This window comes from Chlamydotis macqueenii, chromosome 15, assembly GCF_036417535.1.
Source record: "Chlamydotis macqueenii isolate bChlMac1 chromosome 15, bChlMac1.mat, whole genome shotgun sequence".
Lineage (NCBI taxonomy): Eukaryota > Metazoa > Chordata > Aves > Otidiformes > Otididae > Chlamydotis > Chlamydotis macqueenii.
Genome location: NC_141570.1, coordinates 17,746,886 through 17,979,118, shown reverse-complemented (window position 1 = coordinate 17,979,118; position 232,233 = coordinate 17,746,886). Strand labels below are relative to the sequence as shown.

Genomic DNA, 232,233 nt, shown 5'->3' with positions numbered 1-232,233 from the left:
CAGGCAGCCCCGTGAGCGGGCGGTTGCAAACTGGAGCTTTGCTGTGGCCGTAGACGTTGCTTCTTACCTGTAAGAATTAATTATTAAACTGTGAGTGCATCCAAGGTGATGACTGATTGTGAGCTGGCTGAATCACTGCAAGGTGAATGGCTGCTCCACAGTGTTGCAAACTGGAAGCAAAATGCACTTATTTTCTGTCCGTTCTGGTCATCAACGTGTGTATTGTGGAGGCTCATCCCAAGCCAGGCCAGCCCTCACTTTGCTTGCCTGTGAGGGAGCAGGAGGCACGGACTGGCCGTTCACCTGTGTTCGGGGCCAAGCTCAGCCCAATTTCATGGTTTCTGCCCCAGCTGTGTCATCTGGGAGAAGGGATCCAGGACCTGAAGTTTTCTGAGGTATTTATGCACTAGAGGACAAATCAGGGGAATAAAACTTATGACAAATCCCAGTGGTGGGAATGATTCCTTTCCTCGGTGATTGCTGTACTAGAAATGAGTGTTACTAAAAGGCTGAAGTGGATACCAAAGATAATGTTTGTCTTGCTGTGAATGACAAATCAGAATACATTTTTTTAATATGCTTTCTGTGTTTTCTTTCTGAAATAATGTTTATTGCTCCTTGGAGCAATATGCAATTATTTTACACTGATTTTCAGTTCCAAGCAAGGCATTTCTCTATTCTAGTGCGGCAAATTGGCAAATCCTATCCCATCAACAAACTCCTAACGCAGGTCTAATATCTGACCTGTGCAGCTCACTGTAGTAAGTACAGCTCTCTCCTTGTATGCAAGAGTCTCGTTTTCAAGACACTCACTCCCACCCTTACCTGAAAAATTAAGACTACCCAATCTTCTCATTGCTTCAGCCTTGCCTTGATATTCAGAGTGATTTCGTGTTAGTTTTGACTTATCTGCTGTTCTGTTAAGTGGCAGTATGCATCTGCTTTCAGGATTTGGACTTCAAGTAGCATTTTATATTTTTATCACAGTGAGAAAGAGTCCAGAATCATATGAAGATGTGATAACTTCCAAGTCTTTAAAACGTTTCAGAAAAGGACCTTGGGGTCATGGTGGGCAAGTTGCACATGAGTCAGCAGTGCGCCCTTGCAGCAAAGAAAGTTTATCACATGTTGGGCTGTGTTAGCAAGAACGTAGCCAACAGATTGAGGGAAATGATTCTTTTATGTTTGACACTTCTGTGCTGCATCTGGAGTACAATTGTGCAGTTTGGGCTTGCCAGTGTAAGAAAGAGATTGACATAATGGAGTCCTGCAAAGGGCTACCGAGATGATTATGGGGCTGAAGCACATGATGTACAAGGAGAGGCTGAGGAAAATTGGTTTGTTTGGCACAGCTCTGAGCAACCTGACCTAGCTGGATCCACTTTGAGTAGGAGTTACCACTCAAACAGGGGTTCCTCCCAACCCAAGTAATTTCATGCCTTTCTGATTCTGTCCTTCCACCTCTTGACAAATTACAAGCTAGAACATTTTGGGAATGTTGGGGAGCATTTGTTCAGGGACTTGGAAAATACCTGGAAATCTCCATGGGTACAGAGTAAAAGGATTTGCTGGTTAGCTTCAGGGAAGAGAAAGTCCTCGAAGTTTTCACAGGACTGTAGCTCCTTGCTGTCTGCTTGAGTGCAAGTTTTGGGATCTCAGACCTTGAATGCCTCTCTCAGGAAAAGATGAATAACAGTGGCAAAGCTCCAGCTGTCCTAAGCTTGTTCCAGGCATAGAATATTCCTCTGTGTGAAATTCCAAGGCAAGACAGCCCATCTCTGTAGCATCCTGCTACCTTCATTACATGCTTGTATTCAATAAGCAGAAAATACTATGAACTATAGTTAACAATATGAAAAGACAAGCATTCATTTTTTTTCATAAAACCTGAATTTTGAAATGTGAATGTTGCTTTGTCGATGTTTACAAATATAAACCCATTTTTATTTTCCTCCTAGTATTGTTGGTATTTGTTTGTTTCCATGTATGACAGGACATACAGAATTATTTCTTTCAGCAGCAGTGCCAGTGTATGTCAGGTAGGTGTTCCTCAGAGTATAGCCTGAAGCTTTTCCTATTTGGAACACAGGAAAAATTAGAGACCTCCTGGTACAGGACAAAAAGACCACCTGTGAAAGCAATCTAGAACTCAGGGTTTTTTTCTAACTTTTGTTCTGAGATAAAATTTAGTGATTGAAAGAAGTATGATCAATATTGTAGGCTAACTTTGAAGAAGTAGAAAAGTAGGGTTTGCTTTCTTGTATTAGTCCTTGTCCATACAATGTAAAACCCATCAGTTTGCTTTTCTTGTAATAGTGAAGTTCAATTTTAGAATAGTTTTCCTGTATCAAGGACAACAAATCTTTGAGATTGACCAAGGCTGCTTCTTCAGCCTTTCCTTTGGGCTCTTTTTTTCTAAAAGTAATCAGTCTCATCTGTTTCAAATCTGATTAGGCTATCATATAATCCTCTGCTGCTTTTTTTTTCTGTAACAATCATTTTATTTTTTCCACTCTTAAAGTCAGATTTTAGTATTATCAATACATTAAGTGCCGGTTAAATGTTACTCTATTTATCTCAACCCATGAGTTTTCTTTTCTTCTCGATGCTCTGCCCCATCCCCTGGGAAGGGGCAGTGAGTGACTGTGTGGTACCTGATTGCTGACTGGGGTTAAACCATGACACTGACATATTTTATTAATGGTGCAGTAGTTCATTAAGCTTGCACTAATGATTTAGTCCAATAATTGATTTGGAAACAAGAATATTTTGAGTGCATTTGTTATCTTTATGGCAAGTTTTCAGAATGTCTTCTCTGTGCAGTCTTGAGTCTTCATAATAAAGGAGGATGCTGGCTATGTTTCAAATCTCCATTAAGAACAAGGACTATTGTTTCTATCTATGTAGAAGAAAAGATTCTGCCCCGATTTTGTTCAGGCTTCAGAGGATGCCCCTTTGCATAACTGTGTGTGAGAAGCTGAGAGTAAGAGCACTAGCACTAATCTCTCTAAAATGCTGCTTAAAGACAAGAGGCCCACCTGGTAATAGAAAAGATCTAGAAGAACAGCGTTTTAACTTTAATTGATAGTTAATGTTGCTATGGCTGACAGTAGATTTCTTTTTGATCATAACACTTAGCAGTGCAGACAGACAAGAACTGAACACACTGGAATTCACATTGCAAACCTAAAGCATTGGTTTGTTAAAATTGCTCATCCTGAGCATTCTGATTCCAAAGATGAGGAAAAGCATGACTACGTTTAGAGGAGTTTCTGCTAGCATCAAGCTCTTTTGACGTTAGTGTATTGTCACTTCTAATTTGTGATGGTATTGTAGAGGAATTGAGAGAACCAAGCTCAGGCAGTCTGGCTCATTTTCCTTGGAACTCCATGAGAAGCAGGACTTTGAGAAACTTACTCTTACAGGCCAAGCTTTGCTGTTGTGGTTTTTTTGCAGGGAGGAGCAGGTGCAGAGGTTACGTTTCAGAAGAACATAATGTCACTTGATGCTGCCTTTTGAATGTCAAGAGTTAAGAGTTTGTTGCTCTTTTAAAATTTTGAAAATATTTCATTTTCTAAGATGATACCATTCATTTTTAATAGAAATATTAATTTTATGCATATTTTAATATATATATTGCTAAAGCTATTAGTGAACATTAGAATAGTAACTTAGAGTCTGAGGACATATTTGTCTCCATTCATAACTATGCATAGCATTTCATTAGCTCACAAGCAGCTTGTGAAACTGTTTTGGAAGGAAAATTATTTCAGATTTTCAAATGCAGTCTGCTGTGAGTAGCATTGATTTTCAAATGCAGTCTGCTGTGAGTAGCATTGATGAATACAACTGGGGTGAAAGGCTGTTTGGACACTTAAAAATGTAATATTTTGCATTCAGAGTTTTTTTGCTGTTTTATCCTCAAATGAAAAGTAGCAGCATAGAAGAATGATGGATGACCTTTGTTAAGTTATCATCTTTTGTCTTGTTGGGTATAGTCACAAACTCACAGTTAAAAATATGGTGGAGGTTGGGGTTTATTTTTATATTTCTCTGAAAGATCTATAACATGCATGATTTTCATTAATCAAAATGATTTATTATGTTTCCAATTGCTCTAGTTGATCCATCATTGCTCAGACTACAATCTTAAATGGCAATTCTCGTTTCCCAGAGAAGTGTGTTTAGAGTGTAAAATGTCATGTATTTTTCCTCAGTGACATAAAACAAACCCCTCACATACAGAGAAACCCATGTGACTTTAGTTCGGCTATTCCTGTGTAAAAAAATAACTAGAAAAAAAAAAAAACTACAAAAAAGTGCATTGTTTCTGCTTTGCTAGATATAGTAGAAGTCTAGAAATTCCTTAGACAAATAAGTTATCGGTAGGCTGCATGAGCAAATGATTACGGAATGATATATATCTAGGATGGCCTAACATCTCCAGATATTAAAAGAAAATATTTTCAGGCGGTGTGAATTTTAGCTTAAAATTTATTTAGTACCCACCCCACAGTTTCTTTCTGTTCCTGAAATCCCTTCCTTCTTCATCAAGTTGGAATTTAGACACTAGTTTTTACTTTCAGAGTAAAGGTAAAATAAATAAAATAATGCAATAGGCTGCTTCTTTTCACCCAGTGACTTTCTTACTAGGCGTTATACAGCAAACAGGTAACATCAGCATTGTTATATAAGGTCTTGAGTATTTTCAGGCTCATATATCTAAGTATGTTTCTGTGGACTGAGACCATCTAGATCTACTTGTTTTTTTTTTCAGCATATAACTTTTGTTAGAGTCAAATCTGTTCATAGAAAAGTTGCTCAGAAGTTATATTGCTGTGTGATTAGCATTGCTGGAACATACAAATAAAAAGAAAAAAGTCATATCAGTGAACCCTAAAGCAATTCAGCCTAGTAATTCTTAATGTGGTTTACATCTTTTCTCTAGGAAGGGAAGCTGAGAGGTTAGCGGTTTTAGCAAACAGGAAATGAACACTAGAATAGACCAGATAGAGGTGTTTAAACTCTATCTAAGAAGAAAATGTCTTTAGAAAGGATTTGTAAGCAGCAGAAGAGTAACTCTGCTTGCTAAGCAGATGAGCCAGTATTTGGACTTGTTCAATTTAGCTATACAACACTGACTAGGGAATCGAAGTGTCTAAGAAACAGATTAGGCTTTGAACACCTGCCAGTTTTCAATATTACTACTAGCCTTGCAAAATAAACTCTGTCTTGCTAAAATTTGTTTTCAAGGCACAGTGTATGCTGCTTGTTTGTTTTTTTTTTCCTCCTGGTTTGAACTACAATACACTTTTACGTACTATTTTGATTTATAAATTTAAATAGAACAGGGAAGATGAATATTCAAGTTGCTGCTTTCAGAACTTTTCTCTTTTTAAGTATACAAGCTTATATAGTAGCAACCTCATATGCTATATTACATTTATGTTCTGCCCAATGCATGATAAACTTGTGTACTTCACGGTGTTACATTGAATACATTATTTGAGTGGCTATTGTAAAGATTTTTAAAAAATCAAATAGAAGTTTTATGAGCACATATCAGTTGAAGATTGGTTGTCTTCTCATCTTATTCTCTTATGCAGTCATTTCCTCTTCTCTGGAGAGAGGTACTTGTGTCTCCTCAGCGTGCCTACTTCAGCTCAGCCTTTGGCTTCTCTCTGTATTAGCAATTAAGTTCAGAGCAGCAGCACAGTTTTGAAGGGAATGCCCTGATTATTTCAATTTAGTTCGTGTTGGTTCAGTTCTTAAAGCAGTGTTTGCATGTATAAAATAGATTCCTTTCAAAGGAAAGGAAACCAGAATCTCTGCTTCCAATGAATTTTGAAACCTCATGAGATCATTAGGTTCTGAGTCTTCCCCCAGAAGCTCTGGAGACATGATAGGAGTAGTTGGAGCTCTCACTGGAGATATTCATTACCCTCTAGAGTGATCATATCCCTACATCTAGGTAGCATTTGCTAGGGCAGCTGTAGGAAGAATCAGAAAAGAAGGAAGTTTGGCCCAGCACTCTGCTTGCTCTGCAGTGCCAGAAGTTGGCTGGAAGGACAAGGGATGACGGCAGACTCGGACCAGTTTGAGCACTGCCAGGCCCTCTTCTTTTCTCCCAGCACACTGAGGTGTTGTGTTTGCCCCATAGGCCATATTCACATCAGCAGAAGTGAAACAGGCAAAGATTTATGGGCTAATGTTATACTTTCTGAAATTCACTTATGCCTTTTGGTTTGTAATATTTTAGTATGATGCTCCATCTTCTGGAGAAGAAGTCACATTTAACAGGCTTAGAATGTCTTGTTGGCTTCTCCTCTCTATTGGTCCAGAAATTCTGAGTTCTATTGAACAAGTTCTTAGAGGGTTTCTATTGAGAAATGTGTTTACCAGTAATCCACGTTGTCTTGCCTCCTCTCCTACTATATGTGGTTTTTTGATCCTCATTAGCCAAACAATTTTCTTTGTTTGCTTGTTTTTCAGAGGTTTTTAAAAACAGCAATGGAATTTTTTTTTCCCTTAGATGATCTTTCTAGCCAACTGTTTCAGTGATTGCAAGGTTTTAAAAAAGTGCCAGAGAATTTTGAAATTGCATTAGTAAGAAAGCAGATGTTTGTTAGTTTCCCGTCGTTCCACCAGTCACAAAATGTGAAAGAAGAAGAATGATATAAAGAAAAAGTAAGCATAACTAAAAATGTAGGTGTAGGCTATCAATGAATGAGTCAGTGTTATCGCTCTCTCTAGGTTCAGGGACAAAATGCTAAAGTTTTTATAATTTTTTTTTTCTCCATCTCTTTCAGCTCTACCACATTTCAAACCTAGGTCCTGAAGTCAGTGTTTAAAGTAATTTTTATGAAGTTAAGCTGATCTTCAGAGGCCCCAACACCAGCAGTTCATTCCAGAATTCTGACACATTTATAATGGTCTACCCTGCTCTATAGGGAAATGTAGAAACAATAACAAAGTTCATTCTTAGTACATTAATTTGACACAAAGAACATTTTAAATGAAATGGAATGCAGTTCCTGAATGCTACTATAATTCACCTACACTGAAAAAAACAAATCCTCAAGCAAAGAAAATTAATTTTACAACAGTAGTCACAGGTAGTTCTGAACATTTTCAAAAACAGTGTTAAAAATATGAGGTAGTACTCAAGGTCATATTCAATTACTTTTCATCCCGAAAGACACTTGGAAGTTGCCTGCAGAACAAACAGATTGAGGTGGAAGGAAATAATCAGATTCTTGCTCCCAGTCTTTGACAGCTGTGGTGTCTGACAGTGGCGGAATCAGAATGGCCACTGATAGCAGTAAGCTATGGAAGGCTCCTAAATGAGCAAAATAACTGAAGTTTCTGATGTAAATACATTTTATTCTGATTGAATCTTGTAAATTGGTCTATCCTGTCATGTGCTGACTTGTGTCGGCTGTGGTACTGTCACTTTTGGATTAAGTTCTTTGCTTTTATCAGAAAATGCAGATTTTTATCCTCCCCCCTCCTCACTCTTGGATTTGATACAAGTTGCTTCAGATTCAGGAGGTTGCTTGCAATACTGCTGACACTGGATAGTTGATTTAATTCTTAGTTCATGGTGAGGTTGCAGCCTGAGGCTCACCAAGGAAGAGCAGATGAACACTGTATGGAGTAGGGCTGTGATGTAGTATTTACATACAGATCTGGAAAAATTGGCTTAAAATCACATGAAGCTTATATTCATAAATCAGGATGTAGAACGTGTGCTTTTTTACTTTTTACATGCAGGTCATAGTATTGTTCTGTCTTGTCTTGTATTGTGCATGCCTTAATACACAGAGCTTCCATACTGCATCTTTTCATGTGGTAGAACACGTGCTGTGCTTCACATTCGTGTTAATTGATTACCAACTGTAATGACAAGCAGGACATCAAGAATATAAACAATATCTACTACATGCTATTCTGTACATAAACTTCTATTCTTAAATGGAGTTTAGCTCAAAAATTTTCTGAAGCCATGTTTAGCCAGGCTAATACTTGACGGTGAGTTCTGACCTGTTGTTGGTAAAAATCTGCAGAATAATTCAGATTCCACTGATAGCTCCATCAGGTGGTGCAATTGCTGCATGAACTGGATACACTATTTTTCTTCAGAGACTGGGAGCAGGGAGTAAGTGGAGTCATCCTCTTATTTTACTGAAAAACAACTCGAAATCTGACCCTGCAACAAATAAAAATAAATTTAATCTCTCATATAGAGAGTGCTAGTTCTGAAACAATATTTACAGCAAAAGATGATCTTAACAAGAATGAACTAGCAGAATCGCCCAAAGATTGAAGGTACTAGTAAGTACTCTCTCTGTCAGGCCTGAAGACAGCATTCAGCACCCTGAAACAAACACAATCACAGATGAATCTTTATATCTTACTTTTCCCAATTGTTGTGCAGAAATTAAAAGTATTAATGTGTTTTCTTGTGTGGGAGAAAAATGATAAAACGGTAATAGAGTAGTTTTGTATAGAAGTTGTAATTTTGTGTATCTTTTATTTTAAAAGGACACTCAAAAGGATATATGAAGTAGCCTTGTATTGTTTGAGATTTTTTTTCAAAATTATCCTTAAGAGAGTCTCAGAGGTACATTATGCTAAAGTTTGTCATTGTCCAAAAGATTTAAATAACCCACAGAGCTAAATAAAATATTCCTAGGGACTATAGAAAAACTTGTTTCCCTGCAGCATAGGGCAATAAACAACCAGGGGAAAATGAAAGCCTTTCATAAAGAAAATCTGAGAACACTTATTCCTCCCAGCTGAGTCCTAAAAGAGAGTAGGACATGCACTTCTGTTTTTAACTGTCACAAAGTGGAGACTTTGGTATAGTAGTAGAGAGGCCATTGATTCTGAGTGCTACCATACGAGCTGCGCAAGTGTGGATGAGACACAAATCCGATTGACCGTATCCACTAATGGCTTGTATTTTTTAGCACTTTACTATGCAGTGTCTGTAGGAAGAGTCTATATGGCTGCCAGCATTTATATGTCAGAGCAAAAGTGGGTGAAATGGATGCTTAAGTATGACTAATAATTGTGAATCTACACAAACTGTAAAAATATACTTTCCAGATAAAGAGCTGACAGATGTAAGACAAATATGTGAAGATTTATTTGGGGATACAGTCTTGTTCTAAAATTAGGAGACATTTGAAGTATTACTAAAAATAAAGTATCCAGCTGTTCTCCTTAACTGTAACAAATTGCACTAACTGCAAAAGTCCAGTTCAGTGTAGTGTCAATCTCTGATAAGAAAATGTATTTGATTTTTCCTTCTTGCTTCTTGAGAGGAGGAAGATGGAGAAAAAAAGTAAACCTTAAATGTTAAGTAGAAAAGAAGAACTTGAATGTACAGTAGCCTGGTACAGATCTTTACATAATACTTTTGACTATCAGGCATCTCAGTTAGAATTAGTGCTGTTGGTTTTTAACAAGCAGTAAGTGTCGTATAGTAAGGTGAGAGAGGGGAAATGAAAAGGATACTGATAAATAATCTAACTGTTATCTACCAACTCTTAACTTTTCTGTCTAAATTCTTAATACAAGTCTGGAATAGCACAAAGAGATCTAAGAGGAAACTAATTGAAAAAACTATATTGTTTAGCCAGATTAAAAAGTTAAAATAATTGTTTTTAATAATTAAGTGTCCTACATAAATTTGTAGGGTATGGATATTTGTTTCAAAACTTTGGAAAACATTGCATCAGAAAGTTAGTGGTCATATTAACTAACCTTCCTTGAAATTGTGCTACGTAGCATAATTTTGCTTAATTGTTTTATTTTTGTGTTTATTGATTACCTTCTGTAATTTCACTACTTACTTTAACAGTGCTTCCCGGCCAAATTATGGGTGATTTCCTAGAAAGTACTGTTTATTGCCTTTCCTAAAAACACACTAAGCTTCCCTCCAGTTTCCTTCTGGAAATAATCTGGAGCTTCCCCAGTTTTTTCGAGAATGATTTAATAATGACTATAAATAGTTCATGGAGCTCTCCAGCATATTCTTTATATGTCCTGGGGTGTATATTATCTGGTTTGGCACATTAAAGTCTTTAATGACTTGATATTTGCTATCCTCCCTGTTATGAATGTTGTGTGTCATTACCATGCTAAAATATGAACTTTTACATGACATATGCTTCAAGAAGTATCGGTTCTCATGTGCAAACTTGGAAATACTCTGTAATTGCTGTATTAATATGCTTCTTTTCCCCCATGCTGGCTGCAAACAGCAGTCAGACCTAACTAAGCGATAGTTAAAATACGAATACTAAATAATTATGTAGTTATTACAGTAAATTTACGCTGTAATTTTAAATGCAAAGTGACTCTTGGATCCTGCTGCTATTTAAAAAAAAACAAACAGAAGACCAGTTCATTGGTTACGCATAGTATTTGACAATTACCTTTATCTTCAGGGGAAAAAAAATCTCCAAGCTTCCTTCATACAGAGACTCCTAAATTTGAAAAAGTTACAGCTCAAGTATATATACAAGGAAGGAAACAAGTTCAGCAAAATTTAATACAAATTGTAGCTATTCATCTTAGTTTACACTTAAATGCATATAGAATGGCACACAGAAAATTTATGTCATGCCAAAAAAAGCTATTGGTTTCTTATGAAATCAGTAACATAATAGTGACATCTACAATCAGACTAATTTGCTACATTTTCCTGAACAAAAGGCATTATACTAGGTTCCTGCATTACAACACACTGCAGATGTAGTTTCATTCTTTTGTGCTTATGTGAGACAAACAAAAATACCTTTTCTGACCTGTTCCAGTAAAAGTGTATGTTTGTTTGTTTTTAATCATAGAATAGTTTGAGTTAGAAGGGATCTTTAAAGGCCATCCAGTCCAACCCCCCTGCAAGGAGCAGGGACATCTCCAACCAGATCAGGCTGCTCAGAGCCCTGGCCAACCTGGCCTTGAATGTTTCCAGGGATGGGGCATCCACCACCTCTCTGGGACAGAAATCAAAATATTATGAAAGGTGGCCTTTGGAACTGCAGTATTGCATAGCCAGAATTAACTGTGCCTTAAAATCAGTACTGTCTGGATCACAGACTTGGGATCTCGGTATAAAAATAACTGAGTTCAGTGTGCTGTTTTTGTTGACACCATGCCCGTCCTCAGACTGCAGTAATGAACTGCACTGTGCTAAGACAGAATAATTATTGAGAATACTAATGAAAAATGATACGAGTACCTCGTTATGCTATTATGTAAAAAAAAAAAAAGTTATATTCTGTCTGTATATATCTGACTCCTTAATTTTCTATTTGGGCACTGCTAGCCTATAGTATGACAAGTTATTTTCTCATCTATGTAAGTGCACTTACATTACTTTTCTTACATCTTCCCAAGTGGAAGCCCTGAGAACTGTTGTAACACCAGTAGTGGATGCTGGCATGCTCCAATGTATACTTGTCTCTACAGATCTGTCATTCTTCTAGGGACCAGCTTCCAAGCTTTTCCATATATTTTTCCATTTGTTTTGTCTTCTTGCAACATCTGTTAGTGTTGTGATAGAAGCAAATGAGAGTATGTTTGCCTTCATTTTGCAAGTACCAGTGACCTGTGATAAAGACACATGCTCCTCAGGTGCATAAATTTCAAGATAACTGTACCTTTTCCATCTACATTAGAGGACAATCAGTAAAAGTCTTTCAAATTATGAAGTTTGGCGTTTTTTTTTTGTTTGCTTTCAATTGGAAGCTAGGTAGGCTAGCTTTATGCAGTAAAGGTGAGAAAAAACCACTGGGATGTGGCAGTTTTATTAAGGAGAGGTCTTGACACTCTTCCTCAAAACCACCTGCCTGATGTCTTGCTTAAACACATCGGTTCACGAGGATGTTGGCAGACTGGGGAGAAGGCACTAGCTTTTGAGGTCCTAGCAAGTCTTCAAGTTGTTTAGGTTTACATGGTCACAGTCAGAATTTGAGCGTCATGGTCTCTGTCTTTGGTTTTTATGGCTGCCTTCCTTTGGGAAGCACAGAACTATGCAATGTACTCCAGGCTGAAGAATTTATTCTCCTGACCTTCTCATGATTTTCTCAAGTTTTCATCTTTGATTTGTTGCTATAGCTTCTTCTGCTGGGTCATCTAATCTTTCAGTCATTAAGTTGCTTCCTCTGGCAATAATGCCTGATAGTCATTTAAAATAGTGGATAAATAGCGGTGGATGACACACTTCTCTTTAAAATAAAGGCCTGAAGTGAAAGGCTTGTGTCTTATCTAGGAAGCAAAGTGTAGCTTGTCCTTAATACTGTAAGTTAGGTAACATTAAACATCAAGCCTGAGGATAGCTTACATGCGTATTGAGATTGTCTATGCAAGTTTTGTGTATGCATCCAGTCTGACAGAATCCGATTCATTCAAGTCTTTATTTTCTAATCACTTTAAGCTATTAAATAGGTGGTTATATGTGCTGTTACACAGCAGCTTAAACTAATTCAAGTCAACCCTGCTGTGGTTCCACCTTTCCCCTTCCCTCCATACAGCACAGTCTCTTTGCAGGTCATCTCTGTAATCTGTGCAGGGAGCTGACTAACAGGGTGTGCATTGTGCCTTTTTTATCCAAGTCAGCTTTGTTGGGTCAGCATTGAGCCAGCACTCATGTGATGGACAGACTGATAATTTAGGCTGTGGTAATGCTGACTTACATTATCATAGCTGTTTTGGAAATGCATGAACGGCTAAGCTGATCTAATAGCTTGCTGCTGTTGGGAGGAAGGAAAGAGTAGTAGTTCGCCTCCCCTGCCCCTGAACTAGACAAAAACTTGGCTGTGTTCCCTCTCTGCTTTCATTGTCAGTTCTGGAGTCAGTCTGATGGTGTGATGTGCTGATGAATTTGCTAAAAAGGCAGAAAAATAACTTAAGATGTTATGTAGCTTTCTCTATGTTAGCAGAGTGGCATGGTTTACCATACATTCAGATTAGTTCCAGAGGCAGTGCAAAAAGAGAGGAAGAAAATGAGGTAATGGGATCATACCTGTGACTGAGAGTGAACTGGTAGGTAAAGTGTAGTTAAGAAATGCATTTGAGCTTGACTATGGCTGGTCAGATCAGTGACATCTGGCATGTAACACTACAGAGCAGTTCAGAGTAAGTGGCAAAGCAAGATAATAGATCTATTAAGCAACATGAGCAAAACCCATGATTTATTGTGAAGTCAAATCACAAGGCAGTAGTGTCACACAGCATTATTAGATGGGACTACTTGCTGCTCCAAAAAAGTCAGTCTGGCCTTTGAAGGATAAATGTGATTTAGGCCCCTGCATTTTCCTGTTTGCCTTATTTGCTTTGAACTTCTGCAGTATGGTAGGTAATAAATTTCTAGCATCTGAAGGTGACGTGCGGAAAACGGACTCCACAATCTATAAGATTGTAAAGTAGGTATGTTTATTCAGTGCTGGGCAGCACGGGGTGGGTAGTCCCAAAACCGTGCGCGCCTGACGAGGCAACTCACTTTAAATTTATATAACCAAGTGTTACATATACATAAAGTTTTACAATATGCCTATACATATGCATGACCTATCCCCGCTTCGTATTAAAATTAGTCCCAAGGGGTTATTTCCATAAATTCCTCCCATCTGCGCTTGCGCAGTGCCTCCCGGTGGTGGTCGTTGGGGGTCGTGGGGATGAAGGTAGGTGACTCCTCTTCATCACCGCTAGTAACCTTTTGTTCTTGCGCAAACTCTGTTATCCCTTTGCTTCTAATCAGGCTGCAGGGTCGGTTTTAGCTGGTTCTTGAAGCGACCCCCTAGTCCTTACCAGGAACTGTCTCTCGTGAAGAATTGCAAGACTTTCTGCTTCAGATAGTTTGCACAATGGTTAGCAAATTGTTAAGCAAGTGGTTAGCAAAACATTAAGCACTATTTATCAACTTGATTTCTTAGTATGCACAGCAATAATTAATCAATGCCATATCTACTAAAATTTCTTTAACTCCTTCTCTCAAAGGCTGAGCCTTGCATGGTGGAGAAATGGCAATGTGCGATTCTAGAACAGTTAACTTAGCACTTTATATTGTGTATTCATATAGGTTCAGAATTGTATTCTGCCCATTTCTTATATTTAGAGTGTCCCATTGCTCATATCTTTGATCCTGCATATTTTCCTTTTGACTGGACATTCATGCCAGAAGTTGCAGGGTGTCAAGATACTGGTTCACCTTGGCTTGCATAGGCGTCATTAGCAAAGTGGAATCACTTTGTGTATGCGTGTGACCTGTCTTAAGGTAAATGTTAATATGGATACTGTTGTACTGTTGCAGTTGAGACATGCTTTTTGGCTCTGAGAAAGCAGAGAAGACATTATAGGCATGACCTCCAGGTCTTATGCTGGTTTGCCTATCCTTTTGTACAGTGGAACAATGATCTTGATTGCTTTTTGATTTATAGATATTTTCCAATCCCTTCTAAGGACACTAAGCAGTACAAGTATTTTAACTTCTTTTTTAAAAAAAGTTTTACCTTCAATAGTTGAGATGTATTAAAGTAAGAAAAAGTGGGATGGTTTTGTCTAAACTGATGATCAAGAGGTAGTACTCCACTCAAAACTTTGGTAGAAGGACTTATGCCTCTCTAAAGATTGAGAAAGTACCATGACTGTTTGATGAAAATTCTCATCTCCCACTAACACCTACATCTAAAACCAATGATCTTCTACTAGAAAAATACCAGGCAAGTTTCATGAGAAAGATATCCTTGATTCAGCTTGGCATGATTGGCCTGTTCATGGAGGAAGCCCTGGGATCAGAGCTGCTTGCTTTTGAGAGCGTATGTTCTCCTTTGGCTGCAAAAGTCAAAGGGTCTCTGCTATAATCCTTCCTAGAAGGGACTCAGTGTCTTCCAGTCATGTGGTCACCAAAGCATACATAACTGTTGTGGACAGGGGGCTAAATAAGGCAAGCACTTAGTTGTGTGTCTAATATAAAGCTTTCTTGTGACATACTGTGGATACGTGGGTGGGATCATAATGTGTCTTTTATCTTCAGTTTCAAGCCACTGTTTTGAGTTGAGGCCACTGTATGGTTTTGGAGTGTTCTGTTGCACTGTATGTTCTTTCAAGGTAAGTTGTCAAAATAAAGACATGGAAGCACACTGGCTAATGGGCTGAACAGGAATCTGGGAATAGAGGTCCTGACTTCTGATCCCTGAGCTGTTTCTATGGCTCAGGGAGAAAAGCCTTTTCAATTGGCTTAGATAAATTACCACTACAGAATACAATTTGTTTTAATGTTAGTGCTTTCTGCATTCAGTGATTGAAATTTGATAACTTAGAAGAAAACATAAATACAAAGGCTAGTATGTGTGAATGTCCACATTTGTAGGGGATTCATGTTCTTGGAAAAATGCTTGCTGTTCATAGCAAAGGTGAGTCTACCTGAGGTGTCATTTTAACCCACTCAAACTAGGGTGCTATTATATGAGAGAGTTGTCAGATTATGTCTGTTGAATTATATAGACTGAAATAGCACTGAGGCTTTCAAAACTGCTTGAACAGTAAGTTTAAGAAAAGGTGAAATGTGAATTCACTCAGTATTTAGCAACGTCTTTAATTTCTTGAAATGTTGTATAATGTATATCAGACTTGGATGTGGGAGAAACTAGCTTGTGTTAACAATCGGTTATTTTAAATAGTAAGAAGAAAAATCCACCTACTGCATCCTTTAGCATCTGAATTGGTATTCAGAACTAAGAATCAGTGGTGCAGATTGCTCTTAGGGGTATTATTAAGAATGTCCCTGAAAAAGGCTATTTTTAAGAAGAGGCAAAACTGAAGTGTATTTCACCCGTGTGTTAAGAAGTTCGTATTTCTATTCAGCAGACATATTATTGGAGAGGATAGAGTAAGAACAGAAAGATAGATCATGGCAGGAAACATTTAGGGCAGAAAGGGTATCTGTAGGCAACAACAGCAATGGACAAAAATATATGTGTAGAAGAAACTGGAAGCAGATGATCAGAAAAGGTTAACAGATTTTGATAGATGAAGAGTGAGTAAATTATAGGCAAATAAAGTGCAAAGTGGAGCAAGCAAACAGTATCCAGGACAAACTTAAATGCAGATGAGTCAGAACAAGCTGACACACCAGAATATGCCATAGCCGTAATATCAAAGGCAAAATGAGATTCCTGTCTTTGCATTATTTTAGAAGGCAGGCAATCTTTAAAGAGAAACAAGTAAACCAGTAAAGTGCAAGTTTTAGAATTGTTGCTTTGACTGCTGTCAGGGCCCTGAGGGCACTAATAGGCTTTGACAACCCTGACCGGCCTCACCTGGGACCTCCACCCACACCCATAGGCCCAGGCCATATTTAAACTCAGCCTTCAGCCTGTGCTTCAGCTGGGCTGTTAGGAGTGTTTGTTTCTAGCTGAGCTATGGCTGTGTCCTGCCAGGCTGTGGGTCCTACAGAGCTGGACCCCTGTCTGGCCCTGGGTGCTGTTGCCAGTCCTGATCCTGATGTGTGGACTGAGTTCTTGTTTGACCTATGAGTCATCCTGGATTTGCCTATGCTTTGGGCTGAACCTGCCCTGCTCCCTTGCTTGGGTGCTGGCTGTGGCTGGCAAGGCCCTTGTCCTGTTGGCTGTGCTGCTGTGTTTGTCTCCCTGTCCTGTGGGGAGCAACCAGCCCTTGCTGTGCCTTGACAACTGCTTTATTGGCTTGAATATGGCAGGCTTAAGGAAAATGACTAATTTCCATTTTATTTATTCTTTCAAAATATCAGATTATCAGAGGGGAATCTATCTATTTCTAGGAGTGAACTGCTTTAACTTTAGATTTTGAGATGTAGTTCATTCAACAGTTATATAAAATTTCTTGCCAATGTTTCACTTCTATAGTCTGTTCCATTCTTCCAATAACCTATGACTTTTCAGCAAGAAAGACTTCAGCCTTTGTAAATACTATTACCTTGCAAGAAACTTACTGTATTAATTTGTCCTTTATTTTGTTAGAGCTAGCCTTGATATTGTATCCCATTTCCTTTCCTGCATTTACAGTTTTCTAAAGGAAGTGTGTCTGGCTTTAAGTTAAAATGCTTAATGAAATAATATTTCAATTAAGATGTGTTCAGTGTCTTTTCTATTGCTTGTAATGACACAACACACAAGTTTCCATTCCCCAGAACAGATTTTTCTGCTCAGCTGCTTCTGTCCAAGTGATGCCTCAAACTGTCCTATTAACTAGCCTGTGTTAAAGTGAAAATAAATGGTAAAGCAATAGCAGAGGCATCAACCATGGCCCCAGTCTTTTGCTGAGTGTGCAGGCTCTGCCTTGCAAGTCCTCTAGAGGACTAAGACAGAGCATGGGATTACAAATACAATAGCTAATATCAGTTCTTAAGCACTTGTTTTTATATGTAGGTATTGGTTAAATTGCTTTCATTAGTTGCTACTGTTTCTGACATTGCAAGTACCAGTATTTCAGAATATCACTTCTAGACTTGAGTTTGCTTTCTAGCTCAGTAGCTATTGTTCACATCTAATGGTAGCTTTTTCTGTAGTCTGACCTTGATCCTGCCCATCCTCCATTTTCAGAGGTGCAGTGCATGCTTCAGCTTTGTTATGAACGTGCTGTAGAGATGACCATTACTTAAATTATTTCTTGGCTTTAGTTATGTGGTTACTCACAAAACTAGATGCTTTTACTCATCTCCCTGTGAGATATGGGAGGGTGGTTCTAGGAGTTATATAGAACTGCAGGTCTCTGACAGAGAATGTCAGAGAGTGAACACTGTAAATGACTCAGTCTTGTGCTGTTTGATAGGCCCTTTAAAAAAAAAAAAGCCAGTACAAGGGATCATTTTCTTTCAGTTGTGCGAATGCAACAAACATTTCCACTTTCCAACCTTCTTTGCTTAGTTTGTTGTCTGAATAATAAACTCTATATACTCGTATTTACCAACAAGTATTACAGTGGAGGGAGAAAAAAGGTAGAGCAATAACAAGGTCATCAGCTGTAGCAGAAGAAAGAACTTGCCTTACATAAGTTAGAATTAGCTGGAAGTGATGAATAAAGTACTTTATCAAAACCACAGCTCAAAGAGTCAAAATGGAACTATGCTACTGGGGTCTTTGGCTTTATATCTTAGGCATTCTACAGGAACCAATAGTGAAGATAGTCTAGTTAATTGACTACAACAACCCAGATGAATATAATATGAACTTTCTTTATTTATCTTTTCTACCCTCCTCTGTTTTCCCTCTCTTCCTTTACCTCTTTTTGATCAAATCTTGGATGGAAAGGTAAGATTTCTGGAAAAAGAATCACTAAACTACAGAACACTCGCATCTTAATCAGAGACTAGGTAGATCAAGGGATCTCTATTGTCTCTAATCAGGAATCCCTAACTACAGGATTTCCACTGTAGACTACCCAACTGTATTTTGTTCTGTGGATTGCAGTGTCTGGGAAGGTTTAGGATATCTTTGGATTTTGCTGAATCCCAATATACTCTCGAAGTCTCTGATAAAAGGGTAATATGGTGATTTCTCAACTGCAACTGGACAGGGAGTGTGATAAGGAGGATATATTTGTGCTGCATCTTACTGCTTCAGATGGTGGAAACGGAATTAAGGAAATCTGTTCTTTAGAATTTTGTATATTTTCAGCCCTACCTCCCCCTTTCAGTTCACAGCTAAGAATAAATTGATCAGTAGATATGATTGAATTGGTCTGAAGTCAAGTTTCAATGATGTTAGCAGAGGGCAGGTACAATAGGAGTTTGGTTGTTACTGATTCAATTACTTTATTCCGGAATGAGAATGCAAAATAGTTATATATAAGTAGCCCATTATTTAGCATCATATATAGGTCCTTTTAACAATTTTATTGCTCTTTGATAAGGACAAATTCAGTGTATTTTTTTGTTTTGTATAATTATTTTCTTAATGCTGTTGAAACCAGAGTACTGAATACTGGAGACCCACTATGGCTATCCAGTTCTCCTTTCTGAATTTTTAAATCTCAGTGAATTTGGGGTACGGAGTATCTTGACTTTGTCAGCAGCTTCCATGGACTGAATCTTCCTTGCATTTGACAGTGGTTACTGTTTTAATTAAATCTGTATAGGTTTTTCACCTGTTTTTCTGGTGTAGTCTTGTGAGTCTCTAAAATTAGATTAGAGCTTGGTTTTTTTTCTGGGGAATTTGAAAGGCTATGTTGCACACAGGCTGCCCCTCTGATGCATAAGGTGAACTGAAGCTTCAAGTCTGGGGACTCTAGGGGTACACAGAAAGCAAAAATCAGGTAAGCTGAGGTTTCAGATGTGTAGTAGTGAAACCTCTGGAATTGTGCCTGCATCCTACTTTCATCCAAACTGATAACAAACATAATTTTTGTGTGTGAAAGTTGTGCTCTAAAAACACCTTCATTTCAGAAGTGGTTCCTGAAATTAAATGAAACCAAATACTTCACAGGATTATGCTTATAAGTGGATCCCAACTTTTTGGTAGCCAGTCCTTACAGACCCAGTGTTCTATGGGTAACTAGGTCCTGCTGTGAATGGGAAATACTCTAAGAGGGAGAAAGAGCACAACACCACAAGTGTACCACAGGTATGCATGCATATAAAAATGCATATATCAGCGAAGATAATTTTTAGTATCACTGTTCTAAATTTTCCAAACATAATTGCTTTTCCTAAGTTGATCTCTTTACATACATGACTATCTTATTTTTGTTTGTGGTTTCATTATTGAAATATTTGTGGAATAACTGTAGTGCCCATATATGCTGCTTTCAGATCGTGTCTAAATTGCTGTGGAGCTAATGAAAGCACTGGTCTTACTGTCTATGTGCTATACTGTCCTACTGCCCATACTCTCTGTGCATCTTAAAGTATCTTAACCTCTGGCAATTATTTTGAAACTGCTTTTTATGTGCAGTGTTACTTGACCTGAAGGGATGTTTCAGTAGCTGAGAAACTGGCTAAACAGAAACTGAGGTGCTTGAGTAAAACTTACTTGCAGACAAAATGGATGTGCCTGTGAAAACAGAAGCCCATTAGTTCTACCACTGTAGGGGAAAAAAAAAAAATCCACCAACCTGAAAACTGTTTTGACTAATCTGTGTTATTCAGGTAGTGTTTGTTACTGATATTTGAATAGCATAAAGTAAATATAAAATTGTTGCTTATCATTCTTGTATTTGATTTTTGTACTTGGTAGTATAAATGCTTAAGTCAGCACAAACTCATAGGTATGCTAATCACTTAACTATTATATCTCAAACAGTTGGAATGCCTACTCAAAGACAGAAGACAGAACAATTTTGCTAGGTTATTTCCACAAAAGTTCCATGCATAGTTTCAAAGATGGTGTTTCTAGTTGTCATCCACTTTTCAGTTGTCACCAAGTCATTTGTTTTCTGAGAACTGTTATTTGGGAGAGTAAGAAAATAAAGAGATTTCTCCAAAATGAGTACTTTGCAGACATATGGCTAGGGGAGTAAATTAACTTCAGTTTTTTAGTGTCTTCACTTCTTCACTGCACAAGTGATATCAGATTTTTCTTTTTCCTTTAGATATTAATAGGTGTTAAGTCAGTTTAATTTTGGTGATAATAAGCTGTTTGTGTGCTTGTTCTTAAGTAATAAATACAACTTTTTGTATGTGTATTTTTGTATGTGTATTTTAACCACTTTTAGATACCTTGTTTATATGCAGAAAAGCCTTGAAATTAAAACATTTGTTATCAGTGGTACAACTGCTTACAAAGTTATCTCTTTTTTTTTTTTTTTATTTATAACTGCTTAGCTTGAAATTTGTGAGCAGGCTTTGAAACAGGAGCTGGCACTCAGGATTTCCCCTTTTGAAACTTACTTCTGGTGCACTTTCTCTCTGGCTGCGTGAATTGTTGCATTGCACCTTGTGAGTTTAAGAAACGCTTCATATGCAAAGGCAAAGGCAGGAGTTTATTATTAGCCTAATTAAAGTCTTAACAGTCTAATAAAAATGTTATTATTAGTCTAAGTATAATTATTGCAGAGAAGGATCTTGAGTACTGTTGTAGAAAAGGTCTCAGTCATAATACAGTTAAATTTGTTATTCACATGCACCCTAGTAGTTACCCCACTTTTCCCTCTGGTGTTACATTCATGGATTTGCTACTCTTCTGTGCTGTAAGGTCAACAGTCACAGCCTTCCTCAGCAAGGAATGAGGGGGGAGTTACAGCCTGGCAACTTTTCACAAGGAGGGTGCTGATGTTAATGGTGGTGGGTTTTTTTTCTTCTGGAGCCCACTTGGGGCTATTTTTGTTTTCTACTGCATACTTACACCTTACTCTCTATGTCTGGAATTCTACATTAGGGCTAAATTTCCCAAATGTAAAATATACTGTATATGTATGTATATTGGATGCTTGTTCTCTGTTATATCTGATTTTACCCAGCTCCTGAGTTTGCATGCATTTAAGGACCAGTAATCAGTTATTCATGAGCTGAATATAGCGGAGATCTCTTTCTTGTTCTTGTACTTTCAAGCCCTTTATTCTCATCCTGTGCCTGAAATACTCTACACTATATTGTTATTCTAGAGTAGTAAATAGTTTATTCTATACATAATAATAACTACTTGTTATTACACTACATTAATCACAGAAATCTCACAATTACTGTAACAATAGGGCCTTACACTACACAATTGTATAAAGATAAGTTAAAACAAGGTGAGCAATAACCATCTCCTGTTTGATCTCCAGATAGACCAAGGCAAGTTCAAACAAAGACTAACAGTTCCTGAGGTTTGCAAGGACAAGTTAATACAAAGCCTGTGACTAGCAATGGCAATGGTGTGCTGCTTTTGCTACAGGCCTACAGAATCTTGCTGAACATTGTTTTGAGTTCAGACCACTACAGCCTGGTACAGAGGTGCTCCCATGGCAGGTAGGAGATGTGGTCTTTATCCTCACAGCTCGTGTTTGCTGGCTGACTGCTCTGGTGGAGTGCTTTTCTCTACTTGTCTGGGGCTGGTTGAAGAGAAAGCACCTAGATTTCAAGACAGACTGATTTCAGTTTTGGTGCGTATGTAAATAATAGGAAAAAAAACCCCAAAACTGGCACTCAATATAGAGTGTACAATTACACAATTACATTCTCTAATGGAGACACATGAGACAGTTAAAGTACCTTTTCCCTCCAATTCTGCAGGTAAGAGACAGTCCATGAATATGCTTTTTGTATCCTCTTGTTCATGCATCTGTTTTTCTTGACATCTCTGTTCTGATCTCTCTGTTCATGTAATCTGGATACGTTAGGAGCTTTTTGAAAAACAAGTTGTGGTTCTTCAGTGTATTCGTTTCTTTAGAGCCTGTTTAGAGATGCACTAAAAAGGATCTCAATTTTAGGAAAAATCTTGATTATTTTATTTTCCATATCTCATTATAAAAATGATAACCACTTTTCAAGATCTTGGTTGTGCTTTTGATACAAAGTTAATTATATGCTTTCTTAATATGCTGTGAGAGGTGACCAGTGCTTTAATATTTATGGAAGAAAAGCAGATACTGTCTGAAAAACTACTAGTGAGGCAGTTTTCAAAAAATGTTCAGTATTACAGTTTTGTGTTTGTAATAGGCTATTATAATAAAAGATAAACTTATTTATAGGATTTAAAGCTGTAATTAGTAAGTGTGCTGTTGAGGATTGGGTCAGTTAGATGAATAAAGTGAGTATTAAAATTCCTGTTGTGCTTAAGAATCAGTGAGAAACTGACTGCCTGCCAATGTCCCTGACTCATCTTAATGCCTTGGAATTAACATAAAGTGGTTCATTTATAGATGAACTTGCTCAAAGATTGAAGCTAAGGATGAGGTGACCGATGGGAGATTACACTGGAGTTTTGTGGTGTAAATGGATAATTGCCATGTATCAGGAATAACAAGTTCACGTTTCTGTAGTTCTAGAAAGAAACAGTGGCTGCTTGGACTTGCATGTACTTCAGATGGGGTTGGTTGCTACTTGAGAGCACGGGAGCAATAGAGATTATTTGATTTATCAATGAAATTTCCTTAGCGGTTTTCTCCCATTCATTTTCTTTTCTGGGAGGAGAGGTTCAAAGCATTCAGACATCTATCTCCAGCATTTTGTCACACTTGTAAATTGTTTGAAGTGTTGAGGGTTCAGCTTTTGGCTATTTTTTTTTTTTTTTTTTTTACTGCTCTGTCCTTTGCCTGAGTTCTGATTTTGCTATAAAGAAGCAAATGTTAAGGGCAGTGGTTGTGGAGTTATCCATTTTAATAGATTAAGTAAGCATTGAGACTTTACTGTTGCACAACTTGTGATGTTTTTTTTGAGGATTCTGTACCAGATTCCTGAAGATGCTGTCATGTGGTTGCCACTGAGGCTTTCTACCTCTGGCTACACTATGTAGCATCAGCTGTAGGAAGCTTACTACAAGCATCTGGGTTTTTAAGGCATTTTCCCACTTTTCTTTTAAAAAACAGAAGTGCCAAGAAAGTTTAGCCTATCCAAGTAGAGGAAATCCAATCCCCAAAATCTTTGCAGTGCACCTTTTCCCCCAGATAAGAGAGCTGTTTTTATGGTATTTGCACAAGACTCCAGAGAATTCCTTGAAACTGTGGGTTTGTGGGCACAGGGACAAGAGGAGGAAATTTGTGAAAGGTGTCGATTTCTACCCTTTACTAAAGGCAACTGAATTTCAGAGCCATTAGTTAAATATTTATTTTAATGTATCCTAAATTATGTCCCTTTTCACACTAATGTAAAGCACCTGATTTAATTTGTATGCAGAAATCCGTTGCTTTTACATCTTGTGTAAATCTCATCTCATGAATGCTTTAGATGAGGCACTCATTTCTGGCATGCTTCTTAAAGGTCTCTAGATACAACATTTGGAAGAATGTCAATTTATAATTAATACTTAAATGTTGAAAATCACGAAGCTGTAACTTGTAACAGAATGAAGCGTGTGGAAAAAAGTAATACACAGTAGAATGAGGCAAATTACTAAATTTAGATCAGCCTTTACATTTGAGAGCCTAGCCATAAATATGAATTGGTACATAGTTTCTTTGACATTGCGTGGGTATGAATATCAGAACTGATTGGGAGTCCAAGCTTTGCTAATTCTTGAATATGCAGTGGTGGAAATCTTCACTGTTCCCTTTACTAGAATAGATGAAGGTCAAAACTCCAAACCCAAGCCACATCCAGCCCACACTGCAGGCCAAAAGTTAAAAAAACCCAAACAAATTTAATCATGAGCCAAGTAAGGTATGGACTGAAAAACACATAAAATCCCATCTACTGAAAATACAAGTTGTGTCTCGTAGAAAGGATGTATAGAAATGTCAAGGTGTCACATTTCAGCTGTTACTTCAGGTGAAATTTATATGGAATTTGAGAAACTCTTATTTGAAATGTTGAGTTCTACAGCCTGAAATTGTAGATAGCAAAAATATAAATGCTCTGTTAAGTGCAGTTTGTAATATATTTTTGTCTGGATAGTTGTAGGGCAAAGATGCATATTCAGATGTCTCTTGCTTTATCAGTGTCCTGGTTTGGCTGGGATCCCCAGTAGCTCCCCAGTAGCTGCTTTGTTTTGGATTTAGGATGGGATTTGGTCTGGGAAGAATGTTGATCATACAGTGATGTTATGAGTTGTTACTAAAGACACTAAGGACATTTTTCAGCTTCCCAGGTTTCACTAATGTGTAGGTGCAGGAAGCTGGGAGGGGTACAGTTGACCCAAACTGGCCAGAGTATTCCATGCCATAGATGTCATGCTCAGTGTGTAAGTAGGGGTTGGCTGGGGGCTCTCTTGCTCCTTTGCTTGCTGCTTGGTTTCATTTCTGTGATCACTGCTGTGTTGGTCATTGGGTTTATTGGATGGTTAAAAATTGTGCATTGTTTGTTTTGTATATTTGTATATTTTAGTATCCCTTTATTTTGTTATCTTCCTTTGCTATCCTAGGAAACTGTCTTTTCAATCCATGGATTTTCCTTTCTTGCTGATTCTCTCCCCCATCCCACTGGGGAGGGTGAGTGAGTGGCTGCGTAGTATTCGATTGCTGACTGGGGTTAAACTATGTGTTGTGGTTTTGTTTAGTGAGGGGGGCCTAAGGTGGTAGCTTCTGTAGGAAACTGCTAAAAGTCACTCCCCTTTGTTCAGCTATCTTTTATATTATCTCTCCATATTCTTTTGGAGGGTGGGGGGAGTGAGAGAGAGACTGCGTAGTCGTAGAAACTGATTGTCATAGTGGTCCGTAGATCAGCGTAGTTTCTGCAAAACAGCTCGACTGTGGAAGCAGTAGAATTCATTAACCTTTTTCAGTGAGCTTTCTTTATTGGTACCTCTCCATATAGGCAACTGTATCCAAGTGAGAGGGAGAATTCGCTAGGTAGTAAAATCCTTAGGCAATGCAAATTAATTCCCTTTGCTTTATTACTTGTCCTGCAAATAAAATACAGAAACTGCCCATTAGTCAGTGGCAGTTTACTGCATGTGTTCCTAGCATCTCAAGGAAGTAATGTAAATTAAACTGGAGCATGGTCTGTGATGTGAATCATGCACAGGTGCCATGCTTAGCACCATCATTCATTGAAGGTCGTTATCCATCTTTTATTTTAAAACATTATTTCAGCTATGACTGTGAGGAGAGAATATTGAATGTAGGTTGGAAATGACCTTTTAAATTAATTTAGAAAAGCTAAAGAAACCATTAAAAATGAACCCGTACAGAGTTAGAAAATAAAGCATTTTCACATGTTTATCTAACTTGAAGTGATGAATAAGTGTTAATTAAAATGGTTTACTATACCTGTTTCAGAACTGCTTCAGTGGTAAATAAATGTTTTTCTAGTGCTGCTGAATCAGTACCTGATGAGGAATGTTTAAAGCACTCATGATTATCGGAACTGACTTCTGTGACACTTATGCTCTGCAGTTTTGAAGATCTGAGCATTTAAATTTTCAATATAATAATTAATCAATGTGGAAGACGAGACTTCTTTTTTTTTATAACAGAACAGTAACCGTTTTCATTTCTTATATGAAACTGATGAAGGTAAAATACTTCACTTTTTGCTCAAGCAATTAAGCAGAAAAATCAAACTCCTGTTTTGCAATATAGGGCATTACCATTGATCTCAGATCAAGATTTGGCCAGAATTTGTTGCTTATTGAAGGACATCAGTCTGTGAATCTAAGTCTAATGCTATTGTTGGTGGTGTGAATGAATGTATGCTGGCTATTTTTAAACTTAGTCTTAAGGGGTTTAGTTGCATGTCATTTAATTTTGCGTGGAATTAGGCTGACAGCCCAAAGGATGACAGTAATGACTTCCAAGTGTGTGACAGAATTGTTTGAGGGCAGCCTCTGATGCAAAATGCTAGAGCTGGGAAGCAAACATGGAAATTGTGGTCTGCTATTTGTTTAATATATTATATTTATTTATATATTAACTTAATAGATGTGTGTTATAAAATAAGTTTCTACTTAGGAAAATTCATAAAATACATAGAACAAATAAATACAGTGCACAGAACAACAAGAGAACAAAGTAGGCAAGAGTAAGGTTACAGGGAAACTCACATGAGTCATTAGTGAAGACTAAATTCTTCATGGCTGTATCAGTTATGAAGAATGTGGATTTTGATTACACACCCTACCCCACCCACTACCCAGTGCCCTGGTCCTCTTTTTCTCTTTGACAGTTAACTGTTAGTATAGCAAGACAGGAAGCTTTTCACATTTTGCATAATTTGGTTTCAGACTTTTATAGTTACTTTTTCCTGTTCTGCAAGGAGATAAGAGATTTGGACTTCTTCCAAAGCTCTTGAATTGGGAGCCAGTCTCTTCAGCATTATGTGAATTGAGACTGAGTCAGGGGTTTTGTATTCCAGGTAAGTGTCAATAAACTCTTTTCTTTTCTGGGCCAGTTTGTGGTTCTGACTGGAAATTCAGCAGTGATTTTTATTTATTTATTTATTTATTTTAAATTAGAGCTGGTAGTCCCTATGGAAACATTTATTTTCTAGAAGCACAGCCTGTTGAGAAATTTCGGATATGTTCTCTGTGTTATGAAGTGAGAAGGGTACGTAGATGCTGAAAATACCTAAGAGAAGAAAGCAAACCGGAAGGGAAATGAACTTGTGATTAGCTCATAATGAAAACAAATAAAAAAAAAGTGGTGTTAGGGAGTTTGAAAGAAATGCATCTAAGGAAAACATAGCAAAAAGATGATGTTCAAGTGGCAGATGAGGTATTTGAAGAAACTGAACTGATGAATTATGAGGCTGCAAATCCTAAGGAGTTATTTCATCCAGATATGCAAAGAAGGTACAAGTGGTTGGAATAAAAGAAATACAAAAACATAGAAATGTTTTTTTTTTTTTATCTCTTGGCAGATAGTGCTGGCTGGTTTTCTGCATTGCGAAAGAAAATTGCCTCTTGGCTTTTGTTTTTGGACAATGCAGCTGTGGGACTTGCATAGCTGAAACAGTCTCTTCTTTAATCGCATCTGTATTCAGTGGCAGAAATACCTTCTTTTCCTCCAATTGCCTGTGCTCAGTGAATTTCAGGTGCTCTTTTACTTACTGTTCATGTATTTCACAAAGATATGAGTGAGTTGGTTGGAACTGAATAAATGATGAAATCCTAATGTCTCCTGAGAAAGCAGGTTGCATTACCAGCTGCTTGTGTCCAAAACAGAAGGCCACAGTCACCTTTGGCAGATCCACCAGAAATTATCCATTTTCTTACCCTAGAGGATGGTTCCTATGGGTTTCTGCTGAGAAAGGACGAATGAATTAGCGACGAGTCACTCTCCAGATTTTTGCAGTGTGACATTTTCTGACTTAAACAGATTTAAAAAGCAAAACAAGTAGCATTTAGTAGAATAAACTTCTTTCAGATATATCCTTCAAGTGCATACTTGGAGGATAAGTAGTAGTTTAGTATTGATTTTAGTGCAATTACCAGAAAGTGAGTTTGTAAAATAAAAATAAAATTAAAAAAAAACCAGCATGAATTCCCTCATAGTGTGTTTAATCTGGGAGATGGTGAGTAGTTTTTAGTCAAGTGCATGGACGGCACTTGCTGTTTGCCAGTTGTGCTGAGGCTGCAGTGGCAGAATATGAGTTGTCTTGGCAGGGGAGAAATTTTATTGTTTAATTCTGGTTTATCCCTCTTTATCCTTATCCATAATGAACATGATGAAAGGAGAAGAGAATAGAGGCATTTCTACTGCCTTGCCAAGAAGCAGGTGTCCCTACTCGGTTATTTATAGACCACAAGAATGCATATCATGGAAATGGCTGTGAATGGCCAGTTACCCATCTGTTTTATCTGCTGGATATTGTAACTGATTGTGTGGAAACGGACTTTTTTTTTTTTAGCTGATGAAAATTTGGGTTCTGAGCAAACCATTATACAGCTGTCTTTTTGTTTCTGCTGTCTTGGTAGCCCTGGAAATTAGTCATATGCAATTTAGGTATTGAAAACAAAAAAGCTCTTACTGTAGACCTTTTCTCATTCCTGCTGAGCAAAGAGGCTTCCTCGATCTGGCCTTGAATGCAACATTCCTGATTGTAGCTATTTAGTACAATTTGTTTACTAGCTGATTTTGCCCATTTCTTCATTATGTATCTAGTGGTTTCTGTGTTTGCTTATTGTCCCTTTCAGTTTCAGACACTTAGCTCAAAGAAATGTCAATACCTGCTTTCCAATACTTCCCCCTGCTCCCTGCATTAATCTAAGCTTATGTCCTAGAATTGTGGCTGTCACTGAGATACATGAGCTTTGAATTCTAGCTTGAAAATATCTTATTTCTTAAGATCTAGGTCAGAAGCAGATTCAAACGTAACAATTTATTATAATGAAACTAGGGCAAAACAAAGATAAATGCAGCTTTTCAAATATGGAGAGAGGGGAATAATCCATCACAAACAAAACAGCCAGCACCTTTTGAGATGAGAGAACAAATTACTGCTCTTTACCAAATGATGCTGTACAGACCATCTTGAGCAGTTTTGTTTAGGAGCCATTGTTAGTTCCTTATTGCTTAGTCTTTCCCTTTTAATTTGTGCAGAGTAGTGACATCTACAAATATTGCTATGTCTTTCAAAAAGCAGGAATGAACTTATCAAAGAGAAACTATCTGACCTCCTTTAATGCAGCGTTCTACACTATAGACAGTTAAAATCTGCTCATGGGTAGATTGATTTCCTGTGATTATACATTAAAACAGTTAAATATATTTAAATGTGTTGCCAGCATCCATGATAATGTCATAAATAAACCAATCCCTGTACCCCCTCTGTAATGATGAGGTTATTATATCTTGGAGTTGCTACTGTTATCAGGTCTATATTGAAAGTATAGCTATTCTGGGTAAAATAAAATGTGGAAGAATTTCTTTTCATGTTGTATACTTCTTTAAAAATTGGAACTTGCAACAATGATGTTGCTTCTGTTGCTCTGAGGTTATAACATAGTTTGTCTTCTATAGAAATTTTGTACAAATTATGCATTCCCTCCATGGGACATGGGATCTGTCATATGAATTTGAACTGAATTCATTGGGGAATATTTTTATTATTTAAAGTGTAAGTTCCTTCTACAACTAATACATTTCTATGTGCAATTTTGTTTATTTATCCTCTCTGATATCAGAGACAGTGTTTGTAGAGTGTATTATGGGTTAACATTCTGAAAAATGCTCTGATGGAGAAAGACATTTAATAGTCAGTACATAAAAAGGTTGTCCTTCCAGGGAGTGAGGCTATAAGGTAGTTACTATTGTGTACTTCTAGTGGTTAACAGCAATTAATCCTTTTACTGATCTGCTCAAAATACTTCATGAGGAACACTGAGGAGCCTTCGCTGGAGGCACTAGGATCCTACAGGACCAGCAGTTCTTTTGACAAGTCAGGACAGATAAAGGGGCATGCAAAGTGGACAGTTTCTAATGTGTTCTGCCTAAGAGTAGAACTGGGCCATATTTTTTTCTGGCCACATACTTAATTGAGTAGAAAACACAGATTTGAGTCAGCCAGAGGTATGATATTACTATGGGATCCTATTGAATTTGTCCAGTTGTTACAGGAAATAACTGTGGCCTGGCGTTTTTGAAACAATGTTATCTTGCTTAGATATCCCTTTAAAAGGTTAATATCCCAGCATTTCCTTCAAAATAAAGCTTTCATTTAAAGTGAATAAAATAGTTTCCCTATATTGGGTTAACCAGTGAACTGAAAATATCCTTCATTCACACCACAATATTTACAATGCTTCTGTTGGAGAAAGTGACAAACAATTCAAAGCTTCAAAGGAAATCTGCTTTAATGTGTTTAAAAACCATGTGAGAGATTCCTTGATGGGAAACAGAACACTTCTGTATTACTGTGTAATATTATGTAAAGATAAAGAAGCTGAGGAAAACAGACTAAATGACTCATCACCAAGAAAGATGATAGAAAAACATTTGCCCCTTTTCTCCATCACAAGAGTACTGTGGATAACCATATTAAGAGATTATGAGATCCTGAAATGCAATGTGAGGTTCATATCTCTAGTTAGAGAAAATCCCACACATTACATTTTCTTTTCCATCTTGACTTTTGCAGAGATTACTTAGCTTCTTTGAGGCATAAATTTTTAAAGTTTTTGCAAAGGCCATATAGATTTGGTTCACGATGATTACACATGCAGAAGTGCTAGTATGCTGGGAAAAGGAGGATGCAATGTGGAAGAGTTAGGATTTGTAGGCAGGTTAGGTTCCTGGCTGTGCTGCAGTATCTTTTTCCCTTTCACTTAGTGCCTTTTCACCTACTTACAGTGATGGGAATAGTCAAGACTGAGCTCCAAAGTCAGACACATTGAAGTGAATCCACAGTCCCAGTGCTGAAGCAGTGGGAGGAATGTTGGGATGAAAGCGATTGGTAAAACCATTCTTCTGTCTGTTCTAGCATACAAAGCAGGCAGAGTTGGTTCTTCACAAGTGATGGTACTAATGCTTCACAAAGTTGTGAAATACTTGAAGCCTGTGCTTCAATGAGACCCAGCTTGCTTTGTCTATACCTTAGGTTCCCTTTCAAGTCTTTCTTCAAAATCTCAAAAAGGAAAAAACACCTGGATTTAAAACTTTTATAGTGGAATGAAAGTACAAACTGTTATGACTTAGGAATGGCAGCCAAAACCTGAATAATCTGATCTGAGCTCTCTGTAGAGGAGGGAAAAGGGATGCCAAGAGTGGTATCTGCTTTCTGTCATTTTTTCCCCTCCAGACATTTCCAGGCAGGCTATGGCAGCAATGTAGCTGTAAACTTTTAAAGGGAAAGAAGCTATGGTTCCACTTATAAGCTTGGCATCCTCTTAAATAGATGACCAGGGCTGGAGTATATGCCCACAGTCTTCACAAATTGATTAGAAGAGCATCAGGAGAAATAAAGCCATCTCAGTGCTGCATTTGACAATGCAAAAAACCTCCGGTCTCCATGCAGTGAACAGTTGGTCTCTTATTCAGAAAGGTTTTGAGACTAATTTTTTACTAGAGTCAAGGCAGAAGGGAAGCATAATCTGTAACTTGTTTTGCTTGTGTGTATACTCTAGAATACTTGAAGGCACTTCACATGCACACATGCTGTGACATGCTTCTTATGTTCTATAAATGTTCCCATGTCTCAAGCGATTAGTTTGGTGAAGACCTAAATAAGGGGATTTCTTCAATGCTAGCTGTGCTCTGGCTAATTTATTTGCTTTTGCTATTTGTTGTGACCATGTCTGAAGAGTAAAATGTACTATTCTTAGCTCTATTTCTTTCTTTGCCTCCTTGTTTCACCTCTGATGCAATGCAGTTCTGGAACTGTGATGCATTGTCAGTTTACATCACATTACACCAGTAACACTTTTCAAATCAGCACGAGATTACATGATTTTTTTTCCTTTCCTATGGTTAGGTGCCTTCTAAATAATTAGGGCTGCATGCTAATGACTCAAGAGTAGTTACAGATCGTGCCTTGAGAAAGTAATTTGATGTGGACAGTATGTGGATAGCTTCTCAAGCAATTTTTGTGTAAACAGTATAAATATAGCTGTGCACTGGAAATTTTCAACCCAGTTTTTAATGTAGTTTCCAAGCAGAAACAAACTAAAATAACTTGCTTATGCTGAACATTAACTTTGGTCTGTTTCATGCAGTAGAGATTTTATTTTGCAAAACAATGCAGTTGACTGGACTGCTTTTTGATGTTCTGTTCAACTGGTACTCTGCAAATATTAGTGCAGATTGGGAGAATTCTTCTACATAGTAGCTAGAATTTTATTCTGATAGCAAATAGGCCGCAATCATATGTTTGGTATCATACTGGACTTGACTTTTTGGACAACTGGCAGAACTGCAGAGAAGTTTTTCCTTAGCTTTTGCAACAGTAATTGTAACGAAGTGCCCAAGCAGGAAGCTTTATGGACTAGAGTCTTCTAGGTCCAACTGAGGGAACTGCAGTACAGTTGCAGGCCTGGATTTTAAACCTAGTCTGAGGCAATTTTAAACATCTGGTCTGAGCACACTTTAAACTTTCAATATATAATTTCACTGCTGCCTGCAAAAATGTAAGAAACTTGAAGACTGGCATTCACACCATGTAGGAACAGAGGAGTTCTCACTGGATGGAATTAATACAAATGACTACAAGCAGCCTGAACAGTACACAGTTTTAACAAGCTTAGTCATTCTGCTGTGGTTGGAAGGCATGGTAACTGCTGAAGTAACTATTTTCACCTTCTAAGTTTACCTTTCCTATAGAACAACATGCAGCATGCAATTGCTTTGTGCTTATGCAAGACTGCTGTACTCTGGTGACATGCAGCATTTGTTAGGCAATTGCCATTCAAGAGAATGTATGGAGTTTATTTTTGTCCACTTGAGTAGTTCTAATGTCCTTTGACTTTTAGAACATATTTCTGTCCATTTTAGGTAGTGGATTATATCCTGCTATTCCCTTTCCTTTTCTCAGAGAGAGGTTGAACACTGAGATGCTGTTCAGCTTGATAAGAATAGTCATAGTGGAATTTTGGGAGCTAGCCAGAGCTTTAACTATTCAGAAGCCCTTGTGAATGAAGTAAATTATTCTGAGCACTTCAAGAGGAGCATTTTATACAGTGATGTACTTGATACTAAAAATAGGCATGATTTTATGTACTTGGATTAACAATCGCTCCAAAGGCGATACATATATGAATGGTTTCAGTCTGCATGTGCTTCTTGAAGATGAGATGTGGTGGGCTCTCAGCATTCTCTGTGGTCACTAGAACACATCTTTGTGTGACATTTGTTAGTGTGTTTATGTAGCTGCAGCAGGGCATGATTTGTTGAGGTATGGCTATATAGGTTGAGTCTGCATCTTGGGATAAGTGAACAAATGTCAAGTTGGGCCTTATTTTAAATGGTAAATCAGGTTATGACCTCTTCTATAGGAAAACATATGAATACAAGAAATACAAGGGAAATAATTTCTTCTGCAGCAATCCCTTTGGTGCAGTTTATCAGTAAAATACCTACTGGGTTTACAGAGGATTAATCATTTGCCTTTTAGAGAATAAATTATTTATTACCTTTTTAGTCTTTCTTTTGGAAATTGAATGCTTCATACCATAATGTTTAGAAGTTTGGTTAGGATTTTGACTTAATGCTCCCTCCTATCATAAGCTAGTGTCTTTTTGTGGATCGATATATAAAATCAGAGTTTCTAGATCTGCACTGATTTGTCAGATAAGGTATGTGTTATTCTTCGTACTTACAAAATTAACTTATTTGGAAAACTGTCTGAATGAGAAAATACTATTCACTTATCCCTATAAACTGAGCTTTATTCCTGCCTATGCTCTTTCTTAGCCATCTAAGTGCCTTAATTGATCATCTTGAGATGAGGTTTAACTCAGCAGTTAATTGAACTTCAGGGAGAAAAATACACTTTTGTTTACAAAAGTGCTGTTTTACCTGTGAAGGTATTGGACCTGCCACTGCTCCACTGAATTGAGTTAACAATTCACAGACAAAACATATTATTAAATCAAGGTAAGAAGCAGATTATCTCAAAGCTTTTAAGAAGAAAAAAATGTAACAGCTTAACATGTACTGAAAGTACCAAATCTTCATGGACCTATTATGATTGACTGGAGAAAAGAAAAATTGTCAAGGTTATTCAGAATCTTGCCTGACATGATATGATACGTTTACAACATATACATCTTCTCATGTGTGCATGAGAAGATGTATTTTGAAATAGTAAATGTATAGCAGTTTTGTATATAGATTATTTAGGTGATCTCTTAAGGAACTAAAAGTTTGTCATTATGAGGATAGCTGAGTGGGCTTGTGGTTTTTTTTCAGAATATGCCCCACTAAGATTATTGGAGGACATCTCTTTTGGGTAGAAATTGTACATTGTTCTCAAAGGGGATAAAAATATTTTCTTCGTTACTTTCTTATTCAATTGTATGGTAATTATTGGTGTTCTGTATTGTCATATACATTGCTCTGATTTTTTTTCAAACTGACACCTGACTTTAAAAAAGGAGCTATAATAGAAGGCAAATCTCTTTCCTTGCTCTGAGAAGGTGACTTATTTCACAAAGATAGTCAGATGGTCTTCATGTTTTCATTGCGTAACTAATGTACTTGCTAATAAAGTGTGTGACGGAATGAGTGGAAGGTTGTACTTTTTTCAATTTGAGGCTAAAATTGGTTATCCTTCTACAGATGCATAGATGACAGTGCTCACTTTGTTGTAATTACGATCTAAGAGCTAATAATTCTCTGAAGAACAAGAAATCAGAGAAAGTACAGGCTTGAGCCATCACTTCAGTGTGGCAAGAAGTGACAGTGGTTTGAAGTTAGTGCAAGATATTAATGAGAATGTTTATGATGTTTCTGTATTTGTTTGGCATGATCTAAGTAAACTGAAATTGAGTGAGGCAGCTGATGATGGAGGGAAGTGTGGAAGTGTATCACTTGGAACAGTAGGAGATAAAAACCAAGATGCTTGGGATGCTTTGGTTTACCTTAGAAAGTATATTGAAATGGTCTCCTCCCTATTACCTTAGAACTTGTTTTTGTCACTGATATTAAAAACATTTATTCTGGAAAGTCTTTCTGTCCATCCTCCTGTACTCTCTTCAATGACACTGCTCTTGTAAGTACTATCTGTAGCTTTCTGAGTGCGTGTGTAAGTGGTGGTGGTGACGTTTTAATGATGCTAACCCTAGAGAAACTGGCTATGCCAAACATCTAAGCTCTCAGGATTGACAATGTTGGGGAATTATGTCAACTGTGAGCGTGTTTCAAATGACATAATGTTAGCAAGGGCAAAGCAACTTGAGTAAGGGAAACATTCTAGATGAACTAAGATGAGCATCTGTAATGTATGTGTACATGCTGATGGCTAGTGAAGCTGATGAAGGTTTAAAGAAGGTAAAAAACACCAAACAGATCCTTGTAAATGATAGGAAGACCTTTTCATAATAATGAAGGGTTAAAATGAATTGCTTAATGAAGGGTTAAAATGAATTGCTTAAAGCTCACTCAATGCCTCCTGTTTAAAAAGTGAGCCAACTCCTACTTCAGAGAACTAAAATATCCTCATCCCCTAAATGGGATTATTGAGGAAAAATTCCTCCCATCAACTTGATAATTCACTCCTGGAGTAAACAGCCAGTCCAGAAATTAGTATTATTTAAAAGATCATTTTGTTCAACTGGGGTAAAAATGAAGGCTGGAAAATCTGCGAAGACTAAACACTGAGTCTATTTTTCATTTTGTTTTTGAACCTTGAAGTGTTTGTCTAGGATGAACAGCTCTTACACCTACATTCAAGGATGAATGTCGATAACCAGCAAAGATGAAAAGTCAATTGGTAAAAAATATGATGTTTAAAATTTTTCAGACTTGCATCAAGGTTAACTTGGAACCATGAAATAAATCTGCAGTGGACTAGGACAACAGTGAGATCATGAAGTTATTACTTTAATACTCGCATAGGAGTGAATATAAACCAAATGTGTTTCAAAATTTCTTTAAGCATATAGCTGGTTTATGTTAAGTATCTTTAGCTTGGGAAGCTGCAGCAGCACATGCTGTTTCTCCTGCAAATACTCACATACTCTGTAGATTTTTTTGATGTGGGAGTATAATCAAGTATGTGAAGATAAGCACAATACCAGGTAAATACAGATGGAGTAGCTCATGAACCCTTGCCCAGTGTTCTGTACCTTGGAAGAGCACATTGTTCCCCACTTAGCAAGAAGGTCTACAAGAAAGTCTTATCTTTTTGGTTATAATCTTCTAGCATTTTAGCTTTCTAGCTGGAATAAAGCAAGAAATCTGTCTGATTTTTGCAGATGAAAGATAAGATCTGGGAGGCTTAAAGTATAAAAATACTCTTGTTCCTACATATATCACAGTTATTTTGGAATCTGTTACAGAAAGGACTGGTGTGAACAGAAATAGTTGTGTGAAAGTAGATGGCATACAACTGTCTGCCAAGCAAGATTCCAGATAATTGGCTTATAAAAATTAAGCAATTGTATATTAATTTCAGAAAGTGAGTCTGGGACCAATTTTTTTAATAGGTTGATGAAATACCTTCAGATGTTTATAGTAGTCTAGATGATTCCACATATGTAATTGTCGCCTAAACAAACCCCCAACCTTGCATGTGTTTTAATGTCATTAAATGTGTGTACAGTATGTAGATATTCAGGTAAAACAAAACTGAGGGTATTTACAGTTCAAAATATATACTTGACTCTATCTTAGGAGTTTAAAAAGAGGTTTAATACTTGTGTTGTTATATTGGTGCTATTGTTTAGCAGACAGCGTTTCAAAGAGTAGTTGAGAACTCAATTTAAAGAATGTCAGTAATGTAAGAAGAGGAGGCTCCGGGGAGACCTGATAGCGGTCTTCCAGTACCTCAAGGGGGCCTACAAGAAAGATGGGGAAAGGCCGTTTAGTAGGGCCTGTTGTGATAGGACGAGAGGTAATGGTTTTAAAATAGAGGGGGGTAGGTTTAGATTGGAAATTAGGAAAAAATTTTTTACGATGCGAGTTATAGAACACTGGAACAGGTTGCCCAGAAAGGTGGTGGAGGCCCCATCTCTGGAAACGTTCAAGGCCAGGCTGGATGAGGCTCTGAGCAACCTGATCTAGTCAGGAATGTCCCTGCTCCTTGCAGGGGGGTTGGACTAGATGACCTTTGAAAGTCCCTTCCAACCCTAACCATTCTATGATTCTATGATTCTATGATAAGAAAGTATTTCATTTATATCCATTTAAGTTGCTGTAATTAGGTCACGATCATAAAGTCATTCCAGTAAATCATAGAAGGCTCCTTATTTAGAAAAAGTTACTTTTTGCTTTCAGTTTTTGTATTTCTTAATGGCTATCGTAATAAAGTTTGGCAGAAAGGATGCACTTAAGTATTTTAAATATAAAATGCATTTGGGCATCTATGTTCAAATATGAAAACAACACAAATCTTTGTGCAAGTGATTTATGTATGTCATGGAATGTGAACAGAACTGTGTTTTGAACACTGAACCAGCTTGGAAAGATCAGACCATAGCAATATCACAAGCACAGTCTGTGGTCAGCAGTGTCCTCCCTGGTGTCACTGAGGCTCCCAAGTACAGGATTCATGTAAATCTCAACCTTTGGACTTGACTTCCTTTTCAAAACAACATAGGACTGTATTGTGTGACACCTGGAGAAGCAGAAGCTTCCCATCTCCAGTCAAGTGTTTAAAGCAATAGTGTGACCTTTGAGGTTTAGAAGTAATGATGTATAAAAGCTAGAAATGAGCCTGTATAGTCCTTGACCTGTCTGCGGAATTCCTACAGGAAAGAATTCTTTACTTTTGTCCCCTTAGGGCAGGAGAGGAGGAAAGAATAGGATTGTCAACAGTAACTTTTCTGGGAAAAGGCCTATTTAAACCTGTAACTTTTGACAGTGCAGAAACCACCACAAGCAAAACCCATGTCTCCTTCTAAGGGTTAATTCCATATATGTTATCTTGCAGGTAGGCAAGAGAGCAGACAATTCCTGTATTGCCAGCAACCTGAAATGTTCCTTGAATCCTTCCTTCCTCCATCCAACTTGACCTGCCTGCCATAAGAGGCCAAATCTTTCAGGCTTAAGAGCTACTGTCAATCAGATGAAAGTTTAGAGGTAGATGAAATAGCATTTGTTTTTCTTGGGGGGAGATTCCAGAACTATAGGAATAATTGATTTGCATATCAATTCCTAGAAATGTGGTCATCTGAGTAAGCTAAGCCTGCATTTTAGGTAGGAGACAAATGTGTTTTAATATATTATTTTATTTAAAACCCCTTTGTCTTATTCATTGTTCCCACCAGTGAGATTAAGCCATGCAAGATTTGAAAATGCAATGGAATTAAACTAATTAGATCTACTAATAATCACAGTTGATGTAGAGAGCACTGCAGCCCAGAATTCTCCTTGGGCAGGGAAAAGCAAGAGGCTTTGTTTCTATAGAAAGCAAGGAATAGGGTTACTTAGACTGGAGCAAGAGCAGACTAAATGCAAAACCTAGACAAACCATGACAGTTGCACTTTAATGAACACTAATATTCAAGTGGCTCAATAGCATTCCTATATATGAACAAAAGCCATGTAATGTGTATGGCAGAAATAGGTAACAGAAGGCTCTGACTCATCATGTGGAACTGTAATTTAAGTCCAAGGGGGATTTTTCTGTCTTGGATCTATTCCTACTGGCTCAGATGTCTCATAAGCCTTTAGCACCTAGTTTTAATAGAGCTAGTGCCTACAATCGAGAAATGGGTTGGATGCAAGGAGCAAAATACTACACATCTTAAAGATATCTTCCAGCTAGAGCTGCGGTAACTTTGTGTTGGTAAGAAGATTCCATCGACCTTTACTAAACTTGATTTCTGGATTTAGAAAAGTCTCATCTCCCTAAGCAAAAATTTGCTTAGTGAAGCACCGAGAAGCAGATGCAGTGTAGGCATCTTGGTTCTTCCCACTCAGTACAGCTTTCTTTTAGCAAGCAAGTACCACCAATGAACAATGTGTGAGAGGTCGCTGCTGTCTCTTATCAGTCAAAAGTAGTAATTTTCCATGTGTTAAATCAAATGTTAAGTGAAATAACTTGAGAATATTCCATGAAAATGTGTTTTACAACTAATAATAATATTGGTAAGCCCAGTGTCTTCAAGATGCATAAGGTATTTTTCTGATTAATATTTGCAAACCTAACAAGTCTGTCCAGCCCCTTGAATACTTAATACATGTGTACTTATTCAAGGGGCTAGGATTTAGAACTATGTATTGTTTCCTCAAAAGATCAGAATGATAGTAATCTCTGACTAAAAACAAATCTGTGGTAAAACTTTTGAAAAAAATAATCAGCTATATACATAGGGACTTTTTTTAGCTATGTAAAATCTGTGTAGACATAGACCATCTCAAATGTGGAGATACAGAATGTTCCGTGTGAGGCAAGAGCAAAACTACTCCTGTTATTATACACTTGAAGAATCTGAGCATCCTTTAGATAGACTAATACAAGCTAGTAACTACTTGGCTAGGAGGCACATTGTGCTGACCAGAAATAGATACAGAAGAGACAGATTTATATGGTTCAGAGGGTGAGTGAGAAAAACTTAAAGTAATATTTAAAAAAAATTCTGATTCATAAAGGCCTGTTGCTTTTATGGAATTCAGTGAGGATTAGATTATATTTTGTCCCTAAATAAATAAGGGCAATTTTGACTGCTGCTCTACTGTTCTGGATATTAATGAACAAGCTGTCCTGGCCATGCAGTGATCAGGTGTTTCCTTAGGTGTTCCTAGAAGGTTTTGTTAGAAATATACTTCACAATTTCTGATTGGGAGGAAAGCAGGGAGGGAAGAAGAGAAGTGGTCTTAAACTGGATGTTTACACCTGATTCAATTCCCTGAAGCACAGAACTTGTGCAGACAGTTGGATGCGTTAATGGGATTGTGACTGACATGGTCTTCACAGGACTGCATTGCTGTGACACACATTTCTTTGTTAATAGAGCAGCTTTAATTAAAAAGTGTAGAGTTCATGATGAAATTCTGGCTTGACTCTCAGAGTTAAATTTTACTAATTCAGTGATTTCCCAGGGAAAAATAACTCCTCTTGGGAACTGCATAGCAGAGTTTGGAAATGAAGCTAAGATGAATTTGATATGGGAAATTGATTACAAAATAGGCAAAGACACAATCCTGGTGAATCTGGAATAACTCTGATAATTGGAGGTGAGGTGGGAAGGAGGAACTCTGGCTGAACTGTCTCTGGGGAGCTCCTTCCCTGCTAGGGGTTGTTAGCAGAGAAGCTGAAGTGCTGTAACAGCCTCAAGCGCCATTCAGTGATGTTGCCTTCTTTTTTTTTCCGTGGCAGCCAGCTCATATCCTTTGCAAAACTGAGAGTAGCTTAAGGCCATCATTTCACGCATGACTTGGTAAATTGTGCAAGAAAGGACACTGCCAAATGAGGAGCTAAGCCAGTTTTCAGTAAGAGAGCCATCTGTGACCAAATATTTTAGTAAGTTTGAGAACAGTTGAGTTCTTTCCCCCTTTTACTTTGAGTTCATTTAGCATGTATGTAATGTTGCTGCCCTGCAAGAGTAAGTTTATATCACTGTATCCTTGTTTGCTATGCATTATGCTTTTGTTGAGTCAAGTGGTTTAATTTCAGACTTGATCCTGTGTGGTACTGAAAAATGACTTTGCATCAGTGTTTCTTTTGATTCTTGCTGGAGAAATTTCTCAGGGTAGATGAAATTCAGATATTTGTGGCAGATAAGATGCATGTAAATAGATTGACACTGAGATCTCTTGAATCATGACTTAACTTTTGCAACAAAGACTGCCTCTATTGAAAACAGAGTGGCAATAATTTGGCATCTAATGTGTTGAAGTATTTTTTTCTTGGCTAACTCTGGTGTCATTGCATGAGAATAAATTATTTTTTAAAAGGGTGATGGTATTTACCTTACTTAACACTGCTCTCTCTAAGAGCAAAAGGAAAATTAGCTTTTTTCCCTGAATCTAGGGGTTAAATGTCTTTTAATTTAGCTGTCTAACATGTCTGAGGTAAGCATTTTACAACTAGTAAAGTAAAGCAAAAGGAAAGAAAGTAACAGACACAATGTCTTGCAACAAGAAGAGCTTTTATAGGTACGTAGGGGACAAAAGAAAGTCCAGGGAAAATGTAGGCCCCCTCCAGAAAGGAACTGGTGTCCTGGTTACCCAGGACATGGAGAAGGCTGAGGTTCTCAATTACTTTTTTGCCTCAGTCTTCACCGACAAGAGTTCCTGTCCCACCACCCAAGCTGTAGAAGGTGCAAGCAGGGACTGCGAGGATGAAGAACCGCCCATTGTATTTGAAGAGCAGGTTCGGGATCATCTGAGGAACCTAAAGGTGCACAAGTCCATGGGATCTGATGAGATCCATCCGCGGGTCCTGAGGGAACTGGCGGATGAAGTTGCCAAGCCACTGGCTATCGTATTTGAGAAGTCGTGGTGGTCTGGTGAGGTCCCCGATGACTGGAAGAGGGGGAACATAACCCCAGTTTTTAAAAAGGGGAATAAGGAAGACCCAGGTAACTACAGGCCGGTCAGCCTCACCTCCGTGCCTGGCAAGGTCATGGAGCAGATTCTCCTGGAAACCATGCTAAGGCACATGGAGAGCAAGGAGGTGGTTGGTGACAGCCAACATGGCTTCACCAAGGGCAGATTGTGCCTGACCAATTTGGTGGCCTTCTATGACGGGGTGACGGCATCGGTGGACAAGGGACGAGCAACAGACATCATCTACCTGGACCTGTGCAAAGCTTTTGACACTGTCCCGCACGACATCCTTCTCTCTAAACTAGAGAGACATGGGTTTGATGGACGGACCACTCGGTGGATAAGGAGTTGGCTGGATGGCCGCACTCAGAGAGTGGTGGTCAACGGCTCAATGTCCATGTGGAGACCGGTCACGAGTGGCGTCCCTCAGGGGTCCGTGCTGGGCCCGGCCCTGTTCAACATCTTTGTCGGCGACATGGACAGTGGGATAGAGTGCACCCTCAGCAAGTTCGCCGACGACACCAAGTTGTGTGGTGCCGTCGACACGCTGGAAGGGAGGGATGCCATCCAGAGGGACCTTGACAGGCTGGAGAGGTGGGCCCGTGCCAACCTCATGAAGTTCAAGCAGGCCAAGTGCAAGGTCCTGCACCTGGGTCATGGCAATCCCAGGCACAAATACAGGCTGGGCGGGGAATGGATGGAGAGCAGCCCTGAGGAGAAGGACTTGGGAGTGCTGGTGGATGAGAAGCTCAACATGAGCCGGCAATGTGCCCTTGCGGCCCAGAAGGCCAACCGCATCCTGGGCTGCATCAAGAGGAGCGTGGCCAGCAGGTCGAGGGAGGTGATTCTGCCCCTCTACTCTGCCCTGGTGAGACCCCACCTGGAGTACTGTGTCCAGTTCTGGAGCCCCCAACACAAGAAGGACATGGACCAGTTGGAGAAGGTCCAGAGGAGGGCCACAAAGATGATAAAAGGGCTGGAGCACCTCTCTTATGAGGACAGGCTGAGAGAGTTGGGGCTGTTCAGCCTGGAGAAGAGGAGGCTCCGGGGAGACCTGATAGCGGTCTTCCAGTACCACAAGGGGGCCTACAAGAAAGATGGGGAAAGGCTGTTTAGTAGGGCCTGTTGTGATAGGACGAGAGGTAATGGTTTTAAAATAGAGGGGGGTAGGTTTAGATTGGAAATTAGGAAAATATTTTTTACTATGAGAGTTATAGAACACTGGAACAGGTTGCCCAGAAAGGTGGTGGAAGCCCCATCTCTGGAAATGTTCAAGGCCAGGCTGGATGAGGCTCTGAGCAACCTGCTCTGGTTGGGGATGTCCCTGCTCCTTGCAGGGGGGTTGGACTGGATGGGCTTTAAAGGTCCCTTCCCACCCACACCATTCTATGATTCTATGATGTCACTAATGAGTCAGCAGTAGACACAGAAATCTGCCTTGTGCCAGACCATTAGACCCCACTGGCTCTCTTGCCCCCTTTGGAAACATCCTTGTACCTGATAATTTGGCTGCCTATTTCTGTTGACAAGTGTACTCTGCAACAGTTATTTTCCAGAAAAGGGAAACCTTTTTGCAATTTTATGTTGCTGTGGAAAGAACTGAGTAAGTTTCTGACCTGTGTTTATGTAGCAGACAGGAGGTAGGGAAACCCCAGCTGGAAAATATCCTCAGAAGAGCAGGATTCCAAACTTCTTGAAGTTATCTTGTCGCTTCTTTTAGATAAATGCACAGCTGTTTGTGTGGAGAAGGCAATCACTTATCTATCAATCCATCTGCCACTCAGAATAAATGTCCTCCATGAAAATATTAAATTTTAACTTAATTTCCCAAGTGCAGGGATGTTAGTGTTTGTTACGCTACTTTTGAAGTAAGCGTTTCCTTTTCACACATAAATTACAAAGGTAAGTTAAAGCCACTGACATGCCAGTTTTGTTTTCTTGTTTCTGTTGAGTGAAGTTGATTTCTTACCTTGTTTGCAGCTTTTCTCTTTAATTTTAAATTAAACCATGCAGATATATCTAGAAATGGACTACGGATGTCTATTAAAATAGCAGTCTAATTTTGCTGTGTTTACTCAACTCTATAGGCTGAATTTGGTGAGGCTTTTGGGAAGACTGCATATGTACTACCAAGATTGGTCCCAATATGTTTGGGCAACCTTAGAATTAAAATAAAACATATTAGAATTTGTACATTAATTTGGTCTAAGTTTTAATGTGATATTTCACAACTTGCATAAGAATAATTGAGGAAAGATATTTGAAATAATGCTAAAGTATGTCTAAACTTAGACTGACAGGGCTATATAATTTTCACTGAAGTTAGAAAACATGGCTATTGCTTGTACGGGTCTTTCAAACCATTAAATTCTGTCAATGTATTGTACACAGCATATTGTATCTAATACAAATATACTAATACAATGCTTTTCCAAAGACACTATGTCACTTTTAAATATATGCTAATGTCAGAGCCACGTTTTTTCGCCATTGTGAATTTTGCTTGCATTCAAGGATCTTGAATCCCAGGTTTAGCTGCTATTTCAGTAAATCTCCTGAATGATAACACTGCAATAACCCTTACACAAGGATGGAGATGCAACCTTATCTCCAGTAACTGTGACAAGCATCGCTGTAATATTTACAGGAGAAAAGTGTGCATCAAGAGTGAAACACAAATATGTATTAAAACATCAGACTTAAAAAAAAGGCACAGTTGTAGCTGCTTAATTGCTTTGTTTAGAAAGACTAATGCAATGTCTAGGGAAGTAATCACTAAATAAGTCAGGAGATGAGATCTTTTAAAGAGGGGGGAAAAAAGGGCATAGACCTGTTGGGGAATTTTATGAAGAGACTGTCAAGAGCAGTAAAACTGATGCATTAAGTGTCTTTGGGAGCAAGTTATCAGTATTCTGTGTCTTAACGTGGTGAAAAGCAAACTTCAGTGACTGGACACTTGGCATTATCCTATTTGAACCCAAAGGTTTTCTCTGGCATACGTGCCTCGTTGAATGGGTCTGTCGAAATGTGTGAATTGGCCTTACTCAGAAGTATTCGGCATAGAAATACATAGGATTGTAAAGGATTGAGGACAAGAGAGGGCATCACCCATGTGGTAGTTAGCTGGTGTATTCTTTTGCGCAAAACCAAGTAAGTTGTGGCAGCTGGAGCAGGATGGTGGGAAGGGGAAAGCAGAAGAGCGCTGGAGCGAGAGAGGAGGTGTGGTACTGTGCGGTGGAGGAGAGCAGTGGTGGTGTATGGTGTGGGCAAGGAGGAAAGAGCTTATCAACAGCAAGGTGGGTCTGACAGCAGGGCTGTACTGGATGAGTGGGAGATGGAGGAATGGGCACAATGCTTTGAAATGGCGTATGGAGCAGTGGGGATGCTCAGATGGAGCCAACTTCTACCGAGCGTTTTTGTGATATTTGGCTGCGGTCTGGAGCTTTCAGAGCTGCTTTTAGTGTGGAAGCTGCTGCTCCGCATTCATTCCCCTCAGCCCGTGGCAGGGATTTCTGGTCGACAGCTCCCGAATCAAGGGAAAGGAGAAGGCTCTGGGGTTTCCCGGGCTACCAGCCTTTCGCTGGGGCTGTTAACGTAGGAGGAGTGCTGAAGTTTGCCACTCTTCTGCCCCAAACGTGGTGTTTTCACCGTTCCCCCAGATCTGACACCCCCTCCCCCGATTGCCTGGCTCTGACTCATTCGCTGGTGCTTGTGGAAGCAAAACGGGGCGGCGTAGGGGTGGGGGGGAGCCTTCAAAGTAGCCGCGATTGGTCTCGGTTTGACGAGGCGTCCGTGAGCTTCGCCCCTGCAAGGGCGGCGGTGCCGGGGGCGGCGGAGCGGGGCGGGCGCGGAGGCGGCCCCGGGGGGGTCCCCGCCGCACCCCCAGGAACCGGCGCTGCCGCTCCCGGGAAGCTGAGAGGAGCGCGGGGGCTCCGAGGTTGCCGTCCCGGGGAACTGCTGCTGCAGTATCGCAGCTGCTCTTTAAACAACAACAACAACAACAACAAAAAAGGGAGGGGAAAAAAACCCTGATGAAGACGCTTAAATGCCTCCTGCCAAAAGTAACGAGCAAATCTCAGTTGCGATGGCTCTGCTGAAACTTGAGCATGCGGGATTTCAAGGGATAAAGAGCTGCCGGGCTTGTATTTACCGCGGTGGGAACAAGTTGCAAGATGAAATCCAGGCATTAAGGGACCTATTTTTCACTTCGTTGTTCGCAAAGGAATCTACTGACATGACTTTGAGGATCCGAAAACTGGCGCTATGTGGAGGGAGGATGCAGTAAGTACCGCCTCCGCCGGTGGGGAAAGGGCCCGGCGCAGCGGCTGGCGGCGGTACCGGCTTCACCGGTCGGTTCCCGGGGTCCACTCGGCAGCCAGGAGCCGTTCGGGAACGCCGGCTGCCTTTGCCCGGTGCGCCAGCGTCCCTCTTCTAACTGGGGCTGCTGGAAAAGGCATCTCTGTACATCCTTGCTGGAAATAGCGAGTGAAAGATCGAAGCAATCCGAGCTTTTCGTGGAGCGATCTGCTAGAGTGTGTCTGCCTGCGTTTGTTTATGATAAATTGAAAATGAATCTGGTCCGTTACAAGATCAAAAGGAGCCTGATTTCCCACCGGTTTAGCTGTTTTCCAGATTACGCTTATTTTGAACCTGTTAAGAAAACTCCTGCCCTTGATCTTGTGAACTAGTTTGCCTTTAGCTGCTCTTTCCAGGTTGGATGTCTCTTCCCTTAGAACTCAAACCCGTGCGTTTCTCTTGGAAGCAAACGGGCCCTTGGGACCCCAGGATTTTCCTGACCTGGATAGGATGAGGGACGCTTCCCGGACGGCTGCGGGCTCACGGGCGCTGCTCTTTGGGAAGAGCTTCAACTTATTTCTAAGTGACGGGGGGCGAGGGGGGAACTTCTGAGTCTAGTCACTTTATTTCGGTTCACATGCCACATGAGACTGAAATGTATTTCCCCTCCTCCGTCAAATCAGCCATCTGACTAACGGCTTTTCATCGTCTCCTCTTCTCCCTCCCCCACGTTGTCCCGTCCCGTTCCCCCTCCCCGTGTCCAGCCCCCCTGTCCCTATCTCCCTGCCCGCGTAGCTGCCCTCCCGGGATGCCATGTTGCTCGCAGGCTGCGGCGGGGATCACGCGTGCGACCGGCGACGCGGAGGCCGCCCCTGAGCCCGGGCACCGAGGGGCGCGACATGCCCGCGGCCGCGGCATGCCCTGCACCAGCACCGGCACGGCCAGCACCGGCACCCGCGGCACCCGCCGCCGCTCCGTCTCCTGAGGCGCTGGGTACGTGGGATGGCGCCCCGCGGCCGCCAGGGGGCGCCATCGCGCCGCCACGGCCGGGGGCGCTGCCCGGTGCGGAACCGGGAGTTGCGGGGGGCGGGGGGGTAGGCGGGTGCGGGGTTTGTTACGATGGCTGCTTCTTGGGGTCTGAAGGAGGATGTGGCGGCTTCGTGTCTGCGGGCGCGTGGGTTTATCTCTACCCGTGTCCGCGCTCTCCCCGGTGCTGCAGCCTGGGGAACCAGCCCCGCAGTGCGATCCCTTAGGGAAGCATAGTGCCACTGATTTGCGGTTAAATGGTCTCTCAGGTGCTCATCTCCTTGTCTGCCCCGAAAGGTGATGATACAGCAAGCCCTTGTCTTGGTGTGCGCTTTCAGCGGCAGATGATTCTGATTGATGATGGAGATAGGGCTGGCAGGAGGAGAGGGGAGATCGGAAAAATGCCACCCCTGATTGGCCAGCCCTCGCCAGTGTTTTCTGCATGACGCTCCGCAACAAGCTTAGCTTTATGTGGCACAGGGACTCCCTTCTTGCAGCAAGCAGAGCGCCAATTATGGGGGAGGAAATCCCCTAGGGCACAGAAACAAAGGGAGATCTTTCAGAGTCAGACCTGCTCTCCCTCTTCACCCTCCTTCAGATAGTTCAGTTCACTTCTATGGCTCATCTCTCTCCCCGTCCTACTCTGTCTATAATCAGCCCCCTACAGATTCGGTGAAGACATGAAGTAAACCAATGCAGTGATGCTCATTTATGGAATATCCTCCCCTTCTACATCAGCGACAACTTTGTGTCTGAGATCAGCAGTTCTGAGATGCTTAAGTGAATGCCGCGTAAGAGGAGGGAGAAGAATTAAGACAGAATATTGTGCTTCTGAAACTGTTCCAGAAATGCAGTAGACTGTGCTTGAGCAGCAGCTGTCTAGGAGAGATCTTCAGAAATAAAACAGCATAGTTCTGGGATGCTTTGAGATTATGGAGTACGTGGACTAGCATTTTCAGCTTGCTTTTCTCATTTTGAGCTAAAGCACCTCTTCCTATTAGACTGTGACTAAAATTTTAAATAGATGTTCAGGAGAAAATAAAATAGATTTCTGTGTTTTACCTGTTTTAGGATGGCAAGGTTAAAGAAAAGGATGTCAGTTCTTTTAATGATGTCAGTCATTTTAATTTTGTTGTCTATCCAGCAGGAATTTTAATGGGTCTTTCCTCTGAACTTGTGCTACATTTTTTTTTCCTTACTTAAGGGAGACCACTTGTAATACTTCCATTGGCAAGCTGACATTTGAGGGGTACAAGAGGCTTGAATTGAAACGAAGGTGAACAATGCATTATAAAATGCTACTGAAGTTTGCATTGTGTCCAAAAGCTTTTGGTTTAAAACCTTCTTTGGAGATACACAGTATATATCTTTTTCTCTCCATTTTTCTTATACAATGTGATTGCTTTTACAGGGGATAAAGCTGGCAAAGATGAGGAAAATTGGCTGTGCTCTCCTGGTACTCCAAGCTCTTCTGGCACCTTTGGATCTTGTTTGTGGAGCAGAGAAAAGTTATCCCATCCTGAACATTGCAGTGATTCTGGGAAGGACCAAGTATATCACAGAAAGAGATATCAGAGCTCTCTGGACCAGGGAAATGTCATCAGACCTAACTGTTGATGTAAATGTAGTGACCCTTCTGGTGAACCAGACTGATCCTAAGAGCATCATAACACATGTTTGCGACTTGATGTCAGGCACCAAGATCCACGGAGTGGTTTTTGGAGATGATACTGATCAGGAGGCAGTAGCTCAGATTTTGGATTTTATTTCATCTCAGACTTCTATTCCAATTCTTGGCATTCATGGTGGAGCCTCCATGATAATGGCAGATAAGGTAGGAAAATTTATTAAAAGTTTTGCTAATGTAATGTACTTCACTGTGTCATGGTGGAGCCTCCATGATAATGGCAGATAAGGTAGGAAAATTTATTAAAAGTTTTGCTAATGTAATGTACTTCACTGTGTTGGTCTCTATCATGAATAATCACTGCAAGCAGTTCAAAGAGGATCCTTCTAATTGTCTCTTTGTACTTAAAAAAAAAAAAATATATATATATATATATGGACCAGTGTCCACATTGATCACTCATCAAATATTCTGAAATATTTCAAGGTTAATTCCTGAAACTCAACTTTCTGTCCATTGTAAAAGCAATCCTACTGAAAGTTTACTCTCCAGCACACTGAATGCTGATCAGTTTAGAAATTTTACTAGCAAATATGGGTGTAAAAAAACCCTCAAAATAGTAGGTCCATAAAATGATCTTAGGGATAAGATCTAAAACTATAAGCAGATATTCTGTGGTGCCTATAAGAAATAGCAAGCAATAGACCTGAATGTATTTGAGGACAATAGTAATAACAGGACAATCATATTAAGCTAGACTTTTGTGATCCACTGCAGCCTATAAATTAAGTAGTCTTGCAAACTTGAATAAGCTGTTGTATTCACTATATTTATTGAATTAGATTTTTGCTAACCAGATACTTCTAATTTCCTGCTATAGTTCATGAAAATCCATAACGTGGTTGTCTGAAGTCTGGAGATAATGACAATTTTTTTTTTAATTGAAAAACATCTCTTTATGTAATCTGTTGCGAGACTGTCGAATGACAAAAGTGACTCATGTACTTGGTTCATCTTCCTTCACACTGTAACAGTTTGAAAAAAATCCTTGTTGGCACTGCAGTATTGATCTTGTAAAGTGATCACTACCATTTCTGAAACAGATGCTTACCACCTCGCAGGACTAAGCTCTCTGGCATGGACTGCTGCTTGGCCTGAAAGTCTGTGAGGAGCTCCTACTGTCATGTAAAAGGATAGCTGAAGAGGGAGTTTAAGTGTGGGAAATCATTTGCTGGTTTTCCAACACACAAGACTCTTCAATGTTAACTGTAACTTATTTCTGGATATTTGTACCTGTTAAGGTTTCTTATTCATTAAATATTGTTATTCCCTAAGTGGCTTTTGAATAGTACTTAAATAGTAAAGAGCTCTCTGAATCCATCTAAAAATGAAATGGTCCAGATACATTGTTTCATAGCTTGAGGGGGAAAAAGAAGCAGTAAAGACGCAATGATTGGTTAAATAGATAAATCGGCTTTGAACTTTTGAAACTTTTTACCTCTAGGAAAGACTTTTTCCACTGGGATAAGAGATCTGTCTCTCTTGGCATTTTGAATGACTTTCCTTTAAAACTTATGTCGTACAAGGGGAGGACAATAAGTGCTAAATTATAACAGAGATTCTATAACCATGGCTTTGACATCTTGATTTATATGGAAAGATCATTACAGCCAGTGCTACAATCTTAAATGTAATTGCAGTGACCAAGTTACAGAGGCAGTTATTTCATGTGCTTTTAAATTAATGTACAGGTTTACCCATCTCTATAAAGCTGGCTTTATATGTATTTAGGAATTTTATTTGATACATATTTCACTTGACTTTCTATGCCAGTATTAGAACATTTAAGGATCCCAGCCAGTGCTGAGTGATGAAACACTGGCAGAAATCCTTATGGAATCAACTTCATGCTCAGTAGCAGATGCAGGATGTTACTGATACAGATCTATTTTTTTTTTGCTTTTATGTAGGAGCCTCTAGAAAATCAAATACATCATATTTTTCTTGTCTCAGTCAGTTAATACTATTTTCGTTGTGCGCTAATATTGTCATTATTATATCACTGTCTTTGATTTTAGGGGTTGTCACAGTTTGCTAATAAAACATTTTTGTGCTGAAACTGACTTCTAAGATTTCCACTTGGGAAATCGATGTTGTTCTTTTGTGCATTAAGACAATCTAATAGAGCTGTCTTCAGCAGCTTGAATTGGCTGAAGGAATTGTTCATGTAACTAAAATTGCCTTAATTTTTAACTTGGCTTTTGCAATGTGCAATGTCTTGCAACTGGGTTTGGAACATTGCAGTAATGAGACTTGCATGTGTCACTGAATTAACCATTCATTTAGAAATGAATTCCTGGGAGCTGAAGGTGAAATTCACAGTGCTGTCATAAAGGCAGAGGAGATGAAGTCTGAGTGAGAAGGACTGCAAATGTAAAATCTGTCTTCCAAGTCAGTGTCAGGTTTTTAGCTGAAACATGTGGATTCTGGTTAAACTGTGAAGTTGATCAGTGTTTAAGGTCTTCTGTTTTGTCTCCTACATTGACATGGCTGAATGTGCAAAAAAGATGCTGGGTCCCACTCCTGCTTATGGATGTAGTTCTCTGCCACTCTAACAAGGCTATTTCATTGATGTCCTTATTGTGTGACTCTAACAGATATTTTCCTCCTCCATAGCATTATGCTGGTACTGTGTTTTAGATGACTTTTACTTCAAAATGTGTGTGTGTAGTACTTGCTTTTTTTTTGTAGTCTACCAAGCACAGCCGACAAAAAGGTGGCTCAACAGTTCAGTGAACTCTGTGCCAGGTAGTTGTTGTATGATGCTTAACTGTCCTAAATGTGAACTAAATTGAAGGCACAGAAATGACAAGTCATTTGTAATGCTCATTGTAATGCTAAAGACTTCACTGGAGTGACTCAGAGTAGATAAGCTTATCATATTCTCTATGGCTAATAAATACTATGTCAGTGTGAATTTCACAGAAAGGGTCATCTCTTTAAAAAAGAAAAAGTTGTTCTAGGTTTCTAAATATGAGATATGCCCACATTTGGAGTATGCAGTGATTAATGCAGGACATACGACTTTTGAAGTATTAAGTCCCGATGCAAACATCTGCCGTGAGCAGTGCGTAGTTTAGAGTGTCTCTTCTGTTGGTCAGCTGGCTGTACTCTGCTTCAGTTTGGTTAAAGTTTGCTTGCAGCAGCTGAGGAGATACGTTGCTTGATAGAGACTATGAAAATTGATAAGCATGTGAAGCCAACAGAACTGGAATGTTTTCTGAACCTAGCTGATCTGCCTTCACCTGACATCTGCTGACAAAACCCTAGCAATAAACCAATGTGGCACTTAGGTAGGTATGGTACCTACCTGACCCCAACCGCACTGTAGAGACACCCTTTACACAGTGCCACATGCTCTGCCTCGACCCGATTTTATCACCTGCTGTTGGCAGGAACTCTTCTGCCAATGAACTGCTACTTGGCTTTGGTCCCTAGTTCTGCCACAGGCTCAAATATATTCAGATGTGGGATAGTCTATTGAAACAAGATGAGAATTGTCTGCCAACGTGCTGTGCATCAGCATCCCTTGGAGGATGCTGTGAACAGACTGGCTGTTTATTCATCTTGTATCTGTTGACATTTGAGGGATCTCAAACCAAACATTACTTAGGAACTGTTCCCTAACTTGAGCATTTGATTTTAAACTTAGTTGTGTTTGTTTCACCACATGCTATGATAGTATTCGTGATATTTTTCTAAAACAGAACATCATGGTTACTTCTGTGAAAATTATAAAAGATTTGTTTCCTTCAAAAGTGGGGAAAAAGCCCCTATGTATTATAAATACATCAAGGAATACTTAGCTTCTCTGCTTTTGCAAAATTAAATCTTTCTGACTTCTCGTTATAAATCTTTCTGAAAGACAAAACTTGAAGCATTCTGTTGTCTTAGAAGTACTGACAGTTATAATGCGTAGCCAAGCAGCATGAAAGGTGAGGGTAATTTTCCAGAAGGGCTGTTACTACAAAGTGGTTCTTGAAACAGCTCTGGAAATGTTATGCAAAATAATTCTTTGCTTTTCCAAAAAACGTATGATATATGGTTAAATTATCATTCTTCATTATTCTTTCTGCTGATAATATTGGCAACAAACACTTTTAATTGTTTAGTATAAAATCCCTTTTGCATCTACCACCACCTTCAGCTTTCCTTTTTTACCCCTGTCCTCCTCCAAAATAGTAAATATTAAATCATAGAGCAATTGAGGTTAGAAGGGATTACTAGAGGTTGTCTAACCCAGCCCTAGCTCAACAATGCGCTAACAGCAAAGTCAGATCAGATTGTCCAGTCAAGTTTCGAATATCTCCATGGACTATGTCCATAGCACAGCCTCTCTGGGCAATCTATTCCAGTACTTAACCTTTCTCACTGTGCAAATATTTTAGTTATATCTCGTCAGAATTTCCCTCTGTACTGTGACCACAGGCTCTTGTTCTTTTGCTGGGAGTCTCCGAGTCCAGCTCTGCCTCTGCTTAGTTGTAGGCTGCACTTATACCTGTTCTTACCCATCTCTTTTCTGGGCAAGAGAGTCCCCTCAGCCTTTTCTTCCACCTCCTGCACTCCAGTCCTTTGGGCTCACTCAGGTATATTGATGTCATGTGTGGGAGAACCCAAAACTGGACAGAGGACTGCAGACATGACCTCATAAGTACCAAAGAGGGGAATAATCCCGCCCCCCCTCCCCCAAGCAGCTGGCGATGCTCTCGCTAATGCAGCCTGGTTAGGCTTTATTACCGGAAGGGTGCACTGCTGACTCATGTTCAACTCATCTGCCAGCTCCGCCCCCCCCCCCCCCCCCCCCCGCCAGCCCCAGGGTCCTATAGTGCTGCTAGGATATTTATTAAGACTGTGAGTAAGTAGTGAGTGAAACTGTACTTTCAAATCTTGTTCATTCTTTTGGTGGATATTTTTCAGCTATTTTACTGAAATACTTGCAGATGTTTGCATTACCTGTCATTTTCAGCTCATTGTAGACATAGCTGGAATTGCTCTGTTTATCCTCATTCCTGAGATACAAAAACATACCACGCTTGTGCAGCCTAGCCTTGTAACTATGACCAGAGCACACCCAGACTCCTGGCTCTGGTACTGAGAATTTACGCTCCCTTACCTGTATGTGACTTTATGCGCTGCTCGTAAGGTTCCTCTACACATTTTACAACCTTGCTGTGTGTCCTCATAGCACAGTGATAGTATTAAAAATAAAGTGGAAAGAAGTTCAAAAGCCACGCTTCATATTTGCACTATGCATAAGCATGCTTCAATTCTTATGCTTTAAAAGTTGTTGTGATGAATGGGAGGGTGTGTTGGGTTTGTTCTTAATTGTAGAATCTTTTCTGGAAATTATACTTCATGGAGTGTGCTCATCAATTCGCATGTCTTCCATATGCGTTATGTAGATTTCTGTCCAACTCATCTAGTTGACTTGTAAAAGCAATCTTGTATTTTTACAGAAAATCTTAAATTTAAATTTTGTAACTCTTTATTCCTGCCCTTTCTGATAATTGATATTAGCATGTATATGGGACTATATTCCTGAGCATATTAACTTTGGCTTTGGTTGGTACTGCAAAAGACTGGAAGATCATCAAAATGCAACGAAAATGTAGCATTGACCTCCTTTTGCAAATCTGTTTACTTGTTCATAGCCATAAAAGTCAATCTATGGGGGTTTTTTTTGTTGTTTTTTTTTTTTTTAATAATCTTGTCTTGCACATCTGTAAAGATTTTTGGAACTAGGTTGATAATCTGTGATCATACCTTTTATGCACACATGCCATAATCACTGCTATTAAATGATTAAAAACATGTTTGAAATCTGTCTTGCTCAGGTAAATGAAGTGAGTGGATGCAATATCTTTTGCCTTTCTTCAACAGGAACCAGTGATCTGAGAGCGTGAGGTGGTTATGACACAGCATGCTGGTTTACATTACTGGTCTTTTACTGTCATCACTATGAGAAAGTAAAGCTTTAACAGTGTTCGCTACAGCATTCTCTGCTTTGAGCTATGTCTCAAAACTTGGAGGAGCATTGTATTAATGATGTGAGCCTTCCTTTCTTGCTCTTTCTCTTTCTTTTTTTTTTTTTTTTTTCTAAAGGATTTTCCTATCTTTTTTTTTTAGATGATTATATAATTCCTCATTCACTTGTGCACACAAGAGTTTCCCTCATGATTTAGCAAAGGAAAACATGGAAGGTTTTCTGGAATAATGTAAGAGTAGCCTTGAACTGTTGCTCTTGTGGAGTCAAAGGGAGGGATATTTGGTTTTATTTTCCTAAGTAGAAGGAAGATAGTTTTGAAGAGATTGGGAATTTCTGTAACTAATAAGCAGATTGTAGGAAATGGAAATCTTCTAAGGTTTACTTGATTTCTGATGTAGCTCAGGTGTGGGTAATTACTATTTTTTAGCTTGTTTGAGTTGACACAGTTGCAGCTGAGCCTGTGGTGCAGGTCTTCTCATTTAGAAGAGAGGAGTGTTTGGCTTCACTTGGATCTAATAATTTGGAGCAAGAGCGATATATTTTTATCTCAAAGGTATTGTTTTCTTTCTCTTCAAACTCTCTGTTCTTACAGTTCTTGAAAATAGAAATCCATAAGTGTTTTTGTTTTGAGCAACAACAATTTAAAACTGCTAGTAAGTTACTGTTGTAGATCATCCATGCAATCTCTCCAAACTTTTGCCTGCCTATAGGTAATTATAACACAGCAGACTCCTGAGCTGTAAAAGTAGGACACCAGACCTTCAGCATGATTTTTGGCTTGCAGACATTCCTGGTGGCATCTTTGGAATTTTTTTCTATAGGACATTCTCAAATACAGAATCCAAAATTACTCCCTTTAAGCTACAAAATAATAGACTATTATAAAGTGCATAAGACATTTCTGTCAATCAGAGTATATCCAGAGAACACACGTGAATGTATTCATCCTAATAAAATTATGCAGTGAACAGAAGAGAAGGGCCTTCATATCATGCCTTCATATTATCAGGGCCTTAATATATTTTATCTCTTAATTTTTTTTGAGAGGGTGCTTAGATAATTTGAATAGTCAGTTTGTGTGTTTTATATTTGTCATTTATTTGAACTAATTTGAACAATTTAATTTGAAGAATTTATTTATAATTTTTTTGAACTTGCTTGGAAGATATCTGTGATGGTACAAAGCTTTGTATAGACGAATAGAGAAACTTTGCAGTCTTCAGCTGTTTTGATTTGTTAGAAATCTATGGTCATCTGGGCCAGCTTTGCATGTGTACTCTTTTCTCTCCCTCTTCCCTCCTCCCCCTTCCTCCTCTGCCTCCCCTCTTTCCTGGAGCTATGAAGTTGTGTGGATTTTACTGAGGGAGCCCAGCCTGGATTGTCTCCACGCCATCTGTCACCATATTGTTTGTTTAAATCCTTGAAATATTTTCTTCTGTACTTCACTGAAATAAATAAATAAAACAGTAGTAGCATCATTGGCTATTTATATTAGATTTAGACTTAATATCCTTAGGAGAGAAACCCTGTGCTTGCAACTGAGGTGCATAAGCTAGATGCACAGTTTGTAAAAATGGACATGGTTTAATTCCCTCAGTGCAGAGCTCCAGTTACGCTGCACATTCACCCTCCAACCGAGCGCCTCTCTGGCTTCCCAAGATGAAGACCTAGCTTGGGGTCTCGGCCCCAGAGAAGCGGTGCTGCTCATGGATTATGCTCAGGTCTCCCTGTTCTTTCTAGGAAAAGGTTTTGTGCTCTTGTGTAAATGCATAGCAGCCAGTAAGCATTTCTTTTTGACTATTTGCACTCAAAGAAGCTGTGCTAGAAGGCCCATGGTGATATATCTTCCTCTGTTCTGAGACTTGATATATTTGGTCAGGGAAAAATTGAGACTCTCGGACTCTTTGTGAAACCAGAATTGGAATTAAGATTGGTTAGAAGGGGGACTATTTCAGGGAGGAATTAAAGTGTGTAGAAGAAATGTAATATAGAAACTGAACAACCATCAGGAAAACTAGCTTGTTTCCTGATATGCAAAAATGATATTCCAAGTTGCAGAGGGAGCTTGCTTGGTATCCAGCAGCTATAAGTTTGTGGAATGCAGTTAATATTGTCTTAACTTTCCCAACAGCAATTTTCCCCTGTACTTTCCATGCACATGAAGCTTAAGTGATCATAAAGCCTGAGTAATTGCAAGAAGGAGGTCCCAGGTGTACAAGTTCTCTCTTACTTAGGGAAGAGCAAAATTCCTCTGGAGAAAGAGGCTGTGCCTTCTGGGACTCAGGCATGAGGGGTCCATTGCTGCCTACTGGAGTGGGTTGAGGAGTACGCAGGGTTCCCTGATCAGCCTTTGTGATTTATTTAAATCTCTTGAAAAAAACCCAACAGTTTCTAGTCAAAATTTTGACTAAAGTTTTGTTTGAATACTGCCTCTTTAAGCTTCACATGCCAATTGAAGAAAACATTCATAAATGTATCTAGCTAGGAAGTTTGTATGATTCATTCCTGTTCCCTCATCTCAACAGCCACAGAGACTGAAATAAAGCTGACCTAGGAAATATAGCAACATATCTGAGGTCATAAACTGGTCCTAAACTTTTAGAGCATGGGCAACAATGAAACGTCTCAATTTGATTGTACATTTATTGAGCAGAGAATGCTTAGCAAGATTAACCTGGTTATTTGGACAGGGGCAAATTAAAAGCAAAAGTGCAGTCCCTTCTGACTGTAATATACTATGGAGCACATTGGAGGGCTGTGGATAAGATTTGATTAAAACACTAATATTCCACATGCAGCTTCGTAATGACTTCAGTTTCTTTTGAAAGTAATCTTTTCTTTCATATTCAGGCATGATCAGGTCTGAGTGACCTAGGTCTGTTGGGTTTTTTTTTTGGTATACATGCAGGTGATTCTCCCTGCTTTCTTCCAGGTTCCCTTGCTGAAGGCAGAGAGGAAGGGTGAGCGAATAAAAGGTTGTCATCTTTATGCTTTTAATATCTTTCTTCAAATAAACTGATTTACCTACTCCTCAGGATGGAGCCCACAAGTAATAGTGGTTTGGTGTGTTGAATTGGCTGAAGGTAGTGTAATTTCCCAGTAGGATCATGTACACCCATCTCTGAGGAGCCTGGATAAAGTATATTTTTTCAGATCGTGACTATAGATCTTTCAACTTTTAAATTATGTATCCCTTAATCCAGGTTTTGAGTAAGCTCTCTTGGGGAAGTGCTTCATTACCAGATAACTCTTCAGTCAGTGTTTTAGACTTTCTATCTCCATCATAGGTTTGGGAAAGTAATTTCCTTTTAGGCTTTTAATGAAGATAGGCTGGACTGTTTCCTTGTTGCAAGTCACCTGCTGCAGTGTGACTGAGAACACCACTGCTGGTCTCGCTCCATGATTTCCGCTCAGTATGTGTAACTATTTATAGCCTGCCTTTTGCGCATCTCAGAGCAAGATATGTCTATAAACATGTTTCATTCAAGAGACTGCTGAGTGAGAAGCTGCTTATCTTTTCCTTTTGTTTCCTTTTCTTGACAGCGTTTATAAATATATTTTTTTAGTGTCATAACTTTTGGCTCCAGATTTCTGCCTGTAATTTTGTTGATACAAAGTTTTGTCTATTTGTCCTGACCAGCTTGCCTCTCCATGTGACTAGAATTAACAACAGGACAGCTTTGTTTTCACTACATTGATTTTGTGTCTAGTGGAAACACACTGTGTATGTAGAACCACTATGAAAGAGGAAAGAGCGGGGCTTTTATAGGCACCTTCCAGCTCAACACATTTTCCAATACAATTAGGAACGACAGATATAATTGGATAAACAGAAAATAGAATTAAGGTAATCTGTTCTAAGGGTATGATATTCCTGTAATGAGTTGCTTTTAGGAGTTACAGAAACATAATTACCAGACAAATTACATGTTATTTTGTATGTGTGAGGCTAATTAAGAGTTCTGGGTAAATTCTGTTGACAGAGGCATCAGAGCTATATGAAGTATGTAATTGGGACAAGATAAGGCTTGTGAATTCATCGTAAGAAAACAGATGCAAAAACTCTGGAAAGTGTCTGTATTCTAGTCAAGTACCATTTAGGATGGTCTGGTTTCTTTCCAATAGTCATGTTGTCCTTGTAGTAAATAAACCAACTCTGTATTTTGTTTCGATCCATTTGCCATCCCCTTCTCTCTCCTTTCTCCGTCTATGTTTTAACTGTTGTTATCTACAAAAAGGCTGAGATTTCCTGTGGTGGTATCTTTTTTTTTTAGCAAAAGATGTTGTGGATGACTCCAGTGCTTAGCATGGAAAACAGTTAGCTCTATACTTAACTATGTAACAGCAAATCCTTAAAGAAGTTGTAAAAAAAAAACAAAACCAACCAAACAAAAAACCCACAACCAAACCCATTTGTCTCCTTTACTAGCTCTTAGACTGCAGTTTTTTAATCCAGTCTGTTCTGTATGCAAATCTCTTTCCACCAAAAAGCTGCTTCCAAACACCTTCCTGTTATGCTGTCTTCATCTACATCCCATCTATTTGCTATTTTTACTTTACACTTGGCTGTCACCCCAGCGTGGAGAAAGATGAGAAACCAAACCAGGTGAGGTAGGGTAATGTTGGTGGAGAGCTGAGGTGGTGATAAACCAGCAACAGAAATTGCTAATGAAGGTGATCTATTTTTGAAGAAAGAAATATGAGAAAATCAAAAGGATTCAAAACTGAACAGTTTCCATCTTGGTATCTCTTCATCATCCCGGCCTTGGAATTTTGGGCAATTCTTCTGTCCTAAGTGATTCCTTCTACATTCATTGACCAGCTTCACATACTCATGTAGGGGGACTTTTATAAAAATGCTTTTCGTGGTGCAGTGTGGGGAGTCTGGACTGTAGTTAAGTATATGCAATATACTTTTATATAAAAAATATATATAATATCTCTCTCTCTTTTTTTTTTTTAATTTAATGTAACCTCTGGGACAGGATCACTCTATAGGCTTTCCTAAATATACAATTCTCCTTTATTTTACTGTGGACTTGGATGACTAATGTGTCCAGCACTGGTGTCCTCCTATGTAAATATCCATTTCTATAGAAAATTGAAAGATTTTGTAATAATTCTCTGATTTGTAGTAATATATGTACTTTTTTTCTATGTATGTATGTTCACTTTGTTCAGGTGCTTGGCCTACTACCTTGGATTTTAGGAACTAGCATTTGAAAATATATTTAATTCCTTTTTATAATTGATTTTAGATTCAATTAGTCTGAATTTCAGATCTCCTATTACAGGCTTCAGAATACTTGGGGACAGGACAGACTGACACTTAAAGTATATGAAAATAAATTGGTTTCCCACAGTGTTAGGTGGCTCGCTGATTGTTCTGCAGTCTCCCCTGTATGTGAATGTGCTTTAAAGTACCCTGAGACTCATGTTTACTGGGACTTTGTAACTTACATTGTTATGTGCACAGAACAAAGTAATGGATTGTGAATTACATAAATGCTGATGTTGTCTAAATGACTGGTTGTATCATGGGATTGAAAATGAGCAATGTCTTCAGACAATAGAGGAAGGTCTCAAGCAAACATAGACTTGGCTCTTTGCACAGTACACTCCCTTGAGGAAAGAAAAATATAAGTTTGCATGATTTATTTTTTTCCCCTCAGGGTGACTGAAGTGAACAAATGATCTTCATAGTTTCCAGATATGCTTATCCTATCACTTGTCCAGTCTTAACAAAAGTTGTCACACACGTTTTCATTTTTCTAAACTTTTCCATGTCAGGATACAGGCTTCTGACTACAATCTCTTTCGCTTTCCTGTGCTGTTTTTTACTATACATCACCATTTCATAGCATAAGAGTTACTGGAATATTTCCAATGGTCAGTGAAAAAGTGAAATGACACTAAATAGCTAACTTAGGACAGGCGTAAATAATAAAAAATTTTAATGTTTAAGATATCCTGAACAGTTGTTCAGTAGCTTCTCACTTTACACCAATATTTTCAGATTCCCAATCTGAATTTTTTCGTAAAAACACATTCCATGGTCTCTGAATTAAAATTTAAATGAACATGTGGGTAGTTGATATGAGAGCCAACTCTCACCTGCAGCATGTGTATCTTTAGTGGTCACTGAAGCCTTACCAATCTGTTTTTGTGTACTTGCTTAAGTTCTTTCTGTTTAAGTGTGGACTGGTTCTGCTTTTCCTTGTATGAGATGACTGTTGGCTTTAGAGGAGCTGTTCTGTGATTCACCCTTTTCACAGGACAAGGCAGAGATCTTAAAGTAGTAAGTTATTTTATCCAATAATAAAATGTACTGGTCCAGCTCAGTAATCCTTATTCCAGTGTAAGACCTATTGATTTGTTAGGCTGCAGTGGACACTGCCTGAAAGCAGTGGAAAACTTGAGCCAAAATAAGAATGAATTTGCTCATTTCCCATCCCCTACTGCTTTTTTTTTTTACTGCCTGATAAGTAAGTTATAGTTTTAAATATAGTTTTAAATATAGTTTTAAATATAGTTTTAAATATAGTTTTAAATATAGTTTTAAATAACTTATGCTAGAAACAATTCTCTAGGTCAGCAAAGGCATTTCTAAATGCTGAGGAGCATACTTCTGCAAGGAAAAGATAGCATCCACACTTACAGCATCCAGATCATTTACGAGTCCCACATGGAAGGCAAAAATCCTGCTTGCAGCAGGATCCTGGCTGCAACATGATTGATTTCATTGTGAAGTAAAGGACTAGGAGCAAGTGCAAAGTAAGCAAATACTTTAAATATTTAGTCCTTTAATGCCTACTTAAATGCTTTTCCTGAAGATTTGAATGCTGCAATGTAAAGAGAAGTTGGAGATTTTTTTTTTATTTTTGCTTTTCTAATAAGGAGCTTAGTATGTTCTTTATACAAAAAGGTATAAAGATGCAGACATAGCCTCTTAATATCTGAGATGGAAAGTCCAAGCAACACATTCTACTTAAGGCATATTCTGCTTAGAAGAGCAGTCTCTAGTTAAAGGAATGATCTGGTACATTAAGGGCTGTGATAGTACTTCGGAGTGCTCTCTTTCAAATGACTTACTGGACTGATGGCAAAAAGTCTCATTGACATACTCCCTGGTTTTACTTAAGTTACACCTGATATTCTATTTAAACTTCACTTTGGTAATTACATTTTTGTCTTATCAGGTCACTTTAAGGTTGCATTTGCATGTTTGACCCGGTTAAAAACTGTGTTATTAAAACAGCTTTTCTGATTCGACTCAGATGCTGGCGTATTTTCCTTCTTAACAAGCATTCTAGTGTTGCATTAAAAAGAATAAATTCTCCCTCCCTTAGCTTGTTTTTAAATCAAGTATGTACAATAAGTCTGACTCCCTACTAAGCTGGTTTAATCATTTGTTTATCCATCTGCAGAGAGCCAGTTCCCAAAGTAACTTCAAAGAGCCTTGTCTGAGTAAAAAGTTCCAGCTTCAGAGCAACAAAGATTACAGAAATATGCTTATGTAATAGCTTGAAACCTCTGGCTACCTTGGCATGGAGGCTAAAACTGAATATTTGCCCCTATTCCTCTGTTACTATAAACCTTAAATGTTTCTTACTGAAAGTTTTAGTGCCACTTTGGTTCTGCCTCCTGTGGTAGCTGTGCACAGTGTGATGTGTTACGCAAGTGCACAGATGTGGCATTTATGGACTCAAGGGGGGAGCAATGGCTTTCCTGGTCTTGGGGTGATCACATGCGTAACTCCATCAAAACAACCATAAAATTCAACCATAAAATTGACGTAAATTGTCTATAGACAAGTCTAAAGACTTGCAGAAGCAAATAGAGACTATTTGTTATATTTTAGAATTAATCCAGCCTGATCTGTGCAGACTTTAATCAAACAATGAAGAAGCTTCAAGTGAAATGGCTCCTGGGAGAGCGGCATCTTCCCTTCTTCATTTTTAAAACTTTCTGTGTTGACATGTGTAATGTCTCAGCTTGCTAAAAATAAAAACAATCCCCTGCCCAATACATATAAATAGATGTGAGATAAATATTTTATATGTAATGTGTATGTCATGTTTTTGAGTACAGTAACAAATATAAGGCAGTTAAAAATGCCACTAGGGTGTCTGTGAGAATCTACTTCATAAAATTGCAATGTGAGTAATTGTCTTTATTTCTGTGGTCTTCCTAACTGGAGGCTGTGCCTTATTCATGGCATTCCAGTCCAGCAGTTGTTATAATTTTGGAGAAATGCTATTTCTTAAATTCTTTTTTTTTTTTTTTGACAAAACTCCTATCTGAAAATCAGTGTGTCTGGGATTTGTCCCAAATTAATTTCCTGTGGAGAGAAGGGCTATGAGTTTGGTCTCGGTACAACGAGTCTTCTGGATTATAATATCTGTCAGTAGAAATGCACTAGTTGAATTTAACTGAAGCTATTTCAGATCTTAATTTTTGGCTTAATCGAATCCTTACCACAAGCAAATCTAATTCTGGCATACTATTTCAATTGCACAGACTTTCATTTCTGACTAAGGATTGGAAGGATTAACCCAGATTTTAGCAGTTCTCTCCATGACCGGGTGGATAGGATTAAAATCTCCTTGCTGTTCATTGTGGCTGTTTATTCCATTTTTTAAATATTAGTTATATCTGTTAACCAGGACTCAAAATTTTCTGAGAATAGGAGTACAGCTAAAGAACAAGATTTTGAATCCACTGGATTGCATTATATTTCAATTAAAAAAAAAAATCACATGACACTTTGCCTGTTTACAGGACCACAATATATAGTTCAGTGTATTCTAGATTAATTTTGCAGTTTGCAGTATTATTAAATTTATCAGCTTTGAGACACTGTAAAAATAGACATTTTGGAAAAAAATGAGAGGGGTAAAACAAGAATGGTATTAAGTTTAACAAGACCAAATTGTAATGTCTTAGTAAGAACTGGTTGCACACAACAAACTTTTCTGGGCCACAAGCTGGCAGGGTGTTTCTGTATTTTTTTCTGTTAGTGTTGTTATTAGAAATAGAGGCAATTTCATTGCACTGTGCAGGAAATGGAGGAGCTTCTGGAATATTGTCTGCAATTAGTCTCCCACATTCTAAACAACCCTGCCTAATCTTGTAATGCATTTGGGAATTAGATACTTCAGTAACTGGGGAATGGAAAGGCTCACCTGCAGGAGATGAGGTTAGTTGCTTTTGTTTAATCTAGTAAAAATGAGCTTAGGAGGGGAATGTGGTAGCTGGATACAGGATGAAGAAAAGCTGATTAAACAACATAAAATGAGTTGACAGGAGGACTGAAACTAAGGTGGACATCATTTGGGTGGGAAATTGAAAGTAATCAATAAGTATTTAGAAGGAAAACTATGTTCAGGAATGGCAAGAAGCCAGCTAGTGTTATGATGGAAACTGGTCAATAAAGCACCATGAGGACTTGCAGCATGAAGTTCTTCCTAATCCTACATGGTTCTTTACATTTATAAAAAGCTTGAGATAACCTACTGTGCTATAATAAGGTTGTCTCCAAATCTAGCCAAACTTATATAAATGCACAATTTGGTGAAGATGAAGTAAGTGAGTAGAATCCTGATGTATAGCTGATTAGAAAGTCAAGGACTGTGCTTATCAGCCTTGGAAAGACTGACTGGCCTTGGGATCCTTGTAGGAATATAGTAAACTATGTTCCAAGAATTTCTAAAGTCTCAGCTTCTAGAAAAGGATATACTTTTTATTTCCCAGGGAAATATTAATTTTACCTTTTTACTTTAAGTAGAAGAATCTGCGACTATTCTTTGGGTATTTCTGCCTTTTTTTGTATTCTATTGTGCCTCAGGCTGCAGCAGAATTCTCAAGAGATGTGATGAAGACATACTCTTGACTTGGAAAAAAGCACTGTTTGCCATGTATCATCCTGTTTTATTAGGGAAAAAGACAACCTGTTAACAGCCATGGAGCTGCATGGTTGGAAGGTTACAGTGTTCATAATGATGAAAGCCTTTTGAGTTCTGTGGTCTAGTCTTACCATAATCTGCCTGTAACGTTGGCTGCACGTCAGACATGCTATGTAGTGGTTTACATTACGTGAATTTGTGGGCAATCTGGGTTGCAGTTGTAGCAGGACACCTCAAATTCTATAGTTTTTAATGGCTGTGCTGGCCATTCATTGCCGTTCTGTGGATTGAAGACAGAAGTGGGACAAGCATGAAAAAAATCTGATGTTTTGCTTGATGGCAATCTGCATATAATTATGTAAAAATCAGATCCCCTTTGCATTTTCTTACAGTAGCTGAGTAGCATTGTTTTTCTTTGGAAAACCAAGCCATTAGTACCTTGTTTGCATGAATATGTTCCACAGGATGCTTTTAATTTTGTTCTATTTGGTTTCTGTGTTACACAGGCTAGTAGAAGCCAGTCTTAAACTATTAATGTTTTTCATGTTCTTACAGATTTCCAGGTTTAAGAAGTTTCTCACTCCTGTCCAATTGCTTCTGCCTATTATCAGTTACTGTGATACGTTCTTCCAAAGCTCTTAATTCTATGACCTCCAAATACCAGAAAGAAAGATTTAAAACTTCTTAATGCTCAAATAAGTGTTTTCAGGTTCAAGTTTGTTGGTGGTATTTCCATCTCTGTAAATAATCAGGAGTTCTAGACCAACGAACTGCCTTTGGCACTGAGAATTGATTTGCTGAATATGCTCACTCTCATTTGAAAATTTGGTTCATGGAGCAAAATCCATTAGTTCTTGTGCTCTGGAGAAGGGGTTTCTAGTGAGCGCCGTGACACATAGGGCATATGTCATGTGCCGTGAGCTAATATGTATGTAGTGAATATAGAGGGGTAATGATTGTGTGATTACTTTGAGTAACTAGGTCAAGGAAGTAGAAATTGCTGTATATGTACAACGGGTTTTTTTTTTAGTGAGGGAGAAAAGCTGGTGGAATGGTGTCTGTGAAGAGATGCAGAAGAACTGGGTTTCTTCATATCTGGGGAAGGATACACTTAAAAAAATTGCTAGATCAGTGTACAGATAAGCATTTTTCTGGATTTTAGGCACTTTGCCATTTCATTTCAGGGTTCTGGCCCAAGCCCCTTGTCTGGCTGCATTTTGTTGGTGTTACTTCACTCCTGAGGTTGTTTCTGGAGCAAACTATTTCCCTCCAGGTGTAAATGTGAGCATGGAAGGTAGGATAGGCTGCTCTAGGTTGTGCTCCTTGCAGGTGGTGTGTGTGTGTAGCAGATCTGCTCCCATGGGCACAGAGGGGAGCATGGCCCCGGACCTGGAGCGTTTGCCCTGTGGCTCAAGAGCAGCAGTAATGCAGGTGATGTCACTTCTGTTTGTGGCTGACTTAAGCTGTGAGAAAGCATTTCAAAGACTCAGTGAGACAAAGAATGAAAGCTAGAGATATCGATAAATATCTTTTTAAACTTTGAAAATCTCACCTGGCTGTTTCCCCTGGGCTACTGTTTTTGTACACAGCTGTCCTGAGGAACTGATGATTTCATGTGTCTGCTCACAGAGCTTGCACAGCCTTCAGCTGTGAAGGGTTTCTCAGAGACAATGTACTTCATCTGGCCTTGTTGAGCAATTGGAAATGAGTGTTACTATCACTGAGAATTTGATTTTATTATTGAATAGATCTTTAAAAAGGCTACAGAAAGTAATGCATTTCAGAATACATAATTTTTGTGCAGATTCGAGCTGGGTAAGGATGTATTCTCAGTATCTGAGAGAGGATCTACTCTAAGTGCAGGACATGAGAGAGAGAGAGATATATATATACACACACACACACACAGCAGAACATGAGCAAATGAAGTCTATAAAAACATCAGTTATGTTGCATTATTTGCCATTCTGTGTGGCTATGTTTAAAGAACTGAAATGGTGTCCTTGCAGGAATGAATATTCTTCCTACAGTACTTTGATGAAACGGCCAAAGTCTTTACTGGTAATTTACTGTGGTTGGAGAAAAATGTTAAAGTGATGTGCTAATGAATGCTACATATGGTCTGCAAGACATGGGCAGTACTGTTTGTAAGTCATTTTTTTTTCACCAAAAAAAGGCTGAACAGCAAGTGAGATAAAGTTCTGTTTCAAAGTGACCAAGCCTGTTTCTTCCCTGAAACAATTCAGACTTCTTCCAGACTTCATTAATACTGGAATTATTATAACCTGTTTACTTCTTACAGCTGTTTCATTTTCAGGGACCTGCAGAAGCCAATTATTTTGGGATAAAGTGCTTACTGATGAAAATATGTGGCCATGTGGAAAGAAAAGACCAGTGCAGGTGTAAAAAATAATTTTTAAAAGTGCTTCAGAAAGTTTAAGGCACTCCTAGCTGTGCTTTTGGGAGAGAAGAAGAAAAAAGTCAGAGGAGCATCCTTGGTTTTAGTGTTTTATTGTTTGTGTGATGACCCTTGCTTTCTTGCAGTGGGAGTGAGATAAAAAGAAGCATACATCTCGGTTTGAAAAAGAAAACAGATGCATACTCTGTTTGTTTGTACTCAAGTGATTAAGTAAGGCAGTATAAAGTGCCGTAAAAAGTTAGAGTAGTTTTGTGAATTTCTTGTCCAGGCCCAAGTTCCTGGATTTCTTTTTGAAGTACATGGCTTAATCTCTGAGTTAGCAAACCTGAGTCACTTAGCGTTTCCGTTTTCACCAACTTACCTAACAGAAGGGAGCATGAAACAAAGTTGTGTTACTAGCAAAGCCAAAACTCCTGGAACTGCCTTTGTGTGCACCAACAAAGCCAGTTCCTCTGAGCGCTCAGAGGCTTCATTCCCTGGCTCTGCAGGGTGGTTGGTATCCTTCTGCTTGGGGCATTTCTGTTATAATAGTTCTACGTCCTCACAAAAGCACCTGTTTCATGAACTTGAGCCCACATGTGATTTTCCTCATACATGTGATGCTAATGGCATGGTGATAATTATTTATGTGATGTTATAGTTTCTCTGATTCTTATAAATGTGCTATTGGGAATGCCTTCACCATTTTGGATTTTTTTTTCTTCTCCCTTTGTTTCCTGTATCAATTGAGGTTTAGGTTTTTCACTTGGAAATGACCACCAACTGCTTTCAGCTTTACATTCTTCATATCAGTTGTGCCTTGATTCCCCTCTTCCTCCCCCATGCTGCCACTGTCTGTGTTTGTGCCCTACTTCTGCTGCAGGTACAGGAAGAGCTTTGGAAAGGTATTTTGAGTTTAAGTTGTCTTTTACATTTCTTTGCTCCTTTGCTGCATCTGATCTAGTCTGACTGGCACACAGAAGCCCTTAGGGCCTCAGCTGAGTTGCCTGTGATCTGTTTCTGCTAAAAGTGAGAGCTGGCCTCCTGCTTCAGTTTTGTTGGAAATGCCTTGGAATGGCAGCTGTGCTGTGTGCGTTATTTTGTACAGAAAATTTGCAGAATTCACCACGTGCTTTTTCCGAAGTGAAGATCAACATGCTGCAAAGAGAGCAAAACAGAGAGAAACATCTAGCAAGTCAGCAAATGAGCAGTCTAGTCTCTTTTGTTCAGTGGCACTTTTTGAAAAAAATACCACGTACATTGATAGTTTCTAATTTTAGTCCAAGTAAAACATGCACTCAAAATCAAACTTGAGTGTTCCCAGAGCAAGCATGTAAGCTGATAAGTACTGAAGTGCCTGAACAGACATGCAGGAAAATTTATAATCCTCAAAGGACTGAAGTACAACACAAAGGCAGATACTAGTATGTAAATAATTGTTGCTCACATATGAACAACTGAGACATGAGGTACCTTCTGTGATGTCTTCTATTGATGTATTTATTTTCTGTTGCTTTTCTCTAAAAGGTGACTAAGTAGTGATTTTTATCATGTTAATTAGCTTTAGATTACTTTTGGGCAACCATACTGTGACTCATCTTTTATATCAGCTCATTCCATATACCCTCTTATCTCCTATCTTGCTTGTCAAGAAGTGCCTTACCTTGCTGTAATTCTTCGCTCTGAGGAACAAAGGTAGATCAGTTGAGTTAGAGATGTATGCTGAAACATATTGAAATATTCTACCAGTATATACTGTAAGCAATTAAGCAAATGTTAGCATGCTTTTCTGTGAAAATACTCTTGATGAGGCTGCGTTAGTCCGCTGCTAGTTAAATTGTGGATATGCGTGTCACAGTAAAAGCAGAATTTCTCGAATTTTGCTTTTCCATTTAAAGTATTTATTCCTTTTGTATTTATATGAGTATTTCTCTGCCACTGGCCTGTGAAAGACTAGAAAGAAATCCTGCTCCTCATCTTCAATTATTATTATTATTGCATAATAGCAATAATTTATTGACCTGCTTAGGGCAAGTTCATAACATCATGTGTGACATTAGCTAACGTTAATCAGAAAACTTTACCTGTTAGCACTGTACAGGTTCCAACACTGTTGGGGATTAAAATAAGTTTACTTATAGACTGTTAGAATTGTGTGAGTGCTTAGAGATAAGCTAAATTAGAATCAAGTGCAGTTGAACTGTAGCTTGCTTATAGCTTAGCATGAGTAGGCCTTGTTTGAAATTTAGCATAAGTGAATTTTAAATGAAATCTGTTCATTAGCATGGACAGTGATGCAGAGGAGGTAACAAGGGAGTATTGGATATCCTAATCTACGAGATAAGGGGAACAAAACCCACAACTCAAGGAAAAAGACAACCTTCAAATCAGGTAGCAAATGATGAACAAAGACCTTGATAATTGAGAGACCCAAGCCAGAAGATAAGTAAAGTAGCAACCAGCTGCAAATGTTGAAGTTGAGGAGATGGCCTGTCTAGAGATGAGGAGGGGACCCGGTGAGGAGCGAGAAGACCTCAGCCCTGAAATACCATCAGACTAACTGTTGCGTGGACAGCACCTGAAGAGTGCATGGAGGGTGGGGACTTAGATTGTGAAGGGTAGAAGTGTCCAGGGGTTTCTTTGGGGTCCCTTGCAGGAAGGGCCCAGGTTGAGCTGAGTAAACCAACTCTGGTGCAAGCTGGGATCTGAACTCTTGATCACAGTCGGGGCTAAGTCTGGATCCAGCCACATCTAGGCTCCTTCCTAGGAAGGAGTTTAGAAAGCAAGAGGGTCTTGTCTGAATCCTATGACTTCATGGAAGGGTCTTCCCGGACTCTCCTTTAACAAACACAGTACCACAATAATCAGGTTTTGCATTATATCATTGCATCTCCCTATATTCTTTACCTTTTGACAAGGGTAAGCACAGCACAGGAGAACCACTGGGCAAAATACAGTATGAGAAAAGATCGCTGTGCTTTGAAATCTGAAACAAAGCAAAGAGCCTTGAAAGAAGGCTTAACAAACTGAAGCTGGCTGATGCAGCAGTGGATGTGTTCAAACTTAAAAAGCAAGCAGAGCTGTTTCTGTGGTGGCTATATCTCTCAAGGAGGGACAATTTGTGTCCCATTTGTGAATAATACCAGGGTGTGTCTGTAGAAATAGACAAAACAGAATTTTTGCAATGTGGCAATGTGCAAAATAAGTCCTGGAAATAGTATACTATTGAATGAAATGGTCTTAGTCCCAAAATAGGTATCTTGTTGCCACCTTTTATTGTCCATTATACTGTTCCCTGAAGCTTGCTAGTCATTATTAATGATAATTAATATTAGTTCACCCTTCAAATAAAAGTTAAAATGGTAGCATTGGTGAGACTATAGGAACGTATTGGGTTATCGGGGAAAAAAGGATATGTGAGTTACCGATGTAGAGAGAGAAAAAACACTTATATTGTCATATGCATAAATGCGTTTTCCGCTTATCACATGAGTAGGTGTTATAATTACTAAAAGAAATGGGTTTTATATAGTTCATGCTAGGAAATCCATTATTTACTGTAGCAGCACAGTGTATACAAATGCATTATTACAAAAGCAATACTTCCTATTTTAAAGGTGTTTTCCTCTGTGTCGTATTAAAAGAAGGTGAAAATGGACTGTATCTACATAAAACAGCAGTCAACGTCTACTTACCCCAGAGGTTTCTAAACAGGGATCTCAACTGATTGCTCCCGTTTGTGTGCTTGTGGTAGGTAATTTAGGGCTTTACAAATGATTGTACTTGTCTAGAATACCCTTGAAGTGGTAGTTACAATTAACTGTCCCTCTCTTGGAATATGGAATCATTTTTTTTTTTCTTGAAAGAGGAACAGTGCTCTGTTCAAAAATAGCTGATAGCTTGCCTCCTTCAAATTGTGAATAATGTCAGGATCCCCCCATCTTGGCATGCATGACTGAGCTATTTTCAGAAAAGTACAAATAAAAAAAGTAATTCCCTCTGGCACATCAGGGGTGTAATGGAGGTGTCTGGCAGCATTTCAGTAAAACAATTAGGTTTAGTGAAAAGGATTCCCTCTGGGCATGACTGTCAGTCAAAGTAAAAATAGAGGATGAGAACCTACTGCCCAGCCTTCGTAGCTCCTGGACAGCAAGTTTCAAGCCCTTGCCAACTAGCACAGGTGATATAACTCTTATCCCAACTTTTTTTTTGATTTATAGCTTATGTATTGACAAGAAAGATTGAACATGCTTGAAAATTAGATGACGTGTACAGTCTCTGAGATGGGGCAGAACCTCAGATATTTCATTATTCACAATGGTATGTGTGAAGGGGAGGCAGCTGAGATGTGGCTAAATCTTTGGAAAGACTTGTAGAATGAATTATTAAAAATAAGTATTAGGGAGAGATCTGAAAGAATAAACCCTTCTGGCTTTGGCATTGCATATGCGGTGGTAGCATAGTGATTCATACGCTTTGTATAAGTTGAAAAAAGCAGAAGCACTTGACACTTGTCATTTGCACATCCACAGGTCATTGTAGGGAATGTACAAAGTGCACAAGCTGCGGCTTTATACTTTAGATGGGTACCTTGAAGTCTAGTAACTTCCATTGCTCAATAATTTAAGATATGTAACAAAAAAAGTGAGGATTATTATGTTCCTAATTTAACTTGTAAAATATAATATGTGAGACCATCCTTCTCTTATTTTACGTATGGGAGGCAGCTTTTTCAGAGAGGATGTATAGAACCAGGGCATGAAAATATGGGATGATTTTTTCCTCCTTTTCATGTCAGAGTGACTTTCCTTAAAATACTTCTTTTGCATTTCTTGTTGCAGCATTGGAAGTTTCCCTTTCCCCTGCAATATGCAGAGCCTAGGGCTCTGCACTTCACTGGGTTCCTCTACCAAGGTGCTTCAAAGTGGTGAAAATTCAGATACTATTTCCTTGCAGTTAGATTCCACCTTTATCTCTGACTCTAGTATTTTTGTTTGCTGTCGGTGCCGTAAGGCTGCAGTGAGAAGGTTATTTGGGCAAGGGGTTCCACTTCATTATCTCCTCATAGTCTCATGAAATTTACTCTCTGTTCTGGTTTTGTTAGTGAGGGGGTGCCTAAGGTGGTAGCTTCTGTAGGAAACTGCTAGAAGTCGCTCCCCTTTGTTCAGTGGACTCGGCCGGGCCTAGGGTGGACCCGCTGCTGGCCAAGGCCGAGCCAATTGGTAGCAGAATGTCCCGTGATAACGCCTCTGCGATAACGTATTTAAGTAGGGGAAAACAGGAAAAAGAGAAGAAAAGATGTGAAGCAGCTGAGCGGGGGGCAGAGAGGGGGAGGCGCGAGCCTCATGGGCCTTGCAGGCCTCACCCTCTGGCCTCCCGCCGGGCAGCCGACTGGGCCCAACTCGGCCCGGCCCGGCTGCAAGAAGTGGAGAGGAGATGAGAAGTGAATAAGATGTAAAAAGGATCCTGAGAGGCGTCTGCCAGCCTGTTGTGAGGAACGGCTGCAGACACCAAGGTCAGTGAAGGAGGAGGGGGAGGAGTAATGCGGCTCCTGGCCAAGATTCCTCTGCAACTCGTGGTGAAGACCATGGTGGAGCGGGTTGTCCCCCTGCAGCCCATGGAGGTCCACGGAGGGGCAGAGATCCACCTGCAGCTCGTGGAGGACCCCACGCCAGAGCAGGTGGAGGCCTGAAGGAGGCTGTGGCCCGTGGAGGGCCCGCTGGGACAGCTGTTCTAGAGGGACTGCACCCCGTGGAAGAGATGACCCACGCCGGAGCAGTTTCACGGAGGACTGTGGCCCGTGGGAGGGACCCCACGCTGGAGCAGAGGAGGAATGCGAGGAGTTCTTCCCCTGACGATGATACAGCGGCGTAAAACAACGCGTGATGAACTGACCGCGACCCCCATTCCCTTCCCCCCCCCCCCGTGCCGCTCGGGAGGGGAAGGTAGTAGAGATAATGTTAAGCCCGGGAAGAGGGAGGGGTGGGGGGAGGTTATCTTGTTCCCTGTCTCATTCTCCTGCTAATTTTAGAAAATAAATGAATAGTTTTCCCCAAGTCGAGTCTGTTTTGCCCGTGACGGTAACTTTAAGGATTTCTCCCCGTCCTTATCTCAAACCTTGAGCCGTTTTTCTTATATCATCTCCCCCTGTTCTCTCGGAGGGTGGGGGGAGCGGGAGAGAGACTGCGTAGTCTGGTCCTGATCAGGGCTGAACTACGACACTCTCACAACATCGTGTTTTTACCCTCTTGCTCCCTCCTCCCAGGAGTTTTCAGTGACAGCTCTCTCAGATGATCTTCTGCAGCAACATCTCCAAAGTTCAAGCTGAACTTCATGACTGTGTCAATAATTGGTTAAAGGGTCCCAAATCCAGGATATGGAATACTGTTTCATTCCAGGCAGTTACCCATGGACTGTAGAATATCTAGCTGATGTCTTGAAGACAGATTTTGTAAAAAAGCTTTTGCATCCTTTAGATCACTGCTAGAGATTACTGAATGAGATCACTTTAAGCATGTTGTATTCAAGCCTCTGAAGTAATGGTGAGTAGAAGGAAGGCATGCAAGCATAAGGAAAGTAAAACTTTGGGTTGTAGCTTTTTCTGGTTACTATTTCTTAAGAATTTCAACTTTTATTTATTTATTTATTTATTTTTAATTTCAGAAGCCCATTTTAGGGCTATGGTATAAGGGACAACTTCTCTGGGCTCTCTGTTTTTATGTTAAGATCTGTAAATGAATCTTTGTTTTTTCACGTGCAGCTACCATGAAAATTAACCAGACTTATTCTGTGGCAGGTGTAGTGTTTCGCTTGTAATTTTTATGTGAATTAAGAGCTCAAATAGGTAAAAATAGAGTTGTTTTTTTTTTTTTCTAGTCTGCTCTATAAGTTTTGCTATATTGTGTGGTAACATGCCTGTTTTCTGTTTCCAACGTTTGATTAAGTGCTGGTATAAAATAAGCATGTTATCATGTGCAGTCAAAGCTGGCTGAACAGAAGGAGATTTTTCATAAAGTATACCAACGGCTTTACAGACCTGTGCAAGGTTTTAGGCAGTGTATCAAGGTGTACTAAGGTTTGCATTCAGGGGGAGAGAGTGGATTTACGTAAGAAACTAACTGATCAGGTTTGTTAGCAAATGTTTGAGCATTTATAATGCTTTAATTCAGAGGAAGTACTTTTGATTTAATAAGCATCTCTTCTTTTGTCACATTTAACATACATCCTGTAAGCTTCATTGAAATGGAAACTGAGACTGTGGAAAACTAACATTAAGGATATGAATAAGTTTTTGGTTTATTTTAAAATAAGGATTTTGAAATTGAAAATGGAGATGACTTATACTTAATTGCATTACATCATGCCTTACCTCATATAAACTATTTTGGTATGAATAAATCCAATTTATTTGATGTTTTTCATAGCTTTGGTTTTCATGTACCATAATTATTTATGTTCATGCATACCTGCACCACTGAGGGAATAACAAGTGAAACTGAAGGCTGCAACAGTTATCTGGGAGATGACTTAAGCTGTGGGATAAGCATAATACTTGGGTATATTTGCTAGAATGATCAGTAGTGATTGGAAGTTTCAATTTAGAAAAGAGAACTCGCTTCCTAATGATCCCTCTGAGATGAGCAGTTTTGATTAATTGATCTTCTGAATATTCAGGAAGATATTACTATATCATTTTACATCTGCTTGATGTATTTGAGGATGGCTCTGTCAGTATGATCCTAGCCGTAAAACACCTTACAAAAATTGGTATCTGGGACTTGGGTTCAATATTTTGCAGAAGATGATGAATTTTTGTGCAAGAGAGTTCTCTTTGCACTGTTTTGCATCCTTTTGTATACTGCAAGTGAACAAAAGGAATCCCTTGGTTTATTACAGCAAAGACCTATCTTACATATCTTAACAGTTAATTATTTCACAAATTGCTTGAGAGTTTGCAGGTGTCTGAACACAACATCATGGGAGTGCTACGTCTGTGGTTCCTGCTTCTAAAGATGATGACTTAGCAGCCATCATTTCCCTGCTGTAGCTTCATTTGTTGCCTGTATAAGGCTTTCAGCTGCAAACTTCGGGGACTGTCAGAATTGCTTGTCTCATGGAAAAATTAGAATACTATCCAGTAGGAACATCTGAATCACTCTGTATGAAGCTGTGTCTACTGCAACATTAGCTGCTCTGTACACTTTGGAGCCACTGTGTACTCTTTCTTGTGCCATTGACCTGGTATGTGGTTCTCATGTCCATGTGTATAAATAACACCAGAACAGTCATCTCCAGGTGTGAGACCTGTAATGGTACTTGGCACAGACATCAGGCTTCAGTATCGAGTGGACCAGTTTCACCATTGGAGTCTTAATGGTTATAGCTTACAAGTGTGTGTGGGGGTAGGAACTCTGTCCCTGACAGCAGAGTTGAAGGGGAAACTGCTGTTGATTGGTGTCTATACCAACTGCATGTGGCAAATCTTGAGGATCTCCTGTTTGCTTTTTTTTTTTGTTTCTAAAATTGTGATTCATAACTTCATTGGATCCATACCCACAGGACTAGGAATTCTCCTGTGTGGGAGTGTAGAAAAAAACCTTGGGAGGAATTGCCATGGTTTTTCATTTGTCTGTTAGGAGGAATGCGGTAGGAGAAAAAGGAGTTGAAATTGTAAGAGCAATTGGTTTTCTTTGCAACTTGTGTCCAGTAAAATGCCCCTCTGTTACACAGGGCGAGCTATGAGTTGTGAAATGACAATGCACTCCCTTGTAGCATTGGTTGTTCTAGGTCAGCATTGCTATCCATTGGATTTCAGCATCTGAGTGTCAATCTGCCAGCTCATTAATGTTTGGGTTTATTTTTAGTTTTTCTAATTGAGTAAACTTAGCTTGTAGAGGTGCTATAGACTTCCAGTGCCCAGGAGACAGAATGTCAGCAGTTGCAATCCTGTGCCTCACTAAAGCAGTAAATCTTCCTTGGCAGAGTGTTGTGGCTTTATCAAATGTTTCTGCTCAGAATCAGTTGCTGATGAACATCCTTTTGTCCTAAGATCAGAACGCAGTTCCTGCAGACTATTACAGCATGCTGTTTGGTGCAGAGTATATGTGGACATCCCACTGACAGAGTTACTGAATGATAATATTAGCGAATAGTGCCCGAAGGTACAGGGGCATTATTGAGAGGGGGTTAATTAACTGTGTCCCTCCCAGTGTAAATCACCAGTACCATGAATCTAAGCTGGATTCTTTTTCCATAAGCCTTTGAAACCTCAGACATACGTGATTCTCCAGTATTATTTGAAGTTTTCCTCTGCCCTGGGTAACAGCGAACTCGGGTAGGGAATGCACTGTGTGAGCTGCCCTGGATGCTGGGACTGGGGGAGGGAGGAGAAAGCCTCATTTCTAGGCTTTTGGGGAGATTGCAGGGGACTAGACAATGAAGAGGATGAAGGAAGTGCCTGTTGATAGTTAGGGCTGAGACTTTTTGTGAGGTGGGGGAGGGACAGAGGAGATGGTTAGGGTTGCTGTGTATGATGAGAGGAGAGCTGGAATTATATGCACGTATATGATGAAGGGAATGGGATGGGTAAGGAGAAGAGGAATGAAATTGTTTAAGAAAGAAAAAAAAGGAAGGCTTAGCCTAAAAAGTTAATGAACTTCTGCACTACTGAACAAATTCTTTTTGTCTGTCCTCCTTCTTTCTCCATTTGGATTCATTGCAGCTCATGGCCTGGACTCTTCCCCCCCCCGCCCCCGCTCCATCAGTAGCTTTTCTCCTCAGTGCCCCTTTTCCCGTGAGAGGAGGGAGAGCAGCTTGCTGCTGCGAGAGGAGAGCGCCTGTGAATAACTTCTAGTTGTGTTCCATTCTGAAAAATCAATACAGCTGGGAGATTTCAATCTGAGGCAGTATGCTTGTTTTCATCTACAGCTCACACGAAACCTAAAATTTATGTGCCTATTTCCCACAGAAGCTCCCATCTGTTACCTTAGAGTGAGTTTTCATATGTATAAATAAACTTAATTTGCGGTTGAGAGAACATACACAATTACCTATAAGCTCTGTGGATATCTCAAGGGTTACCTTCTGTATGAATGTGATGAAATGAAGACTGTCCAATAATTAGTATTAATGTTAAAGAGTAACTCTTGTGATCAAGGATCAGCATAGATTGAGCATTTCCCTGCAGAGGTATTTTTCATAGAAAAGATTTATTTTAATTGAGTCTAATAAAATGGCTGAAAAAAAGGTAATTGAAAAGGAAAACTTTTTAAAATTACTTTTCTTGATACTTTAATACTATATATAACTACCCAAAGTTTCCAGAAGAGGAAAAATTGCAGCTTTGTAATCAGCTATATTAAGAATAGGTTACATCTTGTTTCGAGTGTAAATTACTGATGTTTCCCAAGTACCTCATCGGAAACTTCACTGGTGTCATATTTCTGGACCAGAAGGCAAACAGAGCAAGTCTGAATCAATTCAAATGAGCTATTTATGAAATAGATCACTGGGGATGTTATATTTTGCCGCTAAATTAAGAATGATACTTTAAAGAACATCTCGGTTACTGTTGCTTTTGCTGAGAGATTTGAACCAGTGCAAACTCATCTTCCTTGTTCAGGACCCTAGTTCTTAAACTTTCTATCTGGTCACAGAAGCGTACAGATACCTATTCCATCAGTACAGTTGTGCTTTTCATGCATAATTTAGATTGCAGGTGAAGAGGGTCCATAGCTTTAAAGGACTGACTATGCAATTTCTCATGAAATTTTCAAGTTTTACAAACTCCAAACCAGTATCGTATGTTGTGTATGAGGAGTCGCGTCTCCTCTTCAGTTATCCTCCTCTTACAAAGCTTTCCTGCAGTTTCCTAAAAGATTCTCACAGTATTCTTGGTTAAGCATCAGTGACTTTTGACCAATAACCTGTGATACTCACCTGGCATGCAGGAAAGTGAATTGGGAACAAACTCTACTTACGTTTCAGAAATGAGCATCAGCTCCAGGCTGAGGGCAGGAGTGGGTGGACTTGTAGAGGTCTCTCTAGTGTTGTACTGCTTTGTGTAATTAAATACTCATTGACTAGAAAGTTGGAGCCTTCCTGGAGAGAAAAAGCCTTGAGTGGTAGATGGAAGGTCTTGTCTCGGATCAAGTAGGAACTGAATCCTGGAGAAAGCATGTCTAATTCCAGGAGTTCCACCTGAGTTGAAGAAACAGCAAGAGAAAGGCTTCGATAAGTCAACTTTTCTGCTAAACTGCTTCACTAGGCTATTTCTGCAATCAGGTATGTTTTCCCTGTCACTGAAGGGTTATGCAGTAATAGTCCTTGAAGCCTCTTCTGTTCCATTTACATGGCTCAGTTTTGTCTATGTAAAAAAATCCTGCTCTTCTCTGTCTCTTTTAACAGCAGTAGGTAGTATTTTCTCAAGTAATGTCACATTAAAGAAGGCACTCTGTTTTGCTTACTACTCTGACTTTAGCTGTGCTTGACAAACTTGCAACTATATCAGCTATAATCAGGTAACATCCTAAATGCTGTACAGCGAACACCTGCACCCATCTGAACTAGAAACTAGTTAATTCTGAAAACTTACTGGAATTGAGAAATAATGGCCCATTTTGCATGAGAGAACAAGTAATGAAAATTAATGTGCAGTGAATTTGTCAAAAAGCATTAATAGGGAAAGAGTGTGTGTGTTGGAAAGCAATTAAACCTGAGCGGATGAAGGAAGCTCACTGTACTGTGAGTGAGATTACCTGCCAAATATGCTTATGCGAACAAAATGTACATTGTGGAGAAACATTTCATGTCATAGCTGTGACCTTGAGTGATATTTTAAATGGGTATTTAAAGATAAAACTCATTAATTTGTGCAAGTTACTCCTGAATTTTATAAAGATGGTTGGCTTTGCGAGCTTTGATAACTAACAGAGAAGCAACAGAACCAGGCTGAAAAGATCCCTTCCCAATAATATCACTGAACATGCAGGGTCCTGTTGTATAATGAGTGCTCTAGATTAAAGTTGCTGACATTCAAATAAATTCTCCAGTGAGAAAATCCCAACGGTTCCCTTGCTGGTTCTTCTCTCACTTCTGTAATGTATTTTACACCTTCTTGAACAGATGAGTTTGAGCTTTCTCATAGCATTTCCTTTACTCTATAAAGAAGTGTGAAACAGCCTTCTGTAGAGAAATAGGCCAGCGTCACTAGCAGTCTTTTGACATGTTTTCACAGTTTTCTAAATTTTCATGACTCTACAACAATAACTCCCATTTGATGCCTATTTTAATAATGCTGTGCATTTTAATTTTAAGTAATGGCTGCTTGTAGATGAAATAGATAAGCAACTTCATAAACATAGCCAAGTGTTCTTTAAACATCCATCAAAATTGCCACCTGGTCCTACCTAGCTTCTTAACATAGATAGGAAAAAAGATAGGAAGACTGCTAGTGTTGAGGCTGCTACAATAGATATTGAACCCACAACTCTTCTGATTATTCGTTTCTTAAAGCCTCTACAGTTGTTTTTAGGATTCTGCAGTATAAACTGGGTACTAGTTGATGGTGAAATGGTCAGGGAGGAAAATCTCTTTCCATTATCTCAAGAGACATTTTAAATTAATTTTAATTCTATGTTTTGGTTTTCAGTGCTAAATTTCAGCATGATCCTTTGAAGAGGATGTTGGGCTGCTGTACTTGTGCAATGACAGAGGAAAAATGCATTACTGACAAAGCCTCATATCTTTGTAGCAAAGATGCTTATGAAAGTCTATCTAGAAAATTAGTTTAGATCTTGCCTGTAAATAGAAACTGTTTTTTTCCAATGTAGTTTTGTTTGTTCCTGCCCTCTGCTCTCTACTTTTGAATGAGACATGAGTCAAACATTCACTTCTGCTTCTGAGTTCTGAAGATAAAAGAATGGGGGGATAATTTGAGTGGTGCAAGGAAAACGATTTATCTTCCTATTAGATGTGCTGCTAACGGTAGTTTATTTTATTAGATCACCTCAACTGGTGCACATAAGGATCTCGTTCCTGTCTACAAACCTCATCAGTGACACTTATCTATAGAACATGAATTAGTCAGCTAAGTAGAGATGTTACATTCAGAGTGAAATTTGCTGGATCCTGTGTGTGTGGAAACAAATATATTTAGGAATGTGCTGGGTAAGTCTCATGGCCCATGTTATCCTGAGGAACCTGGCTGTATCCAGAGAAACAAAACTGCTCAGCATTTTGATGTTTGTGATACCAGCAATATTTATGATAAATCGCACATGAAGAAAGGATCTTTTCAGTCTTCTTGGAAGCCTATCTTTTCCTTCTGTCTTGCAATGCATGCTTATAATCTTTTCTAGCCTTTATCCCTTAGACTGGCTTTGTACTTGCCAATTCTCATATCTGCACAATGAAGGAAAGAAATATTGGAGTCAAGTAAGCCCTCAGTACTATGAAATGAGGATGTAATTAATATATAGTATTTGCAGTTCCTTTCATTATTTTGCTTGTGCTTAAATTAAGAATTCATGCTCCTCAAACAGGTATTAAAGAGCAGTAGATGATTTGGTGGACCTAAGTCAGACTTTGTGCAGTGTCCTTGTAGGAAATGTAGCTACTTAAACTAGATGTTTAAAATGGTCATGGAAATACCCTACTCTCCTGACCCATTTTGCTACAAAATGTGCATATCATTTCTACTTTGTATTATGAGTTGAGCTTTTAATTCTGTAACTGCATTTAAATGCAAACTATTTCCTTTCAAATTTGAGTCCTTAAATGATGTTTTTCCAGTTCAAATATAATGGTAAAATATATTCCCGAAGAGGCTTGGTACGGTGTGAAAATGTGCGAATAATAGATGCATGTGCATTGTACATCTTCCTACCAGATGGTTCTGCTCAAATTTACAGTGTTGCATAATCACTTTAGAAGAGGCTGAACGAATTTTGTTAATTTTAAAATTTCTTTTTTAATTGTTAAAGGATTTTTCCTGGAATGTCTGATCTCAGTTTCATCTCCAATTTTGCCAAGCACTGATTTAGACCATAGAAACCCGAGTTAAAAGAAAAGTCAGTGTTGTATCAGCTACCAGTTCGAGGGCAGACATCCTTTGATTATTGAAGAACGAGTTTAGCCATTGTTTTTGGCATAGCAGTAAAATAAGACTTTTTGCCTATAATGCATTGGTATAAGGAATGATTTTGGCTGATTATAATAAGAAAGCTTGGTAAACTGCTTTTGATTACTACTTCCCTTCCCCCCAACCCTTACATATCTGTTAGGACACGTATTGAGTGTCCAAGCTGTGGCCTTACATATCAGTAGTTGTCAGAGTACAGTATTTAGCTACTTGAAGTGCATATATTTCATAGTGTGTCAGAAATTACTGTGGAAACTGGATGATCTTAGGATGCTATCTTAATGAAACACATACTCCTTCAAATGTGCTTAACAAATTTAGAAACATTCTTATGTTTCTTAACCTTATGTTAAATGTAAAGAAAACCAATAAATTTGTCTGAGAAAAGATGCTTGTGAAAGTGTACTGGTTGAGTCATGTTGTAGAAGCAGATGTCTTCACTGCCATTTGTGAAATATGACTTTTTAGAGGCAGGAATTATCAAGTTTCTGCCAAACTTGACCTTGGATGGAATTCTGTATACAGTTAACAATCTATTTGCAAATAAATCTGTGCATGATTTCAGCTTAAGGGCAGTTTACTTTGGAGTTTTAAGGTGTAAGAAAAAGCTTTGTGTCTTGATTTTTCTCTGCAGCTTTATCTGTTGTTTTCTAGTGAAGTAGAATAGAACAAGATTTTATTTCTTCACCTGTTTCTGTCCAACTTATAAATCAATTTTGATTTTGACAAGAACATTCCTAAACATAGTGAAATACTGTCTTTAGATGAAAGCTCTCTGCCTTTCACTTGTGTTTTAGGTTACTGTGCCAAGTTTTTAGATTTTCATCCTCACGTTTAGTATATCTTCCACTCATTGAACTTGTAATCCATTTTGGTTTTACTTTTCTGTAAATTCTAGTGTCACTGCCACCACTTGTCTGAGACTGAGTCAGAACTGAGATGATCTATTTAAAATTCAAGTAGAAAATTCTGATATTTAAGTATTAGATAGTGTCCATCTGTTTGAAATCTAAATATAATAGCACAGCATTGTGCTAGACTAGCTGTCCTGTAATTCTGCCTGCTGCTGAATGTTCAGAGAAGCTGAAAGCATATTTTTAGTTTTCCTCTTCAGATGAGAAAGGAATGTTTTGGTTGGTCTGGAAAACCTTTGCACTATGGCCATGCACTCATGGTCAACTATGAACTTGTTTCTGAGTGGACTGTGACTTACGGTTAAAGAACCTCTTAGAAAAGTTAGCTCTTTACGTTTCAACCTTACTATTTTTTTTATCAGGAAATTTCCTCTCCTATTCAAAAACTCCACTCAGCTTCCACACCAAGAACTGTGTAACAAAGTCCTTCTCATAAACTGTACAAATATTACATTAAAGATTGCTTGGTGCACACAATATTTCTTGTAAAAGGATGATGTTTGATAGCCTCTTTATTTTCATGGTTAGACACCTTTATTTTTGAACCTAAACTGATTCAGGGTTATGTCATATACACCGTGACTGTAAAAGCAACATTCTTAAATGTAGACAGCTCTTATGTTTTTCTGATGCTCCTCTTTCATCCCCTTCACACAGCAGACGAGTCTCTCTGCTAGTCTTCAATTTGCTAGGCCAAACCAGCCTGTGTGATGGGTTCTTCATTTACCCTGTCATTCCTAGAACTTTTCTCTACACTTAGACAGTTTCAGGGATCTTTCCTGAATGTAGGTAACAAGAATTGCTCAAAATAGTATTTCAGGTAATTGTTCACCGGTGCTTTGTCAACTAGCACTAATATTTCTGTAGCTGTGCTGCAGGCACTGACCAATACATCCTGAGATGAACTTTTCTTTCTCAGGACCATGTTACATCATGGTCAGTGATTAATATAATTCATGCCAGGCTACACATTTTGGGGATAAAATAGCACGCTATTTCAGTGATATGAATGCGAGGTATCTTAATATTGTTTACCTTGTCTATAAAGACAAATACAATATTTATTTCTGCAATAAATGTTATTTACCAAGAGCAGCTTTTTTTTTTTTTACCACTTAAAAAGCGTGACTTTTCAAGGTTAGATAGTATTGAATGTACAACTCTTCTCTGAATTCAACATATTCTAAAGGAAAATGCTTGTTGTAAGAGACTTACTTATTTTATTTGTAGAGAGCAAAGTAGGAGCCTGGTTCTGCTTCACATTGTCCTCCTTTTTCTTTAAATTTACAACAGAGTTCTGATCCTTAATTTGAAAAACCCAACATAACACTTTTCAGTGCATTTAGAGTGGTATCCAGAAGACTCCATGTTTCAGGCAAAGGCAGACTGCTTTCCCCAGTTAAAATACTGTAGCTTCATGGGACCTTCCTGGTTCTAGCTGAACAGCTAGAATATGATGGTAATTTAAAAGCACTAAGTGATTTAAGAGCAATGAAAGTTTTTTTTTATCTGTTTCTCATTATAATTTCTGAGAAATTTCTGGGACATACTATTTTCCATAAAATCTGTGGGCTTGCTCAGGGGCGATTGGTCAGGGCTATAAAATTCACAGTATTGTTTCTGTCATCCCTTTTCTAGATGGTGAGAGGTAAGTTCATATTATTAAAAAAACCAAATAAGATGTATCAAGAAGAATGGACTGTTTTGTTTATTAGAGAAATAGCAAACTATTAATAAAGCAATTTAAAAATCATTGAAACTTTATCAGTTTTAGTCTTCTGCTTATCAACAGGGTGTGCACTGAAGTAAAATGTAATTGATTAAAATGGGAATCATGCTGGCCACTTTGCTAAAATACTGACACAAAAATAACTACTGCTGAAAGGAGCAAACTAGAATTTTACTAAAAACACAGTGGTGACAGCACTGATTACAACCACCACCTTGCTGCAACTAATTTAATGACTTTTTAATGTAACAATTCCTCTTTCACAAGTTTTCCTAGAGAAATGCTGATATTTAAAAAAACCAAATATCTGTGGAACAGTGTAAAGGTTACGAGGAAGAAATAATAAAAAAATGGATAGAGCTAACTTAATAAGCTACCATTAATATTCTGGTACAGACAAGATATGTGAAATTCAATAGTCATTACCACCAAATTAACCTTTATGTTAATAAGTATCTCTTTTGGTCAAACTCTGTCATTGGCAGTCAAAATGCTACTAATGACTGTTTACCAAGAATGAGACTATCTATCTTAGAACAGTTCTGCAAGTGCCAATACCAGGTTTCCTTGGTCTTTCCTGCACTCTGCCAGTTGCAGAACAACTGAAATTATACCTGTCATTCAATTTGTCTGTATTTCGGTAATTGCACAGCTTTCTGATCTTTGTTCTGAATCTGTAATGAGCTATTTCTAGCAGAAAAATGAGTTACTATTCTAGTCTGCTCAAGATTTGTAATGGACTAAATTTGAATCTTCCAGGAGTCAGTATGTCTGTCTGTATTTTAGCCTCATTTGTAACTTCATGGAAGACTGATCTTTGCTTTGTACTTCATGGCCCATTGTGCTCCCATAAGGTTAAATGTAGCCTACTTTGTATAACTGTGTTATAATCTAAAATAATGCATTTGTTTTGCTAATGGTTAACTTCGAAGAGTTTCAGACATACTTGTTCCTGTACTTACAGCATATGGGTTTCAGACTAAAAGGTTCACACTTAATTATATTGAATTTAATAAATCCAGCAATCAAACCACGCAAACGATAATTGATGTGTTGGCAGTGTAGCCAGACTGTCTAGAATACAGAGCGATTTAGAGACACTAGCAGGACCCTGAAGGGGAAGACTGTGCTATAACTTTTAAGCTTTCAGATGCAAGATTTATTTTTTCCCTTTTTTTTCCCCTTCTCATTAGAGAGTTAAGAATAGTGTTTTGTTAGCAGAATAAGAGGTGTAATGGGTTTAGAGGAAATATTTCACAGCTGCGCAAGTAAACATCTGTAAAACAAATATTGAGAAGAATAACTTTTAAGTATTTTCTCTTGCAATAGTGTATGATACTGTTAATTTTGCATCTTCTCTGCTCGAGATTTTACAAGGTGTGTGGTTCTGTATAACAGAACCTTTACTGAATTTTATCCTTTAGAATATTCCAAAATCTCCTTGTTAGTACAGAAGTACTGTAGTCTAATCTAGCAGCAATAAAAACTGAAGTCACAAGGAAAATCAGGTCCTAAAAATGTAACAGTTTCCTGGAGAAATAATTCACCAATTTAGTAACTTGAAGTTGTACACTGTTTTGATGAGCTCTTGTTCACAAGTCGAAGAACGTCTTGAAGTAGTAGAATGGCTTGGCACCATTTGTTCTTTCTTCCAGACGGTACTGCTGACAATATAGGTTACATCTGTTCGTACGGACATGTGATGCTGACTAGTGATGACTTTTTGAAGTCTGGCATATGTGTCAAAGCAAAGTGGTGAAGTACTGAACAAGGCCAAACCATTTAAGGACTTCGGTGTAACCTGGGAGAAGTCCTGTAATATTTTGCTTCTTGGCTTGTGATAGATCTGTTGTGCTGGTCTGCACCTCAATCAGCATTACCAAAGTGTGAGAGAGATCAAAGAATAAGAGTGTGAAAATTTGATCTTTTTGTAAAAGGCTATAGGCAAAGCTATTTTGACGGAGAAGCAACTCAAAAGAGCTGTGATGAACAGTGTGGGGTTGGGGTACAAGTCATGCTAGGTACAGCATGGGGAGGGAGGTGGCTATAAGGAGCTCTTTCCCTTCCTCTGCTGCAGGCCGAGGTATGTGTCTGTTGGCTCCGAAATGGCTACTGAATGCTGGGCATGCATGCTGCAGGCCCCAGCCTACGGTCAGCCTCCTTAGAGGGAAACTGGGATGAAGTGTTGCTGGAGAGTGTATGTGTAAAAAATATATATACACATATATATGTATACATACACACACACACATAAAAGAAAAAAAGCATGACTTTATGACATGACATCAAGAAATGTGACTGTTTCCTTGGAACTTCCCACGAAGACTCTGCCAACTTCAGAGAGGGAACATCCCAAGTCAACCTGAGGCAGAAAAATCAAGAGCAGTGAGTTTCCAGCTCAGTGGAGCATATTTCACCTCTTCCCGAAGGGGAAATGTAGAACATTTCCTTATAATTCAGGTATGTAAATGAGAAGCAGTCTGGGTACATTGCATCAATGTCCTCTTGTGACTGCAACTTGCTTACAGGATCATTTTTTCAATGGTGGTGTTTATTCTGTGGTCACTGTTATTATAAAGATAATTAGGTTGTTTTGATTCATTTGGAGCTGACTTAGATGTCAAATAAGAAATTTGGGTTACAGCATGCTCATTTGCATAGTTTCATACACTGCAGGACCATGACTGTCAGCATATAAAAGGTATTTTTGGAAAAGAATATCCTGTCAATGAATGTACAACTTTTTCTTTAGACTTCTGCATCGTTCAGTTAAATTAATGAAGATACCTAATTTCTTGGATAACAAAATACTGTTGTTTACATTTATAAAGAATCCTGTAAGGTATATAAAATGTGAGTTTTGATCCAAGTTGAAATGACAGCACTGTCCTACCCTTTTATTCATTAGATACTTTGAGGAAATAGCCTCTGACATATACACCTCAGAACAAATGTATTTTACCATATTATCGACAGACTAACAGCCCTGTGTAAATCAGTGTTTTCTGCAGTTCAGCTGATAGCCTAATTTGCCCTAATAAATTGCCCATGGGCTGAGATTGCTGTACAGAGAACTGATGATTCCTCATTCTATTCTTTTAACATGGCTTTCGTCAATCATAACTTCATTATTTTGATACCACTGCACCATCAGCCACAGAGCATTCATGGAGATGCACGTGGGAATTTGAAGGATTTGCTGGATCATAGAATCATTAAGGTTGGAAAAGACCTCTAAGATCACCAAGTCCAACCATCAACCCAACACTGCTGTGCCTACTAAACCATGTCCTGAATCAGTGAATCAAAATCACAGAATGGTTGAGATTGGAAGGAACCTCTGGAGGTCGTCTGCTCCAACCCCCTTGCTCCAGCAGGGCTGCCTAGAGCTGGTTGCCTAGGACAGTGTCCAGACAGCTTTTGAATATCCCCAAGGATGGAGACTTCACAACCTCCCTGGGGGACCTGTACCAGTGCTCGGTCACCCTCACAGTGAAAAAGTGTTCCCTGATGTTCAGATGGAAACCTCCTGTGTTTCAGTTTGTGCCCATTGCTTCTTGTCCTGTCACTGGGAGACACTGAAAGGAGCCTGACTCCATCATCTTTGCACCCTCCCTTCAGGTATTTACATGCATTAATAATAAACAATTAGAAACATTAATAAGAAATGATTGAAAACAAAAGTGGAAGGACAGAGAAAGCTCGATATTGATGTCATTCTACTTGCAGCTTATTCAGAATTGGTGAAAGTTTTCAGCATTTCAAGTGATACAAATATTGCCTGCCTTGAGGTCTTTATCTGGTTGTATCTTAGTTATTTGATATTTGATACATACAGATGGCAACACATTCCTCAGATTTTAACATAAGAAGTGAATGTATTTTTATCTTTTCATTGTTCTGTTTATATTGAGATTATGATACGGGAATGATCAAGTGTTACAGTTGTCCTAGTTTTCTTGTCTGAGCATTTTCAAGGATGATATGCTTTCAATGACAGACAGCAAAACAAAGTGAGGACTGAAATAGGGTGAGTGCTGTAAATCTAAAATAAAAAAAAATTATATAAAGGAAAAATCATGCAACTGAATGCAATATTAACCAAGGAATGAATCCCCCATGCCTGGAATAAGGCGTCTGCATTCACTTGCTACTGTTGTCTGTACCAAGTCTTTCCTCCCATTGTCTTTCAAGCAGAAGTTTTCTTTGAAAATGATTTCATACAAAGCAGTAATATAAATACAGTGGACTAAAGGTGACTCTGAATAAGAATTGTACGGGTCTTTGGGATATTTGCTTATTTATTTACTTTTGAGTTTTTGTATACACTTTTCCATTTGAATTCTGAAGAACCTTGAATTGGCTGGAACACTTTTCTTAAACTCAGTGTCCAAGACAAAGTTAGATGTGAATGGTTTATACAATGGTGTAGACTGGGTCTAATTTGCATATCCTGTACCAAAAAGTGGAGAACAGCAATGCCATGAGGATGAACTCATAGCTTAAAAGTGTACGCTCTAGAGCATGAAATTAAAAAGGCTCAAAAAAAACCGTGCAAGACTATCCTCCAAATCTGATATTTTACTAATAATTTAATCTAAGTGTCTTTTTAAACAGTAATCTTACAAGTACCAGGAAATAAAAGATCCTGGGTGAAGATGATATAATTGCTGAGAAAAAATAACAGCTTTTTGAAAGCAGCTTAGATCATCAAATTCCACTCAGGTCAACTCACTACTCCAGCAGGCTCTGCAGGATATTTCAAGTAAAGATAGTCTGCATATATCTGAGTATTTGTTAACAGAAACATTAAATAAAATACTGCTTTCTGTGACTCCATAAAGACCTTAAAAACCCTCTTCAGGATGGTAAAAAGTTGCTCCAATATAGCTTCTAAACTTTCCTCCATTCTCTCTGTCCTCATGTGCAAGGTGATGTAGAAGTTTCCCAAGCTGTAAAAATCCATGGGTTCAGGATACACTTAACATGTTTTTAATAATTTGGAATGTGTGAAGAAGTAAATGTATAAATAATCCAAATTCCAGAACCCTAAATTCGTTGAAAGAAGTGCATAGCATAATAAGAACTCAGTGACTGAAGTGTGTATGTGATTATTGAAGCACAAAGAAAATCTAATAATCTACTAGAGTGTAATTCAGTGTTGTAAAGTTTCATTATCTGCTAGTTTTAATAGGATTTCAATTAAATCAACAGTGGAGGATTTATATTATATTAATTTATCTGTTTATTACATGAATGCTTTTTCTTCTTCTAACTGGAGAATATACTGCTTGAAATTGTTTTTCTCTGGCTTGCCAGGATTGTTTTTCTTGATAGAAGGATGTGTTTTTGCAGCATTGATAATGATTAGAACATATTCAGAGAAGCTCCGTTCAGTTCTGTAACATAGTACGTGAAGCACACTGAGATCTGAAAAGCAGTTAGTCAAATTTTACTTCCCTATAAGCCTTCTTGTGAACTGCAGAAGTATAAATGTATTTCTTTACTATATTCTTCATAATTCAATTTCTTTAGCCATTTAAGTAATTTTCTGTTCTTTAAGTGTCCTCCTTTTGTCTGACACTTCTACCACTGAATTTTGAAGTGGCAGATGGTTTTATAGGTGAAATTTTAGCAGTGCCTCAGAGATTGTCTTGATTTGTGCCATGTCTATAAACGTGGCACAAAATGATAATGGCTTTCTTCTACCTTTGGTACATTCTTTTACAGCTGGTTGAAAAATATATGTTTAAGTGAGAACTCTGACTGTCATTAATATTCAGATAATTTATTTTTTGACAGCTTCAGTGATAGTTTTCTGATGGGCCACCATTCAAAATGGCTTCCAGCTTCTTATTATGACAATCCAAGCTCAGTGTCTTGTTTTCTGTTACCTAGTGAATTGCTCAAAGGTCTATGTTTTAATCTCACTGCTGTCATTGGCATTTGACTGGAGTGCTCTGTAGCTGTTGCCTAGCTTCTACTAGCTCTATTACTGCCTTTTAACGTTAGATCCACAAGGTGCCCTGATTCATGCAAAGGCAAGGCTTGAGACAATACTGTTGACTCTAGGTCTAATGTTAAATGGCTACTGAAATGTTCCCATGTTCAAAAAGCCAATGCTGTTTATATGGTGCTGAGAAAGCAAGCGGTTCAATGCACAGCTCTTGGAATAATAATCAGTATGAACATTTGAATCCTAGACCTTAAACAAAGGCACGTCCATTCTCTCAGTGGAACTTCTCTACCTATTTCATTGTCCATTCTGTAGATTTGCCTCTGTCTTCTTTGCCAAAAAATATAATGAAGTCCATAAAAGTTTCAATGCTATATCCATGAACAACTCTTTGCTTAAAAAGAGCCGCCTTCTAGCTCAAGAGCTATGTTGAAGCTTGTGTGACTGGAAACACATCAGAAGATGTGTTAAAATCTTCTTAAAATTTTGCCTTATAGTCCTTAAAATGCTTTTAAAAAATAAGACTCCTGACTATAATTCACTGTAAAAATCTGCCTTTTTTTTTTTTTTTTTTTTTTTGTTAATGCTAGCATAAAGAGCTTTTTCTATCACTGGGAAAACATATTTGAATGATGTTTTTTGGATGTGGCATAGGATTTGCTTTTGTCACCAACTGCAGAAATACTGCCCAATGTAAAACCAAAGCTGGCAGAAGCCAGATCTCTAGATGGTCTTCCAGGATCTTGTCCAATAGAAGAACTTAATAATCAGCTGTCAAAAACCCTCCCAGTTCCAGTAATTAAAAAAGTTTGCCATTTGCTTTAGAGAATTTATGTAAGTCTGTTTCCCAGTGCTGGTACTCCCATGATTCTGCAGTGTTCTCATTTAACTTACAAGTTTGCAACCTGCCAAAGACTGATCTCTCTGCAACAAAGGTAACAACATCTGCCAATGTTTATATTAAGAATTGGGAGAAAAATCTAAATGTAGATAATGTAATCATTTTTCTGTTACAGAAAAGACAACCACCGCACATATGCAAGCACACGTGTACGTGCACATGCAGCCAGTTATGTGGAAGTGTAGTCTCCATTTATGAAGATGCCATTACCCAAAGCACTTCACAATGCAATTTTGCTTAATCTTTAAGACTTTTCTTGGAATTAAAGCATTTAACCTCTAAAGCTGCTTTCATGTGGAGCAATCTCAGTAGAGACTTACCTAATTGTTCACAAATGTTAGTCATTATGTTTAAAGATAGGGAAAAGGATATGATTTATTCTGTAGGAGATGTAGTTTTCTTACCATCCTATTCTTCTAGGAGCTTCTCACTGTTCATCATTTTCTCTGTTGAGAGCTTTGTCCTTCCCAAAGAGAGTTCTGGTCTGAAAGATTTCCGTCTTCCAAATCTACTCATTAATTTTTTAATGTTGTCCATTCATAGAATCATAGAATCATAGAATGGTTAGGGTTGCAAGGGACCTTCAAAGGTCATCTAGTCCAACCCCCCTGCAAGGAGCAGGGACATCCCTGACTAGATCAGGTTGCTCAGAGCCTCATCCAGCCTGGCCTTGAACGCTTCCAGAGATGGGGCTTCCACCACCTTTCTGGGCAACCTGTTTCAGTGTTCTATAACTCGCATTGTAAAAAATTTTTTCCTAATTTCCAATCTAAATCTACCCCCCTCTATTTTAAAACCATTACCTCTCGTCCTATTGCAACAGGCCCTACTAAACAGCCTTTCCCCATCTTTCTTGTAGGCCCCCTTGAGGTACTGGAAGACCGCTATCAGGTCTCCCCAGAGCCTCCTCTTCTCCAGGCTGAACAGCCCCAACTCTCTCAGCCTGTCCTCATAAGAGAGGTGCTCCAGCCCTTTTATCATCTTTGTGGCCCTCCTCTGGACCTTCTCCAACTGGTCCATGTCCTTCTTGTGTTGGGGACTCCAGAACTGGACACAGTACTCCAGGTGGGGTCTCACCAGGGCAGAGTAGAGGGGCAGAATCACCTCCCTCGACCTGCTGGCCATGCTCCTCTTGATGCAGCCCAGGATGCGGTTGGCCTTCTGGGCCGCAAGGGCGCATTGCCGGCTCATGTTGAGCTTCTCATCCACCAGCGCTCCCAAGTCCTTCTCCTCAGGGCTGCTCTCAATCCATTCCCTGCCCAGCCTGTATTTGTGCCTGGGGTTGCCATGACCCAGGTGCAGGACCTTGCACTTGGCCTGGTTGAACTTCATGTGGTACCTGGGCAAGCCATGCCAATTTACATGTCAACTATGAGTACAATACCTGCTGTCTGCCTAGAGCACCTGCCACAGATTGAAGCATACTGAGTGTAACAGATTTTAGATAAATCTCTGACGCTTCCATAGAAAAATATTGCTGCAGTGTCTCCTGACAAGGGAGGAGTCTGGTTCAAGATACTTGCAGCTTCAAGGAAATTCAGTAATACTTCACGTAATGATAAATGAAATATGACATATGAAATGGGATCAATTCCAATTTGTATTTGAGTTTGAAGATCTGTGTGCTGAGGTCTGTGTTTCCTGAGTGCTGCAAACAGTGAGAGGCGTGGTCCATGGTGCGATAGGCATGGGAAACATCCAGGGGTCCTTTCTGGTTGGATGTGAATGTGCTTTCTGTTGGAGAATGCATCTTTTTCAGACACATTGGTGGCTCTTAATAACCGTGTTTATAAACCCTAGAGGATAGAATGTACGCTGTGTGGTAATAGCTATAAAACTCTTAGGACAGAAGGGCATTTGCACAACCCTTGACTGCTGATTGAGAAGAAGAAACATCAGCAGTGAAAGGCTTCTGTCTGCTTCTGTCATATGACCTTATGACCTGTGTGCTGGACGGTCCTAAGGTTGTGGGGCTTGCAAGAGACCTGGGGGAAACGTTCTGTGTCACAGGCTGTTGTAGCAATATCTGCTGCACCAGTCCTCTCTGAAAAACAAATGAAGCCTCTATGGACTGAAAAGGAAGGAGCAGGATTTTTTTTTTCTTTCAAGTCATGTAAGACAGCAGGCAGCCACCACTGCATATAGATAAGCCTTCTTTGGAAGACCTTTGCTGCTTTCTGGTTTGGGTTTTCTTTTGTATTGACACTGCTCCCTCCACCCTTGTCCTTCCTGCCTTTGAGCATCCAGTATAGTTTGATTTCTAAGTAATCAAAGGCTTAGCATTCGACTAGCAGAGAAATAGAGGAGATATTTAGGAGTAAAGGGTTTTGCAGATCTTTAACCTGGTTCACGATTTCAGTGATACACTTTTTGTATTTTAAGACTGAACTATAGGAACAGACGTTCTCATATGATGCTGAACCTGTTGCCTGCCTGGGCAGTAGCGGTGGATGATTAAGCCGCATTTGCAGTTCTAACTTGTGGTGCTCTGCCACTCTGTAAATATGCAGTGCACGCTCTCTGTGATGAAATATGAAAACATTTTGATGGTACTTAGGAACAGGACATGGCAATAACATTTGCTTTCCACTGTGGTGTACTGCTGTCTCTTGAGCAGCATATGCTAGTGCTTTGCTTGTTTGCTTCATCACTGCCTGTGTTGTTGGGCAAACAGGTTGTCACAGGTAAACCTGCAGATGGTTTTCAGAGCTTTGATCCAATTTATCTAATTTGTAGGTTCCCTGTGACTTTCTGCTTCTCCCCTAGCTGTAAGACATAGCAACATTAGAGCCACATGAAAACCCTATGCAACTCATTTTCGACTAAATTACCCCAAGCATGTAATTATAGCTATTAGTAAAACTCCTATCTTTCAGCATTCTCTGAAAATGACCCCTCTCAGGCAAGTTAGGTAAAAAGCCCACAGAGGTTGGCAGCTAGACAGTTAAACAAGTCATTTAAGAAATCTCTTGTTGTGACCAGGACAGGGTTTATTGTATGCAGTGAAATAATATCTTGGCTGGGAAAAAAAAAAAATCTCTTTAATACTGTTGTTTGGAATTCACAACTAGAGAAAAAGGAACTCTTTGTTTCACATTTTTTATAGTTACCTCTTTGCAGTGTACTTGCCATTTCAATGGTGAGGGATATCATAAACACCATTGGGTGTTCAGGATGCTACCGACAATACCTTTCCAGAAGATAGCCTCATTCCAGGGATATGATTACTGCTCTACTTCATGGTTTGGAATCTAAAGTTTGCTTTTTGTTTGTGGGTGGTTTTTTGTTTGGTTGGGTTTTAATTTTTTTTTTTAAATTTCAGGTTTAATTTAACTTCACTTAATTGCCAAAAGCAGAATACTTAAAAATAATTAAATATACAAACCACTGGGGTTTGACTTCTGTAAGGAAACAAGGTTTTAAAGCAAAATGTATCTTTATGACTGATTCCCTACTGCAGTGGGATCCTTCTCACTGTTGGCGTAGCCGGCAGTCCACACAGCTGTGTCAGAATTCTGCACTATTGAGAACTATTGATAAAGCATTCTTGAGGACAAGACCATTCCGTGTGCAGGGAAAAAAAAAAAAAAATCTATCTAGCACTTGAGAAATCTGAAGACAGAAAATACAACCATGTAAATGGCTGCAGCCTAAGACATTTGTGTTATTTTCGACATTGCCTCCATGATGGCTTGGTTTTAACTAGTTTACTGCTCTTAACTTTTTTGAACCAAATCTGTTAGCTGTGGGTGTTGTGGTGGACTTGCGCGGTGGGTCCTCTGTGGCATACTTCTTGGGAGTAAATTAAAAGATTTGCAAATGTTGCAGAGGTTACTGGATGGAGAAGTGGTGACTTTCTCATATTTGTACCTCTGTTCTCTCACCTACTTCAAAAAGACGTCAAGCAGAATTTTGTAGTGAAGCAGATTTCTTGCAAACTCCTAGCTTTCCTTCTGTGTCTTTGCGTGAGATGATAGGGAGCAGGCAATTATGTTCTTAGGGATACTTATATAGATACTAGCTCTGTTGCTGCATGTACGTTAGTATATATTAATTCTTTCTTTTTATAGACTGGTGATCTGAAATAGAAGTGACTGGCAAAGAGAAATGTCTTAAGGGACTCATGTATCTTAGCAGAATATAAAATGTTCCATGATATATATTTACCTACCTAACCAGCCTTCCACATGATTCTTCTCTTAGGTTTAAGTGGAATTGTTAATTATTCACACTGATCTTATCTCCATGATTTTACTTTTCTAATTATATTTGCTTATAAGTGTTCTCAAAACAATCGTTGCATAGCAGTTTCTTTATTATATCCAGTATTTCAAGCGGTGTTTATGCAATCTACCAAGCAGTGTATTGTTCTGTGCATTTGGCCTGGTATTTCTTTATGAATCTCACCTTTTGAGCTCAAGCTTGTCAGAGTAAATGTCCCAGTCTCTGGAGGTGCAGAGGTTTGCTTCCCTCAGAGGTAGCAGAGGGATGGTCATTGCAGCACACTTGCTGCTCTGGAGCATTGTATGGAATATGAGCAGCATGTGAGTCTTCTGGGAGAGGGTTCTTGATGTAGTTTAAAGAACTAGAAAATAATATTAAGCAGAAAATAGAAGCAACTACCCAGGTTAAAAAAAAATTGCCTGTTTAACAGGAAAAAGTTGGCCATGCTTTTTCTATGCAAATAACAATTGTGTGTAAGGAACTTACTAACCCAAACTTTCTAGTTTGCAGGATAGTGAAATTAAGATTATATGAATGTGGAAAAAGCTTGTCTGCAGCAGTGTGGAACTTGCTCCATAGTTCTTTAGATATCTTCAGTGTACTCGAAAGAGCAAGCCTGAACCTGGATTTTGTGTTTAGTTAACAGCTTTCATGTGTGCTTGATTCTAATCTTCTGCATCTTCTGTATCTATAAATATGGTTTCTATTCCTCATGGCCTTTGCATAATTTGATGTACATGGAATCTTTTGCGGTACATCAAATCCAGGATAGGACCATTTTATTACAACTGCAACTAGACCTTACCATAATCTACCCAAAATCCAAGTCCTAATTACATAAAGAAGTATACAGACAAAATTGGTCTACATTTACTCAGATCATGGTTTTGGTGACAAGATCTGTACTAGCCGTAGGAGATCATAGAATCATAGAATGGTTAGGGTTGGAAGGGACCTTTAAAGACCACCCAGTCCAACCCCTCTGCAAGGAGCAGGAACATCTCCAACCAGATCAGGTTGCTCAGAGCCCCGTCCAACCTGTTTCCAGGGATGGGGCATCCACCACCTCTCTGGGCAACCTGTTTATCAGGTTGATTACATAGTGCTATCTCCCTATATTTGATAGATGCTAGCAACTAATAGAAAACCAAACCAAAGATGACTGGTTGTTTTCCTTGGGAGCTGATGTTAGCAAGCAGCAAGGGCAGGCTACTCTGGGATGGAAGAGGATATATATGAATATAAAAGTAAGAGCAAGACAGCGTCCCTACATCAAGTGTGCCATCTCACAGTAGCCAAACAAGAAGAATAGAGCAGGTCTGGAGATAGTAGCCAGGTTCAGCCACAGTCATTTTGAGATAAGTCCATGGTGACTGGACAGGTTGGTGGTCAAGCAGGGAAGTCAATCTGCAGTTAGTGTCAGTTCCAGATTAGTGAGGTAGGTGGCTTGCACAGACATACTTGTGCAAAGGCCAAGAGCCTGAACTTCATCACAACTCCAAGTGTGTCCCCAAGAAGGCTTCTTTCAGCTCTTCCTCACACTGGTCTTTTCCCACCACTCTGACTCTATGTTCCACAGCTGTGCTGTATCAGCTGGCCCTGAGAGCAGGCAACACACACACAGAAGGGGGAGAGGTTGCAAAACCCTGATGGAGTGTATGCCTGACAGGTGTAGGATAAATTAATACTAATGATTGAATTTATAATATAGTTTTGAAATGTTCTTGTTCAATTTCTGCTTCTGAGAAATGAACCTGTTTCTACAATAATAACTTTCTTCATCTTCTTTTCCTCTTTGCTCCTTCTCCATGGTTTGATATGGTTTATCTTTCTCTTTTCTCCAAAGAGAAAGAAGTTACAGATTTTAAGTTTTGTCCTGACCTTTCCAGCTCAACTCTTGAGAAACTCCATATTTTGATGTGTTTATTCAACCACGTCTCTGAACAGCCTTGTGCCTTAGAAGAAATATATTGTCTAATTACATCTGTGTGCCATAGGCAACTGAGGATATTTATTTGGGTGCATAATTGACCAAAATATTTTTACAAGCATCCCTTATCTCTTGTACTACTTCACACAACACAAAAGAGGAGAAATCTAAATGTCATCAGTAAGTGAGTAAGTCATTAAAACGATAAAATCCCTTACATTTATAAAATAGATAACTCAGTTAAGTGTCTGCTTTTATAGCAAAACATGCCTTCCCAAACTGGTTGTATCATCTATACAAGCCGTATACAGTTTTCTTGCCACAAAAAGTATGAATAAATTCTTTCCAAACAATCTTTTTAAAAAATTTCCTATCATATTGGTCTCTGAGGTATCTGAATTCAACACGGAGTTGAAGTACGTACACCCAAGTAATGCTGATATGCTAGAACGCAGGGCTTATATAAACTTTTTCAAATGTTAAAATAAGAATGATGTTTGAGCTGGAGTTAACTAAATTAATTCAATGAATGAATGATTGATAGCAGGAGAGCAATGAATTATCCTGGACAAACTTTCACAGCATGTAGAATGCCAAGTAACATTTATCAATAACTGGATCGGTTTCCTACCAGGTGTGCTGTAAATCTTACTTGTAGCAAGTCCTCTTGTGAATCCTGCAGCTGGATAGGCAGAATTAATATGAAAACTTTGCAATTACTTAAGAGGTTTGATTCTAGTAAAATCAGATATGATAAATAAAAATCTGTTTCCATGCAGACTACATAATTCCTTTTTTTTTTTTTTACATAGGAAATACAAAGGAAATACTGTATTTCAGCATTTCTCAAAAGTACTGCTAAGCTTTCTGTGAGTGACCAGACCCTATACGATACCATCTTTCATGGATCTTTTTCATTTTTTAAAAACATTTGCTTCTGGTACAAAGAAAGGGGACTTGATTTGGGGAAAGGTGAATGTGGAACTCATTTTTGAGTCATTGCTCTGACTCCTGCAGAGAACAGTATTCACCTGTGCTTTGGCTGCTGCCGTGAGGTGCCTTGAGGTTTCCGTCACAGTTCCTATTTGCAGGGGAAAGAAGATCTTGCTGCAGTTCAGATGGAAGTGGAGTACTGATCATTTTGTAACTCTAAGAATAGTTTCCACATTCAGATGTAGGGCAAGAAATGGCATAAATGTAATTCCAGAAACTAGATTTCTGTGTTTTTTCTGCTGTGTATGTGTGCCTAGCACAAATCCCTGGAGTGTTGCATCAGTCAGGCTGTGCCAATTTTGCTGTTGGTTGTGTAACTTCAGTGAATCCATATGGTTAATGTTTCTGACGGATCTGCCAAGAACTGGCTTTTCTCATTTGTTCGGGCATGGCCACTCACGCCGTATGCTGGTTGCAGCTTTGTTTGCCTGTGGATTGTTTCCCCTGTTTCTTGACCTTGAATGAGAATTGTGCTTCTGCTGTCATCATGAATAGTTTTGAGGGGGTGCACACAACCTTTTCATCTGTGTACTTGACCACAGGCAGATGCTTCTTCAGTGTTAGCCTTAGTGACCTCACCAGGTCTCTGTCTTTTTATATTCTGTTTGCATTTGGTTGTTTTGGTCTGTATGAATGTTCTCTGAATCAAAGCAGTAGTAGGACTGAAATATTCAATAGCTGCAGCGTACTTGTCTTCTACAAATAGATGAGAACTGCACAGAGGACCGTGCAAAGTGTTGCACAAATAATACAAAAGAGGTGGAACAAAGAATGAATCCTTTGGACTCTTCTTCCTCTGGATAAACCTCGAAGTATGTCACTAAAATACTGGTAATTAATCTGTTGGTCAGACATGTAGAATCTACTGTAAGAGTAATTACCAAGAGATTCCTGTTCCAAAGTCATCACGGGTATTATCATACATCTTATTATCAAGTTGGACTAGATGATCATTGTAGGTCCCTTCCAACTGAAATATTGTGTTCTAAATATTAGTTAGGGTGTAGGTATTTTAAAAGATTGAATAGAGATGAGCAGATGGAATCTTTTTCATGTAAAAGACTTTGTAGAAACAGTTTTTAAAAAATGGAATTTAGTAACAACATGAGTTTTTAATGTCACTACCTACTGTGCCAAATCCTATGGCTTTGTTATGAGGTATTAAAAAAAAAACAAAACAAAACAACCAAACAAAAAAAAACCCAACCATTTTTTAAAAATGCAGAGTTTTCCAAGGGCCATTTGTAGTCTCGCCAGAATCTACCTGTGGCAAAATATAACTAAAAGATTTGATTCAGTAAAGAATTCTTTAAGTACCTGATCACTTATATTGTTGCTTTCCTCTTGGAAAGATTTTCAGTTCTGAAATGCAGGTTTCCATGTATGGCTGCAGCGAAGTTTTCCTGGTCCAGGGTAATGATATGACATAGCACTAGTGGAAATGGTACTGTTGGTTTTGTACTGTAATTTGCTGATGTGATCTCTGTTAGAAGACCAAAACTAGTTATGCTGTGTTTGATTTGCTGCAAATGTAGTGATAGAGTTGTTACTGTATGATTTCTTACTTCACAAAAATCGGTTGCTATTATATATAATTATGACTGTGTTTTGTGTTATGACTCCAGATCTTTAAAATCATGTCTTCAGAGAAGACATCAAGGTTTGTGCTCAATTTTGTCACTTGAGAGAGGTGAGAGACCTTTCTACTGATATATCATTTTGTGTGTCTAGGGGAAAATGAAGGGGATGAGATGAAGGAAGGAAGCAGACAAGAGCATTCATTGACTCCAAAACCAGAGCCCTACTGATTGGAGTTTTCCTCCTAGGTGAACACGAGCAAGTCGTTCAGCTATTGTGTATAACCGCAACTGTAGGAGTCCAAGTTATTCCCAGCTTCTGCAGCAGATCATTACTTGCTGGATCTGTTGTTCAGTAATCATTCTGAGCCAAGAAGTCTGTTTCATTTAGTGTCCGCTTCTCACAGATCAATATTGTGGATCATGAGGTTTTTACCACCTATCAGCCAGGTCCAGCTATCAGGGAACAGTTTTCTGATGGCTTTAAAAATGGCTTATAACTGCAAATGTTGGGCGTAGATTTGTGGATTATTAGCTTGAAATTGGCAATATGAATCTGATGGAACACAAAAAATACCATTGCCAAAAATCAAAATACATTGAAATTATTACAGGAGAAGAGTAGTAGTATTAAAGTAGTAAGAAGAATTCATAGAGCTTTGTCGTGCTCCTCCAAAAATCCGTGGCATGTTTGTAAAACAAACTTGTCAGTTTGTAACAGGAATAAATAATGATTAAACATTTAACAGTAGAAAAATTTCTGCTTTAATAGAGACTCTTTTAAAATGCCCATAATTAGGGCTACTGTTCGTACAGGTTTTCAATGTCTTTTTTCAATCCATAAATCTTATATTGCTAGAATTGGAGCATCTGGGATGTTTGCCCAGGCCACCTGGAAATTCTTGGTATATCCACTGAATAGTGCAGATGACCTGTTCCTATACAGAAAATTAATCATGTTCCGATGTGTTAGATTTCCTGTCCAGATGGGTAACCCGTGTAACACAGCTACAAGCTTGTCTGGGAAATTCTAGAAAAGAATATGGTCTCTGTGTTGAAAAATACTGTATAAAGGTCAGAGGATATTAGTATCCCTTTTTGGTGAACTGGGAGATCTTATTTCAAACCTAGTGTTGTACTGGAGTTGTTTTTCTGCTTGCTCTCAGTTCATTCGCGTATTTTCTGAGACAAATTAAAAATCTGTAGAAACAACTGTGCAGATAAAAATGCAGAAGAGCTATTATACAAACTAAATGTGCTATATAACTGTATGGTGTATTACCATTATGTAAAGAAAAATACCATTAAATCTTTTATTTTCAATGAATTCACATAAAGGGGAAATGTTGAAAGTTTCTTAAAAGCTAATACAAAAATTAAGGTGATTTTTTCATTAAGTGAGCAAATGTTGGGGTGAATACTCAGTTATTAATTATAAACCACTTCTAATAACCTTCAAAGTTGGGGTTTTTTTTTTGGTTGCTTGTTTTTTTTCTCCTTATGACAGAAAGATAGAGAACATGGTTATCTCAGAAAAAAGAAATGATTAGACAGACGTGATCAGAGATGAGGGAGCACCCAAGGGACAACTTCACAAGCCTTTGCTCAGTCAACCCTGCAATGAAGTGTGCAACCTTGTGGAAGTAAAGATACCCGAGAGGCAGAGGCAAGTCATGGCCCAAACTTGAAAGTCTTTAAGTCTTCTATAGGTGCAGCTTCATGCTGAAATACTTAAACATTTCCCTGAATGCAAACTGTATTTTGTTGCTGAACTTGCAAAAACATATAAATTCTGCATGAAATTAAATCCATTTTTGTTATAGCACAAAGATGCAAAAATATACAATTAAGATAAATGAGTTTCATTGGTCTGGCAGATGAAAGCAGGCAAAGACTGGTCAGTAGTCTGAGCTTATGTTGGCTCTAACAGCATACAGGGATCACTTTATAAGGTAAAAAATTAAGAGGTTGCTTATAGAAGATGTCACATTTTATTTGGTTATTTCCTTTATCTCTTAAAATGAATTCTCACTAATATTTAAGGAGTTGCAGAGTAGATCAAATAGGTATTTTTTGTTAGTGTTTCATCTAAGACCCCTCAAACTATTTTCTGATCAGAAAACCTATTAATAGCGCATCTATTTAAATAAAAGGCTAGTGCATTGATACCATCTAACATAAAAAAAGATTTGTTGAAACGTGGCTGGATACTGGCAAGTGTATTTTTATATTCTTTGGGGAAGTGGGCAACATGAATGTGACAATGACTTGGAGAAGTGATGATTCAGTGATTGCTACTGGGATCAAACTGTGAGGCAAGTGTTAGTTTGATAGATCTCAAGGATGCAAAGACTGTTGACTCACTGCAGTGAAACAAACGTGTCTGCTTCTTTCCATGTGGGCAGTGATCCTAAACTGAGTATTTGCTTAGGTGCCTGGTTGTGTGGAGACCTTGAAGAAGTTTACAAAAAAAAGTGAGAAGGATTTGGTCTTACTGAATTGGTGGGCAGTGATCTCACAGGAGAACTGAGATACGTTCAGCTCCAAGGAAAAGTTTCAGTATCAGAAGTGAGAGGGAAAGCAGTCGTCATAATGCAGTGATGTTATTGCAGGTATTTGGTTATGACTGAGTAATTATAGAAGTTTTGTACTGGATGTCACACTGAATCCAGCAGTCAGCCTCAAATGGCATTAAGTAGCCAGCTTCCCATGAAAGCAGTCATGGTGTTACCCAGGGAGCTACAGAGGCTGTTCTGCACCTGGCATCCCATGCGTGTCGAGGGAACGGAGCGCCTTGTGATGTTGGATGCTCACCTCCTTGTGTGTTGGTGCATTAGCCATCCCTGTGTAGACTTTATCTCCACAGGCAGATGGCAGTTCAGCGGTGTCAGGGAACTCACTCATTACTTGATGCTGATACTCAGTTTCCTGGAAAAAAAAAAGAGCATTTAAATTTATTTTCAAAAAGAATTACATGCATGTTTTTGCTAACTGCTTGAGATGTAGCAGGTTCTTTGATGTTATGTATATTCCATATAGATTTGGGATTTTGGAAATATGTAATAATACATTTTAATTATTTTTTATTATGTTTTCTGTTCCTGGATCCTGCATTGACTAGTGCACCCAAAATGTCATTGGAAATAAAGCTAATGCTCAGTAAGTGGATCAGAAGTAACTTTCACTCCAGACAATAGATATCTGGAGCTGTTGGGTGGTTCTTCTGTTCCAGACCTTCGGCAAAAAGCTCTGCTTTGCAGCTTCCGTCACAATTACATTCTGGCATACACATGGAGCAAAATGAGTTGACTTTATGTTGTAATATTGTTAGTAACTGTTTCAATTCCTGTGCTCAAAACCTTTTAAAGGTTAAGAAAGGTTGCACATATATTTGCGTGAAGGAGTTGGTGTTTGCTCTGTGATGCTCTGAGGAATGAACTGCCAAAGGTCATCCTTTGCAGTAAAATTGAACAAATGGATATGATAAGGGCTGGCGTACTTCTACCAGTGGTTTGTATAGTTAGAGTTCTCATTTTGTTGTGCTCTTGTAGTGGAGAATATAAGAAAAGGGAAAACCTGCTCATTGGGTTGAATATATAAAATAATACCTGAATGGCTTTCACTAGACATTCTCATTTGTAACATTTGTGCAGAGAGGCAAGTATGTAAAAACACAAGGAAAAGCTGAATTAAGGCCAATAAGAAAAGGTGGATTAAATTCTTACCTAGAGATTTCTTCTACCAATTCCTGTTTCATATGTAACTATGTTTGATTACACAATTAGCAGCAAACTTATTTGCCATGACCTTTTAAAAACATTTGCCCCTTTCATCCATGCGATGTCTGCATGTCTGTTGAAAAGTTTTGGCAGCCTTTCTTCTTATATCTTTTTTTTTTTTTTTTTTTTTAGGCAGGTACTTGCTGTCTACAAGAATCTGCTGGTGAAAACCTTCTAATTAAAGCACATCCTCTGTGCTGGTAACTTCAGAGCTGGCCTAGCCAGTTTTGCCTTCAACAGATTTTGTATTTTCGGGCTCAAGATAGGCTGTCTAAATCTTTGGCTTCTAGATAACTGTCATCTTAAAAATAAACAAAGTATTTGAAATTCATATGAAGTTAGAACAGAAACAACTTCTCTCCAAACTATGATTTCTGCAAAACTTCATATATAAAGCAAACACGTGTCTGCTCATTTCAGCTGGCCGACTGTTTTCTGCATGGTTCCTGATACCTGCACAAGGGAGAACATTTTCTGTGCTCCACGGTTGCTTGTGTTGTTACATCCTTCCATTGCATGGTATATCATGAATGCAGGGGAATGAGCTAGAAACGAAGGTCGAAAGGACCTTTAGTATCTTGGGTTTCTCCCTTCACGTTTCCTGTAAAATGGGCAAGTTGGTAAAATCCGTTCAGAGCCTGTTCAGTGTTGCGGTACAGTGGAAGTACATCCCTGCACATCAGCTGGGTGGGTGGTCATTTGTACCTGCACCATGCTCTGCAGAAGCGTCTTTTGCATGGCCTCAGGTATACGATGCTACAGCCAAATGGTAGAAAAATTCACCTGGCAGATATTGTACGTTTTATTTTTGCTAGAAACAGCAGGAAGATATCAATGTCCAGGGGCTCAGCATGTGTGACAGCGGCATTATGTGTGTGTGGACCTGGGATCTCTGATCTATGCTAACATCTTATTGCTGTACAAAAGTGACTGAAACATTACTGCCCAGTGGCTGAATTTTGTGAATTATTGAGCATGAGCTTTGAAAGTATACAGCTGTTAACGCCACCCTTTTTATTGACAAGTTTTACACATGAATGTCATTTACTGGAAATGCTGGCCACTGTGAGAGGGCGTATGTGTGCCTATAAACCCACTGTGAAGATCATGCACCTGCTTGCTGGGTTCACCTAATATGCTTTGCTAACATTTTCATAAACTTTTTTAGTTTCGAAGGTATGTGTGCCCACTGCAGCACCCTGCTGACTCCCCTCCCAGAATGGGTTGGTGCTCTCTGTGGAAAATTAGGGCCTTACCACGTATGCAATGAATTCTGTAAGTACACTTACAAGTAATGATCACTATTAGCTATCAGATCATCGTCTGCTTAAGATGCCAGTCAGCAGGAGAATATGAACTTGCTGGAATTAAAACATACAGTGTTGGTGAGGAGCTGGCATGGTGCCCAGGATTCAGCTGAAATTTTTGGCAGATCCTGTGTGATTCTGTGAACAGGCATCAGGATGAATCATGTTACGTCTTGAATATGAGTGTCCCTCATGGTGAAGGTGCAGGAGGTGGTTGGTCTGGGAAGGGCTGTGAACCAGGTGAAGGCTTGGAAAAGCAGGGCCATTTTTCCGAGGGGAGCCCCTAGGCAGGAGCTGTCAGTGGGAGAGGACAGTTGGCTGTGCTGTGGAGGGAGCAGAAACTGTGGAAACAGCTCTGGCAGCACCGAGTTCTTGTGGTTGTGTTCTCCCAGCAGCATTCAGAAATGCTTTATGGCAAAGGCTTCATTTTCTTTCCTGGTTTTCAACCTGTCCTGGCAATGTGTGCAGCTGGAATAGCCAAATACACTTTACCAGGAACGCCACACTCAGCAGAAAATGAATCCTTTCTGCATTCAGTTACCATGTTGGTCGTGGACTGGTGAGGTATTGGAGCAGGGCCAATGCTCTCTGCCAGATCAAACAACATTTCAGGGGCTGTAGAGCTAACATGGCACTGCATATTTACTTAAAGGTTTAGCACTGGACGTGCACGAACAATTCTGACTTCATTTCCTAGCTGGAGCGTGTTTTGTGATTACAGAAGAGAACACACTGAATGGGATTTAGAGTATTTGGGGCTGAAACATGGCCTTTAACAGTGAAACCTGCTCTTTATAGAGGAGCTGACAGAAGTCAAGGCAAAGCCACGTTTTCACCGTTATTATGCCTTCTAGAATGAGATTTATTTATATTAAGGAAAGCTGCCTGAGTTTGTAGTAAATATAATTCAAAACGCCCTTTCACATCATATAGATTATTCCTGTTGTAAAGCAAGACAAAATGTTGCTGTGGAGATCACTTTATCTACTTTCATTTGTATTTGTATATTATTTTTGTCATACATATTTCTCATGTAGCTTTTTCTGTGTAGAGATTTGCTTGTACCTTCTGAAAGTGGGAAATTGTGACATGAAGCAGTTGTAGTGCTAGATGAAATAGAAAATGTTCGATTTTGAGATAGAATGTATTTATCGGAATGAATTACTTATTTTACTCATGTATTTATTGACTTTTTTTTGTGGAGAAGCAAAAGAAAGGTGAAAATGTTTCTGGATACACTGAAGGCTTTTCTTAGTTTTAGTTCAGCTGTTGCTGTGTGAAACTTTCACTGTTCTTGATTTTGATATTCCCTGTAAGCTGCCTAAGTGAATAGTGCATTATTACTGCAGGTGACATTAGCCACAGCAGCGTACAGTGGATGTGACTGTCTCTGAAATTGTTTGAAAATCATTGTTATCCCGCCCCGCCCGTGGAAAAAAACAAAAATTCATAGAATATAATTCTGTAATTCTGTTTTGGACTGCTGCAAGTGGAAATTGAGGTGGTGTACGTTTGGTTTCCAAGCAGTTTATTATCAGGCAAAGCAAAATCTCAAGGTTTTAAATTAATTAAAAAAAAAATTATTTTGATGTGGAGAAGTGCTCTGTAGGTGGCAGCATTGATGAGGCCTTACTTGCTTTTGCTCTCAGATGAAAAGCAGAAAAGAGTGGTTAATTGAAGGCATTTTCTCAGTAGCTTTTTTATACATATTCAGAAGTAGCACTTGGCATTTTGCTTACATAATAAATTGAAGTGCCTTCATAGTCCAGTGACTTACGGTTCATTTCAATGCTATACTTAGTGTAGGGAGAAGTTTTTTGATAATTTACAACTTCCACTTTTAGTGGGACACTTTTTTTTTTTTTTTCCAAACTGTACGTGAGTATTTTTGGTTTTGAGACTGGAAGCAGCCATGAACTAGATCATTTGTTGGTCCTCTTATTTGCTTAGATATATTATGAAAGATTTTCTGACTTAAACTCCTTAAGTAGCTCTACATACAGTATGATCACAGACATCATTATTGTTCTGCATACTCCTGCTGAATTCTTTTTTGCCTAGTGTTTTCAGGTACTCACATGTCCTATTTTTTGGTAAGCAATAGTGAAAGTCATTCAAAAAGCCTACATCTTCAAGATGCTGTTCCCCAACCTTGATTGAGACCTTTTTCTTGCTAAGGATCAAATAAGCTTTATTAGGAAGAGAGAGAGAAGTTATTTAGTAACGTTGCATACTAACTCAGAAGCTACAGATCATGTACACAGAAATGATAGGTCCTTGCAGTAATTCTAGTTTCCTCACTCCTTGTTGAACCCGAGCTTCTATCTGTGCTGGTCTTTCATAAGCAACCACAGGATTTTTGTAAGGGCATAAGGAAAGTCAGGTTTTAAAGGAAGTTGCTTAAAATATATTGACTTATTAAATAAATATTTACTTAAAAGGTGCATGACGCTTTAAGTTACATGACACTGAGAGATGTCTTCTTATATCTGTCATATTAGCTTTTTCATTCATCTTGAAATCGAGACTCAGGATTCCCCTTGGCTGTAACATCAGTGGGGCATCCAGCATTTAGTGGTGGCAGTGATGAACAGCAGACTGGAATTAGTCAATTTTCCTGTCATCTGTTCGTAAGAAACAGTTGCATTCTTCTTGCTGGGTGTCATTTGTTTCTGTGTATAGGGTAGGGAACCATGGTGATAGTGTTTGATGTTTTTTGGATCATCAGAACACTACTGTGTTCTTAATATTATTTCTAAACTTAGTGGGATTATCAAAAACTATAGCTGCATCTGTTCTTTTGGATGCTTGTAACTCCAAAAAGTCGCACCCTTACGTGTGTGTTGGAAAAAATACAAATGCTGAAAAGATTAAGCTAATTTCTTTTTTTTCTAGTCTCAAGCTTCAAAATTTGCAACTGCTTATATTCACACAATTTTATTTTCAAGGGAGAATCTTAATTATTGTGCCTTGGCCATTTTACTTGGTCTAAAGTGTCAGAGTTGAGAATGCAAATAAAGTAACGCTTAATGGGGTTGGAGGTAGGAAAGTGGTCAGAGTTTTATGATTAAAAAATTGTCACATGGCTGTAAAATCTTACATGCATTTGTAATTAGTTTGTTTTCCTCAGTCATTTCTGATTTTCAGTGCATGAATTGAGAAATAGAAGTCTTTGATACTGAGAAGCATGGACTGTATGCCACGCCAAAACCACAGCAGGTCTGCAGTCTGGACGTTAGGCCAGTTTTGAACACGACTGCATGTTGCTCAGTACATTGCTTTTGCCCCTGAAGATACTTCTTACCTTGCAGGGTATTGAGAATTGATGTATTTGTAGTGGTCAATTGCTTTGAAACCCTAGATAGAAGAGTCAGAAGACTGCCAGAAAACCAGAAAGTAGTAATTGTTGTTGCAATATAAGCTTTAATACTTTAATCACTGATGAGAACGCTTACAGTGTGAGACTCCCTGAGAATGAAGTAGGAATGTTCTTGGCTTTCTAGCGTATTAACATAGAATCATAGAATGGTTAGGGTTGGAAGGGACCTTTAAAGGTCATCTAGTCCAACCCCCCTGCAAGAAGCAGGGACGTCCCCAACGAGATCAGGTTGCTCAGAGCCTCATCCAGCCTGGCCTTGAACGTTTCCAGAGATGGGGCCTCCACCACCTTTCTGGGCAACCTGTTCCAGTGTTCTATAACTCGCATAGTAAAAAATCCCTAATTTCTCATCTAAATCTACCCCCCTCTATTTTAAAACCATTCCCCCTCGTCCTATTGCAACAGGCCCTACTAAACAGCCTTTCCCCATCTTTCTTGTAGGCCCCCTTGAGGTACTGGAAGACCGCTATCAGGTCTCCCCGGAGCCTCCTCTTCTCCAGGCTGAACAGCCCCAACTCTCTCAGCCTGTCCTCATAAGAGAGGTGCTCCAGCCCTTTTATCATCTTTGTGGCCCTCCTCTGGACCTTCTCCAACTGGTCCATGTCCTTCTTGTGTTGGGGGCTCCAGAACTGGACACAGTACTCCAGGTGGGGTCTCACCAGGGCAGAGTAGAGGGGGAGAATCACCTCCCTCGACCTGCTGGCCACGCTCCTCTTGATGCAGCCCAGGATGCGGTTGGCCTTCTGGGCTGCAAGGGCGCATTGCCGGCTCGTGTTGAGCTTCTCATCCACCAGCACTCCCAAGTCCTTCTCTTCAGGGCTGCTGCTTATACCTTCGTTTACAAGTGAGGCAGCCTAGATATTATCTTCAAATAAGCATAAACTTATTTTGATGACTTTTCAGTCAATGAGAGAGAATATAGATATGAAGGTAAAATCAATGTAGTTGCAGCTGCTCTGCCACAGCACTACAGAATGGACTGAGTAGCAGTGATGTACAGAGATTAGAAATGAAAAACCTCTTCAGATAGGTAGAAATCACTATTACAAAAGGTGTTAATGAAGCTGTATTAATAATAAAACAGGACTTAGGATTTCATCCTAGTACTGCTTTGATGCCGACATGGACTTTCTGACAGTAATTTTGAGGAAAGATGTAACTTATAGTGACTTTTTTTTTTTTGGCCAAATTAGAGCTAACATAATTTGGTAAGTCATAATATCTTCCAGTTCAGAGCAGATACTAGAAGGATACTTCATTTGCTGTTCCATTTCTATCAACTGCAATGAAGTCATATTATAGACTCTACTTAGTTTCTGCTGTTAGTTCCTGCATTATGCAAACTACTAAAAAGCCATATGAATTAGGGAAGAACTTTTTATGTACAGTCAAAGTGACACAAATGCACAATCAAAAAATAAATGAACTTCCATTGCCTATTGTCATATTAACCTTTTAATTTTTACATGTGAAAATCAGAAATGTTTTATTCATTATAATAAGCCCTATTTTTTGTTAGTCTGTTGTGTTCGTTTTAGTTTGCATAAGCCTTCCTGGCTTGGAGAGCAAAGATTTTCTAGGTGATCACATGTATGTTGGTGCAGAACACTGGCACTCCTGGCCTTTTCCTCTGAGACTGGATGTTAACCTGAGTAAGTTTTTGAGTATGTTGGAAGCTGGATTTATCAGCTTAAAAATGAGCTAGCATAACGAACTCAGCATAGTGAAGTCCTCTTGGTATGCTGTACAGATACAGAAGAAGCATTAAAAGGCCATGTTTTTTTCATCCAGCCCTATGTATTCTCCTGAAGTCTGACCCACAGGGCTGCCTTCTAAGATTTCTGTAATAATAGTACCTCTGGGGTCATTCCATTTTGGACCTTGTATCTCATAGCGAGAGCTGTTCATTCAGCCCAAGGGATTAGGTGCTTGGAAGTGCATTGAGACCTTCAGATTTTTCAAGTGGAAAGTTCTAGTTTAACTGGTCATCATCAAAGGTGTTTTATTTTTTATCCAGTGAGCTAGCGATTGCCTTTTTCTAAGACAGTTTTTATAGTGTGGCTGAAGTATTTTAAGGTCATAGGAGACAAACAACAGGGAAGAGGAAGATAATCTTGGAATGATTCTAGAGAGCACGGGCCTTGTTCAAGTAAGTGATGCTCCCTCTGCATACCTTGCATGACTTTAAGGCGAAAGAACCCTCTAATATTAGCAGAGCTAATTACTTACATCAATTAGGGTGGGATTTCCTAAAATGACCAATGATTTAATCATTATTAGTAGTAAGTTATTTAGGCAGTAATAGCTTTCTGCCATTGTTTCCTTAGTGCTGTATCAGTATTAGACATGAAAGCCAAAAGTGTTTCACTGTGGTGATGCTTGCCCGCTGCAGGATGAGGAACATGCAGCAGCTGTCAGTCACTCTTGTTCTGTGGGGCAGTCCAGCTTTCATGGTTTCATAGTTTGCCTCTCCTGAAATGGACTTGCATGATTTCTTTTTTTCATATTTCCTTTCTAATCGTTCTACTCTGACCATGTTTTACATCATATGCTTTGTTATTACTTTAGATATTTTACCATCACAGTGATTTAATAGGCTGCAGTAGAGACCAAGGTGCATTGCTGTAAGTGACAGAGCATTAGAATTTAGATCTAGATTTTCAGCTCAATTCTCAGTCTTTTAAGTCATTCCTTATTCTTGAAATACAGCTTAAAATAGCTATCAAATAGGGAACAAGACAGTTAATGTAGATAATTAAGGCCCCTGTGGAATGATGGAGATTGGAGAGGGGGAAGAAAATTTGGACTCTGTGATGTGTCACTCAGTGTGACACATTTCCCACGGGTAAGTGTGACAGCGAAGGGCTGTTGACACCCCAGTGGAGTACTGGGCTGTCGCAGGGCATGTGAATACCATGACAGAAGCAAAGGTTTTGTCCATCAGTTTGTTTCTGTTTCTGAAATAAACTGGAAAATTATGGACTTGATAGGGAAATAGGTACAAGAGAAAAGCTGAATTTTAACCTGTGACTCATCATTCTTCTGTCACAGCACAGTGTCTAGCTCTTTATGCCAGAAAGAGCTAGACACTGCCATTTCTCAAACTACACAGCTTCTTTCAATATAAAATAATGCATGAAAATATGTCTTGAGGAGTTAGAGACAGGTGCACACCTGCAGGGCTATGATCTTACTGGCATCAGGGAGACGTGGTGGGATGGCTCCTATGACTGGAAGTTGGGATGGAGGGATACAGGCTCTTTAGGAAGGACAGGCAGGGGAGATGAGGAGGGCATGTAGCCCTCTATGCCAATGACCAGCTGGAGTGCATGGAGCTCGACCTGGGGATGGATGAGGAGCTGACTGAGAGCTTATGGGTCAGGATTAAAGGGAGGGCAGGTGACATTGTAGTGAGAGTCTGCTACAGGCCACGTGACCAGAAGGACCATGTGGACGAGACCCTCTGCAGACAGATAGAAGCAGCCTCACTGTTGCAAGCTGTATGTATGGTCTTTCTGGGGGACTTTAACCACGCTGGTATCTGTTGGAGGGACAACAGAGCAGGACATAAGCAATCCAGGAGGTTCCTGGAATGCGTGGATGATTACTTCCTTCTCCAAGTGACAGAGAAACAAACAAGGAGAGGTTCTATGCTGGACCTTGATTTCACCAATAAGGAGGGGCTGGTGGGGAATATGGAGCTCAAGGGCAGCTTTGGCTGCAGTGACAATGAGATGGTGGAATTCAAGATCCTTAGGGGCAGCAAGGAGGGCATGCAGCAAGATCTCTACTCTGAACTTCAGGAGAGCAGACTTTCGCCTCTTCAGGGATCTGCTGGGCAAAATGAGGTGACATAAAGCCCTGCAGGGAAGAGGAGCCCAAAAAAGCTGGTCAATGTTCAAGAATCACCTCCTCCAAGCTCAGGAGTGATGCATCCTAACAAAGAGGAAGCTAGGCAAAAACGCCCAGAGGCCTGCATGGATGAACAAGGAGCTCATGGACCAAGTAAGAACCAAAAAGGAAGCCTATAGAGGGTGGAAGCAAGGACAGGTAGCCTGATTTAGGAAGGTAGGCATTGACGTGTTTATACCACAGCACAGTAAATGGAAGGATTTCGTATGGTTTTAAGTGAAGGTCTCAGTCTTTCATGTGTCCTTTAGAACAAATCCTCTAAAGATTGTATCTGATAGCAAGAAAGGGATAATTTAATACCATTTAATAAGTTGACCACGTTGAGCATTTTAAGTTGTTAGTTTTCTCCATCCCTTTGTATTTAGCTGTACAACAGTAACAAGTAGAAGATATGCAGTAAGAGGCTACTAAAGTTCATTTAGTTTTAAAGGAGTGTCATTTTTCTTTGCTTATTTTGGCTACATCCTTGATGCCCATAGTCAAGACAAAGATTCTGTCATCAGAACTTGTCTTTAATTAGTTTGTCAAACTGATCAGGTTCTCATTACTTGTAGCAGTGCAGAGAAGTAGGTCAGGGTTGCAATGACTCGACGAATGCAAGCATTAATTATATCTTTATTAAAAGAATTAAAATTTTGATGGATATTACTTTAAGAAAATGGACAGTTGAGTTGATGTGTCCTAGATTGCACATTGCGTGAAGTAACTTGGAGAGAACAGAAGACCTTCGAGCACTGAAGGAGCTGAGGTTCTGCTCTTGTTCTGGGCCCTCCGAGTAACACAGATGATTTAGTTCTGTGTGCTTGCCACTGCATGTTTGAATAAAGTAACATGGAGGAAATAACACCACGATGGCTGGATTATCTCTTGCTGGTGATTCCAGACCACTCTCCAGTGAACATTGTCTATACAGCTTTCTTCTGGGATTTGAGAGCTAGATAACCATACACTTCTTGATGTCAGTATTAGCCTTTCACGTCAGCGAGTCCTGAAAAGACTTTTATTACAAAGCTGAAACTGCTGAATTGCTTCCAATTAGAGCTGATATGATGCTAATTAGCCTGATGCTGCTTGGTAAGCTGTTTAGCACTTTTTTCTCACCTATAATATGTGCTAGGGAGCTGTGACTTTTTCCTTTGAGTGAGCCAGTGAGTGTCTGGAAGTAGTAAAAATGCCATGAGATCTAGTTTGGTCACATGAGGACTGATTTCAGACAGGCAAAATTTCTTCTCATGGGTGTTTTGCTTGTGAAGCCCTATGATCCATAGCAAAATGGTCCATTCTTTAGAGTCTAAGTGAAAATTCTCTGTGAAATTGTCACAAAACACTAATGAGCTTACCTACATGTTCAATCTAGAAAAAATGAATATGGAACTGTGTGCAAAGCAGCTGAATTAATGCTGTTTTAATTCCATTTTCCTGTATTTTTAGCTATGCGAGTTCAATATAGCTTTAATTACTATACATGCATTTTTTTTTTGCATATATTAATTCTTTTGTAGAAGTAGTGGATATCTTGCAGTTGACACCAGCACTTAAGATGTTGTTACCTACTGAAAAAATGTGAAGTACTTTAAATATTAATAGCACAAGAGAAGCTTAAACTGGTTGAAATCTTTACATGGTGCAGGGTTTTAAGGCAAATAAATTACTTAGTGCTTGGATGGCTGTTCTGTTAACTGTAAAGTGCTATTGTTTGGCCTGAGCAAAATTAATGAGATTACTCCAGAGAGCACCTGCTCATTCACATATGATCACCTAGAAGGAGGCTAGAAAAAGAATCTGTATATCATCTTATGTGCCTGCTCTTTGAAACTAGGCTGGTACTTTGACACGTTCCCTGGCTGTAGAGAAGAAACTAACTTGAGTTCCAGCTGTGTCTTTAAAATAATGAAAGTTCCCTCATCCTCATCTATTAAATAATAAGTATCTATTTTTATGTTCTCCTTCCATAATGGCTAATAGCTATTTCACATCTTTAATATGCAAGATGTGGTTTTTAGGTTTTTATGTAGGTATTATTAACACCTGTTTGATTCATTTTCCTGGGAAAGTGTTTGATGCTACTGTCTGAAATGATGCTGAGGTTTTACTCAGCAGTTCAAATAAACTTACACAGAGAGCAGAAACCTCATATGACATGTCAGCCATAGAATGGCATTTTAAAATGTATTTTTAGAAAGCTGTGCATGTCAGAGGAAATGTGTTTTAAATATTGGAAAACTTTTTCTGCTCATCAGCTAAATCAGTACTATTGCATTTTTGATAGGCAGATGTATAAAATCAAGGAGTACCTGCTGATTTGTTAATTCATATCAGTTTGTATATTTCCATGGAACTTGAAAAAGTTTGGTAGCATGCTAATGGAAAAGACTCAGTAATTAAGGATGGAAGCAGCATCCTCAGCTGAGCATGGGGTGCAGTGAATGTGGTGGTTTCTATGTAATTGGCTTTAAAATGCCCTTGCCTTGAGGGAGCTGTGTAAGATCCACTACAGATACATACTTGGTAGATTAATAGAGCTCATCAATTTTGAATGCAAAGACGTTGGTCCTAGGGTGCCTTTTTTTCTTAAAAAGCTTTATTAAATACCCAGAATGGTTTTGTAGCACTGACAAAGTAATTTGGTCTGTTTGTGCTCAGTAGGTATTTTTGTTTGGATTTGCATGTCTCAGTTCAGGCCTGCCCACAGCATTGCCTGGGGAGAATGAGAACTGACATTCCCCATGACCATACCAGTAACTGTGACTGTAGTAAAACAACGATTGCAGCACTGCCTCCTTTTGAGAAAATAATTAATAATAATTGAAAACCCCACTCTAAAAGTCTTTGAGGAGTATGCCCTATTAATCAGCAGTCCAAGATTATAATTTACACAAACATTGATGCTGGTGATCAAACCCCTTAAATTGCAGGAATCCTGGAGAAAAAGCAGCTGTAATCACTGCCTGTTGTGGTCCAATCTTAATTTTGAACCTTTTGCCCGGTGCTTCTGAAAATGCCTGAACAGGGAGGTCTATTTCTGTTTTGCAACAGCTAAATTCTATAAAATTTCACGTAGTCTCTCCGGTTTTGAGAAGACAGCACGCTGCAGTTCATGATGGCATAGTTAAAACTTTCCCCCCGAGCTCTAGTCCTGGTGTGTGTTGGCCTAGCAGCTGCCACAACTGCTAGTTCTCCTTGGTACTAAGTCATCACTTGCATTTGATGCATTTCTAGGTGGAGATCTCAGCAGGAAAGAATCAGGTAATCTGGCTCTTAGAAGCAATTTATGTGGAAGCTGTTAATTTGAAGTTATTAATGTGATGAGATGGGAATGTGATGGGACAGAAAACTGGGAGAAGAAACAGATCTGCTGGGCCCCAGGCCTATGCAGCAGTCATTAATGTGATTTTTCTCTTTTAGTCATAATTCTCTTTTTTGGTCATCTTATTTTTTTAGCATATTGTTCCATTTGTTTGAAATCCTAGCTCTAAATTATATTTCTCCTGGGGAGCAGGGATATGAACAGAAAACTAATGAGCTTAGGAAAAAGAAACTCAGAGTCATTACAAATAATTTAAATATTGCAAAGTGGATGGTTTCTCAAGGAGTTGGATCAGTATGCGGAAGATGAGCAGAGCTGGGCTCCTAGTACTGTTATGAGTATGGAATTTTGTAAGGTTGTGTTAGTCATTTATTTAAGCCTTCTGTGCCTCAGATTAATGCTGACTTTTCCTTCCTGACTCTTAGGAGTTGTCTTTATTTAATTTGTGTTTTTATGTACAATGCTGAAAGGAATTCTTTTAATTTCACTTTTCTGCTTCCTTTATTTCATTCTCTGCTGAAAAATGCAATACAGTCAAAACAGTCTTAAGAGTGTTACTGATGTAAAAATCATGAACATTTGGGAGTCTGCAAATACAATATAGCTACTATAAATGAACTTTTTGGTGTGGCAACAGCTACAGATGCTGGAGGCCTGGTGTGTCTGTGTTGAGGATGGGCTCTCAAACTGAGCTTTATTAAAAGGGAGGCCTGCATAACAGAGGGATGGGAACTTCTGCTGCTGTCAGATTTGATGGCGACTGCTGGAAGGAGCCATCCGGCATGGTTAAAAAATATGGCTCTTTGGGGATCTACTGTTTGCAAGCAGTCTGTGTTGGCTGGGCAATTCTCTAACCAGCACGGCAGTTTTTAGTAGCAGAGTAGAAAGTGAGATTTTTATATCAAGTCACATCAGACTCTTCTGCTGAGGCGGCACTGGGGCAGACTCCAGCATGACAGGTGTTGCACAGATTTTATCAGGGTCTCAGTATAAATAAGCCGGCATTTGCTGGTAGGGGGAGACAAGCAATAAATAAGGATAGTGAATGCCCAGAGATATTCTTATCAAATTTAACTAAGTGAACTGTATTTGCTAACTGAAGACGCTGAATGGCAAGGAAATAAATCTGGTTTAGTAACCTGTTTTCACCCAGGCGTGGTTCTGTGCATTTGCCGCTGCTGCGTACCAACCACTGATGTGGAGCCTGAATGCAGTCAGCTGGTGGGTCCTGTCCAGGTGTCCCTCATGTTGTACGGTGAAAGCACTCATGTCTTCATCACCTGCAGTCACAGGAAGATGGATGGCTGAGAGAGGGGCATGTCTTAGTGCAAAAATGGCCCAGCAGAAAAGAGGAAAACACGAGATGAATGTCAAAGGCCCGTTCTGATAATTTGCCTAAGAAATCATATCTGGTCTGCATCTGGGTTTGTAGGAGCGGGTGTTGTTTCAGAGCGTTGGACCGTTTGGTTTGTTTGTTTGGTTTTTTTTTTTTCCAAGAACTTTTTAATAGTTTACAAGTTGACTAAAAGGGATTTTTTTTTTTTTTCTTCATTTTAAACTTGAATGAGTTTGATGCAATTTCTCTCTCAGTCCCGTTATTCTTGTTTTATATATTAAGGAGTTTGAAAGTCAATGTCCAATTACTGTATATTGGATACTTGCTACAACAGGATCTTTTTGGCATCTCCAAGACTTTTTAATTGCAGTAACACTTTCAGGTATCTTTTATTACAGTATGCAGCCAACTTTCTTTTTTAGTGAAGAAATTGCTATCAGTCTTTCTGGAGACAATTAAATGTGTAATTAGCAGAACTTGGCTCACAGGCTGCTGTACAAGAACTGCGCAGTACTCTGCACCAAGACGACTTCTTAAGATTAGAAGCTTTGGTGAATTTTCTTTATTAGGAAAAAAAAGGTCTGCTTTTTCTTTTGAGATATATCAGTTGTGAGTAGTAATAGCTGAGGATGGAAAACCCAAACACAAGAATGGGTTTATATTATTGGTGCACCACACAATACAAGAACAGCAAGAATCCTCAGGTCAGGTCTGAATGAATCACTTGCAACTCCTGAAATCATGAAAGATTAAACACTTCATGTACTGTATAAAGGCTTTATTGACGGACAAAGGTGCTGAAAGGATAGGAGGAAGAGAAACAAAAGATGGAAATTCAAGACATTTTCTGAAGAAGTGGGAGACTTCCTGCTCCTTGGTCAGTAATGGTTCAAAAATGAATGTCTATTTGGGCAAAATAAAGAAGTTATTTGTACTTCATGTCTCAAACATGATAAAGCAGTAGCAAAAGCAATATGGCAAGTGTAAGTAGAGGCTATGAAAAATCACAAAGAAGGGACGTGATAGCAGTTTCTCTCCACCTTCTGTCCTCCAAGAATGGCATAGAAAATGGCAAAATCGATCTCTGCGCTGATAGTGCGGAAATGCTGTAAGCTGGGATAGCGAACAGTGCTTTCTTTCAACAGACTTCCTGAGGCAGTTATGAAAGTTTCAGAAAAACCTGGACAGACCGTTTATGTACTTTCTACATAAACATTTTTCAGTTTAAATAACTGTTATGAATATTAGTTATGTAAAAATGGAATGTGTGACAATTGTGAAAACAGAGCACTTGTGTTTAAATGCACTAATTTTTCAGTTGAGTGTTCTAGAATTTTAAAATTGGGATGAAAAACTAATCTTAAATTGGGATTTTTCTTCCTCTGAAGTTTTTGGTGGGATGAGAAAAGGGTTTCCCACTCATCTGTATGTTTTCAATGTTTATTTTATTAGTCTAGGACCAGCTTTTTTTTCTGGGCATGTCTACATAGTGCAGTGCCATACTGAGAACAGACCCTAACTAGCATGAGTGTCAGGTGAGTAAAACTATTTCAGAAACTTTCCTGCTACTCCTTGATAAAGTCCTCCAGGCAGGGACTCTACTATGCTTATTCCTCCTGCCTTCAGTAGCTGATTTTGATTTCCCCTTACAATTGCTGTGGTAATTACAGTTAAGAAGGTGCAGAATGCTTTTAGAGTCTTCTATCATTAGAAATCAAACACACACTTTTCAAGAGATGTTTATTCCTTAGTGGTTACTTGTAACTTACATCTGTTTTGCAGAAAATAGATAAGAAGTTAAAAACAGAAGCTTTCATGGTGCAAAGCTATAGTCAGTCAGTACAATTGGGAAATTATCAATAAAGAATAGAAAGCACTTTGTGTAAATAATGCATTTTATACTTGAGAGTACAGAATAATTAAATAAGGGCATGAAGTTTGATAACTGAAAAGTATTTTCACTGTCTGAATCTATCATAATGCCCAATTATATATAACTGAAGCAAAGGAGACCAATGAAGATTTCCTGCCATCTTACAGTCCAAAACTCCTGTGCTATGTTTGCCTAAGTACGGGATTGTTTTTACATAGTGAAATAGTTTACATAGGAGGTAGGACTGTAGTCATGAGGATGATGTTAGTGCAATTAAAGTACATCTAAGTTTTATAAGTGAAAATCCTTCTTAGTTTTTCGTATGACCAATGCATGTATTGGGTGCAATTGGTTGCTTCTGGGTAAAGATAATTTGGTGGACTTTGCTTCCAAGAGATTAATCTGTATTTCATTTCTATATTTCAAGTTTGGGCATTTAACCGTTCCAGAGATTAAAATAAAAGTACAACAGTTTATATTTTAAGTTAAGGAGCAAGTAATTTCTACTGAACCTTCTGCTTGAGCTAATGCCTCTAGATTTTTTTTCTTTTTTTTTTTTTTACTTGTCATTGTAGGTAAGTCGGATAAGAGGGCTGTATTTCTTTGTTCCCCTCCAGAATATTTTTTCCTCTCTTCTAGTCGATAGTCTAGTAATAGCAGTTTTAAGCCATAGATGATTAACAGTATATTTACCATTATATGTATACACTTTTGAGGGAAAGGAGTATGTCAGCAAAGTGTTTTGATGCTGGGAAAATCCACAGCAGCTAAACCATTCCCTGAGGTGCTCCTGCACCCTGTGAACTGTGGCATGTTGACAGCAGGAAGCTAGATGCTTTTCAGTAGCTTGTATCCACTGAAACTTGTATTTGAGATTATTATACAGGGTGGTTAGCCCTACTTTTTGCGTAATTGCACAGAAACTGATAAAAATCCATCTCCTATATAAATCTATCTTAGTATAATCAAAAGAATTAGGTTATAAACACAATTATATTTTAGAGACACTCCTCTGAAACTGGGGCCATGCAAACTTAATGAGAAATGGCAGAAGCATTCAGAAATTTTTGCTCTAATTTTGAAAAATGATCAGGTGAACTCATTCATATAATGATAGTGAAATACTTACCAAAAGCAATTCACAAGCTACATAACCGTTACTAAAAAGACATTTAAAAACCACTAGCTCCACGCGTCTGACACCCAAGAAGGGGGCAAGGAATTCTCTGTAATGTTAAAGCTAAGGGGTTTCTATTGTTTCATTTTTAAAATAAACTGTGGAGCACTAAATATGTACCAGAGAGGGCAAAGAGAATAACCTGGGGGTTTCTTGCCTCAGCCTTATAAATAAATAAAATAGCATGTGAGTTGATTAATAGAAAATTAGGAAAGTAAGATAATTAGTGTCAATTAAAGTGAAAAATAAGCTACTTTTAATTTGTAATGAGATTAAAACTAATAGTATTGATTAAATATATTTCTGCAAGACCTTGAATTTGCTTCTGCTAGATGAGTTTTTTAGAAAAGTTACACAGTGCCCAGCAGTCATACATTCAGTCGACCAACAACCTTGAAATCTTAGACATCCACAACAAAAAATAATTCCAAATGGAAATCCATGTTCAGTACAAGTACTTCTAGCAGGCTTGGGACTAGCTGACATCTAGAACTACATTATGGGCCCATGTTCAGAACAGTGACTCTTTTACTCTTAAGAGTACATTTGCTGATTATCCACTAGAAACTCCAGTGTTATGGGTGAAAGAACAAAACCAATCTTTTTACTGGTGGGGGAGTTCTGAGGAGGAATAGTGAAGCTGTTTCTGGCCAAGGGTAACTGCTATAAGAACTGACTGTCCAGTTCTGGTGATAGCAATGAGGAAATCTGTTGAGGAAAAAAAAGCAATCAATCAACACCTTTCTCCCCCACAAGAACCATGAGGAGACTTATAAAAATTGGAAACATTGCCTCAGCAATAAATTAAAAAATATTATTTTATTTGCTGAGATAAAGTGAGCTGATGTCTTGACCACAATGCATAATTAAATGGACAGCAGAGACTTTTCTTCAGTTGAGTAACAAAGATTTGGAATGAAACATATTTGAGCTTAAAATTACAGAAGGTAATAAAGTTTTTTAACTCAGAAGTGATTAATTATTGGAAGATTTTACTAATGTGACAGATGGACTGAGATGGATACTCCTTCACTGAAAATGTGAGAATCTAGGTTTGTTTCCTTCCAAAGTATGTAATTTAGTCCCAGTAGGGATAAATTCAAGAAAGGACTATGTTTGCCAGAAAAAGCCTGCTAGGTACCAGTGGCCTTTTCTGGGCTTTAGACAGACATGTCTTTTACAGAACAAAAATAGTACATTCTTTGGTCCAATCTTAGACTAGAAGGAACCCTGCTTAATATCAGTGTTATATAACAGATTTGTAGTAAAGTCACTTCTTACGTGCAGTGTTGTCAAATTTTTTGGTAGCATGCCCAGGGCAGTGCTTTTCCTTTTGACTGTAATGGTAGGATAGCATTTGGACTCCCTATTTTTTTTTTTTTTTGTAGTGTGGTTTCCTTTCATTTAAGCTAATATTTGGAATCTTCTTAACTTTGTCAGTTTACTATCATTGAACAAGAAAGACTTTACAGAAAATGGAAGATATTGGAGAACTTTTGTTTTGCTTCTTTGTGTCTGTTGGGTGTTTTAAATTTTTCAAATGACTTAATCTTGGATTTATTTGTATGTTGTCTGTATATGGATGCTGTGGCTTCATGGTAAGTTGTTTTTGATAGCAATACAACATGAAGCGTGCCTGTTTTCTCACCTTCCCCCAGACATCTGTTGTGGCAGCACAATGTTTGTACGGTTGTGCCGTGAACCAGATCAAGGAACTGATCTAGCTTTTAAAACAACCTTGTAATGACTATGTGATACTTGGCCTCTTTCCAAAGTGTGAATGAATTTCAGAAGGCAATGACTGTGGAAAATTGTGCCCATATAGGTATTTCCTGGGTATGGCATGAACTTGTTTCATGATCAACATGAACACAAGTTTTTCTCCTCCAGAAGCTTTTCAGAACTCTGCCTTAACTTACTGGGAGGGTTGGGTAACGTTGGATGAGAATGCAACTGTCAGTGAATTCATTCACTTGTACAAGAAGAGGCTAGATGAACTGTGGGTTCAATGTCATTCAATAATTAGGAAGTGTCTGTGCATTTCATTGCTGTCCTGAGGAGTTCAGCAACCATTTTTATTATAATGCTAGACTTTTAAAGTAATTCTCCTGATCATGCCTCAAAACTAACTGGGACCAACGCTGGAAGAATGAAAAGCTTTGGAAGCCGTAGGGGCACATACCTCTAAAAACTGCATGAGGAAATCTAGTATTTTTCAGCCAAATATAATAGCTTTTGTCTATAGGGACTCGTCATCTTTGGGGCTTTGTTCTGTGTTGGCATTGCAGATGATTGCTGTATCACTGGGAAATGAGACAGGAGCACCAGCCCTCTCTGAGCCGTGGAGGCTTGTGTGTCACCTCAGTGACAGGAACTTTCTGCAGACAGCTTACATGCTGCCATAATTTTAATTTAAATTTCTATGCCCTGAAAAGGTGTATGCCCACAAATTTAAGTTGACAAACTAGCTCAACTCATAGGAGTTATAGATGGTGCACCACTTCTTGCTGATATACGCTCACTTTGTTAAAATAATTTGAAATTCTGATGTAACTGCCATGACTACTTAGGAAGTTTTTCTGAAGCTGATTAAGAATTGATTTTTCTTGTGCCATCCTCTGAATGGTTCTGTGTAAGCACACTGCAGTTAGCTACCGCTCTTCAGTAACGTAAATATAAAACTGCAGCAGGTGTCAAAATAGGGCGATATTGCAATACTTCGAAACAGAATACCATGATGGCTCAAGACATTTGTATATAAGCCTCTAAGTTTAACAAAATTCTATTAATCACAAATGGTTCATTAGTCATTGGGGAGATTAATATGTAGATTGAACAATCAAAGAAAAATTCAGCTTTGTAAGTGCCTCTGGAGGTTGTCTGGTCCAATCACCTGCTCAAAGCACTGTGACTTCAGAGATCGGATGGCTTGTGACCTTACATGGCTTTACTGTTTCATCAGGTTCTCATTGATCTCCTCCATCTAGATAGCTGCCAAGGCTGTACTTCTCTTTAAAGGTCTGACATTTTTCCTTCTTGCATAAACTAGTACGTCAGAGGCGAAAAAAGCAGGATAAACACATCTGCTCTAAGCAGAATTTAGAAAGACAGACACTGGGAAAATGAGATTGATTTTGTGGAACTTGTAGTATCAACTTTTTGTTCCACTGCAAAATGGTCCATTTAAGACTATTTATAATCACAAATGCTCTATGTATGCACAGTTTATCTTACTGAGGATAATCCAACTTAAGATCTTGAAATGAAGAATACAGGGAAAATTTATCCCTTGTGCTGTCAGCAAACATTCGTACTCTGCATGGCAGTAAATTATATGCATCATACTGTTTCTCCTTTTCTGGCAAGTTATGAAGAAACAGGTCAAGAAGTGCTGGCAGCCAGCATAGCCTTTTAGACCTAGGTAGCTGGTAATGTACTGCCTGGATTCTTCAGTTCTTGCTAGGGAAAAGAAATAAGATTTGGTACTGTATTTGATTTGTGCTACTTGGATTTAAGCTCTCCAGTTTCTGCTGAGGGAGCAGAATCTCCTCTTTGTGTTACACACTGCAGCTTGGAAACAGCTGCACCCCCAAGGACCGAGAACTTTGAGATTTTAACATTTGGTCCTCCCGTAAGTATCATGAAATATTACCCACCTTGTGTACTGCCTTGTGAAAATACAAATTATCTAGATTAATGTTACCATATACCCTCAGAATCTGTTAAATTTCAGCACTAATAAAAGTTGGGCAAAGATGGGGTGACTGGCTGCGAAGTTTGTTCAGGTAATGTTCTTCTGCCATGCTGCTCTTGAGTGCTTGTTGTGGTTTTGTTTAGTAGGGGGGGCCTAAGGTGGTAGCTTCTGTAGGAAACTGCTAGAAGTCGCTCCCCTTTGTTCAGGGGACTTGGCCGGGCCTAGGGCGGACCCACTGCTGGCCAAGGCCGAGCCGATTGGTAGCAGAATGTCTCGTGATGACGCCTCTGCGATAACGTATTTAAGAATGGGAAAACAGAAAAAAAAGAGAGAGAAGAGAAGATGTGAAGAAGCTGAGCGGGGGCAGAGGCGCAGAGGGGGAGGCGCAGGCCTCATGGGCCTTGCAGGCCTCACCCTCTGGCCTCTCGCCAGGCAGCCGACTGGGCCCGACTCAGTCCAGCCCAGCTGCAGGAAGTGGAGAGGAGATGAGAAGTGAATAAGATGTAAAAAAGATCCTGAGAGACACCTACCAGCCTGTTGTGAGGAACGGCTGCAGACACCAAGGTCAGTTCAGAAGGAGGGGGAGGAGTAATGCGGCTCCTGGCCAAGATTCCCCTGCAGCCTGTGGTGACGACCATGGTGGAGCAGGTTGTCCCCCTGCAGCCCATGGAGGTCCACGGAGGAGCAGAGATCCACTTGGAGCCTGTGAAGGACCCCGCACCGGGGGAGGTGGATGCCTGAAGGCAGCTGTGGCCCGTGGAGGGCCCGCTGGGACAGCTGTTCTGGAGAGACTGCACCCGTGGAAGAGATGACCCACGCCGGAGCAGTTCCACGAAGGACTGTGGCCCGTGGGAGGGACCCCACGCTGGAGCAGGGGAGGAATGTGAGGAGTTCTTCCCCCGACCATGAAGCAGCGGCATAAAACAACATATGATGAACTGACTGCAACCCCCATTCCCTCTTCCCCCCTGTGCCGCTCGGGGGGGGGAAGGTAGTAGAGATAATGTTAAGCTTGGGAAGAGGGAGGGGTGGGGGGAGGTTATCTTGTTCTCTGTCTCATTATCCTGCTGTTTGTAGTAATAAATGAATAGTTTTCCCTACGTCGAGTCTGTTTTGCCCGTGATGGTAACTTTAAGGATTTCTCCCTGTCCTTATCTCAAACCTCGAGCCGTTTTTCCTTATATTTTCTCTCCCTGTTCTCTCGGAGGGTGGGGGGAGTGAGAGAGAGACTGCGTAGTCTGGTCCGATCGGGGCTGAACTACGACAGTGCTCCTGCATCAGACTGTTCTCAGCCATATATTATCTCCTGCTTAGGGCAGAAGCCCTTAAGGGGCAGGTTCAAAGTGATTTCCCCCTCAACCATATGCTGCTTTAATGGTGACAAGTGGGCGTGAGGAAATATGCCTCCGTTGCAGTGTTAGCAAGTGCATTAGTTTTGTGTGATATGGGCTCGAGTTTCAGAATGTGCTTAGCAAAAAGGATTAGAAAATCCAAGAAAAGAGGACACACGGATGATCCACTCTTTGGTATCTCTTTCATCTTTAAGGGTCCAGGGGATTGGAACGAGATAATAAAAACTTCAAGTTGTTTATATTGCTTCCGAAGGAATTGTTTTGCCTGGCTGGAAAGGGTGTAGTTTAAAGGTCTGCTTTATGATCCTGGCTGTTTAGTCAGTGATGTGTATTCTCTGTCTTCCAACGAGTCTTTGCATATGCTCAGAAATGTGTGTATCCAGCGACTTGAAATTGAAAGATAACCTTTGCATCTTAAAATGCAGCCAGCACGGGTTCACGAAAGGCAGGTCGTGCTTGACCAACCTCATTTCCTTTTACGACTGGGTGACCAGACTGGTGGATGAAGGAAAGGCTGTTGATGTGGTCTACCTGGACTTCAGCAAGGCCTTTGACACGGTCTCTCACAGTATTCTCCTAGGGAAACTGGCTGCCTGTGGACTGGGTAGGTATACCCTTCTTTGGATAAAGAATTGGCTAGGGGGCCGTGCCCAGCGGGTGGTGGTTAATGGAGTCAAGTCCAGCTGGCAGCCTGTTACAAGTGGTGTCCCCCAGGGGTCGGTACTTGGGCCCATCTTGTTCAATATCTTTATTGATGACCTAGACGAGGGGATTGAGTGTACCCTCAGTAAGTTTGCAGATGACACCAAGTTGGGTGGCGGTGTTGATCTGCCTGAGGGTAGGGAGGCCCTTCAGAGGGATCTGGATGGGCTGGATCGCTGGGCTGAGCTGAATGGCATGAGGTTCAACAAGGCCAAGTGTCGGGTCCTGCACTTTGGCCACAATAACCCCATGCAGCGCTATAGGCTCGGAGCTGAGTGGCTGGAGGACTGTGAAGAGGAAAGGGACCTGGGGGTGTTGGTTGATGCTCAGCTGAACATGAGCCGACAGTGTGCCCAGGTGGCCAAGAGGGCCAACGGCATCCTGGCCTGCATTAGAAATAGTGTGGCCAGCAGGAGCAGGGAGGTAATCATCCCCCTGTATTCGGCGCTGGTGAGGCCGCACCTTGAGTATTGTGTTCAGTTTTGGGCCCCTCACTACAAGAAAGACATTGAAGCCCTGGAACGTGTCCAGAGAAGGGCAACAAAGCTGGTGAGGGGTCTGGAGGACAAGTCTTATGAGGAGCGGCTGAGAGAGTTGGGATTGTTTAGTCTGAAGAAGAGGAGGCTCAGGGGAGACCTCATTGCACTCTATAGCTTCCTGAAGGCAGGTTGTGATGAAAAGGGGTTTGGCCTCTTCTTCCAGGCAACAAGCAGGACCCGAGGAAATGGCCACAAGTTGTACCAGAGGAGGTTTAGATTGGACTTGAGGAAAAACTTTTTCTCTCAAAGAGTGGTCAGGCACTGGAACGGCCTGCCCAGGGAGGTGGTGGAGTCTCCGTCCCTGGCAGTGTTCAAGAGGCGGCTTGATGAGAAGCTACAGGATATGGTTTAGTAGCTGTGGCAGCAATGGTAGTGGGAAGACGGTGATGATGATCTTATAGGTCCCATCCAACCATGTGATTCTATGATTCTAAAATTTAGGTTTTAATTGATGTTTCAAGCATTTCCTTTCTTTGAACAGGAGAAAACTTTTTTTCTTATTTTCTTGCAAGAGAAATTACTTGTTTGTATTTGGAATAAATTTTAGTAAGATTCTTAGTGAGAAATCAGTTTGTCACATTTTGAATCTCCCTTTCCTTTGCCTTGTCTTACAAAATGATGTCTTTCATTCTAAAACCACTTTAGCATACCAATGAATGGATTGTGCGTTACAGTGTACTTATGTTTGTCTCAGTAATGCTGAGGCCACAGGGCAGTAACAGTGGTGGATTTGGCTGCTGGTGAGAAATGCCTATATGCGTAGTTTAAACTTGAGTGACATCCAAGGAGGGTGTAGAAACCTCTATAAGAAGGTGCTGTCGTTAGTTATTTCTGAACTTATACAGGGAATTTTTGTTTAGGTTTATTCCAGGTCTTCCCTAGGGTTTAGTCAGCGCAGAGAGTGGGGGAGGAGGATGAGGCCAGAAATACAGGTGTTAAGAATTGATTGATGGGATGGACTGTGAGAGATCTCAGTATGTGTTTAGGATACAGATCGGTGGCAGTGGTAGCTGAGGTGACTAAAAAATTGTTTTCCAAATCATGAATTGCTATTAAAGTTCAGAAGCTTGTGATTACTGTTTGTTGGCAAAAAATCCAAATGTTGAGATGGCTGTTGAGCTGTGGTTTGCTTACAGGACTATATTTTGTGGCAGCAGATAATTAAGGTAAACTTGAAAACTTAGTGTCCCTCCTCTCTCTTCCTTTTTTTTTTTCTTCTACTTCCCCACAAACTCCCGTGCTTTTTGTACACATTGTTGATTATTTTTTTCTGTACAATTTTTCTGGTAGTCTTTTGAAAGTTGCTTGGCAACTACTAATTCTCATTTGTGAGGAGTTTGCATACAACTGTCCTGGGCTTTAAAGTGTTTATAACAATCTCAGAAGAGGAGTCATGTCCAGGAAAGAATTCTGACTTTCATAATAGGAGGCTTACATGTGCCTTAGAAAGGCTATTGAGTGAGGATTTGCTTTAGGACAGTATCTACTGAACAAGATAGCTTTTGCAGTGACGAGGATACATTTTCAGTGTTTAAAACAGTAATTACAATGAAATTAAAGGAGTTGGCGAAACTCCTTGCATAATATGGGGAATGCTGGATTTCTATTCTCTCACTCATCAGACCGATAGCACAAGGAAATGATAGGGATTTGGTCAGTACAGCCATGACTCAATCTTTTATTCAGTAGGAGCTTTGCTAACTCCTGGGAAGAGACTATGCCCTGCCTCTGGCTTAATTCCAACCTTCTGCTAAAACATTTCTTCCTGTGAATGGCTCTTAGGTTTATTCTAGTCCCATAAGAGCAAGAAATGCTATTTGCCACTTGTTTTAATAGAGAAGGATTTAATACAAATTCAGTCTTGACATCAAAACACCATACTGTCGGTTTCCTCGGTAGAGGTAGGTTTTGGTTCATCAGTTGTCTGTTCTTCTTTACATCCATCCCTCCTTACAGATGGTCTGACTTTCACTTAAGTTGACAATGATGAACTAAGGTGATTGGATTTTTGGTGGTCTTTGGAGATACCTGCATAACACATGAATGTTGTTTGCTCTCGATACACACCGATTAATTGTTTCAGCTTACGATTGCTGTAATTTTGAAGCTTGTACTTTCTTATTTTGTAGCCCCATTCTGTTATAGCTAAAATTGTTTTGGAAGTTCCTTGGGGCAGTACAAAACCACCCATAATTAATCATGTCAAGCATCTAGCATACATCTAGTACAAGATCAATGGCAATAGACAGTGTCAGTTGCCACTCATGGATGTCATGATCCGTGGAGCTACGCTTATCAGAGGGTGAGAGTAAAGAAAGGGGCAGAGAGGTCCAAAGCAAAGTCTACAGATAGTGGTTCTCCTTATAGCAGTCCCTCTTCTGAAGTTTCTAAGGACCTTAAGGCTCTGCTGTTGCCATTTGACAACTTTCAGAAATGCTGTCTCCATCACAAAAGCAGCCAGCTGTGGGATTCACCAAAGAATGTAGGCTTTATATGCTTAATTCCCTGAATGCTGCAGTGTAATCCATAGGATATACAAGCTTTCACAGTTGTTATATTTTGTTGGCTTTATTGAAATGATACAAGTAGATGAAGCTAGATAACTGAGGTATTTCTCTCAGAGGAATACCGACAATTATTAAACAGAGAGCACTTTTTGAAAATACCATATGTATTAGGAATATATTAAGGCATGCATCCCAAAGCATTTGGGCTCTGATCTCCCTTTGAACTTAACTGAACTGGGCACCTACCTAAATGTTTTCAGGAATTTGAGATTGAGCCCATAGGACATTTTTCTCCTGCAGTGTATCTAGCCTTGGGAACAGCGTTTAGCTTTCAGAGGAACTTCACTCTTGTAGAGTGAATTAAACCAAATAATGTTTTGTTCTTGTAAGATACTCTATTTTCCTAAAGGAGAAAGAATTTAAAGCTTTTAGCAGTGCAAAGCACAGTTAGAAGTATCAAAGGAAAAAGATAAGGATGGATGGTTTCTTTGACAGATTTGTCTCCCTGCTGTGTCAAGTGACAGCCAACATCTTATTTTCGAGGAAAACTTTCCATGCTGAAAATGGTGGCACATATTCACTTGGCCTGTCAAAGCCATGGCCGATCCTGGTGATGCTGCGTGCTGATGGCAATTTAACGTATTGTGGACCCAAAGATAATAGGATTCTTTCAAGGGCCATCATAGCCAAGTGAGGCCAGTGTGACATTTCCCTTAACACTTTAAGTCAATAATGCTTTGAATTCTTTATTTACATGTTTATTATTTTGGATGGTATTTTGTGAAACTGAAAGTGAGTATGATCTGTTTCCTCTTAACCTGTTACTGAGGGACAGTTTGGCTCTAACGCTGCTATCTAGAGTTACAAAGCAATTTTAATGACTGGATTTATTAATGGAAGAGTTAGATTTAGTTTTAGAAGAGCACAGCAAAAAGCACTCCTAATGAAATTAAATCTCTGGTCTCATCTGGCTGTGTATCTGGAAAAACTGCTAAATTCAGCATTTAGTCATGGGAGAGTAAATTATTCTAATTTTATTTATTGATTAGAGCAATGCTAGGTTAAACTAATATCATATTAAAATCTTGCACTGTTCAGCATTGATGTAGTGTTTTGCAAAAGCACAGATAAATATGTAGGTGTCTTCTGAAATGCTAAGATGGATTTTTAGGCTGTTTTACAGACCTTGCCAAATTAATTTATGCAGTCATAAAAAATGTTTGCAGAGGCACTATTCTTTAGGACTATCATTGAAGGTTTGAGAGTTATAAAAGGACACTACCTGTTTTTAAAACCTATCCTCTGTCATTAGAATTTTTTTTTCACAAAGAATGCTTGTATACAGGGAAGGATTATGGATGTAAGTGCAGAATGTGTGCTTTGAAGTAGGCAGTTTTTGCTAGTGGACTATTAGTGGAAAAGTCTGGTTGAGTACCATCATTGGGACCCTGAGAGAGAAATGGAGAGAGTATTATGGAATAGTGGTTTCCAACATGTGAAAATGGGGTAAATTGATAACTCTCCAACTGGATTTGAAAAAAGATGCATCTGCATATGTGCTCACAATGAAAGTTTGATGCAACGTAATTGTTTTTATGTGCCTGTTTCCATTTCATTTTTCAAGCCAATGTAAAGAATCTTGAATGTTAATTGGAGAGTCCAGTTTGTTGGTCACAGTTTTGAAGACTGGTGCATTCTTAAAATCATGTTTTCCTTGTTGAACATGCTTTGCTAAGTGGCAACATTTTTTTATTTACCAGGATAAACATTATATGAATACATAGAATCATAGAATCATTTAGGTTGGAAAAGACCCTTGAGTCCAACCATAAACATAACACTGCCAAACCACTGCTAAACCACGTCTCTAAGTGCCACATCCATGTGTCTTTTAAATACCTCCAGGGATGGTGACTCAACCGCTTCCCTGGGCAGCCTGTTCCAATGCCTGAAAACCCCTCCAGTGAAGAAATTTTTCCTAATATCCAGTCTAAACCTCCCCTGGTGCAACTTGAGGCTGTTTGCTGTCATCCTGTCACTTGTTACTTGGGAAAAGAGACTGACACCCCAAAAAAATAAACTGAGAGGAAAAAAAACCCCAACAACCAAACACAAAACCAACCAACAAACTCTGAAACTTTTTTTTTTTCTATTTCTATATTTTTCACTGCAATGGAAAGCAGCAGAGAACTAAAGCGGGCAATGACCAAAGAGTAGGATGCTAGCAAACAAACAAAATTAAAAGCTTTTCTTAGCAAGAGATCCATTCCATTTCACCTGCAGACCTGGTGATGACTTAAGCGTTGAGTGTTTGTGTTTCTTTTCACTTGACATGTCAACTTGAACTGCAGTTGTATTGAATTATTGGGCAGCCAAATCAAAGGTGTGATGATACAGTGGCACTATAGTTAAAAATTCACTGCATAGCAAAGGTAGTAAATCACACTAATTGCTTCTATTAATAGTAGTAATTCTATAATAAATAATACATTATTATTACTTTTTGTTTAGTAGTATACTAAAGTACTAAATAATTATATATATAAAAATAGAAATGAATAACCTAAGTTTTAAAACTGCATGTTTATGAAAAAATTATATATTTTTCTTAGTGGTAAACCAGTTGCAAATCTGACTGACACTGAAATTGCTGAGAACTTAATTTTTTTTAATTTAAATAGAATCTGAAGTTGAAATGTAGCTACCTACTATTTAGTCCTTGTAAAAACTGAGAGTCAAATTTTTCAATATATGATTTAGATCTGCCAACACGTTTATTTTTATAAATTGAAAATAGCAAGAATTAGTGGTGAACTTGAAAGGAGGAGAGAAGATCTAAATAATCTCTTTGCTCCTTTGGTTTACATTTTAAATGAAATGAATCTGTGAAATGTGGGCTGTGGTTCTCTGCATTGTCTTCACTGGAGCTATGCTAAGGCTGATGCTGCCCAGAGCACCGTGGTAGTGAGCACAACTGGGTTATCTCTGAAGGTGAGAGGTTATGTGCCACATGGGAGAGTCCTGCTCTCGAGGTGAGGAGGCAGACTGAGTCCTGGTGTGCTTTGTACTCCCTCCCTTACCTGCCTTTCAGTCAAAGCACTGTCTTGTGCAGCTTAGACATACGCATTCTGGGTTTAAATACCTGGTTAGTGAGTAGGATGGGAGTTACAGGACTCTTGTCTTTAACTGAGAACTTGCTTTGTCTTTTCTCTTGCTTTTTGATCTGTTAGACAGCCTGGCAAGCATGGGAGCAGGCTGATCCAGACGGCCTGGTGTAATAAATTCTGAGACAAGGGTTTTCCATGTATCTGCAACAAGCACTGCATCTCTGACTGAGCCAGTTTATAATCACTGCCATCTAATCAGTGCTGCTTTCCTAATACAGAAATGAAGGTTTCCTATTTACTAAAAAATTAGTGATTCCAGTCAGACGTCTTATCTTAACCTACAAAAAATCGATAACTTAACATGTGCCATTTTTGGCCAAGCAAAAGTGATCGCAGGATTTACTGGGTGATGTGGAGTCTGGTTCAGGCTGATTGCTAAGGTGGATGTGCTTAGCTAGACCTTTCCCTATGCTATGAGCTGCCACCCCAAACTTAAAGCAAGGATTTATTGTAATAAGTAGAGATTTTTGAAAAATGTATTAAGTAACAAAAATTTGAAATAGCTTTCAAAGAGAAGACAGAAATAGGAATGGTTTGTGCACTATTTTCCCAGGAGTCACTTTTCTAAGATGTGATTACTCTGCTTTGCTTTCCTTCAACAGGATAATTACAGTCAGACGTGTTGGGATAAATTCCTCTATGTTTAGGAATCATTCAAACGCTATAATGCTATGTTTATGGAAAGTCTGTAAATTAGCTGTGAACTCTCCAGAAATCATCATTATGGCTCAGCACATGTGGGGTTCAACACCCACAAATGGGCTTTTCTTGCTGCAAATGACATTTTTGTTTGTCTCAAATGAGGATCCTTGCGCTACAGGTCACTTGGGAGCAATGTCTCTCTTCCACTTCTAATTAAAACAACTCATTTAAAGGAGGAGGAATTTAATTTTCTCTTCATTATTTGTAAAAAGCCCAAAAGTGATTTCTATAATAGCCTTTTAATGACAGAAGGAAATGCCTTCCATGAAACAGCAAGGTTCCTCACTCGAGACAACATCATGCTAGGAGATTTTAAAGGGGTCCCTCACAGATCTGGAAATTAAGGATTCACCTTTTTCTTAAGTCTTCTGGAAAAGGTTTGCACCATTTTTGTTACAGATACTTGCTTTCCTTTAGCAAAAGTAAATGCTTTCTATTCCTGGGTTTCAACCACCTAAGCACTCACAATATGAGACTTTAAATTTAAATTTGCAATGTCAGATTCTTCTAATCTGAGATTTGTCGTGTATGGAAAACAGGGCATGTCAGATCTGCACAGATGAAGAAAAAGTGGGGTTTTTCTGCTTATTAGTTTATATATACAAGTTTACAAATTTTCAAATGTGTTTGTCAAATCTGAAAAAAAAAAAAAAAAAAAAAGTGGATGTCCCTAGTCTAATTCAATAAATGAATCATAATATGGCATTTCCTAGTCAAGAAACTTTAGAATGTGTTTGGATTTTGTTTGGAATCTGTTATGAACATATGCCAGTTCTGGGATAATCCTGCCATTAAACTCCAGGAGTCCCCACTGCCACCCCTGCCTTCTTCTGATGATACTCTCCGGTCTTCTGGATCATTTTTTCCTGAGACAAGTTTGAAGAGTTGAACACCTCTGAGATCATTAGTTGATGAATGTGGGGTACTGATCATCAGAAAAATACCTCTGTGTTTTGCAGAAACATGCTCCTAACATGATAATGACTCTGCTGGAATCCCTAATCAATCTAGAAATTAAAAAATCATTTAGGTTAAAATATTATGGAAAGGGCTTGCGTAATTGGTAACAGATAAGATGGATATTTGCTTTCCTATCATTATTAGAAGTGCAGATTTTACAGGTTGTTGACCAGTTGTAGAACTGTTTGGGATTTTGGATCAGACCTTGACTGTTTTAGGATTTTCCTTCTGGAAAACTACTAGAAATATTATTCTGTAAATTGATGCAGTCTTTAATTTCTTACCAGTGCTAAAGGAAAGAACATCCCTGTATTCTTTCCTTCTGTGTGTATTTGTATTCTTGATCTGCATGATGGGTTATGAAATTTGCTACTCCTTTCTGTACTATTTCATCAGTCTCCCTATGTGCAAGCGTAGTAAATCTAAGTTAAATTTCTGTCAGTACATAGAATATTACTGACATGAGAGACAGGGATGAAAGTACTGTGGAAGAATTGTAGCCTGAAGAAAATTTCAGCCAGTCCACCTTCATTAACTTTAAATGGCCTTGGCAAGTCCGAGGTGTGATCTGGAAAGAAACTTGGAAGGCAGCAGGATTGTGGAAAGGGAACTGGGACGTGAATGGGATTTGTCCTGCATTGGAGAGGGAATACAGAGCTGAGAGCGTGACCTAGGTTCCGAAAAAAAAAAACCAAGAAGCAAGCAACAAAATGCTTTATCACTGCTTACCTTCATCACATGTCTTCAAAACATCCATTTAGATTAGTATTGCTATTCTAGCGCTTAATTTGGCTGATGGGTAAATTATAGGTAATGTTCTTCTGGTAATAAGTGAACTAGAAATCACTGTTCTTACCCTCTACTGGAAAATAACTGAAATAGTTTTGGCATTATAAAACTCACTTGATTAAAATATAGTCTGATACTTACACTTTTAATGACTGAAGCAGTAAACGTCTTTGGTTCTGCAGTGGTTTCATAGTTTCTTCAAATCACTCATCAGCTATTAAGGCACCACTTAGTATGATGGAGGCAGTATGACAGGGGTATATATTGTTGTGTGTATATAAACATATGGGTATTTTTGGCTATATTCCTATAGGAATTCTTTCTGTGCATTGTATAATTATATGTCTTATTGTTCATACAGTTTTTATATTATGTAACAAATAGAGTCCACAAATTTGTTTTGAAATGAATTTTTATTACATGGTCTCCAAACGTTGGATGTAGCTGTACTTAGATATGTATAATGATGTGACTTGGAAAAGGCTGAGAGTATCCTGCAGGGAACTGAACAGCCTTATGACTATTTAGAAGGTAGAATTTGGTGGAGGAACAGATTATTCCAGAAGTTCTTGTAGCTATAGTCTTTACTTTTAATCTATAACTCCAGTCATCTGGTGTCACTTACTCCTAACCCTCAAATTAATTGGATAGGGGTAAGCTTTCTGTTCTGCAGGAGGGAAGTATGCTAATCATGCCTAATGAACTGTCATGACCTTATGTCACAGCCATCACCAGGGCACGTTTGGAAGCTGTGTGTGTTTTGTGAGCTGTTTCGATGGCAATTACATTTGTTATTCTTTTGGCTTATTCTCTTCATGTAGTTTGCCCAGCATGTTCAGTTTGTTTTATTGATTAATTGGTTGCATCATTAGTATTTGTTCTTAAATGTCCAAATTTTCATATCTGTATGCAAAAATATTTTCAAAAAGAAAAAACAACAAACCCACAACCAAAAAAATCCCCCCCCCAAAGGCACTTCCTGCGCTGGTCTGCATAACCAAAATTAGAAATACTGTCTTAGAAATCAGAAATACGGTTCACAGACCGTCTGAACTATCTATTCAGAATATGAAAAGAGGATGACATATCTATAGGCTGGACGGGAACCCAAAAATAAAATAATTATTTGTTGATGTCATCACCTTAAGAGTGCAAAATAGAATGAAGCTGAACAGCTGATGTGTAATACATTACCTGCAAAAACTGCATTAAATAAATGCAAAGTGTTAGAGTATCTTTAATATTTCCAAATAGTCCCAAGATGCTACAGCTCAGAGATAGAAAATATAAATCCTGAGAGTTTAAATATGCAGACATGTGATTTTGAGGTAGCCTGATGTGATTTTTTTGAATTAGACTGTGATATAATCTTTACTTTGCAGTTAGTAATTTGTATCATTACAAATGTCAGTGAGATTCTGATCACTAGTGGGTTTTTCTAATGTCAGTACAATCTCTGAATCTAACCTAAACTTTAGAGATGTTACTTAGTTTAATGCATTTCAATAATAGGAGACTAAGTCTATGATCAGATAATTGCAGAAATAAGCTATTTCACTCCAATCTGCATCCCTTGCTCCAGTCCCTGCAGTGTTCGGTATCATCCCTCTTTGTCCAGGTTACTGCTCTGGCAGCACTGAAAATCACTGCGCACTCTTCATCATCTTCAAAGCAGAGCTGGCCATTTTTAAGATGAATGAGACACAAGAGCCTGTTCAAGACAACCTGACTGATCTTGCACAAAAGCAACCAAGGAGAATTCATGTGAATCTTTCTTCCAGCTGCACCATGAGGATGACGGCTGCCAATGGGAGTAACAAATTAGAGGTCAATAAGAAGGAGGGGATGGGACACATCAGTTAAATAATTTTAAACACAGCTGGCTTTAAAATTGATTATCATTCATTGGCCTGAGAAATCTGAGCAAAGTGTGCCGAGCTACCTGTTCTCGTGATTTACAAGATTTCCCAGTCTGTAGATCTCGGAGTACAGAACTTGTGCAATGGCAAAATGTGTTAATGAGAAGGTCTTGGGGCAGTATGCTCTCCCAAACTTTGATTAGAAGTTAAATACTTGTTCTGAAGACCTAGTGGTCTTCACATACCTTGCTGAGAAAGTAACAGTAGTTCAAATAATACAAAAATAGCATAATTTGTAGAAAGTTCTATTCAACAGGGATGTCCTACAGTTAGCTATAAATTTGGAGTTGTGTGACTGCGATGGCTTCTCACAGTAGCTATTTAAAGATCATGGCTTACTTCTAATGATTTGAATTTGTCATCTGTCCATCTCCATCCCTCCCCTCCCCAATTTTTTATAGTACTCCCATACATAGAAATTGTTCAATACCCCCTTTCAAAAAAATGTACATGGAGCTCTTGGTGAGTCTGGGACCACATGCTAGTCTGTGTGCAGAGACAGGGCTCTGAAAACCAAGTGATGAGCATAAGAGGTTAACTTCTTTGATTTGTGTGGTGAAGGGAATAAAGGAAACTGGTTTATGAGTGTATAGCTAACTGAATCATATTCACTAACTAAACTTTTCTCCTCTTATTCATCAAATACCCTGAGTCTGTCTGGAGATCCTGGAGAGCGTAAGTGCACATGCCACATCTTTCTGAACTGGGCAAGAATTAATCCTAAGCTTTGCAGTAAATAAAGGTGCTCCTGTTTTCATATAAACGCATTCCTCTGCTGCTGCTTGGTGGAGGTGGGAAGAGGTCTCTGTTAAAGATGTTAAGAAACTGTAAAAATGTTAAAACAGTTTGCGAAATTACTTCATATTCATGAGTAGGAATATGCACCTAGCTGTGGGCTTCATAATGCACCTGTGTGCATTTATCTGGTTCTCTAGAAAAACCGAAGAGGTGGCAAAGTCTTCCCAGAGAGTGGTGTTAGCAGTCAGGCCCTGTTTGTATCTCCTCTGCTTGTTTGCTGAAGAAACTACAATCATTTTAGCGCTGCCTTCTCAAATTCTTCTGCTCATTGTATACCAATTTATATGAATGAGTTAGTGAGAGTATCTCTTAGGCATCCATTTAATTTCCAAATGCACCAGTGTATATACAAATATCATTGCTCAGTTGAGCTCTCATTTTGATTTAGTAGTCTCATTTTCAAGTAATAATTTGAGTCCTTCCTTATGAGCAGATAATACTTTTCCATATATGCTTATTTCTGCCATAGCACTGAGCATCTGTATATTATTTTAATTATGTTATTTTTATTTATGCTTAATTCTGTGCTTTGCGTTGAATTTTGCTCATGAATACTCCATAAAATCTGTTCGTTCTTGGGGGTTTAAGTGAGGTAAGAAAAAAAATTTTTCATAGAAAAAACCCAAATGGAATATTTTAACTGATCACCACAAGCTGCTTGATATTTTCATAGTAGGCAAAAAATTTTAGTGTGTCTTGTTTCTATGGAGTGACTGTATAATAATAAATTTAACTCCTTTATGAGATTGGCTGGGCAAAAAAAAAAAAAAAAACAATGGAAAAACGTGCTTCTTGATCTCCTGGAGAGGGATGAAGCACTCAGTGCGCAGAAGTCTTTCAGTATACATAATTCTATACATAGTATATTTTACAAGTTAGAATTTTTTCATATTTAATTTTTATTCCACAATCAGACTATGTGTTATCATTTGATACACTGAGATAAAATGAGTATAGTTTTATCCTCTATCACAGGTATCCGTAGCAACACATGATCATCCACGTGTAGTAGTAAATCCACCTCTGGACCAGACCTATGGTCACTTGAAAGAGGAGACTAGAATCTATTTCTGTATGGGTGGCTTCAAGACATTTCATGAGGTGTGGCATTGTAACATGGCTTGTGCTTAATTATTCTACATATTACAGGGATAAATAAAGGGGAGATTTACAAGGAAATCCATTATACTTGCTTATTCTAAGTCTGTACTTCTTATGACAAAGGAAACTTGTCGTATCTTTGCAAATTGATAGCTGTTCAATTGCAGCTGTTTTGAAAATGCCTTTTTATGATCCAGTCATTGTGCAAATACAGTCTGAAGTGATAAATTATGGCTGGCTAGGCTACATCGCTAAGAATAATGGATAATTGCTGCTGTAATTTAGTGAATTAAACTTTTACTGACCCTCACTAATTTTATTTAAAATCATATTATTCTTAGTATTTGTTTAATAATAAGGATGATTAAGAAAATGGGCTTTTCTAAATGACGTTCCTTAACTGTGATTTGTGTCCAGTCACCTGTCACATTGTATTACTTCTCCTCTATGCTTTTTTATATTTTTTTTTTTGAAAGACAGTAGGAACTCAAGTGACAGAGGATTTTGTGTTTGTGTTTTCAAATGAAGTAATTTCATTTAAAATTGGGTAAAACTTTCATACTTAATATTTTTTTATCAAGAACCAGTGGTTGTCCAAATATTTATTAACAATACATGATCCACAAATAGTGAAAGAAGGATCTGCTGCTACCCATGAGGGAGTTAATTTGTTTTGCAGTATTCATCTATTTCTAATGGTGTCTCCAACATGCTGAATGTTTGGCTCTGGACAGCAGAACTCGTATAGGGTGTGTTGGAAATAGCTGAGCTGTTGCCAGAAACGGCTTTCAGAGGCAGTGTTGTAGATTAAATTTTTGCTCCTGGGATGCCCAGCAAAGTGTCTGTTGGGAGCATGAAGCTAAGTCCATGGGTTAGTAGGTGCTTGCACACCCAACATTTCCTCTTTTGTGGTGCTTTTGAACATCCACCCTTCTTGTCCAGGCTTGTGCTGAGGAACTGCTCCCTCTTCCAGGGACAGGATTTTGCTTCTCACCACTACTCCTGTTATCCAAGGTCCTTTGCCGTAGCTCAGTCATTCTGAATTCCTTGCCAGTGATTTTGAAGTCTGTGCCAGGCTGCCTTGTGCATGAAAAGCTTAGTAGAGAAAAAAAGATGAACGCTGGGGAATGTTGACCTATTCCCTGCATCGTGTGTTTGCTATTATAAACAGGGTCATTTGTTCTTTGCGTGTTTTATAGTGACACTTTTGTTCTTATACCTGCTCTTGTCCTGATCTTCAGCAATCAAGTTTACTTCAGAGAAATTAGGGAGGATCAGAATTGAACTTTTCTCTACATGAGCTTATTTCTGCTTGTTTCTCTGAGCCTTCTAATTAACTTCACAGACTGTTGCAATTTGTAGCAACAAATGTCTGTCCACTGAGAATAATAATAAGTCTTATGTTAACTTCCTCCTAGCCAGGTACCCATCTCCTGAAGAACTTCATATGGGGAGCAATTCTACTTTGTGTGGAAAGGAGCACATCAAGCAATATGGCATCATTTCTACTTCTCATTTTTCTTTCTCAATTTTTCTGTACACACTGTACAGGGAAACCGCCTTATTTAGTAGGGATTTGAAAAATCGACACCTTCCTCCATGGACTGTATCTGCCTCTGAACACAGAACAATCCCTGCTTGCTCCACAGATCCATCCCCCTTGCACAAAAAGGGGAGATTCGGTTCAGTGTCATTATGAATCTTCTTTTAATTATCTGTTAATGTAACATGAAATATTATCATCTGGTGAACTCGAAGTTGTGTTACTTTTATACAGAGAATTATGGCTCATGGAAAGGCGTGCCGGAACTGCCTAGTGAGAGCTGTGCAGTGAAGTATTCCTCTGTCCTTCCACATTTCACCCATATTCCAGGAGTTTTGGTGGAGTATATTGCAAAGAATCAGGTCCTGGCTTTTTCTTTTCCCTTTTGGTAGTACATCATGTCACAGTAAGCTGTGGCAAATTTGAGGATCAATCCTAAAATACTTATTTTAATATGATGTTTAATTATAGTAAAATACTACACCCGCTGTGAATGGCATGTATCAGATAGAAATGTCTAGGATGCTGCTGTCAGGTCTCAGTATTTTTCAGACTGAATTTTGGACACCGGAAAGTCCCTGGGTTATTTATAAAGGGCCTGCAAAAGAAGAGCAATCATGTAGTCTGTAAACTTAAAATTGTTATTCTAGGGTCTGGCACAAGGGGACACAAAAGGAGACAAATCAAGATACTCTCTTTCAGGCAAAGCACAGTCCCTTCTGCCTATTACACTGAAATCTAAGCTGCAGTTGCAACTTTCTTAACAAGCTTTGTTATGTAAGGTCCCTGAATTTAATGAGCACTCATCTTTTATACGTGGAACTGAAGGCACTTAACTTGTAAGAATGGGTGTTTTGTTTGGTAGCTTTCTTACACAAAAGGCTTTTTTTTTTTTTTTTTTAAGGAACCCAAAGGATTGGCATCTAAATCCCTTTGACCAGCAGTTCCATTAATGAAAATGAGCAAGTAGCCCCACTTCATATTGGTAGACAATATATTTCCGTTAACTGAATACTTAAACACTTTTTCTGAGGACACATTCAGTAGCATAAATGTTAAAACTGGCCCAACTCTCAGGTCTGTGCAGATGCTCCTTTCAGCAGGAGCATACCCACCTTTGGGGCTGCTGAGCACCCTGAGCTCTCATTGAATTTAGTAGATGTGAAGGTACTTATAAATTAGTTGCATTACGGATACTTGAAGAAGTTAGTTAAAAATCTATCATGTTTTCTACCTAGGTTAGAAAACCTCTGAAGTTTATTTTTATATTTATATAGGAATCCATAAAAGTAATGGATTTGTGTGGTGTTGTACCTATCTAGGAAGTAGCTATATGCATAGTGTTGTCAAATGCAACTAATAAAAATTTCTGGTATTAAAAATACCAACCCAAATAACATGTTTTGCTACTTATTTGTATTCAGTACAAGGGTTATGCTTCTCTCTTCAAAGTATGAAGATATTGTGCGAGTTGAGGAAGATGGCTTCAGTCCTCTTCACACTGCACTGAACATTGTACAAACATGGTTTTTTTTATAGCTAGAAATGAGATACTCAATTTGCTATAGCAGTGCCGTACTTACTGTATCTAGTATGACTGTCAAATCTATAATAATTTCTAGAAAGAATTACTATGCCTTGTAAGGAAATAAACTTAACATTTTGAACACTTCCTTTTTTGAAGTTATGTTTTCCTTCTGATATTTACTGTAAATCAGAACCATGCTTAAAGATATTTTGCCTCTACTTAACTAAGGAAAAGTAACTTGAGCTAAGCTAATTCACAGAAGAGAGAGTTTTACTGCACATGTAAAAACCTCAGTAATTTGAATATATGTTGGCAAAACTTTTCTACCCAGAGTATTATTTGCTCATGGGAATAATGCTTGGCAAATCTCTTGATGTGTGATATTCTTACAAATAAATAAGTCGATGCCTCCTTAAACAGAATGCCAAAAATAAAATGTACATTTAAGTCAAAGTTGTGGAACAGTGGGGGTAGAGTCAAAAAAAGTAGGTGAAACAGAGTTTTTTGTCTGCGTGTCTCTGTTATATACCTTACCATGCATCCATCACAGAATGCAACATTCAATGCTCGTGTCCTCATCTGGTGAGCACATTGATATTGCAAAACTGTTGTATCTGTCTACAGCAGAATTCCACATTCTTCCCCATTCCACATATGGTCTGAGTAGCTGTAGCTCCGCAGTAGCTCTGAGTACTGGAGACTTTGCAACTACTTTATCACAAATGTATTTTGTTTTGTGATTTCAGCTGTGATTATTCAAAGTCTCTGCAATGAATACCAGTGAAATATTATCCATTGCTGGTGTACTTTGGGCTTTGTTCTTATCAGTGGCATTCATTCTAAGATGTGCAGTTGGCCACCCTCTCATCGTGAGCTAGAGTGATATGCAAGTACTGATAATAGATCATAGGTATCAGAAATTTTGTAACTGAATTTGCTTCTGACCTGCTTCTATTAAATGTACAATGGAAAAGGATATTCACTGCTAGACTGATGGGCTGATCACTCACTTTGAGAAAGCATGTAATTGCCATTAGCATAACAGAAGAGCAGCTGCAGCTTTGCCCAGAGGCCAAAGATGATGCCTAAGGAGGAGAATATAAATCATAAACATAAATGGTGTTTCCCTTGAGTACCCTCTCTTCTTCAGATCTACTGATTGCATGTCAGAGCAGAGGAGCATACTGAGTATTTTGAAATGTTTCCTTCTAGAAGAGTTTAAAAGCAGCATGCATGCTTTGGATAAGTTATGATGTTTTTGTGACTTTGCCTTCCAAAGGCAGGTGAGTCAGGTTTGCGCTTCTTTCTGTTTAGCACCCAGACTATCTGGGGAACCAAAATGCATGTGTCTTCTTGAAGAGACGAAGAACTTTGAATCTCTTATCTTATCATCTTCCTCTGCTAGTTAAATATATCCCACAAATCTCTGTTGCCATGGAAAGCTGCTCTAAATGGCTCCTTGTACTCTGTTTAGCCTTCCTCTTCAAAAATGTCCTTCCCCTCCGGCTGTTTGTCCTCCCCAGCTCTACCCTCTTGCTGTTGGATGTCTCTCTCCAGTCCAATGCTGCTGAAGCAGACTAGTCCAAGAGTCCTGACTTGTAGAGGAGAAGCACATAGTTACAATCACACAGTAAAAAATTAAATTTGTTTTATATTTCTTTTATTTGCATAATATTTTATACTCATCATTTGTTGAAAGGGGATGGAGGGGGAGGTTGTTTGTTGCCTTCATTTTTACTTGTTAAGTGTCGATGTATGGAAATGACTTAGTTAATGGCTTTCTGACTACTCATCATCAACACCAGTGAGAAGTGTTTTAGCATTCAACTGAGACCAAATATTTTCAGATAAGGAGATGATGTCTTGAGGCTATTTTACTGATATTTATTTATGCCTGTCTTTCTATATAGTGTACGGTATTTATGCACACAGGCAATACATACAATAAGTAAGAGCCTATTTGGCTTGATTCAGCTGCTATTAAATGATAAATTGATAGTGATTCTGGATTTAATGCTGGATTCTTCACCATAGCATATTTAAATATTATTATGGGTAAGTTAAGTTTTGATTCTGTTTACAGGATTAATAATTTTTGATGCTGTTGGTTTTAAAACTCCTAATGGCAAAAACTGTATGAAAATCCTTTTGCAAATTTTGTTGATGCATGAGCTGTAAGCAATTTGTTATGCAGAATTTTCTTGTGCAATGTTTGTACTAGATAAGATAGAAAATTTGAACAGAGAATCATACTTGTGTTCAACCACTCTAAATCCTTGTTCTGAACCACTTTTCCTATAGGATGAGAGTATATGATACGTATCTAGATTACTCTGTATGTCATCTTATAGTTAGATGAAATGGTTAGTGTGTTAGATACAAACAGCTGGAATGAAAACTTGTCTCAGGGGTGAATTATTACATAGCACTGATTCTTGAAAATTTCCATAAGCTATTCAAACAACTTACCTTTTTTTTTTTTTTTTTTTTTTCCAATTCCACCACAATAGTAATGTAAGGACATGAAATTGTGCTTAGCTAAAATGTTACCATTTTTAAAAAATCTATGTACTTTAATTTAGCAAGTACCCAAAAAGATGTCAAGTAAATTGGATTCTGACAGATTCTGTGGATGGCTTACAGTAATTTGTGTGCATGTTTAACTTATGGTTGGGGTAGAGCAAAATTGATTTGGATGACTGATTTAAAAAAAAAAAAGAATTAGGCTGGTGCTGTAAAAAGCTGTTAATCAGATAAAATGTGACCATTGCACTTTTGAAAGACTAATGTCATAACCCTTTTGGACAGTAAAATCTATAAGACTAAACTATTAGAATGAAATTTTATTTGCTGAAAACTTAAAAAATAGATATTACAAGCCTCACTTCTTATTGAAAGCAAAACAGATTTGGCTCAAAGTAAATGGACTAATTGATTTGATAGATAACTCTCTGTACTCACAAACTGAAACTTGAGGAAGATCAGAAATTCAACATAGCCCAGCATGTTGTTTTTGGTCCTTTCACGACACTAATTCACAAGCTCTCTGATGCTCTCTTAATGCTTTTTATGTCTTTTACCTGGTGAAAAGCTTTCTATTATTCTGAAACATGAATTTTTGTGTTTCTGAAAATAAGTCTAGGCTTTCCTCCTTCCAACAAGCACATTTTTAAAGTCTTGTAGGAAAAGAATGGTTTGGGTTTGAGTTTCTTTCTACCTCATTTGACAGCCTTGTTTCATTGTTTGTTTTTCTTATAGAAGTACGTAACATGTACAGAATTGATCATCATCAGTTTGTTCTGAACTTTCTCACCTTGCCAGAGGAGGGAAGGAACAAGACCACATTTTCTCCTAACGCTTTCACCACTTTGTTGTGATGTACCAAATATGAATTGTTGGTAGATGAGTGTTTCCATACAGCAGAAAGCCAGTTACTTTCACCAGTATCACTGGACTATCTTCACAGCAATTGCCTTCTCTGTCTTTGAAAAATCATTAACTTTCCTGATTGCTCTCCAATCATTCATAACAACTGTTTGAAGAGTTTTCACTGAAAGGAAAGACTCAAGAGCTCTCCATGTGAACTCAGGTGTTCCTTGAGGTGAAAGATGTGCTGCGTGGCTAATTTAAAGTCACTTTTCCATGGAAAATGAAGTCTTTTGGGGCTCTCTACTTGCATCAGTTTAGTGCTGACCAGTTACATGAATAAAGCAGAAGGACACTGGCTGTAGAAACTATGAGAAAATCAGACACCTAAATTTAAAAAATGACAAAACATTTATCTGCAGTCATGACAAAGGGGCAGAAGAGAAATGATACTCAGCTATAATCTATGGCATAACATCTGTCCTTCTGGCTAACTGATTGATATATTGTCACACACCTTTTTCAATTTTTTTTTCATGGTAAAATACTTTCAGGAAATTAGAAACTTTTGTACAAATCTTATCTTCTCCATAAAGGAGAAATATCTTAGGATAATGCTTTACACTGACGTACAGTGCCTCATGATCCTGTATGGGTTAGGGTTACCGATTTATATTCAAGAAATGTTTCAATATACAAAGGAAATATCATTTGTCTGAAAATACTCTTTATTCTCTCTGATCTTCCTTGCAGGCATCAGTACTCTACTTCCTCTTACACCTTGGGATTTTCTTTCATCCCCAAAGTTGTACAATAGCAGTTTCTCAACCAAATAGCTATGGTACAGCCAGCTCCACACTGCCTTTTTGTAGAACCACAATTTTTCCCTTTCTCATTGAAATATTCACAGTGTAAGACATTTCTCTAACAGTGGAAATTGAAATTTATCTAGAAAGGAGACATCTTGTGAATAAACCTTTCACCAAGTGACCACACAAAAATCCTTGCTGGTTCACACAAATCTTTTCAGAATTTTATCAAGTTCAGTCACAGGCTTGTTGATGTCATTTTAGCCTTTGAAATAATTTTTCACTTGCCTGTCCTGGTTGAACAGAAGCTCAGATTGAGACACCACAATTTCCAGTATTTGAAAAATCCATGAATGGAAACACAGATGTGTTGAAAACCCAGACGGTGTGCTCCAGCCCAGGGAATGGCTCATGAGCTCTGTGCTAAACTTCCATAATTAAGTTATGTTATTTCACTGTGATGACAAATTGAGTTACTTTAATTCATTAGACATGACACTGTATTGTTTGAAGAATGTAAAGGCTCAAAACCCAGTGGACACTGCGGTGATATGTGGAAACTCTGTTCTCATTCCTCTGTATTTGTTTATTTGCTCTTCTGGTATGGAAAAATAGTGACAAAGTTCAACTCTTGTAGCAGGCCCAGATAATCCAAGTGGGTAGTATAAAATTAAATGGATATATTGAAGGAAAACAAAACAAAACTCCCTATCTGTTAACTAGCAAAATTCTTAGGATAAAACCATGACCTGAAAATACAGAGAAGACTCTGCAAAATGAATCCCTGCAGGCCCCCTCTGGAAATGGGAAAGAACATGCTTGATTAAACTGGTGCTAACCTTTCAAAATCCTGTTTCTCTGATATTTATTCCTTGAAATAATAAAAGAGACATGTCAGATTTTGGAAAGCCATAATGTATTCCCTTGTTTGCTACTGCCCTTTTCTAGCTTGAGTGTTCCTTTCCCAGAGCAAACCTTTAAAATAAAAAATAAGGCTGCAGTTTGTCCTTTTTGTTGACCTTTATACATTTTGTGGCTCTGCATTTGCACCAGTTAAATTACAGAGTAAGAAAATTTCCATCCCTTTTTGAGCTCTGCTAGAAGGCCTTAGTCTTCTGCGACACATGGTGAGACACATTCACAGGTCTATGTGGGCAGATTTGGAGAGCTTAAAATCCACCGCGTGGGGGCTGCAGGAGCCCGCCGGCCCTCATCCACAGACCCTGCTGCCCTCTCTCTCCCGGTCAGCTCAGCCTGTGCCTCGGGGGGGCTGGCACGGGGGTCCAGGCCTTGCTGGACAAGGATGGGTGGATGAGTTGGGCTCCAGGTCGAGGACAAGGAACAAGTCAGTGTCTGCTGGGGCTGAGCACAGGCCTTGCTGCAACTGAGCTTGACTCAGGGAAATGGCAGCTGGGGGGTCCCACACGGGGCAATGGTGATTGGTGGCGCATACCTGGGGCCTGGCAGCTCTGTAGCCTGTGTAGGAGGGCAGGAGTGCAGCTCCCAAAGAGGGGGCTGGCATCAGCAGAGAAACCTGTGGGTGGAGGTCGTCCATGTTTTTGCCATGTGTGAGGCCAGAGAGGTGACAGGTCCTTGGGAAGCAAGTCTTTTCTCCTGTTTGTAATAATTAGTAAATTATTTCCACCCTCACATGTTGCTCTGCTTTGCCTGAAAGTACATAATTTTGTGTAATTTCCCTTAAATTGCTCCCATGGTGATAATGGGGGAGTTTTTTTCCCTGGGCGCCTCAGTGAGATGTTTGCATTGGGAATTGCATGTTATATACTGTTAATGAATAGAGGCAGGAATTTAATAACTTAAGAGTTTAGAAATGTGCAGGGTATCTTGGGAGGAAAGGTTTTCCTTTCAGCTACTCCACTTCAGTGTTTGCATTTACAGAAAGTTTTGCATGAGTCTGTACAGTACCACAAAGGGAGACCCTATGGCTGAAACCAAGATATTCACGACAGCTGAACATGATTCATTTCACGTGTACCTGGGGATCATTAAATCATTTCAAATAATCCAAGAAAAATGGTGCCAAGGTAACACACTGCAAGGTACATTATTTGTCTACATTTGAGATCGGTACAAATAATTTCATTCTGTGTATTTTTGATGTGATGCTAAATTATTCAGCTTAAATTCATAACTAATCTCTGCCTTTCAGTTTTTCCAATCTTCATAAAAATGCCAAATAACTACTATAATTCGTTAAACAGGAAACAGCTTGCACTCTGTATGCAGACCTAGTACCACATGCCTTAAATCTGTTATAAAAATGGAATAGCTAAGTTACAGTGGTGTAAAATACAAGAAATTTTTTTTTTTTTTTGCTGGATGTCTGTGGAAGATAGAGTAAGAACAAAGTAATTAAGATAACTTGAGTCCTGCTTGTAGTCCTGTCATAATAATCTTGTTTCTAGTTGAATAAAATCATCCTCTGGATTGCTTTTTAAACCATATTTCATATTGGGTTTTGCTTCCTGTCATAATATTGTTTTACCAGTGAAGCAACTGCCCTTGACAAGTCTTTCAAGTGGAAAATTGCTTTGGTCTTATGTTGACCCCTATTTTTTTTTTCTGGTTTAGCATTTCATTTTCATTTAACAAAAGGTATACTATTTTAGATAATAAATGTTTCTTTCTTTAACTAACCAGCTATTGCAGCTTTTTCCCTAGTAGGCATAAACTCCTGTCAGGGCTTACTTCAGCTGTTGCAGCAGCTGTGAACGTGCGCTGCTGATATCATGGAAACGCTGGAGCTAGGAAACTAAGATGGCATGAAAGTAGCTGAGGAAGAGGTTTCAAGAGAAATATTCCTGTCACTTGTGGAATTGGGGAAGGAAATGTGCAATTCTGACAACAGGCACAGATTTATGGACTCAGTGCACTATTTAAAAAGCAACTTACTGTAATATACTAATCTAGGAAATGACAGTAGCAGAGAGCTGCTCTGCTTTGTGTGCAAGCATGGGAACGCTGAAGTGCCCTTCTGTACTGACATATACAAAATTCAAGAATAATATTAAACAAGTAGCAATTGAAAGATAAATTCCTTCTGTGAAACATATGGGGAGATGTTTTGCTGGATATTCATGTGCAAGGCAAAAAAAAAAAAAAAAAAAAAAAACCAAAAAGTTTTCATTTGTTCTTTTCCTTCTCTTTTCGTGACTGTTTTTTATTTACATGGCTGTGGTAGAATCCAGCTAAGAAGCAAAAAGAAAAAATTCAACTAAAGCATTATTTAGTTATTTCCACAACTACTATCTAAATTTTTGCTCATATCAGTGTAACATCTTTGGATTTTCATGCTTTGAGATTAATCTGTGGAATTCCTTTGTATAAAAGTTTCTTGTATTGGATAAGTGGTACAGCTTCCTTGCATCCCTCCACCAATAATCTCAATAAATGGGGCCATGAGGAAAGAAAAAGAACATGTTTCTGATGTGCATTTAAAGCACCTCTGGTATTACACCTGTATTCCTACTGCAGCAATGACTTAAATGGATGACTTGATAGATGACAAGATGACAGTTAAATGAAAATAACTGAAAAATTTTTTTTTTTTACAAACATCACTTTAGTTTGGTTTTGCATATAGAAAAGTAGAACTCAAATTCTATATATGTAACAAAATTCTAAGTCTGTAAAAAGCAAAGGATTAATAATGCTCTTCGGTAAGAATATGAAGCTTTAAAAACCCCAAATGAGCAGTTCTGTAGACATTTAAGGATACAATTGTTGAATCCTTTATAAGTTTTATTTATTTATTTGCTGTTTCTTCACTAAACCTTCCTTTTTTTTTTTTGTCCCAAAACTTAGTGGATAATATGTCCTTGAATATTCTCCTTACAGCAACTTAAATATGTGCTGAAGTTCCTAAGGCTGCAATTTACTTGCAATCTTCCATCTGTTTCAAATTCATTGTAAAGAATACAATCAGATGTTCAGCTCTATAAAAGCATCACATGAAGTCAATGGAGCTACACAGAATTTCTTCAATGAGAATCTCGCTTGTGATGTTTATATCTCCGCTTTTCCTGAACCCAAACTTATTTCCACCATATAACTACAATATTTTTCATCATTCTCTTCAGAAATTGATTAATTGCCTGATTTTGACTAAAGTTCCCATTCACATTTATGTGAATAAGATTCAGGTAATATGGGTGTGAACTTTACAAAAATGTTTCATCAAAACTGCTCTCATAAACTATTTTTCTAAAAAATATTTGCAAAAGGAAAATGACAAAAACTGCTCCAGGTTAAAAATCTGTATTTACTGGTTAGAAAGGTCACACGTGGAAATGTCCATGTGCATTGGTTTTGCCCTCAAAGACTTCCTCTTCAGTTGCCTTATTGGAGAAGTTCCTTGTAGTGCAGGAAGTACCAAGGTGTCTGTGCTGTTTGAAAAAATTATTCAACTGCATTAGTAGTTTAAAGCATATATAGAAATGGGGTAGGGTGAAAGGATAGGATGGAAATAATGTATTTAATTTATTGCAAATTATTTTATCTATTTTTACTATCATTTAGCATAATCACAAATGAAAACTAGGATAAGAGCTGGAGAAGAAAACTGAAGCCTTTATGTTACAATATTTTTTTAATGTTCAATTAGGAAGCTACATCAGACTTGGATTCATGGCATTGTCTCTAGATATCTAATTTACTTGGTTAACAGTAAATCCGTAATGCTGACTCTGAGCAGATATTCTACGTGCCGAGTTTCTTTAGCTATGAGTGTCCCAAGATGAAAACCTTGTTTGCCTGTTTGTTTATTTTTAAGCATACGGTGTGAGTCACCAGCAATAGCTCCTAGAGCATTTGGCAATCAAATCTTGCTAATTCAGTTCTTCTCCAAAATATGTTTTGTAACATCTGTAATTAACCCCAAACCACTGCAAATCTGGTGCTGGCATTCAGAATGGCACCTTTGAGGTATCGAAAAGCCATGGCCATGATTTGATGACTACCACCAGTGGTGTGTATGCTATACCTTCGATATCAGTCGTCATGGTCTGACACAAGTCATAAGATTTGTATTGCTGTCAGGCTCTATAAAATCCTGGTGTCACTTTCTTAACTCTTGGAAAGTAATAACACTCCTCATCTTCTATGAAAAAAAAATACATGCACTCAGTTTGCTCTGAGTAGATTTCTGTAGCTAAAATACAGAACTTGTAGAGCCGAGTTACCGTTCTCACTAATAATGTATGTTTAACACCACCTTGCGATGATGCCCAAGTCAATTAATCTTTTTCTGTTCCCTGCAAGTGTAAAATAAGATAGCAGTTCACAAGCACATTCATAAAACTCATTAAATTAAAAGCACCATGTGTCACTTTCCTGTAAAGGCTACATAGGAAATCTTGCATGGTTAAGATCTTATTTTTAAATCACAAGCTTTTCTTTCAACAGGCGTTCATGCTTTCTGTATCTGAAAAGAATGAACATAAGTTGCCGCTACTGGTCAAGGATAAACACAGAAAAAAATGAAAATAAAGAATTATATAACTTACTGTATATAGTTTGGTACTGTAATAACTGTGATATAAATCTAGAATGTAAAATTCAAAAATAAATCTAGATTTTACAGCAACTTGGCAAAAATAGATAAATTAAAATGTTTGTAAATTTAGTGCCAACAAAACATATTTTGTTGCCTATCTCCGGTAGATGTTAACGTAAGAGGCACCTGCCCTTATGCTGTATAAAATGTTATGAATCTGTACAAGCCTAAGACAAATATTAGAAACAAATCTCACAGGAAACTAACAGCACAGATGTGTCAGTTCTTCCAGTTACAGACTGTGAGGCCACTGTTTGACTTCACTTCCCTTTCAGTCCTCTAACAAGGTCACCATCAGCTTGCTGGTTGCCCCTGGAGTCCCATCCTGTTAATTCCACACCAGGCATCAATGGGCCATGTGCTCTGAATGGAGCACGATCAGTGGTGAGCCCATTAACAGTGGTGAACTCGGTATCTGGGGATGATAAATCTACTTGAAGGCTTCCACCAAGTTAATTGACCTGTAGAAATGAAGTATCTCTCAGACATTAGGTCTGGAAGTACAGAGCTTCTTCATATATATACAGCACGTGCATTGCAATTTATTTCCATTGTAACTAAAAATTGATATGAATTTATTGGATTGTGTCCATAATAAGTTTGAAGAATCTAAAGCTACCTACTGGAGATGAGTTGTTTAACAGTGGATGGCTCTCTCTAGGGAGCTTCCTCAGTAAGTACTCATTTGAGTTGTTGTTTTCAAGTGATCAAACACTCAGAAATTTCCTGTGTAAATCTGTCACTTTTTGGCAAATATTTTAATTAGCTTTAGTGTTGCTTATTAATGATATGAATATGATAAGCCAAATTATATGAATGCAATAAAAGTTTGGTAGCCATGGTACATCAGAGATAGCAGAAAAAGTAGAGATTCTATTCCCTTCAGACTTGTACAAAATTAGTAATCTTTCAACTGTGCTTGGTATTTTAGGATGTGATGTCCACATTCTTCCAGTTTGGGGCTTCCATCCAGCAAGAAGCCATCGTCATGCTGAAGATCATGCAGGATTATGACTGGCACGTGTTCTCTCTGGTGACCACCACCTTCCCTGGATATCGAGACTTCATCAACGTCATTAAGACCACAGTGGAAAATAGTTTTGTGGGCTGGGACATGCAGAATGTCATCATACTCGATACTGCCTTTGGAGATGCCAAGACCCAAATTCAGCTGAAGAAAATTCATTCATCCGTCATCCTGCTATATTGTTCCAAGGATGAAGCCGTCTACATACTGGATGAGGCTCGTTCCCTGGGCCTTACTGGCTATGATTTCTTTTGGATAGTTCCCAGCCTGGTTAGTGGTAACACAGAAATCACTCCCAAGGAGTTTCCTTCAGGACTCATTTCAGCATCTTATGATGAATGGGACTACAGTTTAGAAGCTCGGGTACGGGATGGCCTCGGGATTATTGCCACCGCTGCATCAGCCATGCTGGAAAAATACTCCTTCATTCCTGAAGCAAAAACTAGCTGCTATGGGCAACTGGAGAAAAATGACCGGCCATCACAGACCTTGCACAAGTAAGAGTTATTGGTTTGGGTTTTTTTTCCCTACGTAATCTTGGTAATTTTCCATTCTGTTGCCATTATATGTTTCTTGAAGGAGAATATTGTTTTTTTGTTAATCCCATCATGCCCTTTTTAAGTGATGGTTTCCCAGTGTTCCAAGGGAATGTGAGTAGGACTTGCTGTACTGATAACGATGCACATGGAAATCATGTTATGTGCTGTGGAGAGTAAACACTGCTCTGGGTCTGATGTAGATGGTGACAGAAATTGGTCTTAGATGGTATGAAGATGAGTTAATAAAATCATGCCTTTGCATACTTTAACTCTGAGGTAAAATTGCCAAAATGCTCTAGAAGCTGTGCCTGAACCTGGTAATATTTTAGAAGACAGGAGATGTGCAGCGTTAAAGAGGTGTCCCTGGAAATTATAGAAGTATTAGATTAGTTAGGCAACTTTTAGCACCTAATAACTGAAATCTGTCACTTCTGCTCATGAGGATTTTATTTTTGTCACCTGTACTAGAAAAACTGTAAAAATTAATCTGCAGTAATCCAAACTGGTATGGATGTTTTCTCAGAACAGTTTGTCGTCTGGGAACTGCTAACGTTTAAATCAAGATTCTTTGATCTTCTTTCCTTTTCCTTTTTTTTTTTTTTTTTTTCTCCCTTCCTTTTAATTATCCCTTTTAGATGTGGTACTCCTGATTACTTCTATCCAAAATGTTGCATGATACATGCTACACAGTAATATATTTCCTTATCTGATTTGTGAGAGGAACTAAAGGGAATCTTACATGTTTTTTTAATAGCTCTTTACAATATCTCATATGGAAGCTACTAAGCAGTATTTATGAAATTTGTTCTGACCAGTTATTGCAGACGAAGCGCTTTCTGCAGAAAAGCAGGATGGAATTGGCACAGGAAGGGAAGTCAGTGCTGATGTCATATCTGAGATTGTGGAGCATTTTAAATCTTCTGAGATACACGTGCATATTTGGATTGGGGGTTTATTGCCATATGATGTCCTGGAACAGTTGTTTTCCATGAAAATGGCATTTTTGTGCATGGGATTCTTCAGAAGCTGTCTTAAAAGCCAAATACTGCCAAGTAAATGGATTTTAACATTTCATACATGCATTTCGTAAACCGTGTGACTTAAGTTCAGAAACTTGCACAGCTCTCCTTAGAGAGGACTTGCCTTTAGTATGACACTTCCACTTTTTTTTGGTCTCCCCTTTCTTATTTCTAAGCCTCTGCCTCTAAAACTGTACAAATTTACCAGAGGTGTTGCATAAAATCTGTGATTCTTTTCCTGCTGCCCCACTTGTCCCTGGGGAGTGACAGGAGGCAGCACTGGGGTGGCTCTCTGGTCCAGCATGGCTCTGGGAAAGCCATCACGCGCTCACTCTGTCAGGACAGAGCAGCTGGAAGGCACTGCCAGGATGACCGTCTTACCCGCACCCATTATGTGATCCTGGTGTGGTTCTTCTTAATGTATGTGCTGACAATGCGGGGTAAAACTGATAGCTAACGGCATCCCGTTAACCAAGTTCTGTGCCTTAACAGTGGGACCTGTACAAAGAAGTCCACTATTAATATTTTAACTCCAGTTTCTGTGAAATTTAAATTGTATTCTGTCATCAAAAGTATTGGTGTTTAAAATACTCTGGTTTAGTTGGAAAAGCCACAAAAATTTGAACGTGTTTGGAAAAGGTCTCCTACCCCATTGTTTTGGTAATACACCAGTGTAGATTTGAATTAGGTATTCAGTATTCAGCATAAGCTGTCTGTCTTCAAACAATCTTTTTTTTTCCTCATTAAATCTGAATGACTACAGGAATAGGGCAGTGAGGTTAGGCTTCACCAGGAGATTCTGCAGTGTGCAGGGCATGATGTACACAGAAATTGTTAATAGGCGAAGTTGTATTGTAGTGCGCTGTGGTTCGTACAGTCACTTCCCGATGTGAAACACTGACCTATAAAGTGAGAATATATTTTCTGTACTGGAGATTCTTTGAGTTTATCCAACAGCACAAGAACAAGAAGCAGGCTTTTTAAAATTAACAAATGTCAGAATTACACTAAAGTGAATAAACTTTAAACAGTCCTTTTTATGTAATAACTCCCCAAGACTGTTCTTGTAACATGTAATGTGCAGGAGGAGCAGGTACATACAAGCAGTTAGCAGTGCTGAGCAGTCTCTGGGAGCTGACCAGTCTCTTCATGCCAAGGTGAATTACATAAAGTCATTGTACTTTCTTACCCTCATCACTAAATTCTAGGTTTATTCCTTACATGGCAAATCAATGCCTAAATTGAGGTTTTGTTCTGAAGTGTAATCTTCAGATTACACTGAAGTGTAATATTTCAGGCCACAGATAGTGCTGCTTTGTATTTTAAACTGCAAGATAAGTGTACATGATGCTACATTACGGAGCTAACTTGAACAAAGGATTCTGGAGCATCCTCACAGTGAAAAAGGATGAAGCAACTGTAAACACTTTACGGGCCTGGGGATCTGCTATACTGTGCCTCCCTGTTCGTGCTGGAAATCAATGCTGGAGAAGTAGGGTTGTACGAAGGGACACTGCTTGCGAGCTCAGGAGCAGAGAACTCAGTGGAAAGGAGAGAAGAGGCTCTGTAAGGTGATGCTTGAGAAAAACTAAACTCAAGAATGGAGGAAAACCCCAGGATTTTTAAACTCCATCTATTGTAGTGACAGTCTAATTCAGCTTTAAACCCAGTATAGTATTCTAAGTGTATGCCGTAATAGCTAATTTGCTCGTAAATGGAGGTTGGTAATGCTTTATGTGCAACTTCCCACATTTAGATAGCAATTTTCATCTCCATTTATGAAGAAGTTCTGTGTATTCTGTGCCATGAAGTGAAAGCTACTCCTCCCTCTTTCTCAAATCCTTTGACTATTAAATTGATTTGAAGATATATATGTTTTGAAGCACACAATTTATCCGTTCCCTGTCACTGCTATTCTAAGATGCTTTTATTGGTTTTCTAGACCCAGGAAAAAATCAGGTTTGCTTTAGATTTTGGAATGATTTGATCAATGTTCATTTCTGATACATGTGGGAAATCTAGTTTTTCTCCATGAATAAAGGTTTTAAAATAAAATACAGGGGTGATTTTCAATGCATTAAAAAACTATACATATATATATTTGATTCAAATAATCTTTTACCATCTATGTAGGACCCAGATTCTCCCAAGGCAGAAAAACACTGTTGTGTGAAATACTGGCACTAGCGCAGCAGGATAAATAGAATTAGCAGCTCATTAATGCAATGTCAGTTGAACAAATGCTTGCTCTCTCTCAAAAAAGGAAAACATGTAAGCAAACAAACAGCAAAACAAAATAAGTCTGCCAGTCGTCATGGAAAATGCTGCTGCTTTGTAAATAGAAATGCTTCTGTGTTGTTTAGAAGAGTACTCATATTGTGTGCAAAAGTCATAACCCTGGGCGATACATTTCACAGCAATGTTTCCAACCACTCTTAGCCATCCAGGGATGGATGGGATGACAAAGCTGTTGCTCTGTTGTCATTATCCTGAAAAGCAAAGATGCGTCTATTCATAGGTAGGTGTGCACCACGTGGTGTTCACATTTAGTTTACTTACATTCAGTTTCCAAGTACAACCAAATAATATGCAGCATTTAGAGACTCCTCTTGTTTTTGATAGTGAAGGTGTGGGGCTAGAAAGCTGCCCAAACTGCTCTGGGCAGGCTGGCGCTCCATACCCCTCCCAGGCACAGCTTCCTTTACTCGCCATCCCTGAGCCGGAGAGCAGGAGCCATGGGAAGTCCAAAGGGCCGCGTACAAATGCATTAGTTGATCCTGCCCTGACTCACCCTATGTTAAAACTTGGGGACTTGATGGGAACAGTGTTTAGAAATGTGCTACCCAATGTTGTCGTTCCATGGACAACCCCCCGTTTCATTTTCTTGTCCTTGCGCTGCTGTTAGCTTACAGCATGCCTGCGGGGCAGCGGCTTCGTCAGAGGGCAAGGGTCTGCTGTCTCTCTAGTCCTGATATTCATTCATCAAGTTTAGTATCTTGATTCCAGCGTTTAGCAATGACAGATACGTTTTCCTCTTTTCAGCAAAATTAGAGATTAAATGGCTACAATGGTTTGATGAATAATCCAGCAAATCTGGTTAATCTTTTCCTGCTGTCCTGGTTCTGGCCAGGATAGAGTTAATATTTACCTGAGCTGGGTGGAGAACTGAAGCTGGTAGCCCCTATGGCTGGGATAGTTAACTAATTAGCTAACAGCTGGGGTTAATTTACCCAAATTAGCCAAAGGGCTATTCCATCCCATCTGACATCATGCTCAGTATGTAAGTGAGGAGGGTGCTGAAGGGAGGCCCCTCCTAGTTGGAAGAGACTGAATGTGGAGATCTGTTGTGAGCTATTGTACTGTATTTGTGTTCCATCACTCTCTTGTTTTCTTCTGTCATTACTGTTAAATTTACTTTTTGTTCAATCTCAACCCGCATGTTTGGTTTTTTTTCTGGTTTTCTTTTGTTTGTCAAATCTCCTCCTGTTCTCTTGGAGGGTGGGGGGAGTGAGAGAGAGACTGCGTAGTCTGGTCCCCGTTGGGGCTGAACTACGACAGTTATTTTGGCGCCCGAAAGGTGGGGCTCGAAGGGTTGAGATAATAACAGATCTGACTTTTTTTTTTTTTTTTGCTTGAAACAAATTTGTTTATACGTGCTTGTTGTATTGGTTGTCAGTTATTGGGGCTACGACACCTGCATACTGATCAACAACCAATTTACAGAGGATTTTTTCATTTAAATTCTGTCAAAAGACTTGGGAAAAATAAGTATGATCTGCTTTATTGTATGATTAAAGATGTATCATTATTTAACTAATTATATATGAATCAAAATGCTTTTCCACTAGCAGCATACACACTGTGCAGAAAACCAAACATTATTTGCTTTCACCTAAGACTCTCCAGGATATTTTGTTTGTCTTTCCCATTTTGTGATCCTGCTGTGGTTTTATGGGAGCCACTGTGTGCTCACAGGAGTGCATTGCGTGCAGGGTGATGATCTAAGACTGTAACTCAAGTTTTAGTAGTCATATACATTGCTGATGTATTGTGGAGGGAAACAGCTAATTTGAGTATATTTTCAATGTAGTACCTCATTTTTGGTAACTTTAAAGCTTGAAGAAGTTTCAGGTTTTGTATGCTGCTAGATTTGCTTATTCAAAATGTAACCATATGAGTGCTTTTCATGAAATGTTATTGCTAATAATAACATTAACTCACTAAACCTTCTGGTGTTTAGCTACACCAGCCTGCGGCACCCTTCCAGGGAGCTCGGCCCTTTCTAATTCTGCTCCCTCCCCTTGCCCCCTTTGCAGAAGGGCTCCCCAAGAGTTTTGTCACTTGTCTTGCAGAACTGGGGCAAAATGACTTTTCCAGACCTAGTGGCAAGTAATGCTTTAAGGAGCAGCTGGCAGGAGGTACAAGTAGTTGGCATGCCATTCCTTTTTCACAGTCACTGAGCATATTATTCCCAACATTTTATTCATCCATGCTGGCTCAAGGCCTAGGGAGATGCAGCTCCAAAACAGGGTATCATCGCGGAGTTATATTCAGGAGTTCAAGGGCTGGGGGAAGTGGAAGAGAAAGCACAAAGAGGAAAAAGAGGCGCTCTGCATAACTGCAAAGGATTTGAATTTAGGAAAAAAAAAATTCTACATAGCCTAATATATAAAATTGCCTTTAAAAAAGCTTCACTGTTTGAAAAATGCATTGCTACCTTGTTTAATAGTAATTTATTTCAGACTTGTTTCTATACATGCTTCAGACCACACGCTATATATTCTACATTCAACATTTCTTGATTTAATTTTAGAGATATTTTTAGGAAATATGTTTCATAATGACAAAGAATTTGTCTTGGGGTTTCTATTGATAAGTATCTTTCAGATTTCACAGTAGAATCATAATAAGAAAGTCCAGCAGTTCAGAGCCTCAACAAGATAAAGAAGAAAAGACAGAATTTGGATTCACTCCTGCTTTTTTAGGTATGGTTTTGGGTGAATTCCAAGCCGAGACAGGCTGGCTGCCTAGATTATTAAAATAGTTCGTTCATACTAGTGGAGAAAGAGAAAAATCACCAGATGACACATTGGTTGTGAGGCATTGCATCTGCTTTAAAGCTCAGTTGGGAAATTCCTTCTTTGGGAGAGGAGGGGGAGAGTTTCTTTTATGAAACCTGTATTTCCCTAAGTCTCTGCTGTTTTTCTTCATCGCCTGCGGTTGTCACAGATTTGAAACAGTGCCCCATGGTGAAGAAGGCACTAAATAAAAATGATAATCCCCAGTGATGGTACCTGAGGAATTCATCAAGTTTGATTATCTGATCTGATCTGGGCTGCAGGACGCGGGCAGGAAACGTGGGCCTGAACTCATGGCAGCGAGGAGGCCCGTGGGCTTTCTGCTCCCTGCAGCCATCAGGCTGTGTGCTGTATTTTACAGGTCTAGTGACTTAGTTCTCTTCTTTGGAGGTAGCTCAGGAGTTATATGTTTTCATTAATGCCTCTGCCTTACCCATTATATTTTTCCCAGCTGGTGGATCTCTTGGGAGCTGGATACTAGGTGGATTTCACAGTAATTATAAACCACTCTGTTATCACAGAGCTTGCTCTGTTCCGGAACCTGACAAGTCCTGAATTTCTCCTTTTAAAAGTCTGAATCTGTATAAAATTATCATTATGAAAGAAAAAAGGAAGGAGCAAATATCAGAGCAACCAAAAGAAAGGGTGTCTGAGACAGTCTGCACTTCCTGTCTCTGAATTTGCTTTTAAAATCATGGGATGTTTGCTGTGAGGATGTTTGCCAACCTGTTGGGTTTCCAAAAGCAGAATTCCCGTACAATGTGCAGCCCCTCCATCCTGCGGTCCCCGGCCGGCCCTGCCCTGCACCCCACCGCCCCTCCCGGCTGCCCCCCCCGTGCTTTGCCGGGCTGGCGCTTGGAGCAGTTTCTCCGGCAATTACACTTGCACCCGCCAGAGTGAAGGCTTTAAAGGGAACTCTGGGAATTCAGCATGGTTCCCCTGCTGAAATCTAGCAATTTATTTATTGCTAAATACTGTAATGTCATGAAAAGAGGTTAGTGGAGAAGTCGGCTTAAACCTTGGCAAGGGAGAAACCAAAGGATCCTTTCTGTAGGAAAAGCAGCTTTTGTTACTAATTGCGTTCAGTTACACAGCTACCTAGCAAACGGTCTTCTAAAAATTGAGGTCTGATTCTTTTGGCAAAGTTTTCCCCCATTTATTAATGGAAATTAGAGTCAATGAAGTTGTGTTATCATAATTTACAGGATTTACCCTCCTTATTCAAATATGTTTTGTTTTTCTGGTTAGTCAGAATTTTGAGATGGGTAAATATTGCACAGTTTTGGCATTAATCTGAAGCTTTACCTGAATTGCTTCATCTTTCTGAGTCTACAAAAATTAAGTTGGAAGCCTCGAGAGCAGTTTGTCACCTAGGTGCTTCAAAGGCTCGCTGTAAACAAAATGGGAACAGTGTTCTGCTGCGGGGTTTCAACAGTTCTCTTTTCGGTTTTGTTGGGGAAGGTGACAAGCAAAAAAGAATTGTATAAATGTTTAAAAGTATTTTGAAATATGTAGTACAAGCTTGGTTCTTCACATGATAAAAACCTGTTCTGGATTCAATGTGAGAATGGCTTAGCTTCTGCCCCCCCAAATCCCATTTTTCATACATGTATCACCTGGGCAATCTAACACACAAACTTCAGTTTGCAAAAGTTAATTTAGACTTTAGTGTCATAATACCATCACAAGGCCTGCTGCTATCACGTCTTTGCAAAGGCTACAGCATTACTGAGGTGTAAAAGAAGATTAACTACTAATCCAAGGTGTATGCTGAATTGCCCCCTTAAAGTAACGAGCTCAAATAACGAAGCACCTCATTTAGTTGAGAACAGGAATATGCAATTTCAAAACTACTTAAGAAATATATTTTGACCAATTCAGAAGCCAAAGACATCTTGCACAGAATTGATCTCGGACACACTTAAAACTCTGTAAAAATAATGTATCATATAAATACTTTCTTTTCCTCATTCATCCTTACCAGAAACGGAAAAGCACACGGTTGTTTTTTGTAGAGACAAGCAGTTTAGGATCTTGGTCAGTAAAAGGGGAGCAGGACTTCCGTCTTTTGTGAAGGAAAAATGACAATTCAAAAGGGAATGTAGATTGTAGGATTGGTTTCTGAAGAGCACAGGCAGCTGATGAATTTTGTACAGAAAAGTGTGCTTGGGAAAGCAAGAATCTTTGAAGTTCTTTTTTATTGCTGCAATTTGAGAAACTAGGATAGCTCAATCTGCGTCACTTGCTGATACCTTTGTAAATGACTCAGACAATACAATTCTAAGAGACTTTTACAGATTAGGGACTTTTTTTTTTTAACTTGCAGTGTGTTTCACTGATAAATAGCTGGTAAATTCACACAGTTTAAAAATATACGCTGAGTCCAGTTTTTTCTTTTTAGATTTATAGTTTATCTTTCTTTTTGGAACACTTGAGCATCACTGCAGCTACAGCACTGCATCTTGTGATGGCTCTTGACTAGCTTCTAGGCTAGAGTATTTGCAGATTAATACCAAAATATGATGAGCGGTGTTTGAAATCTGGGGTAGTAATCCTAACAGACTATGTGAAAGAAGGGTTCAACTCAAGTCCAATCACCAACGGCTATGGAATTAAAAACCCGACTGGACACAAAACCTGATGTAGTACAGCGTGCATGTTTGTGGTCCAGCCCTTAGGAGGAGACAAAATGCTCGTATTTCAGTTTTATTGAAATTTATTCTACGTGGCCCTATAAGACGATGTGTTCATTGTGGGGGCTGTTATTCGCGTGTATGAATTGGGAGGGAACCTGTGAGAGAGGGTGCAGAAGTATGAATACAAGTAGTGCAGGTTTCACAGTATGTCGTTGTTTTCCCCTTGCGGTGACTTCCTGGGTATTTTATTCCTTGGGTCACAATACATTTGATTTTCAGCAGTGAGCTAACACGATGCTGATTTCTTACATGTATGCACAAGCAAATTCTCTTTGGTGGTTTGCCACTTCCTCTCAAGGTGGCAAACAAGCTTTTTATTCCCAAGCAAGCTCTTTCAGTGCTGGATGAAAAATGTAATATATGGGAAATTAGTTCAACTGAGGAGCAAAGTTCTGCCAAGGGGAAAATTTTCACTCCGAAAATCTGTCACAAAATATGAGTTATTACGATGGGTGAATTTACAAATTGCTGTCAAAGCAGTGCTGAACAATGCTAATATGGCTGTTTAGGGCAGTGCACATTTAATTATTAACTGTTACGGCTACAGTGCCATTACTTCTTCTGGGTTTATATACTTTTATTTAGTGTGCTTCTGCTGTTGGGATTTGCAGGCAGCTATGTCGATACAAAGCCGCCTTCTTTGAATGTGGAGCTGAAGAATTTTGTCTGTCAGATTCACCAGGAGACCGTGCTACTGCTACAAAACAAACAAACATGTAAACCAGTATCAGGTTTTTTGTGGGTAGAACATTACAGAGCAAGGTATGAAGAATAGTTACAGTAACTTTTAACACCCTTCAAAATACATCTGTCTGTGGGATGGAATGATATTGGTGTTGACTTGGATTCCCCAAGGAAAGCACCTAGATGAAAGCTTGGACTGAATTCCTTTCAATGAACTACACTGAGAATTCAGTGCAGTTCAATACAGTTAACTTCAGACCATGGATATGGGATCCCATGGAGGGTGCATTATCTTCTGGAAGTGCCATGGGATCTCCAAGATTTGGAATTGCAGTTTAACTTCTCACTCACAGGATAGCCTTGTCAGGCTCACACTGACAGTCTGGGGTTTAGATTTTTTTCAACATGACCAGAGAACACCAATGCCAATACCAGCCTTTAACTCTCTTCCCTTTCATGCCTGATTTTCTTACGTGGTGGAATTTCAGGTAATGTATAAAATTACAGAATTTTTTCAATATCACAGTTCAGGGAGCTTGACCTGTGTGCTGTGATAGTTCAGACTCTTGGCGATAAGTTCCCTGTATTTGCACTTTACATAAGAAGTGCAATTTCTCATCACTCTTTCTGACCCTGGAGCAGTGGAAACAAGCTGTTCTCACTGTGAAACACTGAAGATATGTGGAAATGGATATAAATACGGATTTATGTTATAAATCTGTGGAAAATTTTGAGAGAAAATTATTTTTGAGGAAAGTCAAGTTCATTAGATGGCCAGAATGCCAGCATTTCTGAATCCATGAAAAGACAATGTTTTGGAAAAGAGGGTACATGTTTCGATGGTGAATGGGAAAGCAACAGTTAGAAATAAAAAACTATGCATACTAATCAGGAAATGGAAAAAGTAGGTAGACTATATTAAAACTGGTGTAAATTCAATAAGGAATTTAAGAGCTTCAGGGGCAAATCTATGGCTAGAAAAGCTATAAGACTCTTATAACTGTCCCCTGATGGCACAGTCCAGGTCAGAGCGGGTCAGACTCTGTAGAGCTGATGGAATCATTGCTAATGACAGGATTGCTTGTAAAAAACAGTGTTCTGTCTGTCCTCAGAACGTGCAGGTAAGCGTGGCAATACAGGAGAGCAGAGAAAGCAAGCAACGGTACTGTGGTACCTCTTGTAGCACTGCGTAATTTCCTTCTGTTGACATAAATTCGTACAAGAATTTTCAGCTGAATAAGTCTTCTCCTTTGTACCTGAACAAGGAGCCTGTGGTTAACTAAACAATTTTATTAATTCAGTGCCCAAACTGGTAAGTCTAAAGGCAGGGAATTTGGAATTGAACAGACATTTTCAACAAAATTTAAAAAATCCTATTTCTTCCTGTACATTTTATTCTGAATGCCTCTATTTTTTTTCTATTTAAAGTGCTAATTAATATATATTTCTTTTGAAAACTATTGAAAATTAACCTAAATACAAACAAGTTTGAAACATATATCTTTCTCCTTTTTGAAATTACTGAACTGAAATATTATCAACCCCCTCAAAGTTTTCATGTCTGCTGTTGGCTGAAGGCATCAGTGTCACAAAGACACTGTGTACAGCTGCAGTGTCAGGAAGGGCTGACAGGACTCTTGGGGGTCTGAACAGGTGAAGCCAAAGTAGATGCACTTACCTCTAAGTATCATTCCAGTAAGACAGTACCATAATCTTACATACAGAGCTGATGCAGACACGTTTAAAATGGTCCTGAAAAACAGGTGAGGTTGTGCAAAGTGCCAGAAAGATTATTCATGGTGTGTATGGGTCATACATAATGTGGAAACTGCTTTGAAAATGATGTCCGCATTAAAAATCATATGTAAACAATATTTTGCTTTATCTTCTGCTGTGGACTGCCTTGAGATGCTCAGACTCCCCACGCTGCAGATGTAGCCTTTCCACAGCATTAACAGGGTTTAGTGCATGTGTTTCATCGGCGATTCTGATGACTGATCTAGCTTGCTCATTAACTGCCGGACAGCTCATTAATTTTTCCATGAACTTTTTTTCCTTGCCTTCTAGGTTTATGATGAATGTGACTTGGGAAGGTAAAGATTTGTCCTTCACAGCAGATGGTTATCAAGCACACCCCAGGCTGGTGGTGATTGTACTGAACAACGATCGCGAATGGGAAAAGGTGAGCATTCCCGCTGGGTAAAGACGTGAGAGCAGATAGGAGAGACTTGGTAGAACTCTGTTAATGGCAAGTAGACATCACAGATGTCAATGATGATATTCTGCTGTAGCAGGTTTGTCACAAGAGTTCAGAAAAGATAATTTTACCTTTTTTCTGAGTAGATCTAAGGAGTTTTATCAGGGAAAATAACATATCAGTGAAGATAAGCCACATGGATTTCAGAAGATTTCTGTGAAACACACCTTACATTTCTTACAATTTAGTAAAATAAAATGGATGACTGAAAAATTTCCAGAAACTTGGGCTGTAAAAACTTACATTTGGAAATTTGGATGGATTTATACATCTTGACAACTCTAGTCCTTTCATTTGTTAATTTTGTGTTATTTGACAAATTTTAGAGTAAAAGTACATGCTTTTTTTCTTTTTTTTTTTTTCCCTCCCCTTTCTTTCTTTCTTCTTAACATGTGAAATTCCTGATGAATTGGAGGATAATCCTTATAACTTTTGCTTTAAAAAACTCAGAATCTTCTCCTGGTAGGCAAGTGATCCCCATAAAGTAAAAGGAAAAGTGTCTTAATATCAGGGTTAATTAATCATATATGTGAGTAATAAAAGAAAACATTTATCATAAGCATTTTTTTCTTTAAATCTCCCACCTCAGCCTGTGATTGTTTTGGCTCTGAGTTTTGCAGGTTATCTCTGGTCCCATGTTTTAAAAACACGGGACCTATATATGGGAATATAGGAAAAAATACATCTGTGCCATCCAGCAAGTTGATTTTAAATTCATAAGGCATGATCCTACATTATCTAAATTGTTGCTGAAATCTATGAAGGCTTTCTCTTATAGTGTTAGGATCCCATAATATCAACTTAAAGCTCCAGTTTATGAAACTCCAAGACTCTTCATGATGTTGAGTAATAAGGACAAAATAAGAATTACAGAAGGACATCTAAGTAAATATGCTCTTCATGCAAAAACATGGAGAGTAGGCCTAGATTATGCTATGCATTTCTTTATGTTCCTTTGATGCAAATTTAATTCTCGGGACAAATTTAATCCCATCCAAATGTGTCAAACTGAGTCGTTGGAGGAATCTTTTGCTCGGTAACCATTATGAAAATTTCTTATTCTATTTTAAAATTCTTCAACAGTCTGCAAATCATATATAATGTTCTGGAAAAAATATTGTACTACTTGGGGAATTTTAGTATAAGGCACCAAATGAGAAAATGGTTAGAGAGGCAGCCAACAATGCTTATGTTATAATAATTTAATACACTTTGTACCTTGAAACTTCTCTAAAGAGAGCGTTCAAAGCACAAGAGGGGATAGGTTTGATGTTTTTGAAAAATGAGCTAACAGCAGCGAAGAAATGCTGGACATATGAACCGACATTATTTCCAAGAAATTGCTTGAGCCTGTTTTAACCTTCAAGTGACTCCCTATCAGACAATGGAAGATTTGGTGCAAGTTTTGGTGTATCAAACTGTGCGTGATGTACGGCAGCAGTGCACACTCCACCTGCTACGCTGGGCAACAAGACTCTCTGTAGGATGATGCTTATGTTGTCTGTGCAGTTTTCCATCCTTCCTGCTGATTGTTGTGTTTGAGGGCCTTCTAGGAGGAAAAAAAGAGGGACTGAAGGGAGACTCCTGCCAAGAAAAAAAAAAGTATGCATCTACTTCTAGCTGCTCCTGTGTTTTAGAGCCCTTCTATGGTAGCAGGCTGGGCAAGTAACTTCGGTAGAGACAGCCTGCCCCTTGCTGCAGCTTTCCTGTCTGCTTGTCTAGCGTAGGACTGTGGGAAGGGGGCCAGCTTTAATTATGTCAGAGGGGAGAAGTGAAAGGCAGCCAAGAACAGGCTGTCACCACCAGAATTATTTTTCTGACCACAAGCTGATCCCTGCCTCTGTGGATGAAGACAAATAAACTGACTAATCAATTATCCTGGCAAGCCGGGTGTAGCTCTCGGCTGTCTCGGAGCACCCCACATTTACATCAGCAGAGCGTCACTGGCCGCTTCAGAAATAATGGGGCAGTTCCTCTGGTTTCGAGACATGAGGAGGCTCTTGCCCACTCCCTGGCCTATTTGAACAGCTCTAGTGTCATCTCAACATTCTTTCCAAGTTGCATTTCTCACCCCATATCTCTTAGCAAATTTCTTTCTCCTTGTTCCTTTCTCCTTGTGCTGTTTTGCTCAATTTCAGACCTGTCAAAGTTACTCATCTGGGATCTAACATTTCCTGCTCTGAGTTTCCAGACAGGTGCAAACTTTTACTTCCAATTACAGTATTGCGATGAGTATCACAGAATTGTTTTATTGAAGTCTTATTTAATATCTTCAATCCTATATTGAAAATATCAAATCCTAGAATCTAATTAAATTATTTACTCATGTGAAAAACTGACAATGCAACAGCCTGCTAATCCTTGTAATGTAATTAATGTACATAGAAATTGCAAGAAGCTACTTTATTATTTATGTATGAAAGAGTAATTGTGGTTTATGTGAAGGTGTTTTTATGCAGTATTCTCCTGAAAATACAAGACTTAATATTAGAACTCGGTTTTGTTTTGTTTTAGTATAATAATCTGCTTTTACTTAAATACAATTTTCCCTTGGTCTCAAAATTGACATACTTAACTTGAGGCTTGAAGTTCTAGAAAATCCGTTCAACCATAGTTGAAGAGCCATACATCTTAGCCCTAGGAAAATAAGTTCCTTTTCCTTTACAAATGACTCAGTATCAAAACTTTGAAGTGGTAACTTCACATGTAAATGGGTTTGACTGAGGGATTTGTCCTATATCAGATTCTGAAAAAAGCTGGTCGGATGGTAATAGTTAGAAGTCTGAAAATAACTTTTGGGCATGTTCAGCAGGCATCCAGGAAGATATTTTGACAGATCCTAAAGCAGCTACTCAAATTTCTGACATCAAACATTCATATTCTTGCTGCTAATCTTGACAGGCAAAGGGACTGCTGTTCTCAGGCAAGAGATTTTTAGAAAGACAAGCTTAATATACTTGTTTCAGTGAAACTTGATAAATTTGCCCACTTTGCTATCACCAAAGTGCCACAGGAATGCTGTGCTAGTGCTGAAAAGTCCTCAGAGGTCCAGCAGCACCAGCTGTAGCTCCCCCATGAAGCTCCTCTCAGCGGGGTGGGACCTGGGTGTCTCTCACCCGGCCCATTAACTTCACTGCCTTGCAAACTTCACAGTCTGCCAGTCTTTTTCTTTTTTTTTTTTAATGTGGAAATAAAACAAATCAATCCAATATTAAAATAATATACTAGAATATAATTAACAGAGGCAAAATTTAGATGATTTAATTAGCTGTGCATATAATATATGTTAAGTAAGGTAGGGAGGACTGTACAGCATTTAAAGATAAGTGTATTCCATTTGTAAAGATAAGTTCCAGGGTAAAAACAATTTTTACTGGTGCTTACAGATAGATGCTGATAAAATTACCGTGGGGGTCTGTATTCTGGGAGAATTTGTGAGATATAAGTGTCCTACGTTTTTGTAGCCAATGAATTTTTACAAGAAGCAAGAGTAACAGGTACTACAGGGCACAACTGCTAGTTAAACGCCACTGCAAGAACCATTACTTATGTTCAGGTTTATACTAAATCCCGTTAATGCAGGATTTAATGTAGAACTTGATTTTTCTCTGGTTAACTAGCATAGGCCAGATTTACAAGCTCTGTGTGAGGTTGTACACATTTGTATCTAAGTAGGAATGAGTGGGCAGAGGGTGTGTGCTTCCTGCCTGGAGTAAATGAACCAAGGTCTTCACAGAGAGCTCCATCTGGCTACTGACATCCACCATCATGTAGCCGAGAAAAGACAGCTATCATATCTCATGGTATAGCTGAAACGTCGCTGGACAAGAACTGAAAAACCTACCGCTCGGCCAGATTTCTGACAGAGCTTTTTGTCAGAGTACTGTGATAATAAAAAGTCGCTGAGATGGTACAGGGTAGTGTTTTTTGAAATCTCAATTGGTTTCTGAGCGGGAGTCATGACAGCTGAAGGATCTTTTAGACATTCCCTAAAAGTTGTGAAGAAACGCATGTATTTTAACTAGAACAGATGAAATTGCATGATCTAATCATCCATTTGCTGGTCTATCTTTTGTCAGTGGCTCTGAGGCCTAACATGATATATTATCTTTGCCCATAGCAGAAACAGCATGCTCTTTAACAGCTGCCTGGTTGTCATTTCCTTTGTTCCATCCTTGTTGCTTTGTGTATTTAGTCTTCCTGTAAATATGCCTCTCCTGACACTTACTGTTAAGTAAAAATTGCATATTCTTTCTGTATCAGTGAGCTTTTGCTTAGCCTAAAGGCCTTTCCTTTTGACCTTTACTGTACTGAATTGTTTGAATTGCACAAATTATTGTGCAGTATTTCTTAAACCCTGTAGTCCCAAGGAGGATGATTCTGTCCTCTCTGCTGCTGTAAAGGAATTGCAGCCACCATGGAAAGCGGTGCTGAAGTGTGCCTTGGTCCTGCTCTTTACAGCCAGTATTAGAGAGGAGATTAAAGAATGGGAAGACTTTCAGGGCAGCTTTTCCTCTCTGGAGGTCAAGGTGTGGCCATCTGGATGTTTCTGGAGAGCTGCGAGATCTTCACTGAGTGCTGAGGGTGACCAAAAGTCCTCCCTCACTGGGAGGCGGAGGAAGGGCCTGTCAATTTGTTTAGCTCTTTTCCTTTCTAATGACATAATCAACTCATAAAATGGCTTCTCAGGCCTGAGTTTGAACTCTTGTGCTACATAGAATTTGGGACATTTCCCAGTACCAAAACTGTACCAACCACTGAGGATTTGGTGAGTGCTAATTACCAATTCCCTATTGAAAAATGAGGCGACAGGAGGTAGTAGCTTTTCTCTCTCCTCCTGTTTGTTTATAACCTCTCTGGGTACTGTGTTTTCCTGTGAGCTCTCCTGGCCGCCATACTGGGGCCTTCCCGTCAGCGTAAGGAGCAGCCACAAGGGAAGAGTGGTGCCTTTGCCTGCCCCATAGGAGATTGTGCAGCAAACTTTGAAAATTTCAAAGTCTTTAAATGGATGGCTTCAAACCACCCAGGACTGTAAACCACTCCCTATTAATAGGATATGAATGTGTCATTTAAATTTAGATTGCCATTGTGAAACACGAACAGAAACGTGAAACGTCACAAAGGTTTGCAGCAGAATCTATACAGCAGGTGCTGCTTCTGGAGGAAGGATTTTGCTCTTGTGCCTTGTTCTGCAGCTGCCTGTTGTTGCTCAATAACTCAATTTATGCTTTCTAGTTAACGACTTAAAACTTGCCAGAGTAGCTCTTCCTTCTAAGTGGAAAAGCATGATGAAAAAAAAAGTAATACATAATCTTGCTATAAAGCAAGATGAGTTAGATTTTGCATTTGCTCAGCATTACTGTCTTCACAAAAATGAGACAGCTCAAGAAGTGTGTTTGAAATACTGGAAATTATCTTCTGAAAAGTTCTCGTCATAAATTCTCTTCATTAAGACAGGAACCTGCTCATGTTTAAGTTTTTCTTATTCTACAGCTTTTCTGTGTCATTTCAACTCTTCACCCTGTAAAAATGGGATACTATCAATTGCACTTAGGGCATAAATGTGAGTGACACTGTGTAAGTTAACGTAAACCAGCACGGGCTCTGCTGTGAATGCAATTATATACCATAACTTGATTAAACTATTTTTGAAATATAACTCTCTCAAGTAAAGTTAAATAGATTTGTTGTATGAAATAGTTTTTCTCGCAAAGGCTTAAAGCATTGTATTTTGGTTAAATTTAAGATTAGAACTGCACGTATAAATCCTGTGCCCAGATCCCATTGATTTAATTGTGAATTCCTAATTTCCTTGAGATGTTTTGAATTTCCTAGTTTAAGTGTATAGAGAGTTGGCATTTCTGCCTCCTACATTGAAGTTCAGCAAAACATCTTGACTTACAAACACAATGGAAAGGAAACTGCAAAGGGCATGTGCTTATATGCTTCCCTAAATAGGAATGGATACAAATCATGTTCTTTGGGAATTTTTGTGATTCATTTTAAAGTCTTTCAAAGACAGATGGTGGGTGACAATTTTTTTTACAGTTTTTTTTTTTTTTTTTTAGGACCCGAGTCTCTCATTGTACTGTTAATCCCCACTGTTTTTCTTGCAAAAGAAATATTTAGCAGTCTCATGATTATGTTATAATTTGTTTAGCGTAAGCAGCTGAAGAGTTATTGAAATGCATTAGGTTAAACATTTTGTGGATTGCTAGCTCATTTATATTATCTATCATAATTACTCAGATAAAACATGCAATTAGATTTATGGATACAAAGTTGTTAAACACAATCTGAGGAAGAAAATGCTAGAGTTTTCAAAATATCTAAATTGTATGCCCCTTTCTGGTGTTCTGGAAGTGGAAAGAAATGTAGGTTAATTTAGAAGGGATAATTTATATTAGTAAATAGACAATTTTACTGTAAAGTGGGGTATGCTTTCTTAATCTCCCTTAAAAACTGAGATTGACTAAAGCAGAATAAAATATGTTATTTCTAATAAGAACTAAGTCATACACAATTGAACTTGTTTTCACTAGAAATGTGGTTTGACCTGGCTCAAGTGCGATGGAACCCTAGTGGCTTTTCAAACTATAAGAGGAGTCTTCTATTTTGAGAAGATACAGAAATGATATCATAAGTTGGTTATCAGTCTGATGTATATGTGTGGGGAAGGTTAGTTTCCTTTTTCTTTTTTTTTTTTTCTTTGAGAACTGTTTTCTTATTACTGCAAGTTGGTCTTGATTACAAATGGAGGGTCTGGTTGCTGTTCTCACCCAAATGGAAATGATGCAAGTCAAATTTCAGTGCAGCTATAGCCAGGTGATAGATAGTTTAACTGATGTCATCCAGTCTTTAAAAAGCTGTTATCTCTAAAATAATGTTACCTTATTTGTCTTTGCCACACTGTGTTTTCTAACTTAATGCAATTACTAAAACGTTCTAAAGTCATTTTGGTAATAAAAACCCAAGACAACTGTCTTTGACGTTTAATTTCCTGTACGTGTATCCCAGCACTTATCCACATCTCATTTGTCAAAAGCAAGCAAGCAGACATCAGCAGCCTGTGTATCTCGGCCTTTCAGGTGGGGAAATGGGAGAACAACTCACTGAGCCTGAAGTACTCAGTCTGGCCGAGGTACAGCTCTTTTGCAGACAGCGACCCAGATGATAATCATTTGAGTATTGTCACCCTGGAGGAGGCTCCCTTTGTCATTGTTGAGGACGTGGATCCTTTGATGGAAAGTTGCCAAAAAAACACTGTGCCATGTCGTAAATTTGTCAAAATTAAGTAAGTAAATACAAAGCATTCTTTTTTTTTTATTTTATTGTTTTTTCCCCTGAGTGCAAAAGTAAATTCCACTATTCTCTCATTAATTCTTTCCTTTGCTTCTTTCATTGTCTAATTGTTTTTGGATACTTTGCTGTTCTTTTCCTCTTGCTTCCTATCTTTTTCCTTCTGTATTTTATTTCTTCTTTCTTTTTCCCTTTCCCACATGGTATACTCTTGTTCGCACATCTTCCTTCTTAATAAGTTGAAAGGTTCTGGTTGTATACATGTAAGTCACATTGAATTAATGACAAGATAGTAAGTTTGTAGTAAATGCAAAGTCAACTACAGTTAACCCTTTTCAGTCACATGAAAGAAGATTGCCTTCTAATATAGTGTTGTTTTAATGAGTCCTCTTTGAATTGTTTCCAGTTATGTTGAAATATGCCCGTTTTAATTACTCTTTAACAATCTGAGAGTGTCTCCTATTGAAAATGTGTGTTTATGCTGCAATTTGGTGCAGGATAAACTTCTCCAGAATAAAATACCACTGTGACAAATTACCTGGAGAAAAGTCCCCTGCTTTGATTGTTCTAGAACTTAGAAGTGGTCATTAGAAATCAGTGGAAAATTTCTCATTGTGTATTTATCAGTGTTGTTTCACCCAATCTGTGCTTCAATCTCCATATTTATGAACTGAATTATAATAACAACATTTTTTTTACTGAGCAGATGTTAGGAAATATAATGCATGTTTCTGAAGATTTCCAGAGACTGATACATGCTTGTGCACATGCTTCCTGAAGTCCATAGAAACATTTATTTTACATAACTGTACTTAGTCAAGTTCTAAACTAGTTTTATTTTAATTTTGAATTCTTTCAAAGACTGTAAAATATTGCCTTGACTTCTGAAGGTGTTTGTACTAAAAACTTCTAGAGGCTGTGAAATGAACATTTCAGAAAAAAAATACAGGGAATGTCCTCGTCTTTGCGCTCAAAGGCAGCCTGAAATCCAGATTCTCAAAGTGCATAAAAAGTGCAGCATCCATTTTCAGTACGGTGAACTGCTATGCCTTTATATATCTTACATGTTAGAAAGTTCTCCAATTACTGAATGACATGTAGTCTTATGACTTGAGAGCAAAAGTAATAAATGTTTAATCTAAGCCTAAGAGAGAGATTAGTAAGAGGAGACTGTATGTCTTGATGGAGAAGTGCAGTAGACTGGATACTGCAGCAGAAAGCATGTCATACAAGATCTACTATTATCTTCTGTCTGTCTCTCGTCAAGCAACTGCATTATAGTTAGTAAGAGCTACAAACACCATATAAAGCATCCTGTGGAATATTTCTCCATTGATTCAGCAAAACATGGTCACTTGCAAGCATAAAAAATATTGTCTCCCAATATGCTGAATCTTGCTGTTGCAGTTGTTCTGTTTTTCCCAGTAGAAATGTTTATCTCTCTCTTCTCTGTTTTCAGCAACTCAACTAATGAGGGAGCTAACGTAAAGAAATGCTGCAAAGGATTCTGCATCGATATCTTGAAGAAGTTGTCTAAAACTGTCAAGTTCACATATGACCTGTATTTGGTGACTAATGGGAAACATGGCAAAAAAGTCAATAATGTGTGGAATGGAATGATTGGTGAAGTAAGTTCTGTTAGGTAAAAGAGCTCCTAAGTAAGAACTTAGCAATGTTTGGTTTTAATTCTTTTAGAGAAATGAGGTATTCTCTACTGAGTAATGTTGGTGGTGTCTTCTCTTTGTGGATCAGGTGGTATATCATCGTGCAGTTATGGCTGTGGGGTCTCTCACTATTAATGAAGAGCGCTCTGAAGTGGTTGACTTTTCAGTGCCATTTGTTGAGACTGGGATTAGTGTCATGGTGTCACGGAGCAATGGCACAGTTTCACCATCTGCTTTTCTAGGTATGATTCTCTAACACACCCAGATAATTTAATTGCATTTCTATAGAGTTGCGTAGGTTTCATTGTTCGTTAAGCTATATAGTGCATTGACATGTTTCTGTCTAGTTTTGAATTTTACATTAGGAGGTTTGTACCATGTTGATATGCTGATTAACGTGATCATTAGCACATAAAGACAATGCTGTTGGTTTCAGATGCAGTAAGTGACAACCAATGACAGTGATTACAATATGAAAAGTAATCCCCCAAAATCTTCAGTTGGGAAAATTGCGTCCCAAAAAAAGTGCTTCTTTACAAAGTAATTTATGCTTGTTTAGCCCATTATGAATTATTTAATCTCTTTTAAACATTCACATTCATAAAATAATTTTAAAACTCCTTGTAGAGTAGCTAAGAAAAAGAGACTTCCTCATGATGAGGAGAGTTCTGACAGCTAATTTGATGTTACCTCTGGCTTCAGAACACCATACTATTGCACTGGAGAGCTGCTGGTTGTTTTCTCCATTGATGCAGCTGAACAGTGGAGGTACAGCAAAGAAATGATAGGCTGGACAGAAAGGATATAAAGAAACAAAGACTCTGGTCTTTTTTCCTTATTTGCTTCTTGTTTCAATTGTTCATTTCTCCTTTCATTATTTCCCTCTTTTAGTGCTTACTGTTTGCTTCTGTATTTAGTGGTTAGCCTGAATTTACCTGAAGCTGAATGAGCTATGAGATGGATCAAAAGTGCCCAGAATGCTGTTGTGTTCCTGATAGTATATTTGGGCACAGTATTTTTGAAGAGATTTTGCACAGCAAAATAATGCTAGTAACACTAAAATAGTTTAAGTGAAATTGGAAAAAAAAAATCAGTATGGAATAGTTTAGTATGTTTAAGTCCATTGCGTCAACATTGATGCCAGTTTTGCATCATTGATTTAGTGGTTTCTTTTTTGATTGCATAGTGTGAGTTTTTCACTTCCACTGAAATCTCTTGTAGCCATTGAGGAGCAGATCATTGGTGTAGTAGCAGCTACAAGTGGGCAAATAATTGGGTTTTCTTGCAGGAGAATCATTATTCAGCCACAGAGATTATGTCTTATATTTGTTCCATAACGGCACATTACAGAGATGATGCAAGTAATATAACACAGTAAGTTATCAAATAACTCTCCAAACACAGTGATACCTAAACAGATTTTGTTGGTGGTTTATATTTTTGTTTAATGAATGAATGACTTTTAAATGAAATTATAAGAGACTGTACTTCTAATGAAAATATTCAGATGATGTCTTTTCATTTCTGTAAGTCATTGACTTGTAAAGTTAATTAATTTCTAAAATTGCAGTTGCAGCATGTTAAAATTATCATTTGAAAGTACTAGGGTGTTTTCTAAATGTGCTGGAAGTGCAGTTGATTTTTACTATGAACTCTGCTTGCCTCTTAAAAACCTACTTACAGCTGCCATCAAATGAGAGGCTGCTTTTGCATTTTTCACAACAATATAGTTATTAGATTTCTAAAATGCATTTAATATTATTGGTTTAGTTGGACATACATATAATTCAAAAATAAAAATAACTCCTTCTTATAAAGCTCTATAGAGCAGCATTACTTTTGCAGAAATCTGATTTACTGGACTAGTAAATCAAGTCTGTGCTCTCAGAGGTATGTTCTGTTTTTTAAGACATAGGTGAAACGGCCACTTTACTGGAATTGACTGTATTTCGACGAGGTGTGCAGAGTAGTAAAATGCTTTGCCATGCAAAATACTATCAGGTGGATAACTGAATTCATTCACAGACTGATTTTGTTTCCATTAAGTGAAAGTCTCAGAATAGAGTAATCTTACATAATTTTTAAAAAAGATTTTTAAAAAATCTGTCAAATACAATTTTTTTTTAAATAGCACTTAAATATCTGGTTTTGTGATTTGTTACTATGAATGTAGACAAGTACAGGACTTTGTCCGAACTCGATTTTCCCTTCAGGGGTTGTGTCCAAGAGATTTAAGTAACTAATGGGCTGGCAGCCTCTTCCTTATTGTCTGCTGTGTTCTGACTCTGATGTGAGTGTCTCCTTCAAATGAGAATGTTATCCACATTAAAATATTTTCATGTAATACTAAAATTTGTATAGATTAGATCCACAAATAATTTTTTTAAAGATTCTGTAGAGATTTGATTCAACTTTATTTAAAGGAACAAACAAAATAAGGGAAACCTGAAATCCAAATTCTTGTATTTTTAAGAGGGAGAGAGTTCATAGGTTAGGTCAGCTTTCTGTTTTGGAGGCATTGGTGCAATAGGAAATCTATGTCCCTCTGCATTGTTTAAGTATTGGGTTTGGTGGTGGGAGGTAAAACTGGAAGTTAGTGGAGTGACACATCTTTTTCATTGCTCAATATTCTCCATTGCCAATCATTTGAAATGTACACTGACAAGCCATATATTAGTATGTTTCTGCTGTATCATAGCTTTATTGAAAATTCTCATAAAGCCTGCTGCCTACCTGAGGGAAGTTCTCTTTCTGTCCTTTGAGAATCAAAGAACGGTGCTGAGTGTGTAATTTGATCTCTAAAATGACAGGAAGATCGACTTCGTTATTAATTTGATTTTGTTCTTGTTCAGTCTCACTGCTTGCTATTCTAAATAGCTTTTTGTTTTCGTATTACTTCTTTAATCCTCCACCTCATTACCAGACTGCTTACATTATTAAAGAGTGTTCTGCTTAAACTGTTGTTTAGTGCTCAGTCTTTCATGTTGGCTTGTTTTGCCCTTTGCCTTATTTAGATTTTGACAAATTACCATTGCTGTTTCTATGCTGTTGCTTTTCAAAAGAGTTTTATCAGACTTTCTTCTGTAAGAATGCTGTCAAAATGGTATGATAGTTTGATGTGAATTCCAATTTAATTCAGTTAATATGTAAATTTATAGAATATTTGTTATTAACTGGTTTTGGCTACATAATGTCCTTTACCTGTCTGCATCTGAATGGATCTTTCTCTGCCATTTAAGGGTTCTGTTATTTTGCTAACTTACTATTCTTTTCCAAACAAATAATTACAGTAATTGAGAGAACTTCATGACCTCTCTTAAAAATAAAATAATTTAAAATAAAATAAAATAAACTCCCCCATTCCTTAACCTTATCTTAATACCAGAAAGAGAACAGTTTGGCTTAAAATTTCCCTGCTTTGCCCTTTTAGTTCAGATTGGGCGATTGGGCTTAGCATACCTCAACTCCCACTCGTAGTTGTTGCCTGCAGTGATGGAAGAATTTTCAGTGATTGAAATCTTAATTTAAATTCAAAGAATGAAGAAGTTAGGATGGAGGAACATCTTGGGCTTTTGAACCAGGCAAAGCACTGGAGCATACTATTTTTTTTTTTTGTCATTTCAAGTGCTTCCTGAGTCTGTCCTAATTTAGTATACTAAGATTTTTTTTTCTCACACTTCAGAGCACACTCACATTTGTATTATCTACCGAAATTAGGATATAAAATGCCTCTAAAGCAGCTTATCTGATAAAGAGATATGACTTTGCCATACAAAACTTTTCTTGCATATATCTTTATACCATGACAGCTACCACAGCCACTCCTGAAATGACAGAGGATTTGTGATTGGGCAAGATGATATTTAAGAACTTTGTTATCACATACCATTACCATATCCAGTTTGTTCAGAAATTTGGTCCTTAGTCTGGTATTTGAAAGTATTTTAATTTTTCTATTCCAGCCTACTTTTTTCACTTAATCATGGTTTTTTTTTTTCTGTCCTTCAAACTAACATTTAGTTTTCCATAAAAAATTTTTATTTCAGAAGTTTTCCCAGATGAGAATGAGTCTTTCAAAAGGATGTGTTTGCAATTGGTAAAAACATCTTAATTGCAGGAGATGACAGTGAAAACAGAGAGAAAAAAATTCTGAAATAAAAAAAATTAGTTTGAATGCTGTTTTCCCTAACGCATTTTGTTGGATTGAAAACAAGAGAGAAGTCTACTTCACTGAATTACCAAATGTATTAAACATAGGCTTGATTATTTTTGCTCTGCAGAAACAGTCTTAATTGTTGGACCGTTCTGTTGATAAATGCATATAAGATAGGATAAATAGAAATGGGCTACCTGATTGTAGACTGAATAAGCAGCAAGTCAAATCAATTATTTTTCACTCGGTGTCAGTGAAGCCTTTGTTGATGAAAAGTGTGCACCTTTGGTTTTAAACTGCAACTGACATTTAAGATTTTGCCTGTATTAATTTTGTGTATATACCAACAGCGGTTCTTTATCTATTGCTACTTAGTTATTTACTAGCATTTTGCTTGGTAAAAGCTAATTTAAAGGGGTTGCCTAGCTGAAGACATTAGAATTCTTGTGCTGTGACTGGTTTAATCAACTGTGTTTCTGTTTTCTCTTGTCTGTTTTGCTGCAGAGCCTTTTAGTGCTTCTGTCTGGGTGATGATGTTTGTTATGCTTCTCATTGTGTCTGCCATGGCTGTCTTTATATTTGAGTACTTCAGTCCTGTGGGATATAACAGGAACTTAGCACAAGGCAGAGGTAAGCTTTGCATTTTACACAACCCTAAAGCTATAAAAACCATCATATATTTCCCATTCTTTGCCCTTTGTCTTTTAAAATAAATATAATATAGGAATAAAGCAGTAAAAGTGACTATGAAACTGTTTGCTCTTCATTTAAAATATGGTTTCTTATATGGGAGGGCTTATAAGTTCATATTTGTATTCTAATTCATTGGAATAAAGACATATACAAGGGTAAGTGGAATCAGAGAGAGTCGTATTCAGGCAGTGTTTGGTTAGTATACTGTGTCAGTTCTAGAGTGTCAGCTTAAAAAACCATTGGAATAAATTCTACAGACTCTTGACTCTTATGAATTCATGGTTAGTTCAGATAAATTGATCTAAACTGATGTGGTTTTGTGGATAATCTGGATAACTAGCAGTTACTTTGTATGTGGTTTTATATAGTCCCTATAAAAAGTCTAATGAGCTCAGCCTTGAAAAGAGGCCATTGGCAGAAGGGCATTACTTCTTTCTATGTAGCATCCCTGGTTATAGAAACCTCATTTTCAAAATATACCAGCATAACAAATTTAGTACAGAGGTTGCCTTTCTCAGTGGAAGCTGCGGTTGAATATTATTAGCACTTTGACCTGCGAATGAGGATTCCATGTATTGTGGTGCCCTCATCCTTCTCTTTCTTTACTTACAGTTGAGAATGTAGCCTGTTTTTAATTTCTAAATCATACTTGCTTCATTTTATAAAAAGAGGTCTTCCAACCTGGTGAATAGAGTTCTGGAGACTATTACAAGATAATATTTTTTCTAGATTATGATTGACTGTTCCCTGAAGAAGGGGATTATTGTAATACTCAAATGATGTTATCATTTCAGTATGATGGTAAATGTATAACCTCTATCCAAAATAAACGCTGTGTTTAGGAAGGGGAAATCAAAGGTGAATATGGACACGGGGAATCTAGGGGCTAGGCTGTTCTTTTCTGTGCCACCTCATGTGCCAGAATTGTGCTAAATAATAATTTAGCATACTTAACACCTACAAAGCCATATTATGGCACTAGACCATCCTGTCTTAGCTCTGGAGACTTGCCACAATCCAGCTGCTGTTCATTTGAAACATGGGAAGCTTAAAATAAATGGGAATCTTTATGTAGATTACTCCTTTCCCTAGGCAATTTTGGCAGGATGAAACTCAATAGTAATACAATCTCCAGTAGCAGAAACAGAACTTTAGACTGCTTTCATAGAATCACAGAATCATAAAATGGTTTGGGACCTTTAAAAGCCATCTAGTCCAACCCCTCCGTGCAAGGAGCAGGGACATCTCCAACCAGATCAGGCTGCTCAGAGCCCCGTCCAGCCTGGCCTTGAGTGTTTCCAGGGATGGGGCATCCACCACCTCTCTGGGCAACCTGTGGCAGGGCCTCACCACTCTCATAGTGAAGAATTTATTCCTCATATCTAATCTAAATCTACCCTCTTCCAGTTTAAAGCCATTACCCCTTGTCCTATCCTTTCTTGGTATATATTCTTATCATTGTTACTCAGAAAATACGTATTATCCCTGTATCAGCTCAATCTTAAACAGCTCTAGAAGGCAGTTTCAGAAACCAAAAGTCAGCTCCATTGTGTTTATTTTACTGCACTCTATCTTCTTAGCACTGCTGCAGAATAGAAAGGGGATAATGTAAGATGTTGTGCTTGATTGCATTGTGAAAAATTTGCACTGTATTAGAGAGCATTTCTACTGAAATGAGAACATGCACTGAGTATACTCACTCTGGGCTTTATTCTTTTAATAATAATTAAATTATTATTAAAATAAATTGTAATTAAATTAGTAACTACATCTGAATTCACAGTGTGGATTGCCTTGAATAAAGGGACAAGGCAGGGAAGGAGGTAATATTACAGGTGTCTGCATAATTTTTGACATTTAATCTAAAAATAGATACTTATAAAAGGTCAAATGAGTCACAGCCAGAGGAGTACCTGTTTCTCTCCATTGAGGATAAAGGCAGTCTAGATGACGAGCAGTATGTGATGACTGCACTGTACTTACCTATAGCCGGGTAAGAACAAACTTCCCTTTATTCCCACAGGGCTCTACAAATAAGGCTTTTAAAGAGGATAAGAGCGTTGCTAATCCACCTCTGCCACTATGTGGGCATAAGGGCATCGTGCTGACCACTTCTTCCTTTGGGATGAATTAAAAGCTGACTGAAAATAGGATTAACAAAAATTACAAAATGGATTAGCTAGGACAGGCTTGAAGCCATGAACGTGACTTTGAACATGTGAAGTAGCCAGGGTCTGGTTCACTCCAAGCTGTGTGTCTACACAAGTAGCTCCTTTGCATTGACTTACTGATTGATCCTCTGAGTGCAAAGTTGCTTAAAAGTAGGTGCATCTTAAATATGCTTACATAAAGTTCAGAAAGCATGACACTGGAAGACTGGAGATGATAAAATAATTTCGGTGAGAAAAGCACTAGAATTGAATCATTAAGACTTAAACCCACAATTTTCCATTTTACATGTCTGCTGGCACAGAAGACTGAAAGGGGCAATACTGTGGCATGTGCTTCACTGCAAGATACCTACCAGTATGCTTCTCCAAACCTATGCTTTCCATTTTCATTTTAAAACTTTTGAACTAAACGCCACATAGAAAAATATTGAATTATTTTTTACAATATGGAAATTAATGTAATTACAATAGAGAGTACCTATGGTAAATCTTCTGATTCCATTGGGAGTACAGTGAATATGTATTGAAATATTTTTAACCATGTCTTTGTGAGTAATTTGTTGTTACTATGTAGGGTATCTTGCCAAAGTTTAATTTAATTGCAACTAAAATAACTGCTCTCTGCAATTACAGATCCCCATGGACCATCCTTTACCATTGGAAAGGCAGTCTGGTTACTCTGGGGCTTGGTATTCAACAACTCTGTGCCTGTGCAAAACCCCAAAGGGACGACAAGTAAAATCATGGTGTCAGTTTGGGCTTTCTTTGCTGTCATTTTCCTGGCTAGTTATACTGCCAACTTAGCTGCATTTATGATTCAAGAGGAATTTGTTGACCAAGTGACTGGACTGAGTGATAAAAAGGTAGGTCTTCAGCTCAAAAGAGGTCAGTGTCCATTCTTCATAATCCTTCTACAAATTTGTACTCTGTGCTAAAAAAAACTCTGAGCAAGATAATAAGCTAAAACTGGATGACTTCATTCCAATTGGGACCCTTTACTAATAAACCTAAGGCCCAAAGCATGAAAGTATCAGACTGTTTTCAAAGGCTTGGAGTTACCTTTTCAAAAGCAACTGCATTAATTGAAAAGTACCTTTATTTTGTAAAGGAAATCAGTTCCTGTTTGATTAAATAAGCAAAGAGAAACAATAAAAAGTAATACATACTGTCTGGATGTTTGAATGTTTTGCTTGTATGATATGGCAACAGTCAATAGGAAAAATAAACAGATAAGAAAATTTGGGGGTTTGTGTTCGTATTGTTCTAGCTTGACTGAGCTTTCTTCTACTGAAAGAATACTTCCCAGATGTCTGTACTTGTGAATTTTAATTAATAGTCTTATAAATAAAAAACCTAGCAATTACTAATTTGTTCACTTCATTTATGTGACTGCTTTGTAGTAGTGGCATTGCGTGGAGGGATTGAAGGCCATTTGCAAAATTATTGTTGTGATGGATATGGACAAAATACATGAAGGACATGCTGTTTTCAAATTTGTGCCCAGTTGTTTTAAAGTGAGAGTAAATATTGACATGAAGAAGTAATATTTAAATAGAGTATAGCACAGGGGAGAACTTCACAAGGGATTTTTTTCAAAGGACAGAAAATAAAGGAAATTATTATTCAAAAGAAGGCAATGGCTCGGATAGCCTTGTGTCTGTTTTTTGTTTTAACTGCTTTTTATGACCAGCCTTTGATTTATCTGCTGAAGTATCAAAGCATGAATTGCAAGGAGGGCTAGAGGAAAGGCAGATGAAAAGAAACAAAAAATGATAGTAATTTTCAAGTTGTGTTGTCGTGAAACCTTTGAAAGAGCATGAGGACTGTTAAATATACCTCTATTTTAAGATAATATTTTTAGTAAGAGGCAGATAAAAGGTATTCTTCTCTTGAGGATAAAAAAAAAGATTTGAGAAATGTCTTTCTCCTCTTTGTGAGAAAGTACAGAGTGTTTCCCTGGGAAGTCTCGGTGTTGGCAGGATTTGGTTTGCGCCTGGCACACCACCAGCATTTGGGGCTGCCACTGCACCCTTATCTTCCTCTCTTTGCTGGCTGTTTGCCATTCTCACCTGTGGGCCTGAAAAATGTCAGTATTTGTTCTGTAGCTTTTGGACAATAACTTCCTTATTTTTGTCATTTTTTCTATTCTCTCTGCTAAGTAGAATTTTATTTCCAGAAAAAGCAAAATAAAAATAGAAAAATACTTGAATCAGAGATACCATCTGGTTTTGTGTGGTCTGCTGATCATTTGTTTGATCTGCCACCTCTGTTTTCATTTTACAGTTCTTCAAATTTTGCCCCAAGCATATAGAGATAAATCAGAGGAGCCGTGCCTTTTCTGATTAAATTAAACAAGCCAGAAGTCCAGAAAAGCAGTCATCTATTTCAAAACATTCTTCTTGTTGTACACAGATTTTTACCTCGTCCATAATCCTGATGGTTCTCAGATTTTAAATATTCAAATAGTTAAGGATAACTTTTGGGAATATAATCTGATTAATGTTAAATTATTTTTCTCTCCTCTTTACCTTTTTTTTTTTTTCCGCAACGTTGTTAGTAGTAGAACACTGCAGGAATTTGCAACAATTTTACTGTTATTCAGTAGAGAACTCTGAGCCCTGCTGCAAGCAAAGTGGTAATAGGCAAAGAGCAGTGAGAAGGGACAGAAATATGGATAAAACTAATTTTAAATAAGTAATATCTAGTCGTTCAATACATTTTTGAAACAATCTTATGGGCTGGTAAATCAGTTTACTGTTCTTCCCTTTTCTCCTTTTTTCCTGCTGCCACAACTGAAGAGTCAAGCTCTTCTGTCAGTGCTGTATTGTCAATGAATAAAGTATTTCCAATTAGAGTTACTGGGGTTTCTCAATTCAGCTCCATATGTGATTAGTCTGTAGAGAAGAGAAGCTAGGAAAAAATGCTTTTCTTTCTGAGCAGCCATCCCTGACCCTCAGCGTTCAGTATCTTCCCGTTCAGGAAATGCGTTATGCTCTAGTTTCTGGTTCACCAGGTTTGCCGAACGTATGACAACGTGCTATTTACCCTCCTTCCTTGTAAGACCTCTTGATAGTTTCCTCAACCTTCATAATGTTGCTAATGAATTTCTGAATGCCATGTCATCTATGTGTCACCCAGAAATACATGGCACAGTATGTACTGGAGTTACTAAGGGTGGGTGTTCATAAACTCAAATGATTCAGAAAATGAGAAGAAAATTATATTTTGACATTCTTGTGTATGTAAAAGATTTTTAAAAGCTTTGTGTTCGTCAAAAGGTACAGAAAATGAGTTCAAAAGTACCCAGCAAAGCTGGCATTTGTAACACTTGTTACTTTTGAGACTGTTTATGCCTTTTTCATGTAATGAAGAAGAGACAAAATTACTAAGGGAGAGTAGATAGCAGTGGACAGAATGGTCCTGCAAAGCATTTATCTGCTGTGGTTCCTCCACACAGTCACATTTTAAGAGATGCTCCACATGCTTGTGGTCTAGGGGATTCTCTTCAAGTTTTTGCAAGATTCACAGTATTCTTGTAACCTTGGCTTTATGCTTTTGTCCAGTGAGATGTCACAGGTTCTGTAGGTACTTAGAGATGTGTCTGTGTGAAAAGAGGGCAGGCTGAGGTCAGCAGGCAGCATGGATGATGGGGCAGTAGTGATCCTCGTACCCCAGTCCATCTCTCCACTTCAATATTAGACCTTTACAGTGCTTTTTGAGGGCTGGCAGGCATAGATATCGACTGCATTTCAGAAACTGATGATTATAATAATAGTCTTGAATTACTAATAGCTATATTTTTCCAAGATCAGAAATCAAATTGTCAGTGTTTTCCATATGGTAAAACAAGAAAGGAGAGAGTTCAAATATGGGTGTTTTTCTATCAGTCCAAACCAGCCATAATTCCTGTTAAAAATCTGTGTTAGCAGAGGGAGAATATTTACTATTTTATACTATTTTAGTCATGTTTTCCACAATTCCTTAACATACTCCAGAACAGTAACATCAACTGCTCTGAATACCAGCCTTTTCAGCCAAGCATGCAAGTCTTCAGATTAAGTAAATATTTAATATTTGTGAAAGATCACATTACTGATTTAATTAAACTGTCAGTTTTATGAAAGCATATAGATAAAAAAATAAAAGTGAAAGATTGCAGTTTTGTTGCCGTGTGCCACAGTTCTAGCAGCTGGCACAGCATGGGGAAACGTGAACGACTTGGTTAGTCTTCTGGATAACAGTAGATCTCTCCGCAATTAGGATTCAAGCACTCAATTTAAGGATTTTATTAATGATTTTTTTTTTAAAAATAGCATTTCAGAAAATGTCTAGGAAAAAAAATTCCTTCCTAGCAGACATGATATATTTTATTTCTCATCATGGGGCTTCAGGGAAAATGAGTGCATGTGGAGACTCGATTCTTTTTTTTTTTTTCTTGTCTCATGCCTGCCACATAGATCTTTGCTGCAATCACAGAGCCTATATGCTTCTCCAGGACATGGCAGTTCACAGAATATAAGTTTAAAATTATTGATGAGAACTTTATGCAACTTAGATATGAGTGCACTGTTAGTAAAAAGATTTTAAACTCTTTCTTTCTTTACAAGTAGTCTGTGAGCAGGCAGTAGTAGCAGACAATTGTTTCAAAAAAATGATCTCCTGACTGTTAAAATTCGTTGGTTGGGTGTCTTATGGCAAGCAATTCCAGTCTGTGGATGGTGTATGGAACTATTCATCTGCTTGTTATCCCTGTGATCTTTGATTGAACTAGTACTTTTTCTTAATCTTTGCTCTTCTGCAGAAATATTTTTGTGTTCCATGAATGTTCAATTTGGGACAGATACCTCAATTCCTTCAGCCATTCCTATGGAAGGAAACTGCTCCCAACAACTTAAACTCATAGGAATGTTCTTGAAAAGTGAGAATATTCAGAGCCAAACTCCATTTCTCAATTACCAGGACATTCCACCATAATCTTCCTGTTCCATCAATTCCCCTGCCATAGCCCAGGATTAGGAATTAAGCTTGCAGAATACTCACCACAGCTGAATTTCCAAAAAATGTCAGCTGTATGAGCAGCAGCAATTTTTCAGGTCCTGAAATCAGCATTGTTTCTTTAATATTTTTTTTCCAGCTATGTTGATTGGAAAATTTGATACAGACATTAGGAGATATTGGAAGACATCTCACTGCTTCAGGGATTAATTATCTGTAGATTTAAATAAAGTTAATAGCAAGTTACATCTATATCAGTAGAATCTCTGGACATATATTTAAGTGCAGGGTTTGTCTCTGAGTTGCATAATAAACACAAAAAGGAGATAGCAAATAGAGACTGAGAACAATGACTGGTATACGATGTAATTTTAGTGCATGGGTCAATTAGTATGTGTAAAGTAGTAGCAAAGTAATAATTTAAACAGTTAAGCTGTGAAAAGGGAAAATGAGAAAAGTAGGACATCTGTTAGCTAAACGAGCAGAGAAAAATAGAGTTCATTCTTTTATGCTTTGTCAAAATATGCTTAATTAAAATGAAGCATTTAATTGTAGTTCTGTAACATGAAAATATTGCTGCAGCAATAATTTCACAGTCAAGGTTTGATGGAATAGAAAATAACTCCCAGGTTTTTTATAAACCTATTTGTATTCTCTTTGCAAATTGGCACGAATCTTGGGAATTCTTGATGCCCTGACACCAAACTTTAAACAGAGAAGTATTACATATGTAGCCCAAAGGAAGCAGCAGCTGTATAAATATTAGCTGTCTCCTGCAGCACAGGGTATACAGATTGCTCTTCTAACTTCAGCAGCAAAAACAGAGTGCATTTTACCCTGGAATTAATGGGTGACTGCTTTCATCAATGCTCAACTGAATTTCCTGATTAGCCAATAGTTGCTCTAATTTGAGTGGCCTTTTAAATTTATTTCTTAAAGAAACATTTTAACTTAATCCTAAAGTGTCACTTGGTATTTAAAGGGAGATATTGAAAAGGCACACATAAAATTTTCAGATCTGTTAGCAAATGTTTATGTGAGATTATTGGAATGATTTCAAAATCTGAAGCCTGAGTGTGATCGGAGCTATTGCTATTCCTTTGCAGATGAATATTTGTGTTCCATGAATGGAGTTGTTTGTGCTGGTGCAATAGTGATATAGAGGACAGAATTGTAGAGTAAACCTATATGTCATCAAGCAAATGGTTTGTAGTTTTAAATTGTAGGAATACATAGGGACTAGGATTATAGATGTGAGAGCTCCAGAAGCACTCTTCATGTCAAGTGATGTAGCTGCTGAGCCCCTGAGGAAGATCCAGGAACTTTTATTGCCCTTGAATCATGGTGATGGATGGAAAGCCAGCCTTCAGCCTGTCCCTCCCTGCGCTTCCCTATGCCCTTCGGAGCAGCGTGTTAGGCTCCGCATCATGTAACGCAAATGACCCCTTTGCCTTCTTCATATGGGGACCCACAGTGTCTCAGCTGAGACGAAGGTGTGAAATGGCTGCCAACAAAATTCTGTTTTCTTCTGATGGCTGTTTAGCAGTGTGTCTGCCTGTATTTTCAGTTCTCTAGGGAGATAGTGGCAGATGAGGAGCATCTGTCAGAATCTCTCTGCTCTGGTTTCTGTGGTCCTGCTGTGTTACAATGCATGGGAGAAAGTCAAATCAGAGTGGCAAAACTGAGCTGTTTTGACTTCGGATGTAAATGTTTCTCTAAGTTCAGCCAGTGTGAAGACACAGTTTCTGGTGTAATAGAGCTGAATTAACCCACAGCATTTGCCTAGAAGAAATTTGAGGCAGCTTATACAACTTCTGTTTTTTTTTCAACCTAAAATTGCCCTTCTTCACGTTTTGAATGCCTGAAACACTTTGCTTTTCCCTTTTCACTCTAGTTTCAAAGGCCCTATGATTATTCACCTCCTTTTCGATTTGGAACAGTCCCAAATGGAAGCACAGAGAGGAATATCAGAAACAACTACCCTGATATGCACCTTTACATGACAAAGTATAATCAGAAAGGAGTTGAAGATGCCTTGGTCAGCTTGAAAACTGGGTAAGCTTTTTCCATTAGTTATAAAGAATACTGTAGACTTTGCAGAAACTGAGAAATATTGATCTGTACTTACTGTGATACTGAGCAGACTGATGTCAGGCATGCTGTGTACTGCTGTGTAGTGCATTGCCTGTAATTTGTATGACTGTTTTGAAGTTGCATGGAAGCTTCAATGTTCTATGTGAAATAGATTCAAAGCGCAGAATTAGTATTTCTCAGATTTAAAGAGAGATGATACACATGGACCTGGATTTGGGTGGAGACTCAACACGGGCCATGATGTTTTGTACAGTCCCTCATTACTTTTGCAGAACTCTCACAGGATTGTGCTTTCACAGGGTGAATTTCTGACTGTTTGTTTGTCCGGCCACTGTGCAACTACTTGTTATTTCTTTTCAACCTCCCATCCATTTGGTATGCTTTTAGGTCCAGTCTTACATTTTCTTCCCTCCTCTAATTAGCATGGCCCTGTACATTTACTGTGACGTCTGAAGTGTTGACTTTGATGTCCATAAAATCTGTTGAGATGAGAAGTCTCAAGTGTACTATCTAATCCTGCTTCTGGCAATCTTGGTAAATATTCTGGCAAATATTATTGTCCTTCTTCCTTAAGATCTGAGATTTAGAGTGCCATCCATCCTTTTCTATCCAATTCTGCCTGGTTGGACAAAAGAGACTGAATTTTCATTCTTAATCCTCAAAAGGTAGGGAAGTTACTCACTACTTCTATCAGTATTCATTTGGGTGAAAAGGAATGTGTTAGCTCTAGTAACCTTTTCTAAACATATAGACTTGATAAGAGCGTGTGTATTTTTGTTAATAATACTGGATTACAAGGATCATAATTTATCAATATAGTTTGTTTAGGTTTGTTTTGTTTTGAAATGAGAAAGCTAAGTTACCCATAGTGTATTTAAGTACATCTGCTCTAGGGGCTGTTTCAAGGCACACCTTGCCTGCTATTATTTATGGTGAATACAGGACACATCTCTTCTTATACTAAATTCAGCTGTTGCTTTTGGTCCTTTTTTGAGAACTGCTTGTCCTTTCAATTTTTACTCTTCTTCTCCCAAACATATAAGGAATTCTAACATATTTCTTATACAAAAAAAAACCTTGAACACCCCAAATCTTTCCTTAGAGTGCAGGTTCCCTTCTTTAAAAAGTTATCCTTCCTAATGTTTCCTTCTCTGCTGGATCTGTGTTGCTGTCTGGACTCCCTCTGCCTTTCTCAAGGCATTTTTCAAAATGACATTCTCTGATCATCTTCGTGGCCTCCTCTGGACTCCCTCCAACAGGTCCATGTCCTTTTCATGTTGGGGGCTCCAGAGCTGGATGCAGTACTGCTGGTGGGGTCTCACCAGAGCAGAGTAGAGGGGCAGAATCACCTCCCTCGACCTGCTGGCCATGCTCCTCTTGATGCAGCACAGGATATGGTTGGCTTTCTGGGCTGTGAGTGCACATTGTCAGCTCACGTTGAGCTTTTCGTCCACCATCACACCCAAGTCCTTCTCCTCAGGGCTGCTCTCAATCCATTCTCTGCCCAGCCTATATTTGTGTCTGGGATTGCCCCGACCCAGGTGCAGGACCTTGCACTTGGCCTGGTTGAACTTCGTGAGGTTTGCACGGGCCCACATCTCCAGCCTGTCAAGGTCCCTCTGGATGCCATCCCTCCCTTCCAGTGTGTTAACAGCACCACACAGCTTGGTGTTGTTGGCAAATCTGCTGAAGGTCATTGAGAATCTCACCAGACTGCCACAACTTCTCAAATATGATGGACAGTGGCTTGGCAACTTCATGTGCCGGTTCCCTCAGGACCCGCGGAGGCAGAGGGTTTTATTTAGGGGATATATATTTCTTGTACTTTTCACTAAGCGTTTGTGCTACTGAAAGCTCTGAAAAAAAAACACTATTGGCTTTGAAATCAGGCCACCTGTCAGACACTTTAAGCATGAAAAGGGGAGGGCTACCTGGCTGCAGGGGAGTTCAGGACATTCACTAATACTGAAGTTGCCTGCTCTTGTGCCAGCTGCTGCTCTTCCTCAAAAGCTTTAGTCCTTTTGACAGCATAAGCTATTCATTTTTTACAGATTTTTTTTTTTTTCCCTAATGGAGTTTCTTTCCTCTTCTAAGTGATTTCTCAGTGTGGACACCCCATGTGTCTACCCTGCTCCCCTTGACTGACATTTCTCTAGCAGATGGTGCAGATAAGCTGCCATGTGCAGTGTTTTCTGGATCAGTCTAAGTAACTGCTGCACACAGCTGTGCTCCTTAGTAGTTTGTCTGATGGCACCTACAGAAGGATTAAGCAGCATGCCATCAGCCTCCAAAGTTTCCCACAATAGAAGTGTCACTTTGTGTTTGCTCATATCACAGGTTTGGACATTCCAGCAGGAGAGTCATGTCAAGTGGGCTTACAGAGTTTCTACAGAGCAAGACCTGTGCAAAGACCCAATCCATGTGGTAATTGTGGGCAGTAAACTTGGTTACAGATCAGGCTGCGCAATTGTACCTTCTTTTTGCTTCAAAGTGGTTTCTCTCTGGAAAGATAATTCCCCTTAGGTAACCAAACTGATCAGGCCCTGTCATCCTCACCTGTCACTTGCACCTTGAGCCCACCCAGATTTTCCTTTTTGCCAAGACCTTTGGGGAGGATGTGATGGCAATTCCCATGGCTGCCACTTCAGAGATCTCTGGGGCGAAAACTGTCCTGAATTAAAGAGATGATACTGTATAATATGGGACTGTAATAACTTGCATTCTTCATAGAGAGGAGTGTAGAAATAGATATTTGGTAGTATATTGCAATTGCTTGCCTCTTTCTTTTTCTCCAGACTCATATTCTTCAAAAACATAATTTTTCACATCTATAAAATTTTCTGTTCTGTTCCTCAGTATAAATGTTTCCTCATTTTTTTATATACCTGCACTGTATCTTCTTCCTTTCTCCCTCATGAATTATTTGACCAGATTGTTTCTCTCTCCCATGTAAAGTTTGCCCTTTCATCTTTATCTAGACTTGATCAAGCTTTCACTTTCCCTATTTCACTTGATCCCATGATTTTTAATACATCTTGCCCCATGGACCCTATGTTGCTACTGCTCTTTGGAGGATGACCTGTCTCTCTTTCCTCAAACTGCCTCTACTTTCGAGCAAATATAGAATTTCTGTTTTCCCCTTCAGTGTGTTTGTGTTCTGCTTACCTTATTACAACTATTTTGTCTATTTTCAACTTTATCTCTTGTCTAAGCTATTCCTATACTTCTATCTTTTTTTTTCTTTTTTTCATCCTCATCATTGGTAGGATACAACAAGCAATTTTTCTTACATAAATTGTTACATATATGTTGTAAAGCTTGCTGGTTCTGCACAGCTTTTTGAAGATGAACTACGTAGTAATTGTAGAGTCATAGACCATAGACCTGGTAAGGACTTGCAAAGATTGTCTGGTTGATACTGCTGCTGTGAGTTAAAATAAATAGTACCTGTGTTATTCCTGAAGAAGGTTTGTATAATCTATATGTATTTCAAATCCCACTTTTAAAGCCACTTTTATTTAATTGAAGACATAAGATTTTGTCCCCCTTAATTCCTTATGTAGAGTGTTTGATTCTAATTTTAAGGTGGAGGAAAAAATACCAGCGATCAGGCAATACTTAGTGTGAATAATGGTACACATCTGCTCTTAATAGAATCAAACTATCAGGTAGTCTCTTGTCACAGTTCAGTCTGGTTTTGTTCTGTCTCAAACTCTTAAGTCTTTAGATCAGCTTTAAGTAGCGTTAGCCTCTTGGGATGTATTGGAAATATCTTGATCTTTGAGACCATTGTGTTTAATACATAACGTTATTGAGTTGAACTGGAAGGAGAGAGCAGGAAGGAGACAAACATAAAGCTTCAGATCCACAGATTTCTCTGATTTATCTTTTTTTTTGTTGTTGGAGATGTCCCTTTCCTTATTCTGAAAACAAATTTAAAAACAAACTGTGTTTTTTTTAATCTTACTTTTTCACAAGAAGTGAAAAATCAGCTGCTTGAGTCCAGTCACTGACATGGTCAGGAAAAACCTCAAGGGCAGAAATATGAGTAGGAATGTGTACAAAATAAATCATGTTCCTGCTTTTATTTTTTGGTCTGGTGTATGGGTTAGATAGGTCTTTTGTTGGAGTATTGCTGTACATGCAGAGATGAGCATGCACACATTTGTATCCATGAAGCCTTGAACAAAATACCCAGCCCCTTTGTGTTTTCATCTTTGAGTGGTGAAGCTAAGAGCGTTTCAAAAATTAACTTACAAGGAAAGCATCTGCATTTGGGGTTTTTTAATTAGAACAAACAACTACAGTACAACAGCAGTAAGATTGGACCTATCGTGTTCAATTATCATAAAAAATGTTTACAATCACTCTAGAAAGGAATGAACTGGGAAACGCTGCAAATCAAAATTTTTGCTTTAGATTGGTATTGACATTATACCTACTCCTTCAAGTGAATCCCCATGGTGGGCTTCATTGCAGCTTACTCAATGAAAGGTTTGTTGCTATCAACGGTGAAGGCAAATTTATCAGCTATATTGGCTTTTTCCCTTTGATTGTTAAGAAATCAACCTTTCTTTCTGAAAATATTAAAAATCTGTAAAATCTCAGTAATATCTATCTCTTTCAGTCGTATCTTATTTCTGAGATTCACAGATGCAGTTCTCAGCTGCTGAAACACCACTTGAACAAACAGCAGAACTTTCTGTACTCCATTTATTAATTAAAGATATCCGTTTGCAACCAGGCTTGTTAAAAGGAAGCAAAATTCATGCATCTTATTATTGAAGCACTACTTAATATTTTCAAAATTGCAAAGTATTGTAGCTGCTTCAATGCACTTCAGTACTGAAAGTTATCACAATCTTACAAGCTTGTCAAAAAATGTACTGGTGGTTTTCCCTAAGTTTCATGCATAGAAGAGATCAGCTGAACCACATGTGCTGTGCTACCTGCAGAGCTTCAGATTGCTCTGTAGGCAGGAATGAGCAGATCAGGAATTCTCCAGAGGTTTTTTGTTCCTTAATGAAAGCAGAAATGGCAGTTATTTTCCTGAGCACCCTTTAGAAGAGCAAAGTCTGTAAGACGTGAGCTAATGTATTCCTGGTGGGTGAAGTCCAGCTCTGTTAGAGCTGTGGTGGCTCTTCTGTGTTCTTTAGACATTTATTGGGCAAATAAAGCTCTGAAAATGCATCGCAAGCATTTCTGTCTATACTATGTTTAATTAATCTACATTTCTAGAATCCTCTGTACCAGAGAGACGGATCCTATTGATTTTCCCTCTTGAAGAGAGAACAGGTCTTCAAATAGGAAGTAGCTAATTACTATGTTATGTTTACAATGGCTGTTGGGTTTGTTTGCTTCTGTCTGCCTTGCTATATTTTTCCAGAAGAGGTTAAAGAATGCTATCTTTTTGCCAGCTAAACAACCTTCCCTGTTGCAATTCTCTGGCGTAGGCTGTACCAGCTCATAGCTGTTGAGTTTGCATGTAGTGCTTCTCCATGTACAAGCGTTCTGCTGCTGTAAAGTTGTCAAGAGAAGAAAATGCAAGGGCAATAAACTGGAAATCTATTTCATGTTCTCAACTTTGCCCCAACACATCTACACTGGAATATTGTCAGGGGTTTAACTGCTAGTGGCTAAAATCAGAAAATTTAATTGGGAGAGTATCTTCTTACTATAGAGATAAACTGGGAAGCTTTCACTTGTCTGTTGCCCATCACTGGTGAATCCATCTAATCTTTTCTTCACTTAATTTTCCTGGATATGAGGACTGCAGCTGAGTATCACGCTGTGTATATCTTGTTTCAAGACAAGAGATTGTCTAACTGATGCTGTGTTATGGCAGCATATTGATGTGAGGACTTTATTTCAGTTTCACTGCAGAAAAGCTGAGAACATAGCTTGTCTCAAGGAAAGGGCAGTAATGAATCCCTTGTGTTCCACAGGCAAGCAGCCCCTTGTTGTACAGCTGCAGACCCTCTCGCTGTCGTGAGCGGATTTCAGTTTTTATTTACAGCCACAGCTGTGACTGCATATTCAGGGATTTGATGCTAAAGTTTACTTGGGACTCCATCTGTCTTCCTGTTAAAGATTGCTATGCTGGTAGTTTATATACATCAAGTTTAGTACCTTATTCCTTAGTCCTCTCTGGCATGCTGGTGGAAATATGAAGCCGCTTGGAAAGAATGCGGTGGTGATAGCATTTCTGCACTGCCGGAGCCTTGCCAGGCCTGGCCTCAGATGCAGGGGATTATAGGACTTGAGCTGTCCCCTGAGAAGATGCTATGGGCCTGCAGGCGTGTCCTGAGCTGCTGGTTGCTTTGATAGGAACGTGTGATGATTCTACTCCTCCTTTGTCATTTCTGAATGACAAATAATAATGCTAGAAGAAACACCTGAAAGTATCTAACCGAACAGTGTGGATGGCATGAGAAGTTATTTCCTCCCTGCAAGCACAGTCTCCCATGTGAAAACAACAATATGATTGTTACGTATTTTTTATAATCCAATGGTACTAAGCAGAGGAAGTGCAAGAAAAGACCCTAGAAGGCTCTGATGCCCTTTATACCCTCCGTCTCTAAGTTTAGTGGCCTGAATTGGATTTTTGTTGTGCGTACAATGCTTATAAATTGCGTCCCGTTCACAGCTTTGCACACCCTGTTATTTGCTGCACAGATACTCACTGGTCAGAGGCTGTGCTGGCAGCTTCTGCAGCGTGGCACAGGCATGGCCAGGAGGCAAACATCTCCGTTCCTGTCAGCTGGAACACAAGTCAGATTGTGCCCAGCAGGTCCTTCTGTTAATTAGGTCTGTCAATTAAAGTGGTGGTGTGCCTAAAGTGAAAAACAAACCAAACTTGTCTTTTAGGCAGCCAGCTGACACCTCTGCTTGGATGCAAAAACAATTCAATTTTTTTTTTTGCAGTATTTTAAATTTATTTTTACAGAAAAAATGTCACCAACACTTTCATCAAAGGAAAAACTTTCTAGTCTTTATTCTTTCAGTGGTTCATAACTTTTCACCTAAAAAGAGGAGGGAAAGCTATGAGAGAAATTACCTGTTTGAGAGAAAAATTATGTACTTTAATTTTGCATAAAAAGCACAAATTCTTCATCATTCTTGTGGGCAGATAATAACAGCTTGCAACTAGAACTTAAAGAACTGTTCAGCAGACATAAATTTTTAAGCTTTTAATCTAGTAGCTCAATATTTTTTTACTGTTCCTGATTGACAACATTTTACAGTATTTGTAATTGAGAATATTCACTCTTTTGTTAGACTCCTAATGTTACACTACATACAGCAATTCTTTTACCAAATTTTTATGAAATTGCCAAAGATGGTTGACTGAAGTGTGTTTCAGGGAGAAAGGGAAAGGTCAGCAGGGCAGCATTAGATATCTGTAGTCTATAATAATTCATTGCTTACAACCCTCCTGGATGCCTGGTATGATATGTGAAGAGAGAAACTGTGCTGAAGACAGATTGAGCACAAGCACTGCTTTATGCAACTGAATTTTAAAATAACGTATGAAATCCAGCTATCCAGCTATCATGCTAAGAACATGATGTTTTCCCACTTTCTCATGGCCTACTCATCAAAGATCTCTATTCTGAGCCTGCTTGAGTTTTCTGTTTTTTTTCATGAGCATGAGCTTCAAAAACAGGATTAAAAAATCAAATACAGCAGCTGAAATAATGGGTTTTTGGATGGATGATCCTTGCTCCAATGACATTTTTAAGATGTCACTGAAACAGCAGCCTATAGTTGAAATACACACTGATCTTAATGAAGAGGCAATGATGTTCTTCTCTTTCAAAGTGTGAAAGACTTAGAGATCTTTTGGGATACTCAAAATTCACCAGTTTAAACTACTATCTGAAATTTGTTTATTAATATGTGATTGGAAAAATATTTTCATGAGTCTGCATCTGCTGTTCTTACAACAAAACTTATAATCTAAGATAGGAATTAGCCTTTTTTTTTTTTTACAGGAAAGTACTGAGTGATGAATCCAATTTGTATCACTAAATGTTGTTTAATTAAGGAGAAATATTTCTGACATATTTTCATCAGATCTATGAGATATTAATTTAAAAGTTTTTTGTTTTTTTTTTTTTTTGGTCAGACCCTGTAAGGTGTTTTTACTAGGTGATCATTCCTTTAAGGAGGTGATAAATCCAAAGTGTGAATTTGCGATATAAGATGAGAAATTCATATTTCAGATAGTTCACTGTTAATGGTACCTTTAACTAATGGTCAAGAATATAAAATGTCTTAGAGACTGATTTAACTAGCTCCTGGATTGCTCTGCTTCCATACAAAGGCACCCACTCTAGACCATTTTTCTGGATATAACTTTTGGACATTTTGGAGGCTGATGCTTAGAAGCATCCATTTCTGCAGCTGGTCTGAAAGACAAAATAAAAAAAAATCAATAGAGCTGTGAGATAGAACCATGGCAACTCCTTAAAAAAAAACTGAACTGAACTTTAATTTTCTCAGTCAAATGAAACTTGAACCAGAGCTAGATCACACCTGAAGCACTGATGAGTTGAGGCAACTTTTGGGAGTATCACATTTTATGCCTGCATACTTTATGCCTTATATCCAGAGTGGAAATAGAGATGTAAAATACTTTCAGAATTTATTGTTCTGTAGTACTCTTTAGTGCTGACAAGTTGAAACAATCACCACACTGTAGACCACTTAGGATTTTTTGTTGTTGTTTAAGTAAAAGTAAGCATCAGTAGGTCTCTCCTCTTCACTTTCTCCTCTCTCTGTGTCTCTTTCTCTCTTTTCCCAGTTTGACACCAGACCTTCACAAAGTTCAGTAATGATTGATAAAATATTGCATTTGTGGAGTCAAATTGGCATAGTTACATTCTGGAGATCAGGTGTTGTTAATACCAAAATTAAAACAAGCTCAGAAAAAAACTGAAGGAACTGGTAGAAGGTGAATAATGTGGCAGCTATTAAACATGATGGAGCTTAATACAGCCTGTAGCTCATTAAATATCCATTCATTGGAAGCCAAGAAGATGTATTCAGGGACAATAGCATCTGTACATGCCTGTTTTTTTTTTATTCCTCCTTAAGCATCTATTTTTTGTTTGTGTCATAGATTATATGAGGCAATAACCCAGGCCGAGAGAGTTGGAGGTGGGGTTGTTCAGCCTGGAGAAGAGAAGGCTCCGGGGAAACCTTATGGTAGCCTTCCAGTACCTAAAGGGAGCTTGTAGGAAAGACAGGGAGAAACTCTTCAGCAGGGCCTGTTGTGATAGGATTAGGGGTAATGGTTTTAAAATAGGGGGGAGGTAGATACAGACTGGATATAAGGGAAAAACTTTTTTACGCTGAGGGTGGTAGAACAGTGGCACAGGTTGCCCAGAAAGCTGGTGGACACCCCATCCCTGGCAACCTTCAAGGCCAGGTTGGACAGGGCTCTGAGCAACCTGCTCTGGTTGGAGATGTCCCTGCTCCTTGCAGGGGGGTTGGACTGGGTGGCCTTTAAAGGTCCCTTCCAACCCAAACCATTCTATGATTATCAGGCAGTGAGGATCTACAGCCCATGTACAGGTATTCCTAAGCATATATACCTCCGTGGAGAGTTGAAGTCAAAGAACATTGAACAAAGATCCAAAACTCCCTGGGAGAGCAAGATGTTTGCTATGCCCCAGAATGTCTATTTATCGCTATCAATTTTGACAGTAAGTACTAAATTATTGTACAAATACACTTTGCTTAAAACCATCTGAAGGAGCTAATAATGTGAATAACAGTTTTCTTCCCAAAATTCTCTAAAAAAACCCTCAAAAATTTCTGCAAAACAGTTTGGCCCATTCAGTATTTTCTCTCCTGGTTGGCTGGGTTCAGGCAGCTTTCACGATCAGTAGCTTCATTGAGTTTGACATCAGATGGCTGGGGTAGCTTAATTTCAATTTACATGATGATGGTTTTTTTTTTGGACTTCACTCTTATGTTTATTTCAGTGTTTGTTCTAATATTCACTTTGGTGTTAACTCTGAGGGGAATGATTTTCAATTGATGTTACAAGTGTAGTCACCCAACCTAGGAATTGGAAAGCTGGGTTGCAACTGGGCAACTGCTATTGTGCCAAAAAACTGCAGAGATACGAAAATATTTGCAATTTGCTGTTCCATCTAGGAGCGTTCTTCCGAGGATTTGTTCACTGAAGTATCAATTCTGAAATCTAATAGCTTAAAAGAAATGTGTGTTTGAATCAGCATAGCTTTCCTGCTCTTGCTGGTAAAGTGAGCAGAGTGAAGGGTTTGGACTACAAAGTGCCACCCAGCTGGCAGCACAGAGATAAAGACGTCCTGTGGCTTTTCCATTTCTGCCAGGATTTTCTGGCACCAGTTTTTCTGATGGCTAATCCCTGTTTCCCCATCCCTTACTGTCCTTTCAGGAAACGCAGTTATTCTTACATTCTTGTATTTCTTACACATGTATTGAAAAGTCTAAATAAATAACGGACTGTGTAGAACCTAATGTGCTGTTCTAGGGGACTTTCTAGGGGAGATTGGTTCTTACAGGCTTTGAAGAACAGGCAAATACTAATATTGGCATTTAGAAGGTTATTGGGACTTGAGGAGGCATTTATTGAAGTGTCTGGGGAAGCTGCACTTTTGTGTTTTGCTTGGTTGGTTGGTTTTTATGTTTGGTGGTTTTTTTGTGGTGTTTTTTTTTTTTTTTTTTTTTTTAAGAAAATAGCCTATCTCTCCCATTTAGCTGATCCATAGCAACTTGCCTCTAAGAAAGAAAATATAGTAATTTATGTTTAATTCCTTTACTCAGTACCTGAGTGCTCTTCTGATTTATTTTTTTTAAATATTATCTCCTGTGTCTATATTACAATTTTTTAGGTAATGTAGTTATTTATCTAATGTTGTTAAATATTTTAAAATACCTGGAACTAAAATGGACAGGTGAAAGTAGCTATATCCCATCTAACCCCTCTTCTTTTGAGAAGAAGCTATTCTAAGTTTCAGTATTCATTTGATTTGAAGATGAGATCAGGTGCTTGGTGAAATGTGCTGAATTTATCCTTCATTATGCTATTGTAACTGGGACAAAACCTTTAATCTAAAAATATATTCCCCCTACTCAACTCTTCAAATTTTATGTTTTGATAAACTGACGCTTTGCAAATACTTCATTGCTTGGCTTCTGAGACTTGAAGTGGGACACTATTCCATTGCATAAATTAATCATAAAGGCACACTAGATTTTCCATTATTTTGTTGCTAAGGGAAATGTCTCAGGGACTGGGAAGGTGGGTGGACAGAGGGATGGTGAATGGGAGCTCCTGTGAGTGAGGGGGCGAACGTGCCTATTCAGGTGACCACAGCCAAGTGATTCAGGAGGATTCACAGCGGCTTTTCTGGCAGCCTGAGATTGCCCTGACAGGTGAGGTGAGGCCTCCACAATCTCTCATGATGGTGTTAATGTCTGTCAGAGCTTTCTCTTTCACATTTTGTGTCTGTGTTTTCTGTGTGAAGATTGAAGTGAGGATAGTTTGAGCTGGGAGAAAATTTGAAAGCTCATTCCCTGCTAATGAGTTCATCATTTAACTGGGTTAAACTCTGCTAACCTGCATTGTTGCAGAGGAGGTGGTCATTAAATTTCCCCCTAATGAATTGTTGATGTCAAGAAATTCATCCACTGTATGTGAACTTAAGATTTGCGTGGAGCTATTTGAGTATGTGCTACAAGATAAAGTCACTGCTGGTGATGAAGTGCCATCAGATAACCTGAAATGCATTTTAGTCTAAACTGGGTAGAAAAAAATCATCAGTCCTTCATGCTAAAGGTTAAATATCTGGTTCTCTTACTCCAGCAATATCAAAGTGTCACTTTAGAGCACTTCCATTGAAGCTTCATCCTTCAGAGCAGCCTTCCCTCCCTGTGATTGCTGTGTCATTCCAGTGACCTTTTGGCACTAGAGCCCCTGGACATAGCTTGAGACACACACAAATGACATTGTGTCTCTCGCCGTGAACTCCTGACATACTTTCTTTTATCCCTTCTGCGGATAAAGAACGGATAAAATGTAAATTATTAAATTTGTAGTACATCTGTGAATCTGTAATGTAAATCATCTTTTGGAGCTGCTATTTTTGCACTTGCTGCCTTCTCAGCAATGGTATTGATGGTCTCTAAAATATATGCATATGTTTAATCCAGCCTTAAGTGGATACCAGTTTTTTTTGTCTAAAATCGAATTATAAATACTACTTAAGAGTCGTGTTAAGGTATCTGTTCTGCAGACAATGTGTTTTACTTTTAAAAGCAAAAAAGTTGAAAAGTAGTATTTTTTTTCAGAATGTTTTGAAAATAATGTTTAGGAGACAAAACTTTAATAGGTAAAATTGTTCCTGATGATGAGGGGGAGGGTAAAGGTAGTGTTCTACATACTGTTTGAGGATTCACTGACTGCAGTCTGATATTTGTAAGAAGACAGTAATTTCAGATACTGTGCTTTCAAAAGACATGACTGGAGCCTTAGTAAATAGTTATGACACTTACTATGTAATAATTTTGTAGAATCATTTGCATTTATTTGCAACCAAATTTGAGGAATAATTTTTTTTTTTAAGTCACTTAGAGAAATTTCAAAAATAGCTTGGATTTAATTAACTTTCCTCAGAATAGAATTTATATAATTTATAATGGATAATTATTCTTAAATATGTAAACGACCTTTAATTTTTCAGAACAAGCCTCAGAATGTGCATATTTGGGTTCAAAGGTACTCTTTATAAAAAATAATGTAGAAAAGTCATTGAGATACAGCTGTTTGCAGCAAAATGTAATGCAAGCTAATTGCTATGATGGTGCACTTCATCTATTACATGCATTCTGGTTTTGTGTAAGTCAAATATGTGTTACTAATAATAAGCAGCTTTTGCCTGGCTGTGAAAAGAACATATTTAGGGTGTTAGAAAACATATAGAAAAGAGAAAGAGAAAAAATGATTCTAAAGTTAATGTCCTGGATCTGACAGATGAACACTGCACCGAACGATACCCACTTTAGAAAGAAATTAATTCTGCTGTAGATATTGTATGTTTGGATTTACTGCAGTAACTGAAAACTGGCAAGTGACTTCAGTTATGCTCCGGTTTCTCAATGGAAACACAAGATTATGTGTTCCATAGACTCCAGAGCTTGACAGTAAAATAGAAGAATGTGAATAAGCAGGACTGCATTAACACATCCCGCTCACTTTCTAAATACTACGACACAGGTCACAGCAGGACATACAGTAATTGAGAGGGATTGATTTCTAAGGTGCTGGATTACTGCTGGGGTCTCCAGAACTACCGAGCAGATTGCCTTTTTAGATTTTTCCCTCTTCTTTCCATCAAGAAAAAAAAATCACTGCAGAATCATGTAGTTGGTTAAGGAAGCAAAGTACCATTTTCCAAATGGGCTATCGCTCTGTTGTTGGGAAGAGGCTATGACTGATGAAGGGACATTTTCCTAATCCTGCTTTTCAATATTCATCATAGGAATGTGGTGAAAAGTATGTACCAATAATAGAGATAGGGAAAAATATGGGGAAGTGTTTTCAGTTTGTCTGAAATGACTTCTGTACCTTTTCCTCTAACTTTTATTTTCTTTACACAGGCATTTTTGCATGTGTACAGCCACACTTTACAGAATGGGCTTTTGCAATAACTATTCTGATTTTTCAAATCTTATACTTCTTGGTGACTCATAAATATATAGATACAAGACTGTCCGCATTTGTTTTTCACAGATCTCCCACTTCAAATGATTACATTCAATAATGCTCTTTTGGGTTTTTTTAGAACTGTTCCAATTAGTAATTTTATAACACCTGATGTTCTATGCTGTGTGAGCTCTAATTCTCCGCACCCCCTTTCCTCTTTGTGCTTGCCAGGTAATGAAGGAGATTTCGCTTTGTAGTCTCTCTCACATAAATATTCCAAAATGTTTATTTTCTCTCCTGCCCAGGATTGTTGCAGCAGTTCTGAGGAAGTTTACAAAGGTGCTAGTTGCTCAGATGACTCATAACACTGTAGTCCTGCTCCTCTGCATTCATTGAAGATGCCTGGTGCGCTTGGCTGGCTCATGGCAGTTATAAATCTTGTTTCTTGCTGCATTCCAGTTTCTATAGTTCTCTTTCATCTTTCTAATAATTCTTAGCAGTTTATTTAAGCCTACACAATGTGACAAAGCTTTTTGCCCCCTGAAGTGGCTGCACTGAAATGACAAGTTAGTTGATTCATTTTTACATAACTCAGGTTTGCAGGAGGCTATGAGCCTTCCGTGTTGTGGGGTGCTGTACTCAGCGTGTTACGCTGTTTTACAGAAAATGTGTAACTTAGCAGAGTGGTTAGCGCTCAGACTGATACAAAGCTTCTCAGCTCCGTAGCACAGTTGAATTTTGCTGCCACAAAAACAAAGACCCTGGGACTTGTGAGTCTGTCTGTAGAAAAAGAAGAGAGAGCAAAAGGATGCTCTGGAGCACAGATCCAGGCTTGCCAGTCCTGCCTTGAGAACGACAAAACAAGGATGGGCTACAGCGTCCAGCAGTCACCACTGTATGTACAGCCTGGCTTTTCCATCAGTGCCAAGCAAAACAGCAGATGTGCCTTTCCTCTCATGGACATAGCAGGAAGCAAAGTCCTCTGCAGCCCCAGCAGCCTGCTGGCCTGTGCAAATGCCAGCTTTGCCTTCTTCTGGAGCTGACACTCACTGCCGTCTTTGCAAACAACTAGGAAAGGATCAAATTTTCAGACTTGCCCAGGTTTTACTCTCTCAGTTTTTGGAAAATCTTACTGAGGAATGTTTAAAGCTGTCTGAAAGTTCTTAAAAATTCAGAGTGTCAGGAAATTCACCTCCCAGTGATGGAAGAGTTGGTTGCCCTAATATCTGAGAGCTTTCTTCGTGGCCTGTTACTCCCTGCCTACGTTCCAGGGGCACATCATGTTCTGAAGCTTTGCTTTGCAAGAAATAGTACTTCCATAATGAGCACACGGTGAAGAGATAATTAAGCCTTGAGAGGTTATAAGATTTATGTTGGAAATGGAGAAAATATTTTCTGAGTGTGAGTTTGTATTTATAGACAGCAAGAGTTTTTCAGGGCAAACAACTTTTTGATTTTCATTTCAGACACTGGGCAGCAAGTGACAACAGAACCTTTCAGCACTCAGCATCTGCCAAATAAGTACCTCATGTTTTTAAGTCAATTTGCTGAATTAAATTTATTGTGACCTTATGAAGTAGTACAGAGCAAACCTTCAAAAGCAAAGCCTTCTGCATCTTCAGAACCTGCTTTCCCTGTGTGTGCTCACCGCAGTTGATGCCAGTCTCTGTGGGATACCAGGGAGGGGGTCCGCAGTGAGTGAGAGAAACTGTGACTGTGCCTTGTCTTTCTGTCCCAAGGTTTTACTACACTGCTCGTTAAGAAAGGAGGCAAGCTGCATATGAAGAGCATGTTTTCTCAGAGGTTCACAAGGCTTTTGCCCTGAGTCTTTAGCAGTTACCTTTTCCCTCTGTCTTTCTGACTGAGTCTATTTTGACAGAAGAAGAGCTGACTCTGTTTTCTGTGTTTACCAGCATGTGTTTTATATGCTTACATTGTGAAATTATAAATCCCAGAATAAACAGATTACAAATTCTAGAGTGTGTTTTAACTTAGATCTGCTTGGTGCAGCAGTGTCAGTACCTACAGGGAGGAGTGTTACCTTCCAATCCCTTGCCTGAGCCAAAGGCATCCACTGAGAGGGGAAGTATCCTTCCTGCCCCACAGATAACCGCAGCGATCTAAAAGCGTGAGGTTGGATTGTATGTTACAGTAATTGTCTGCTGTAGATCAGAAATGTTACAAATATCTTGAGGGTATGGCAGGCGGTTTTCTTTTTTCCCCTTGTGTGCCTGCCCAAAGGATGTGGATTTTTGTTCTTTCTCCCTACACAAACCAAAGATTGTCTCCAAAGTGCTGAATGGGAGCATGTCACTTAGAAGACTGTCTGGCCTTGTGTTGAAGACTGCAGGCTAAGCAATACCCCAATAGCCTCTTGGCTATTTCCAGTTTGCTTACCCTCAGTGTTAGGTAGCCATCCATATCTTATTTCTGGGTGGAATCTGTGACACGTGACCTACCAGATATTTAGCAATTGTTTTCTCCATGTTAAATTACCCATTTAAAGGAAGGAGAGAGTCAGACTTTTAGCATTGATGGAACTAAGCTGACTTTTAAGCTGAGGATTGCAGCAACTGAGTTTTAGGGAAGGGTGGAAAAACAAAGGAAAGGAGAGCCCAGCTATTTCATTTAATGGTCGCATGAGCCACCTGTACGTTCTCTAAATTAGCTACTCACTAAATTCCAATTTGCTGATTTGAGTGGTGACTGTTGGCATAAGTATCCTTGAAGGGAAGCAATAAAGTACAGTAAGCAGTGACAGGAACTTCACTTTTTCATGACAGCAAACAAAATCCAACAACCTCGCTTTCTCCTGGTATTTCTTTTGATTTAATGTCAGACGGATAGGGGTATTTTTAGTGCCACATTTTTGCTATCCGATCTAGTGTTCTGCAAACGCTAGGATTCTGTATGAATATGTTGATTGATTATTTAAGAACAAACATTGAATTATGTTGTGCATGAAAGTACTTTCTTTTCTGTCAGTAGACAAAATTTGATATGCCTAGGTCTTGCTCTGCTCTGTGGATAAAAATGAAAAGCTTTATCAACATAAATTGATTTTAGCTAGTGGCAAGTGTGATTCCAAAACTTCAACAGCAACAGAATTCACAACTGGTACATAATTATATAATATAATTGAAGTTGATGCTCTTGTATCTCTTTCGGCCACAATTAATTTATTTTTATAATTCCCTTTCCATGAAGACAGATCCCAGCTGTTTATGAGCAGCATTTTGCCAGCCTCTGTCATTGGCATCCCGTCAGAAGATTTCAGCAGTGCTCCATAGTAATGCGTTGTGGTTCTTCAAAGGCCAGCAGGCAGGGCCAGCAGTGCCTGGGAGCTGCAGTGCAGCCAGGGTGGCAGGGTGAAGACTCCTCCTACGCCAACATGTGAAGCTGATTGTGTAGCTGTGTCCACCCCATTCCTCTGACTCCTATGGGATGTGCAAAGATGTTGAAAAGGGAGAGTGTGTTACTGGGGGCCATAATCACTTTGGTTTAGTGCATCATTTAGGTGGGGTTTGGGCTGAGATGATAGTTTTTTCCTATTGCATCTGCAGTCTGCTAGTCTTGTGTAAGTGGTAGAAATAATAAATTAAAGGTTTTGGATGCAGATGAGGGCAAAAATACAAAATAAGCTTAAGTTTTATCTTTTTCCTTTTGAAGATTGCATATGAATTTCTGCAGGTCTAAGAATATCTTGTCTTTGAGGTCTACTGCTGGCAAGTACTGCTGTCCTTCCACATGGCCTCGTCTTCTTGTATATGCACTTTTGCTGGCTTCATTTGTGAAATGTCCACGCACCTGTCGCTTCTAACTCTTGCTTAAAAATTATCCCTGAAGGAGACTGCCTCTTTTCCTTTCCTTACTGATTTTGTTTTCTTCTGTTTTGTTGTGTTCCCTGTATACCTTAGAGAACGGGGCTATCCCATTCTTATATTTTTAGGTGGGTGGGCTGAAAGGTTTGAAATTTTCCACAAGAACTTTTTATTCCTTCTGTGCTCCAGGCACACAAATAATATGTTTGGAACTGCAAATCATAATTATTATTTTCTATAATTTTGAAACAGGGTTTAAATAACTGTATCAGATATGCTCCAGTACTTTCCTCTGTCTTAGGAAGAACTTGACCTCCACCTTCATTGTTTATTTTTGGAAAGAGACAGAAAATAAGAGTGTGTATGGGAAACTGATGAAATCACATTTTCATTCAGTATTTTAAATAAGTGAATTGGTTATTGTTTCAACTCTAAATTCCCTATTGTAATTTGGGTTCTTTTTGGAGATAATTTTGCATCTCAAGATATTTATTCTCCATTTTGAGAGCAAAGATACAAAGATAACAGGGCAAGACATTTTGTAGCTTGGTTTCTCCTGCTCAGTACTTTCTAACAGCATCCCTTAAAATAGAAATGCAAAACTGTGTCCTACTTTCCCCTCACTAAAATAGATGCCTTTTGTTAATTTTAGATACAGCAGAGCAGGATATGTAATTAATGATATCAAAGAATCCATCTGATATTCAACAGGGTCCTAACATCAAGGACAAAGGAAGTCTGACAACAGCTGTCCCTAATGATTTGGTTTGTAAAATATTTTCTTTTATTTCAGGAAGTTGGATGCTTTCATCTATGATGCAGCAGTGCTGAATTACAAGGCTGGAAGAGATGAAGGCTGCAAACTTGTCACAATAGGGAGTGGATACATCTTTGCCACTACGGGCTACGGAATAGCTCTTCAGAAAGGATCACCTTGGAAGAGACAAATTGATCTAGCCCTCCTTCAGTTTGTTGGAGATGGTAGGGACATTCTTTTGTCCTTTCTTTTTCTCTATGTATGCACAGTTAATTTAGCTTTAGTAGCTCTGAGCCTTTTACTATTTTCTCTTAGTCTTTAAAAAACCCAAGAAAATGCAAAACAAATGAGTTCAGTGCTGAGACAGGAATTCTCTTCTCCTAACTCACCTCACCACGAAGGACATTTGCATCTATTTTCAGAAAGTGGTTTTGTATACATCACAAAGCAACAGTGGACTCAATGTTATAGAACATTTCTAAATGTATTTTTTTTTTTTTTTTTTTTTTTTTTGCCTTTGAGCAATTTCTCAGGAGTTTTTACTTGGTAGATAAGGTATCTTTCAGCATGACGGTTTTGCTATTTAGAAATGTTTAGCTCAGGTCTGAACTGGTGTGAGTGATCCCTAATCTAGGATGGATTAATTTAACCTTGTGGTAAAAGAATGTTTATGGAATTGAAGTAGGCTTTTATTGGATTTCAAACAGCAATTTTTCATTCTAACACAAAAATAGAAGAATTGTAGGTCCTCTTGGCACTTCTGCCCTGCAGAAGAAGAAAACTTAATGCACGTACTTGATATATTTGTAGACAGTAATAATAACTCATTCGCTACATAAGGCTTGAGCTACGTTTTGATTGTAGAAGTGTTTCTGTGCCACAGTGAAACATCATGCCTTTCATGTGTGCATGTGAATAAAATTATGGTGGTTCAAAAAATTTTATATTATGACTGACTAAAATCCTTTAGTCCAGATTGGAATGTGGTGTGTGTAACATGATCATTTGGATGTATTTTTTTTCATAGATACATGTGTTAACTTTGCATTTCTCTGTCAGTGAAAAAGAGGGCTTTGTGAAAAAATAAATATGCACTTAAGGTCACTGATAGCATGTCATTGAGACTAAGAATGGCAAATTTCTGTATAATAGAGCAGTTTAAATGGCAAAGTGCAGGACCTTAGCATAGTGGGCTCCTGTTTCATAAGAATCAAGACATTGATTTTCATACTGGAGACAGTGAGTGTTAGTCTTCCAGCACATGGATTTTTTTTTTTTCCTATTATAATACTAAGTGACTGGAAGACATGTAATCATCATGACTGATGCATTTTTATATATAGAGATACTAGTGTCATCGTTATTGATCTGTTCTATTTAGAGAGGCTTATGGAAGAAATATTACTTTACATCTGCTAAGGAATAAATATATGACCCATAATAGCTAGGTTTGAAGCAATTACATATTCTTGTTATAAACAATTGCAATTAATTGGCTAAAATCTTTGGTTTATTTTTCTATTTGTGAATATTTTGTGCATGGAATATTTTTCTATTTGTGTAATATTGTTAAGAAGTGTTTGGTGCTGTAATTCTGACCCATTTTTAGATGGGGAAGTTGAATCAGAGAAGTTGGATTATTTGGCCCATACTAAAGAAGAAAATGCTTCTGTAGCCTGAAGGAGGATCTGAGGTGTCTTTCTCAGTTGTGGGCTAACCCCTCTAGATGTTGCCAGAGCATCGCGGAGTTGTTAATTCTTTTCACTTTCCACTTTCTTCATGCTTACTGTTTCATCATTTTTGATACTTCTCATCCAACAAAAAGAAATGAAATCACAGGGCAAGAAAATAAATGAAATAGAAGGGAAAGTATTTGAAGTTATTCAAGAAAAATCTCATCAAAATACTAAAGGTACTGCATTTTTATGCATCACTTCGAGTATCAGTGAGAAAACAAAATGGATGGGAGGAAAGAAGGGAAAATCTTAGCATATATTTACATTTTAACCTGTGGATTTATATAGCATCTGAATGCTTATATCTTTAACCCATTTTTAGTAGCTGAAAATAATACAAATGGATTGTCTATGAAGCTAGGTATTAAACCTTCTATATAAATAAGTTATAGAATTACAGAAGATACAGATGGCACACAGGTGAATGAAACCTTGTCATAAAATGTCTGCTCCCATGTTCATGTTGCTCAGATATTACTTCAGAAGATAAGCAAAAGTTTTGAATGCACAAACCATGGGGACTGTGAACGTATTTATGGCATGTTTTCAGTGTTTTTTTTCAATACCTTTAGAAGGTACTCTGGACAACTGATGAACACTAAAATGTTCATTTTCTCTTGTAAAGGATGCCTATATTTATTGAGAAAATGGTCTGGGCACTGTTAAAGAGAATAGCAGTTGGACATATATGATGGGTAGGAATGATTGTAGGTATGTTTCCTTTAGACCCAGGAATGTTTGCTACCTTGTCTCACTTCATTGTGTCACAGGTCTAGATGATAATTTTCAGGAAAAAATAAAAAAACAACAAACAACCAAACAAATGGGGAGGAAAAAAAGAACAACCGAAAAAAACGCTAAGAATGATATTGAGGTAGAAATTTCTCCTACTGATTTATAAAGTATATTGCAGGTGAACTGGAACAAAACGCTCAGAAATTAAATGTAAAGAGTGATTGCCTAGAACTAGCATTGACCTGATTTTGTAATCTACGTGAGCAGTCTTTTGAGCTACGAACTTACGTAACTCTGTTTTAGGGAATTAGAAGGGCTGAACCTAGAGTTCAGACCGACATCATTTTTGCTGTGTCACTAAAAATCTCTTGAAGTTATCTAGACTAAAAGCAAGTATGGTTAGGGGAAAAGTTTTATCTTAAGATGATACTCCTGGGAAGGCCTCAGTGGAGCCTGAATGAGGTGGTTTAAGTAAAAAGGCAAACACCAATGAAGGCAGAAATACTTCTCACATGTATAACCTCTGCAGAATTTATCATTCCCTAAGACTAAGCCTATAAAACAGCAAAGTGCATGGTCGTATTGAATTATTATTCAGTATATGTAATACAACATTAATCACAGTATGGAATAATTTTCATGAATGATTATAAATCTAATGAGTTTCATAACTGTAAGAAAAAAAAATTGTAATGAGTTGAACAAACACAATTTAATGATTTGAATATTATGTTAACAAGGGGAGAGAACCTTTTGGATTATACTAGATATTTGGATAAGACCAAGTAATTAGTTTAAAAGTATATCTGATTGCACCTACAAAAACCCACTATCTTGTCTCTTACGTTTATACAGTACTGGTACAGCCTTTTGAAATGCATTTTAGAGCTTTCAGCTTGCTCTGCATATGTCTTTCTCCTGTGATTTTTTTCATTTGATTCTTCTCTTGCTTCTTCTATCTCACTCTCCTGTCCAAGACAGTTCACTTACACATTGAAATGAAATTTTTGCACAGTGAACCCTTTCTCTCTTCTTTGCTGATGTAAAACATCCAACTGAAGTATTAATGACTTGTTCATGCATGAACATCTTTTCATACTTTCCAAAGCACAGTGCTTTTTTCTGCATTCAAGTCAATGGCTTTGAACCCTCTTTTTTATCTTGCTGGTACTGAGAAAAAAAAAAAAATCAGGTAAATACAGAGGGATGTAGCTATGTGTTAGGGATAACTTTAAGCTTAGACTGGATAGTTTATATGTATCTACAGGAGTAGTGTTGTGATCCTGAGGATAGTTCTACTGGGTGGACAAATTATACTGACAATTAACAATGACATTGTGAAAGCAGCTCTGAAGTCTCAGTGGAAGGAAACTGTCTACAAGATGGCATATTTGTTACTCTAACGAAGAGGAAAAGAGAGGGAAGGAAGGTGGGAAGGAGTTGCTGAGGAATTAAAAGAATAGCCACTCAGTTGTCTCAAAGATTGAGACACTTGATCTGTACAGGTTCATATACATAGCCCGGTTCATAGGAAGCTGAGATTAATATGCATTTGTTAGTATAAGATTAATTGCTTTGGAACACTGAATCTTTTCAATATAAAAAGTTAGGGGTTGCTTTTTCTTGTATAAAGGATATGAGTGAAGCATAGTAATAGTGAATTTCTGGCTTTGCACATCTTATCTGTACATCACATTATCTGCAAAAACTTCCAGTTCATGAATAGCATCTGCAGTTTTGTTTAAAGTAGTTGATCAGGGTAATTCTCTAACGTGCAGCGGTGTTTGTGCTTTTTTTTTTTTTTGGCTTACTGTGGTCACTAGTCAAAACTTCCATTGTTTTTTGACAGAGAAATAAAAATATTTCTACTGAGACACAGAAGACTATTTCTCATTCTTCTGTTGAGAAACAGAAGCACTCAGCAGTTCAAAAGCAACCAAAGTGATACAGCTGCTAAGAAGCAGCACCATCATTTTTTGGGATCTTCTGCCCACAGCCACAGGAATGTGGCAGAACAGAACTGTTGTGCACTGAAGAATTGCATGATACACACTTTGATCTCTTTTATAAACCTCTGTAAAGAGCAGCTGGGCAGGCTGACATACCCGCAATCCAGCATGTTACCCTAGCAGCTGTCAACTGCTTTTTTTTTGTGCTAGCTTGCCATTTGATAAGTGCAGTAAAGGCTCAGGCACACAGCCTGCATAATTTAGCAAGTCTATAGCTGCAACATTTGCGAAGGCACTCGTGTTCCTCCAGCCTTCCATAGCAAGAACTTTTGGCCAGCTGTCTGAAGGCCCAGGTATTGCTAATACTCCTCTGGCTTGGGCTGGATGGTGCCATTTAAAGCAGAGTGGTACTTTTCTAAAAATATCCTGCAAAGTAGTTTGAAAGACATTGCTTTTGAAACCTATAGCACCATGTCTTTGAGCTTTGGGGCAGAATCACTGGTGCCTAGTAGATGAGGAGAATTTATTTTTCTTTCTGTCTTTTTTTTTTGTTTTTGTTTTTATGAGCGAATGACATTATTAAACTGCAAATGACAAAGCTGCTTTGGGATTAAGAGAGTAAGAGGGCTTCAGAGTGTGCACAGGATGGAGAGGAAGCCAGTAAGGAGCCTTTAGCTATGGGGGATGCAGCAGAACAGAGGGATAACAGATGCATGACAGCAGAAATGGATGGAAGCAGGGAACAGAAAATGCTGGGTAAAGAGGACAAGTCTGGGAAGCAGTAGGAGAACACCAGCCAGCTGACCAGGTCAAACATCTACTGCATGTGAGGTATTTGTAACCTATTGTGTGCCTGGAGGTCATGGGCTCAGTTCAAATGAAGGCCTGGGAAGAGGTCTCCAGGAGAAGAGGGGCAGATGGTATGTATCACTGTGTTAAGACCTTAGCCCTTAAAGCTGCAACCTTTAAAGCAATTGGAGGCAGAGATGTAAAGAAGAAAACTGGTTTCGATTTGCGTGTCCAGAAAGAGTCTGTTATTCCCCTTCCTAATAAGTTTCTGTTCTGGTTAATCTTTGTGTGCTCTTAGGATGGCTTAGTACACGAAGAGATATTTTCCTGGGTGGCTAATTGCTTCCCACTCCTTAGGGGTAATAGGTAACTGTGGAAATAAGATTTGCCCCCTTACATTTGGAAGAGGAAAGCTCTTCGCTATTTTTTCATATTTTAGCATAAGCCTTCCAAATCGCTGTTGAGATTATAAGGAAGTGGAGCAGTGTGACTCACAGGGACCGTTAAAGACCAAGAAGGAAATACGGATGTGATTATAAGGACATATTTTCAGTGCATGCTGCTCAGGCAGAATACACCCACAATCTCAGTGATTTTCTGTTTATATATTTAGTGGCCTCCTTAAGCAGTGGGTGGAACAAATGTGACTGGAGAGTGTGAGCGTATAAGTGGAGGGTGTTTGTGTAGCTGAACAAGAGTTAGAGGGACTGTAATGCTGAAAGTCGTGCTTAGCAGTTCTGTTAATTCATCCTTAACTAATGGGGACATGCAGAGTGCAGTCATTAGCTCACAATAAGTTTATTGCTGTCACTCATCTGTGTTCCTCTTGTTATTTTTACAGGGGGAAATAACTCAGAAAATAAGAGTAAGAGATACTGTTTTGGGAGATCCAGACTGAATTCAAACAGTTGCTGTACTTTTATGTAATCTGTTCTCTGAAATGTGCTGTGTGGGTCATCTAACTAGGTCATATGGAAATTCATGAGCTCATTGAGCCAAACACACATCAACCCATGTGGCTTCTGAGTCCTCCATTCAGGGTAAAGACCCTCTTATGTTAGTGTCTCCAAGTGATGGGGTGCACCTTCCTCCTCCATCACTTTGTGAGAGTTCTCAGCAGAGTAAGTGTGAAAGTCTGTCCCTAAATTTGGCAACTGCTGTTTGTCCAGTCTGAAGAAGCAGATGATTCTTCTAGCACAGCCACAGTCTTTTGAAGATGATGCCCTACATCTGACCAATGTGAAAGCACATATTTAACCCTTTTATTCCAGATCTATAATTGTTTTATGTCAGTTTTCTTTACTTGCATGCTGGCTCCTCAGGCTGAACCTCAGGTTAGCGCTTTGCGCAAGAGTCACCACCCCTTATACCATCAATACCAGCCTGCTTCTTCGTGCACCTTCTGCTCTGTCACATGCGCTGTGATCTCCTACTGGAGTGTCCTCCTCCTGCCCTGCACCTTATGCAAGTCCTAGGGGATGTGCTGACACTAGAAGTCTGTTGTACTTAACCAATAAAACAACAAAGATGGGCTGCAGCTTGGCTTCCTCTGCTTGGACAAAGCATCTCTTCCTTGCTTCTCCTGCAGAATGTGCAGACCACGCTTAAGGATGGTTGCAGTGTGTAAAGCAACACAGTGTAGGGGAGAATTAATTTTTCCAGACAGCTCTCATGCCAGGCAATATTTTTTGGAGGCAGAGGAGGGTGACCTGCCATGCAGTTGCCTGATACGCCTGCTGCGGGACCTGGCACCGGTGCAGGCGTGTCCAGCACTGGGGGTTTCCACAGCTCAGGTGGTTCCAAGTGCCTTTGTGCAATGGATCTTGCTGTGTAAACCCAATCCCTCACCCACGCTCAAGAGAGCAATAGTCCATTTTAGAAATGCCACTGCCAGAAAAACTCCCATTAGATTATTTTTTCCTCAGCTTGTTTTAGTTTGCTGTTTCTCTTATGTTCTGTTGGCACCTCAATGCCAAGTTTTGGTTTGCAATAAGGTGAAGGTACAGGCTGGCACTCTTTTCCTGGATCCAGAAGGGACATATCAAATAGATTTCTTCTTCCTTCATGTGTGAGAATAATTAAATAGGTTAAAATTAAGGTAAGAACTTGATGAAAATACCCCTCCAGAGTAGGGGTAAGGAAGTAGTTGAGGCAGCCTGTGAACGATCAGTTATTATCCCCAGGAAATTATGGCTTTAACCTACATTGTTAAAGTAGGGCAGAAAACATCTGTCTTTCAAAGAAGAAAAATAAGAACTCAGTGAATTATAGACTTCAGTGCTTATAGAAATATTAAAGCAAATTATTTAGCAATTTACTTTGATCATTTGAAGGATAATAACAGAATCAAATCTAAAAAGTTGATTTTCCAATTACAAATCTTGTAAAATTAATGTAATTACTCATCGGATAGAATAACTCTTCCTGCGGAGAATGTAGATAAGTGAAACAGAAGTAAATAGTAAATTCTTCACAAGGACCATTTCTGTTTCCTTTTCCACTCAGTCAATGCTTTGACTGTAATCATTGTTTGTATGTAGCTGCTTATTCTTCCCCCTGGTAACTTTTATTTAATGGCTTCTTGACAGGAAAAAACCCAAGCGAAACACAAAGGGATCTGAGTACTGTTTGTGCTGTAACCTGAAAACATCGTGTAAATAGTCCTGAATTACCTCTGAGAGAGCTGGAATTCTGCGTTTTATTGGAGAAGACCATACTGTGTTTTGGGTGAATAGTGTAGAGGCTCAACACTGCCTGAAATATGGATCTTTAAAATACTCGCTTATACCTTATAGTGTATATCTTACACTATAAATGAGGCAAACTTTTTATGATACAGCACTGTAGGAATTTTTAAAATATCTTAATGTAGACACCATACAGTTATTTGTAAATTTTGCAGGTTAAATATACTGTGACCATATTAAACAGAAAATAAACCCTATTTTTTTTTTTTATCAAATGTATTAGAACTGTTCATTTTCTAATCTTGTGCTAGTGTCATGGTGTACTGTGCTGAAATCTGTGACTATTCATTTAATAGTTAATCTCATCCACACATGGATGCATGTAGAAAATGATTGTGGCTTTACATTCCTTTTGGTAAGTATCTGAAGTGAAAACAAAAAGCCTTAAAATAAGTCTGATTACTAATTGTAAGTAACTTGAGACTGCCCGTATTAGATGCAGACTTGAACCCCATTAACCCTTGGTTCATTGAGGTCTGGCATTTATATATACTGAGGTTGCTGACTTAGATTTCCAAGGTCTTTTTATGGAAAATTTTTGAGCTCTTACTTGCTAATTAAAATTACACACGCGTGGAGATGACTGAACTCTCCAATGCCTAATAGTTACAAAATTCTGGCCTTTCCAGTGCCTAGTAGTGTGTTGCTATAGGTGTCATCACCCTATGCATCCACCTCACAAGTTAGACCACCAAAAGGATTTGAAAGACAACATTCCTGCAAAAGAACTTGATTCTTTTATACTTTTTTTTTTTTTTTTTTTTTTTCCCCCCCGCATGAAAGTTTAACTAGCCTCAAAGTTCAATGTTTTGAATTCCAACTCCAGGCCAAGTTTGGAAATGACTGATTTTTATTAGAAATGAATTGACACCTCAGTTAAAAAAATTCCTCATACCTGAGGTTTTTGTAATAAAAATAATATCCTAATGCATTGTAAAACCACATGTATTTTAATTTGAAATTCAAATTATAAAAAAGGTTAAATATGAAACATTATACCTTCTGCAAGTATCTTAGGTAAAAAAGTAATGAGCAGGAAGAGCAATAAATAGATTGGGCATTTTTGCCAGTTTTATAGGGTCAGCTCTGCTGAAATGTTATTACAATTAAATTAGTAACTGTTTTGTCTGTCTGTTTCTGTGTGTATACACACATGTATATAAATATAAACTGTAGATGGTAACTGATTTATACATATAGACCAGAATTACCAGTCTAATCTGTCCATTCCCAGATAATATCATTTCATAACTATGACAAACCAATGACTCATAGTGCCTTGTGATCTAGAAAATTGTGAGTTACTTCTGGGTATTAATTAACAGTGATTTCTGTCACTGTCATGTAATGGAAGGGATATTGCAACAGCGGGATCTGCGAGACTCTGGCATGCTTTTTTTTCTTTGCAGCTTGCCAGGGCATCGTCATTTATCTCCACTCAAAACAAGCTTGGTGTGTTTCTGTAGTGACGTTTTTGGAAAGGTTAGCGGATTATCAATAGTTACTTTAGATGTTCATGCCAGAGGGAAGGAAACACACAGGAAACAGAAATAAAAGAGAGGTTTAAATTCCTTTGTGAGTTTTGTTATGAATTGTAAAAGGGCACAGCAGTCAAATCAAACTGAAGTTTGACAATCTTGGGAGATGTGAATTTTCCTGTGGGAAGTAATGAGGGCTGATTGTCAGAGCTCCGGCTACCAATGCACAAACCAGAAATATTGCTCTCTTTGGGCTTGAGTTCTTTCTGTTCTATAGCCTCTGTGAGTTTTATTCATAGACCTTGGGGAGGACTTGAAAGAGAGACGAGAGGAACAGTCCACTGAGGTTTAGCAGAACAAAAGAAATCCAAATGTGCTAAGATATTGAAATGAAATAATGAACCCCAATGATCTATGTAGTGACAGTGTGCGATATCTATACTGTTACAATTAATAATTTATTGTCCCTGTGTCCTGGATCAGAAGACTTTAAAGATTTATTAGGATTTACTTTCTTCTTTGGGGATGCTCTTAGGTATTTTGAAGATTGAGCACTGTAATTTTTTTTGTAAATTGAAGCCATAACCTAAACTGGGAGATACACCAAGCCACCTGACTCGGCGCTTCCCTTTCTGAACCACTGTATTGCCTGCTGTATCTTCTAGAAACACTGAGTTTATGTCATTAAAAATAGTAATAGAATTACTCAGCTGACCACATCCACAAGAGTGAAAAAAAGCATGTATGCACATGCAATGCTTTTCAGTAAGAACAACACAAAACATTTGAAAATTAATAATATCATTCAATATCAAAATCAGTCTTGGCAGGAACAATTACAGTTTCTTGCAACCACTGCTAAGTGATGGCGTCCTTCATCTGAGGCCAAATCTCATTGGTGAAATACAGATTTTAAGACTAAGAATACACAACAGAAGGAGAGAGCGGATCTGCTTCCTTAGCTCTAAGTAAGTGAAGTGTTTTCACGGCAGTAAGGATGTGGCATGGTCAGAACCAGAAACCAGGAATGCTCTGTTTCAGATGTGTGGTAATGCCATTTGTTTTTCTGCTGCTGCTGAGGAGGCAGCGAAAGGCCAGAGGAGACTGTAAGAAGAAAGGCTGGATGGTCCAGAGGGCCAGGAGGGAGCAGGGGGAAGGGTCCAGGGCACCGTCAGAGAGAGGGCTGGGAGTATGTGACGCAGGAAGGGTGTGCAGTTACTGTATCACCTGGGTCTCTGGGGGAAAACAGACAATGGAGAGACAGAAAGCCAGGATAACTGTATTTGAAAGATACCACTATTACAATAAAAATAATAAAAAAGAAACTTAAATAGGAAAAGGGGCATACTGTGTTCCTGCAAGTATCCAAGCATTAAGTGACACTATAGACACCGTTTCTATAGAAAACAGGTGGTGTACAAAATGCAATAGACTTTCTTAACGCTGCATCATATAGAGCTGTTTGTCCTACTTGCTGCATGTGCTGTACAGGTAAAGCGCGTCAAACTTTCCATTTCCAATGTAGTGTTACTCTAACCTGCAGAAATAATGCTTTGGGTGAGTTTACATCCAGTGTTGGTGATTATCATTGCTTTGCCATTAAAAAAAAAAAGTATTACTGGGAAGAAAACCATAAAGATTTTATAAATAATGTCTTTTCTTTCTAAAATGTCTTTAGATCAGAAATTGGTTGAAAACTGCATCTCTGAATCAATTTACCTATTACTGAAACGCAGCCAGCAATGAGAGGAAATGTGACTAATGGCTACTGCAGTGACGGCCCGGTGCAGCGTCTAGGGCGGCCAACTGCAGGACCTGGCTGCTACTGCTCCTGCTGAATTTTTAAACTTGACATTTAATGTTTGTTGTTTGGATGTTCTATCTTTTAAAATTAAAAACCCATCATCTTGGGCTGGGAGGCTGGAGTAAAAATTTGTTATGGAAGGGATATGTGGATGTAAAGGGTGTGTAGATACCTGGATTCTAAGATTGTTCAAGAGGTTATCTCGTTAGTGGCTATTCAACAAAAAATAAAGCAAGAGACAAAAACACTAATAAATCATATCCCTACCTACCCAAACCCTAGGGATCAAGAGATGCCAAAGACAATAGCAGAGACCAGATATGTCAGTAGAGGTTCTGCCAGAATGTTGCAACTTATACAAAAAGGGGAAATAAGGTTATCATGGGTCTCACAGGAAAGAACAAACTTCTTATGTCATATTTTAAGGCAGTGTGAGAACACGTGAAATTTGTTTTGTGATGTTTAAGGGAAGGGCTAAAGGGAGGGGTCAGAGTCCATCAGGGAGGAAGAAGCGTAGGAAAATGGAGAGGAGGGGATGTAAGAGAGCCTGGTTGTGTAACAGGATGCTCGTCTGACTGAGCCCTGTGTCTGACCACTACAGCTGGTCCCATCTCTTTACTAAACTAGATTCCTAGCTGGTTTTGATGTGATCTTGTTTTCCGTTCAGTGCTTATGAGTGTGGGGGCAGATGTGAATTGTCAGGGGACTTCTGGAAAGACCCGAGGTCCAAGCCAGTGGCTGGGTAAGGGGTGTTTAGGGTCTGGGCAGAGGTATTGCACAGACTTAGCCCAGTGTGAGAGGTCTGTGTATAGTGGTGTGTTTGTGAATCTCATGAGTGATGGTGTATGTGTTCACTAGCAAACTTCAGTCCTCCTCAGCTGGGCAGGAGGAGGAGAATCAGGCCGGATTATTTGTGTATGTGAGTGGTATGTGGGTGCTGCTAATGGCACTGCTGTCTGGAGGGGGGTTGTGTGTACATCGGCACCTCTGGAGTGCACACACGGGCTTACTGACCGGCTGGACCTGCCCACAGCAGCAGGACCCATGGCATCTGTTGGACCGAGACGGGAGGAGCTTTCTGGGTCTGAGTGTGCACCAAACGCAGCTCTCGTGGATGGGGCAGAGGAATCCCCTGGGATGGGAACCCTCCACGCTCCAAGTGGTACTAATGACAGCAAGCAGAAGAAAGTTTTACCCAAATCACAGATCCTGCTTTCTAGAGCAACCGGCTTCCCACATAATTTATGAAATCTGAGGATATCTGAAACTAGGGTGCTGTGAGTTGAAATCTGCTGTACTTGCAAATCCTTATTAGATAAGACTAAAGTGCTCCACAAATGAAGCATTAAATGGTGCTGTATTTTTAAACTTGCAAAGGCTTTTGAATATTGTGAGCAGTAATTTTTGCATTCTAACTGGTTTGACTGCTTGCTCTCCCTAGGGGAAATGGAAGAGCTAGAAACCCTGTGGCTGACTGGTATTTGCCACAACGAGAAGAACGAAGTCATGAGCAGCCAGCTGGACATTGACAACATGGCAGGAGTGTTTTACATGCTTGCAGCAGCCATGGCACTCAGTTTAATAACCTTTGTCTGGGAGCACTTATTCTACTGGAAACTTAGATTCTGCTTCACGGGAGTCTGCTCAGATAGGCCAGGACTGTTGTTCTCAATCAGCAGGGTTAGTATTACTTTTTAATTAATTTTTGGGTTTTTTTTGTTTTTTTGTTTTTTTTTTGTTTTTTTTTTTTTTTTTTACATTTTTCCCCCTTCAGGCAACAGACAGAATAAGTGATGCCTCTCTAAAACATTATCTTTCCTTTTATTTCAGCTTGGATATTTGAAGTACATGTTAGAGCATCAGTGTGATGCTCTAGAGTAGTCAATGGACTTAGGATGTTCTCTTTTCTCCTCTGGATTTTATTCTAGGGTATGAATTGTCATATGCTAGGATAATCAGTAATCAAATGCTGCAAACTAATACATTTAGGGGAAATTTTTATGAAGAAATTGTAGAGCTGCTCAGATACAGGATTAATATTCACCAAAAAATCCAAACAAAATAAATACTAAATTGATGACAGACATTAGCTCTCAGTTTTCTGTATTTCTTAAACAAGTGGATTTTAAGTGATAAAAATATACTGGAGTATTTTTATAAGCTTTTCTTGATCGCAAACTTGAATAAAGTATGAGAAGAGGTCAAACACAAGCGTCATCTTCCTTTAGTTAGACACTAAGACAGGTTTTAATGGTAACTTTAGCAAACCCAAAGTGGATTTACATATCTAATAAGTGATACTTGTTGTAAAATAAGGGAAATATATGCTTGTTCTTATATTTTTGACAAATGAGTTGGTTTTGTCTTTTTTTTTTTTTGAACACACAGTGCTTTCATGAGGTAATTGATTTTGCTGTTTTTTAATATAGCTGAGGATAAACTAGAATTATACAAAAATGCCTAATTGCTTTAAAATGTACTGAAGTTACTCTGTTGAGTGAATTGGAGTGTATTGGAACTACATTAAAAATACTCTGCCCTACCCCGTTGGGCATTGTCTGCAAAAGCATATACACTTTAACCTCCACATTTTACATTTGAACTTTATACTTTTGGCCTTTTACATATGAAATTCTTCTAACCAATGCAGGGAAAAATAAGTACTTATTTCAAAGGCAGATTTCTGAGAATTACAGGTTCACAGGGTCAGAAATGTCAATTGAGCTCACAGGAGTGACTGAAAAAGTCAGAATGAAAAGGTGGGCTTCAGCCTTTTGCTCAAAATGAACTCAAGTTCAGGCTTTAGAAAAAGCTGGGATTTTTTCGTAGGTACTAGGATGGGAAACAGAAAAGTGAAAATACCATGACTAGAAGCCTTTTTATTTCAGTGAAAGTGAAAACCTTGACCTCCAAGAAAATATCCTGTCTGCAGGCTGAATGGAGTTTCCATTACTGAAGATTAGTTACATTTTGTGATGGAACTAGGAAGCCTTTTGGGGTACACTCTAATCTTGTTTTCTGGAATAAGCATTGGAGGCCAACAAAGACTATTGGTTTGTAAAATACTGGCAATTTTTCTCATTTAGAGTGCTGACAGATATGGCAGAAATTATTCTCCCCTATCAATGTAAGGAAATGTTAAAAGAATAGACAAGTACTTATAATCTTTCCAGTCATTAGATAAGCAATGTTTAATTGTTCTTTATTGTTAATAAAAAAAAAAAGAATGGAAGTACTTAAAATTTACACCTAGTGATTTAATTTGTTTTGTATTACTCATATTACAGGGTATCTACAGCTGCATTCATGGAGTACACATTGAAGAAAAAAAGAAGTCTCCTGACTTTACTTTGACCAATTCCCAAACCAACATGTTAAAACTACTGCGAACAGCGAAAAATATGACCAATATCAATCCTTCAAGAATTAACTCCCCCAAAAGAACAGCTGATTTTATTCAGAGGGGTTCCTTGATTATGGATATGGTCATGGATAAGGGAAACTTGGTATTTTCTGATAACAGACCCTTTCAGACAAAGGACAACTTTTTTGGTGACAACATGAGTGAACTGCAAACACTTCCTGGCAATCGACACAAAGACAATCTTAACAACTATGTTTTCCAAGGTCAGCATCCTCTTACGCTGAATGAGTCTAATCCAAATACAGTAGAGGTTGCAGTAACAACAGAAGCCAAAATGAACTCCAGACCCAGGCAGCTTTGGAGGAAATCTGTCGAATCATTACGTCAGGAATCTGTACGTCAGAGCCAAGGTTCCCAGAGAGAAGACGGGTCAGATGAAAACAGGCAGCTTTCAGTGAAAAGCCAAAGATATCTTCCTGAAGAAATTGTCCATTCAGATGTATCGGAGACATCAAGCCGAGCTACTTGCCATATGGAACCTGAAAACAACAACAAGCACCACAAAACCAAGGACAATTTCAAAAAAAGGACAGTAGCATCAAAATACCCAAAAGACTGTAGTGAAGTGGAACTGACATATCTGAAAACCAAACAGAGCTCTCCACGGGATAAAATCTACACGATTGATGCTGACAAGGAGCCAGGATTCCGCTTGGACACACCTCAGTACATCGAAAACATTGTCCTTCCAGAAACTATAGAGTTTCCTGATGTTTATCAAGATCACAATGACAACTACAGGAAAGCAGAACATGCTAACAGGACTCCCTTGCATAATGAAGACAGTCTTCCAAACAATGACCAGTATAAACTTTATGCAAAGCACTACACGTTGAAAGATAAAAATGCTTCCCTGGTTGACATGAACGATAGATACAGGCAGAATTCCACCCACTGCAGGAGCTGTCTTTCCAATGTGCCCACTTATGCGGGACACTATTTGAGCAGGTCTCCCTATAAATGTGACGCGTGCTTGCGGGTGGGGAACCTCTATGATATTGAAGAAGATCAGATGCTGCAGGATACAACGAACTTATCACTTCCTGAAGAAATATATGACCATAGTTGGTCACAAAATAATGCTCTGCAATATCATAAAAAAAATAAGTTGAGGATTAGCAGGCAACATTCTTTTGATAATATCGCCGATAAGTCCAGGGAAATTGATATTGGAAGACCTTCTCGTAGTATAAGCTTGAAAGAAAGAGAGAAATTTCTACAAAGTAGTCCATATGCAAGCATGTTTAGTGTTCCCTCAAGCAAACTGTTGAGCAACAAGGCCTCGACTTTAACTCGTGCTCTAGAGGACAGTAAGCGGAGCAAGTCCCTGTATCCTGTTCACTCAGATGATAATCCCTTTCTGCACTCGTATGGTGATGACCAGCACTTATCTCTTAGGCGAAGCCCAGCTGATCTTTATAAATATTCATTACCAACAAGAGGAAGACATGATAATTATTTAAGGTCATCCATAAAATCTACTGCATCATACTGTTCCAGGGATGGTCGGATCCATAATGACATGTACATTTCAGAGCATGTTTTGCCTTATGTTGCAAATAGGAATAGCTTGTACTCAACTCCAAGGGTTTTAAATTCCTGTAGCAATAGACGTGTGTATAAGAAAATGCCTAGCATTGAATCAGATGTTTAAATTTTCCATGAACACTTCATCTATAGGGAAAAAAATAGTTGCCACCATCTTAGAGGGAGGATTTGTCCTTTAACGGTACTCTGCTATGGTAAATTGTATGTAAACCTCTCCCTTTCCCAGTGTACTTTTGTACATGAATAGGTGAACTAGTATGCTCTTAACCATCCCTTTAAGATCTGTCTTGTTGAGAAGGATAAAAAATAGCCATTTATGTATGGTTTATATATAAATGGCAAGCTATACTGAAATAGCCCCAATATATGTTGGCAACTATGCTGTTTTGTATCAAATTATTTTACCATTTCTAATTTATGTTGCTAAGTATCATTCAATGTACTTTTGTCCTTAGAAATGTTTAATGATTTCCTAGTACTGGATAAGCAATATGGTATGCATGTACTATGACACAGACAAAAAGAATTAGGAATGCATTTGCGCAGGCACAAAAGTAAGACTCTAAAACAGAACAGAAAGCTAGACTTTCAAAAATATATTTTAGTTTCATAATAGTTTTCAAAGCCAAATAATAGTTAAAAAACCCTAAACCCTGGGACTTTAGTAAATAAAATACAGTGTGTTAGCACAAAATTAGTACGTTCATTCTAGACTGACAGAAAATAAATGAAAGGACTGTAGGCCCAAACATGTGAACTGCTGTGTACCAAAAGGAAGCCCCTTGGATACTGGTTAATGTTAATGTACAAATGCTTTTCTTATATTTCACCTGCACTTGCCATTACAAACTAAGTTCATTGCAAAGTCTGCAGTCATCTTGTCAAAAATTTCACAGCTGCCTAATCCAGAGTATATATTTTTAGATATCACTATATGGCACTTACTGTGGAGCTGTGGACTTTATTAGTAACCTTGAGGCCTAATGTGTACGTAAGTTTGCATTTGCCCCTTACTGGTGATTACTCAGGGCTGTATAGTATTTCTTTTATTCCTTCACTTCCCCAACAAAATCCCAACCCACTGTAGCTCTTTGTTCGTAGTGTATTAGTGACACCTAATTAATTGTATGTTAATAGTATTAAAGCTGTTAATACAGTATCAGACACCAACAGCCATACATCAAGCGTAATCCGTGCGGAGCGCAATGCCATTTATTTGCATACACAGGGAAGGATTAACACCTTTTGAAGCACTTTTTCCTTCCAGAATATTGTGCATATTTGTTGAACATCAGACCATTTTTTTAACCTCTCCAATCAAGTCTGTTATACAGATGGAATATATGCACACATAGCTAAGGAATGGTGTCGTTATCTCTTACTGGGATACAAAGATATTCACATAACAGGGATGCATTGTTATATGACTACTAGTGAAGATCAGTCAGATTATGTCACAAATAAAATGTCTGCTATGCACCTCTCCTCACTTCCACTGAAAAAAAAAAAAAACCAAACCAACAAAAACCAACCCACTAGGTTTTAACCATAAGGGAGAGTGGAAGGGAAAAGAGGAAGCCTTTCATGAGTAGAGTGTACAGCTGTAAATGTAATTTAAATTAAAGAAGTAAATATAATTGCTAATATATTTAAATACTGAAGCATTCAACAAGTGGTGCTCTCCCATTCTGCTGTTACTCTGAGAACTGCTGTAGGTTTTTTGTTAAGAGGAAGTTTAGATTATTCAAGCATTATTTCTTACATTTCACTGAAGGACAGTGAGCAGGGAAACCATTAGCACTGTGAATTGGAAAATGTGAATATTGCCCTAACTTTTCTCTAAACTGAAACGCTTTTCAATAGAATCATGCCTGTCAGCTGTAATTGCAGTATCTGCATGCCAGAGGTACAGTATGCAAGCTGTTTAGTTTGGAATAGCATACTGTAGAGCAGAGTTCCAAATGGGAGATAACAGAAAAGATGCATAGGGAGAGACAAAATACGGCTTATTGAGTTTCGTTTACAATTTTTTTATTGAACAGATTTAAGCTGACTTTAACTACCAGACAGTCCCAGAATGAGTTCTTGGTATTTACAAATGTATTTGTATCTTCCTGATGGTGAGAGATGATATTTTTGAAGGAATGAAATGTAATGAGATTTGGGCTTACAAGTCCCTTTCCAGCTTCCAAAAATCCCAGTATACTTTATTATCAGGATGTTCAGAAAGCATATCTATGGGTATCTGTAGGCTGTCCAGAGCATATGTGTTTTGAATATTCAACATTTCCTCACAATTATTGGTCATGATTCACATGGTGTATGCTTTCTGGTCCCTCACTAGATGCCATCTGTATAAACAGAAGATCCTTCCCTGCCCTTAGAGAGATTCACATTTCTTAGGAATAGCTGTATGAGCTAAGCAAGGCTAGGTTGTTTATGGGATGAGCATTGCTCTTTAACCAAAACCTTTTCCCAAAGACATAGGGATACTATTTGTCTTAGGTCAACAGGAAAGCAAATGCACTAAAGACATAAATATTGTTGTAATGAGTTTAATACAAATATTTCAGGCAAATTTTAATTTCCAATCGAAATCATAATATATTAAGTAAAATCTTAAGTATTTTGAACTACCTGGTTTCAGCAGATATGGTATTTGTTAATATCATACTAAAAACTGCCATGCAAGTCACTGAGGATTTTACCAAGTGAATTGTAAACCTCAGTGGTGGCTCTTGTCTTTCACATCATCTTAAAGCTCTCAAAATATTTGCTGATTGCTCCAAGTCTTTTGTATCATCATCTCTGTCTAACTAGACACACATAATTCAATATATAGACAAGTACTGTGTGTGTGTGAAGTTGTGGGAAAGAAAAATTCCCATTTACAATATTTTTCTAAGTAAGCTGTTGAGATCCAAATGTAAACATCCTAAACCCAGGTGGATTTATCCTTCTGCGAAATGTAGAAGCAAATTAGCTCTAAAGGAACATATTGCAGTGTTTGCTTTTTCTGATTTTGAGCAGATTTCTGGTGACTGTAGAGATTTATTGTTATTATTATTAGCTGCAAATATGCAATACAACCACCTCCCCTAAACCAAAACAAAGAGACAGAGGGAAGACTTGATAATGTTGCACAGCAGTCGTTCACATGGAAATAAAAGATGCTGCCTTAAAGGAGAAAAAAAAAAAAACAAAAAAAAAACCCCTAGATACTGAAAGTAGAGGGAATAAGAATCTGCATGCATTTGGTTTTTTTTATTATTATTTTGGCATATAATATGGGTGAATAAAGGGGGAAAGAAAAGGCTAAAGTGTAGGATTGTAGGCAAGTAGCTGGTGTGGTTGCAGATGTGTAGGTGTAACGAAGAAGCAGCTGAGAAGTTGAAGAAAAATCTTCAACAGCTTGTGAGGCTCAGCCGTAGAGCGCGTGCAGTTCAGAATATTGCCTGAGCTTTGTTGATATATTTGCACTGACTTTCAATTAAACTGAGATCAAGACTTTCTGTATTTCCCTCTCTCTCACTCTAGCTGCTGCTATTCTTGAAGAGGAGAAAGGAATCTTCCTGCATAAGTGGCCATCCTTTCTGTACCTTTCTGGATGGTGCTGGTGACTTGTTACATTTTCCTGATTACAGCTCTAGCAGTTTGTTGGTCATTCTTATCACCAAGATTTCCCGTGACTCCAGCTGGAACTGAATCAGGCTGTAAATGATATGGGCCATTCTTGGTAGCATGTCCTGTAGTGTTACACTGCTCCTGGATGACAACTTTTGTGGAGGCAGGATATTGAATTGCTGGGGAATGGAGTAGGTACATGGAGGTAAAAACAGCTACATAGACATACCTGCCTCTTGCTTTTTTCCTCTTTTAAAGACATTGTATAATTTCTTCATGTTTTTTGTCTTTCCCTTTTCACCACAGTAAATTTTCCTTTTTCCTTTGAAATGGATTTTGTGTTCTGCTTGTATTTCTTAGAGCAGTGTAGCCACCCACTAACTTAAACGCATGGAAATAAGATATTTTAATATATAAGATAAAATTAAGGAAAATTAAGAGGTTTTGTGTTTCTGGAAAATTTCATTTAATGTTTTTGCAGCTTTTGCTCAGAATTCATTAGTCTGCTATCTCAGAAGCTCGGTTAGGAAAAAGAGTGCTGTGGACAAGCAGAAACCAAGTCACTGCCAGCTCACCGTGTTTTGGCAGCATCTCATAAAACCCTGTCTCTTTCTCTATCATCTTTTAGGAACACTTAAGAACTGCAATAAGGCTCACAAGGGAAATCAGGAGTGGTTTACTTTGGTGTTTTTTTTTTTTTTTTCCTAGTGAAAATAAATATTTTAACACAGTTTCAAAGGTAGCCAGAGCTGGAGCTGCATAGTGTTGGGTTTCTGTGCTAGAAGGCGAAGCTCTTTCTGTTGCCAGTGGGGAGAGAGAGCGGAAGCTCCCTCCGGATGGCAGTTCAGCACTGAAGGGCTGGAAGCAGTTATGTGTGATGTGTCCTGAAAGATTTTACCACTCTCTCTTGACCTTTTAGAAAGTATAGGCTCCTAACATAGACATCTCAGGTGGGGTTAGAAAAGTAATGGTCTACTTATCCCCAGCCTCAAAAATCTGCTCGTTAAATCTGCAAGTGAGTACCCAGTGAAGCCTTACAGGTGCCTATAGGTTCCTGTGCTCAGGCAAGCAGTTACGAAGGTAGCATCAGGCATTTGTGCAGGTTGCAGTGCTCCCAGCCGAGTCAGTCTCATCATTTTTTTTTTATACCACATGACTATCCAGCACGCAGTAAAAGTGTCAGGATCTATTCCTTGTAGAACAACTTGCTGTTTTCATATTTCTGCAGTGTAGCATATGTATCTTAGTGATGGGGAAGATTGTGGCACTATTCCTTCCCTTGCTGGGTTCATCAATGTAGAAAAGGAATTGAGGTAATGTAAGGGTTTAAGAGTCAGCTGGGATTTAGGAAGAATTCAAGAGGTGAATCTTTTTGTTGTTTTACATTGCATTTAAGATGTTTGATATATAAAACCTAGCAAAACCAAAATCCTCTCTTAGTTAATATAGAGCAGTAACCATCCTGTGGCTTGGCTAGATTGTGTTGTTAATCGTCACATCGTGTGCTTCTTTCAAGACGGAGTGTCATACATCCCCGTGCTAAACTCCCTTTCCCAGCTCTAGTCCTGTCTTAGCTTAAAAGTCCTTTTAAAGTAGATATCTTTCCTGTATAGGGCAATCTGATTTCCAATGTAAAAACAGTTTTCTGGTGATACACTTAAGTTGTTTTTTCTACCAATGTTATATTTTTTTTTAATCTAAACTTCCTTCCTACTAAGAGGTGAGCCTTCAAAGGATAACAGTGCTGAAGGAACTACTGAAAGAGGACAAAGGCCTTTTAAAGTATGAGTTTTATGATATGAGCCCTTTCCTACACAAACTCCCCTGTAGTGTCTTATTTAAATGTATTAGCAATATGTTAGTATTTACTGTCATGAGGAGGGAGCACAATTTAAGCACAGATGTGTATTTATTTGTGGAGGCCAGTGCAGCTGTGGTTGAGTTACATGGCAGTGGGCTCCAGGCCATCACGTCTCTTACGTTGCTCTGATCATTCGACTCCCCTGTCCCATGTGCACACATTGTACGTAGTGTAAAATCCTTGTTGATGCTCGGCTTTCATTGCAGAATGAATCCCATCTTCACCTTCATGGCGGTGTAGCAGCGGTGTTTGTGGGATGGAGAGGTGGTTGTTCACGTTCTGGTGTCTGTTGCCTGTCAGACGGGAGCAGAAACCCTGCCTTGCTTCTCCGCTGGGCTGAGGGGGTTACTGCACTCTGTAAATAAGCTCCTCATTATTTCACCTCAGTCAAGCTTTTACTTTTTTTTTTTTTTTCCTCTGCTTCTCACAATGTATGTACAGAGTATGTTTTCTAAAAATACGTGCTCTTCCCATGTCCTGCAACTGTAGAAGTCAGGATTACAAGTGTGCGTCGCCCTGCAGTGCAGTGGAAATGCACTTCGTTCCTCTCGCAGGTTCATGAGCTTTTTTTGTTTCATACTGCAGAACAGATCTGCTGTGGCTGAAATTGTTTTTGAAATGAATGCCAGTCTAAAGAGCTGTAAGAATCCACTGCTGATTTTGTGATGATTTTGTCATATCTATATTTTAAGAACCAGAAATAATATAAGTAAAATTAAGTTACCTCACTATTTACCAGGTTTTCGTTGTTTTGCACTTAAATGACACTTTTTACTCCTTTTGCTTAATTCTTTACCTGTATTGAAAACAACGCTAAATTAGTAGAGAATATAACCATGCTGTAACGTTGTCATGCAATACCTTTATTAGTAGATAACCACACTAAATATAGTATTACATATTTAAGAGAGATGATTTTGATTCTCCAACTCTTAAAAAGTAGTGGTGATAAGCAGTTATACTCCTAGATGTTTTGTCCTTTCCCTTTTGTATTAGTATTTGTTTTCACTAATATATTTAAAGAATTATATTTCTATGTGCACGTTATAAAACTGTGAAAATAAATACCAATAAATATTGTGATACTTATTCAGTGCACTGTAAAGTTCCAAGTGAGATGATGCTTTGCCTGAGATTTGATGAAGGTTTCCTCACTTTTCAGAAATGGTACTAAGCTTTAACTGGGCAAATGGTAATATTACAGTGACATGAAATTTTAATGGAGAATGTCTTGTTTTGCACTTCTAGTACTATTAGAAGAGATGATACATTTTTCTCAGCAAATGCATTATGAGAATACATTTTTTACAATTTGTTTTGTGCATTGCAGTACATAATAGCTGTTTTGAGGAGATTTGTGTTAAATCATTACTACAGGATTCTTTAGTCTGATATTTTTTATTGATCCCATTTAATAATGGTGTTTAATGGCAAAACCCTTTTGGAAATACATATTTGGCTTCTGTTTCACGTTGCAAACCCTGTATTTGGACTCACAGTGATGCAGTCGATGGCCCTCATGAGGTTGCTGTGCCTTCCCATGCTAATGGGGAAGGAGACCTTTCTTGTTCACTGTTGGGACAAGATTAGAGGAGTCAAGAAAAAATTTGGAGGATGTGTTATGCAATATTTGAAGCGTAAATGATCTTCAAAAGTGAAAAAAAATTAAATCGGAGGTTCACAGTTATCTGCACTAGCAGGTGGTCTGTGACAGGATGTGGGGTGTGTGGTTTCTGGAGAAAATAATAATTTTTAACTGAAGTTATTTGAATTCTATTAAGTTTCTGAAAGTCACTGGAAAAACTGAAATTTCTTTTATTTTAAAGCCAAAGTCTTTATGTTGTCATACGAGGTTTCACAGGAAAATGGGCCAAAGAATACAATTAAATATGCAAAAGGTTAATCCTATGAAAATGGGTATCCTGTCATCCTGATATGCACAAGCATATTAATGGTAATGGGAACAATGTGTGTAATTTTCCTGTATATTGCTATGTAGGTTGCACTATTTTGAATGATACAAGCCTGATATTTTAATTACCAAATACCATAAGAAGCTGTTTATTAATAGTTTAAAATTGTTAACCTAAATATATATACAGTATACACATGCGTGCGTACATACACTTTCCAGCCTAGTCATGCGTGAGCAATCTCCCAAAGCCATGGGGCACATTTCAGCAGTGCTTTATTTAAAGTCATTCTCTTCTCTCCTTTCCAAACCTCCTAGACCCACAAAGCCTCTAAGGGCATTCATTGTAGTGTTGGATACCTATCAGAGAAGAGGCTGAAAGAGTTGCTGGGATGACGGTGGCATTGTGCTAGGACACAAGAGAGTCCGAAAGAGCTGGAAATGATGCTCATTATAAATAACAAAGCCATAGGAAAAGGATGTCTTCTTGTACTGTTGTGAAAATTCGTGGCCAGAGAGGATCTAATGGCCTGGTGACTGACTTTAAAACTCTGTGTCAGCTTATGCAACCCACCCTTGGTCATTAAAAACAATAATTACAGTAGCTGAGGAAGCACACCTAAAAACCAAAAATTCCCAGGACAGATCAGCTGCTGTGTGTACCAGTGGCTGCCCGTGTATTCTTCCATGCAGACTAGGCAGTCTTCAAATTCGGTTTTGCACACAGAGGCAATATTTAGTAGTGGTGTTTAAGTCAGAATCACTTTTCTCCACGCAGAGGCTTTTGAGCTTGCTGTTACTGATGATGTGGAGATTTTGACCAAGAGATGATTGTGGCATTCGGCTTCTTTTCTGAATTTACAGTGCTCTAACCAAAACAGAATAGTTTATACAGAAAGTATATTGGAATAATTGGTTTGAAGTAACTCCTGGGCTTTTTTTCAAAGGGAGAATTGGATAGTTATTATTTTTTCCACCTTAACCTAGAAACAGAAAATTCTGTAGGGTCAAATTTTGTCTACAGTTCATTGCAAGTGTGTCTTGGAGAGGCACTTGATTCCAAGTCCTTCATCTGCAAGAATAAAATTTCTAGTTAACTTGTTTTTACCTGGCCTCGGTCTGGATTCCAAGCGCAGGCAAAACACCTTTTGACTTAAATAGGGACGTGTGAGTGAGTGATGGGAGAGCAGATCCTTAGTGCAGTTCATGCTCAGAATTAAAAAAAACCAAATCATGTTGCAAAGGTATGGAAGTTGCATCATGTAAAATGGTGTGCAGGTAGGAAGGAAACTAGTGCAATTTTAAATAAGAACTGTTTACATTTTATACTTTATATCAGCTATAATATTTTGAAACAGTCTTATTCATTTCAGAGCGTCCATTTTGCACTGATGAAGAACAGCTTGATCTCTCTGTCTTCACACCTCACACCCACATGCACATGCACAGAGTCTCTTCTGTCTTCCCGGTTGGAACCAGGAGGTACAAACAGAATTTATCAACGTGTTAGGCAAACTCCTACCTGATTCTTAACCAAGTATGCCATTTTTATGCAAAATTTGCATCCATACATTTCAGATTCTCTCAGAAGCACTTCACCTGTGAGTCAATAATGTTAATTTGAATCAGATCCAAATTGACACTAAACCTGAAGGGCATTTCATGCTTCCTTTCATCCTGTTTAAAGATTTTTGCTGACTTAGATGAAACACTAATATTTCTGTGCTGCTAAACAAAAACCATCAGAAATATTTTTGAATCTCAAATTACAGTTCAAAAAGTATTTTTACTTGAATAATGTAAATTTAGTGTGTTGTCTTTGTTAGCCTTTGTATACATACATGTATATATATATAAGCTACGTATAAGCTTTATATATATGTATATGTATAAAGTTTTGGGGGAGAATGAGGGGCAAGACAAAAATTCAGCATTGTGACAAAGACTCTACAACAATTTATTAACAGCTTCAAGTAATGTATTGCTATTCTGAGTTTGATTAGAAGTTATTTGCAGTTGAACTCTGAAAAATGAGATGTAACTGAAAATAAATATTGGATCTTCAGTTGTCATCCTAAGAGTTTGGTTTAGTTTCATTTTTATCTTTAGAAAATAAGAATTCACAATGTTAACTTAGGATTTTGTTCAGAAAGAAAATTAGTTATTAGTACACTTGGAAAAGTATTCTTGTTCCAATGGGTGGACAAACTCCAAGTGTACCAATTTGTACAGGTTACACAGAGCACTGATGTACATGACAGTCGTAGAAGTTTGCATTCTATAAATAACATCTTACTAGAAATCTTGGAACCATTTGATTCCATACACAGTAAACTAAAAAGCCTATCACCTCTGTTATTTACTAGTACAATTTACTGTAACGCTCTCAAGAGTGTAATATTTCAAACCAAAGGGAAAGTCATAAATTTCCAATTGCTAGCCCAGAACAGTAGAGGTTTGAAGACCTCTTAACACCTGGGGAAATAAATCAGGATGTTAGAGTAGAAATAAAAGAATATTGGTGAAATGGAATCAAGCATAAAATGATTAATTTTTAAAAGAATCCAGAATTTAATGACAAAATTCACAGTCTAACAGATTCTTCAAAATAAAGGATTTGGGGAAAAACAGAATAATTAAGAACCAGTTTTGACATTCCAATTACTGCCTGTTTTATTAGATAGGTTTAGCAAACTGAAAGGGATTTTACCATGCAAGTGTCTGTACACGCGCAGCTTTAACTGTCGTTTTTCAGAGACAGGCATACACCTGGCCAGCCCTGCACCCACCGGTCCCTGGTTTTGAAACCCTGGGTGGTGGGACCTGCTCGGTAGCACACATTGCAGCTTGAGGAGCTGGGAGTCACACACTTCTCTCCCGTGTTACGCGTACTGTCTCACCGACCACATTTTAACCCAGTGCATGACTGAGTGCTAATACTGTATAAATATTTTGAAACATATCTAAAAAAATTGTTTGCTTCAAACTTTTTATGATAGAGAAATATATAATTATTATGGTTGTCTTACAAATTGTATTGTGTTCTTCATTTTTGTTAAATATGTAGAAAAACATTAAGGGAATGGGGGACTCGAATGTCTGTGTGTACTGAAATGTATATACCTATTTGGGAAAAACACATGTGCCAAGTATAACATGATGTAAAAATTGTAAATATATGAAAAATTCATTTTTCTAATAAAGATAATTTCTGCCAATTGATATGAAAATGAACAATGGTATCGCTCTTGTCTGTGTTCCTTGTTAAATGGTACAAGATGAAGCATCATCTATGAATAAGGCTTACCTTTGTGTTTTCATTAGTAGCTGATTTGATTTGAAAGGTGTTAACAGCCACATGTTTTGAGCCATCATTTGCTGTTAGAAATTATCTAAAGGTGAAGATGCCTGAAGCTAAAGCTGACAGTGTATGCTTGATGTTCCCAGTTTAATTTAATTCATTAAAAGGACAGAGACAATTAACTTACAAAAAATTCATTCAGTGTGAGAAGTCTGCTTTGACCGATACTCCCTCGGCAGAGGGAGCG

General features: G+C 38.6%; 1 protein-coding gene across 1 annotated transcript; it reads left to right on the top strand.

Moving 5' to 3' along the window:
* Window positions 1-48,400: 48,400 nt before the first annotated feature.
* On the top strand, window positions 48,401-221,413 carry GRIN2A (glutamate ionotropic receptor NMDA type subunit 2A). The gene is made up of 12 exons (XM_086759680.1): window positions 48,401-48,805; window positions 151,364-151,956; window positions 163,543-163,657; window positions 170,821-171,026; window positions 172,491-172,659; window positions 172,784-172,937; window positions 177,353-177,478; window positions 180,346-180,575; window positions 186,602-186,762; window positions 205,115-205,302; window positions 217,758-217,996; window positions 219,604-221,413. The coding sequence occupies exons 1-12, from the start codon at window positions 48,401-48,403 to the stop codon at window positions 221,392-221,394; spliced, it is 4,377 nt and encodes a 1,458-aa protein (XP_086615806.1). The 3' UTR covers window positions 221,395-221,413.
* The last annotated feature ends 10,820 nt before the right edge of the window (window positions 221,414-232,233 follow it).

Bases quoted from the DNA above. Each gene is read 5' to 3' on its own strand.
- GRIN2A (XM_086759680.1), top strand. From the start codon at position 48,401: ATGAGGAAAATTGGCTGTGCTCTCCTGGTACTCCAAGCTCTTCTGGCA. The intron at 172,660-172,783 runs GTAAGTTCTGTT...TTTGTGGATCAG, and splicing joins GGAATGGAATGATTGGTGAA to GTGGTATATCATCGTGCAGT. The intron at 217,997-219,603 runs GTTAGTATTACT...CTCATATTACAG, and splicing joins TGTTGTTCTCAATCAGCAGG to GGTATCTACAGCTGCATTCA.